Below are 216,091 nucleotides of genomic sequence, written 5' to 3'. Positions count from 1 at the left end.
AACTGCTTTGTATGACATCTACTATGCCCACCTGAACTTGGGAATGTTGGGCCCAGAGACAATTTTGCTAACAAACAATGTCCTTAAAGACATTCTTCCCATGGAGCCACGCCCACAGACATCCATGACAGGCTCCTACCCTGAGGTCCAGCCAGCAAGTCTTGCGCCCACACTGATGCCCACCTTTTCTGGAGCTAAGCAGAGGTGACCTGGAAGAACACCAGGTAGGAGAAAGTTCCACTGCATCCACTCTACAGCCAAGAACACCAAGCATCTCTGAAGGGATTCTAACACCGTCACCAAACACTGACGTATGAATACTGAGCACAAACACCATGCCTCATGTAGTCTGCAGGGACTGTCTCCACTTCCATCCAGATTAACCTTCAATGAGACACTCCATGATGGACTGCTGCTCCCATGCTGCCAGTGAGGCAGGCCAGGAAAGAGGCAACAAAACTTCTCCCGTTCGGGTTACTAACTCAGATGAATTGAAAATAACTATAGCTTATGTTAGAGAAAAACAAAAAGCAATCTGTTGTTCACAGGGCAACACAGACAAGCTCTGCAAGAATTTACACAATTGCAAAATCAATGTGAGCTATATCCATGTTGCCTTCCAAACTGAGGTGACTGTGTGGAGGACAGCCCGCATAATCAACATCAGCCTCTCCCCCACATATTCTTAGGGCTTACAATGCTCACTACAGATAATATACACACAAAAAATGTACACTTCAACATATACATAGCAACAGAAGACTACAGCTTTGCTCTGAGTTTCCTTTGCATGAGACAGAGCAAGACTATCTGTGACAGTGCCTAAGCTATGACCAGACTCAAAGCTACCAAGACATCAAAGTTACCAAACTCCTTCGTTCATAGGTAATCAAGGATTACTAAACAATTTTCTTAACTAAGACAATAGGTCAACATCAAAAACACAGTCTTCTGAATTTTGATATTAAGTTATTAAAGAGAAAACCCTCACAGAACAAGCACGAGTAGCATTAACATTCTCAGATTTTTCTATACTTTATAAATCAAAAGTATTTTAGCAGAATATCCATTAAGATATTTGCAAGCCAATATGAACAATCAACTGAGTCTTTTTCTTATTCTATTCATCAAGGAACAACGTGTTCTGATGGGAATACATCTGCTTGATGGGTATCTTATTCTGCTTGACCCAGCACAGTATATTTCACTGTTTAGACTTTGTTCCCTACTTTTCCAGTCCAATGAAAAATCTCATATAAAATTAGAAAACTGCAAACGTCAGCACAAACACTGGTATTTTCGGTGCTAAAGTAAACTTTAGGAGAATTACTCTAATCAATTATCACATTGTCTAGCTTTGTTAGAAGCCTTATTCCCAGGAATCACTAGATTGAGATATTCTAACATTTCAAACATGAAGAAACAATGTTTTGCTGCTATTGAGAAAGGTCCAGTTCAGGTGTAACACTCTGATCTAAGGAATGCTGTACAACTAACTAACCCCAAACACTGGGCTATGACTCTGTTCCAAGCATAACTTTCCTACCTGTTAAATATATCACCTGCCACATCACTGTTGAGTCCTCTCATTGTGGTTCCTATTTATTTTAGATATACTGCTGTACCAATGGGATTCATGGAAGCATCACATTAAGGCACAGGCAATTTTCACTTCATATTGTTAGGTCCCCAAAAGACATATCAACTGGGAACAACTTCTGTTGGCAAAGGCATGATTCACCGGCATTTGCTCTCATAAAGGAATTCAAAAGTGTTGTTTAGAAACATAAAAAAGACCTTGGGTATTCCCATGGGAAGAATGCTGTAGCTACAACCAAAACCTGGAGATTTACTGGATCCAAGCTTACATGTCTTAAATAATAGCATTAAGGAATGGTAGCATAAGTTTTGTTTCTAATGAAATAGTATATTATCTAGGAACAAGTACTATTTAGTATCACAGGAGCCAATGAAAGGAGTCAACACCATCCTTCTAGCTTGTTTCCCTCCTGTTTTGGGTTACATGTCCAACATCTCCAGCACACAAGACTGAGCTCCCTGCAAACAGTTGAACAATCAGCTTCACCTCCACCAGCCCAGCAACGGGCACTCTGACTCAACACTACAGTCTACAGTCTTAGGATAGAGCTCATGAAAAGCTATAAACCTAAGAAAGATTCACTGATGTCACATAAAAATTCTTGATTTTGTAATACTTTTTCAAATAAATCAGAAATAATCATTTTTAAAAGAAATTGGATCGATACAATAATGTAAGGCCTCAAAAAGCACATCCTAGAATGGAAACCCTGTGTACAAATACAGCTTACTCATCAGATCTTACTTTGACTCACTGCAGCTCATCAGTGTAATGTCTTACTGCATTTAGAAGTGGAGCCCACCATGTTCTCCTAAGACAACACTAGAGAAGTATATGAAAATAGTTCACAGAGGTGATAGCCCTTAGCTTCTGGGGACGTCAAAACTTGAAAAAACAAAAATGAACCATGAGTTGACATCCAGATATTTGCTTGCTCAGCATAAGTTGCCTGTACCAGAACACAGCTCAACACTCAATTCTCTTTCCTTTGTGGTGTTCTTGGGAAGTTATTATTTCAACGCTAGTGGTTCTTGGCCTGGCTGGACAATACAACCATGTGGGATGGGCCCAGACCAATTAAACTCAGAGTGGGGGTTGGGCGTGGGGGCTCAGAAGGAAGGGGGAGGAAGCCCAGAATCAGCATTCCTCATCTCCACAAGTGACTCGGACATGCCGCCAAGTTGTATGCCACTGATGCATTCCTTTCAGAGAGCAGTCGCTTGAGAGTATCTAGACAGTTTCTTCTAAACTTCATCAGAAAATGGGATTTTTCAGGAAAAGGCACCATCGTGCTTCCTCTAAGGATCCAGCCTGCTGCTCAGGAGACATAAGCTTGTGGCAGTTATCTGGAGCGCTGGTTGTAAAGAAGGAAATCCTTGTCTTGGCACAGCAGGCAAAGTTTCAGGCTTCGGCAGCTGCCTCCAGCAACAAAAAAGGCCCAGACGCCCATAAGCACCAATATTATATATGCTGACAGCAGATTTATTCCATAATGAGGACTTAGGAAAGTCTGGAAAGGAAAAATAGATCAGCATGGGTAATAACACTATGTTTTTTGATCATGGGGGATATCCAGAGAGAAAAAGAAAACGAGGAACACTTTCACTAGCTGGGGGCTGTTTCACCACACAGATGATGCAGGTTGTGTGTGAAAGACCCTGACAGGCACACATGGCTGATGCTGTCACCTGCCTGTAAGCCCATGACTTGTATTCACACAGCTACTCAGGAAGGCAGTCAATGCTCAGAACCTCACAGAATACCCAAGAGAAGATAATTGCATAGCCCTGGCCCTGGTTTATAGGCATTTCCATGTTGTCTGTTAGACTTCAAAAAGGAGAGATAAATCCAAATTACTTTAGCATGGAGTTTTAATATTTAAGAGAACATTGTCTCTTTTTCATCTACACAATTTCTTTGGGTTCTAAAAGACTATTTATTTAAAAAAAATAGATGGAATGCTGAGAGATATTACATTGCATAAGAGCGAAAACAGGTTTCTACCCCAAAGTAAAGGAAGGCCAAGTACTGTGGTATAGTGGGTAAAGTTGTCACTTCCAGTGTCAGCATCCCACATGGGTACCAGTTCAAGTCCCAGCTGCTCCATATCCAATCCAATTTTCTGTTAATGTGCCTTGGGAAGCAGTGGAGGAATGTCCAAGAACTTGGGCCCCAGCAACCACCTGGAAGAAGCTCCTAAATGCTACCTTTGGACTGGCCCACTCGGCCACTATGGCTCTCTGGGAAGTGAATCAGTGGAAGGAAGGACGCATTGTGTGTGTGTGTGTGTGTGTGTGTGTGTGTGTGTGTGTGCGCGCGTGCTCATCTCTCTGTTACTCTTTCAAATAAATAAATAAATCTTTTTTTAAAAAAAAGCAAAAATATGGCCTGGCATGAAAGCCTAGTGGCTGATGTCACTGCCTTGCATGCATCAGGATCCCATGGATGCCAGTTCTAATCCCAGCTGCTCCACACTTCCCATCCAGCTCTCTGCTTGAGGCCTGGGAAGGCAGTAGAGGACAGGCCAAAGCCTTGGGACCCTGCACCCACATGGGAAACCCAGAAGAAGCTCCTGGATCCTAGCTTCAGCTCAGCTCAGCTCAGCTCTGGCTTTTGAGGCTGCTTTGGAGATGAACACGTGGATTCAAAGATCTTTCTGTCTCTCCTTCTCTCTGTAAATCTTTCTAATAAAAATAAATAAATCGGGCCCGGTGCGATGGTGCAGTGGTTAAGGTCCTCGCCCTGCACGCCTGGGATCCCATATGGGTGCCGGTTCTAATCCCGGTGGCCCCACTTCCCATCCAGCTCCCTGCCCGTGGCCCAGGAAAGCAGTCGAGGACGGCCCAAGGCTTTGGGACCCTGCACCCATGTGGGAGACCCGGAAGAGGCTCCTGGCTTCGGATCAGCATAGCATCGGCCATTGTGGTCACTTGGGGAGTGAATCATCGGACAGAAGATCTTCCTCTCTGTCTCTCCTCTCTGTATATCTGCCTTTCCAATAAAAATAAAGCAAATCTTAAAAAAAAAATAAAATAAAAAATAAATCATTTTTTTAAAGCAAAAATAAGTAAGCTAGGCAGGAAATGAAGGAAAATACAAATTAATTAGAAACTGGGATGAGTACAAGGACAGAATAATAATTGTGATGAGCCTAGGAAAGGTAAAAACAAGGGGATCCACCTGGAGTGCCAAGAAGACCCTCAGTAGCATTTTGCCTGACATATACAGGAGGAAGAGCAAGCCAATCACGTGTAGGCTGGGGGGAGGAGCCAAAGGAATCCAAGAGTGTGGTGCAGCTGTGAAGGTGAGATAAGCCAGTATTAATGATGTTTAGGGATTAAAGGGCAGTATATAAAAAGAAACTAGAGAAGAAGGCAGAGGTCAACAAGACAAAATGTGGATAAGGTGTTCACTTCATACTCAAGTGTGCTGCAGGGTCATAGAAGGATATTAGGCAAGGGATCTGAGCGATTTGATTCAGATTTTTTTTTTTAACTGCAGAGAATGGATTCAAGGAGGCTATGAAAAAAGCAATGAGACTACTTTGGAAGACACTGTACTGGAAAGAGAGGGTACAAGGTGGTCACTTAGACTAGCATGCTGTTAGTGGAGATGGACAGCGGGCAATACAAAGTGAAGGACTGGCTGATGGAGTCAATGTGACGGCAAGAGAGGAATCAGGAAAGAATCCTGTGACTCTGGATTTAGGCAAACGGTGGCAACATCTAATGAGATGATGAAGACAAGAAGGTGAAACGTGAAAGACTTGGAGCAAGACCACATTCAAAAGGATGACTGAGGATTAAGGCTGAAAGGACATGTTACCAGTAACCTGCTCATGAGATTTCTCAAAGGGCAGATGTCAAGTCAGTCACTGGATCTACGTGTATGGAGCGAAGAGGCCTGGGCTAGAAAAGGAATGCAGAAGTGTGGCCTATAGGCAGAACTGAAAGCCATGGCCATGCCTATGGAGCTACTGTACAGAGGAGGGACAAGTCTAGATCAAGCCTTGAGAAACACTAACATTTACGAATTCCTGGGAAGAAGAAAAAAGCCAGTAAAGGTTTCTGCAAAGCAGCAGTGAGGGAAGACAAAACCAGGACAATCTGGTGCAGCGGAAGTCAAAAGAGGAAAATGCCTCCACTCTTTTTAAAGATCACTTCAATGTGGAAAAGCGGAGGTACTTTCTGACCTTGTCAGGCACAGTTCCAGAAAGTTGGCTGAGCAGAAAGAAGCCAGACTGGGCTAAAAGAACTGCAGAAGACTACTCTCTGAGGAGGCAGGAAGGAAAAAGGAACAACAGGAAAATGTTTTACCTGAGGTTTGTTTATCTGTGTGTCCATGAAGTGAGGGAAAGGTTGATGACACGGGACAGAACGTGTACTTAAGCAGGAGACAGCAGAATGGGGCCCAAAATCCAAGCAGAGCGACACTAGGAAGAAGGATATTTTCTTCTTTCTTCTTTTTCAAAGATTTAATTTTACTGGAAAGTCAGATTTACAGAGAGAAGGGGAGGCAGAAACATCTGTCTGCTGATTCACTCCTCAAGTGACTGCAATAGCCACAGTTGTCGATACAAAGCCAGGAGCTTCCTCTGGGTCTCCCACATGAGTAGAGGGTCCCAAGGCTTTGGATCATCTTCTGCTGCTTTCCCAGGCCACAAGCAGGGAGCTGCATGGGAAATAGGGCAGCTAGGATACTGAATCAGCAACCCTATGGGATCCCGGTGCACTAGGCTACCATGCCAGGCCCAGGAGGAAGGATATTTCTTCCAAGGAATCAAGGTAAGATATTGAGATGGGTTCCCACCCAGCTCCTGCATTTCCACTCTACAATGGACAGGATTTGATGGGGTCAGTTTGCTACCACCTTCTTTGCCTCTCAGCAGTCTCCATGACATATCCGTGATCTCACCCTCTCACACGCACAGAGATCCTGGCTAAGGCATTGATCCTGACCTATCAGCTCTGTCCTGAAAAATGGGCAGCCCATGCAGGTGGCACCTCATGCAGAAAGAGGGCCTCTCTCAAGAAACATCATCTATGGACAGGGCAGGCATTGAACATTTTGTGGGTTTTTTCTTCAGAATAATTTGACACCTCAAAATCCATTGAATTTTAATTTATTTTACATACAACTAAGTATTCTGTATTTGTATTTATTTACAAATTTTTAAAATAATTACAGAAGCAATACATGATGACTAGAGAAGATCAGAATATACAAATGAAGAAAATAAATTTTAGAATTTGAAGTTCAGGTAATTACTTATTAAACAAAGCAAAAAGTAAAATCAAAGAAAAATGGAGTGACTATATTAAACTGAAAAAATGTGTTCATCAAAAGACATTTAAGAATGTAAAAACAAATGACACCACAAAAGTTATTTGAGGAGCACACACTTGACAAAGAATTCCTTTATGGAAAATATAGAGTTCCCTAAGACCAAAAATAAAAAGACCAGGCAACAGATGGGCAAAAGAGCTGAATGGGTACTTCACAAAAAAATTACCCATATGGCCAATAAACACAGGAAGACTTGCCTAACTTCATTAATCATCAGGGAAACAGTATTTAAAACTTCAATTTGGTACTACAACAGAAATGGCAGTTTGGTTAACAACTAAGAAAGCCAGCCCAAGTGCTGATGAGGAGGGAAATAGTGCGACTCACACATTTAGAGTGGGTTTCAATTTCTGAAAAACTGAGTGGTACAAATGGCTGATACACATATACTACCATGCCACGGCAACTGCACTCCTAAACACATGCCCAAAAGAAACGTGTGTATGTTCACCACACACATACACTGGGATACTTGTCACAATAATATACACAATAGTTACAACACGATAAATGCCACAATACTGTAGAATGGATCAACTATGGTATAAGCTGTACCATACAGCAAGAAATGAGCAATCTGTAATTGTGAGAGGTTAACTCTCACAAGCATGTTGAGCTAAAGGAACCTGAAATAAGAATAAATATTATATGGCTGCATTTTCATTTCATACCCAGAAACAAAGCCAGCCTGTGGTTGTGGAAGTCAGAATCATTCCCACCCTTAGTGGAAGAAGTGCCCAGAGATATAAGGAAGCTCCAGGGAGCTGGCAATGCTTTGATTCTCATCTAGGTAACCTACTACATAGCTATCTCCACACTGGGAAAACACTGCACTGTATGCCCATGATTCGTGTACTTTTCTGTATGTGTGTTAAATTAGAATGGTTAGTTACACAACAATTCTCTAAAATCTGCCACTGAGACACAACTACTATTATTATTTTGGTGTATAATCTTTAAACATTCTAGGTTCTTTTTTGATCATTCAAGAGAAGAACTTTGACCATTTAATATCCAACATTTATTGGCCAGTTATTTTGCGCAGAAAATTGAGCACACAAAGACTGACATGTGACATCCTTGGTGATCAAATTCTAGTTTAAGAGAGATATAAAAACTATATTGAATAAAGTAGTGCTAGCCAAGAGTAAGTGTTATAACAGCTATGAAATAGTTCAGTGATTCCTGCTGAATATAAAATATGCAACTTCTCCAGGCTCACTGAGAAAGAATAACTTTTCAAACCAACCCAGAATAGGGGGAAGCCAAATCACACAAGCAGCACAGGAAAAAAGGGGTGCCTGTTGAGAAGCCACATTGAACCACTTTAGATAGAAGGAATGATGTGAACTATGATGAGCCACAGGAGCTAAGTTTTGCAGTAGGAATACTGGTAAGAGTTTATGTCAAGCAGAAGCAGCATGTTCAGAGGCGTCTGCTATGGCTGACTGCTTTTCTTCACAGATTTGGTTTCCAAGGACACCTGCTCCCCAGGATTTCCTGGATTTCCTCCTGCCTCACTGTTACTCTTGCCCAGTTTCAATGTTGAAGCATTCTGGAGCTCAATCTCACCTTGCGTACACCTATCCCTGATTTCTCTCCCTAATACCAGGCACTTTTGTCCAGCTGCTTATCTGACACATCTCCTTGTGAATATCCAACAAGGATGTGTCCAAAACAAGAACTCCTCCCCTCCCTGCCCAAGCCTCTCCATCGCATCTGAGAGAAGCCAACTCCATCCTTTCAGATGTCCAGCCCAAATCCTTGAGGTAACCTCAATTCCCCTTCTTTTACACACCTCATCTAATCTGTCAAGAAATGCAGTTGGATCCACTTCCAAAAAAATGTCCTAAAATCTGACAATTTCTCATCGTCTCATTCAAGTCCTCATAGTCCTTGATTACTGGCTGTGATCTCCCTGCCCCATGACAATCTATTCTCAACGCAGCAAAGAGGGTCTTCTGAGATGCAAGTGCATGTCTCCCTCTTCATCACTCTATAATGATCCATTTCACTGAGAGGAAAAGTCAATGCCAATACCACTAGGTGTGAATCTCACGTCCAACCTCATACTTCCCTCCTACCATTGCCTCTCGGGCAGTATCTCTTCCCAATCTCCCTCTCACTCTCTCTGGCTTACCATTGCCTCCTCAGATGTGGAATCTATGCTAGTCTTAAAACCATGGCCCTAGCTCTTCAGTGGAGGATACTGTTTCTCTAGAGAGCTGCATGACCAACTCCTTCATTTCTATTTCACCTCTTCACCACCTTCACAAGGAACCCTATCTGGACCACCTAATTAAGAAATGGGACGTTCTCCCTCTACATACACTCTGGAGATCTTTTCACCCTGCTTTTCTTTCTTTCTTTCTTTCTTTTAATAGTACCAATAACCTAACACAATATAAAATTTCTTATTTATTATAGTTGCTGTTTACCATCTATTGTCCATCCCTCCCCTATTCAACGATAAAGGCAGGGATCACAGAATGCACTCAGTGTAATATTTGTCAAATGCATGAATGGCAATAAGATTTTTCAGAAGGATATTTGCTTAAAAAAAAGGATATCTGCTTTATCATGAAACTTTCTTTCAGGTTATAAAGACATTGAGTTGCAGAAAATTTAAAATATGAAACTGTATATAATTAGAGAATCCACAATCACAATTCCAAGAGATAACTTCTGTTAGTATTTTAATTCTCTTTTGTCATCTTTCTTCCCATAAAACTTGGTTTTATATCAGTGCGAACATGTTCCAGGTAACCTTAGTATTCCACACACTGAAAGGTTTTGGTTGGGGGTATTTAGGGCAATAAGGCTACCTTTAGATAGGTCAGAGGATGAGGGGTTAAGTCTAAGAAACCTGACGTCATCTCCAGATGGACAGAGATGAAAGAGCTGCAGGGCACGATGCCACCAGGAGAAACCTTTCCAACAGTTCAGGGAAGAGGTGACAGGACCTGGTTTTTTCTGTCATAAATTTAAAGGCCCTTCAAAAAGTCTATGGAAAATGGAATTTAAAAAGACAAACTTACTTTGGTGCAAAAAAAAAAATTCATGAAATTCATGAGTATTCTTGAAAAACAGATTTTCCATGAACTTTTTGAAAACCCTTCATTTATAATAAATTACAATAAAAAATCAAACCCAAAGCATCTAACAGTTCTTCAAAAAATATATCTTGTCAAGTTTTTTAAGCTGTATTTTGAAAACTGGCAAGGTTATGTCAGTGAGGAGAGTGTGAACTGAACTGATCAGTATTACTGATCAAAGAAATAAGGACAGTGCATACAGTGTGTAAAAAAACAGTAAGGAAATCTGGCTTCATAATTTTGAAGTCAAAACAACACAAGGAAAGTTTCACAAACACTGGTGTTGAAGACACCATTACAATAACCAAAGAAACAGAAGTAATGAGCCAGTTACACAGGTTATAATTTTCATCTGATGATTTAAAACTACTACAATTTGTATCTTAAAGGATTTGAAGTAAGATGAAGATTGTTTCAGATGCACTCCCTAGCACATAATGCCAGAAGGTTTCAGCTTTAACACACATTAAAGACAAGACACAGGAAATTCTTTAATGAGACGCACCCAAAAATTACATGGCTGTCATCCTGTGGTAAGGTTCAGGTGATCCAGTCATGTAAAGAAGTTTTCTAAATTGTACCATGTGTGCTTATTTCGTTTAGAACAGGATCTACCATTTCAGATATAAAGACTTGCTTGTCAAGAAACTAGTAGTACAGTGACAACACTCACCTGAGCTGACACCAGCAGATGAGTCAGGAAAATGATCAGAATGACGTACCACTTTTTCTTCTCACATCCATCAAAAAATACAATGCCCCAGAACACATGCAGCAGCACGATGACCAGCGTCATGAAAGCTGAAAGGCAGTCAACAGGAGTGCCTGGTCAGACGACAGACAGCAAAGCCCACCGAGTGTCCAGGGCTGCAGGGAGTTTGACCAACATCCCACAGAAGCAGAGCCTGACACACTTACTCTAAAGGCAGCTCAGAACACAACAATTCTGCATAAAGGAACGTTTCTGCAGCAATTTCCTTTCTAGAGTGCAAACTCATTAAGTAAAAATTCACCAGCATCTTTCTCAATTTGCCTTCTATACTACTTGCAAGAGGCTTTTCTTAATTAAAAAGAACATCTTCTGCTTACACAAATTTCTTCAGTAAAATTGAATTTCTCCATAGATCCTTTTTTAAAAAAAAGGCCAACAGAAGGCTAAAACATTAAAATTTGAAAAAATTTTCTGATATTCTCCATAAGGAATGAGCACTGAATCATATCATCACTCCCTGGTTTTCTTGGTGGTGGTGGTGTGTGTCCTGCATCCTGGACAACATTCTTTATTAAATGCAATATATTTTGCAAGTCTTAACATGAGAAAAGAAAGGCATACAGACTTCCCAATTAGGACACCTAAGAAGAGACTACTAATATCACCAGACTGGCAAAACTTCAAGTCTGACAATTTTCTTTTACACACCTAGACAGAACACAATCTGGCATTACTAACTCAAGGGGAAATTTTGCATTGTTCACTTTATTCCAGCAATTCCACCACTATATCTGTATGCTAAACAGTGAGTTCAAAAGTCAATAGGTAGGGTGTGGCACGGTGGCCTAGCGCTAAAGTCCTTGCCTTGAATGCCCGGGATCCCATTTGGGCACCGGTTCTAACCCCGGCTGCCCCACTTCCCATCTAGCTCCCTGCTGTGGCCTCGGAAGGCAGTCGAGGATGGCCCAAATCTTGGGACCCTGCACCCACATGGGAGACCCGGAGGAGGTTTCCTGGCTCCTGGCTTTGGATCGGCAACACTGGCTGTTGTGGTAATTTCGGATGGAAGATCTTCCTCTCTGTATATCTGACTTTGTAATCAAAATAAATAAATCTTTAAAAAAAAGTCAATAGGTCACTGGTATCAGGGAACCTGTTAGAAATGAAAAATTGTTGTCCTGTGCTCCTGAATAGGGAACAATGGCAACAGGAACACAGCGAAACAGCCTTTCCAATTACTCTGCATTGGTCAAATTTCAGAACCACTACACTAGAGTATTCCTTACAAGTGTGGTAAGATGATACACACAGAATGTATCAGCATTCATGTTATAATACAAAAAATGCTTCTCATCAGACAAATGGATAAGTGGATCACAGTGTTTTCACATTATAAAATGCTGTGTGATCAAGTGAAGAAAGAAAAACAGACTGGACTGTGGGGGTGGACACTTGTGCCACAGTTATGACACCATTTGGGTCATTTGCATACCACAGCAGAGGACCTGGCTTCAAGTGTCTGCTCTACCCTAATGTGCAGGCATTCCCAAGAGGCAGCAGGCAATGGTTCAAGTAGCTAGGTCCCTGCCACTCATCTGGCAGACCCATAGGGAGTTCCTGGTTCCCACCTGTGGCCTAGCCCAACCCAGCTCTTACAGGTATACAGGGAGAGAACTAGCAAATGCGAGATCTCTCTTAGACCTCTGCCTTTTAAATAAATACACTAATTTTATAGGAAGTCAAAAACATACATAGTAGTATTTAAAAGATACAATTCTTTTTTTAAAAAAAGATTTATTTTATTTTTATTACAAAGTCAGATATACAGAGAGGAGGAGATAGAGAGGAAGTGGAGCTGCTGGGATTAGAACCGGCAACCATATGGGATCCTGGTACATTCAAGGCGAGGCCCTTAGCCACTAGGCCACGCCACCAGGCCCATAAAAGATACAATTCTTGTGGTAAGCAAGAATTGGAGGAAAGCAAGCTGTTATGCCTGGTATAATGGTATCATTTCAATAAATGATGGCAAATGTTTTAGCTAAAACAAAAGCAGAGAGGTAGTTTTCAAAGCACTGAAGTGACTGATGGCAGACAAACTAAAACAGGGTGTGATGATCTTGGAGAGGGAGGCTACCCTGGAGATGGGTGCCTGCTGAAAATGCCCAGATGGTAGCTTTTAAAGGCTCTCTATGTCAGAAAGGACCACAGCAGCAACTGGCACAAATGCAAACACTTCTTAAATCAAAACGTGTTTCTTCTCTTAAGGGTTTTATAAAATCTAGGTTGTAATCAAACATCAAGAGAAAATGATAGTAGTGTGTCATCTGTCCAGCCCTTCTCTAGGCATTATTCTGATTGCCGAGACCTTTCCGTTGTACTACTGATCAAATCTTACACTTCTGTTACTCAGAAAAATGCCTTTCCTTATAGGATTTTCAATTTATATCTGTCCAAAAAAAAACACACCGTTCTGAGAGCTGCCATCATACAGCCGAAAGACCATTAGCCCTGACTTTTCTTCCAATTTCTATGACTGCATTTCCTAGCCTCTTCTGCCTCCAAAGTCAAGTCCAAATATCAGAAACTAGCATCAAGGCACTCTATAGTTCACACTCAAATTACCCTGAAAACATTGCCTCTATTCATCTTTAAAAGCATTTTACAATAGAAAACCAAATTCTTCTTCACTGTCTCTGTTTCTCTCTCTTTCCTTCTTTCCCTTCCACCCTTTTTCTAACATAACCCTTTTTTCCTCATTTTACCATTCTTCTCCCCATGTCACAGCATCCAAAGCTTTTACATTTAAAATGCAACTCAAATGTCCCCTTCTCAGTGAATTTTTTTCCTGAAAGCTAAATTCTTCATTAAAAACAACAATAATTGGGCCTGGCACAATAGCCTAGTGGCTTGAACACGCTGGGATCCCATATGGGCGCCAGTTCTAATCTCGGAAGCTCCACTTCCCATCCAGCTCCTGGCTTGTGGCCTGGGAAGGCAGCCGAGGACAGCCCAAAGCCTTGGGACCCTGCACCCGCGTGGGAGACCTGGAGGAAGTTTCTGGCTCCTGGCTTTGGATCAGCACAGCACTGGCCATTGCAGTCACTTGGGGAGTGAATCATCAAATAGAAGATCTTCCTCTCTCTCTCTTCCTCTCTGTATATCTGACTTTGCAATAAAAATAAATATTTTTTAAAAGCTTTGAAAACAACAATAATCATTATATACTTGTTAAGTATCTGGGAAGTCTGGTCTGAAGATTATGAGTAACATCTTTGAAGCCAGACAATCCTGAGTTGGATTCCCAGCTCCACTATACAGCACTGGGCAAGCCATTTAAACTAAACTTCTATTGCCTTTATTTATCAAATAAGGATAATACTTCACACAGTTGTTGCAAAGAGTAATGCATATAAGCTGCAGCTTTTTGAAAAATCACAGACATTTTAAAAATGTTTATTTATGTACGTATTTGAAAATAACAGTTCCTGAGAGAAAGGCAGAAACGGAAAGATGTCCCATCAGCTAGTTCACTCTCCAGAAAGCCACAACGGCCAGAGCTGGGCCAGACCAGAGCCAGGCGCCAGGAGCTTCATTCAGGTCTCTCACAAGGACTGTAAGGGTCCCAACGCTTGGGTCACCTTCCACTGCTTTTCCCAGCCAATAGTGGGGAGCTGGACCAGAAGTGAAGCAGCCAGGACATGTGTTACGGTCTACAGATTCAAAGGTGAATAAGCCAGGGTTTTTAGTGAGTTACTCTATTAAAAAAAATATATAAATAAAACTCTTTTAAACCAAATTCTCTTGGTGGAGAGCATTTCAGTCTAATGTGTTTCTAAGTAAAGTAAAAGAAAATATTTTCCACTTGGCTATGAATACACCTTAAGTACTCTAGCGCATAGATCTAAGCACCCTCATTTCACACTTGTCTCTCTTTTCATCATTCCTGACACCTACTTTTCCATCCTTGTAAAACGGTCTAAGATAGCAACTGATGTTCATCCTGGATCCTGGAGAACATGGAAATTGCTGCTCTCCAGGTTCCCTGGACAACATTGGTGTGTCTGCAGTTGGTAGTTAGAGACAGCCAAGAACTGCTGCCAGGTGGTGGCAGCCATGGCCAAGCCTTCTCAAAGCCTATAGTCAGTCTCAATTACACCCAGGCAGGACATGAACACCAAGGAGTTTCTAGATCATTTTTCCAGGTGACAGAAAGGAGCACGCTTTCAGGATTGTGTGAAGAGGAAGACTTTCCATCTCTGGTTGAATAAACACTCAATATTCTTGAGAGATTCCAAATGACATAACATGAGTAGAAGTCAGGCCCCAGAACTAATCAAACGTTTTTGAAAATGACTCTCCTTAATGGGAACTTAACTTAAAAAAAATTTTTTTTTAAATTGTAAGGGAATTCTGTGACCTCATTTATTATTACATATAAAAATCAAATAAGGCTTTCCAAAATTAAAAAAAATACATTTCAAATCCAACTCAAATTTTACATGGCTATATGAAAGGTACATTATTGTCCCTTAATACTAATAAGATCATACAGAACATGTCCCAAACGCAACTTAAATGACTGCAGGTGTTTAAATTGCACTTATCATTTTATACACATGAAAACACTACCAAAGCATGTTTACAAGCTGAATGGACTGCAAGGGATAGGAGTTAATGTTTAAAGTTCCCCCAGCAAACATTGAGGAATAATGAAACATTCTCCTCAAATCAGCTCATCATTTAGAGATTCAGCTCTGGGAGCCACATTAGAATTTATCTCATCCAATTCCCCCACATGATGAAAACAATCTCACAGGATCCACTTCAAATACATGCATTTTAGGAGCTTATTTGATTACATAGCCACTGTGGAAGTCTTTTAAACCCAAACCAAGTCTGCCTTGCTCTATCTCATTGACTCTCAGTTGGGATAATTTTGCCCTATTTGCAGACATATTTGGTTATCACACCTGAAGAACCTGGGGGAGAATAGTTTTCTGGCATCCAGTGGATAGAAAGAAGCCAAAAAGGCCATTAAATACCCTATAAAATGTAAGACAGCTCCCAGTATCTCCACCCCCAAAAGAACTTAGCTGGATCCAAATGTCAACAGTGCTGAGGTTGAGAAATCCTGTTCCTACTCCTGCTTGCTGATCCTTGGAAGCCTCTTTAAAGAAATAAAACTATTTTTTTCATATGTGACACACTGAGAAATATCTGAAACTTCCTTATGAACTACTGTCTCCCAAAGTACTATAAAACTATACCAAAACATATCCACTGGAGTTGCTACTGGGAGTGTGGTGCCCCAAGCAGTGTTTTCAGGAGCTTGAGTGTCAGAGCTCCCTGGAGCAACAGGCAGTAAATGTAGGCTCTCAGCTTCCATTATTTCCAATTAATGCACTGATACCATGAAATGAATTAGAACCTTCCCATGCTTGTCTCTGGTCTGAAACAGTTTTAGCACTAACACATTTATCTTTTCTTTGAATGTCTCCTCCAAAGATTTCTCAAACCACCTATTCCTGAGGCCATCAATAAAGCAAAACCAAGCCTATAAGAATGCAGATTTAACTGGAAATTGGAGACCAAGAGCGAAGGTAGAAATGGCCTCAAGTTACAAGAAATGGGAGGAACTGGCATTATTGTCAACTAGAAAGATGGAAATGCATCAACTAAGTAGAGGAAGAGTACAGAGCTGTGCCCCCCTGAAAAATGCAGTTCCACTGTCTTCTGATCCTTCAGAATCCATGATGAAAAGTTAGCAGTTTCTGAAATTGCTGTTCTTCAGCATTTAAGGACAAAGTCCCACCAGAGATGAAAAAGAAAAACAGCTTACCACATGAAACAATGGATCTTAACCTGAAGAAAAAATATTCAAGCCTAAGTCCTTAATGATGACTTTAGAAACATGAAGAAGATGATCAAACCCAACAGATCCACCCAGTAAGGTAAATCTCATGATTTACCTCCAAAGAACTCCAAGATTTCCAAATACTTACGCATATAAGAAAAGCCTGGTTCTGGGAAATAAAATCTGTTCCAGGAACTGTGTTGGAAAAATTTCAGAGTACACCAATGAAACATGTTATAACGTGAACAATTCTCCACTAAGTTGTGCAATACAGTGGTCTTGATGCAAATATTCTTACTCTCTTTAAAAGAGCTATGGAGAGGTAGACAAGTGATTCCAGCAGTGAATAGTGTCCTTGGTTAGAAATCAGCATGGAACAGATTATTGAACGGTAACTACCCAGCCCCTCTTTCCAGAACAGATATACAGCTATTTGGGATCAAGGTGTGGTAGCTGAAAAAGGCTAAACTGAGCAAGACAGACAGCTGAAAACACAGTAGTTTTATTCACCTTCAAATGATAAATTTTTTATGTGGCAGACCAAAAAAATGTATTCCTATGGGGTTAATGTAGAATTATACCAAACTAGATGCTTGAAAAATGTGACTTTGCCCGATATGAATTATCTTCACAGAGTACTAAACTGCTCATCATGGCTATTGAAAAAAAACCTCTGAAATTCACTCAAGAATTCAGAGCAGCAGAGGATGAAGAAAATAAGGGCCATTTCACACAAGAAAAATAAATGAGAACTATGAACAAAGTAGAAAACATGACTCTGGACCAGCATGATGGCTTAGCAAGCTAACCCTCTGCCTGTGGTGCCCATATCCTATATAGGTAATGGTTCTAGTCCCAATTGTTTCACTTCTAATACGGCTCCCTGCTAATGGCCTGGAAAAGCAGAGGAAGATGGCTCAAGTCCTTTGGACCCTGCACCCAAGTGACAGACCAGAGAAGCTCCTGGTTCCCAACTTCAGAATGGCTCAGTTCTGGTCATTAGGGCCACTGGGGAGTGAACCAGTGGATGGAAGATTCTCTCTCTCTCTCTCTTCCTCTGTCTCTGTGTGACTCTTTCAAATAAAAATAAAATTTAAAAATCTTAAAAAAAAAAAAAGAGGAAGGGAAAGGGAAAGAAAAGGGATAACAAAAAATACAGAGTATCACTGTGTCACACTGTGGCAGCTGTGATAACACACTATAGGAAATTAAGATTCTGATCAATCCACAAAATAATAAAAATATTGATTAAACTCTACTGTCAATCATTTCTCTGTATCATTAGGAGGTGTTACACATAAATTATTTTCTCTGCCACTTTGGTAATGCAGCTATTGAGATAGTCCTGCTTACAAAGATCATCTGCAAAGGAGAGTTACAGATAGACGGAGACAAAGCAGAGAGAGATCTTACAACCATTGGTGTACTACCTGCTAAATGGCCACAGTGCCAAAGGCCAGCTCAGAGCCCAGAGCCAGGACCCAGTAGTTTATCCAAGGTTTCCAAGTGGGTACAAGTGTCCAAAGACTTGAGCCATCTTCTGTTGGTTCCCCAAATGCATTCGCAGGATGCTGGATCAGAAATAGAGCAGCTGCGGTTTGAATGAATGCCATTATGGGATACCAGCTCTGCAGACAATAACCTAACCCAACTAAGCCACAGCACCAGCTCCCAATTTTTCATTTAAAAGTTTCAACATTTCAAAAACCTGCCACATTATAGAGCTTATTCTTTAAACAACATCTAAAAAGGAAACTCAGGGCCTGCAATGCCAGCATCCCAGACTGGTGTTGGTTTGTGTCCCAGCTGCTCCACTTCTGATCCAGCTCCTGTTAATAGTCTAAGGAAAGCACTGACAGTCTGAGTGTTTGAACCCTCTGCAACCCAAGTAGGAGACCCAAATGAAGCTTCTGGTTCCTGGCTTCACCCTGGCCTATCCCTGGCCATTATGGCCAACTGGGAAACAGATGGAAGATCTCTGTTTCCTTATACTCTGTGATTCATTCATTCATTCAAGTAAATAAATAAATAATAGTGGCAATAACAAGGATTTACTTTCAAATGCTCCCAGATCTAAACACGGACTGTGCTCTTGCTGGAGAAGGCTGGGCCAGCTACACAGCCCTGCTGCAGATTGCTGGAGCTGGCTCCTCACTGCAGGTCCACCATACAGTGTCCCTTCAGGGGGCCAGTCTAAGAGGGCACTTGCTACCAGGGCATGTTCTTTTCAGGACACATGACCACAGTTCAACCATTGAAGTCCTTTTTAAGCCTCTGATTTACAACAATCTACTATTGCCTAGCCAATTCAGAGTCAAGAGGCAGGAAAGTTTAAGGATGTAGATGTATAATTCTATTATAGGAAATGACAAATTGTGATGGAAATGTAATCTCTTACTTTCCTCTTAAACAACGTCTAGATCTTTTATCATAGTGACAATGTTCCATATGAATTTTTAACTTCATCAGCATTCCTGTTAACTCGTAATACTCAAAACTAAGACTGTACTGACTTCATTAGTGATGGTTTAGTAAAAATTTTTAGTAAACTAAAACATTTAAAACTAGGTGGGCATTGTGGCTCAGTGTGCTAAGCTGTCACCTGAGCTGCTGCCAGCCCATTAATTAGAGTGCCAGTTCAAGTCCCACCTGTTTTACTTCTTGTCCAGCTGCCTGCTAACGTGCCTGCATACCTCCAAAGGCAGTGGAGCATCATCCAAGTACTTGGCACCTGCTACTCATGTAGGAGACAGAGTTCTTGGATCCTGACTTTAGCCTGCCACAGACCTGGCTGTGGTGGACATTTAGGGAGTGAATTAATGGATGCAAGATTCTTCATCTCTCCCTATTGTTCTTACCCTTCAAATACAAAAATAATGGTTTTTTTTTTTTAGTTTAAATTATCTAGATAAGAGCATTGCCTTAAAAATACACCTAAAAGAAATCAAATGGGGGCGAGCACAACAGCTCAATTGGCAAATCCTCTGCTGCAAATGCCAGCATTCCTTATGAGCACTTGTTTGAGTCCTATATGCTCTCCTCCTGTTCATGGCCTGGGAAAGCAGTTGAGGATAGCTGCAAGTCTTAGGAGCATGAAACCACATGGGAGACCCAGAAGAAGCTCCTGCCTCCTGGCTTTGGATTGGTTCAGCTCCAGCTGTTGGGCCATTTGCAGAGTGAATCCAGCAGATGGAAGAGCTAAAACTACAAAAGCAAGCAAGCAGTCAACCAAGAAAAAGATGAAATGAAATGGTTTGGGGATGCTGAAAAAAGAGCCTTTTTCATTGAGCACTAGTTATAGACACTTTTCTTCCACTGTTAAGGGAAGTAATTCAGAAGAGAAAAACCCAGATTTAATACAGTATTACAGAAATAATTTTCAACTCTTGTTTTCATCTTGACAACCAAAATCTCTATCTTGATAACATTACTAGTCATTTTTATAAAAATTTATTGATTCTCCTCTCCCGTCTCAAGGTTCCTGTAGTCATCAGGAGCTGGGGTGACAGTGAGTCACTGGAGCTGCTCAGCCATTCACTGCTGCCAGTGGCAGGCTATGTGCTGCGCTGTGCGCTGGACCACATGCTGGGCCCGCCCTTGGGCTGGCAGACCACAAGACATGCAGCTGGCTCTATGATGCCCTGATGCACTTCATGCTGGAAGGTCTGCTTGTCAACTTGTTTTTGGCAAGAAATTTTGTAGACTGATGGATTAATTGGGTCTTTACGAAAAAAATATTGCAGAGCTGATAAAAGAGGAGCTTATTTTTATCCAAACATTGTGTCTTTGGAAATTCTGACTGCTAACCTGGATGGGTCCTAGCACTGTTCTTCATTCTATGCTATAGAGAAACAGCATTTCCTGCAGAAGGACCCTGTGCATGTGCAAGCTGTTCCCAGACTTGCTGAGCAGAAGGCCTAACCTCAACCCCACTGGCTCTACATGTGGATCTATCTGGACCTGATCATAGAATTGTTATTGTAGCTGTCATGGGCAGAACTCAAGAGAATGCATCACATGAAACTAATATGGGGAAAAGGGTTTGGTGAAATTTCAAAATAATAAACACTATTATGTTGCTTTATGAGCCAAAATGGATGAAACCTTTTTGTTTGGCTAAGAAGTCATACATTTCAGTTTGCACTTTATACACACACATACACTTGTTCCTGAATTTTCTGTTTCAGATTATAAGGTGGCAAATGTTTTTTATATTTCCATTTTTTAGCCAAATAGCAATATAAGGAAAAAATAATGAATTTTAATTTATAATTACAGCATGTTTAAATGTACAATTTAATGGCTAGTCTTAACTGTTCTACATTTATGAAACTAATTATCCTAGACTACAACTGAGAGTTAACTTTTTACTCCAAATTTTAAAAATTAAAATTTATTTGAAAGCCAGAGTTATAGAAAGATGGAAAGACAGAGAGATCCTCTATCTTCTGGTTCACTCCTCAAATGGCCACTCAACTGGAGCTGGGCCAGGTCAAAGCCAAGAGCCCGAGTTTTTCCTCTGTATCCTATGTGGGTGGCTAGTCCTAGACACTTGCGAAATCTCCTGCTGAAGCTAAATCAGAAGTGAAGCAGCTGGGACTCCCAATTGGTACCCACATGAGATGCTGCCACTGCAGGCTAACAATTCACCTGCTGTGCCACAGCACTGGCCCCTATTAGTTTATTTTAGAGTATATAAAGCATTCAAACATACATTTCTTAAATAAACTGTGCTTAATTCCTAAATGACAGACATGAGAAACTGAAGGGTTAGATGGAATGCCACAATAGCTCTGCCCAGAACCACATCTCTCTTACCTCCTCCCTGTGCCTGGGACATGCATCCCTGACAAGCCCTTCTTTGACCCACCTAGCTATTATGTATCCTTTACCTACATCTCCACTCAAACCACACTTCCTCCGTCACCTTAGCTTAGCTTTCACTTTTCAAAACATATTTATTCAGCGCCATGGAAACAAAGGACTCCACCAGGTGCTAGGAAAACAGCAGCCAATGAGACGAGATGGAGACCTTGCCCATGTGGCTTAGCACCTAGAGAGACTTTCAACAAACCACATCATCAGCCAATTCATAGCAATGGTGACAAATGTTACACAGGTGACGTACTAAAGCATACATGAGGAACTTGGAGCCACTCTGTGGATCTCATGGCTCTCTCACCTTCTTCATTCTGTAGAATGTATCACATTTCATTCTAATTGTTGTTTTTATTCCTCTTTTACTATGTGTACAATGTATGGACACTACAATATATGGACATTAACTGGGTTGTCTTTCTAACACATAATCAATAAAAGTAACTGTTATTTGTAGAATGAGTAAATAAACAAATTTTCCCCAAATACCAAATGAATAAGCCATGGTTGCAGACAACTGATTAGGTTGCCTTATACCTAGCAAATGTTAAACTGCTGGGAGAAAAGCAGCCAGCAGTTGGTGGGCAGTCTACGCCTGGTTAATGCCAAGTTTGTGTTAACTACACCAGTATATCAGCATGGTTGCCTATTTTGTTTAAGATATGTGGGGAAGGCAGAGAACGCCAGGCCAGGACATGCTACCAAACCCCACAGGCAGGGATGATGCAGGTTGCCTGAAGATGGGAATCTGGGGACATGTTGGAGTGAGAGCTGTTGAGGGTATGTTTGACAGGGGAGGAAAGACTTCTGGGATCTTCCACAGATTGGGCCACTGTACTTGCAGATAAGTGAGGAAGCTGAGACAGATTGTTTTAGAGTAGGGAAACCAGAAGGCATGTTGGATCAGGCCAATGAACTCACCCATGTGGGAGACCTGGGGTAGGCTAAATGGTATCATCCACTGCCCTTAGCAACTGCAAAAACTGAGGCTGGGGGGGTGGCGTGCCTGGCAGGGCTATGCCACAGTACCCACTGTGGGTGTCAGAGCAGGAGGTGGGCCAAGTCAGGCTAGGCTGCAGCACTCACCAGAACACAAAGAGAACCAGATATGGGGGCAAATTCTGCAGGGGACTTGTGGCTCACCTCTGTGGGACTGCAGTATCCACTGTGGACAGGTGGGGATGGTGCCAGGCATAGCCAGGCTGGTCCACAGAACTCATCTGACATTTGCAGGACCTGGGGCTGGGAAGAAGCCAGGCATAGCCAGTCTGCAGCTGCCCCCAGTAAAGGCCAGGACTGAGGGCAGACCATGCCAAGCAGGGCCGTGGCATCTGCCAGCACATGTGAGATCCAAGGCTGGGAGCAAGCCTGGTAGGGGAACTTGGGGAACTGACCTGCTAGGCTGTAGCTCCTGCTGAGGAGCATAATACCCGGGGTTAGGGGTAAGCCAGGCCAAGGAGATATACAGCACTTGTGTGGGCTGGACCTGGACCTGGCATGAGAACAAGGATAGGGTATGGACAACACCTGGCTGGAGTAGCCTGCAACACCCATCAGCAAGAACTGAGACTGAGTGAGCCAAGCCAGGTTGGGTTGAAGCACCCACCAGCACGTGCAAGATTGGAGGAACTGGCCTGGTAAGAAAACTCTGGGGACTCCCCTTTCAGGCTGCAGTTCCCACTGGTGAGTACAAGAGCCAGAGCTGGGGGTGGGTCAGACTAGACATGGCTGCAGTACCCTTCAGTATGCACATGGGCTGGGTTTGGGGGCAAGCCAGACCCAGGCTAGAATTCAGCACCTGCTGGTGATCACGAAAGGTAAGGTGAGTGTGGGACAGGCCAGGCTAATCATGGCACCTGCCAGTTCATGTGAGAGTCATATCTGGGGGTTGGCCAGCTGAGCTAGGCTGTAGCACCCCCTAGTGAGAGCCTGAATAGGTACAGGCCAGTTGGGCTATGCCGCAGGACCCAACAGTTAAGTGCCAGGACTCAGGGAAGATCATGTTAGGCTGGGCTGCAGCTCCCACTGGCACATGTGAGATACAGTGCAGGGAATGGATCCGAGAGAAGAACTTGGGGAACTCCCCTGATAGACTGCAGCTCCTGCTGGTGAGCACAACAGCCAGAGCTGGGAGCAGGCCAGCCAGGCTGTAACACCTTTTGGTTGGGTCAGCCAACAGCACACACTGGCACAAATGACAGTCAGGATGGGGTGCAGGCCAGGCTCAGTTAATCCACAACAGCTTCCAGTTCAAATGAAGGCCGGAATTGGCTCAGGCTGAGGTAGACTGCTACACCCACCATCAACACCTGGGACTGGGGCAGAATGGGCTGGGTTAGGACACAGCATCCATCAGTTCACATGAGAGATGAGGCCAAAGGCAGAACTGACTTGGCTCTGATGGAACTGGCCTATGAGCATTGGCTGGTGTAGGTGAGGAGCTGACTCTAACCCTGCACTGGCTGGCACACACAAGAGTCAAGTCTGAGATGACACGAGGTAAGGTTTCTTCAGGGACTCCCCAATTAGATGGCTGAACTCAAACCCTGGCCGCTGGGAAAAATCACAATATATGTGGGCCTCCTCAGTTGCTGATGCCTATGCAGTGGAGAGCTTGTCCACATGCACACAGGGGAAATGACAGCCAGCTCATTTAGGCCAGAGCACATCAAGTGCCTCATCAAAAGGAAAGCAGAATAGAGTGGACCACTCTCCTGGCAAAGCTTTGTAAACATGTTCCAGGGGATGCACTAAGATGGACTAGGTCAGCCAAAAGACCTTGCAACGATTTTCCCAACCCTGTTTCTATAAGGCTAACAATGTTTCAGAACACTCTTCCCCAAACCAGGATCTCTAAAGCATCATCAATGATTGTTCCCTATCCCTGGGTACCAATGTGGTCTGACAGCAAGGAGCAGCCTCCTCCCCTTCTCCCACTGAGGACACAGAAAAAAAAAACTGAAGCATTTGTCCCACCCACCTTCCTTCATACTTCGACCCTCCCCACACATGAGCATGCATCCCTCTCAACTATGTAAACAATATTAGAAACTAAACTGTAAAAGAAAAAAACAAACCAGGTAAGACTTGAACTTAGAGGTCCAATTTCTACACTCCATATAGCTTTGCTGAGAAAGGGCAATAATTCTAATAAAATTGAATGCTAATTTACAACTTCATATATTAAAAGTTAATTTATACATATACATTATGTAAAGTATGCCTATCTGTAAAACCCTTGTGCACACAGATATCATGTAGTATACATCTTAACAAATGCTTAACAGAGCTAATCACTGGTTCAATATTCTTTGTTTATTCTGATTATTAGGAATTTCTCACTTTCTTTTCTTATTATTGGGAATTTCTAGTGGAATAAAATAAATAAACTAAATTTTACTGAAAATTTTTAAATGTCTAAGAAACAGTATTTACAACAGTTATAAATAAAATATAAACTACAATAATGATGTATAACAAATACATAAAGTTTTCTTAAATACTCATTATACAACAGTTATGTCTCCAAGGGTATTGATACAACAAAAAGAACCGTGCAGATGGTAAAAAATACAAGAACTGTTCTTTCATTCTATAGGTACCAATTCACAGCACAGTAAGTGTACCACTTTAACTTGACTAATGATAATAAATTATTGAATACTGAGCTTGTTAAATTCATAGAAAGCACAGATGCAATCTCGAAATATTTAATTTTCTTCTAAATGAAAACACTCTAGCTCACACTTTTAGGGAATTAGCACCATCTAGTGAAAGATGATGGTAAAACTCAAAGACCAAAAAAATTGCCTAGCAGTTAACAGACTGTAAGAGAACACAGAAAGCTGTATCAGTAACACCTCTCACGATTGTTTTATTAATTTTTATTATACTGTAACAGACTTGTAGTAATGCTTCATTTGTTTTATAAAACATAAATGCTAAAGAATGTGCCAGAAAATATTCTAATTACAGAATGTCTAAAAGGGAGATAATCCACTATGTTGGAGGGATGGCTAAGTATGACCACTGACACAGTTTCCTTATAGGCAGGCCTTAGGAAGTCAGAATGTTTTTGAAAAGGGAAGGGTTTGTTTAGTAGTAAGATAAAAATAAAAGGCAGCTTCACATGCAGTGTGCAGTGCGTGGAGGACACTGAACAGTTAGGGGTAATGTTAGTGACCTAGGCCAGGGACACCAAGGTCTCGAGGTCTGAAGTGGAGCAAACAAGGCGTCTACTGAGAACTCAGAGTCCTTGGGGCCACGGACACCCCAACAGGCAATGTGAGCTCACGGGTCTCCACCCTGTCTGCCTCTACCTTTCACCCCTCTATCCTTTCTGCTAGTACCTGAAAGGAACATCCACTCATTTTTCTGTTTTATTCCCCTACCAGAGAGTAAGCTCTTCAAGGAGTTTTAGCATAGACACTAAATAATGATGTAACTAAAACAATGTGTATATGGGGTCGTCTGCTTCAATGGCAGAACTGTCATGGAAATAATTAAATATATAATGGGTTTCCCCTTATAATTTTTAAAGCCTTGTGTAAGTCAGTAGAAATTTCATTAATTATGTGTAGATTTCAGACGCAAATGTGTGATCATTGCACTATGACAATTTTTCACCAGGGGATGAAAAAGCAATCTAAAACTAATTGGTCCTTCTATATCACATCTTTAGATAAAAAGATCAACTCATTATTATCATTTTTCTTTCGATTTCAAGATTAAATTATACTGCATATCTTCAAAAGGTGCCAAGATAATTACAGATAAAGGTCTCTATTGAAGATAAACATAAAATCTTAAAACCAGAACACATATGGTCTATGACAACTTACTTCTGATATTCCAACCATACAGCAACAGTGTTAGTATAGTCAAAAAGTAAATTTTATGCAAGCCAAATTCCACTCAAATTTGAAAACACTCTAAAAATTATTTTCCTAGCTTCTTTAAAAGTATTCTCTTTTAAAGGTGTAAGATAAATCCTAAGTCACCGAACTTCAGAAAGGATGGTCATTTAGTACAGAAACCTAAATATTTGCATTTCTAGCATACATACCTGAATTGAGGAAGAACTGAGGAGAGTCTCCATGAATGCCCACCGTGCCTGGCCCCAAGGAGTCAGACAAGGTATTCACAAAGGAAAATACTCCACTCATGATTCCAAAGCCTAAACCAGAAACTGAAGAAGAAAAATACTGTTAAACTCTTTCCCTGCCATGGATTCTCTTCAAATCTAATCCCCAAAGGTTACTATGTGCCTGCTGTTGCTGAAGCGCAGGGACAGCCTCAGCCAGCTCTGGAAAGCCAAGGGCTTGGCTAACTGATGAGTGTAGAGAGAAAAGGTAAGAGGAGAAGAAATGGACAGTGACCAACAGATAAATAAAAGAAAAAAGATCTAGAAAGGCACAACAGAAATAAGTGAGGCAGACGAGCACATGATGCTGAAGTTGCCTTTATTTATGACAGCAATCAATAAAGCTGGATGGCTTGGAACAGGAACTGAGTATACAAGGCACTGCGTATTACAAGGCATGATGCCTGAGCTAAACAAGGGTGATTCAGTTTAGGGATCTAGACACATTTTTTAAATACATATTTGTGAAAGAATAATATGCGGAGGTATTAACTACATTACTATGAAGAGTTCTCTTAGTACAATGTAATGATAAACACCCAGAGAAAGTAACAGTTAACCACTTGGACATTTAGTACACTAGAGTGCATGCTCCAGTTTACATTTAATGACCATACAGATAAAGATCACTAGCAATCACTTTCCTCTATGTAAGGAACCAGGAAAGCCAGAAAAGTAGATAACAGACCAAGGCAGTAATAAAATATCATTATTTTATAAAAATATAAACCTGGGGTCAGAGCTGTGGCTCAGCATATTATTCCTCCACCTTCAAGTGCCAGCACCCCATATGAGTACCAGTTCATATCCTGGCTGCTTACTTCCCTCCCAGCTCCCAACCTGTGGCCTGGAAAAAAACAGAGGCGGACGGCCCAAGTCCTTGGGAACCTGCACCCATGTGAGAGACCCAGAAAAGGCTCCTGGCTCCTGGCTTCAAATCAGCTCAGTTCCAGCCTTTGGGGCATCTGGGAAGTGAACCAGTAGAGAGATCTCTCTCTCTGTAAATCTGCCTTTCTAACAAAAATAAATAAATCCTTATAATACACAGACACATACATATAAATCTATAAAGATACAAAATATAAAAATAGTCTTACACCAATTCTGATTTTTTTAATAACACTATGCAGTTCTAACTTACCATAGGCCAACAATCGCATAGAAGGCACTTTGTCATCTGGGTTTATATTCTTCAAACCTTCACTGGCTTTCCTAAAATCAAATCACAAATTTCATTTTCTTCATCATCAGCTCATCAGGAAAGAACACAAGAAACTTCAAATCAGGTATTGAGGCCATCACCAAGTTATACTCTCAATTCAAAATTCATTTAAACAAAACCCAAGAAGCTTAAAATGATCTCAAATTGACCAAAATTCACAACCAACTTTTGTCTTTCATTTGCCTTTCATGATAAAAGAAAAATGTAAGTGAACAAGCCATCAGGAATGGAGTTTACTGAGAAAAAATTAAAAAGCAACACTGAATACTTTCTGAGTAATAAACATTTATTTCAGTAGCCCGTGCAGTTAATCACTGATTATCTTCTGTATTTTCATTTCCACTTTGTTGCATATTCCACCAGGGTTATGCTTATTTTACCAGCCTCCCTTCTATCTTCCTTGCAACAGATCCCAAACTGTGCTCGTCCTGTTGCGGGAACAAATTCTTAAGAAAGCCACCTCTACCAATGGTTGGTAATTACTAATCCTCCCTTATTCTAAAATCTCGTAATAGTGACAGTCTGAACTCTCTTATGGTTATTGAGCTTTGTGTTTTTATGATTCCAAAATATTTCCTTTTTTTTTCTTTTACACCTCCAGTTAGGCTTCAGCAGAGAAAGTGGTCTGATGCTTTCATTGCATCCTGTTAAATAAAATGCTACCCTTAAGAGAAAAAGGAATACTTGCATAAAAGGCTAGCAAACTGTTCAACAGAAATGCATGAGTGATATTATCCAAATTTCTGTCATGAACAATTTACAAACTTACCACAAGCCCCTACCCCCAGGCACATATGTCAGGAGTACTAAATGTAGCTGATCCAGTCCACTATGTCTGCTACTACTAACCTTGCTGGCTAAAAAACTCTGCAACAGGGGCCAGTTCAACTGGTTAATTCTCCACCCACATGCACCAACATCCCATATGGGCACCTTTTTGTATCCCAGCTGCACCATTTCCAATCAAGTTCTTTGCTTATAACCTAAGAAAGCAGCAGAGAATGTCCCAAGGCCCTGGGACCTTGTACCTGCATGGGAGACCTGCAGGGAGCCCCTGCCTCCTGGTTTCAGACTAGCCCAGCTCCAGCCATTGCTGCCATATACAGAGTGGATTACAATTTAAGACCTTGACTCAAACAATATTCAAATTATACAAAGCCCAGAATATATATTAAATAAATTAACCAAAACACTGTAGAATCATTTGTCAGCAAGTGCTAAAAAGGCAGTTAAATTAACTCTAAAAAATAGACAAATGAATCAGAACGTACTTATTTTCTGGGCATTATGTTAACTTAAACTTGAGGATGCACATATTCTTTATGGTTAACCTACTCATCCAATATTGATAACATTCATTACATTAAATTAAGGCAATGTGAGATTCAACCAAACTAATAATAAGCATAACAAAAAAGGGGGAGGTTCTTTGCTGTTCTTGACTCAACTTGAACAAATGACCAGTTCGTGTTCTCTTCTAGAAGCATTGTTTGGCAGCAAGGACAGGAACCAGAAATTGAAGTAACTACTTTACTCTTTCACCAGAGCAGTAACCAATGTAAATGTCCAATTTTCTTAAACATTTACCTGTCACAGGGATGTTGGTAAAGGCTAATTCAAGTTGATGAGGCATACCCAGTAGTAACAAACAAACACTATCAGCAAGTATATCAACACTTATTGTTGAATCATGTAAGTTTCACCAGGAATTTTAATAAAAGTTACTCAGTAATAACAGCTGTTCAGTACAACAAAGCCTGTCTATCACAAATGGATTAAATGTCTAAACTGGGAAACGTAAGAAAAACTTCTTCATCACAGGTAACAGGAGTCAATGGGAGGAAAGGTTCTCAATGTTAACATTAGGAAGTGAAAAAGTACACAACATGATCAGCTTCCCACGCACTTCTCTTTTACTGAACTGGAAAGTCTGTTGGCATTTGCTACTGTGTCTCCAAGACCAAAAAAAAAAAAAAGAAAAGAAACGAACACAACCTTGCTATTAAACTTTAAAAAACAAGTGATCAACCCCACCATCTTCCTTGTTTCGTCCATTCTTTCCTAAGCTATGCAGCTGGTACGTGTAAGAAAGGGAGAATAGCAAGAAACTTGCATACAAACTAAACATACCACTTAAAACATGCTAAAAAACAAACAAGCCTCTTAAAAACTGTAGCAATGCTTATTTATAGTATTTTTTCTATAAAGTTTCCCTAAAATTACAAAACAAAACAAAACACCCTGAATTATTTATCAGAGTATTATAAACAAAACTGAATTAAATTAGAAACTTATTTGTGTAGGGGCCAGTGCCATGGCACGAAGCCCTACAGGATATTTGGGAGGAAACCAATTTTGCCACTTCTCAAATAAGTGAGCAGATTCAACCTTCTACACTAGCTCACTCAGTCATTTCCAACCACAGCTGCCTCGCTGTGCTACACAGTAACCTAAGTTACTCTTCCCCAAGGCAGGTATGGTGGCACAGTGTATTAGGCCACAGGCTGGGATGCCTGCAGCCATATCAGAATGCCTGTGATGTTTGAGTCACACCTCTGTGCTGGATCCAGCTTCCTGCTAATGCACCTCCTGGGGGGGTGGGGCAGACAAGGCTACCCACACACAAGACAGCGAGGAGTGCAGGATTTCCAGCCATGCTGCGCGGGCCACAGGCATTTGGTGAGTGAGAGAGAGGATACAAGACTGGTATCTCTGACACTTGCCTTTCAATTAAATTCTTAAAAACAAAAAAAAAGGGGGGGGACAAAAAAGCACTCCTCCTCTCCAACTATGTAACTCTGTACCCATTAACCATCTTGAATTTTAAATTATTATTTGTATAAGAAGGACTGCCACTTGTGTAAGGCTCTGCCAGGCTGAAGTTATAAAGCATTCACTCACTGATTCAAGATGAAATGAGTGCTATTAAGGCCTAACCTAAATAAATTAGATTGTAACACTGTTTTTACTCAATACCTTAAAAGTATAAACACAGTGCAGGGCCCAGCATGGTAGCCTAGTAGCTAAAGTCCTCACCTTCCACATGCCAGAATCCCATAAGGGTGCCAGTTTGTGTCCCAGCTGCTCCACTTCCCATCCAGCTCCCTGCTTGTGGCCTGGGAAAGCAGTTGAGGACGGCCTAAAGCCTTGGGACCCTACACCCGCGTGGGAGACCTGGAAGAGGCTCTGGGCTCCTGGCTTTGGGTTAACTCAGCTCTGGCTGTTGCAGCCACTTGGGAAGTGAATCAGTGGATGGAAGATCTTCCTCTGTCTCTCCTCTCTGTACACCTGATCTTCCAATAAATAAATTTTTCTTAAAAACCAGTACAAATCCTCCATATCCTTGGCACTAAGTTCAAGTAGCAAAATTTTAACTGAGGAATATTTCATTTTTTAAAAGATTTATTTATTTTATTTGAATTACAGAAAGTGGGAAAGACATCTTGCATTTGATGGTTCACTCCCCAAACTGTCACAATGGAAAAAGCTGGGCCAGTCAGAGGCCAGGAGCTTCTTCCAGGTCTCCCATCCAGGTGCAAGGACTCAAGCCGTTGGGCCATTCTCAGCTGCTTTCCCAGCACAAGCAGGGAACTGGATAGGAAATGGAACAGCTGAGATACAAACCAACCCACAGGCAGAGGATTGAGACTGCTATATCCCCATGCCAGCCCCCAAAGCAAAACTTTAAATTTAAGACATTACTTTGGCAATAAAGCACTAATTACGCCAAAGTCCCTATACTTGAGTATAGTACAGCCTAAGAAAGCAATTTAAGTGCACCCATATAAGTATCAGTCATTAGTAATGTGTTTTCTTTAAAGATTTATCTCTTTTTATTGGACAGGCAGATTTAGTGAGAAAGACAGAAAAATCTGTTCACTGGTTCACTCCCCAAGTGACTGCAACAGCCAGAGCTGAGCTGATTTGCAACCAGGAGCCAGGAAGCTTCTTCCAGGTCTCCCACACGGGTGCAGGGTCCCAAGGCTTTGGCCCATCCTCAACTGGTTTCCCAGGCCACAAGCAGGGAGCTGGATGGGAAGTGGAACATCTGGGACTTGAATTGGCACCCATATGGGATTCCAGTGCATGCAAGGTAAGGATTTAGCCACTAGGCTAACACGCCGGGCCCAATAATGTATTTTAATTTTCAAATTTGTTTTTAACACAACTATACCACCCAACATTTCTAGAACTGCCCCGTAAATTTCTGCAGAATATTTCAAAGCCTTGTTCAAGAGGTAGTTTCCAAATGTAAACAAAGGTACCTACTCCCTCAGTTTTTTCTTATCACGGCTTACAAACTGACAGAAGTCCTTCTAGAGAAGCAGCATACCGCCCCCAGGATGCCCAGCCAGCTTCTCTGAACTTCCAGCCTGGCCCCACAACTTTAATTTCTCTCTCCTGTGGCCCTCCTCCTTTCCTGCCAAAGGTTTAGCCTATAGTCCTTTGGAATGACAAGTTAGTGCCAAGAGCCTTTCAGGTGAAGACCATGAAGAAACAAGGTAGTCCAGAACAGCAGACACTCACTTAGACACTCAGGAGCTAACCTCTGGAGCCAGTGTTGTGGTGCTGCACATTAGGCCACCTGCTGCAATACTGGCATTCCGAGTCAGAGTTTCAGTTGCAGTCCTGGCTGCTTCCACTCCAACTTACTGCTGCTGCACCTTGGGAAAGCAGCAGATGTGGCCCAAGTACTTGGGCCTCTGCACCCGTACATGAGATCAGGATGCAGGTCCAGGCTCCTGATTGGCCTGGCCCAGCCCTGGGCACTGGGGCCACCTGGGGAGTGAACCAGCCAATGTAAGCTTGCTTCCTTATCCTCCCTCTGTCCTCTTCCCTCCCTCTCTTCTTCTGGCATTTTGCAGTCTGCCTTCACAATAGATAAAATAAATCCAAACAGAAAAAGACATAAACCTTTTTTTTTCCCCCTAAAATTAGAGCTATCACAGAAAATGCAGCAACAACATGAGCCAATGATGTTGCAGCCAGGAAAACACAATGAATATTAGCTGACTCAGGAAGGAGACTAAGCACAGTCAGGAGCACTAGCCAGAGTCACAGAAGACTCCTGAGTCCAGGGGAAGGTAAAAACCAAGTGCCTGCAAAAGGTGCTGTCTGTAGGAAGATTATAGTAGGACGGGAGTAGCTGCTGCATGCTAAAAACATTCAACCACAGCCAGATGCCTAATTAGGGATGCTGTACTCCTAAGGAAACTTAAATCCTGCTTTTGTTGTTGTTGCTCTTCAGCACTTCCAGAGAATACTGGATGTTTCACTTGACAACTGATACAAATGTTGGTGTTATTTCAATGATTTGTTTATTGCAAATTTGAGTTTACAGAGAGAGCTTCCATCTGCTGGTTCACTCTGTGACTACAACAGTCAGAGAGCAGGGCAGATCCCATGCCAGGAGCTTCCCCTGGGTCTCCCATGTGGGTGCAGGGACCCAGTCATTTGGGCCATCCTTCACCGATTTCCTAGGCACATTAATAGGAAGCTGGATCAGAAATGGGGCAGCTGGGCCTCAAATCCAGCTGGTGCTGGTGTCATAGGCAGCAACTTTATTCACTACCCCACAACGCCACCCCTAGGATACGAATTTTGCAGCTAAGCAATGGCTTCATAGTTTTCAATTTGTAATTTTAAAATGTTTCATTATAAAACGGAATTATTTCAGAGCCTGGTGCAGTGGCTAGTGGCTGAAGTCCTCACCCAGCATGTGCCAGGATCCCATATGGGCATCAGTTCTAACCCTGGCTGCTCCACTTCCCTCCAGCTCCGTGCCTATGCCCTGGGAAAGCAGTTGAGGATGACCCAAAGCCTTGAGACCTTGCACCTGTATAGTAGACCCAGAAGAAGCTCCTGGCTTCAGATCGGTTCAGCTCCGGCCATTGCAGCCACTTAGGGAGTGAATCAGTGAAAGAAGATCTATCTTTCCTTCTCTCTATAAAAATCTGACCTTGCAATAAAAACAAATAAACCTTAAAAAAAAAGAAAAAAAGAAAAATTAGTATGTTATTAAAAGCAAAAATGAAAAATGCAGTTAGAGCACATTGGCAACACAAAATAACAGAAGCCCTTTAAAAATGTTGTTGGGCTTGGCACGGTAGCCTAGTAGCTAATTCCTCACCTTGTACTCCCGAGATCCCATACGGGCACGGGTTCATATCCCAGCTGCTCCACTCCCATCCAGTTCCCTGCCTGTGGCCTGGGAAAGCAGTCAAGGACAGCTCAAAGCCTTGGGACCCAGCACCTGCATGGGAGACCCGGAAAAACCTCCTGGCTTCTGGCTTTGGGTTGGCTCAGCTCCAACCACTGTGGCCATTTAGGGAGTGAACCAGCGGAAGGAAAATGTTTCTGTCTGTATCTCTCTGTATATCTGCCTTTCCAATAAAAATAAATAAAACTTTTTAAAAATGATGTCACAGTGAGGTGGGGATTTGGCAGAGCAATCTAGACAGACACTGCTTGAGATGCCTACATCCCATGTCTGGGTTCAAGTCCCAGCCCTGCTTCTGGTTCCAGCTTCCTGCTAATGCTCACCCTGGGAGGAAGCAGGGGATGGCTTAAGCACTTGGGTTTCTACTATCCACATGGGAAACCTAGGATTGAATCTTGGGCTCCTGACTTTGGCTTGACCCAACCTCAGCTGTTGCAGGCATTTGGCAGACAGAATCAGAGGATGGAAGATTTCTGTCATTATTAGCCTTTCAAATGAATAAAGTGAACTATACATTTAAATAAAGAGCTGCTGTTCGGGTTCTGTTTTGGTTATAGCTTCACAATTTATGGCAAATCTCAATTACTTCATTTGCAGAAATAACAAAAAGGATGGCATTATCGCCCTACCTGGTCCTATGAGGAAACCAAAGCCAACCTCATGATGGCCTAAAGAGAAAAGATGGTTTCAAGTTCAAGCTGTTTCAAACCAGTGTTTTCACATTGAGGCCTCATGGGTCCCTAAGATGACCTACTTTCTGGCCCAGAAAGGGAATTCAAGCCCCAAGCTTTTTTTTTTTCCCCTGTTTTTTAAATGCGTTTTTCTATTATTGATTTGAAATTACAGGAAATATCTCAAAACGAACCTGTTTTCCCCTAAAGCAGTCCAAATAACGGCAGATAATTAGTAAGAATTAATGAGGTGATGGCAAAGAAAAGAAATGATAATTCTAAGCTGAGGAGTAGACAACTGAGAAGCCCACAATCCTATACCAGGGTACCCCAGTTTGGTGCCTGGTTCTGGCTCCCCACTCTAGCTTCCTTCTAATACTGGACCCGGGTGGAAGCAACCATGGCTACAATAACAGGCTCCTGTCATCCCTGTGCATGACCCTGATAACCTGTCCAGTTCCCAGCTTCACTCCGTCACGGTCACTGCAGGCGCTGGGGCAGCAGTGGCAGCCAGGCAGGTGGTGGCAGTGGCTAGGACTTTCTTCCTCTGCCTGTCAAATTAAATTCTAAAAAAGTCCAAGCTAGAATCCATCTTTTTTGTGGTTTTTGTTTTAATGACTAAATTCCCAGCTTATTTTTGCCTCCATAACATTTCTTATCTTCTGAGATAAAATAAAATCTTTATCTTCTAAGATAAAATTCTTGAAATATTTTAAAGTTTTTTTTTTTTCATTTTGCTTGAAAAAAGAGATTTTTAAAGGTTTATTCCCCAAATACTTTTGAAAGTCAGGGCAAGGCCAGCCTGGAACTCCATCTGGGTTCCCCATCAAGAACCCAGTTAGGCCATTACTCGCTGCATCCCAGGATGCACATTAGCAGGAAATGCCGTTAAAAGGAGAGCAGTCAGGACTTGAACCAGGTACTCCAACACTTGATGTGGCTTCTCAAGTAACAACTTAAGCCATTCTGCCAAACACTCCCCAACATATAGACACAATGTATCTCCCTGTTTATTAACTTATTGCCTGTCCCCTCTCACAATAACAGCCCCATGAAGTCAGGAGTTATCTTTTTAATCACTGATGTATCCCCAGTGACTGCAAAGTATGAGGAAGAGAGGGAAGGAGATAAAGGAGAGACAGTAAGAGGTCTACAAGATTGAAAAAAAAAAAAAAAACAAAGAAAAACTCAAAATTTTTAGACTGAAAAAACATCAATCCCTTCGCTTGAATCTAGGTAGCAAGCCATGGATCCTTACTAACGTCAAATCACCAAATAATGGCTCCAACTTAACTGTGAAAGAAGGGTAGGACAAACTTCCAACTCACTTTATAAGCCTGTAATAGGCAAACCGGAACACCTCCTGGATGAGGACCGAAAGCAACACTCCGAAGATGAGCAGGTATGTCTGCTTTGGTCCATCTCTGCTGTCACTGATCAGTCTGGCCATGAACCAAATCAGGGACGAAAGCAACAGCGACACCAGCCAGAAGAAGGCTCTGAAAATTAAAGTGTTACGGGCAGCATTTAGAATGATTTAAAACTGAAACCTCACCTTCAGAAGGAACACATTTCCTGATTTTTTTTTTTGACAGAAAACACAAAGATCTCATAAAGTGCAGCTCCAGATCAATTATTCCCAATCAACACGCTCTTCCCCGGAGACACCAAATGTACTCCCCAAGGCGGGTTAGTTTTTCCAGTGGCCCCAATTTTCCAAGTGCGGCTACCAGACAGCCTAGCTGGAATCGTGCCTATTTGCTAATCTTCATCACAAACGCTTCGCCCACTTGTGTGCCCAAGAAAAATCGTGGCTACTGTGACTTCTCTGATGTCCCTCTTTTTGAAATCTACCAGTAAGAGTGGATTGCGGGGTCAGTATCGAGGATAAGCGGTTTGTTTTTTTCCCCGTAAAACAAAGTCTACATGTCTAATAACAGTTACTAATTAAAAAAAAAAAACTGAAAATTTGTGGTCTGTTTTCCAAGACCTGGGTGCTGATATGACCCCATATGGAGTCTAACTTAGAGCAGTCATACTAGCCTGCAGCTGAAATCCCTACAGCTTAGAACGGCACACGTGAAGCCAACACAGGAAGCATCCCTGCCTAGCCGGGGGCCAAGTGGGACTCGCGTGCCCCAGCGAGCGAGGGTGGACAGGTGGACACTGGGATTAGGACCCATTCGCCACCACAGCCGGCGTCCCCCGAGCTCCTAGGAGAGGGCGGCACACGACAGGAGTTTTCGGCATCTGCACCCTCAGGACGCCCGCCCGGACGCTGGGATTAGCGGGGCTGGGGCGGCCAGCAGAGCGGCCCCTCACCGCCCTCCACCACGCTCACGGCCCTCAACCCTCGGCAGTCCCAGCAGACGTGAGGAGCTGAGGGAAACGACGCCTCGGGACCCACACGTGAACTGATTCATCATTCCCCCTTCCCGCCCCTCAGCTCAGCGTCTCCACGGCCGACGGAAGCCCACCCTCGGGCCCCTGGGTGTGGGGAGCCCATGACCCCAGCTCCTTCCTCAGAGCCCGCCGCTGGGACCTTAACCCCACAGACCCCTGCAGAACCGCGAAGAGCCCTGGCGGACGGGGTCTCCGCCTTCCCCAACGCCGCAAGGTCGAGCCCGAGGCGGGGAGACGCGCGGGGCCGCGGGCGGGGGAAGGGCTCCGGCGTCCCGTTTCCCAGCGCAACCGCCTCACCCGGCGATGAGGAAAATGACGCGTAAAGGGTCGGTGGCGATGGTGAAGACGTAGAGGGCGAGCGCAGGCCCAAAGGCAATGAAGGAGCAGCCGAAAAACACGGCCGCCGTCATGGCGACAGCAAAAGCCGCCGCCGAGCCCTGAGGGGACGTCAAAAGCCAGGGGCTGGACGCCGGCCGGGAGCGCGAACAGCCGGCCCCGAGGAGCGAACGGCCGGCCCCGAGCGGCGCGTGGCCAGGGAGCGCCGAGTTGAGGGCGGGGCTCGTGCTGGGCGTGCGGCGGGGCGGGGCTCGTGCTGAGGGCGGGGCGGAGCTCGTGCTGAGGGCGGGGCGGAGCTCGTGCTGAGGGCGAGGCAGGGCTCCAGCTAGGCTTGGGGCGGGGCAGGCGCGGAGGCGGGGCTCGGCCTAGGCGTGGGGCGGGCGGATGCGGAGGCGGGGCTCAGCTAGGCGTGGGGCGGGGCACCGAGCTGGGGCCGGGGCGGGACAGCCGCGGAGGCGGAACTTGAGCCAGGCGTGGGGCGGAGTGGGGCGGGCGCCGAGCTGGGGGCGGGGCGGGGCAGGCGCTGAGGCGGCACTCTAGCTAGGCGTGGGGCGGATGCGGGGCTCAGCTAGGCGGGGCTCGGGCTAGGCGGGGCTTGGGCTGGGTGGGGCGGGGCTCGGGCGGGGCGGGGCTCGTGCTGAGGGCGTGGCTCTGGCAGGGCGGGGCTTGGGCTGGGTGGGGCGGGGCTCAGCTAGGCGTGGGCGAAGGCGGAGCCAACTCATCACTTCCAGCATGGGTAGGGTCTTAGTGTTGAGAGGGGAAGAACACCACTTATCAAGTAGCTCCAAATGCCACCAACCAGACAACATTCCAGGTCAATAAGCATATAAATATGGCCTTGCTCCATGGTTCAGTGGCTAAATCCTCGTCTTGCATGAGCCGGAATCCCCTGTTGGTGTCCCAGCTGCTCCCTTTCCTTTCCAGCTCACTGCTTGTGACCTGGGAAAGCAGCAGAGCATGGCCCAAAGCCTTGACACTACACCCGTGCAGGAAACCTGGGGGAAAAAATCAATTGACATATAAAGGAATATAAAGGAATGCAAATTAAATTCACAGCTGACCTTTCAAAGAAAACTACAAGTCAGAAGAAAATGGAACACATATTCCAGATTCTAAAGGAAAAAAATTGTCGACCCAGGATAGCATGCCCAGCAAATCTTTCCTTTGTCTTTGAAAATGAAATAAAAATCTTCCACAGTAAAGAAAATTTAAAAGAATATGCCTCTTCCCAATCTGCCCTACAAAGGATACTTAAAGATGTTCTCTTGCAGAGAAAAGGAATAGTGCCCACTAAAGCCAAACGCAAATCTGAAGAACATCTCCATAAAACAACAACAGAAGACTAAATCAATGAAGAACTCATTGCTAAAATGACAGAACCAAATTACCACCCATTTGTATTAGCCCTGAATGTAAATGGCTTAAACTCATCAAACATCACAGATTAGTAGACTGAATTTTTAAAAAACCCATCTGTGTGTTGCCCGCAGGAGACACATCTCACCAACAAAGATCAGTAGAAACTATATCTCATGGATTTTTATGTTTTTGCTTTTAGTTTCATCTCTTCAAAACACTTTTTTCTCATTAAATTTTTCACTGACTCATAGATCATACAGTGGTATCATTTTCTTCAAGAAGGTTCTTGATTTTCATTTCTTCAGTGACACATTAGTCATTCAGTAGCTTGTTATTTAACTTCATGGCATTGTTAATTTTTTTTTCTTCCTGTTGTTGATTTTATTTTGTGGCTTTTCATTTAAGGGGATGTACAGTAACTGTATAATGGAGACTATCATATCCAGTGGTGTGTTATTTAACTTCAAAAAAAATATTGCAAGACAGAGGCATGATTCATTTTAAGTGGAACACTATCATGTATTTTATAATATTTATGTATTTTTTCATTTGAAAGACTGACAGGTATTTTCCATCCCTAGCACTTCCTAAATGGCTCCAATGGCTGGGGTCGGGCCAGGCCCAAGGCCATCCTCTGTTGCTTTCCCAGGTACATTAGTAGCAAGAGGGATTAGAAGTGGAAAGTTAGGGGGCTGGCCTTGTGGCATACAGGATTAACTAGCTACCTGCAATACTAGACTCCCATATAGGCCCCAGAGTCCAGACCCACTTCAGATCTAGCACTCTGCTAATGTACCTGGTGCCTGGAAAGGCAGCAGAGGATGGCCATATGGGACTCAAAAGAAGCTCCTCGCTCCTGGCTTCAGCCTGGCCCAGCCCCAGACATTGTGGATATTTGAGGAGTGACCCAATTGATGGATGATCTCTTTCTATATATGTCTCCATATCTTTCACTATAATTGCCTTTCAGATAAGTAAAAACTTAAAAAAAAAATGAAAAATAGAAAGCCAGTACTTGAACTGGCACTCCCATTTAGGATACTGACCTTGCAAATGGCAGCCTAACTTGCTTAGCCACAACAGTGCCTCCCAAGAAGACTTTTTTAAAGCACATGTTTCTTCATTTGTGTAACTGCAGGATCTTCATGTTCTATCGTGTATAAAGCTGGGAGGACAGGGACCAAGCAATAACATAGAAATGGTACCATGATAGAATATGTGGAGGACAATGTGCTTTTCAGGGTTGTATTGCCCAGCTGGCTTTAATCCCACCCCCACAAGCCTCCAAAAACTTTGTTTTTGCCATTCACCCTATAACAACAGCACCATCTCCCTGCCCTGGCTTCTGACCCTCATCCATTGAACCCACTGACCTGTCTTCCTTGCTAAAAGGCAAATTCTGGAGAGCTGCAAGAGCTTGCTAAATAATCTGTACAAAAAATGAAATCATCTTCAAAGTGGTACATTCAACATCTGCTATTTCCTATTTAATAATTTCTGAGAGGCTTAAAAATTAAAACATTCCTGATCGTTTGCATCTAAGATACATTTGTTTCCATATTTTGTGCATGCAGTAACACCACCACCACCAGCAGCAGGAGCAGCACACTGGAACTGATGTTGTAACAGCATGTTCAGTGCTAAGTTGTTGCTTCTAACCACCAGCATCCCATATCTGGAGTACCTGATCTGAGTCCCAGCTGCTGCACTTGTGATCCAGAGTCCTGGGAAGACAGCAGATGATGACCCAAGTACCTGGGCTCCTGTGCAGGAGATGAGAGTGCAGTTCCTGGCTTGTTGTCTTAAGCCTGGCTCCTACCTGGCTGTTGTCTTTCAGATAAATAAACGACTGCACCTTGTGGGTTACTTGGGGAGGCGCGTGCCTGGAACACAGAAGTGCTGCGCAGTGTTAATTGCTCCTATTCATTCTTTAATGTCTAGCATAAATAATGCACTTGGAAACCCACTTTGTAGTTAGAAAAACACTGGTAGACAAAAAGTTGGCCCCTGACTCAGGATGTTTTTTTCAGTTCACCTCTGAAAATGGACCTTCAGATAAATGTCACTGCATGTATGTATGTCTCTTAGCTAGGAAAAGCACACATTAGCTCATGTGTGCGGGGGCTGCAGGAAAAGTTCATGACAAGAAGCTCATGTGAATAGGGACGTAGCAACTTAGAAGCATGCTTCAGAAGCAGCCTGGCATTTCTATATCCAAAATCCTATCCATACTCAATAGCCATGTAGAGGGGACCCAACCCCACTTCTAGGGACATCCCCGAAGAATCTTTCTGAATGGGTACTATGGGGGCTGTTTGGTCTGATAACACTATATGACCAAGCTTTCAGAAAAATTTCATGAATTGCAAGTCCTAAAAGCTCTATGTCCAGAAATATTCCAGAAGAGGAGGGAAGGAGAAGAGAAACATTAGCACTAAGTAAGTAGACCCTGCACTCATACCAAAGCCAATCTGAATGCAGACTGGAACTTGGCTCCTTGCTGAGTCATCCAGCCAACCTGCTGGTGTACTGCTTCGTTCAACTAACTAGCTTTCTTACCCCAACTGTCTGCCTCACATCTGAAATATATATGTGCAAACATACATGTTTATTTGAAAAGCAGACTTCCAGAGAGAGCTTCCATTTGCTGATTCACTCCCCAAAGAGATACGGCAGCCTGGGTTGGGCCAGGCTGAAACCAAGAGCTTCATCCACATCTTCCCTATCCTAGCAACATTAGCAGGGAGCTGGAACAAAAGTGGAGCAGCTGGTAACCTGCAGTCACGCAGGATGCCAAGTGCTACAGGCGGCAGTGTTACCTGCTGTGTCGCAGTGCTGGCCGAGGTCATGCCCTGGCTTCACCTTCATTCTCAGGAAGCTTGGAGCTCAATTTAATATTCAATTATAGCAATTATTCTTCTGGGCTTTACTTATAAATTATAATTACTGCTATGACTTCATAATAGGATTTAGTCTTTTACCCTTATTCTAATGATTCAATTAGCCCCAGTTTAAACCAAGATCTATGTGTCTTGCTTAAAACTGCTTGAAACACTAGTCAAAGAAATGAATAATAATAATAATAATAGTAAAGTAGACAAGGAAATGAATACATAATAAAATTATAACAACATCCTTAACTTAGCTTCAATACATTCCAGATTTCTTAATTGTATTTCAGGATAGTTTTATTCCCCACATCTGGTTGAAAAATGGAAGGCAATGAAAACGTAGTAAATCGGGCCCAGTGCGATAGCCTAGTGGTTAAAAGTACTCACCTTGCACGCGCCCAGGATCCCATATGGGCGCCAGTTCTAATCCTGGCAGCTCCACTTCCCATCCAGCTCCCTGCCTGTGGCCTGGGAAAGCAGCCCAGGACGGCCCAAAGCTATGGGACCCTGCACCTGTGTGGGAGACCCAGAAGAAGTTCCTGGATTCTGGCTTCGGATTGGCGCAGCTCCAGCCGTTGTGCTCACTTGGGGAGTGAATCATCAGACAGAAGATCTTCCTCTCTGTCTCTTCTCTCTGTATATCTGCCTTTCCAATAAAAATAAAATAAAAGATTTATCATATTTTTATTGGAAAGTCAGATATACAGAGAGGAGGAGAGACAGAGAGGAAGCTCATCCATGTGATGATTCACTCCCTAAGTGACCACAACAGCCAGAGCTGAGCTGATCTGAAGCCAGGAGCCAGGAAACTCTTCTGGGTCTCCCACATAGGCACAGGGTCCCAAGGCTTTGGGTCATCCTTGACTGCTTTCCCAGGCCATAAGCAGGGAGCTGGATGGGAAGCAAGGGTGCCAGGATTAGAACCAGAACCCATATGCAGTCCTAGCATGAACCATCGTGTGCAAGGCGAGGACTCAAACCACTAGGCTACTGCATCAGGTTCTAAAGCTGTTTTACATTTATAACGCATTGTTGTTACTTTGGCACTGATTTCAACAATCCTGTTTACAAATCAGGGATTTGAGGCTATATTTTATGTTATTGACTTCCCATGTTTGCATGAACTTAATATGAGTTTTCTCATAAAGCTTGAAAACAGCAAGGTACTAAATGATATTGGGAGTTAAATTCCTACACAGTGACTGGAAGAAATGTGGCAGGCACTCCATCTGGCTGTGCCTACAGACTGCTGAGAACACCTCCAAACTGCTCTACACTAATGAGTGCACCTGAGTTGTGTTTGTGTTCTAGTAGTACTGATAGATAGATAGATGGATAGATTCAATCATTCAGTCATTCATTCAAAATACATATTGACCATGTACTAAGCATCAGGCAAAAAGCTTGTCAGTGGAAACAAAGTAATGAGACACAGGGCTTACCATTTAGTGCATAATCTAGACAAGCAAATGGAGCTCTAAGAATATACAGGAAGGAGGGAGGACATTCAATCTAAATGTACGAGGCTGCACTTAAGAAGACAGGCCCTCTTAAACTGGAAAACACACACACACACACACACACACCCTCCCCTTCCCCCCCAGGCCCTACTCATTCTTCAGGTCTCAGCTTAGAAGTTAGCAAAGAAGTTAGCAAAGCCCAAGGAGGGAGGAGATGGAAGGACAAGCAGAAAATCCTGGAGAGGAAGCAGGGCATTTCAGAGAGAGACAGACAGACAGACTCAGGAGAACCCAGCAGGGTCAAGTCAGCAAGAGCTTTATAAACAGTTTTACAGGTCTTAAGAGTTTGCGGAAAATCATGAGGCTTAATGGGGATAGGAGCGGGGAGAAGAGGGAGGGTGACGTGTAAAGGTAAAGGTACGAACAACAGATTCCAGATAGGAGGTCCTTGGTATAGTGTACACAGGGATGGTGATGGCTTGAGTATGGGGAATAGCATCTAGAGAGAAGCAGACACATTTAGGAATTTAGAGAGATTTAGGAATTGTACAAACTGAACCTAGTATTTGATAAGCTACAAGGAGACAGTGGGAAGATGACTTGGAGATCTCCAGCTTACATGGTTGCTATGGAGACAAGAGGAGGAGAAAATATGGGAAAGTAGCCTTGGTAATGGATACCCACTGCGATGCCCTGTGATTTAGATGCTTAGAGCACTCCATCCACATGGAGGTGTTCACACAGTCAATATATGAGATCAGGAAAGATTTACTATTGAGAATCTACCTACACAGGAAGCCTTGGTAGCAGGTAGAATAGCTTAAGAAAGTGGGGGGGGGGGGACGACGCAGCACAATGACTCAATCAGCTAATCTTCTACCTGCAAATGACAACATCCCAAATGGGTGCCAGTTTGAGTCCCACCTACTACACTTCCAATCCCACTCCCTGCTTACAGCCTGGGAAAGCAGTGAAGCAGTATGGCCCAAAGCCTTGGTATCCTCCACCCCTGTGGGAGACCCGGAAGAAGCTCCTGGTTCATGGCTCCAGGCTTTGGATCGACCCAACTCTAGCCATTGCAGCCATTTGGGGAGTGAACCGTGGATAAAGTCTCCTTCACTCTGTAGGTTTGCATTTCCAGTAAAAATATATAGGTCTTGGATGGAAGCTTGGAGGGAGGGAGGGAGGAAGGAAGGAAAGAACAGGGCCTGTACCAGGACACCAATAGTAAATAGTTTGCACAAAAAAGGCTAGACAATGGAAGTGAATGTCCCTTTAGTTAGTACCAGAATCAGCCTGTAATAAGTGAGTTTGGGCCTAGTATAGTAGCCTAGTGGCTAAAGTTCTTGCCTTGCATGCACCTGGATCTCATATGAGTGCCAATTCTAATTCTGGCAGCCCCGCTTCTCATCCAGCTCCCTGCTTGTGGCCTGGGAAGGCAGTCGAGGACAGACCAAAGCCTTGGGACCCTGCACCCACATAGGAGACCTGGAGGAAGTTCCTGGCTTCAGATCAGTGCAGCTCCAGCCATTGCTGGAGAATGAATCATCAGACGAAGATCTTCCTCTCTGTCTCTTCTCTTCTGTATTTATATCTGACGTTGCAATTTAAAAAAATGTTTTTAAAAAGGTACATATACAAAAAAAGGTACATATACAACAAAATAATTAAAAGGTACATATACACATATATTATTCACTGTCATTTATTTAATGAAAATTAACATAATGTAAGGTAAGGACCAGATAATGAGCACCTGAGACATTTACAGATTTATTTAAACTCTTTCTTAAAGAGTATATGGGGGCCAGATACAGAAAAAAAAGAGAGAGAGAATGTAGAAACAATGGTCTTATCCACTTTCCTGTAGTCCCTGACCCTTTGTGCCCTAATCAACTATGCAAAGATTATCAAAATAAAATAATTTTTTAAAAAAGGTAAATGGGGAATGAAATTTCCTGCAGCAGCACACTAATTTTGATGACTTCTGAGGCTCATTGGTCTGTCCATATTTATTAAACACCAGCTATGTGCCAGTTCCCTGCCATGTGGATATGAAAACTGAAGACAAAGCTCCCACTCTTGGGGTGTTTAGTCTGTCTAGTAGGGAAGGAAAGCCATTTGAATCAGCATGAGTGACACTTGGGTACACAGAGAACTGGGCACCTTGCTAGAGACAGATTGTAGCTGAGATCTTCCCAAAGGTAAAAAGTCAACCATGTAAAGGGGCAGAATCAGCAGAGGGAGCAGGTAAGCAAAGAAATCAAGGAGGATTCTGTGTTTAGGGAACTGCAACTTCAGGGAGGATCAAAGCAAAGAAGCGACAAGATTTATAAATGGAGACAAAGGTGTGAGAATGATACAGGTCTGTGTCTGTCAGGCAAGAATGTGGATGTTATTCCAAGATTACCAAGCAGTACTGAAGCAGTGCATCTGGCAGGGGCAAGACTAACGTCCAGCTTTAGCAATCTGTCAGCGCGTCAGGCAGGGCAGGTGTTTGGCTTGGCTGTTAAGATCTGCTACAGAAGGACACAATCCCTTTTTAAGTGCCTGGGCTGAGTTTCAGGTTGGTTTCTTGTTCCAGCTTCCAGCTAACACATACCTGGGAGGCATCGGCTAATGGCCCACGCATTTGGCTTCCTGCCACCCACACTGGGATATCTAGAGAGTTCTAGCTCAAGGGTTTTGCTTGACCCAGCCCTAGCTGTCCCAGGCAACTGAGGAGTGAACCAGAGGAAGGAAGTCCTGACTTGCAAAAAACAAAAAACAAGGCATCTGCGTCATGGAATTGCAGGCTTAGCCACTGCCTGTCATGGTATTCTGCCGCTCCAATTCCCTACTAATGGCCTGGGAAAGCAGCAGAAGATGGCTCTAGTGCTTGGAGCCCTGCTCCCACAAGGCAGACCTTAAGAAAGCTCCTGACTGCTGGCTTCAGCCTGCCTGGCCTGGTGTTTGTGGCCTTCTGGGGGAGTGAGCCAGTGGATTGTGACTCTCCTCTCTCTCTCTCTCTTACTCTGCCTTTCAAACAAGTAAGCATTGGGCCATCCTTGACTGCTTTCCCAGGCCACAAGGAGGGAGCTGGATTAGAACTGGTGCCCATATGGGATCCTGGTGCATTCAAGGCAAGGACTTTAGCTGCTAGGCCACGCCGCCGGGCCCAAATCTTTTTTTTTTTTTTTGAAGAGATTTATCTGTTTTTATTGGGAAAGCAGAGTTACAGAGAGGAGATTCAGAAAGAAAGATCTCTGTCTGCTAGCTCACTCCCCAACTGGCCACAATGGGCAGAGCTGAGCTGATCTAAAGCCAGGAATCAGAAGCTTCTTCTGAGTCTCCCATGTGATTGCAGGGTCCCAAGATCTTGGGCAATTCCGTATTGTTTCCTAGGACACAGTCATTGAGCTAGATGGGAAGTGGAGCAGCTGGGACACTAGCTGGCACTCATATGGGATCCTGGTGCATGCAAGGTGAGGATTTAGCCAGTGAGCCATTGCACCAGGCCTGTAAATAATCTTTAAACACCAAACAGAAAACTGATCAGTACTGGTAAAGCTAGCTGAATTGGAGAAAAATAAGGTTGGAGATTAATTAGAAGTTGCAATTATCTAAGCAAAAGATGAGGAGGACAGTGGCAGTCATAAGAGGCAAGGGGACAGATGAGAATGATTACAGAGGCAGGCCCTCTAAGGCTTGGAGGGTAATTGAAGGGGATGCAGACGGATGATGGTACTCTTTAAGATGGAGAGAATAGCAGAAAGCACACATCTCCCCTCCTGGGCTCAGCAGCTACTGCCGAGAGCGGCTGGGGAGGGGGCCACGGGAACTGAGTGTGAGTCCCAAGTGTTGTTTGATGTACCTGCAGTGGATCCATCCAAGGGCAGGCTTCCAGCAGGCAGGTCAGCTTTGAAGTCTGGCTGTCTGGAAACAGCGTGAGTCTGGAGACGCATCTTTGAAAGCTGTGGCAGGTTCTCACTGCTGCTGGACCAAATTTCCACTAGCTTGATTCTCTGGAGGTCTAAATGAGATTGACATGAATCCTATCAGGCTTTACAATCTTGGGCCCAGCGCAATGGTGTAGTGGTTAAGGTCCTCGCCTGGCAGGCGCCATGATCCCTGCCTGTGGCCTGGGAAGGCAGTCAAGGACGGCCCAGAGCTTTGGGACTCTGCGCCCGCGTGGGAGACCTGAAGAGGCTCCTGGCTTCGGATTGGCTCAGTTCCAGCAGTTGCGGCCACATGGAGAGTGAATCATCAGGCGGAAGATCTTCCTCTCTGTCTCCCCTCTCTGTATATCCACCTTTCCAATAAAAAGAAAAATAAATCTTAAAAAAAATCTTTAGGATGGGGCAGGCTGGTTCTCTGTGTAGGCTTCAAAGGAAAATCCCTCCCTGTGACCAAGGACAATGGAGCACCTGGATCCCCATCTCACTCTCCCTCACTTTCTCTTACCTGATTACTCCTGCAAAGTCCCTTCTGTCACTTTGAGACCATCCAGGCCTGCTGAGGTCTTGGCCACACCTTCAGGTGGGCGGCACCAGCATTACCCACCCATTTCCTAACTGGTTAAGAAACCACCAATGGGGAACATCTTACCTGTAAGTTCCCACCCAACAAGGAGGGGTCAGAGAATGCTTAAAACCCCCAAACCCTTCCTCAAACCTTTGGTGTCTCTCCCTCCCCCTTTCAAGAAGCACCCCACCCCTTGGCTTTCTCTCAGGAGGTGCTTTTCCCTTCCCCCTCCCTTCCCTGCTCACCTGGTCCCTTTGCAAATAAACTCTTCCGTCTGCAACAGATTCCCGGCTTTTTATTTCTATACTAAGCTGAGGAAAGAACCCACGGGCTTTTATAGTAACAATTTCAAGTAAATCACAAGTGCCAGGTCTCTTCTGAGATGTATTACCCAGACTGACGACATTAACCATGAGTACTCAAAGAACCATGGGAAGGGAGACATTACTCTGTGAAACTGGGGATTAGCAAAATACTTTCAAGGAAGTGAAGGGAAGGAGGGAGCGACATACTAGCTGAATGGCACAAGAAGTGAGTCAAGCTCAGGGCTGAGAACTGCCTGCTACTCTTGCACCCAAGCCACTGCAAGCACATGGACAGTGAAGTGCTGAGGATGGACGCCAAACTGGGGATGGCTATGGATAAATGGGAAATGAGAGTCAAGATGGTAACTGTGGGTAATCACCCTTAAAGCCCAGCTGGAACACAAGGAACAGGGAAAGGAAGTGGACACAGCAAAGAGGAGGTTCTGGGTGCAATGATGCTGAGGCGAGAGGGATAGGATAGACATTTTAAGGGATAGGAAGAGAAAGAGTGGTGAGTACCTTGAAAAGCATGATGGGGTGGGAGGAATGCCTCTGGCACAGGGAGGAAGCAGGTAGCGATTAAGGGAGATTGGAGATGAAGGAGAGAAGGCATACATGGTTTGGGACAGCTGTCATTCCCTAAGAGATGGGAAGGAGGTCAAAGGAAGCAGTGAAGAATTTGATCTTGAAGGTCTGAAACAACTGAAAGACTCCTGAGAGAAGATGCCTGAGCAGTGAGACTTGAGCAAGGGTGGGGTCATCAAACTGTTACTTCCAAGTAAAAGCAAAACATTGGAACTCCATTTGCAAGGACTAGATAGTGAAGATGATTAATTAGAACCTGTATTTCAATGTATCCTGAACCAAATATGAGCAAACGATCCGGCCTTGATTCTCAGTCTTTAAGCAACACTAGGTCAGATATTAAGCACCAACATATCTCAAGTCTACCATGGTACAAAACGTAGCAAATTTTCAGAAAATTTTAAAAAATAATCAATTTCAGAGTCATGCGTATTTTCATTATGTAGTTTTTATTTTAGATGAACATTATTGTAAAAAAAACTCACCTGGAATAAAATCCATTAAAAAAAACAGTATCAGTATCAGTACACAGTTAATGAATTGGCTTAAACAAGATTAACCACATGACAGGTCTACTATATCTGCAGGAGCTTTTCACATTAAGCCATTGGAGCAAAAATAAAATATGCTTTAACACATACAGCAGGATAATTTTATGGGAAAACTAGATATTTCCCACTCAGGACATGATTTAGTTCAAACAGTTTTGGGTATTTTGCATTAAAGGAACTGCAAACAAACAAAATAGAACCCATCAGTAAGGCCAGAGAAATAAACTATAATAATTCACATTTAAAAAAAAACAGTTAGGAAAATGAAATAAGGAGTTCTATTAGTTCTCGGCAACAAGCAATACAATTGTATATGGCACACACATTTCAAGAAATGGATTAAAACCTGAAAATATCTTGAAAATAACTGCTTGCTAATTTTCACCTCTATACATTTCATTTAAATGTTTTTCAGAGTGTACACAACACTAATTTTATTAGTCTAAAAAAAGGACACTCATTCCACTGTAAATTTTTACTAGAATTTTATCCTATATTAGCATATCCTGTCCCTCTATGCCAAAGAATTTCATTTTCAGACATTCCCTTCAATCTCCTCCCTTTGATGTAACAAGAAGGAAAAAGGAATTGTCTTTTCTGTTTAAAGAAAAAAAAAATTCTAAAAATCCTGGTTACAGAAATGAAATGTTTAAAATATGAGATAAGGAAACCAACATAATGAAATGTGGCGCTACAAATTTAAGCTTCAAAGCTCATCTTCTAAGAGTAAGAATCTAAATGCATCAAAGAACCAGTTATGAACTTGAAAATATCTGCTTACATGTATTACTTACAGATCACAGGAAAACCTTTATAGGCCTTAACACAGAATCCTTAGCATTCAGAATCTGTAAAATGGAATCTCAACTATATTGCACAGCTAAATTTATTAATGTCAACAGGAAGATAATACTTTTTTATTATATTGGATATGACATGTATGTTCTATTCTAAATTAAGATATTGCCTACCTTTTTCAAAGATACCTTCAGTTCAAAACAAAATGGATATAGTCTAAAGTTTTGTTAGATGCTTAAAGGCTGGTTCACTGTTTTTCTACCAGATATTAGAATACTAGTTAGCTAAATGAGGTATAATTAAAAAATAGTCCTTCAAAGTAAAGAGCATAGTCTTGTAAAAAATTATAACAAAGACTGCACAAAATGTTCATGTAAGAGTAAGAAACCTTGGGGCATCTACTAATGGATGCCCAGGTAGATTATTCATCATCATCTGTCTGAAATAAAATATAGCTAAAAGAAGTTCCCAGTGAAACATTTTTACAATCCACTGCTTCACATGCTACTTAGTTACAGCACATTGTCACTGCCTGATCCCCTTAGACTCTCCTAGAAAAGGTCAGGTCCACTCAGCGTTACCCACCAGCACACTGCTGTTCAAGTGCAGCCGCTGAACCAGTCTTCTGCTACAAAAGTCTGCATGCCCCTTATCCGTGAGACCACACAAATCTTCACAGAAAACCCAGATTTCATCAGTTTCAGCAGGGAACAATTATCTGTCACTAAATTCAGCTACAAATAGAAAAAATAATGCACCATATGTACATTATTAAGCAAAGTGGAATATTTATTGGGTCATTTTACCATGCAGAAAGGGAATTTCTTATGGGCTCAGCTCAAATTATGTACAATTTAGCAAAGCTAAAATGTAAGAAAATAGCAAGGACAATTTATTTCTATATAACAGAGCATACAGTCCCGATTCGCTGCTACTTCAAAGAGCACTTTCAGACTCAGCCAACTTTTCAGGCTCTTGCAAAGGGAAGTTCATGGAGACTAGTCATTAACCCACATAGGACAAAGGAAGAGAGAAGAAATAGAACAAAAGCAAAGTATCCTGTTAAAAAGAAAAACACAAAACAAAAACAAAAACAAAAGCTGACCACAGAACGTATCAGATTTGGTTTGCAGACAACCCCTGAGATAGAAACCAAAGTGTTAAGACACCAAATAGTCAAGAGGTAAATTACTAAGAGAATTACATTCATACATGGTGTCATAGCACTCCCCTTTCAGAAAGTATTTTGCTACCATCTAGAAAGCTTACCTGCTTGGAACTTTTTTTTTTCCCCAGAAAATTAGTAGATACAAGATGTTCTAAGAAATTATTTTCTTTTCAAAAAGGTATCTGATTTGAAAGTGGCAGACATACAGTCAATTTTAGTCAAGGAATTACTCATTATATTGGGACAGCAACGGGTGATTTTGAACTTTCAGTTAACAAAAAGCAAAACAAACCAAGGAAGCTGAGATTTCTTAACAGTAGTATAGTATATCCACAAGGATAGCTCTGGAATACCATTTGTAGCCACTCAAGTTTTCAAAGAAGTACCAAAGGTTGACCAGTGGTAAGCATTCTAATAGCATATCCTATTTTGAAGCAGAATCCTCTCTGGTAACAACTAATCCAATCCATTCGCATCTCCCACTTTTACACTAATCGTGAGAGTAACTTTTGTAGGCATACACAGGAAACATTTTTATTAACAGTCCTCATTTCCCTAATTCCCTAACCCTCTTCTAATGATCCCCTATGACACCAAAGGCTAAAAATAACAGCAGTGATATGAATTTGGCACATACACTAAATACCAAATAATGTGATGCTTTCATCTATGAAAGGCATACCAGTACCAATGTTTGGTAAGAAAGGCAACTAAGCTTTTGGTTGGCTTTGGCCCAAATGACTAGACCAGTTTCTATAACAATCAGCCTAAACAGATGGGACTGTGTTCTGCACAGGTAACAATGACTGTTTCAAAACTGAAACCTTGACCTCATTTAACTCTAATGAAAAGGCAAGAGCTGTCCTACAACCTGTGCTAGATCTAATTGTTTTTATTAAAACCTCCTACCCCGCACAACCAAAAATAAAAATTAAAAAGAAATAGAAAAACCCAAATAATTATTTTTATCATTACCAAGAATTATCTCTATTAAGTTTATATAAACAAGTTCATCTTCATGTGGGAGAGAGTAAGATTTCCGCAAACTAAAATCCCAGTTTGACGTTTGTTAACTCTCGTGGACAGGGATTAGGATGGGAACTGGGTATCTCAATTTCAATAGCTAGCTAAGGGATAAAGCCAAGAAAAAAACATTACAAGTCCTCACATGACACAATTACAGCTAGATGCTGAAATGAAATCCGAGATGGGGTGTCTCAAGAAATTCACAAGGGAAAATACAGCAAGGTTAAGAATCTGTTTAGGTTTAGATGACCAAGGAATTGCCGTTATCTCAAACATAGAAAAGAAGAGCAAATACAGATTCTAAGAGAAAAGTGAGATTACAGTGATTTCCAAATGTGATTTCCACAGAATAGGCAGAGGTAATCAATCTGAAACCTGGCTCCTGGAGCTTTCTGGACTCTCCGAGAAAGTTGGGAACAAGACAAAGCTCCTGATCACCTCAAGAGGTGATGACACGGTGGACTCTGATGAAGAGCTGGGCATTTTCACAACTTTTGAAACTAAAATATTTAGCATGACTTAATGAGTCTGGAGAAAAATCACAAATCAACACCCTTAAACAAATGGTACCAATGTAGTAACATTTGGCCTTAGAACCCAGACCACAAGTCCCTTCACGTTAGTACCTTAGCCTCTGCTTTCAATGTCCTGTCTTTTTTTTTAAAAAAATACAAATCCAGCTACTCAGCTACTTCATGACCCAAAAGGGTGCCAAGATGAGTCTCAGATTGTGCTGTGGTAGGGAGAGAGTAACACTGTGTGCAAAGTGAAAAAGAAAAGATAGCAGCTTCTGCAACAGGCAGGAAAACAAAGGGAAAACAAGTTAGGTCCTGCTTGTGTCTCCACGTCATTGCTTCCAGGTCTGAAAGGAAACGAGCCTGTTGGGGCGCGAGGCCGCAGGCTGCGATCCGCTTGGCTTTCCGTGTGCAGAGGTCGGAGTTGGGCAGTGCTCTCCGCAGCAGCCGGGCCGTGGGGTTTAGAGGCTGGGTGACCTGTGCTTTCAGAGAAGCAGGGAAGGGCCCTCCCTCTGGCGGTGCTGCAGTCTCTCAGCCAGAGTCCATCAAAGCAGTGAACAACGGAAGAAACTGCTCTTCTTTGACCGGTTTTCTGTGATTTTCACTGGTCCACCTGTCCCTGATGAATTGCTGTCATTCTTAAAAAAAAAAAAAAAAAATCAGAGGATAATTAAATTAGCAGGGAAATGAAAGTTTCATGGTAATTCCTCCCCCCTAAATAAAAATAGAAAAAGATACCATGGTAAGTATGCACGCTCTTTTTTAAAACTATATTTATTTATTTTTACTGGAAAGGCAGACTTACAGAGAGAAGGAGAGACAGAGAGAAAGATCTTCCATCTGTTGGTTCACTTGTTAGATGGTCACAACTGCCTCAGCTGAGCAGATCTGAAGCCAGGAACCAGAAGCCAGGACCCTCTTCTGGGTCAAATTGTGGACTAAAATAAGAACACTGCTCTTATGACAGCACTTTTTATGCTGATAATATATTAGGAAATTTTCTAGTTCCAGTTGAGAGAAATTACAATTAATGGGAGCCCTGTGCTGTGGCATAGTAGACTAAGCTTCTACGTTTGTGACACTGGCATTCTATACGGATGTGAGTTCATAAGCTACCTGCTTATGGTCTTGAAGAACAGCCGATGGCTCAAGGCCTTGGGTTCCTACACCTATGTGGGAGACCCAGAAGAGGCTCCTGGCTTCCTGACTATCAGGCCTATCCTTTTGATGAAATGTTAAATAAGGGGCTCAGCACAATAACTCAACTAACTAATCCTCCACCTTGTAGCACCAGATTCCATATGGAAACCAGTTAAAGTCTCAGCTGCTTCACTTCCATTCCAGCTCCCTGCGTGTGGCCTGGGAAATCAGTGGAGGACAGCCCAGGGCCTTGGGACCCTGCACCCGTGTGGGAGACCCAGAAGAGGCTCCTGGCTTCCTGACTTCAGCTCTGGCTGTTGCAGTCATTTCAGGACTGAACAAGTGAATGGAAGATTTGTCTCTCTCTCCTTCTCTCTGTAAATCTGCCTACCCAACAAAAATAAATAAATCTTTAAAAGTAAATAAATAAATAATAGCATAGAAAACAGAACAACAGAAAGAAAAATTATAAGTGATACAAACCATTTTTCTGTTGAGTTTTGTCATTATATCTCGTGCAAGCGTAAAAAATGCCTAGAGGTAAAACAAAAATTTCATTATTACATATTAGTAACATTTTAAAGTACAAACATTTCTCTTTATTTCATTATAAATATACTACTTCAGAATTTTTAATTGAGAGAGGAACATAACTACAACCATCACTATTATCTCTAATAGTGGCTGGCTACGTTATGCAGCGCAGGCAACTCCCAGGTCTACACCTTCCAGGCTCTCTTTAAGCCACAGTGTAAATCCTAAACTTGTTCCTTCACTCCAGGGCACTGGGCTACCCCTGCAGAGGCAGCTCTCCCTCCCAGGGCCATGGCGCTTCCCTCCCCCCACCAGTCCAGCTGACCACAGAGGCTGCCCTCCGAGGGAAATCCTTTACAGGAAGTAGAGGGAATGTTCTCCAGACTGATTTCCATAAACTCTGTACCAAGCCTTTTTGGCTCCTCTTTGCTTGTATAAACCGATCAGTGGAGGCTTCCTGTTTCCCAACACCCACGAGCAACCCAGAAATGAAGTGTTATTTAAAAAAGGAGAAAGTTCTCAGCAGTGTCTACTGGCTAATTAAGCCATGGAAGTCTCAGCTTTTAGCCAACGTATTATTGAGAAACAGGAATGGCATAAAAAATCAGATGTTGAAGACACTATAAGTGTCAAGTGAAATATCAGTATCAACACATATTATGTGTATTATTTTTATGATCAGTTTAAAAACATTTTTTAAATGTAGTAACTGTCAAATATTCTTGGATGATTTTAGATCACTTGGTTTTTTTTAACAGCTAATTTAGTAAGAATTTATTAAACCTGCCTTCTGATGAACACTTAATTCCTACTAAATACCACTGTGGTCCAACAATGCTCTGTGTGCAATCTACTTGCAGTGTGTTCACTTAAAAAAATCTGTGCAAGAAGCTGACAATTCAGTTCTCTCTTGAGAGAGTAGAAACAGGAAGGGAACAGTTCTGCTGCAGGTTACGACAGGGTGGTACAAACCACGACAAATAGGAGCAGAGACTGCTTGGTCTGCTCCTGTTCCAGCTTCCCCAGCAAAAGGCAAAACGGAATTTAAACGGAACTGCCATCTTCTGTTCAGAGAATTATAACTGAGCAATCTGAGCAATCCGTGTGGGGGTTGTGTGTGAACAATTCAACACAAAAATCAGAAGTATCAAAGCACACAAAACAAGCAGGGTCAGCAGTAGGCAGTGACAGACGGAAACAACCATGGCCTGGGGCTGCAGGAACAGGGGCTCTGGGCCACCACGCACTTCCTTCTTACCTCTTCTACATTGGTGCTGGATTTTGCACTTGTCTCCAGGAACTTAATCCCATAGTCAATTGCTAACTGAAAGGCAAACAGAAATGTTTAAATTTAGTAAAAGTTGTTTGAAAAGACTTTCTCTCTATCTCGCTCTCTCTCTCTATATATATATCTTTTGTGTGTATATATATATATCTTTTATATATATAAGATTTTTCAAGGTCTTAAAAGTAAGGTATTGTGGAATAAATTGCTCTGCTTTCTTCTATTTTATCTAGAATTTCATTATGTAACCTAATCATTACCAAAAAATGGCACATTTTCCATCTAAAACATAATTTTAAGTACTTCTGTTTTTTTCTCTTGTGCTTTTAGTACAAGAAAAACTGTTAGATTCCCACCCCTATTAATAACTTAGAATTCACTTATTCCATCTATCTGCTCCAAAAGTCTAGTTCTCCAATAGTTACTGTACTGACCTTAATCATGTTTTAATGAATTGGTCCATGAAAGCTTAAATACTGAGATAGTCACTGCTTTGATTTCTACTGGCTGAGACAAGCTGTGAATTCATCTCCTTTTCAAAGAGTTTCCTAGCCCATTTAGAATACCAACATTGAGTGAATAATCATAGGAGAAAAATTACTACAATCTGTTTCAAAAGAAAAATTTGCAGGTATTGTTAAAAAAAAATACCAAAACAAAACCTAAAACCAAACTCCAAGACTTAAAAGTCAATTTAGAAAATGTCATGGAAGTCAATATGTACATTAGCCCAATCATAAGAGACAAAAATGAGAGAAATGCCTTTAAATGAACTATAAGTTACATCCAGACTTCGAGCAGTTACAAAGAGTTAATCCATAATGGCCTAAAATCTACTGTTCAGTAAAATATGCTCAGGAAAAACGTGAACTGGAAAACAACTGTCACTGAAACTTTACATATGCTATTACTCTTTTCAAAAAGAGCCAACTGCTTTAACTTAGAAACTGGACATCTTTCAAACAGATCAGGCAGTAAGAGCTTGAACTCCAAGCTGAAGGAATCTTAGAAGGAACCAGTCTGTATCTTGCAGAAAACATCAGCAAATTCTTTAGGAATGAGTCATGAGCACACAGTATGGTATTGGATCTGGAATACTAATTCATACCATTCAAGTTTGGATTGCACGTCTTTTGTTGCTGACATTCAATGTTAAAGAATTAAAACACAGATACTTTAAAGCCTCAAATGAATAACCAAATAATATAAGAAAATAAACACTTAGTTGAGCAGACTCCAAGCTTTACCCACTCAATTCAAATTTACCTTCTCTCCTCTTTCTTTGGACACTTGTCTTTTGTCATTCATATCACATTTGTTACCCAAGATCATTCTTTCAACATCTGAAGAGGCATGCTGCAGGGAGAAAATAATATGCTATAAAAACAGCCTGAGGAAAAAAAAAGACAGTCATTCAATAGACAAATCCTAACCTGCCAGAAACACATCCACGAATTTAGCAAGACAAAAAATCTTTCTTTGAACACAAGGCCTGATTCACAAAAAAGTCTGAGGATGGGAGGAAGGAAAAGCTCTGGCCTCAGAGCCTTCGCAGAGCCTCGGCAAGCCATCTCAACGGCTTGCACTCAATTCTTGTGTCTGTTTTTGCATGTGAACAAATAGAACTAAGACACTGTTATCGCAGAGTAGAATTTCCAAATATTTGTTTGGGTCAAGGGAGGAAAAAACCTGGGACTGAGTGACCCAATGCAGAAACAATTCCGGATTCTAAACTACTTAAAAATAAATAAATAAATTCCTGTGGGTTGATACAAACTTGTATAAAGCTATTCCAAAATGTCAAACATAAAAACAAAAACAAAAACTTAATACCAATTAGTGTGGATTGAAACAAATTTCAAATGTCTAAGAAAAAGAAAAGTGCTAAAAGGGCAAAAAGTTTCTGGAGTACAGATTTAAGTTTACTAGTCAAACTGCATGGCGAGATAGAAGGAGTTTGAGAGTCCAATATATTACTCCCAGTGTTTGCTTGTTTGTTCTCTTTCTTCCTCTCATTTAACTTCAAGAGGCAGAGAGGAGACTGGGAGGGAAACAGAGGCATCCAGTCCCAGCCCCTAGTTCATCTCCTAAATGCCTGCAACGGTCAGGGCCATGGCAGTGCCTGGAACTGAGAACTAAATCCAGGCCGCCCATGTGGGTGGCAGGGACATGGCATTACCCGTGGTCTCCTTGGGGACACAAGGGCAGGAAGCCAGAATTGGAAGCCAGGGCCAGACATCAGAGCCAATCAAATCAATATGGGACATAGGCATCTTAGCCTAAAGGCTGTATGAACATACACAGCAAATCATTTCTTTCTGTTTCCAACCTCTCATTGTACAAAACAGGGACCTGGGTTAATTCTCTCTTAGATCTGGCCTAGGTTTAAAATACTGTGACACTAGTCCCAGCATAGTAGTCCAGTGGCTAAGGTCCTTGCCTTGCATGTGCTGGGATCCCATATAGTCGCTGGTTCATGTCCCAGCTGCCCTGCTTCCTATCCAGCTCCCTGCTTGTGGCCTGGGAAAGCAGTTGAGGACGGCCCAAAGCCTTGGGACCCTGCACCCACATGGAAGACATGGAGGAAGCTCCTGGTTCCTGGCTTAGGATTGGCTTAGCTCAGGTCAGTGCAGCCACTTGGGGAGTGAACCAGTAGACAGAAGATCTTTCTGTCTCTCCTCCTCTCTGTATATCTGACTTTTCAATAATAAATAAATAAATAAATATTAAACAAAACAAAACAAAAAAACACTGTGACATTGCTCCTCTGTCCATTCCCCAGAGCAGGCAGGTGGTGGTCCCAGGAGTCCACCCCTTTCCTGAGCTCCTCAGGGAGAAGGCTGGGTCAGCTCATGCCCTGCTCCTTAGCAGCTCAGCTGCCTGAGCTGACACAGGAGCTGACACAGGACACAAGCACTGGCAGACACCCTTCCACCAATCTTCTCTGGACATACCTCTTCAATGTTTCTGATCCAGTTTTTAATATTGTCAAAGGATTTTTCATTTGTGATGTCATACACCAACATAATGCCCTGTGAGAGAGGGGGAAAAAAACCTCAATTTAGTATCTTACATATACCCAGTATATGATGTCATTTCTTACCTTCCAGAAGAAACCTTTTGTTTGCCATTTTTTTGTCTTTTTAGGAGTCCACAATAAATTTGAAAAGTACAGAGAAATAAAAATAAACATGAATTAGAGAACAATGTAAAGGTAATTTATCCTTTCTATCTGAATTCATATGTTAATAATCACCTGGATACACACCAAGGGGACTGGAAAGAATGAGTTAAAAACAGAGATAACATTGAGAAGAGTAATTGGTTCCCTTACACACTTGTTTATTCCAAGTAGAAACTGAGACTACACCACTGTAAAATCATTTCTTTTCACATAGGCTGACAAAATGTCACTTTTTATCTAAGTTACAGAACTCAGAATTTGTTATATTAAAGAAACTGTCATTTTTCAAGGACAAAAATTTACAATTTCTAAACATCTCAACTAGGTCTTCTACACTATTTCAAAATCTATATCCCCTGAAGTAAGTACCCAGCCATTCAACAAATGTTTAGTGAGCACCTACTGTGTCCCTGATAATATTCCAAGTGCTGCTGACAATAAGACAGACAAGGTCTCTCCCTCTCCTGGACAGTAATGTAACTGCAACCTTGATCAGCACTAGGAAGAAGCACGGAGATTTCTGAACACTTAGGCTAGGGACAGAACCTAACCTGGTTGAGGCTACAGTGGTCAGGGAAGGCCAAGGCCGGAAGGCTGAGGACCTAAACTGGGCAAAGGGGTTGGGACAGGAGGAGATGGGGAAACACACAAGCCTGGCACATGGCAGGGAGGTGAAGAATGTCTCACTGATGACAGGCCCAGGGCTTGTGGGTCTGAGTGACAGGTAGTTGGCAGAGTGTCCAGATCTGATGGGGAAAGTGTACAGGAAGGGGCTGGAGAGGTCAGCAAGGGCTTGGAGCCCCTGTGAGCACAGGGCAGGCCAATGGCTGCTAGGTGTCCCCTGCAGTCACTGCAAATTCAACTAAGTAAAACAGGAGACTGACTTCATCCCTCTCAAATCCTCTAATCCTCTTTGTATTATCGTTTTGGTGCAGGGCAATACATCCCAGTCAGCCAGCTCAAGGAATCACCTTCCCCTCCACAGGCAATCAATCCCGTCCTATATACACGATGACCTCAATATTGCCAGAATCCTGACACCACACACAATCTCACTGGTCTCCCTGCTTCATTCTTAACCTCCTCTAATCCACTTTCCATACGGTTCCAGTGATCACTTCACTGTTTGCTCAAAACCCATTACTCGCTAACCACTGTGCTCAGAATTAAATTAAAATTCCTTAGTATGGTAGACAAAGTCTGTCAGGTTCTGGCTTTAAAAATGTTGTAATTAATATAAAATATGAACATATATATGTGTGTGATTTACATATATGCATATATATATGTATCACAACACACACAGAATTAAAAAATCTAGGAAACAAAATGTCAACCCAAGTTATTTTTTTCGAGGTGGTAGCGTTACGGGATTTTCATTTTTCAATCTGCTTGTGTACTTTTTGTGACCAGAAAAAAACAATGCTTAAATGAACAAACAATATTTTCCTTTATTTTCCCTGCTCCTAGCCTCAAAATGCAAATGCTTCACTTTAGCTATACACTGTAAAGGAGTTTTTATCATTGTCAAAATGCAAACTATTTTATTTGAAAAAAAATTAAAGTGGACAATGTGTCCTCAAAATGGTTACAATGATAAATGTTATGTTCTGCATATTATGCTACACTTTTTTTAAAAGATTTATTTTTATTATTTTTTATTGGAAAGGCGGATATACAGAGAGGAGAGACAGAGAGGAAGATCTTCCATCCGATGATTCACTCCCCAAGTGAGCCGCAACGGCCAATGCTATGCCAGTCCGAAGCCAGGAGCCTCTTCTGGGTCTCCCACTCGGGTGCAGGGTCCCAAAGCTTTGGGCCGTCCTCGACTGCTTTCCCGGGCCACAGGCAGGGAGCTGGAAGGGAAGTGGGGCTGCCGGGATTAGAACCGGCGCCCATATGGGATCCCGGGCGTGCAAGGCGAGGACCTTAACCACTTGTGCCACCACGCCGGGCCCTATGCTACACGATTTAAAAAAATCTTAGTACATGCGAACAACTCCTGACTCAGAGTGATTAGCTGTCTGTACTATTAAGGCTAACCAAGTAACTGTCGGCACTTTCCTTGAATTGCATGAACAACCTGGCTCGTGAACATGCCTGCAGCGTGAAGCCTGGGCGATCTGAATGACCCTGCTCATTGACACGCCACATCTGTTGCGAGGTTTCACTTCACCTAGCACAGAAAGTGTGAACACAGTGTGGTTTTGAGAGCTTGGCTAACTCAGGCTCCACCAAGGGAGCGGCTGGAGATGTGATTTTACTCCTCTTAGACTCTATTTCCTCTGTCATAAAATGAGGATCTACTGGGATACTCTCTGTAAACAACTTAACCTAGAACCCAGGACAGAGTTTGAACCTGGTAAGTGGCAGATATTACTTATTTCTCCCTTTGGTTTCAATAACAAATCATTAGACAGTTTCCTTTATTTGTAAGATAACTGATATTGCAAATCTGTTGAAAATACAAATACATCAGACAGCACTTTGAATATTCAGTGTATATCTATAACAAAAACAGCCTCTGAAGAATTCAGAAGATGGCCCTGGTCTATTTGAAAAGCTGACCCTGTAACAACAGGGCCTGCTTTCCCCAAAAGGCTGGCTATTCACCAGGATCACTGCTAGGCCTGGAAATGTTGCTCAAGTATTTGAAATACAGTGTGGCAAAAACCTCCAAATCAGCACTGGCCAACAGGCTGTAATCCTGACTTGATGAAAATAAACTGCCCAAACCAGCACTTGCTAAAAATGGCTCTCCAGTGAGAACAAGAAGGGCTCACATCCCACTGAAAGAGATGACCCCAGAGATCAAGACTCCAGCAGAGCAGGATACCCTAAAGATTCATCTACAGTGTAGCTCTGAAATTTTCCACTAATTTCATTCCTTCATCAAACACTCAAAAATTGTTTTTTAAATAATTGTGAGGATCTGGCACAGTGGCTAAGCAAGCTAATCCTCTGCCTGCCGGCATCCCATATGCGCACCAGTTCTAGTCCTGGGTGCTCCACTAGGTCTGAACTAACAGAAAGCTCAAGTTCAATCTGCAGTATGGACTTGAAGTTAGGTATGTGATATGGAACCAGGCATATCAAGGAGACCTGATTCTCTTACATGTCTAGTACAGGTCAGACAATGACATTACATACAGCAGAATGAAGGGGACAAAAACTCCTAATGGGTAAGAAAAAGGGAACAAGGCCCGGCGCGGTGACCTAGCAGCTAAAGCCCTCGCCTTGAACGTGCCAGGATTCCATACGGGCACCAGTTCTAATCCTGGGAGGTCCACTTCCCATCCAGCTCCCTGCTGTGGCCTGGGAAAGCAGTCGAGGATAGCCCAAAGCCAAAGGTACTATAACATAACTTTACTCCTCAGGGTGCTAGTCTCCATTATACCATTCATCTGAAAGAGTATATATATGTATATACTTGACTACCTATAACTACCTAATTTGCAATTTGCCTAAAGGCTGTCTTATACCAGACAGAACATATAGTATTTGTTCTTTGTTTAAAGTATTGTGGTGATAGAGTAGGCAGAGGACATGAAAAAGATCATCCATTGTACCTGTAAATTGTATCTTATTACACTTCCTAGCTGTCTGTACCACATGCAACAAGATCTTGTGATGTAACCTATTAACTGATAATTCATGACAGACTGCATGTGATCACCTGAGATTGTCAATATCTCTCTTATCACTGTTATTACTACTACCTATTGGTAACGATGATCTAATCCATACTGTACTCCCATTTAAACCACATGAGTCATATGCTAGCATTAATTTTTGCAGGAAGATATTGGACACTCTGGCACCATTGATACCCCAGCTACACATTTGAAACACCATGGAGATGAAGGCTCACTATTTTATTTTATTTAAACGTTTTTCTTTTTTCCTTCTCAACCGGTGATAGATTGTACCTAAGGGGAGACATAATGGAAGCACAGCAGAAATAAATATGTCCATAGGCAGAAACAGAGAGAAGTATATCCCCGTTCTTGCAATACAATGGTCTCATAGTGAAACGACAGATAAGCCCCTACATTGTTGGGAAGCACCTCAATGTGGTCTCAATGACGGACTTCTGGGGGGCCCTCGAAAGACACCTATTGAAAGACTGGAAAGGAGAAGAATAGGGGGCCGAGGGAAGGAAAACCCCAATGCTTATTAAACTGTGTCATAAAGAATAAAAAAATAGTAAATAATAAAATATTCCTTATTAAACCTAAAAAGAAAAGAAAAACCATCCTCCAGGCTAAGGTAACACATTTTGATGATCTCTTTCCCCAAACCATGAACAGAGCTAGACGTCTAAGAGACACATCTGTTCCCAATCTGCTTCTGCTCACCATCCAGCGCAAGTAGGCATGCGAGCTAAGCACTGGTTAACAGAGAGCCTCATGTGTCTTAGGACTCTCCTGCCAGAGTTTCCCATGAGCTATTACAAATCACCCTGCTGGTTGGGAGACATAAACAAGAAACAAATGAGTGTCTTCCTGGCATACCCTGTGATTTCAATCTAACCACAAATCATGACCCTACACACTCTAACAAGTGACAGGGCGTAGTGTGAAGAATACTTACAGGTAACCCAGTCAGTGGGATATTGCAGCCTACAAAGGAACCTTCTATCTTTTCTGTGGGATAAGCTGCCAACACCCAAATAGTGGTGGGAAAGTGACTTGAAGGAGGAAGAAGGGAGGGCAGCATGGTAATGAAGGAGTATGTGGATTCAGATTCCATCTCCCAAGAAGCCAGCAACAGCTGTCACCCTGCCAAGTGTCACCCCAGCACCAATCCCAGGTGTAAAGTCTCTTAAGCAACAAGCTGGGTACAGAGGCAGCTGGGACTCTAAGGTCTACCAGGCTGACAGACCTGTTTACTCTTCAAAGACGCTGAGCGTAACTGGTTTTACCATAATTCAATGTTCCAATTTGTGCTTGGCTTACATCTAAAAGCCAAAGATAAGGCTCTGGTCTATGCTTGCCATTCTAGGCACGTTTTGGCAGTTCTCTTCCAAGTTGCTATGGTTCTTGTAGCACCACAGAAGACCCACCCAGAGCCAACACACAACATAAATGTGTTGACAAGATGAGGCATTTCTGAATGAAAAATGACCACGTGATGAGGTTGTGCTATTAAGGGCCAGCAATGACTTCTAAGGCCAGGTATAACAGAGAAGGAACTGGTGGTCAAGATTCCCCAGATGCTCAGCCTCACAGAGCCTCAGCCCCTTCTTAGGGCAGTGGACAACACTGGTCAGAGGGACTTCAGAGAGAGGAGCCATCATAGTGGATGCTATGGAGGTGGTAAAAGATAAGGGGTGACAGTGGCAGGGCTGCTCAATAACAGTGTGCAAGCAATGAACACCAAGTTACAGGGCTTGTAGAGTGTTAAGGCTGTCTCAGATATAAATAACAGGAAAAGCCGTAAAACTACACAGTTACCTCAGAACACGGGGTGAGTTGCAGAACATCTACAAGCTAATCTCCTAAATATTATCATGAAGACCAATGGCAAAGCACATTGTCACCATGCACAAAACATAACCCTAAACCCTTTCAATGTACTGTTTTTACATTAAAAAATGATGATGATGAAGATAAAGAAGAAAAAGAAGATTTTTCTCTTGGCCTGAGACTCCAGTTTAAATGCTATAGTCTGGGCAAACGCATATCCACATTTTACTTTCACCTGTGAAGCTACAAAACCCCAAAACACACTCACCATAGCTCCTCTATAGTATGCTGTCGTAATTGTTCGGAACCTTTCCTGGCCTGCTGTGTCCCTAGAATGTGAAACAAAGGAGAGAGTGGTTTCAAAAGTCATCAGCAGCATCACGGAGGAGAGGTCCTGTGCTGTGGGACCTGGAACTTGGTGATAAAAGCAGCAACAAGAAAATACGCAGGCCCTGTCGGAACTAGCACAATTTTGTTAGTCAAACACCCGTGGGAGGGAACAGAGAACAGCTCTGAGTTCTGACTCTCAGAGGTTGTGATAACCTGTTTGAGAAGTGCTTAATGATTAATATGTTTGGCTTCACTGAGCGTCTGACTTCTGTACAAAGCACACAAGTGAGCCACACTCACTAGTGGGTCGTTGCACTCAGCAGAGCACATGAAAAAGGATCTTCCCAAGAACTCCCCAGAGCTCTGCTCTGGAGTCCAGGGTTATCCGACAGCCTGGAGTTCAACACTCAGCTCCTAATAATGTTTCCAAAGACTTGTTCAAACACCAACACCTCAAATTTACATAAACTTTCATACATTCTTGCATTGGTAGCTGCTGGGAAACCATTACAATGAATGCATTCTGGAAAAACACAAAGGTTTCTAATTACTTTCAAAGGAACAATCATCCAAAGGAAATCAAATTTCCTTGATATTTGGGAAAATCAATATTCTCAAATTTGCCACTTACAGTCAGAACTCATTCAGCCTATGCTACTAGGATAAACTCAAATTGCACAATTTAATTGCACAGGAGAGAGAAGCACGTGTGGAATAGAACGCATTAGAAATGTAATGCATACTAAACCCCAACAAGAGATGAAGGCTCAGAGAAAAAATACCACATTAAACATGATAAGCACTTTCACATTTACATGGGGCTTACAAAATACTTTCCCATTACATTCACAGGATTCACAGAAGAGCAGAGGGAAAGGGATGGGTCACAACATGCTTGTTTTGTAGAAGGGGAACAGGCTCAGGAAGTCCCACCCAGCTCCCACTCTTGAACAAGACTGGAGCATCTTCTGTCTCAGCTACTTAATGCAAGGTCAGGCCTCACGTGACAGCTGTCTCACCTGTCATTCTCTCACTGATCACTGAGATATATTGGACACTTGCTGGATACACAGCAAACAAATCATGCGGCAACCAGAAACTAAGCTCCTAGAGCAGATAAGCTGTATTTTCCTGATCTGCACACACAGCTGATTGAGAACCATCTTTGCAGGCAGGACAAGGAGAAAGCCTAGCACACCAAATGTAGCTTGTGAACACTGAGTGGAGAGTGTTCTGCTGCTGAAAGTAATGGAGACAGATGGGACCAGGATGCCTTGCTACTCTGTACTAAAATCTAATTAGTTGATCATGGGCACAGGCTTCCAGAAATACTCTTCACTGCTGTGATCACGGCTGTACAGCACAGTCGGAAATTCTCTTTGCTTCTCTCTGAAATATTTTCCGTGGATATCTTTCCCATGCCTGTTTTCTCACCTAGTACCGATAGATAAAAAGAACAACCTCTGGCAACTTTGATGTCTTCCAATGAAGTACACTGGGAACCACTGTGTGAGAAGCAAGGTAGCCTCTGAAGATGAGCACCCTATCCTGGGGGATCTGTTTCAGCTTCTTCACCCACACTGACACACACCCTCAGATGAAGTGAATCACTCCCAAGTCCTGGTTTCCTCCTCTAAGAAAGAAGGGCTAAAGCGAAGTAGGCATTTGGCCTGACAGTTAAGATGCTACTTAACATGTTCCCTTTCTATACCACAGTGGTTAAGTTCAAGTCCCAGCCCTGCTCCCAATTCCAGCTTCCTGCCAATGCAGACCCTTGGACGTGGCAGGTGATGGCTCAAGTACTTCAAGTGGTCACCCACATGGGACACCTGAGTTGAGTTTTTGGCTCCTAGCTTCTGCCTGATTCCACCCCAGCCACTGTGAGTATGTGAGAACTAGTGGATGGAATTTTTCCCCAAGTGTCAACTCCTCTTCCCCCTAAAAAGGCAGGTTTATTAAAAAAGAAAAAAGTACTGGGGAACATCTATATATTATTCTATTCTATCCTAGTTCTTTTTTTTTTAAGTTATTTTTTATTTGGAAGACAGATTTAGAGAGGAAAGACAGAGAGAGAAGTCTTCATTCCACTGATTTATTCCCCAAGTGGCCACAACAGCTTGAGCTGAGTTGATCCAAAGCCAGGAGCCTCCTCTAGGTTTCCCATGTGGGTGAAGGGTCCCAAGGACTTGAGCCATCCTTTACTGCTCTACCATAAGCAGGGAGCAGGATGGGAAGTGGAACAATCAGGACATAAACCCACAGGATGCCGGCACTGCAAGGCAAAGGATTAGCCTGTGAAGCCACTGCATCAGCCATAATCCCAGATCTGAGACTTAAACAAAAAGAGCAAGGGTAGGTATTGTGGCTCAGCAAGTTAAGTTGTCACTCGCAATCCCTGCACTGTATATCACAGTGCCTGGAATCAAGTCCTGCCTCTGCTTTCAATCCATCTTCCCACATATATATATGGTAAGAGGCAGTACATGACGCTCAGAGCTTGAGTCCCGGACACCCATATGAGAGACCATATGGCGTAAACCAGCAGATGGAAGATCTCTCTTTCTCTGTCACTCTGCCTCTCAAATAAGTAAAACAAAACAAAACAAAACAACAACAAGAACAAAACACAAAACCCTGATGCACATACAAGGTTTTCAGAAAGTTCATGGAAAAATGCATAATATGAGAAAATTATGCATGATTTCAAAATTTTACAATAAAACTTATCTTTCATTTCCACTCTTTAAAAGTTTGTTTATTTGGACCCCCTGGTATGCACAAAATCTGGCATTGGGAGAGGTTCTGATGGAGGAGCCCGGGCAACACCTCTGGCAGGACACAGACCCAGCAGGTAAGCACAAGAAACATGATATGTGGGCCTGGCGGCATGGCCTAGCGGCTAAAGTCCTCACCTTGAATGCTCCAGGATCCCATATGGGCGCCGGTTCTAATCCCGGCAGCTCCACTTCCCAGCCAGCTCCCTGCTTGTGGCCTGGGAAAGCAGTCGAGGACGGCCCAAGGCTCTGGGACCCTGCACCTGTGTGGGATACCCAGAAGAAGTTCCTGGATCCTGGCTTCGGACTGGCATAGCATTGGCCTTTGCGCTTACTTGGGGAGTGAAACATTGAATGGAAGATCTTCCTCTCTATCTTTCCTCCTCTCTGTATATCTGACTTTGTAATAAAAATAAATAAATCTTAAAAAAGAAAGAAAGAAAGAAAGAAAGAGAGGAAGAAAGAAAGAGAGGAAGAAAGAAAGAAAGAAAGAAAGAAAGAAAGAAAGAAAGAAAGAAAGAAAGAAAGAAAGAAAGAAAGACAGACAGACAGACACAGGACAGGAAACAGCCCAGAACAGGCTGGAAAGTTACCCACTGGCATACATTTGGCATACATACTGCAACACCCATTGGTTCCAGTGAAAATCAGGACTGAAAACAGAACCAACCCAGCAATTGCAACTACTAGCTGATTGGGATGATGGACTGTGCCAGGTCCTGTACTTGCTAGTACATACAAAAATCTGGTTTGAGAACACCTCAGACAAAGTTTCTTTGGAGATCTCCCCAATCGAAATGCTGGACTCAGAACCCTAACCAAGAAAAGACACAAGACAGTACAGGTCAATCAACCATCTCAGCTACATGTTGGCAGTGAAATACAGGGCAAACGGAGACTCTATGATGGACTATGTCAATCAGTGGATTCTTCAATGACCTCAGTGTGCTTGGAGTGGCAAGATTGGCAGCGATTCATAACTGGTGAACTATCAAAACCACTTGAGCAAGAACCTCGGAGCATGCCCTGCATCTGGGACCTGAGGAGGGTGGGAAATTGGGTGGGCCTTCTCCTTCAATACCCCCTTTAAACATGAAGGAAACAATATGGAAATAATAGTGTTACCCACTTTTCTATAGCCCTTGAACCTTTTTACCCTAATTAACTACGTAAAGATTGTCAAAAATATAATAAAAATAAATTTTTTTTAAAAAAGTTTGTTTATTTGGAAGACACAGTGACAGAGCTCATCCTCTCATTGGTACACACAACCCAATGCCCACAACAGCTGAAATGCGTCAAGCTGAGGCCAGAGTCAGCCACTTTCATGTGAGTGGCAGAACTTCACATACTTGGGCCATCATCTGCTACCTCCCAGGTGCCTCAGCAGGAAGTCGGATCAGAAGCATGCAGAAAGGACTCAGTATCAGGCAGTCTGAACTGCAATGCCAGCTTCCAAGTCACAACTTAACTTACTTAATCAAGACACCATTTTCCACCAATTCTCTGAAGTACTCTCATACTCATAATTCTTTTCTGTTTAGCCCTGCTTCTTATCTTTGATGCCCCACATTTCTACTATTTATCATCACTACACATAAGATCACCAAGCACCAAAGCTTTCCTTAGGTTCCCAATCTATTTGGCTTCATATAAGGCACTGTAGTAAAGGAAATTAAACCAGTTCCTAAGAGGTTAAAATAATTTTAAAAAGAGTTTGGATTCAAGTATAAGATATTTAACTTGCCAGTCTGGAACAACCATATTTTAAAATTTTTATTTTCGAGACTTATTTTCATGTATTTAAGAGTGACAGGGAAAGACGCAGAAATATATCTCTCATCCTTTGGTTCACTCTGCAAGTGGCCACAACACCCAGGGTTGGGCCAGGAAAAAGCTGGGAGTTATCCTGGTCTCCCACATGGGTGGCAAGGGCCCTGTCCTTGAGCCCATCGTATGCTGCCTTCTTAAGTATACTAGCACAGAACTGATTGGAAGTAGAGCAGCCAGGACTCGAACCAGTTCTCTGGAATGAGACGCCAACATTGCAGGCAACAGTTTAACCTGCTAACATTGGCCCCAGAAAAGTTATGCTTAATCACTACAGTTTTGGGCCCAGCAAAATGTCTCAATGGCTAAATCCTCACCTTGCAAGAGACAGGATTCCATATGGGCACCAGTTTGTGCCCTGGTTTCTCTTCCAGCTCCCTGCTTGTGGCCTGCGAAGACAGCAGTAGAGGATGGCCCAAAGACTTGGTCCCTGCACCAGCATAGAGACCTGGAAGAAGTTTCTGGCTCCTGATTAGCTCAGCTCTGATTGCTGCAGCCATTTGGGGAGTGAACCAGTGGATCTTTTTTTAAAAAAAATCACTAGTTTTGACACCTTGCGTTTTCCAATGTGAAAGATGGGTGGCATAGCATGGGACAAATGTATTCCCTAAAACTTCTATCTCAAAGCCTAACCCTCAGTGCAATGGCATCTGGGAGATAATTAATAACTAGGTCAACAGGGCAGAGCCCACATAAATGGGATGGATGCCCTTGTAAGAAAATAAATAAAGGAAATGATCTCTTTCTGTGCCAGGTGGGAATAGATTTGAGAAAGCAACTGACAAGCTGAGAAGTGAGCTCCTGCTAGACCCTTGATTCACAGGCACCTTGATCTTGGACTCCCAGTCTACAGAACAGAGGTAAATATATGCCAAGACAGCTTATGTATACCATTTTTTTTGCGACAGCAGTTATGATACTATGATACAACAAGAAATATATATTTGGGTTCTGCCCCAGATTCCTGGCACACAGGTCCCAAAATCCTTGGACCTTCCAAGAGTGTGCCTTTCTGAATGCCAGTGATGTAACAGGTGATTTGGGCTCTGGGTTAGTTAGCCATAGGATGATACTGGCTGCCTTGTGATTAGAGGGCTGGGAGTTTCAGTCCCACTACCCAACCTCTAGCCAATGACAAATGGCCAATGGTATAATCCATCATGTCTATATAGGGAAGCCTCCATTAAAACTCAAAAGGACAGGGTCAAGGAACTTCAGGACAAATACACGTAGATACAGGCAAGGTGGTACAGAGAGTAGAGAAGGTACAGAAGCTCCACAGTGCCCTGTGCGTCTCTCCCACCCATATCCTTTATAATAAGCTTTCTAATAATTGGTAAGCATAGATGTTTTCTGAGTTCTATGATCAAACATGAAAGAGGTGTGGGGATCCCTGATTTATTGCTAGTCAGTGAGAAGTACAGGTGACAACCTTCTATCAGCAATTGGCACCTGAAGTAGGGCACAGACTATGGGACTGAGCCCTCCATGGTGGGATTTCATGTTATTTTCAGGGAGAAGGCAGCAGAAACTAATTAAATCACGGGACTTCCCGTTGGTGTCTGCTAGAGAACTGCTTGGTGTATGGGGAGAACTCCCATGTATCTGGTGTCAGAAGTGTTCTGCTGCTTGTGTAAGAAGAAAAAGATTCTTTTGTTCCGTATCTATCAGAGCAGCCCAAAGGATAATTTATTCTCTCTCTTACTTCTCAGACTAAGATTCCTCATCATTCTACTGAATTAGGAAAATGTTCAAATAAACCATGTGAAATACAGAGCTCAAAGGGAATTATAAGATTTCCAGTTCAACCAATTTATAGATGAGGAAAAGCAGACTTCAAGAAAGGAAGCAACTGACCCAGAATCTTCCACTTAAAGTCAATCCTGTTCAGGATCCCTACCATTTAACAACTTGGCCTTGTCTGATTTTGCAGTTATAACAACTTCATGAGGAAGTAATATACCCTCTCTAGAAGAATAACATATTAGATCCCTTTTGACTATAAAAGTCAGTGATTCCATTTCCCTTCTCTATCTCTTGGTAGTGATGTATTTGAAAGATGCTCAATACTCACTCATTTCTCCTTGGCTCTGATTTTTTTAAATGTCTCTAGCTTATCACAAGCCACATTTGAATTCCCACTTTCAATCTGTGATTAAAGCAGAAACTGTGTTTTACTTACCATATCTGAAGCTTAATTTTCTTCCCATCCAGTTCTATCGTCCTGATTTTAAAATCAATTCCTGCCAGAAAAACAAAGAAAGATATGCTAAGTTTCTCCAAGTATAACCCAAGTCTTATTAGGAAGAGAACAAAGATTTCTATTGAAAAAAGCTCTCCAACGCACTGGAAAATGTGAACACAGAGAGGGTGTGAATGGTATGTTTCCTCTGAATACAGGCTGAAGAAAGGAATGCTAATTACTCTGCAAAGAATTCCCACACATGTTAAATGCAATGTATTATATGCCTCATTATTTGACACAAATGGATCACATCCCTCAGTTACATAAGGTAGTGGAAAGATTGAGAACATACCGTATTTTCTACTTCCTGAAATACTTATAAACAATGCAGCCTGGTCCACACCCACATCCTTGTCTAGGAAAGGCCGTGGGACCTCCTTAAAGTATGTCCCTCCATCTCCTTTCATTTATTTTTCCATAATCTGCAGCTGACTAAGGAAAAAAAAAAAAAAGAAAGAAAAGCAACAACAACAACAACTGGCCTATTTAATGGTAGGAGAGGGAAAGCCTGGATATCTACTTTACACAGCAAGCATTTTATCTGTAACTTAATAAATGATCTCCATCAATTACTGATTAGAACTAGAATGGATTTTAGAATGGATTTTAGCCCCAAAATGCATTTCAGAATGACGGGAGAGCTTAAAAAAAATACTTGTGACTAGGTCCGCAACCAAGTCAGATTCTGACTTAGCTATACAAGGGTGGGACTTGGGCACCAGAAATTTCTTTTTTTAATTTAAATTACATTTGTTTTAATTTAAAGGTGGAGAGGGATAGAAGACAGGAAGGAAGAGAAATCCCTCACCCTCTGGTTCACTCCCCAGGATGCAATTATGGTATTTCGGTGTTTCTCAGAATCATCAAAAGCACCTCCAAAAAGGCTGCCTCCAAGCTGCAGCTGTCTCTCCAGTGTAAGCAACAAGCCCTGGGTTTCCCCATCTCCCTCAGCGGGGTACTCTCCCTTCAGGGAGCCTCTTCAGGTATTCCTGGGAACCTTGAAACAGACCACTGACATTCCCACACCAACCTGGTAAAACAGCTTCTCAATCACTCTCTGCCTTCGCTAATGACCACAATGTTAACAATAGGCTGTGATATTCAATATCTCTCAGTTGCCAGCCTCACATTCCCCAGCTAGGGTACCCCTCTCAGTACGGTTGGCCCTGCAGCAGCAGCATCAGAACAACGCAGCATGAATATTATTGCTAGCAACTCATGGGACTGACCGATGCCATCCTTCATTGAAGACTTCACTGACATCATCTCTGATGATGATTTATCTTTTTTATAACCTCCAAATCCAGGATAACAAAGGTGCTAGGGGTCCTGCTGCCTCCTTCCCCAGCATAAAGAACAATGTTCAACACCTGATGCATTCAATATCTGTTTCTTGAGGCTAACATTTTTTTAAAAGTCTTGTCTCCCAAATCCCAGAAATTAAGTAGAAAGGGGCTGGGAGGACAGGCTGGAGGGGAGCTGTTGTTTAGTGGGTATATCAAGTTTGTGATCTTAGATGGTCCTGAAGAATGTGCGTATAGTACTGTGAAACACAGTAGTCTTTCAGTATCCTTGGGACATGTGGCAGGATTCCCCCACCCCCAAACACCCAAATTTGCAAAGCTCAAGTTCCTTACACAAACTAGGGTAGTATTTGCACCTAACCTTCATATATCTTCTCATATACCTTAAAATCATTTTGGATTACTTACAATACTTCGTACAATACAAATGCTATGGATATAACTGTACAACCCATTGTCTAGCAAGAATGACAAGGAAAGCATCTTATATGTTCAGTTACAGATGCAAATTCTTTCTTTGGATATTTTTAACCCACAGTTGGTTGAATCATGCATGCAGAACTCATGGACATGGAGTGTTGGCTGTATCTTTAAAACAATTGAACTGTAATCTTAAAAATGGTTAAGATGGTAAATATTTTGTTATGCATTTATAATCAAATTAAATCAATCTAAATTTGGCCTAAGAAAGCCTCAGTTCTTCATGCTCCAGTTCTGTAGAAAAACAACCCAAAATCCCATATTAGGAATTTGCCTGTACAACAAAAAGCTGAGTCTCAGCCAATCATAAGCAGCTGAGCTTTAGTAAAACTAAGTCCAAATAAGGCAAATGGCACACTTAAACCAAACTCCCTGTGTCCCTCACTTCCGTTTTCTGTAGGTCACTTCCCTTTTCTATCTCTGAACATTACCCAGCCATGAGGCAACATGAACCTGTGCAAGTTCTAGGGGTTGCCTGGTGTTTTTTTGTTTGTTCGTTTGTTTTTGGTCAATTACATTCTGATAAAATCGTCTATTTAGTTTTGTTGTTGTTGTTTAATTATAATAGGGGGCACTACTTGTAGTGCTGACATCCTATAAGGGCACCACTTTGAGACCTGACTGCCCCACTTCCAATCTAGCTCCCTACTAACATGCCTAAGAAAGCAACAGAAGATGCCAAAACCCTTGGGCCCATGAACCTGAATGGGAGACCAGGAAGAAGCTCCTGGCTTTGGATTGACCCAACTCTGGCCATTGTGACCATTTGGGGAATTAACTAGCAGATGGACAGTGCCTGTAGGTAAACTTCTCTCTTTTTCTTTCCTCTGTCTCTTCCCCTTTCTCTCTGTCTTCCAAATAAATAAATCTTTTTTTTTTTATCACAATGAAAAAAATCATGACTGGATACCTGGGGAATAGCTTCTTTAATTAGGACTAGTTAGTATCCAACATTTCATCATTTAATAGTTCATTCACATTCCAAATAAAAAATGGAACATATCAAAATGCCTGCACTTCGCTGACTCCAGTTTACAAAGATGCTAACTTGTTCTTTCAGACTGTGCGTGGAGTTAGCAGAGCAGAGCACCTTTAACAACTTCATTCAGAAAAGCTGTTTTGAGGCTCCCCAGAGATCTTACTCACTCTCCATTTACTGGCAACATTTGGAAACTTTCTACTGACCTAACCTTTTGTTTTCTTTTTTGTTAGAAGTATTACCTTTCTGTTATTTGAGGAAGTTCTGAAGGACCATCTGTTCACCATTCGGAAGTTTTCAATGTTTATTCTAGGCATTGTAGGCATTTAGACTGCGGGCAAGAGCCAGCTGACAGATGCCATACGGCACAGATTAGCACAATGCAGGGAAAAGGGAAGTATGGAATTGAAATAGTAACATTTTAGAAAGTAAGAATTTCATTTAAAGTACAACATATTTACTAATAGTCAAAAGCCCTAACACTGTCAGTCACACTCTGTCATTGATTACTGATCTGTTCTGCATCTCTACAAGGGGACTTCACAAAGTCCACAGAGAGCAGAACTATAACAGAACTCTATGACCAGTATTGTGGCACATGGGTCAAGCTGCTGCTTGGGACACTCACACAGATTACCAGGTGCTGCTCATCCGAGTACACATCGCTCTGCTCCTGACTCTGGGCAGGAGCAGCTCCGGCTGGTACAGGTATTCAGGGAATGAATCAGGGGATGCAATGTCTATCTTGTCACTCTGCTTTTCAAATCATATTTTTAAAGATTTATTTATTTTTATTTGAAAGGTAGGTTAACAGAGAGAAGCAAAGACACAGAGAGAAAGATCTTCCATCTGCTGGTTTATTCCCCAAATGGCCACAAAGGCCATAGCTGAGCTGATCTGAGGCCAGGAACCAGCAGTTTCTTCTGAATCTCCCATGCGGGTGCAGGATCCTAAGGTCTTGGGCCATCCTCCTCTGCTGACCCAGGCCATAAGCAGGGAGCTGGAGGGGAAGTGGAACAGCGGAGACATGAACCAGCACCCAAATGGGATCCTGACACTCAGGGTGGAGGATTAGTCAATTGAGCTGTGGTGCCAGCCCCTCAATGATTGTTTTTAAAAGACAAAATTTATTCTGGCAAACATTTAAAAAATTTTTGCATACAAAGTATATCCTCATCCACTTAAAAAGGCTAAAAGGATTCAATGAGATAATGGGTATGAACATACCATGGGAACTCAAATTCTATGCAAGTGGAAACCTCACAGATTATCCAAAAGCCATTATCCTGCAGCTCTTGTCACTTCACGCATCAATTATTGGTAATGACTTCCCAGGATGCTGTGCCAGCATCTTCCACAGTCTAATTCCTCTACAAGCCAAAGCTGGAATAACTCAGTAATGTCATTGCATTAGTTAAGAAGCTGTGAATCCAGAGCAGAGGGGGACCCCAAAGTGGATCTGGAGGACAGGAGGAGGCTGGTATCCCAACCCTGGAAACTCCCAGATCCTCACCAAGGATTATATCCCAACTGCCAAGGAGACCACAGGGAATTGGAGTGCCCTCGTAGTTCAAGAACTCTCAGGTCATCCATTCCCTTTCGGATCTCCCACATGGGATGCAAGAAGCCCAGATCCTTTATCACAGGATCTAATGTCATCAGAACAACAGCCAGGAGCCCTGAGCGGTCCTCAGAAAGAGAACAGTAAACTTCCTTAGGGACTCAGGAAAAGAGCTTTCTCTGGTCCTTACTTAGGACCAACTTTGGAACCCCACCCTCTCCTGTAAGAACCATCAGGGTCGCTCTGGAGCACCCTCTCCCCCAAAATTAGATCAGATAGACAGAGACCGATAAGGAAAGCTTAGAACAGACAGGAAACAGTCAGCTTGGACTCACATATACCTTACTAGGTAGGACACGAAGATTAGTTACTCCTCATTAAGGTATTGAAGATTTCTCTGCATATCCCTCCTAAAACTGTTCTGCACCTCAAGTGTTAACATACACCTTGTTAGAGTTATAAGCCTGTTCAGACTATCCTAAAATTGCCAAGTTCAGTAAAAAATCATGCTTCAATATTACAAGCTGCTAAATATAAAAAAGAAAATAGACACGAGACAACTGAATAGTATCCTATAACCACTTTAAGGTGTATAGCAGTCGGTTGTGTATAAACTAAAATTGAATGTCAATGAAGTAGTACAGAATGTGGTTTTCTAACATATTGGTCACTCAATACCATGTTAATTAACTCCATGATGTTGTAAATTATTGTTGATGTTGTGTTGTGGTTTTTCATTGGAGGGGATGATATTATGCCAGTTCTACTTTCAGACCAGGGACAGTCTCCCAATAAAATTGTTGAATTTATCTGGACAATAAGATACTGGACTCTATGCATGGTACATGCTCGCAATGAAAGACTCATAACTGGATATGAACTGTACTAGTGCAACAATGTGGAGAAATCCAACATGGGGGGGCATGGGGAGGAGCTGGGGGAGTCCCAGAGCCTATGAAACCATGTCATAAAATGAAATTAAAAAAAAAAGAAGAAGAAGCTGTGAATCCTCGGGTTGGTAGTATGTTCTTTGGCCCTTGGTGGATGGGCCTGATGCTGACATTTACTGCCGTTTCGACTTAAGCCTTCTATTTCTTTCTGACAGTCTGTACTTGTTCCCCTAACTTTCTTTTGTGATTTATTTTTATTTCAAAGTTGGATTTGCAGATAGAAGGAGAGACAAAGAGAAAGATCTCCTGTCCTCTGGTTGGAGCTGAGTTGATCCAAAGCCAGGAGCCAGGTTTTACGGGTTTCCCACACGGGTGCAGGATCCCAAGGCTTTAAGCCATCCTCAACTGCTTTCCCAGGCCACAAGCAGGGAGCTGGATGGGAAGTGGAGCATCCAGGACATGAACCAGGGCCCATATGGGATCCTCGCACATTCAAGGCAAGAATTTCAGCCATTAGGCTAACGTGCTCGGTCCCTCCCTCACTTCTGCATGACTACCTCACCTTGCAGTTTACTCTGAGGACCTCATGCTATCCACACAGATCTCTCCTCAGCCAAGCCCAGCCCTACCTGAAAGCCTGCCATTTGCACAGTAATTCAATCCTGTGTTACTCAGGTTTATTAATATATGGCCTTGTAGCTGTTGCCAAATCAAGCATAGGTCTCGTTATCTTTTTTTCTAATTAGGTTGTGTACAGATACATGTGTACACAGTAGATACTAAATTGAATGTTAAATACTGGGGCCAGTGTTGTGGCACAACTGGTGGAGTGGGCATCTGTGAGGCAGACATTTTGTATTCTGGAGCACCAATTCCAATACTAGTTGTTCTGTTTCCAACTCTGCTTGCTATTAATGCATCTGTGAAAGTAGCAGATGAGAGCCAAAGTTCTTGGTCTGGCTCCTGGCTTCAGACTAGTCAGCCCCAGATCATGACATCAAACTGAGGAATGAACCAGTAGATGGAATCTCTGCCTCTATCTCTCCCTTCAAACAAAACATTTATTTTTATTTGAAAGGCAGATTCACTTTGAGAAGGAGCAGCAGAGTGAGAGAGAAATCTTTCTTCTGCTGGCTTATTCCCCAAATGGCCGTGGTGGCCAGAGCTGACCAGGTCTAAAGGCAAAAGCCTCAGCTTTGGCCCATCCTCTGCTGCTTTCCCAGTCCATAAGTAGAGAGCGGGATTGGAAATAGAGTATTTAGGACACAAACCAGGGCTCGTATGGGATGCCAGCACTTATAAGTGGAACATTAACTTGTTAAACCACCACAACCCTTCTTACTCTGCCTATCAATTTTAAGAAACTTCAAAAAAAAAATAGCTGTAAATAACAAAGTATCAATTGAGATGCTCAATTATAAACAACAGAAGCTACAAATCAAACAACCTTAAGGTAACTTGTTGACTCATATAACAAGCCTATTTGTGAGCTGGGGTTCATGGCATAGTCTAGTAGCTCCAGCTCATTTCTTTGCACCTCCCTTGGCTCTGCCTTCCTGGGAGTATCATTTTCACCCCCTGTGGTCAGGGACCACAGCAGCAATACAAAGAAGAAAAGAGATCATTTTCCGGTGTGTCTCTCAGAAGTGAGAAAACATTTCCCCAAAGTCTTTCCTTTGTGCCTCATTTCTGAATTTAAGAGCCGTGGGAATGTCACAACCTGCAGGGCTGTCTGAATTCCTGAACCAACCACCAACAGGAGGAGTTAGTAAGATTGGATTAATCTAAATCCATCCCTACATTTAGATTAATCAAGGCCCATCCTGAAGCTGGGTTACTCCTCAAAATCACCAGGCTACTAAAAACAATAGAGAGAAGCTGTTGGAATCAATCAAAATATCCTCTCAAACAACACTCAAATCTATTGAATTTATAAAGTTTCAACATTTATAAGCATATGAAATCAACAAACCACAGTAGCTCTCACTACTATCCTATCACAAATGTTTTGACATTAAATAAACCATAGTTTACTTCTCTGAAAAACTTCTTTGAAAGTGACTTTGTCTAACAAAGAAAAAGGAAAACAATGGGGGTGGTATTGTGACAAGGAGTGAAACCACCACCTACGATGCTGGCGTCCTGCATAGATGCTGGTTTGAGTCTCAGCTGCTCCATGCACAATACAGCTCCTTGCGAGCATGCTTGGGACAGCAATGAAAAACGGGCCAAGTACCCCATCCACCTGGGTAACCCAGAGGAAACTGCTAGTTTTGGTTTGACGTAGCCCTGGCTGTTGTGGCCATTTAGCAAGTGAATTAATGTATGGAAGATTTCTTATCTCTCTCCCTCTCTCTGTAATCTTACCTTTTAAAAAGATTTCTTTAAAACAGAAAAAAAAAAAAAAACTTAAAAAGAAGAAGGAAGGGGAGGAGGACATGAAGTTACTCAAGTAGCAGACACAACATCTCAGGCTACACTGTCAGGCTGAACTGGGGCTGTCACTAATGCCAGAGTCCTTGAGCTCCCCTGGCTGGTCCCCAGCCACAGATTAGAGAATGAAAATAATGAAGGAAGGGGCTGCCATTCCAACAGCCAGCACTAAGCACAGTTCCCAGGGGCAGTAAGGGAGCAACATTTTTTTTAAACTTTATGACTATACAATCTCAAAAATCACAGTGTCTAAAGAACACCGTGATGGGGACAAAAAAGCCTTGGCCATCTGAAGGGGATGTTGAGCATCATCTTGGTCAGCACACAGTACAATAACTCACATGCACCATGACACCCGAGTCATGAGTGCTGCATGGCTCAGCACACTGCACGCAGCTTCCTTCCCAGCAGCCACTTGCTAGCCAAGGGTAGGGCTGTATTGCTCCCATGCTGCTCACACTCCAAAATTCATTCTTTGACAGCATGAAAGCAGTCCCAGTTTCCTCATCAACCGCTGTCGGATCAATAAAATAGGAACACCAAAATATAACAGAATATTCCCAAGGGTCTCAGAGCTATTTTCATTTTGGACTCTCTCACACACACACATACTCTAATGGATTATTTTAGTACACTGATTCTTACTCTAAATGGTTGCTCATCTTTGATGGTTGCTACATTATAAAATGCCAAGGGAAGCAAGTACGAGAGAAAGCTATACAATTACAGACCTGTGGAGTACTCAAGAAATGGTTTAGTCCAATCCTCTTTTTATGGCTAAGAAAACTGAGGCTCAGCAAAAATGCATCAATTTACCCAGCTTCACCTCAACTAACATAAAAGGAAGGGTTAAAATCAAATGTTGGCATTTAAAGGTAAGGCCCTCCCACAGAGTCACATACAAGAATGTCCATGTCTTACAGTTCTTTACAGGCCAAACACTGCAACACCTGAAGTGTCCACTGACAGCAGCGAATATTCCAGAGCAGTGAACAGGAGGCACACAGTTAACAGACTCAATATAGGGGATAGCAGCTTGGAACAAGCACTTGGAAATGGATCACTTTCATTCCACAATCTGGGTATCATTCAATGTGGTGAAGGAAGATGGACAGCAATGTTACAACCTCAGCAAGTGAGTCAGTCAACAAATGTTAACATCATCTTCTCTGGGTCAAGAGACTGGAGAGGTTGCTCCAGGGTCTGTAAGTGGGTGAAAGAGTGCCACTGGCAGAGTGTGGGAAAGAGTATTTTTCCAGGTCTTGGGAACTCCCTAGAGCCAGTTCTAACCCCAATGGTGAGCTATGACTTGACGCATTTTTCCCTGTGGGTGCCACAGTTAGAACACCCACAGCTCTCCCTCCTTTCTTGGCTATTCTGTGGAGTAATCTGGAGAAGTCTGTTGCCTGGCACAGGAAAATCACGGGTGGGGAAACAGCAGGGAGCTCCAACTGAGGCTTTCTACACCTGATTCTAGCTGGAGTTTACTACTTCTTCTTAAAAAAAATTATTCTTATTTTAAATTGGAAAGGCACATTTACACAGAGAAGAGACACAGAGAGAGAGAGATCTTCCATCGTCTGGTTCATTCCCCAAATGGCTGCAATACCCAGGCTAGGACCCACTTGGTGTCTCCCACATGGTTGCAGGGTCCCAAGGATGATGTGGGCCATCCTCCTCTGCTTTCTGAGTCCACAGCAGGGAGCAGGATGGGAAGTGAAGTAGCTGGGACATGAACCGGTGCCCAAATGGGATGCTGGTGCTTGCAGGCAGAGGATTACCGAACTGAGCCATCATGTCAGTCCCTGGAGTTCTTTTAACAATTCAATTTGCCTGCAGTTAAGAGAACCATGAAAATAATTCAGCTTTTTGTGCCATTCAGCCTCTCAATAAAATAAAGCAATGCAAAATTTTAAGGCTGGGTTTACTTACAGTGCTGCACATTTTTCCATGTAAGTTAGCTATCCCCTGTGGCCTACTCTATGAAATTTAACACTGTGCCTTCACAAATTAAAAAAAAAAAAAAAAGGAGGGGGAATGTATTTTGTTTCAAAAGCACATTTGGAAACATCTGTGATCCCAAGCTCTCTGAGTACTGGTTTTGTGGTTTGTCTATTTACATTTCAGAGATCTTCCAGAAATAGAAAAGAAAAAAGGAAAAGTTTCACAAATATTGAATTCCTAATTCAGGATTATTTTTAAGAATGAAGATACAGCCTAAATGGATCCTGCTAGTTTCAAAGCTTGGTTTGACAACCATATTGTGTTTATGCTTTTTTTTGTACACATGTAAATTATAAACACGGAGATTAATGAAATTTTAGAGTAGCTGGCTTAAGGATAATCAGTTGAAAGCTCTAACTAGAAAAATGTATCACTGAAACAGGAAAAAATGAGTCACACACTGAAGCTTTAAAATGTTTCTTTTTCCAGGGACAGGATAAAGCCACTGCTGGGGACATCTATACCCCATAAAGAAGTGCCAGTTCAAGTCCTGGCTATTCCACTTCTAATTCAGCTTCTTGCCACTGAGACTGGGAAGCAGGGACTTGAGTTCCTGCTATCCACATGACAGACCCTGGTGGAGTTCCCTGCTCCTGGCTTTGGCCTGACCCAGCCCTGGTTGTTGGTTTGTGGGAGGTAGACCAGCAGATGGAAGATGAAGATCTCTCTCTCCTCTCTCTGATACTTTCTCTCTCTCACCTTCCCTCTCTGTCCTTCAAACACTCTGTCTTTCAAGTAATAATATGAATAATAATAACGATAATGAGTAGGTAAACAAACATTTGAGATAGGAAAAAATGATTTATAGACTGAAGCCTTAACCGATACATACAGTGGAAGGCATTGTTGTGTTATGCTATTTCCTGGGATACCTGCATCCTGTACTGAAGGTTACTCCATTTTTGATGTAGCTTCCACTAATGCAAAAGGGAGGCAACAGATGAAGGCTCAAATACTTCTGGGTTCTGCTACCCAAGTGAGAGACCTGGATGGAGTTTCTGGCTCCTGGCTTCAGCCTGACCTACTCTCAGCTATTGTGATCTTTTGAGAAGTGAAAAGATTTGTGGAAGATTTCTCTTTCTCTCAATCTGCTTTTCAAATAAACAAATCTATAGAAATATATTAATAAATCTTTAGAAATAAGTATATTTCTAAAAATATATTTTATATATAATAGCATATGTCATAGATACTCAAATGTATATTATATACATTACTTATCATACACACACAGAGATTTTTTCAAATAAAGTTTTAGGGAAAAACATGTAAAAGTGAAAATAAAGTTAAGGGGGCTAGTAGTGTGGGGTATCAATTAAGTAACTACCTGCAGTGACTTTACCTGCAGCATTCCATACAGGCACTGGTTGAATACAATCTACTCCACTTCTGATCCAGCTCTCTGTTAATACTCCTGGGAAAGCAGTGGAAGATGGCTCAAGTGCATGGGCCCCTGAGCCCAGAGGAAGATCTAGAAGAAGTTCAGATCAGCCCCAGCCTTTGCTATTGTCACCATTTGGGAAGTAGACCAGCAGGTGGAAGTTATCTCTCTCTGACTCTCCCTCTCTCTCACTGTAACTCTCTCTCTTAAACAAATAAATAAATATTTTCTTTAAAAAGTTTAAGAATGTTAGATTGAGAGGATTTCAAGGCATTGTTCTTTTGTAAATACACATTATAAAAGTTATAAAGCTATTTTCACCAAGTATAAATCTTGCAGCATATACACAGGGCCTTCAAAAATTTCATGAAGGAGTCATCAGTTAGCCTGAATATTAATATGCCCTCATCCTACACTGGAGCCCACAATTTTGTTCCCACCTTGGACCCCAGTTTCCTGGCAGTGTGGACCCTGGGAGCCAGCTGTAATAGTTCAAGTAACTGGGTTCCCACCACACACAGTGAAGATCTGGATTGAGTTCCTGGGCCTGGGCTCTGGCCCTAACCCCACCTTGACCACTGTAAGCACTTAGGGAGTAAATTAGCACATGAAAGTGCTTTTTCTCCTTCAAATATAAAATGTATTTCTAATTCCATTTTTCCACAAGGTTTCTGGAGTGATTTTTTATTTAGAAGAATTTTTTCAACTTTCAAAAAGTTAAAATTTATAGTCTAACATCTTTGAAAATTGAAAAGTTCAAAGTTCAGAAGAAAAAATACATTAAAGTAAATTTAGAAGGCATTTTAGGAATGATGCGCAATAGTGACTAGTTGCCAAATATTTTTATGTTAGTTTAGTTAAATCTAGCTCAGGAAAAAGGAGTGGAGGGCTTAAGGAAGACTAATGACTGGTCTATAAATACAACTTGCCCTTAAAACAGAGGAGACCTGAGGGGCAGGCACTGTGAGCAGCGAGATGTTCAGGCACCACTTGGAACTCATATTGGAGTGCCAGCTCCAGTACCAGGTGTTCCGATTCCTATTCAACTTCCTGCTAATGCATCCTGGAGGAGGCACATGATAGTCCAAGAACTTGGAACCCTGCCACCCACATGGGGACTCAGAGTTCCTGACTCCTGACTTCAGCCTGGGCCAGCCCTGGCTGTCACGGGCACTTAGGGAATAAACCATGCTTTCTGTTGTTCTTTCAAGTAGATGAATATAAAACATTTTCTTTTAAAACCCAAACATTTCATGGAAAGTAGAATTAAAAGATATCTTTATTTAAAAAGAAAAAGAAGCATAAGAAACCTGATATACTAAGAGGGACTAGAAAATTTCAATTTCCTCAGTGCTTTTAGTCTCTGAATAGGAAGTGGTAAATTAAAGTCCATTTATAGTGTAAATTAACAGATACACACACTACCACTTCCTGCTTTAAAAAAAAAGCTGCATGGCTTTACACTGTCTTAGAATTTCCTATTTGTTACTGAATTACATCCAATTTTTGACATTCCTTGCTCAACAGCAGTACCAATAAAAAGTAATCACATCAACAAAAGATAAACTTATAAACTAATTCTAGAAACCAGTAAAGGCAAATTTTTCCTTGAGCTGTAAGCAGCATGATAGACACAAAAACAGTACAGGTGAGAGTAGTCTTAAGTAATATTTAGATTTCAGAGTTTCAAACAACTTTTATCCATAAGATCAAAACAAAGTCAGTTGACACTTTAAATGCCTTGGGGAACTATAGGATAAAATTATTATATATCAAATGAGATGCTAAAATATAGTTCAAAGGTTTTGAAACACTAGAACCAATTCAAGAAACATGGGAACAAAATAAAGTATAATAATAACAGTTATAACAACTCATAAAATATCAAGAAAGCATTAAGAATTTCAAAGCAGGACCCTCAAAGCATGCCCCATGCCAGGGACCTGGGATGGGTGGGAGGCTAGGTGGGGCTTCTCCCTTTATTTCCTCCTTCCCCAGATACAGAAAATAATAGTAATAATAATAATAATAATAATGTGGAAACAATAGTCTTACCCACTTTCCTGTAACCCTTGACCTTCTGTGCCCTAATCAACTATGTAAAGATTATCAAAATTAAATAATCACCAAAAAATTTTTCAAATTTGATTAGAGTCAGCATTCAGAATGGCCACATGAATGTATGACAAGTACATTGCAAATCTTGCAGTTTCAAAAGGAAATGTGTTTTAAGTGTTACTCAATCTGGGAGTGGCAAGAATCACGAAGATGTTAGAATGTAGATTTTTTCAGAGATTCTCAAAGAACAAATGTTTTGTCTTCAATAAAACCTATTTTGGGGGGCCAGCATAGTGGCATTGCAAACTAAGCCTCCACCTACATACAGTAGCTAACATCTAAGTTGGAGTCTTGGCTGCTTCACTTGCAATCCAGCTCCCTGCTTATGGCCTGGGAAAACATCAGAGGCTGGCAAGGTCCTTGTGCTTCTGCATATATGTGGGAGACTTGGAGGAGGCTCCTAGCCTCAAATTGCCCAGTTCTGGCCACTGGGATTGCTTGGGGAGTGAACCAGTGGATGGAGGCTACCTTTTCTTCTCTCTGTAACTCTTTCTGATAAAAACAATTCAAGCTTATAAAAAACAAAATCTATTTTCACAAAAAGCCTAACTTGCAAATTAATCTTCCTTTAAAAAAAGGGGGTGGAGGGCCTGGCGCAGTGGCGCAGTGGTTAAGGTCCTCACCTTGCACGCCCGGGATCCCATATGGGCGCCGGTTCTAATCCCGGCAGCCCTGCTTCCCTTCCAGCTCCCTGCTTGTGGCCTGGGAAAGCAGTCAAGGACGGCCCAAAGCTTTGGGACCCTGCACCCGCCTGGGAGAACCTGGAAGAGGCTCCTGGCTTCGGATTGGCATAGTATCGGCCGTTGGGCTCACTTGGGGAGTGAATCATCAGACAGAAGATCTTTCTCTCTGTCTCTCCTCTCTGTATATCCGCCTTTCCAATAAAAAAATAATAAAAATAAGATCTTAAAAAAAAAAGGGGTGGGCCCAACACGACGGCCTAGCAGCTGAAGTCCTCACATTGAACATGCCAGGATCCCATATGGGCACCAGTTCTAATCCCGGAGGTCCCACTTCCCATCCAGCTCCCTGCTTGTGGCCTGGGAAAGCAGTTGAGGATGGCCCAAAGCCTTGGGACCCTGCACCCGTGTGGGAGACCTGGAAGAGCTTCTGGCTCCCAGCTTTGGATCAGTGCAGCACCAGCCATTGTGGTCATTTGGGGAGTGAATCATCAGAAGGAATCATCTTTCTGTCTCTCCTTCTCTCTGTATATCTGACTTTGCAATTAAAAAAATGAATAAATCATAAATAAATAAATAAATAAATAAAATAAAGCCTCGGAGATTTTCATTGCTTTCCCCATTACTGATTCCCAATGTTCTCAAGAACCAAACTGCCCCAAAGCGAAACCAGTTGTACCTCTTGTGCTCTGCTGTTTCCAAGAGTCCCTCCGTACAGGAAAACCCTTCTGGCATGAATCATCCCCCTTGCCCTGAGCCTGGAATTTCCTTGATTGAACTTTGGCAACTCAAAGTCAGGACTGATTCATCTAAGGGTAAAGTAAATTCTCCAAGAACAACAACAAAAACAGCAAATCATTGACTTTATGTACAACTTCCAGGAGAAAAACTGAGCTGCCAAATCACTGGAATTGTCACTGGAAAAATGCAAGCTACAGTCCAATGAAAGTGCACTGAAACTGATCTCCACCTCTTCCCAAATGCTGTAAAGTAATAAAACCAGGTAGCACTATAGTAGTACAATGAATTTTTTTTTTTTAAGATTCATTTTTATTATTTTTTTATTGGAAAGGCAGATATACAGAGAGGAGAGACAGAGAGGAAGATCTTCCGTCCGATGATTCACTCCCCAAGTGAGCGCAACAGGCCGATACTATGCCGATCCGAAGCCAGGAGCCTCTTCCGGGTCTCCCACGCGGGTGCAGGGTCCCAAAGCTTTGGGCCGTCCTCTGCTGCTTTCCCGGGCCACAGGCAGGGAGCTGGAAGGGAAGCGGGGCTGCCGGGATTAGAACCGGCGCCCATATGGGATCCCGGGCGTGCAAGGTGAGGACCTTTAACCACTTGCGCCACCACGCCGGGCCCAGTACAATGAATTTTTTAAAAAAGTGTATTTGGGGTTTCTTTTAGAAAATGAGCTCTTAGGAACAGGGCAGCAGGTGAAGTAGGGACATGTACATCCCATGTTGGACTGCCAGCTGGAGTTCTGGGTGCTCTGCTTCTTATCTGGTACCCTGCTACCCTTCTGGGAAGGCAGCAAAGACAGCCCAAGGACGTGCGTTCCTACTGCCCACACAGGGGACCCAAATGGAAACCTGGGTTACTGGCTTCCTTTTAGCTTTGTGTTGGTTGTTGTGGGCAACTGGGGAGTTGACCAGAGGCTAAAGATCTCTCTGTATCTGTCCCCTCTGTCACACTGCCTTTCAAAGAAGTCAATCAAATAAATAAATGTTTTTAAAATGACTTGCGAGGAAAAATAAAAAGATTGCTAAGTTTCAAAAGCAGGAGTGAAAGGAGCTTCAGCTAGTTTTACTATTTTCCGGGAAAATTCCCAAACTCAGCTGCTTAGAAGGATTTCAGTTTATATTGGTATTTGACATAGAATTTAATAATGCTCCTCCCCAATAAATACAAATTTATTGAAGGAGGGGTGTGTTCTGAACCAGTTAACAAAGTAGAAAAGAAGAACCTGAATTCTCCTATACACTGACTTCTCCTCTTCTCCTACAAGCTTTTCTCCAAAGAAGGAAAAGTGATCAAAGATTGTAAAACAAGCATGAGCATACATAACTGTGAACTCAGTATTCTGTGAATCTAGTTACGAGAGGTTTTCTTGATTTGAAGAGTATCAATGCAACAAAAGGCATTTATACTCCGTGAAGCCAGCATGATGGAAAAGATAATTATGATAAACTACTGCTAAGTAATAAAGTCAAAATAAACCGGTGGAGCAAATAAAAGGGTAAGATAAAATGTTAAGATGCACAAATGGCATGTGATTTGTCCAAATGAAAAAGGGAAAACTAAGGGGCAGGTGTCCAGCACCATGCTGCTTTGGATACTTTGCATCCTTTACCAGAAAGTTCAAGTCCTACCTCTATTTCTCAGACTTCAAAAAAATTTTTTTTAAGATTTATTTTATTTTATTGGAAAGTCAGATATACAGAGAGGAGGAGAGACAGAGAGGAAGATCTTCCGTCCAATGATTCACTCCCCAAGTGAGCCGCAACGGCCGATGCTATGCCAGTCCGAAGCCAGGATTCAGGAACTTCTTCCGGGTATCCCACGCGGGTGCAGGGTCCCAAAGCTTTGGGCCGTCCTGGACTGCTTTCCCAGGCCACAAGCAGGGAGCTGAATGGGAAGTGGAGCTGCCGGGATTAGAACTGGCGCCCATATGGGATCCCGGGGCGTTCAAGGCGAGGACTTTAGCCACTAGGCCATCGTGCCGGGCCAACAAATGTTTTTAAAAACCAAAGAAAGCAGGGCAAACACAGAGAAATTGCATGCCAAGCCTTTGACTGCAGCACCCAATATTCCATATGGGTGCTGCTGGAACAAGTCCTGATTGCTCCATTTCCAATCAAGTTCCCTGCTAATGCACCTGGGAAACAAAAAAGGATGGTTCAAGTGCTTGGGCCCCTGCACCTATGCAGGAGATGCAGAAGCTGCTAGCTCCTAGCTTTGGACTGGCCTAAGTTTGGCTGCTGTAGGCATTTGGGGAGTGAAACAATGGATGGAATATCCCTCCTCCTTGTCGCACCTTCTCCCTCTGTAACTCTGCATTTCAAACAAGTAAATATTGTGAAAGAAAGAAAGAAAGAAAGAAAGAAAGAGAGAGAGAGAGAGAGAAAGAAAGAAAGAAAGAAAGAAAGAAAGAAAGAAAGAAAGAAAGAAAGAAAGAAAGAAAGAAAGAAAGAAAGAAAGAAAGAAAGAGAGAAAGAAAGAGGGAGAGAGGGAGGGAGGAAGGGAGGGAGAGAGGAACTGGAAAAAAAGCTACCAATGCTCAAATTATCCTGAATTATAAGCACAATTATAAGGTTAGAGTTGATAACACCCTACAACATTCATTTACATAATAAATATTTCTACAAGCCAATTATGCAGAACCACGTGCTTGTCTTTAAGGTATCTATTTCTAACCTTATAGAGATTGTGTTCTCTACTACTTCCTACACATTTAAAACAGAATACAGTGTTAACAATGCTGCTGATAAATCCAAGATCTTAGGCATGGAGTTGGAGAGAGCTAGAATACATCATATATATTGTTTTTGTCTCCCATACCACTAGCTAACTGAAGAATGGGTGATCACTATATTCAGAGCATGTAATGATTGGATTGTCAAAATATGCAATGGTGAACTTCACATTCTATTTCTCCCTACTTCCAAACCCCAGGATTAGGAAACAAAGGAGAAAAGGAAACTTAATGTACATTCACAAAAGGCTGGTTTTTGTTTTAAGATTTACTTGATTTTTATATGAAAGGCAGAGTTACACAGAGAGAAGCGACAGAGGGAGAAGAGAGAGAGACAAAGAAAGACAGACGTTCCATTCACTGGTTCACTCCCAAAGTGGCTGTTAACGATTGAAGCTGAGCTAATTGGAAGCCACAAGCTTCTTCTGGGTCTCCCATGTGAGCACAGGGGCCCAAGGACCTGAGTCATCCTCCGCTGCCTTCCCGGGCCATAAGCAGGGAGGTAAGTTGGAAGTGGAGCAGCTGGTACATGAACTGGGGCTGATATGGGATGATGGCAATTGTAGATGGAGGACTAGCATGCTATACCACTGTACAAGCTCTATCCTTAACAGTTTGGACAACCACCCAGTAGTACATGAAGTAATTTTTTGAAACTGATCAAAATTCATTTCAAGTTGTATTTATTAAAATTTTTTTATTGGCTCAGCGCTATGGCTTAACAGGTTAATCTACCTTTAAGTGCTAGCATCCCATAGTGGTGCCGTTTCATGTCCTAGCTGTTCCACTTTTTATTGAGCTCTATTCCTGTGGCCTGGAAAAGTAGCAGAGGATGGCCCAAGGCCTGGGACCCTTCACCAATGGGAGAGACCCAGAAGAAGCTCCTAGTTCCCAGCTTCAGATCGGCTCAGCTCCAACTGTTAAAGCCATTTTGGAGTAAACAGTAGACAGAAGATCTTTCTCTCTGTCTCTCCTTCTCTCTCTAAATATACCTTTCTAATAACAGCAAATACATCTTTTTAAAATTATATATATTTATTAATTTATTTTCTTATGTATTTATGACTCAGATCTTCCATCTGCTGGTTGTCTCTAAATGTCTGCAGCCGCTGCCCAGGGCTGAGCCAGGGTCACTGGCAGCTGGGAACACAATTTAAGTCTCCCTAGATTGCGAATGTGAATGACAAGAAAACAACCAACTAGAACTGCCTCCTAATGTACGCATTCAGTGGGAAGGTACAGTTAGGAGCTGGAACCAGGACTCAAACCCAGACACTCTGGTGTGGGATACAGGCACCTCAATCATCTGCCTGAATGCTGCCCTCTTCAAGCTGTACTGTATCAGCCAGTTTTTATAAACCCAATAGAAGGCAGATGATCTCCCTGAGCACCCTCTCTTAATGTCTATAAAGACAGAGCCTCAGATGCCAGAGCACAAAAGCGGCAGTTTCCAACCCACTGGTCCTCCATCTTGGTTACCATTATCCACCTTATTTTCCCTTTGTTCACTGCTTCACAAATGAGACCATTCTTTACAAATCCTGCAGAAGCAGGTGAAGGACCACTGAACATGTGAGCATTGGTCCTTCTAGGCAGTTTTTCTCAAAGTTAGAAAACAAGCTTTTTTACACAGATCTTCAGCAGGAGCACTGCAGACCAACAAGGAATAACCAAAAGATGATCGAGGGGTGGGCAATGTGGTGTAACAAGTAATGCTGCCACTGTGACGCCACATGGGTGCGGTTCAAGTTTCAGTTACTCCACTTCTGACCCAGCTCACATCCAAAGACCTGGGAAAAATAGTGAAAGATGGCCCTGGTGCTTGGGTCCTGCCAGCCATGTGCAGACCTGGAAGAAGCTCCTGGCTCTTGGCTTTTTTGCCTAACCCCCAAAATAGTCAATTGTGTTATCTGGAGAGTAAAGCAGCAGATGGAAGGGATATATATATATATATATATATATATATATATATATATATATATCTCCCTATATATATAACTCTTTCAAATATGTAAATAATATTAAGGGGAAAAAAGATATCTGAAGTCTTCAGGAGGTCTTCAGTCTGATCCTGGGACCTGGAAAGCAATGGCCCTTATTCCCTACAACAGAAAACTGAGAGGAGTGACCTGTCTTCTCTCAGGCAAATATAGACACATTTTCTTGAAAGTCACGTAGCCCAGTGGTGTACTGATATACCCACCCCTTCTCGCGCTGGCATTGAAGGCTTTGTGATTTATTCACCATGAAGAAATACTCTGAGACTATTTTAAAAGTAATCCGTGATCAGTATCAAGACTTTAAAACAGAAACTTAGAAAATATTTGTGAGCAAAATATTAAATGTATTTTGTCAGCAACTATATAGGAAACATATGTACAAATGGAAAGCAACATTTACAACAGTAAGATAATTATAGTAGGGAAGTGTGTGGATGTGAGGCAGGGTTTCAAATTTATGAACTTAAACTTTCCACTTAGTCTTATCTTTAAGTTAAGCAATTTGAAGAAACTATTATACATGTGAAAGATGAAATAGTATTCACTGCAAGTATATTTCAAATTTTGGATTACAGAAGCTTTTGGAGGCTGCCCTCGTCAAATCTTAGTATCAAGTGTAACTCTGTTTTCTAGGGGGGAAAAGCATTTTAAAAGTACACTCTACAACCAATTCATCTGAAAAAGCTGGATTGCTATTTGGGGAGTTATTGCTAGTTTGCTAGCTTTTTTTCTTTTATTGCTATTGGTATTACTTTGGGAAATTAGTTAGGAGTATAGCCAATAAAAGTGAAATGAGGAAGGAGAAAAAGTGCAATTTAATTTGGTGGCTTTGGCCTTCAACAGCTACCCAGTAGTGCTCAGAAACTACTTCAGCAATGAGAAGTAAAAGAAGGAGTCTATTTTTGAGGAAATTAACCTGGAATAGCAACTGCTATCTATTAGAAACACAGATGAATTTGGTCCTTATTCCCTAAATCTACAGCTCTAGTTTATTTGCTGCTACCTGTAAGAAAATAGATGGGGAAACAAAGAAAGAAACACATAGGATGCTGACAGGCTGCATTTGTAACACCTGTAAAACAAAACCAGGGGAAAAGGCACCATTGGCAGACATCATTTCTACATTCTATCCCCATCCCTAATCAATGCAAATAGTTCTGAGTTTGCCAAACCATAATCCATCAATCGTGTTCAACTAATCTAATCAGCTGTAAAACAGCAGAGGGCAATAGTGCAAACTTTAATAAAGTGAGCTCACTAGATTGTAAAAGCTATTTACCTGAGAATCATGTTCCCACAAAAGGGGAAAAGTACCTCACTCTATCTATCTCACTCACTCTATCTATCTATCTATCTATCTATCTATCTATCTATCTATCTATCTATCTATCTATCTACATAAAGACTTACTTATTTATTTGAAAGGCAGAGCGACAGAAAGATCTGTTGATTTACTCCCAAATGGCCCCAACAGCTAAGCTGGACTAGCCCAAGAGCCACAATCTCCACCTGGCTCTTGCACAGGGATGGCAGGGCCCAAATATCTGAGCCTCTTTCACCGCTTTCCCAGGCTCATCAGCAGGAGCTGGGTTGGCAGTGAAGCAGCCGGGCCTCTATCCAGCTGCTATGATCTGGGATGCCAGTGTCACCAGTGGTGGCTTAATCCTCTGAATCACAACACTAGCACATGTTTTGTGGACTTTTAACTTACTTTTCTACTCACAAGGCCCTATAATACAATGAAGCTTAAAAGAAGACAAAAAAGAGCAGGTGCACATAATTATTTTTAAAGTATACACTTTATATATTTTAAAAGTATGTGGTGGGAGAATTATGGGTTCTTGGGTATATGGGGGTAGATGTAGCCATAAGTTGCCATTTATACAGTGGAGAAGAAACAAAATTAAACAAAATTGATCATATTCAAAATTTGCCCCTACAATTAAAAGGTTAGTGTTTTACAATGTTAAATTTCTCTAACCAATTTCCAACTAATCCAAAGAAAAGTGCTGTGGCAACATCCTAACTGTAACCATGAGTTACTCGCATAAAAAAACAAAAACAAAACTAGCCATCACATGATCATCTTACAGACACACTGTAATTTCAAGGATGTCCTAGAAAAGCCTGAGGCAGGATTTCTACATCTGGTAGTCACAATTTTAGTGTTCTCAACTTTGGTCAGTGAAGTCACTGGGTCAGGAAATGTATGCAACAGTGATGCAAAGAAGTTAAGAAATATGAAACACAATGAGTGTGTATTTTTAACCCCAAATGGTCAGTCAGCAGAATCAGAAGTGTAAAGGAAAATGTCACCGGCCATTGTAGGAGCTGAACAAGAGGGATCATGACCACGGAGTGTGGTTCATTCCTGACCGTGACAGAAGAAAATACAACACATTTGCATTCAGGAAAGGTGGTGTGCAGGGACCAGTATTTCTGGTATATTATGTTAAGCTTCTCCCTGTAATGCCAGCATCCCAGTTGAGAGCCAGTTCAAGTCTCAGCTGATCCACTTTTGATATAGCTGTCCACTAAAATGCCTGAAAAAGCAATAAGAATGGTCCAAGCACAGGTCCCTGTCACTCATGTGAGAGACCCAGATGGAGTTCCAGGCTCCTGACTTCAGCCTGGCCCTTGCAGGAAAGTAAAACAGTGAATAAAAGATCTCCATTTCTCACTCTGACTTGCAAGTAAATAAATTTTTAAAAAACATTTGTTTGTTTTTAATTGGAAAGGCAAATATACAGACAGGAGATACAGAGAGAAAGATCTTCCATCTGCTGGTTCTGCTGGAACAGCTGGAGCTGAACTGATCCAAAGCCAGGAGCCAGAAATTTCTTCCGGGTCTTCCACACGGGTGCAGGGTTCCAAGGCTTTGGGCCATCCTCTACTGCTTTCCCAGGCCACAAGCAGGGAGCTGGATGGGAAGTGGAGTAGCAAGGATACAAACCAGTGCCCATGTGGGATCCTGGCATGTGCAAGGCAAGGACTACAACCACTAGGCTGTGGTAGCACCAGGCTCAATTTTTAAAAGCTGATATTTAATCTTCAAATAAGCAATATCAGCTTTGCAGGACTCAAAGCTGAAGGCCAAAGTCCATGAATGGAGAATGTGAAACTAAAGTCAGAAAAAAGACAGACTGGGTCTTTCTCAAATGTTATGACCCACTCATCTTGCTGTATTTGAGTATAACCTACTGCTCAGGTTACAGGACAGAAAGCCCAAATCCTGCGTCATAACAGCTATGGCTGAAAAGTGCCCAGCCATCTATGATAGATACAGTAAGGTAGAGCTGCCACATGTGTCACCCTTAATATAAATCAAGTTTACTTTGATTTCAATGCTTAATTTGACAAAGAACTAGCAGGCAGCTCCAGGATCCTAACATTAAGCTCGGTACTGAGGAATACAAAGATGGAAATCAGATGGCTGACGGGAGCTCCTCACGCTCACTAACATTGCATACTATGAAAACCCTCCGTACGTGCGTCTTCTGTTAGAGCATGTGCTCAGGCTCACTCTTCAGCAGCAGGAACCAGCAACAGGAGACAAAGCAACAGAAAATATGACTCCTAAGATACAAAATTGCTTGCTTTAAATCTGTCAATGCTACAGTATATAATTATCTCCCCAAAGCCTAAGAGTAAACAAATGACATTTGTCCATCACAAAAGGTAAGCATGGTAACAGCATTTGCTCATGCTGTTTAGAAGCAAATTTGGCTGGAAGACACCAAAAGGGGAAAGAAGGCCCTTGCTGTGCCATCACCTTCACGTTCCTTCTTAGCTCTCTTGTAAGTGAACTACTCTTGGTCCCATTTGAAAGTGGTTAAATTCTAAGAGCTTCAGTGACCATCTGAAAATAAAAACAATCACCCTATTTATAAGGATCAGTTTATCAGTTTCCAGGCATGTTAGCAAAGGCCGGGAGGCTCAGGAAACCTCTGCAGCTCAGCTGAAGAGTCTCAAATCTCTGACTCTAAAGTCCTCTGTCTGATAAGATTATGGTTTGATACTGAAGACATTCTATTTAATGTGTGCCTGTGTGTGCCAGGCACAATGCTAGGAAACATTCCCACACCGCCATTCAAGGGCCTGAGGCTCCACAGTGACAAGCTAGTGCAGCAGCTCCCTCTGCCCATGGGGAATACAGTCCAAGGCCTCCAGATTTCAGAAACACAGACAGTAATGAATCCTCACACTGTGCTCTGCCCCCCACCAATACACTTGCACCTCAGATCAAGTTTAATTTGCAAATCAGGTGCAATAAAAGATTACCACAATTGAAACAAAATACAGTATAATAAAAGCTATTTAAAATTGATGAGTTGTTTATTCCTGGGATCTTCACTTAAATATTTTTAAAGGTTAGGTAACTGAAATCAAGGAAAGCAAACCTGTGATAAGGAGGGTGCAGGACAGACTACTGTTGTAGGGCAGAACTGGGGTTTTAAACTCTATCTGCCTACCTTCAAAGCCTCCCATTGTCCCTCGGCTCAGGAAGAATTGTCTACTAACTCAGCTTAAAAGAATTTTGGAGAAACTGGTTTCCACCACAGCCCTGAAGGCCTGAGCCTAGCTAACTCTAGGTCATTTCTACATCACAAAAAGGAAATCAGCCCAGTCTCGGTAGACGTGACCATTAGGTAGTACCTCTTTAACTCTTGCAGTATGCTTGGGACCATCATTTTTTTTTAAAAAAAAAAAAGAATTCTTATTTTGGGAAACTTCTGAAATGCATTTGATCACCAGAACATCTTTTGAGCCAGAAAAGATCCCATGTGTGCAAATCTATCTTGAGTAAAGGTGACTCTCTCACCTAGGGTAAGACTCAAAATAAGGGATATTTAAGAGGGCAACAAGCAATTTCCTGTTCACAGAAGGAAAAAAAAATCCATTCTGTTAGGCTATGTGACAGAAACTCTGACATTCACACCACCCCAGGGAATCTGCTCTTGGTTCTGTAACTACTACAGAAGTTTGGGACAGCTGGGATATTACCAGGGGTCAAACATACTTTTTGACCATTGAAATAATATCCCTGAAATGTACATAAATGCCTTCCAGCATGACAAATGCTCTATGTAAGTTTTCTCCATGTCACTGTCTCTTCCAGTTATGAATATGCAATAAGAAGCCATGCTAGAAATGACAAATGTTCATAAAATTATGACCAGCTGGAAGACAGTTCTGCAATGTCATGATTGCTCTCTCTATCACTTGAATAGGGTCTGACAGTTTACAGAGCATTTCCCTACCTGGATCATCACAGATAACCCTGTAGATGTAGGTACAGCAGGCATTATAAATACCTCTACATAGAGACTGAGTAACTTATTCAAGGTGATGGTGCCTTAGATAACAGGGCCAGAATCCTAACCTGGGTTTACTGATTCCATGTCTAATATTCTTCACACAGTTTCATTTGGAGATATAAAAGTTAGGAAGATGAACAGTTTTTATATCTGTTTCTACAAAAAAAAAAAAAAAAAGACTGTATAGAAGAAAAAAAGAAAAAGAAATCCCTATTTTAAAATAACGTGCCATGATTAGACCCGGCACGATAGCCTAGCAGCTAAAGTCCTCACCCGGGATCCCATATGGGTGCTGGTTCTAATTCCGGCAGCTGCGCTTCTATCCAGCTCCCTGCTTATGGCCTGGGAAAGCAGTCAAGAATGGCCCAAAGCCTTGGGACCCTGAATCCGCACGGGAGACCTGGAGGAAGTTCCTGACTCCTGGCTTTGGATTGGCTTAGCACTGGCCATTGCAGTCACTTGGGGACTCAATCAGCAGATAGAAGATCTTCCTCTCTGTCTCTCCTCCTCTCTGTATATCTTACTTTGCAATAAAAATTAAAAGGAAAAAAGAGTCTAACTTTTTAAAAATAATAATACTAATAAAATAATGTGCCATGATCTAATAAGGAAAAAGAAACCATGCCAAGTATTTACAACAAAAGGAATTTAACAGAGGGACTTGGTTGCACTGGCTGTGACCAAACTGAGGATGCTGAAAAGCTTAGCAACAGTAGGAAGCCACCAAGCCACGAGCACCACAAGGTCAGAAAGACAGCAGGAGGGGATGACATTACCAGAGCTGAGCACCTCAAGCTGTATGACAAGTGTGACACCATGTGCACTGTCCCGTGGAAGCTAGAGCCACAAAGCCCGGGACAGAAAGCGAGAAGCAGTCACACCCCGGTTTCTCCTTTCTCTTCTGCTAGTGCCATGGATCAGCTGAACCCAGTCAGAAGCCAGCTGACCCAGAAGCCTGGCCAGGACCTGGGGCTGATCTGAAGGAAAACCAACCAAGGGTTGGTTTAGTTACCTCAGTTACAAGAGTCAAATGTGTTCCCATGGTTGCCCTCTAAGCATGGGGGTCATATAAAAGCAAAAGCTGACAGACAAGTATAAGCCCACAGAAAAACACCAGGTAGCGAAATAAACTAGCAGATAGAAATACATGTAAAAGCAAAAGGGAAATAGCAGTAATGATTGCTTTCAATAATTGCCCAAAGGAAAACATTTCCACTATTATTTTTTGAGCTTGGGAGGAGGGCAAGCTCATGCAGACTCCCCCACCTTGCCCTGGTCTGAAGGTGAAATACAATCAAAGACCTGTCTCACAGGTGGCAGGATTCCCAGCTGGAACCGGAAGGTAGCTATAGGCTTGACTGTTTTGCAACTTCATAGTAACTGGACAGTTTAGGATGTGATGACCTGGTGAACTGGGAATGTCGTATCTGGCAGGTCAGGAGTCAGACCTTCCAAAAAGGAAGTGTGTCATTGAATCAGTGATGTTGCCAAGCCCAACACCAGAGCAGTAGTAGCACAGCCTAAGGGTAACCACCAGCTGTTTTTTGCTTACAGCACTTGCCATCAGAGTACTGGCTTCTAACACAATACTAACAGAGAGCCCGCTCAGGTATTCCTAACCCTCCCTTTCTCCCAAAGCGTACTGTAAGCACCTCAGGATGTGGGTGTAACTTTATAATTATCCACCTTAAAATACATGGCCCCATCTAACACACTCCTTAGCACCCTATCTCAGTAATGGCTTGTTCTTACTCTATCCTGTAGTCCTGTCTCAGCATTTTTCAGACCTTCTGTTATCCAAACAGTCTTCTTTCCCATCTGAACCCTACAGTGGCTCAAAGAACGATCCTCTGTCTTCAGTTAGCTCAGATGCCGGATCACTCTCTACCCTAAGGTCCTGCAGAATTTGGAATAACTACCATTAGAGACAGTGCTTAACTATTCTCTTTGCTTCACAGAGGAAGTTAGGACTACAGGTTGAGCCTAGAGCCTCACATTGTAAGCAGCTGATTGAATAGGTGTCTAATAAATGTTTAAAGAATTAACAAATGAAAAGTCAAGTCCTTTAAGTGCAAGAGTGCATCTTTTACTTACTGTCCATCCTTTGGAACCTTTCTCCTGTTTGCCAAGTGAGTAACAGGCATACAGAAAATACTTTTGACAGATCAATCACATCTCTCTAAATTGATCTTACCAGAACACATCTTAATGACTGAGAACCGAAGTTGCATATGTTTGGACAGCTTTAGAAGATGATCACAGAAAAAAAAGTGAAACCCACAAAACACCATAAAAATACTAAGGTTATAAAATCACAAAGCATACTCCGTGCTCACAAAGCAGATACCTTCATTTGAGACTGGAGAAGGACAATAATGTGGTTTTGTCTAGAAAAATGGAGTTGAACAAAAGGTTATGTTACCAATGTCTCAATCCAATCACACCTTAATTTAAATACATTGAAGGGTTTCGGTGATTTTTAAAAATCCACACATGATTAAACAAACAGCAATTCAGTAATTATACTAGCAGAACTAATCTATCTTACCATAGGGATGAAGGGAGGGGAGAATTGGATATTTCGTTCTGGTTAGAAAGTTTCATTTCCCTCAAAAAACCATCCTTCCCTAAGCACTTGAACAGCAATCACGGGGCCCTATGCTGTAGAAGTTTCTATGCTGTGTGGGAACCCCCGCCATTGCTCCAACAACCAGAATGGCTTCCAGGTTGCTCACAAAAAAAACAGAAAGCAGAAAAACAAAAAAGGAGAGAGACAATTGGCTCATTACCCCAGAGACCTTAACAAAGACACAGCCAGCCAAGCCAGCAACCCAGGCCCTCCCCAATAAAGACTCTACAGTTAAAAAGGCCTGATTTTCTTTTGGGGGGAGGAAAAAAAAGAGAGAGAGAGGGAATTTGACCAAATGCAACCTCCACAGAATTTCTTTTTTTAAATGGGAAGAGTCTTCAACAGCAAACTGAGCCTACCACACTGCCTTCCTGCCTGCCTACCACACTGTCGGCTTTTATTGTTTTGCCCATCATGCATATCATTTTATACCATGACACCTTACACAAACATATATACTTACATAACTGAATCAAAAAGTTTCATAAAATAGCACTTGACCTGACAGACCCTTGCTCTTGTATACATAGCTGAGCGTGTTTTCTTTTCTATCCCTTGTGTTTTGGTCTACTCTTTTAGCCTCCATTCTAGAAACAAAGAAAATAGCTGATACTAAATTAATTTCATGATCCAATACTGGTTGCAAGTCATGTTGACAAACAGTGGCCTGCAGAACAGGCATTGCCGACCCCACACCACGGTGCCTGCGTCAGGTCCCAGGCTCTGGCTCTAGGCTCCAGCTTCTCCTAATGAAGACTGGGAGGCAGCAGTGATGGAATCTGAATATAACTCTGGTTCCCTGCTAAAACCCCAGCCTAGCCCCCAACTTCTGCAGGCTGGGGAGTGAACTAACAGATAAGGAGCTTATCTCTCTTTCCACTTCTCAAATTTAACAACACAGAAAGAAATTCACCTAAAAAAAAATCTCTTGGAAGATTCATATACTGTCTTTCTAAATCCACTGCTGGTACAGAAAAGCCACAGATAGTTTCATTTTTAATGACAGAAAAATAATAACTTCAGAGTCTTAAAGGAAGTGAACACCAAAGTATTTGTTTAACTTAAGTGATCATTTAAAAGGTTTTTCTCCCCATCCACCCCAGCCCCTTATCTATTTTGCAACATACAGAAAGGAGCAGGGAGGCTAAGACTGAAAAGAGAAAAGAATAATTCCGATAAGGGAAATACCATGTGGGCAACAGGCCCGACACCTTGACATGGTGTTGCCAAGACCCAGCTTCTTTCACCACCTGAGAGGTTCAGACCTGCCAGCCTGAAGCCAGGAAGCACAGAGAGGAAGGCCTGGCACCATGGTTAGGAGAGCTCCACAGGGACTGGTAACAGCCTATTCCATGTGGATGAAATGGGACCAGACCCTTTAACGGAAAGGATAAACAATAACTCTAGTGGATGACCAGAGCAGAAACTACAAGCAAGCATCAGACTGGATAACCCAATACAACGGAATCAAATAATATCTCTCAAGATACTCTCCCCGGACCCCCTTGTTCAACAGATACAATGCTGACAACTATAATGAGATAGGCTAGCATGAGCGAAAAAGCTATCACTGCTCAAGAGCACACTTAATGTCAGGCACCATGCCAGGTACTGTGCTAGGTACTGCACGTGTCTTATCACATGGAGAATGTATATCAACCAGACAAGCCCACCTGGGAGCTAGTCTCCCAATTTTACACTAAAGAAAACAGAGGGCCAGATCAAGAAGTTTGTTTATAATCACATAGTAAGTGGCAGAGCTGGTATAATGAACTCACTATGATTTTTTAAAAATCTACTTATATAAAATGCAGCGACAGCTCTCACTTGTTAATTTACTCCCTAAATATCCACAACAACCAGGGCTGGATCCTGCCAAACGTGGGAGGCCGGCATGCAATCCAGGCCTCCAACATGGACAGAACCCAATGACTTGAGCCATCATCACTGCTCCTGGGTCCACACTTCTTGGAAACTGGAGTCCAGAGTCCAAACTACTCCGACACAGAGCATGATCATCTCAATCGTCAGGCTAAATGCCGGACTTTGACAATGATCTTAAAGCTCTCATGTCCCAGTGGTACATTTCTTTGCCACCGTTGATGGTATGAGTCTAAAAATGTACAAACACACCTTAAACATGACAGTATGGAAAGCAAGCGGGGGAGACGAAAGAGAAAGAAGAAAAGAAGAATGGGTCCTTTTATGTAAGATAGACATTGCAGAAAACAGCAGTGTCTGTTAGGTTGGAATCTGAGCTTTAAATCTATAATCTAAAATGACTGCTTTCATGGTAGTTATTACTATGGGAGCTCTGAGCTGATCTTGCCAACAAGAGAATCTTGGTGAGAGTTTGCTTTGAGCAGCCACACTGGATACAGACATACAGTTCCACACGGGGAGCAATCTACTTGGCCCTCCTCTAAAACACTGTCTTTAGCACATTATGTTTTAAATTGCTTGGATTTTGAAATTTTCCTCAAATAGAAAAAAAATTTAAAAACCTAAAGGGAGTCATATATTCACTCAACACAAGGCTTTAATGACACAGCAGTGCCCTCACTGCAAGAAAGCCTCCCCTCCTGGGGAAGCCACTCACAGGTCCTGGAAAGCCCGAGTCCTTTGATTGCCTTTTTGGCTTCTACTGGTCACAAAATACTCTCAAAACTTGGCTAAGCATCTGCTAATGTGATCAACAGCACTACCAAACTTCTGGTAGGATAGTCGCATCAACTCCAAAACAAAACACAGAGTAAAAGGATGAGTATTTCAACTATCGTTGAAGTCAGGATTGGAAAAAGTTAGAACATTCTAAAAAAAAGCCCCATACTCCACTTAATTTTTAAAATGAAAAGAACCTTCATTTTTATATCTTTTATACAACAGGAAAATAATCACATGGAACAATCTCACACCTTTACATCGAGTTAGTCCTCAAACCGAGGAAATGTTCCATTTCTGCCAATCTCTCCAAAGCATATGTGTCTTCCTTTAGGGTGACTTCTGAGAGATGCCTGATTATTCTTTCCAAAGGCAAAGAGAGGGCCCAGAGCAATGACTCAGTGGCTGAATCCTCAGTTTACACATGGCAGGATCCCATATGGGCACTGGTTCGTGTCCCGGCTGCTCTATTTCCCATCCAGCTCACTGCTTATAACCCGGGAAAGCAGTAGTGGATGGCCCAAAGCCTTGGGGCCCTGCACCTGCGTTTGAGACCTGGAAGAAGCTCCTGGCTCCTGGCTCCAGATTAGCTCAGCTCTGACCCTGACAGCCATTTGGGAGTGAACCAACAGATGGAAGATCTTTCTGCGTCTCTCCTCTCTGTAAATCTGATCTGCCTTTCCAATAAAAATAAATTCAAAAAGGGAACCACTACCAGGTCTGATAGTAAAACATAAGAAAATCAAATTCAGTGTAACTAAGGGGAATAGCTGTAATTAATGCATGTGAAACTAATCTTGGCCCAGTGTCTCCAAGGGCAAAACTACTCTCAGAGTACCAGAGCATAGAGGCAGCAACGCCATCTTTTTAAAAAAGTAGGGGGAATACTACACAAATCAAACCACACAATGCTCACCCCCACTGTTGTAAACTATTTCATTTAAAGGAATTATTTATTTAGTTTGCTTATTTGATAGGCAAAAGAGAGAGAGGTAGTGAGAGACAGACTGAGAAACCACTCCCATTTTCTAATTTAGTCCAGTGAGGGCTGGATTAGGCTGAATTAGGAACCAGAAACTCCATCTGGGCTTCCCAGAGAGCGGCAGAAACCCAAGTTCTTGGGCAATCAGTCACCTGGTACCCCCAGAGGACACATTAGCAGGAAGCTGGATCAGAAGTTGAACAGGGACTCAAAACCAGGCACTCTGGATATGCTGGCAGACATCCTAACAGTGTCCTAACTGCCACCCCAAACATCCCACCTCACCCTACTCAACATTAATGACTTTAATAAAAAGAAGAATAAGCACAAATAGTATTATTTTCTACAAAAGATATTTTTCTTGTTTCTCCAAGGGGGAAAAAAAATCACCATTTTAAGCATATTTTAAGTTAGGAGGGAAAAATAAGAAACATGAACTCTCAATAGTAGAAACTCAGCATCTCCAGGATTCCATCACAGACATGAAAAGCAACTGAACCTGAAGGCGGGAGAAGCCACTCTGCTCACATCCACTGTCAAAGGCAAAGCTTTATAAAACGTTAGAAATTGAACACACCCACTTCCAAGGAATTTAATAGTCACTGCAAAAGCATTTTTCACAATGATATTAAGCTCTTAGATAGTTGCAGTAGATCCCTACTCTGTAATATTTTAAAAGAGTGACCAATTTGAATTTTTAAACTCTACATTACTCATAGCTGATAGAAGGGAGCTGCTTTTTTCTTCAAAGCAGAGATGAGAGTCAACAGAGAAACAGAACTAAAACAGAAATGTAATTACATGAAAGAACTGACTCATTTTCAGTTTCAATACTCATGAAAAAACAACTAATGGAAGAATTCCCCATAACCAGAAGAGATTTTTTTTAATATTCTCTACATTACAACTTACGTGTACAATTGAAATTTTGATCATTCTGTAAAAATAAGTCACATTATCTATAGCCATAAATGCATAGCTTACTGAATTTGAAAGAGGGATGCATTCTACTTTTAGGCTAGAATGACAAGTTTCGGGGCAGGCATTCTTGAGGTGGTACAGTGAGTTATCTGAGCAGCTGCCACAATAGGCAGCATCACCACATACTAAGCATCAATCACCTGACCTACAGCACAAGATGGCAGCTCCTCCAACTCTGCCTCATCCTCATATATCCACCTGTTTGGGGGAATGGATTTGTCTTCAGCGGACTTAATGTGAAGGAGGACCTCACAAAACCATACAGTGCTGACAGCTTAGTTGCAATTTCAGGTGTCACCTGGGAAGCAGAACAAATAAAATCATTCAATCTGCGTACAAGATAAAATTGTCCATTTTTTAAAAAGAGTTGTCAGAATCTAAATAGTTCTCCTTTGAATAGAAAAAGAAAATGGACTGAAGTAAAGGAAGACAGGACAAAGAGGAGGGAGAAGAGGATCCTAAGCCATGCTTTAGATTTCTGCTGAATTCTAATTCAAACCAGACATGAACCTCTGGCTTAGCCACTGACAGTGGTATATGCTTTCAATTATATCCTGAAGAATGCAAGTGGGGCAACATTGCACTATGGTTCTCAGATTTATCATTCCTTCACTATAGGAATTATAACAACATACAGACATCTGTGCTTCATTATATATGAAGGTGGGCCTTTCAAGACCAAGTTTAAGAATCCTAGTACCCTTCCATTCAAACAGCAGTCGCGAGGCAGTTCACTGGAGCTGCGTTAATGAACAGGGCAAGTCCAAGAGCTGTCTCCTTACCTCCTATGCAAATTCTGTAACAATTTCCTTGGCTCCTCCCTTCTCTTCCCACAGTCAAGCTCAGAGGTGATGTTTCCTTTCCCTTACCTTGTTCTAAGAATCACTTTGTACTTTATGACTTTGTCAGCTTTCCATACTTTTTTCTTGAATCAAAAATCCTGCCGGGCCAGTGCAATAGCATAGTGGTTAAGGTCCTTCCCTTGCACCCTGCAGGATTCCATGTGGGTGCCGGTTCTAATCCCGAAGGCCCTGCTTCCCATCCAGCTCCCTGTTTGTGCCCTGGGAAAGCAGTCGAGGACAGCCCAAAGCCTTGAGACCTTGTACCCACGTGGGAGACCTAGAAGAGCTCCTGGCTCCTGGCTTCTGATTGTCTCAGCTCTGGCCGTTGCAGCCACTTGGGGAGTGAGCCATTGGAGGGAAGCTATTCCTATCTGTCTCTCCTCCTCTCTGTATATCTGCCTTTCCAATAAATAAATAAATAAATCTTAAAAAAAAAAAATCCTGCCAAATTATGCCTACTACCTCTAGACTTTCCTGATGAGCCTCAATCAGAATTTCCCTCCCCGCTTAGTTCAAAGCGGCATTTTTCTAGCATTTAAAAATTTCCAGGCAAAATAGGGTTAGGCTAGAATAAATGAGTCACAGTTGAACATGAACTAAAACAAACAAATAAAAAAAATGTGCTGCTGGAATCCCTCCCTTAACAACCTTATCTTACAAAATGATAAACATGGTGATTGGCCCAAGAACAACCTGGATATTAAAGCTGTTGTTTTTGGCTGTGGGATGGCTAGATGAGCTCTGCTTGTTATGCACCAAGGATGCTTAGAGGCCAACTCAGAAGAAAGGTATACGATGCACTGTGCAGGAAGACAGGGCTCTCAAAGACCAATCAGGGACATTTCCTCTTCAAAGAGCATGGAGATGAGAGTACAGGTCTCTCAATGTGTGAATATACGAAGGCCAAAAAACGCAACCACCAAAGACATAACTAGAGTTAACCGAAGATTAACTTCGAATTGTACCTTACTCACTTTGACATTTACTGAGATTTTTAAAAATACCAAGGAAAATGGAGTTAAAAGTTCATTTTGGGGCCTGGTGCTGTGGCCTAGCGGCTTAAGTCCTCGACTTAAGTGCCGGGATCCAGTATGGGCACCAGTTCTAATCCCGGCGGCCCCACTTCCTATCCAGCTCCCTGCTTGTGGCCTGGGAAAGCAGTCGAGGACGGCCCAAAGCCTTGGGACCCTGCACCCGTGTGGGAGACCCAGAAGAGATTCCTGACTTATAATAGCTCAGCTCCCGCCATTGCAGGCCCTTTGGGGAGTGAATCATTGGACAAAATATCTTCCTCTCTATGTCTCCTCCTCTCTGTATATCTGACTTTGCAATAAAAAATAAATAAATCTTTAAAAAACAAAAGTTCATTTTTTTACAACATATGTTGTTTGTGAACTTTTTGACAATTCATTATACTGACAAGAAGTATCTGCTACAGGACTAAAAGCTCCCTAAAGAGAACTTCCATCTAAAGTTCTCTCTTGCTTAAAGATTCTTCCCTGTTCAAATGGCCATGAAAGTTGAGGATACAGCTGGGCTGGGAGGGGCATCTGGCGCAGTGGATGCCACTTAGAACACCTGCATCCATATTGGAGTGCTGAGGTTTAAGTAATATCCCCACTTCCAATTCCAGCCTCCTGCTTATGTGTACTCTGGGAGGCAACAGGAGATGGCTTAAGTGCTTAGGTCCCTGCCGCTCAATGTAGGAGACCTGGCATTAGTTTCATAGCTCCTGGCTTTGACCCCAAGCCCATCTCTGACTCCTGAGGACATTTGATAAGTGAACCAGCAAGTGGAAAATCTTTCTTCATCTCCCTCTTTCTGCTGTTCAAGTAAAATGGAAATACATTTTGAAGTAAAGGATATAATCGAGTAGAAGAAGCCTGTCACTGAAAGCCATGGTGAGATAAACTGTGTGATAACAGTAACCACATCCCAGGAGGTGAGACAACAATCTTCCAACACACACAGGGACGCTCCATCTGGCTGTCACTTTAGGAACATCTGTGAAACATTTCTCATAATCTCTATACTCCTGATCTGAAAAAACATTCCATTATTGGTTCTCTTGTCCAAAATGAAAAGTTTAACCATAGAAACCAAAAGAGTTTTCAATCCTATATACTGAAGCTAATGAAAGCAGAGTTGATCTTTCACTTCTACTTGGGTTTACGCAGAGAAGACACACATGTTAAACAGCTCACACAGGGATTCCTCCCAAATTCTTCCCGCTTCAATTTTTTAAGGACTGAGACAGAATCTTTGTGTCATGGTATCTTTTGGCAAAAGAGCTTTCCTCAGCTTCCCTTGAGCCCCAGCTCTTCTAGGCTAATTAGAACCACACCACACAGTATTGGAAGCACACTGCCACAACATTCCTGTGGTGTGATACTAAGCCTTCGTTCTCGCCAAGAAACAATTCCATTTCTCATCTCTCACATGCACACCAGGCACACATAACACAAAACCAGCTCACAGCTTAGAAAGAGAAGGCCAAGTCTGGGCCCACTGGACACTGTCCACAGCTCCAGCCGACTCCCACTGCCTTCACTACTCCCTGGCCCCCACCCATCCCTTCTTCAATAGCCAACGCATACTCTTTCTATTACTTTTGGGATATTCCATTTCAGAAAATTGACCCAAGTCCAAAATTATCTCAGTACTTTGGTGTGGAAAAAGCTGGAAAGTGGCTCCACAGAAGGACAGCACCCTGAAAGGAAAAGGTATTGAAAACTGACACAAGCCCACACCAGCAGGTCTAGTTGTGGAACCATCCACTTCCCGTGGAGGCTGGGTTTTTTTTCCCCTTTTCTTTAAGATCCATTTATTTTTATTTGAAAGGACGACTTGTAAAGAGGAGAGACACAGAGATCTTCCATTCACTGCAACTGCTGGAACTGAGATAGTCCAAAGCCAGAAGCTTGGAGCTTCTTCTGGGTCTCCCATGGGGAGGTAGAGGCCCAAGGACCTGGGCCACCTTCCACTGCTTTCTCAGCCACATTAGCAGGAAGTTGGATTGGACGTGAAGCAGCCAGACTTCGAACCAGCCCTATAAGGGATGTCAACACCACTGGTGGAGACTTAACTTACTATACCAGACCACGTACCATCCCCTCAACTGGAGATTGCTCTTATGTAACACAAACATAGTAACAAAAGGTTTTGAAGAAAACCGTAGAGGCAGAAAAACAGAAATAGAAAATTGAACTAAGAAAAAATTGTTTTTCAATGAAGAATGTAAGTATAGGCCCATATACAGCACAAAGGTGGCTTTTCTAGCTACAAAGCAAGCTTCACTATCCAGATCAGGCCAATGCTACTACATGCAGACAGCTCCAGAGAAGGCCAGAGGTATGGAACCCTAACCTACCACCTGGGGCAGCAACAACAAAAAAAGGTGGTGGTAGTGAGACTGGAAGAAGTTGAAAGCCAGGGACTATGTGTCCTGTAACACCTGCTTGGTGGTGGGGGAGAGGCAGGGAGGGGAAGCTAGAAATGGTTATTTCTCTGTCAGAGAGATAAAATAGCAAGAATTCCATTGTAACTATTTTTCTTTTCCATTTTGTAAATAAGATAAACAAATGACTATCTGTTGTCACCATCATTTTCTAAGAAGTATTTTAATTCCAAAAATGTAGGTAGCATGTCATCTCACTAGTAACCTGATAGGTCAGGTGAAATGTGTCCACAGCTTGTCCAGCACAGGTGCCTGGGCTAGACTTCAGGACTCATGAAAGGGACAGAGAAGCACAAGCTGAGGATGATGAATTCAATGAAGCACAGAAAAAAATAAGTTTGCTGGAGGGAGAGACAAGGGGACTTTTGTGATGATAATAAGAGCTAACCTCTAAAGCTAACTTCCTCTTAGGATGGAAATGAGAGGAGGAAAACACTGCCCTGGGCTGGGAAGCAAGCAGAGCCACTGGGGAGGCCGCTGCAAAGTCCAGGCCAGAGGTGGCAAGGCTCTCAGTGAGGCTGAAACAGAAAAGGACAAAGGACTTGGCAATAGATCCTATGCAGGGAGGGAGGAGAAGGAAAGAGTCAAAAATAATTTCCAGATTTGGGATCTAAACACTGGGGAAAGAAAGGCAAGTCAATGGATAAATGAAAATTCAGGAAAGCGGTTAGATAGCAGGAGGAAATGAATTTACTCTGGGGTAGGATGCACAGGGAGGATTTGGGGAGAGGCTGGGAACATGGTGAGCTAGTAAGCTGGTGGGAGTCATCTATGAAAGGCCTAGAAGGGGGCAAGCTTCTTACCTCCAAACCTCGGGGCCTTGAGAACAGTCACCCCTGTCAAGCACGCACGTGGTGCTAAGGATGAAGAATAGTGAGAGAATTGGTGCTTGCACTCACAAAGTCTACAGTTAGGCAGGACAGATATCAACGTGCTCATCACACAGCAAGTGTGACTACAAATTGTATTAAAGCGGCTAATTTCCAAAGAAAGAGAGAAAAAACGAAAAGGAAAATTCAGAGAACAGGTATTTGAGAAATGTCATTAAAAGGAAAAAAAAAATCAGACTACCTATCAATGGACATAGAAGGCACAGTTCAAACAGTAGGAAGTGGAGCAGAAATCTCCTGGAAGCAAATGGAGCAGGTCATAAACAGTGGCAAACACCACTGGGGAGCCGAGGCCCAGGACTGAGAGAGCCACTGCTGGGGACGGGGTGGCCTGTGTGCAGCTCTGAACAGGGAGGAGCAGGGTTGGAGGGAGCAGAAGGCGGCAAAGTGCAGATGACAAGACTTCTGTTTCAAGAAGTGAAACAAAGGAACTCAGATGTTGCCTGGAGGGAGGAGTCTTACCTGATTTCCTGGTTAGAATAGGGAGGATTTCAGGAGGGGTGAAAGCAAAGCAGAGGGGGTCAGAAATCTCAGCAGGGAATGAAGTGGAACAGGCTGGTAGAATGGAAGCCATGGCTCCCCTGCTCTGTGCACTACACTCTGCCTACTTGTCAACCACATGACCCCTTTTCCAGGTTGTATTCCCCCTGCCCTGGGTCTGCAGGCTGGAATCATGCAGCCGTCCTCCTTCCCAGGCAATGCGGAGGGGCACCCTCTCTCTTCCCAGGGACACAAAATCAAAGCATAAACATTTCTCTCCCACCTTTCCCCCTCTCTGCCCACTCGATTCCTTAATGTCTTTCTGTGATTTCCGCATTTTTAAAATAAACTTTATTTTTAAAAATTCTTTTTAAAAAAAGAATATCAATTACCAGTCAGTACCAGTTCCTGAGGGAGAGAGTGAAAAATACCAAGAACTAAAGACGGTAACAAAGCATGCTGAGAAAGCATTTATTGGGGTCAGGATTGGGGTAGAGGGCAACAGGGATCCGTTCAGAAAAACCAGGGAGAGGGCAGTCATTGGCTGTGGTTTGAGTCACACAGCTGGGACTTAAAGCAAAATTGTTCTCAGGAGCAGGTACTTGGTGGACACAGTGTCTAAGATGCTCGCATCCTGTTTCCCGGGTTCAAGTCTTGGCTCCACTTCTGATTCAGCTTGTTGCTAATGCATATTGGCGAGCATCAGTTGATGGTTCAGGAACTTGGGTCCCTGCCACTCACTCAGGAGATGTGTACTACATTCCTGGCTCTTGGCTTCAGTCTGGTCCTGCCTTGCCCTGGTTGTTGCAGGCACCTGAGGAAGTGAACCAGTGGACAGGAGCTTTGTTCTCTTTCTGTCTGCCTTTCAAATACAAACATGAATGAATTAAGAAAACACTGCCATCAGGTATAAACTAAAATTCACTTCATACGCATCTAATTGGGGCTTTCTATGCATCAAGAACTATGCAATTACGCATGGGCATAAATGAAGTGAGCAGGTGTTCATCACTATAGATAAATAATCAGGGTAAGGGACCAGCATTGTGGAGGAAGGCCACTGCTCGTGATGGAAGCATTCTACATGGTTCCTGCCCCAGCTGCTCTGCACGTGATCCTGGAAAACAACAGAAGATGGCCCAAGTGTTTGGGTCCTTGCACCCACTTGGGAGAAGTGGCTAAAGCTCCTGGTGTCAGGCTTTGGCCCGGGCTAGCTGTGAGGCCATCTGAGGAGCGAACCAGAGGATGACAAGGCCCTGTCTCTCCTTCTCTGCAATGCTATCAAATGAAAAAACAAACAAAACTTTAAAAACAAAATACCCTAGTGCCCAGCACGGTAGCCTAGTAGCTTAAGTCCTCACCTTGCACATGCCAGGATCCCATATGGTGTCAGTACTAATCCCAGCTGCCCTGCTTCCCATCCAGCTCCCTGCTTCTGCCCTGGGAAGCCACAAGGACAGCCCAAAGCCTGGGGACCCTGCACCCATACAAGAGACCTGGAAGAAACTCCTGGCTCCTGGCTTTGGCTCAACTCCAGCCGTTGCAGTCACTTGGGGAATGAATCGGTGGACGGGAGATCTGTCTCTCCACCTCTCTGTATATCTGACTTTACAATTTAAAAAAAAAAAAGTTTTAATCCTTAAAAAAATACTCTAAGTTGAAAAAAAAAGGTTAAATTTATCATTCTCACATCTAAAAAGGACCATAAGCAATAACAGGTGATAATTACACATCCTTTGAAGCTGCTGTAAGTGCTAATGAAGGAGATGGCACGATTGCAGGAACCCCAGATCCAGTATTTGGTGTTAGTTCCTTCATACCACAAAGAGATGCCATGAGCCTGCAGGCTGCAGCTTAGCCTAGGGTAACTGTGCTCTGAACGGGCAAGCACAGCTCCTGTTCTGTAGGTGTTCTCAGGCAGGCGCATGGATCCCAAATGCTTCTGTTCTTTCCACCGTTCTACACAACTCATGGCTGGTTACCGAACACCAAGAGAAGCCGCCACCGTGAATCTTTAGGTGTCATGACTCTCGCCATCTGATCATTTTTAACATGAGATCTTTCCAAATGTATCATTATTTTAGGGACAGAGAGTTCCGTGGCATGGTTTTTCTGTGCCATGAAATTCCACAAAGGAGCCCTTAGAACCAGTGTGGCTTTAAAACTTGTAAATCAAAGATGTCACTTCCCTGCATGCAGCCCTTTTACTCTAGTTGGGGAAGGGAGGAAGCTTTCTCGCTTCTGCTGTCCTCAAAACCCTGTGACAAGGTCCCTGCACCACCTCTATACACAAAGGGACTTAAAACAGCTTGCGGAAAATGGAATTGAAAAGATACATATGTTTTGAAATTTATGCTCAAAATCAATGTGTAGTGTTTTTTTTTTTTTTTGTAGCACACATTTTCTATGAGCTTTTCAAAGACCCTTCCTGTATGTGTACATAAAACCAATGAAATTCAGGCCTGGTGGCGTGGCCTAGCAGCTAAAGTTCTCACCTTTAGCACCAGAATCCCATATGGGCGCCAGTTCTAATCCTGGCAGTTCCACTTCCCATCTAGCTCCCTGCTTGTAGCCTGGGAAAGCAGTTGCGGCTCACTTGGGTAGTGAATTATCTGACAGAAGATCTTCCTCTCTGTCTCTCCTCCTCTCTGTATAACTGACTTTGCAATAAAAATAAATAAATCTTTAAAAAAAAAATACAACTGAAATTCTCACCTCACTAGGCTCAAAGCAACAAAGTACAAAACCAAACTGTGCTTGGTGGTATGCGTATGAGTAGTCATTACGCACAAAGTATCACAAAGGGGAAAGTGGTTAAGGTGGGGCAGGAGGAATCATGCTTTATATTCAGGCTGACATGTTGATCTCTCAAATTCTCTTAAGACAGTTTAATTATGAAAAAGACATTAACGGTGCATCTACAGTGTAAAAGTATGATTAATGACTTTTTAGAGATTAAAGTATCATCATCTTGATTATTAAGTAAAGAAAAAGCTATTAAATAACTTTTGAGTTGGGTAATTGACTCCATTAAAATTAGCTAGGTGTTTCAAGACTTAATGTATTGTTCAAATTCATGTATGCAAACAAACTCATTAAAATTCAGGAGACTTCACTTAGAAACTCACTGCACTTGGAATTCAGGGCCCTAACAGAGCACACTGAGCCTGAAGATTTCAACGAAACATTTGTCCCTTCTTGACAGGGTTTTCCATGCTGTGTTCGTGTTCTGTTTTCTCCCAGGGTGGTAACTCTACCCGTCCTGAGAGTGTGCAGCAGTTGGAAGTCTGAGAAAATCTGCTCCTAGCATCCTTGCCTTATACTGACTGAGATGCTGCACCTGCAGTCTAGGGCCGCTCCTGGGGACCTTCTTCTGCCAGGCAAGGGCAATCACATTCACTGTGGGAACAAGTTTAAAGGAGAATATTTCTAAAAAGTCTAGCTTTATCTGTAGTCCTAAACTTTCTTCAGAATGATTTTTCTAGAAAATTGAAGTACATCCCATTAAGTAACCTAACTACCTGGTTCCCGTTTGTTTTCATTCTAAAAGGAAGTTTGTAACAAAAATCTTCATCATTTACAAAGCCTGCCTGCTGTGCCGTGCCATAAATGTGTTTACTCTATTTCTTCATTAAACCTTTCCTTTTCAGGGAAGAAGCAACTGAGATCAAGAGGTCAAAGCAAGTGAGCTCATCCAGTTGGTAACCGCAGCATGGAGCCACTGTTCACCCTGCCCCACATGCCTAGCTCGAGAGAATGGGTCTTTTGTAACTCATGTTGTAGAGCCACTGTTGGGGCAGCAAGGCACAGCGGCGATAAGCACAGACTCTAAACCCGGCTTGCCTGAACTCAGATCTGGACTGGCCTCATCAGAGTTACTAGCTTCATGACCTTAAGAAGGTATTCAAGTAGTCTGTGCCTCAATCATTCCATGTGGAAAACAGATTAAATGGGTTCATTCATGAAAGACATTAATGCCCAAAATATCACTTGGTATAAAATAAACACCCAATAAATATTTGCTCTTACTAAAAACAGGAGTAATGACAGTAAAACTCTGAAGGAGTACCAAAGTTCTTTGAAAAGCTTTAATTTGAAAGGCAGAGAGATAGAAAAAGACCTCCTATCTGTTGGCTAGATCCCAAATGCACACAGCAGCCAGGTTCTGCATCAGGTGGCAGGAATCCATCACAACATGCTGCCGCCCAGAGTACGCACTAGCTAGAAGCCGGAATCCGGAGCAGAGCCAGAACTCAAATCCAGGGAATCTGACATGGGATACAGTGTCACAAGCTACACTTTAACCCCCATCCCCTCAAGGTTCTTCTGGGTGTCTGGATCCATCTTTTGGAGACCTGAGACTAATTTCATTCACAAACATCCACCACCTTTTCAAGTGCCACCCATGTGCCAATTATACAGACAATAAGGCACTTACTTCTCAAAACAAAACCAAAATCCTTGCAAGGAAGTACTATCCTTTCCATCAATATAAAAGTGGTCAAATAACTTGCATGGGGGCTTTAAATTTGGGAGTCGCTATCTTGAAAGTCCAAGTTTTCTTATTTTCACTGTTATTGAGTGTCTCTCTCCCATGCATTTTACTTTTTTGTAACTTTTTATTTGTCAAGCAAAGAAACAGAGTTCCCATCTGCTGGTTCACTTTTTTTAAATAACTCCATGGGCCAGGCCTGGAGCTGCCTGAAGCTTGGGCCCAGGATCTCAGCCTGGGGCTCCCACATGGTGGCAGGAACCCAATTACCCCAGCCCACAGCCACTGCTTTTCCAGAGTCCGCAGCAGCAGCAAGCTGGCTAGAGGCAGAAACTGAGCCCAGGGCCTCTCTTGTGGCACATAGTCCGCCTCACCAGCATCTCATCCTAGGCTACCCTCATTTTGAATTCTTTCCATTTTGTCAGTGACTCCATTTGTGCTAATAGGATCAGAGTTCTGAAAGAGACTGTAGAGTTTAGAGTCCAGATAAGCCTGACATTCCCTTTTGGCCCATGAAGCTCTGAAAGCTTGCTATTGACTTGCCTGCAGTTGTATAATGAATGTCATCTCCATAGTAACACACCACCAATTTTTCCTCCCAGATATTGGTGGCCTGCCTCTAGGAGGCCCTCAGCCCCCAGTGACTGCTGCAGAACAAGAATGCAAAGGCTAAGAGAGGACCCAGAGGCTCCGCTAGGAAGCAAGCAGGTTCCTGAGTTAGAAAATGGGTTTCATTGCTTTCCAGTTCATGGTGGGATTCTGGAGACAGATCTAACAAACAAGTGTCAGGTGTTGGCTTCATCCACATTGCCACTGTGACTGAGGAAAACTTGGCTGAACAGTTTTACAGAAACAAAAGCTACAGTAGACACAATTTCAGGGGGAGGGGGGATGTAATTTTAAAAAGGCAAGCTAATATGAGGTTTATACTGAAGTTGCCAAAGGAAGGAAGTTCACAATTAAGGTAGCTGTTCCCGGCACAGAACAATCTATCGAAGTCCAATGTCACACAAAAATTTAACAAAACAAGGCTCCCTGTAGACAGCTACTGCAGAGACCTCTGATTTCCTTCATGATTAAACTCTGCTCCCTCCCTCTCCTACCATACCATGTGTATATCTGACTGCTTCCTAAGGGACCTGGTTGGAGTCCAGCAACATCCCAAAACCACATGTCCACTGACCTTCAGGGCCAACAGACAGTGTGACTGTGTGTTTGCATTAGCTACTACTGGGGCCCATCCAAGGGGACCTGTTCCTCTTCCCACTTCAAATCTTTCTCAAGGGCTTCTTGGACAGTTTACAACAGTTTTTACAGACCACAAAGAAGGACCACTCCTGGGACTGAATGTCCAAAGCCCTAGAAACCTCCAGCACCCACTCCAAGAGGGGTATGGCACTGGTCATGGGCGCAAGGCACAGTGCAAGGTTCAACTCTTGGCTCCCCTACCTTCTTCTTTTAAAAAGCAGATTTTACAGTGAGAGGAGAGACACAGAGAGAGGCCTTCCACTCACTGGTTCACTCCCCAAATGACCACACCAGCCAAAACTGAGCTGATGTGAAGACAGGAGCCAGGAGCCTCCTCAAGGTCTCACACATGATGCAGGCACCTAAGGGCTTGGGTCATTCTCTGCTGCTCCCCCAGTACAATAGTAGGGGACTGGATCAGAAGTGGAACTGCCAGGACATGAATTGGCTTTTTACATGCAAACACACCAGCTCTAGCTCCTCCACCTCCTAACTGGATTGATGGGGTCAATTAGCCTCTGAGAACTCCCACTCCTGTCTAGTACCTGGAGACAATAAACTCTCCATCTGATCCCTCCAATGACTTTACAGAAAGTAATGGAAGTGACAGATCTGTGTAAACAGTGGAGGTCCAAGGGGCAGGGAGGGGCACCTGGAACCACCATCAAACTTCTTAGTGGACATCCCAGTTGTCAGAGCCCTGAGCTGGGGCTCCCTGCTGCTCTTGGGACAAAGTCCAGACTCTCCTACAAGGTTAAAAAGCCTTTCACAATCTTCCTTCCAGTTACCTTTCAACTTCACCTCCTGTTACAGCACCCACTTCACAGGAGGCTTTGGTTAAACAGGATATTGGAGCCCCTTCACAGAGCTGGGTTATCTCTGCCTTCTGCAAGGTCCTTGCCAGGACAGCCCTCTGGCCCTTCTGCTGCTCCAACCAACTCCTTCTCACAGACTCCGAGCTAGCTTTCCCATCCCCACTGGTGTGCTTCCACTGTCTTTTACATTTGGCCCTGTCTTGTTAAACTCTCCTGGACACTCCTTATCTCATTCTCCCCTCCAAACTGTACAGACTAATGAGTGTGATTGCACTACAGTTCACCCACCTGACCTCATACGCATGACGAAAGGGGTTCTTGGAGAGCTCATGCAAGCTCCACCCTACATCCTGTCTTCCTTTTTTCACCAATTGCATGTGTGTGGGTCCCAGACCTCCCTGCTCATCTCTCGCCTTTTCTATCACAAAACACTGTGTCCACACTGAATGCTAAATAAACCACTGGTATCTTTTCTTAACACCATATAGGTGTCAGTTAATATCCCAGGTGCTCCACTTCTCATCCAGCTCCCTGCCTGTGGCCTGGGAAAGCAGTAGAGGATGGCCCAAAGCCTTGGGACCCTGCACCTGCATGGGAGACCAAGGGGAAACTCCTGTATCCTGGCTTCATATCAGCACAGCTCTGGCTATTTGCAGCCATTTAGGGAGTGAATCTGGATGGAAGATCTTTGTCTCTCCTTCTCTCTGGAAATCTGCCTTTCCAACAAAAATGACTAATTTCTTTTTAAATTGCCTACTATAGATGGGTTGAATTTTGTCTTTCACCTGCAGTTGGCCTAGGCAGGAACAGACCACATGAGTCCGCCAGTCCTGTATGGTCTGTGGGCTGCACTTACCCACACCAGTGAAATGAGAATATCTGAAATTGTTTTCTACACCTCTTCTCAAATAAGCATTTTTATAAATCTCAAGGTTTTTTTGGTGACATCTGGCTTTAACCCTCTAACCAAAGCATTGTTAAGGACAGGATTCAAAATAATAATGTCTTCAGTTCTACAAAAAAAAAAAAAATTAGCCACTTTATAAGACCAACACTGGCTTGTATGAGCAATGCTACTACTTCTTCCTTCTGTCCTCAGGTCATACAAACCATAGTGTTCACTGGTGGGGGAAAAAAATCCACGCCCATAATCATCAAGACTGCAAAGGACAACCCCTGTTTCTTCGCAGACACTGTTTAATTTGTGCAGATACAAAATGCTGCAACCACAAGAGATCCTCGAGACGACAGGAAGCCGTCCTTGCCTGTCAGGACGAATACACAGACCAGGCTAATGCCTCTGGGAGGGGCTTGTGTGGTGACAGATTGGAACTGTGCACCAACTACTGGCCGTAAGAGCTGAGCTGAACAAAAAAGCGATAACTTACAAAAAAACAAAAAAGAAAGAAAGAAAAAAGAGTGATAACTTATATAATGAGATCACAGTATAAATTTAAGATGCAATGTTCCCCAGTGCTGAAGGTTAAAGGGCCAAGACAGAGACACACCTCTGAGGATAGTACTCTGAAACAGGCATGCTTTAAACTTTCTTGCAATTTTTGTGCATGTGATACAAATTAACTTTTCACATAAATTGTTCATGTACCTATAAGATTTTAAGTTTCCAAATACTGTAAATACACGAAATATAAAATGTACTAACAAATAATTCTCTTTGTGAGCAACACTCTTGCCTGCATGTCACTGCTCATCACCAGTTGTAACTGAGACAGGCACCAACTTTCTACTATCTACTTGTAAACAATTTAAGAATATAACACTACTCAAAGGTGACTATTAATTCTCAACGTATTCTAGGCAATAATTTCTTACCCAACTGCTAACCAGAAGCAGAAATGTGAACAAGTAGCCAAAGAAAATGGTAGGGCAAGGAGACACAATGTCATTTCCATTTTTCATTCTCAACCCAATACCCTCTTCCTAAATCCCAATATGGGTGAGCTGCTAATGGGCAGTGCAACAAGAAAGTGGTCTGGGGCCTGGCGCAATGGCGCAGTGGTTAAGTGGTCCTCACCTTGCACGCCCGGGGTCCCATATGGGCACCGGTTCGAATCCTAGCAGCCCCGCTTCCCATCTAGCTTCTTGCCTGTGGCCTAGGAAAGCAATCAGGACGGCCCAAAGCTTTGGGACCCTGCACCCGTGTGGGAGACCCGGAAGAGGCTCCTGGCTTCGGATTGGCTCAGCTCCAGCCGTTGCGGCCGCCTGGGGAGTGAATCATCGGATGGAAGATCTTCCTCTCTGTCTCTCCTCTCTGTATATCCGCCTTTCCAATAAAAATTAAAAAAAAAAAAAGAAAGTGGTCTGAGAGTCCAAAATTGGAATAGCAGACTCACAATAAAGAACTACGTTTCAGGCTGTATTAAGATTTTATTCAGCTCCCTGCTAATGCACCTGGGAAAACAGTGGAAGATGGTCCAGGTACTTGGCCCCCTGACATACATGTGGGAAACCTGGATAGAGTCTTAGGCTCCTGGCTTCAGCCTGGCCCCAGCCCTGGTCCCCTGGTCCCCTGGCCACTGCAACCATTGGGGGAATGCATCCGTAGATGGAAGAACTAACTCTATCCCTCCTGCCTCGCAATTCTGCTTTTAAAACAAATAACTTTAAAAAAAAAAAGATTTTATTAAGAGATGTTTAGGAGAGAAAAAAATTTAATCCCTTGTTAAAAACTATGAGCAATAACCTTCATGAAAATTCAAAAACTATAACAAAGTGTGGCTGGATTAGTCACTGACATCTTACAATGCCAGCCCTTTTATATCTTTTTTGTAATAGCTTTTATGTAACTGCAAGCATACTTACAGAAGGAGAGTTCTTTTGTAATATCTATCCCTGTTACACCACCACTGCAAAGAGTCCTAAGCAAACTTAAAAACGAACTTCCAGGACCTGGTGGCGCGGCCTAGCGGCTAAAGTCCTCGCCTTGAACGCTCCAGGATCCCATATGGGCACCGGTTCTAATCCCAGCAGCAACTCCACTTCCCATTCAGCACCCTGCTTGTGGCCTGGGAAAGCAGTCCAGGACGGCCCAAAGCTTTAGGACCCTGCACCCGTGTGGGAGACCCAGAAGAAGTTCCTGGATCCTGGCTTCAGATCAGCATAGCATCGGCCGTTGCGGCTCACTTGGGGAGTGAATCATCAGACGGAAGATCTTCCTCTCTGTCTCTCCTCCTCTCTGTATATCTGACTTTGTAATAAATCTTTAAAAAAAAAAAGGGGGGGGGGGAAATGAACTTCTAAACAGACTTCCTTGTATTATACTCCCAATTTGATCACTCATCTTCAGAGAGGACTCTTCCAAGTTATACATCAAGAAGACATCTACAGGGCCCGGCAGCATGGCCTAACGGCTAAAGTCCTCACCTTGAACACGCCCGGGATCCCATATGAGTGCCGGTTCTAATCCTGGCAGCTCCACTTCCCATTCAGCTCCCTGCTTGTGGCCTAGGAAAGCAATTGAGGATGGCCCAAAGCTTTGGGACCCTGCACCCGCGTGGGAGACCTGGAGGAAGTTCTTGGCTCCTGGCTTTGGATCGGCACAGCACCGGCCGTTGTGGTTACTGGGGGAGTGAATCATCTGACAGAAGATCTTCCTCTCTGTCTCTCCTCCTTTCTGTATATCTGACTTTGCATGAAAAATAAATAAATCTTTAAAAAAAGAGACATCTACAATTTATTAACATGATTGCTGTCATGTTCTTCACTGAAATAAAGTTGTGTGAGGTGGGAAGCCCAACTCTGGGAGCAGAAAGCTGTGTGAGGCTACCCAGTGCTTAACCACTGTGTAGCTGCTTTTCGTCATGACGAGGAGGGATACCAGGCCCAATCCAGCATTTGCAGAGTACTTGGGAATCCTGCAGTGCTGTCACAGGACTACCTGCAGCCCTGTTAACCAATCTGTCTGCACGACAGTAGCCCCAATGTGATTAACATGATGACATACAAAGCTTCAGCACCTCCTCTGACAGCCAAGAATTACCAACAATTCTGGGCTGAAGAAGACAACAGAACTCCTTGGGAAATGTCCAAAAGCTCAGCAACAAGTAAATACTAACGCATCTGATAAAAGAATGCTAAATGCTAAGTGTATGACAGCAGATTTCATGATGGGGCTGCTGTGGGCACTGCTGCTCAACCGTCCTCAGCACTTTATGTGGCTTCCCCAAAGAAGTCTCATGTCACTGAACAAATTCAGAAAAGAAAGAAAGAGCGACAGAGACTTGTAGATTTGTTTCTTCCTCTAGAGATAACCAATCACCTCTAATTCCTCGCAAGAATTATCCAACTCAATTAATCATTCAATTGAAAAGAAGAAAAATAAGAAAACCCAAAGATGAACATCGCAGAGCCGAGATTTCCAGACACAAGATACCTAATGGCTATTCCCCAATAGTATTACTAACAAAGAGATCTTGCCATAATATTCTGGACAGCAAGTAACTAGGCACTTTAAAAATAGCAATGGTGTAGGATGTGCCACCCTCCCTTGGCCCACAGCAGGCATTAGTATCCATGACAGCCCCCAGTATTACCAAGATCTCATAGAACCCCAGACCGCCACAGAACACAGTATTGCAGGCAGCCACTACCAGTCTGTCACTATGGGCATTTTTCTTCCCAGACTTGCATACTTGCCAACACACTACGGTGAAGCCCACTTCAACTTGGCTTTCCATATTCTTCAACACACCATGCCCAAATACTGTAATGGCTTTTTAAAGATGATACTTGCCAAGACTAAAGTAAAACCTTCATTTAAGACATAAAAAAGGTGAATTGTTTTTCTCCCACTAATAAGGGCAGAAAATATATCTGCAAACCTCAGATCATATGCTGTCCCAGTGTGATATGCAAGTGTTCTACACAGTAAACATTTATATACATCTTTTTAAAAATAGAATCTGGCTTTATTGAGTTCAAGTTCTAAACCACTCACTACCTATCACTCATATGAGCTCTGGGCAGGACACAGACACAAACACAGTTCCATCTGCTAATTAAAAATGGGCAGGAAACTGTTAACAGGCATCTGTTGCATTGTTTGAAGCTAATGAGCAGAAAGAAAGCTGAAATGGCTTTGTTAATGCAATCCCAGTGATTTCACTCGTTTCTATTTGGTATTTATGTTGGGGGGAGTGTTCGAAACAGAGTGCAAAACAGCTTGTTATAGAGACTAAAAGATAAATGAAATACCTTTCACAGTCTAAAACAACCCTTTAAAACAGATTTAGAAAGTTTCATGGCATTATGCTGGGAAAAAGGCCCATTCTTGTATTGAGAATTCAGATGAAGCACATTTAATCTTAACTCAGACATCACCCGAAATAATCTAATCGTCTGAAATGCTATGAAAGATAGCAGAGCCATGTAATGCTTCACAGCTCATATTACACTTTCACAAGACTCCCATCTATCCATTCATTCATCAAGTTGAGCTGTCACTTAATTCATGCCTTAGTGATTTATAAGTTGACTAAGACTTGATTTTTGCCTTAGAAAACTCAGAGTGACTGCTCAGGGTGGGTACCATGTTATTACAGCACATTGCAGGGGAAGTTACTAAGGCTCCTAGGGACAAGTGACTCACCAGTGATCACAAGGGTAGGGATGGCAGAGGCCTAGAACAGTCTCACATTTGATTCCAGAACCACTGCTCTGCCTAATTCAACACGCTGCCTTCCTAACACCAAACATGAGTCAGTCACTTCATCTGCCTGGACAGCGAAAACAGTTCAGGCCTTTTAACACAAATGCTGGGTTTGGTCAAGGATCCATTTGAAGGTAGTGTGACTGCCACATATTCTGGTTATCATGCCTGGTCTGCAAGCTACTGGCTCACAGGGCTGTGGAGCCCTTTTAGGAATGGCGCTAACACTGGTTTTGTTTCGTTTTACTACTTGCACATAAATATGAATATTTATGAGACATTTTCTGCTTATCCTGAAATAAGAGATTTTCTAGCATAGCTACAGAAAAGCTGCAGCTGAAAAGCACCCATTTTCTTAAGCAGGGATACAAGGGTACTTCAACCTGCTCATGGAAAAAGCTCAAGCTTAAGTACTTGGGGCCCTGCCACCTACATAACAAACAGATCAAGCTTTAGTTCCAACTCCTGTCTTTGTCCTGGCACAGATGCCAGCAGCTTTGAGTATTTGGGAATTGAATCAGAGGATAGGCAATATATCTTTAAAATAAATGGTAAACTAGGCCTGGCATGATAGCATAGTGGTTAAAGTCCTTGCCTTGAATGCACTGAGATCCCATATGGGTGCCAGTTCTAATCCCAGTGGCTCTACTTCCCATCCAGCTCCCTGCTTGTGGCCTGGGAAAGCAGTCAAGCACAGCCCAAAGCTTTGGAACCCTGCACCGCGTGGGAGACCTGGAAAAAGCTCCTCGATCCTGGCTCCAGACTGACTCGGCTCCAACCGTTATGGCCACTTGGAGAGTGAACTGTTGAACTTTAGATCTTCCTCTCTGTCTCTTCTCTTCTCTGTATTTCTGCCTTTCCAGTAAAAACAAATAAATCTTTTTTAAAAATGAAATAAATGATAAATGAATGAATAATACAGGTAGGGTTGTTTGCATTCTAGTTCTGGTACCAGATCCCAATTGTAATAACACAAACCATGGGATGCAGGGGTGATGGCTCAAATACTTGGGGTCCTGGTGTTCATGTGAGAGATTTGGACTGGGTTTCCATCTCCCAGCTTTAGCAGTAGGGCGCCTTTAGGAAGGGAATCAGCAGATGGGAGCTTTCTCTGGAGGTATGCGTGTCTATTTGTATGTCACAAAAACAAAGGAAAACAAAATACAACTCAAGAAATGTGGTCCCTGCTACCCAACAGGAGGCCTGGATTACATTCCTGGCTCCAGATTTTCCTTGCTCAACATCCTAGGGAGTGAACCGGTAAATGGCAACTCTTCCTCAGCCTAGCTCTGTCTCTCTGCTTTGCTGTGTATGGAACAGTAAGATTTTGAACAATAAACAAAAAAACAATTTTTTTCTTTTGGTGCAAACATTTTTAAAATTCATACTTAATATTTTCATGAATGCATTTTCATCAATTTTCTAAGCTACCACCCCAAACCACCACCATCCCCAGCACAGATTTAAAAAAAAATTTTTACACCAGCTTAAATTTACCTTTTAATGCCATTTTTCAAGCCTCCTGCCTGATCCACTTAGTTTACAAGTCCTCACCTACATAGTAACAGTGTATAATCTTGCGCTCAACTTCCCTTTGTACCTTTCCATGCCCACACTTGAGAGGCTTGGTGATACCACAGGCCACAATATTACTCACCACCCAAAATCTACTTCCCCATCTTTACTCCAACTCTTTCTCATCCTGCTATAAAAACTCTCCTGTGAAATTCTCCAAAGGAGCCAATAGGCTCACACAAAGAAGGACTGACCCCGAGAAGGTGCTGTGCCAAGGCAGGCTGAGAGCCACTCCAGCCGGCGGCCGCGGAGGCTTCCACTCCAGGTGCCACATTCTGCTCAAGAATCTGCTTTCAGATTCAGTTGAGGAAGCAAGTGCTGCATGTATCCAAAGAACTTGCTTTCCTCTCAACAATGCTATCCAAAGCCATTCCCCTCTGGTGTCCCTCTCTGGAGCCAAGCAGCCCTGTAGGAAGCAGCAGTAGACAAGGAACCTTCTCCCAGACTTGCCTGCTGTGAAGCTCTTTATGAAAGGACATGAATCTCCAGGCAGAACCGAGACTCAGTTTCCCCATGCCCACCCTATGGGTGCAGAATGCCTTTTTTTCATTCTATAACACTAACTGAGGAGCTGAGGTGAATTCTCTATCATGAAGTATTGCATTTCAGGGTTTTTTTTTTTCTGAACTGTTGTCATTATCCAAGCCGTCACTGAGATGAAAAGTGCACTGACAGCTTTGAAAGAACACAATGACATGCAAACAAGCCTCCATGTACGGTGTGTTCAATCTCAACTCATATGTTCGTTGCATATTTTTGAGAAGTTGAAGGAAACCAAGGAAAACAAACTACCAAAACTAAATTCAGCTTGCTCCTCATATCTGGATTATTCTCAGCCAAATGTTGATATCATCTTGGATAAGAATGTAAATATGACAAAAGTTTATTTTTTTCAGTCAATAAGTTTTGATAAAAGCTTTGAAATCCTACCAATTCAAAACAGTTTTCAATTTTAAGCAAGGGTCAGCAAACTTTTTTTAACAAAAGACCAGAAAGTAAATAGTTTTTAAGCTTTGTGGGATACATATGATCTCTGCTGCATATTCTTCAGTGCTTTGTTTTTCAAACGGCTTTAAAAAATGTTTCTTAAAAAAAAAAAACCAAAAAACATTTTGAGCCTGCGGACTGCACAAAAACAGGCTATAGGTCACATTATTTGGTCCATGAACTGCACTGTACAACTTTGACTCTAAAGAACATGAAATCAAGAAAAAATAATCGAATATTTCAGAATAAAATGTCTCCAAGTCTTTGTAAGAGTAATCTGTGACAACAGCCATCCGTGATTTCACGGTGGTCCTACACATGCAAGGAATCTCCATGGCAGGATGCACTTTGAGCTCCTTACCTGACACTGCAGACACAGGAATAAAGGGCAAAGGACAACTAAGTGCTGAGTTCTTCCAGCACCAATCCCTATGGGACTCAGATCATTGCAGTAACGCGTATGTGAGAGGGTCCCAAAGTTCACCAAAAAACCACCAATTTCAAAATCTTTTTTGTATTAAAATAAAGTCTTCTTTCAAATCCATTTTCCATGCACTTTTTAAGGGACTCCCATATTTCCCTAAACAGATTTGACTAAAGTGGGACCATCTTGACTTTCCCTACCTAAAGACAGATGGGCGGTATCTAATTCTTCCCTGGAAAAAGCGAGGGCACGGATTAATGAAGATGACCACACTGATTAGAAACAGTAGCAGCGACATTGTGAAAGTCATACACACTTGGCTTTGGGGCTCCTCTTCAGGCTCTACTGTAACTAGCAGTGTGACTTTTTCAACTTAATTAATTTGTAGTTGACACAAGGCTAACTACATCTACATAAAGATGTCCAATGTGACATTTTAGTACATGGAACAATCTATGTTCAGATTGAGGCAACTGGCCAATTAGGTGATTTCTGAGGGTCAACTAAACTTTCATTTTCCTCATCTATAAAACTGGGACGGAACATAGGGAGCTAACTGCCAACACTTCCTGTGCTGTCAAACTATGACTCTACCAAATAATGAAACCACTCAGGAAATACCTAACAGGAAGAAGGGGGCAGGGCAGGAGAGAGCGAGCAAAGGGAAAGATCCTGTCAGAAGACAGGGCTGCGTTATCTCTTTTTGCTCCTCTTGCACCTTGCTCAGTACAGGGCCGTTTCAAAACGCCAGGATGCCCTTGTATCAGTGCTGACACATATTCATACACCATTAGAAATACATCACAGAACTAACTGCATTGACCGACTATTAGTTTATAAGCAGTGGTCTTTTTTTTCAGTCAGTCAACAAATTTTAATTTTCCAAACATTCAAATGGAAAGATTGGTTGGTGCTAGACACAGAGCCTATAATTTCAATAGGATAAAGCATCCATAACTCCACAGTGAACAAGGATTATCTGTCTGATTTCTCCTGGAAGATCCCACAAGAAGTCAGATGAGAGAAAAATCTACCTTCTACCACACCAATGAGCAGAAAGGCAATGAAGGGAGCTAAAACCCCAGCGAAGAGAGCAGCATCTCAGAGAATCATGCCAACAAAGCGTGAAACGAGTGTAACTTGAATCAAATGACGAAATGTCTCTTTCCTTTCATGATGACAGAACACCCATCAAAACAGCATCTAAAGATGGCTGACTTTAACAATGACTTAAATATTGACAATGTAAAATTAAGTCTGATGTATCTTTGTGGCAAGAGACAGACTTGCACATCTATCTACCACAACACACACACCAGCCACAGGTGTGAAGAAATGGGCCTTTCCTGTGACCAAGGGGATGTTTCCTGAGACAGGGAGGAGCTTGTCAAGTGTGGCCAGCAAGGCTACGGAAGTCCTTGTCAGAACCCAGCCAGAAAGGCTCTGGAAAAGAAATGGACCACCAACGGTCACCAGAGGGTTGCACACCACCTGCGGCTGGTGTGAGGGGCTGGGGTGAAGATTTGGCTGCTAGTGATGTGAGTATGCCCAAGACTCTGAGTGCCATTGGGGGGAAGAATTTTCACTGGAAGGATCTTAACACTCAGCTCTTTCCCAGTTTAATATCAAGTTCAAGGCTGCATTTCAGGTGTATAAATTTTTCTGCTCTTTGAAGGCAGCAAGTCACCACTTCCTGTCAGGGCTCTGGGACTCAACGAGGGCCGTGGGCTTTCCCCTCCTCCACATCAAATGAGGACGTGGCTCACAGCCTCCTTCCCATGAGACTCACCCCCAGCGAATGCCTACCTTGCCCCCTCCACTGTCAGAGGCTGCTGGGGTGCATGCCTGCACAGCTGCCATGTTCCAGAGAACCTTGCTTCACTCATCAACTTAAAAAAATCTGCTCAACAAAGACTCTAATCCTTCAGAATGAAAAGCCATGTCTAAAAGTTGCTATTTTGAAATGAAGACAACACCCTTAAAGGAAATGCGGGAGCAAAATGAAGAGAGGGGTGGGGAGAGAGAAAACTGATGAAACTATTCTAAGCAAGCCTAACTCGTCCAAGTTGCTCTGTGGGAAGGGGCTCCATGAAATCTGCCCAGGCTCAGGGCAGGACACTGCTTCTGGAGGGTCACACAGCCAGAGGACAAAAGGCCACCTGCTCACCGTGGAAAAATGGTCCTTCCCATCTGCACTGCAGAACATGTTTGGCAGTGGAAATCAATCAGGTGGGACTTCGACACAAGTACCAGAGTGAAAACTCAACACCTTCCAGTCACCAGGTCAGCTCCCACCAGATCTCTTAGTTATATACTTGCAATAACATTTAAAATCTGCTTCCTCAGGAAAAAAAAAAAGTTCCACTCAAAACGGACTGCCAAGAGCTTGCAACTCAAACTTCCTTTAGCCCAGTCAGCATGGCACCCAGGGGGTGTTACAGGCCACACAATTTACCAACTAGCACTACTTTTCCATTATTTCCCAATCCAGAAATTCATGGGGAGAAATAGTGGCAGAACCATTTAAGAGATGCCTAAATGAGCCACTTTCATAAGCCAGAAACATCTTCTAGGCAGCCCAAAACGGAGATTCTTAAGGTGCTTCACTAACTGCAGCTTTTTAACTAGGGAAATGATGGTAAGGGCACTTCTTCAGGCCACTTCAGACCCACTCCGCCTTGCTCTTCACTTTAGGATAAACCAGAGATCTTTTTATTCAAATAGGAATCTTCCTATAAGAAGGTAGGGAGGCCACCCCTCGGCCACGATTTAATCATCTTGATTCCATTGCAGGTAACCGGAGTGAGTATGGGTACATTTATTCAAAAAGTCAGCCGTAAACCCAAAACAAAATAGAGGGTGGCAAGAAAGATGCAAGACCAGTTCTCAGGCTGAGAGGCTGTCCCACACACCAAGTCCCCCAGTTGGTAAGAACCTGAGAACTCTCTCAGGAGATAGCAGCAAAGGGGTGAACCCTATTTTCCTGGCCACATCACTCCCCAAAGCCAGCACTCCCCTGCACACGCGTTCACACAGAATGCTCCACAGACATGATCCCATCGTTAGTCACTTTTTTCCCCCTTTTGCTTTCTCCTGCACTTGAACATGGTCAGCAGCGGGCCCAGGAACTGGGGAAAGTCCCGCACCCTTCTCCCTGGAGCCCTCTCTCTGCCTAACCTTTCTCCACTGCCTACAGCTGCTTTCCCTTTTCCTTTCTGGCCACACAGGACTCTCCTCATCCCGCTCCTTCTTTCCCCCTCACCCAGAACTCTCCTACCTGCAGTTTCCCTCTGCCTCCTCCCCGCTCCCGCCCCACAACCTCGGTCCAGAGGTCGGCAGCCAGGGGTCCCCTCATGCCTCCTCTCCTTCTCATTCATTTCCCTCAGCTCCCTTCTCACTTCTGTCCCTCGCGTCCTCCGTCTCAGGATTTCCCAGCCCTCTCATCCCCTCAACCCAGCCCCTCGTTCGCTCCTTCACATTTCCTTTCTCTTTCCTGTCCTGTAATCCTTTTTTTTTTTTTTTTGCACAACCACTAGCCAGCCCGTTTCTCTCTGTCCTAGAGATTCCTGTGTCCCCTCCCCACTTTGTCCCTCTGGAACCCTCCCTGTCAGCCTCCACGTCGCCCCAGGACCACCCCAACCCCAGTCTTTGCTCCTCTGGTTCCCCTTCCCCTTTCTTGGCCCCCGAGTTCCCTCTTCACCCCCAAAACACACGTCCTCGCGCGCCCCTCTCCCTCATGCCCTGCTCCGGCCGCCCAGCCGAGCCCGGGTCGCCGCTCCTGGGGCTCCCAAGCCCCTCCGTCCTCTCTCTCTCTCCGGCCCCTTCGTACCCCCCGTCTTCCACCTCTATTTCTCAACCCCCGGTCCCGGGCCGCAGCCCCCTCCCTCACCAATGGTGGAGATGAAGGTGGTGTTGAAGGCGTCCTCGGAGAAGCGGAACAGGAGACAGGTCTTGCCCACTCCCGAGTCTCCGATGAGCAGCAGCTTGAACAGATAATCGTACGTCTTCGCCATCTTCTTGCTCGGGCCCTCTGACCGGGGAGCTTCGAGGAGGCGGCGGGGAGAGACGGGGAGGGGGCCGCGGGCGAGGGGGCGTGCCCGCCGCGCCGCCACTTGTCCCGCCCCGCGCCCCGCACCGCCCCTCGGAGAAAGCCTGCGCGCCCCGCCCCGCGCGACCAATCCGTGAACGCGTCGTCATCACCGGCCGCGCCCCTGGGGCTTCATGGGATCTGTAGTTTTTCGGGAGGTGGTGGGGGCGAAGCTCGGGCGTGCCCGGCACGGACAGTCCCCGCGGCCCGGGCACGTGAAGATGGAGTCCAGGCTGGCTGACGGGGTGGAGTGGGCGTGTCCGCTGCAGCTGGGAAGGGAGGATGCGTTTCTAACTGCTCCTCGCGGTGCAGAAACTGAACTTCGGTGTTTCTTTGTGTGCGGGCGCAGGTCAAACCTAGGACCTCGGCATCCCAAGCGTCAGCGTTCCCGCAGCTCTTCCGCTGGGACTTCGGAGAGTCCGGCTTTCCTCGGCGACGGTTGCCGAGGCAGGGGTTCCTCGACTTGTCCACCTCCGCCTAGCACCGCCTCTGCTCCCCCACAGCCTTCCCCAAGCCTGTGCTCCCCGGAACGGCCCCACGTGCGCGGCCGCTCCCCGGGGCCGTGTAGGTGCAGGAAGGCAGGAGCCTTGAGTCTGTGCCCTATAAAGATGTCAGGCTACGACGGAGCTTGGGAATTCAGAGTAAAGACTTGCCCTGAGTCTCGCCTCTGTCGCCGTGACCCATGAAGGCGGGCCGCACATCTGCCAAGTGGACGGCAAACAAGATGCTTTAGGGGTGTGTAGAGAAAATCCAGTGAGATCTTGGTGGGGAAAGGTGTGAAAACACGTTGACATCCTTGGGCCCTGCAGAAGTGCTTGGAGTTTGGGTTCTGCTTATGGTGACCAATGGCAGGGAGATCTTGTTAGGAACCGTTTAACTCATTATTGTGTAACGTCTTAGACTCTTGCTTTGGTTTCTTGGCGGCACAGTCCAATTCTTTTTCGATTACTAGCAGGAGAGAACCTTCCTGGAAAGGTGTTTCCAAGTTCCAGTAAGATGGAAACGGGCAGCCAAGAGAGGCCCCGGAGGGCAACTGGGGATTTTCTCACTCTCCTGCCACCTGTATTTTCATGGCTAGAATGTAAAAGACCACACAACAGAAACTCTTGGAATCCACAAAGATGTTGAAGAGAATAAAGGAGTCATGAGATAAACAACCATGGATAATGTTTGAGAACCACTGACCGGCCGATTACCTTTCCAGGGTAGGGCGCTTCCAGGCGGTCTCCACAAAGGAGAAATGAAATTAGGTGGTGTGGCTGTGGTGCCAAGGCAGCCTCAAAGTGCCACTGGAGTAAATCTGTAGCAGACTGATTTATTTAAGTTGACCAGTTTGTGTGGATGGTAAATGGTGTGATAAATATCTAAATGGCCCAGCCATGCTGGGTGGCACCTGTTGAAAGGTTAGAGTTGGGAGCCAGTGGACTCTGTGAAACCAGAGGAAAAACTATGTGGATGGTGAGCTGAAGAAGATAACAGATAGGGCCTGGTGGTGTGGCCTAGCGGCTAAAGTCCTCGCCTTGAACACCCCGGGAACCCATATGAGCTCTGGTTCTAATCCTGGCAGCTCCACTTCCCATCCAGCTCCCTGCCTGTGGCGCGGGAAAGCAGTCCAGGACGGCCCAAAGCCTTGGACCCTGCACCCGTATGGGATATACCTGGAGGAAGTTCATGGATCCTGGCTTCGGATCGGCACAGCATCAGCCATTGCGCCCACTTGGGGAGTGAATCATCGGTCGGAGGATCTTCCTCTCTGTCTCTCCTCCTCTGTATATCTGACTTTCCAATAAATAAATCAATCTTTTAAAAAAAAATAAGATACCCCATTCTCCATCCTACAGTGGCAGAAGATGCAGCTAAGCTGGTCCTTGAGTTGGCTTTCAGAGCTGCTGTGCTGTGCTACACTACATTGAAGATGAAATGCATCACTTGGTTACTGATCCTGCAGGGACCCAGGGCGCCATGGTCACTGCAGCTGCTAACCAAATGTTTAGCTTCTAGAGCCCAGGTCAAAGTCACAGTATCTAACCCTTGATAAGAAGGAATTCCTCTGGCACAGGCTGGGACTCTGCCAGAGCCAGTCCTTGGGCAAATCTCTGACCTTGGCTTCAGCCAGTCTCTGAGTAAGTGTGAACAGACCAGTGCCCCACTTTCATCCTCTTTCTTGGGTGCTGGGCCGGGGGGGGGGGGGGGGGCGAGGAGAGGGAGCTCCAGAAATGAGTGGAATCTTCTGTTAAAAATTTGTACTTACTAAAATAACTGTCAGTCCCATCATCTGCTGGCAACTTTTGTCATTCTCTGTGAACAAGAACTTAACGTTCAGAAGAAAAGCTAGAATCAGGAATTTTAAAGTCCCTAAATTTCCTCAGGGAAATTTTGTTAATTCATGGGAATTTTTTAAAAAACATTTCTACCTCATTTTCACTTCCCCAGTTTTTGCTGTACTACCAAGTAGGAATACTATTGGGACTTTTTTTGAAGATTTCTTTTTTTTTTTTAGGCCCAGGGGCTTTGTCCCACAGCTGCCATGTGGCGGCTGGGGTCCCTGGGACCGGACGCTTCTAACCCGACCAGGGAAGGTCTCCCCAAGAAGCGGATGAACTTATCTGGATAATAAGATGCTGCACTCTAAGCTTGGTATATGCTTGCGGTGAAGGTGTCTCAACTGATCTTGAACTGAGGTCTCACAACAGGGTGGAGGATTCCACCATGGGGGGAGGAATGGGAGGGAATCCCAGTACCTATGGAACTGTATCCCATAATACAATGTAACCACTAAGTTAAAAATAAATTAAAAAAAAAAATAGGAGGTAGGATGTTCATGGACTGTGTGTTCAAGAGTACTCACAGAAAAATAAAAACAATGTAAATTGCTAAAAAAAAAAAAAAAAAAAGATTTTTGGGCCCGGCGCGGTGGCACAAGTGGTTAAAGGTCCTCGCCTTGCACGCCCGGGATCCCATATGGGCGCCGGTTCTAATCCCGGCAGCCCTGCTTCCCTTCCAGCTCCCTGCCTGTGGCCTGGGAAAGCAGTCGAGGACAGCCCAAAGCTTTGGGAACCTGCACCCGCGTGGGAGACCCGGAAGAGGCTCCTGGCTTCGGATCGGCATAGTATCGGCCTGTTGCGCTCACTTGGGGAGTGAATGATCGGATGGAAGATCTTCCTCTCTGTCTCTCCTCTTCTCTGCATATCTGAGATGAAATTAAAAAAAAACTTTTTTTAACTAGAATTTTGTAGCATTTTGTAGAAACAAGAAGTTATTCAGAAATGAGATTCTAGTGGTAGTAACTGAGTATACCCAATTCAAGGCATTTTGCTCTACGGAGTGGACATTCAGTCTTTACAGAGCTGAGGGCACCACAGCCAATGGGCTGCTGGCTGCTACAGTCCCTTGTTTATCCAAGTGACACTGGCTTTCATTTCATTTTCCTACATTCTTTTGTTTCTGTCCTCTTCTGGGATTCTTTTTGTCATCTGTCTGGCCTCTTGGTAGCAAGTCAGACTCACACAATTCCCGCAGCATCATTCACTTCACCTGTAGTTTATTCATCCAAGGGGTCAAAGGCACAACCCCCCAGTCCCAAAGACTCTACAAATAATGTCCTTGAGAGTCTACGTTCTCTAGGCAAATTTTGAAAATAATATAAGAATGTTTAGGTTGATGCCAATTCCTCCTCCATAACAAGAGTGCAAACAGTGTCAGCCATCTTACTTGCCTGAAGGGAAACTAAATGTGAATGAGACCTCTACTTGTCAAAAGCTAGCAAAACCAGTAGCATTCGCTGCTGGGGCTATTTCACCCCCTTTATTGTATCCTATAAGAACCTAGGAGCTTAGAGTCCCCAGACATTGAGAGCAAAGCAGCCTCTGGCCACCTTTGTTGATACTTCAGCCCAACCCCTCAGGGGCTCTGGCCCTTGGCCATCTGTGGAGCACAGATGTCCCAGTGGGCGACAAAGATGTCCTTCATGGTGACTGTGTTCACTGGCTGGTGACTCAGCTGTCAAGTAAGTTCTGTCTCTTATCAAATGGTTTGTGTGCTGCTTTTTTTTCTCCCTTGGAACTTGAGAGCAGTTTTAAAAGACATTGATAATTTCTTGCTGTGTCCCCAGCATGCCCAGGATGAACTTTTGACAAATAGCTGGCATTCAACTATCTTGCCAAATGAATGAATGGTACCTATAACTGTCATGTCAGAGCGTACTTTTTCCAACCCATCAGCCCCCACGAATATCTCTTTTTATCTCTCTCTCTTAAAGATTTATTATCTTTACTGGAAAGAGTTAGAGAAAGGCGGGAAAGGAGAGAAAGAGAGAGGTTTTCCATTTGTTGGTTTACTCCCCAAATGGCCACAACAGCCAGAGCTGGCCCAATCCAAAGCGAGGAATCAGGAGCTTCTTCTGGGTATCCTATGTGATGGCCTTGGGCCATCCTCCACTACTCCTAGGCCATTAGCAGGGAGCTGGATTGGAAGGGAGCAGCTGGGACTCAAACAGGTACCCATACAGAATGCTGGTACCACCAGTGGAAGATTAGCCTGTTAGGCCACCTGGCCCCTGGCCTCACTATTTAAAAAATATCTGGGACAATTTCATATATTATTTGCTGTAAGACATGGATATTTTAGGCCTTGCCAGTAACCTTCCATTTATATCCTACCTAGTATTTATATGTTATTCTTCCTCTAAGTACTCTATTCATTTTTGTGTTTAAGAAACCAATGTGATTATATATTATGTTTCTAGCTTGAGAAGATCATATTGAAGGATAAGCCATTAAAAGCATCAATTTCTCTTATCAGCTGTGTGTCATCCAAAAACATTGTTTGTTTAGTGATATTCTAATGGTATAATTCTATAATTATCCTCATCAGAGAGGGGCAGACTGCGCTCTTTCCACCCACGGATGCTTCCTGAGCCATCACTAAGTGAATAATGTCCACTCCAACAGATATTCATTAAACCCATATTATGAAACCCAACTCAGCAAGGCCACTGGGAGGATACAAAGATACACATCCTGTGGTCCCTGCCCTCAGTTTGCCCCCAGTTAATTGAGGGGAGAGCTGACAGGTGAAAAATTCCATGATAAGTGTGAAGCAGGTATTTGCTTGCTTAGGACACACATTCATTCTGATGGGTCAAATGTCCATTCTAGTTGGTTGGCTGCCTTTTTTTTTCTAGTTGGTTCTCTTTTCATTCGAATTACTAAAGCATCCATTCTGATTGGTTGGATATCCGTTTAAATTAATTGAACATCCATTCTGATGGGTCAGGCTTCCAGTCTGATAGATCTCATATTTATACTAAACGGATGGTTTCCTATTTGATACTTACCACTGGGTGCAACATTTGGACAAAAATGAGATAGATGATAATAACATGATAAAGAAGCACCTGAAATTACAGTTTCTGTCTAACAAATATCTACACATCTGACTTCTTAGAACAAAGTCAATGTAGGGGGTGTGGGAAGAACAGGTATCCCTTAGCCCCGAGTTAATGAACATTACTAAATTTAAGACTCTCTCTTGCACAGGAGCCTAAGAGTCAAGGGTGAAGGCCAATGCCCAGCTGAAGGTAAAATTATTTTCTTGGGCTTAAGGGAAATAGCTAATCATCTAAGTAAAGAAGCAGCCACCCAAGCTGTAACTATTTGGGGTAACTTCATTTCTGGACAGGGTCCAGTCAATGGGAAAATGAGGTACAGGTACAGGCTGACATTCATGGAGAGTGAGATTCCATGTTTGATTCCAACTAGGGTATCTTAGAAGGAATCTATTGTAATAGCTCTTGCATTAGTTCTTTGTCTAATAATAAAGTTTCTGATAATAAAGTGTTAATACACTTCAGTCTGTACATTAACTCAGCAACAGTTATTTTGTACAATTATTGTGTCAGGTAGGGTGAAGGTGCACTCAGTAATATGTAGTGTGGATGGAGCTTACGGTAAACTTGGAGACCAACTCTAAAATGGATTCTGATCCAATACCAAAGTCAAGATGAACTGAAACAAGATCAACCTCACAAAAGCATTGGAATACTTATGAAAGTAAATGACTTGCATAAAAATACTTAATCATGGATCAGCATAGTAACCTAGTAGCTAAAGTCCTCACCTGGCATGTGCTAGGATCCCATATGGATGCTGGTTCGTATCCTGGCTGTTCCGCTTCCCATCCAACTCCCTGCTTGTAGCCTGGGAAAGCAATAGAGGACAGCTTGAAGACTTGGGACCCTGTGTCCATGTGTGAGACCCAGAGGAAGCTCCTGGCTCCTAGCTTCGGATCATCTCAGCTCTGGCCTTAGCAGACACTTGGGGAGTGAACCAGCAGACACAAGATCTTCCTATCTGACTGACTGTCCTTCTCTCTGTAAAATCTGACTTTCCAATATACATAAATGAATCTTTTTTTAAAAAATTACTAAAGAATATTAAATATTAGATATAGGCTTGATTCTAAAAGATAGTGAAAAAGGTGCAGCTCTGGAGTAACTGGTAAAGGCACTGCCTCCTATGATGTTGGCATCCCCTGTAGGCAGCAGATCATGTCCTGGCTGTTCTACTACTGATCCAGCTTCATGATAATGGCCTGGGAAAACACCATAAGATGGCCCAAGTGTTTAGGTCTTTGCACCCCCATGGGAGACCCAGATGAAGCTCCTGGCTGTGGTCTGGCTCTTCCCTGGTTGTTGCCAGGGGAATGCCGGTGCAAGCAAGATCTGTATGTGTCCTTCTCTCTATATACATTTCTGTAACTCTTCCAATTAAATATAACAAATCTTGAAGAAATGAAATCCTTTAGCCCCTTGAATGCAGCCTCCCCTACCAGATAACCTTAAGATCTGCGGCTTCTGGTCTTACTGACCTGCTCTCCCAGGCCACCCCACCCCTGGGTAAACCCAGGGGACTTACCAGTGGCCTCTGGGACCTCACAGATCCCTAGGAGGCCATGCACAGTGTGGTGCTTGGAAAGGAGCCTGAGACACCTAGTTCCTTGTTCTGAAGAGCAGTGAGCACACCCTTATGACTCAGTTATCAGTACTTCTCTCTTTCAAAAGGAGTGCAAAGTTTCAGGCCTGTCCGGGACAGGAACAGCGACTTACCAGCTGGCCAAAGTATTGGGTTAGAGAAAAATAAAATTCTACTTTGCGTGTGAGGCCGAATCCAATCAGATTCCTACCTCCTGTTCCTATTCATGGGGAGAATCATTTCCTGAAAAACCTTAAAAACATGGACTTTGCCTCCCTTGCTGTTGCGAGTTCATCAGGGAACATGTTTTGGAAGTGCTCTGGATCCTTTGACAAGATACCTCATCTCTGTCTCCGGAAGATTGCCCCCACTGCTCATGCTGACCAAGGAATATATAGGAAAGGGAGGAAGAACAACCCTCTGATCACTCACCTTCAGGATTTGCCATGAGAATTGATGCTACAATCTAATAGAATGCTGAAGAGATAGTCATGCTGAAGAGGGATTCCATCGGGTCGAGATGATGACTCTGATTAAGAACGGCTAATGAAATCCCAGTCACATAGCAATTTCCCCCTAGTACTTTCCAAGGAGCTCTCTGGCCTAATGAGAGCCCATTTGGGTGCGAAGGGGATTAGTACCACATGTTCATTCTGCCATGAATGGCATCCTTCAGGGCTTAATATTCATTGAGGCTTTTATGAAACACAGAGGCCCAGCCCATATGTCTCCAGAGCAAAACATTTGGATTTGCCGTCTGCTACTCCACAGCAGTTCTGCAGAGAAAAGAGTGCGGATCTCTTGGTTCTTTAATGCCCTGTTGCTGAGAATGTGGGAGAGCCAATTTCTATTCGTGGGGGCAGGGGGATGGGGTGGGGAGGACAGCACACTTTGGAGGTAAAGAAATCTTTACATGCAAACAGCATAAAAAGAAGCTGAAGCCTACAATTGTTCCTGTCCTAGCCCTAGGCAAAGCCCTCATGAAATGATGAGGGATATTATTTAAAACTGGCATAAAAGAGACTTTCACTAAGATACGGACTTAGGCCAGAATAGTACCTGTCAGTTCACTTTTCCCAGTCTCAGTGCCAAAGGAATTCATGACTCATATTCAATACTTAAAAAGAAGAAGAAAAAATATATATATATTAAAGGCTCCTCTGGAGCTCAATATCAAAAACAGATAATTTAATCTTTGTCATTAGAAACAAATTTACCTGGAGTTTGGACTCTGTGACTTTGCCCCTGTTCTTCTCATTAGTTTCTTGAAAGTGGATAATTCACTGCTCAGTAATAACTGCACTACCCTATGGAGAGATTTTGATAGAAAATTTTTCAATAATTTCATTTTTTTACGTGAACTGCGGCGTTACAGAGATGGGAGGCAGAAAGAAAGATCTTCCATCCACTGGATCAGGCCCCAAATGGCCACAAAAGTTAGGGATGGGCCAGATAAAAAGCCAGGAGGCAGGAACTTCTGCTAAATCTCCCGTAGAGGTACAGGGTCCCAAGGCTTTGGGCTTTTTGAGCTGTATTGGAAGTTGAATAGCTGGGACTCAATCTGGTGTCAGGATGGGATGTTGGCATTGCAGGTGACTACTTAAACTTTGCCACAACACCAGCCTCTAGAAAATATCTTTCAGAGGGCTCAGCCTGATGGCTTAATTGGCTAATTCTCCCCTTGTAAGCACTGGGATCCAAAATGGGTGCTGGTTTGTGTCCTGGCTACTCTGCTCCTGGTTTGTGGCCTGGGAAAGCAGAGAAATATGGCTCAAAGCCTGTGACCACTTGAGAGACCTAGAAGAAGTTCCTGGGTCCTGGCTTTGGATCAGCTCAGCTCTGGCCATTGTGGCCATTTGAGGAGTGAACCAGCAGAATGAAGATATTTCTCTCTGTCCCTCCTCTCTGCAAAATCTGCCTTTCCAATAGAAGTAAATAGAGTATATATATATATATATTTCAGACAAACATTTGGCCTAATGGCTCAAACATCAGTCCCCGCTCACCCCCACCCCCCATTTAATACTGTAGTGCCTGGGATTGAATCTGGCTCAGCTCCCAATTCTAGCTTCTTGCTAATATGTACCCTTAGAGGCAGCAGCTGATAGTTATACAAGTTGGGCCCTGCCACCCACATGCAAGATTCAGCCTGGTCCCTGGCTCCTCACCCCTGGCTCCTGGCTCCAGTCTAGACCTATTCTAGCTATTACAGGTATCTGGGGAGTAGACCAGTGGAAGGGATCTCTCTCTGTCTCTATCCCTCCCAAATAAATAAAATATATATATATCAAATCATTAAAATTTGTATTTTAATCTATTTTTAAAGTCAGAGAAACAGAGACAAATTCTATTTGCTGGTGTCCTCTCTACATATCTGAGACAGCTGGGGCTAGGCCAGTCCAAAGCCAGGAGGCAGGAATACAGGCTGGGTCTTCCACATGGTGGGGGCAAGTATCTAATACTGGAGCCATCACCTGTGGCCTCCCAGGAAACTGTGGCCATGAGCAGGAAACTGAACAGGAGATGGGACTGGAACTCAGGCACCCTGATACATGGTGTTGGCATCCCAACCAGGCCAGATACCTGCCCCTCACATCAGTTTGGCTCCTCAGGCATACTTGGAACCATCAGTGCCTGCCACAACCAGAAGCTCTGGCACCTATAGATGATCTCTAGATTTCACTCATGCTTTTTCTTTCTCTCTTCACAGTAGAACAGAGAATGTAAGGAAACTGACAATCTAGTTTTCAAAGACATTGAATGTGGGCAATTACCCAAGCCCCTGCCCTGCTGCCTGGTAGGCATGGCCCTGGGACCTGCTGATAGGCCTAAACTCCAAGAACTGAACCCTACTAACCTTTTTCTCCAAAGACTTGGGTCTGTTTGAAGACATTATCACATCCAAGGAGACAGAGATGGCTGATCCCAGGATTTCTCAGAGCCTGTCCCTTAGAACACCATGGTGAAGCAGCAGCTACTAGTAGGTGATACTAGAAAAAAAGAGTTCTATGGTCAAAGCTTTTTAAAAATTATTATTTAAAAGGCAGAATCACAGAGAAAGGAAAGAGGAGACAGAAGGAGAGGTCCTTTATCCACAGATCATTCCCCAAATGTCTGCAATGGACAGGACTGGGCCAGGCTGAAGCCAGGAGCCTGGAGCTTCCACTGGGTCATCCACGTGGGTGCAGGGGATCAAGGACTTGGGTTATCTTCTGCTTCTGTTCCCAGGCATATAAGCAGGGAGCAGGACTGGAAGTGGAACAGCCAGAACTAATCAAACAGGCACCCATATGGGATGCTGGCATCACCCTTAGCAGCTTTACTTGCTCTGCCCTGGCTCAAGTCAAAGCCTTTTGCAAAATGTTGTTGTCATAGACTTAAACGGTCCAGCTCTGCAAATCCTTAACAGACTATGTGCCTTGTGCACCTAAGACAGGGAGTACATAGCTTTCCCCATGCTGCCTTCTGAATTAATGGAACCTGTGTCCTGCAGAAAGCCTACTTCAAGAGCTGTGATTTAATCTCAGTACTAAATTTAAAGTCCTACCATCCTGATAAGCATGTTTATAGGAAGCTGGTGGGGAGCAAGGGGGTGGTGTCTGTTCCCAGTCTTCCTGAAAAATGGGACCCAGAAAAACTTTCCCTTCCTCGTGGATCTTGAGAATCCTGGGACACAGTTCTCTGCTACCGCCTTTGTCCCTCTCCTCTCTCAGAAACATATACGCATGCACCCAGACTGGCCGAGGACAGGGGGCTGTGACAGTTCTCTTTTGTCTTGATGGGTTGAGGGGCTGCTGCATTGCTCTCAGCTCTTGCGGGGGGGGGGGGGCAGGTATTAAACTGAAATGAACATCCCTTCTATGCAGACATGGAATAACCCAAAATCTTGAAGGTGCTAAAGAAAAACCTCGAATCTTAAATGCATAAACATTCATTAGGCTGTGTCCTAAGGGAGAAACACCAATGGCAAGTCATCACAATGACGGTCACATTTTTTTTCCCTCTGTATTGTTCTGCATTTTGAATGAGTTGCAGGCTCTGTGACAGGGTCACCTTATACCCAGGCTAATTTCCGACACCAGCTTTGGAAGTGCTGTGAAAATTGCAAAATGAAATGTTTTTACAGATGAATTATTCACAGTTCTCGGGGGCATGGATTATAGTCACATTGCATCCCTACTGACGAATGCAGAGCTTGGCATATATTAGCCACAGAACGATAGATGTGTTTGCCTTCATTCAGAAATTATAATCTAATGTTCGGGCTTTGATAAAATTAGATAATGGCAATAATGCCCTTAAAATGTACTAATAGAATCTTACCTTTAAAAAAAAAAAAAAAAAAGGCCAGACCTCAGGGATGGACTCTTTGAGCTACCATGAGCAAGAACCATGAACTCTAGTTAAGTCTCAAGAGCAAGAGCTATTTTTAACTTTCTTTACGTGTAATCCAGTTTTATCAATAATTGCCCTGGGAATGTGCTGTTTCCTTTGATGGACTGGGATCATTGTGATGTGTGGCTTTGAGCCAATGCACACTGCGTAGAGCTGGAATGAGCTGGGAGTGTCAAGTCCTATCTCCCAGTCACTGCTGAATTCCCCTTTGGACCTTTTGGCCTATACTTACACATCCCCGGAGATAACGTCCACGATAACAGTGCTACAGTTTCATGTGGTCCTCCAGGACCTGCTGAGTCATCTAAGAAAGGTTAAGTCATGCTGATCAGTGAGTTTGTCCTCTGTGTTTTTATTGCCAGCTGCTCCACTTCCCATCCAACTGTCTGCTTGTGGCCTGGGAAAACAGTCGAGGATGGCCCAAAGCCTTGGGACCCTGCACCCATGTGGGAAACCTGGAGGAAGCTCCTGGCTCAGGATTTGCTCAGCTCTGACCACTGTAACCATTTGGGGAGTGAACCAGCAGACAGAAGAGCTCTCTCTGTCTCTCCTTCTCTCTGTAAATGTACCTTTCAAATAAAAATAAGCCTTTAAAAAAAAAAAAAAGGAAAACTGGGCCTGGCACAGTAGCCTAATGGCTAACGTCCTCACCTTGCATGCACCGGAATCCCATATAGGCATCAGTTCTAATCCCAGTGGCCCCGCTTCCTATCCTAGTCCCTGCTTGTAGCCTAACAAAACAGTTAAGGACAGCCCAAAGCATTGGGATCCTGCACCCATGTGGGAAACCTGGAAGAAGCCCCTGGCTCTTGGCTTCGGATTGGCTCAGCACTGGCCATTGTGGCAGCTTGGGGAGTAAACCAGGGGATGGAAGATCTTCCTCTCTGTCTTTCCTCCTCTTTGCGTATCTGACTTTCCAATAAAAATCAATAAATCTTTTTTTTTTAAAGATTTATTTTTTATTTTTATTGGAAAGGCAGATATACAGAGAGGAGAGACAGACAGGAAGATCTTCCATCCGATGATTTACTCCCCAAGTGAGCACAACGGCCATTGCTAATGCTGATCCGAAGCCAGGAGCCTCTTCCAGGTTTCCCACGCAGGTGCAGGGTCCCAAAGTTTTGGGAGGTCCTCGACTGCTTTCCCAGGCCACAGGCAGGGAGCCGGAAGGGAAGTGGGGCTGCTGGGATTAGAACCAGCGCCCATATGGGATCCCGGGCGTGCAAGGCGAGGACTTTAGCTACTGTGCCATCGCGCCGGGCCCAAAATAAATAAATCTTTAAAAAAAAAGGAAAACTACTAAAAAGTAACTTATATAACCAACCACCAAGGATGAGTAAGGAATAATGTTGACAAAGAAGAACAGCATAAAAGCCCTGGTCTGAGCCAAGAATGCAGAATCCAATATTAGCATCTAAACACACAACAAAAACAAGTTAGTATACTGTCACACATCTTTCATGTTTCCTTGACCAGATCTTTGGCCTTGAGAATTTGATCTGAAAAATACTTTCTCCAGGTAGACATAACTTATCGATGTGAAGTCAGGATGTGGGTGAACAGAAAGGAAGACCACGACAGGAGTTTTTTGGTTCTGTTTTGTTTTTGTTTTTGTTTTTAAGATTTATTTGCTTCTATTGGAAAGGTAGATTTACAGAGAGAAGAGACAAAGAGAAGGATCTTTCATCTGCTGGTTCACTCCCCAAACTGGCTGCAATGGCTTAAGCTGAGGTGATCTGAAGCTAGAAGCCACGAGTCTCTTCCAGGTCTCTCACATGGTAGCAGGGTCCCAAGGCCTCGGGCCATCCTTCACTACTTTCCCAGGCCACAAGCTGGGAGCTGGAAGGGAAGTGGAACAGCCAGGATATGAATCAGTGCCCACATGGACTCTTGGTGCTTGCAAAGGGAAGATTAACCAACTGAGCCATCATGCCAGGCCCCATGGGAATTGCTTTATATCTCAAGCCAGGACCTCAACTCTGAGGAATAGCTGTAGGTAGAAGGCTAGGTCTTGTTCCACAGCTCCGGGCAGTCCTAGCCGCTCCTGGGGCACCCCAGGCAGCAGGGCCCCACTCTTCAGTGGCTCCAGGAGTCACGTTGGCTCATCCTTCTGCTTCCCTTGCCCATCCTGGGGAGACAGCAGCAGTGGCACCCTCACACCATGTCTACAGGACAGCCATCTAGACTCCCCTCCCCGTGCCCCCAAAGCAATTGCAGAATAGTTTCAAATGTACAAAAGTGGTGAGGTGTAACAGAGTTCCCATTTATCTCTTGTCCCACTTCCCCTATTATTACAACTCATATTAGTATAGTTGTCACAATTAATGAACCACTCCCAGTTTCCTCTATTTCATTTTTATGCAGACTCCTTTTATCCCTCGCTCCCTCCCCCAGCCGATAGTCACTAACAATCTGTGTTCAGATGTTTTTTTTTTTCTCCAGCTTCAGTCCCCACATACAGGGGAGAGAGCATGTGGTATTTGTCTTTCTGTATCCGGCTTATTTCACTCAACATGATGTCAAGTTCCATCTATTTTGCTACTAATGATTGAATTTCATTCTCTCTTTGCAGCTGAATAGCATTCCATGGTGCACATACATCACATTGTCCTTTCCTTTCATCTGGTGACGGACACCTTGGTTGATCTTAAAAACTCAGATGTGGTAGATGTGCTGCTGGTACAGCAAGTGTCTTTATTTCTCTCTCTCTCTTTAAGATTTATCATTGTTTGAAAAGCAGATTTACACAGAGAGAGGGAGAGATATCTTCCATCCATTGATTTACTCTCCAAATGACAGCAATGGCTGCCACTGAGCCCATCTGAAGCCAGGAGCTTCCTCTAGGCCTCCCACACGGGTAGAGTGTCCCAAGGCTTTGGGCCATCCTCCATTGCTCTCCAAGGCCACAAGCAGGGAGCTGGATGGGATATGAACCATCTGGCACCCAGATGAGATCCCAGCATATGCAAAGTGAGGATTTAGCCAGTTGGTCATTGCTCCAGGCCCTGCTACTGGTTTTTAAACATTGATTTTGTATCCTGCAACTTTACTGAATTGGTTTATCAACTCCAATACCTTGTTTTGCGGAGTGTTCATATTTTTTCCCACACAAGAATCATGTTCTCTGGGCCCGGCGCGGTGGCGCAAGTGGTTAAGGTCCTTGCCTTGCACGCCCGGGATCCCATATGGGCGCCGGTTCTAATCCCGGCAGCCCCACTTCCCTTCCAGCTCCCTGCCTGTGGCCCGGGAAAGCAGTCGAGGACGGCCCAAAGCTTTGGGACCCTGCACCCGTGTGGGAGGCCCGGAAGAGGTTCCTGGCTTCGGATTGGCATAGTATCGGCCGTTGTGCTCACTTGGGGAGTGAATCATCAGACAGAAGATCTTCTTCTCTGTCTCTCCTCTCTGTATATCCGCCTTTCCAATAAAAAATAATAAAAATAAATCTTTAAAAAAAAAAAAAGAATCATGTTCTCTGCAAACAGGGATATTTTGACTTCCACCTTTCCACTGTTGATGTCTGTTACTTCCCTTGCCTAATTGTTCTTGTTAAATCTTGCCATTGGTGAAAGTAGACATATTTGGCTTATTCCAGATCTGAGGGGAAATGCTTTCAGCTTTTCCCCACTCAGTAGGATACCAGCTGTTCTGCCACCTACAGCCTTTACAACTTTGAGGCCTGTTTCTTCTATACCTAATTTGTTGCAAATTTTCACCATGAAGCAATGTTGAATCTCATCAAAAGTTTTCTCTCCAGCTACCTTTTACAGTTTTGATACCCGAGTTATTTATGGGAGCTCAAATTCTTCAGGAAAAATTCACAACATTGACTGTTGTTGAAGGACTATACTGTTGTTATCATATAAGGGAAAAAAAATAGCGGAGGCTAGAGGAGAAGGGGAAGATAGAAGGAGAAATCCCTGAGCCTAAGGAATTGTATCATGAAAAATAAAAATTAAAACAAAAAAGAAAAACACACGAGGCCTTCAAACAGTTCATGGAAAAATCCATATTATGAAAGAACTATACACTGATTTCAAATTTTTTGCACCAAACTAAGATCATCTTTTAAAATTACTTTTCATTTGAGTGGCAGAGAGATAGTCAGAAAGAGAGCTGCTGTCTGCTGGTTTACTTCCCAAATGCCCACAACAGCTGAGACTGGATCAGCCGAGAACATAATCCAAATCTGCCCCATGGGTGGCATGGACCCAAATGTTTGAGCCATCACCTGCTGCCTCCCAGGCTCTGCCTCAGCAGGAAGCTGCAGTCAGGAGCTGGCACTGCTTTGTGAACCAGACACCCAACATGCAACACAGACACCTTAACTGCTACACCACACACCTGCCCTAAACTTACATTTCATTCTGTTTTCATTAACTTTTTAAATTTCCTTCACATTTCTTTGCAGCGCTTATCTATTTGAGTTCTGGCTCTTAAACCTACTAGAGACCATGCATACTTCCCAGGATAAAGTAAACTCTTTGTTGGAAGCAGCAGATTAAGCACTTGAAAGAGTTCATGCCCCTTCATTGTGCAGTTCAGACAGAGTACTAATGGTGCTCAGACTTGTGCAGACTATATCATTAATGCACATTTTTTTGGCTTGGTTGATGGTTGGTCACACAGGAGTTTCTCTCAAGTCTGAGCAAGAGAGGCCTTTTCTTGGAGCTCATGCTTTAGAGAGCTCTGACTTTGCCTTCTTCCACTCATCCTGCACTGTGGGCAAGAAGTCTCACAGGCCAAGGAAGCTGGCCTTCCTGCAGGGGCACAGAACTCAGCATTCCTCACCAAAGGCTGTGCTTTGCTGACCTATTCTCCTGAGGCTGGGCTGTATAGCTGCTGTGGCACCAGAGGCCAAGGCGCAGGTGGAGGGGTACACGGAGCTGGGACAAAGCACTGAGATGCACATTAGGGGTCCCCATATGAGGCAGGCCAGGCTTCAGGTAGGACAGAAGGTGTGATTCCAGGCCCAGGATGTGCAGCCTGAACTTCCATGTTTTATTGTAGCTCACTGAAGAACAGACCACTGTGGAAGAGTGTAAATTCAAACCAATTTCCTAGGTAACTTTAAAGGTGTATCTGCCAAGTAAGAAATTAGTTAGCTAGCTTCAGCTATAATTAACTGTTTAAATATGTAAGATGGGAACCTTTATGCTCACTTCTGCATTAGGCCCCACTATAAGACTGGGCCTGTTCACGGCATAGGTTTGGTATTGAGAATTTTAATATTTAGGAGGGTTTGAAATATTCATTGGAAAAAATAAAATGGTAAGATAATATGCAGGGGCTGGAGGTGGGGTGGGCTAGCACTATGATGTACCAGCCTAATCCTCTTTCTGTAAGCTCTGGCATGTTGTATGGCCACCAGTTCAAGTCCTAGCTGTGCTACTTGTGATCCAGCTCCTTGCTTGTGGCCTGGGAAACTAGTGAAGGATGGTCCAAATTTCTTGGGAGCCTGAACTCGCATTGGGAGACCCGGAAGAGGCTGCAGGCTCCTGGCTCCGGGTTGGCTCAGCTCCAGCTGTTATGGTTATTCGAGGAGTGAATCAGCAGATATAGGCTCTCTCTCTGCTCTCTGTAAATCTACATTTCAAATAAAAACAAATAAATCTTAAGGGAAAAAAAAAAAGGATAATACATGGGGCAGGCATTGTGGCACAGCACACTAAGTTGGCACTTGGAATGTCCACATCCCATACTGGAGTACCAGTTTGAGTCCTAGTACCAATCCAGCTTCCTGCTAAGTGCCTGGGAGGTAACAGATGATGTTTCCAGTATTTGGGTTCCTTCTACCCATGTGAGAAACCAAAATGGAGTTCCTGGTTCCTGGTTTTGGTCTGGCCCAGTGTCAACTTCTATAGGCGTTTGGAGGAGACAGCTAGTAGATGGAAGACCTCTATCACTCTTTTTTTTTCACATAAATCAATAAATAAGTCTTTAAAAAGCTAGTGTGAGGGCCCAGCAAGATGGTCCAGTGGCTAAATCATTGCCTTGCACACACCCAGTATCCCATAAAGGCACTGGTTCGTGTCCCAGCTGCTCCACTTCCCATCCAGCTCTCTGCTTGTTGCCTGGGAAGCACTCAAGGATGGCCCAAGGCCTTGGGACCCTGAACCTGCCTGGGAAACCCAGAAGAGGCTCCTGGCTTGAGATTGACTCAGCTCCAGCCATTGCTGCCACTTGGAGAATGAACAAGTGAATGGAATATCTGTTTCTCCTTCTCTCTGTGAATCTGCCTTTCTAGTAAAAATAAATAATTCTCCTTTAAAGATTTGTTTGTTTTTGGGCCTAGCACAGTGGCCTAGCATCTAAAGTCCTTGCCTTGAATGTGCCAGCATCCCATATGGGCACCAGTTCTAATCCCAGCGGCTGTGCTTCCCATCCAGCTTCCTGCTTGTGGCCTGGGAAGGCAGTTGAGAACAGCCCAAAACCTTGATACCTTGCACCCATGTGGGAGACCTAGAGGAGATTCCTGGCTCCTGGCTTCAGATCTTATTTATTTATTTTTATTGGAAAGGCAGATACACAGAAAGGAGTAGAAACAGAGAAGATCTTCCGTCCGCTGATTCACTCCCCAGGCGGCTGCAATGGTCAGACTTGAGCCTATTTGAAACCAGGAGCCTGGAGCCTCCTCCAGGTCTCCCCTGTGGGTGCAGGGTCCCAGGTCTTTGGGCTTTTCTTGGCTATTTTCCCAGGCTATAATCAGAGAGCTGGATGGGAAGTGGGACCACCAGGACACAAATCAGCGCCCACACTTGGGATCCTGGCATATGCAAGGCAAGGACTTTTTAGCTAATAGGCTACCATGTTGGACCCAAAAAATAAACAATTCTTTAAGAAAAAATAAAGTGTGAATTTTCATTCAATATCTTGAAACTTCCTCATACAGACATCCTTGGGTATTCAGATTCCGAACACCAGCCCTAACCTTCCTGAAGATATCAAAATCCATACGCATTCAAGTCCCGCCCCCTACACAAACAGTGTAATATTTGTAATCTCTGCACATTCTCCTAAATGCTTTAAATTATTTCTGTACTATTTATGATACTGGATGCAGTGTGAATGCTACCTAAGTACTTGTTACACTGCATTGTTGGTGATGGTGGCATAGTGATTGCCACCAACAACCAAATGGCTGTCCATGTTTAATACAGGCGCAACAGGTCCTGAATATTTTCTCTCTCTGGTTGGTTGAGTCCAAGGGTATGAAACCCATTGCTGCAGAGGACTGACTGAGAAGGAAGTGCTGAAAGAGTTAAGTAGGGGCAGTAGCTGTGTGAGCCCAGCAGGCGTGAGATAGTGAGGAATGGTAAGCAAGGTGGCAAGGTTTATTGGGGAAGGGCATCTATCAGAACCGAGGGGCACCCTGCCAGAAGGAATCTGAGCATGCCCATCCATCCAGACTGAGGAGGGCAAGGTTCACATAGTTTGATGAAGAGAATACACCTGACGGGTCGGGTGGGAGTCTCAGGAGAGACTAAGAATGTGCTCTGGATTCACACTGGGGCTCACTGCACTCTTCCAAAGGGTCTGTTGAGTGTGAAATCCCCCCAAAGGTTTTCGTTTTTTAAGATGTTTCTTTCAAAAGGCAGAGTTAGAGAGAGAAGAGAGGCCCAAAAAAAGATTCTCCATTGTGCAGTAGCAGGGACACAAACCGGCACCTACAGGGAGGGCAGCAGGTTTTACCCGCTGTACCACAGCACTTGCCTCACCCACCAAGTGTCATCAGGGTGGGCTGGGCACAGGGGCTTCTCCCACGGTGCCTTCCCAAGGGTAAAGGCTGAGATGATCTGTGAAAATGCCAGGGCATATGCAGGACTTTGCAAAGGACTGGGCTGCTGCTCCAAGACATGCTTCCCCAGCTGCCTTCTCTTCCTCAGTCTCTCCCTCTTCTCTCTATCTCTCCCTTTCTCTACCTCTACTCCATTCCGCCCCACAGAGCACTTTGTAACTTCCCGTCTGACACGTGGGCCACCTTGCCAGCTGCTTAAGGGAGCGATGCTAGCAAATAGTGTTGCACCTCAGCCCCAACCAGGCCCTGTTCTGCTCCTGGCTTTGACAGAAGCTGAGTGTGTGTATGCATGTGAGAGAGAAAGACAGAATATAAGTGTGTGAAACGTCCGCTAGTAACCACCACCAACAACAACAAAAAAATAAGACGCAGCTCTTTGCGAATAATTCAAGTCTGGCTGACACTCAGGTCCAGCCTGTCTGCTGCGGCTCTGCCAAGCACCCCTATTTCCTGCCAACTCCCATGAGCTGCCTTGCCACTAAGAGCTGGGCACTTTGAAAGCCTCTTGCAGGGACCAAGAAAGATGGAGCGAGGGAAGCAAAGGAAGCGGGCCAGACTGTAGGGACCAAACACCACCTCACTTCAGGAATGCCCTGAGCCTTTTCTCTGCTTTGCTTCAGTGTTAAATGAGCAGAGTGGTGGGTTTAACCAATGCTAATTGGGACAGGCTTCGTAATGTAAAATCACGCATTATGCAAAGGAGCCGGCTGGCTGAGTTTGGAGCGAGAGCTGCTTTCCTTTGCGACAGGTCACCATTTGGGTCCTCATTGCAGACTGCTGTGGGCTTCTGGAGAGCAGCAAAGAGCAGCTGGGTCTGTGTGACAGCGAGGGTAGAGAGTGCAGATTGAGGGCGTGTCTCAGATGTCAGCATGGAGACCAGCGGGGCCCAGCTGCTGGTGGATGACCAGTTGGCTTCCACCAGTCCAAGTACAAAGGACAAAGTGCCTCCATTTATGGGTGAGAGGCCCCTGGGGCCTTGGGGAGCCACACTGTCGCAGGCAGAAGGATTCTCTGGAAAGAGCTCTCCCTGAAGCCCTCCTCGGTGCCTGCCTAGCCGGGCTGGCTCACAGCTCACATGGGCGGAGCTTTGCTCAGGGCCAGGGTTCCCAGAGAACGAATCGGACCTGTCTGGGAGCCACAGCTTCCTTTAAAGTCCTGGGTCTTGCTCACAAGGATCCCATTCCCAGTTCACCCAGGGACAGGGACACAGGATTTACCATAAGTCATACCTGGCAATTCCTTTTGAAAAAAAAATTGGTGGTGGTGGTGGGTGGGTGAAGAGAGGGGCAGAACTGTGGTGTCCTGTGTTAAGCTGTCACATGTAGTGGCAGCATCAATATGGGTGTTAGCTTGAGTTCTGGTGCTCCACTTCTCATCCAGCTCCCTACTACTGAGCCTGGGAAAGCAGCGGAAGATGGTTCAAATGTGTATGCCCCTGTACACACTGACCTGGATGAAGCTTCTGGGTTTGGCCTTGTCAGTCCCAGATGTTGTGGCAATTTGGGGAATGAATCAGCAGATAAAAGATCTCTCTCTCTCTGCTTCTCCTTCCTTCCCTATAACAAATCTTATTTTAAGAAAATGCTTTTGCTCATTTTAAGTTTTTATTCGAAAACACAGAGCGGACATCGTGCACCTGCTGTTTCATTCTCCAAATGCTTACAATGGCTGGGTCCAGGCTAGGCTGAAACCAGAAGCCTGGCACTCAATCTAGGTCTTCCACAAGGACATCAGGGAACCATCCACTTGAGCTGTATCACCTGCTACCCCCCACAGTGCCCATTAGCAGGAAGCTGGAAAGGGAGCAGAGCCAGGACTCAGACCCAGGCGCTCTGCTACGGGATGCAGGAGCCCCAAGCAGCAGATTACCCACTTCTGTCTCCCTCCTGGGCATCCTGATCAGTCATGTGGCTAATGTGGGTTTTGTGTCTCACACAATTAACTTGACAACATTCATAAGTGACAAATCATGACATTTATATATTTTGTGGACACAGCTGCCTCTCCTGGAGCCATACTGAACTCAGCATCATGTTATAAACGTACTTGCACAGCCTAGTCCCTAGTTATAAAGGACTTGAGCTCTTGGATGATGCAAGAGGCTTCAACATTTTAAAAATGTTTATTTTCTGTCTTTTTGAAAAAGATTTATTTATTTTTATTGCAAAGTCAGATATAGAGAAGAAGAGAGACAGAGAAATATCTTCCGTCCGATGATTCACTCCCCAAGTGACCGCAATGGCCGGTGCTGAACCAATCCTGAGCCAGGAGACAGGAGCTCTTCTGGGTCTCCCATGCAGGTTCAGGGTCCCAAGGCTTTGAGCCAACCTCGACTGCTTTCCCAGGCTACAAGCAGGGAGCTGGATGGGAAGCAGAACTGCTGGGATTAGAACCGGTGTCCATAAGGGATCCTGGTGCGTTCTAAACAAGGACTTTCCTTGGCTTCGGATAGGCTCAGCTCTGGCCCTGTGGTCTCTTCGGGAGAGAATCATCGGACGGCAGATCTTCCTCTCTGTCTCTCCTCCTCTCTGTATCTGACTTGGCGATAAAAATAAATAAATCTTTTTTTTTATAATATGAAGTGGTATTTTTTTAAAGATTTATTTTTATTATTTTTTTTATTGGAAAGCCGGATATACAGAGAGGAGAGACAGAGAAGAAGATCTTCCCTCCAATGATTCACTCCCCAAGTGAGCACAATGGCCGATGCTACGCCGATCCGAAGCCAGGAGACTCTTCTGGGTCTCCCACACGGGTGCAGGGTCCCAAGGCTTTGGGCTGTCCTTGACTGCTTTCCTGGGCCACAGGCAGGGAGCTGGAAGGGAAGCGGGGCCGCTGGGATAGAACCGGCGCCCATATGGGATCCTAGGCATGCAAGGCGAGGACCTTAACCACTTGCGCCACTGCGCCGGGCCCAAAAATAAATAAATCTTAAAAAAAAGAAAAGTCATTAATTTCACTGGATTTAGTTTTATAGAAACTTTCACGAAAAAAGTTCATGGCAGTGTGTATTACCTTTTAATTCTGGGTTCTTGGTTTTGTTTTAAGTTTCTTTGAAAGGCAGAGAGAGCATGCACTTCCATTCACAGATTCTTCCTCATCCACAATGGTGCTGACTTGGAGGAGAGCCCAAGTTTTAAAAAAATTTAAATTTTAAATTAGGGCCCATGGTGTGGCCTAGCACCTAAAGTCCTAGCCCTGAATGCGCCCGGGATCCCATATGGGCGCCAGTTCTAATCCTGGCTGCTCCACTTCCCATCCAGCTCCCTGTTGTGGCCTGGGAAAGCAGTCGAGGATGGGCCAGAGCTTTGGACCCTGCACCCGTGTGGGATACCCGGAAGAAGTTCCTGGATCCTGGCTTCGGATCGGCATAGCACTGGCTATTGCGCACACTTGGGGAGTGAATCATCGGACGGAAGATCTTCCTCTCTGTCTCTCCTCCTCTCTGTGTATCTGACTTTCCAATAAATAAATAAATAAATCTTAAAAAAAAAAAAGAAAAAAAAAACATGAAACCTGAGACCCAGCCCCAGTCTGCTTCACAGGTGTCAGGGACCCAGTCACACAAGCCCTCAGGGCTGCCTTGAAGGGTGCACACTAACAGGAGGGTGGAGGGAGGAGGCAGGGATCTATCCGAGGCTCTGACGTAGTACTCAGGCATCTTAATCAGCATCTTAACTGCTAGGCCAAATGTCTGTCCCTTTATCCCATTGTCCATGAACATTTTTCAAATGCCTTCATGTCTGGCTCTGCAGGTACCTGTGAGATCCTGGCCATGATAGGAGGAAGGCCTTAGTTTCCTCATCTGTGAAATGGGGATGACAATGAATGCCATGTTGTAAGGATTACAGGAAAATGGCTCAGCACGGGGCCTAACACAAAATAAATGCTCAGGTGACACAGTCCTCAACTCCTCATTGTCTTCACCTTCATCAGCAGACGCTAGGGAACAGCATCCTGGTTTTCTTAAAGGCTCAAGGTACAGCCTTGGGATGCGACAACCTGCCCCAGAATCCTCTGAGTGCTAACTGGCAAACCTGAAGTCAGATCCCCATAGCATCGGAAGCTGCCAGATGGACCCCAGCACAATGGTTCAGTGGCTGAATCCTCGCCTTGCATGTGCCAGCATCCCATATGGGTTCCAGTTCGTGTCCCAGCTGCGCTACTTCCCATCCAGCTCCCTGCTTGTGGCCTGGGAAAGCAGTCGAGGATGGCCCAAAATCTTGGGACCCTGTACCCATGTGGGATACCTGTAAGAGGCTCCAGGATCCAAGTTTCAGATTAGCTCAGCTCTGGCCACTGTGGCCAGGTAGGGAGTGAACTAGCAGATCAAAGATCTTTTTCTCTATACCAGTGGATGGATGATCTCTCCTTCTCTCTGTAAATCTGCCTTTAATAATAAATAAATAAATTGTCCAAAGTGTGTATTCTTAGGCACATGTAAATCCTTGTGATCTGATACAGCACCAGGCATGACTCCTATACTTTGTCACACTTTTGTTTAAATGAGTTCTCCCAGCAACACACGGTCTGCACATGTGATTACTCTGTTTCTGTTGTATTTACCAGCAATTTGCTGAAGCCATAGAAGGTGGTTGCCACTAACCATGTCCAGTTGGGTTTGGGGTTTCAGGGAGAAAGAGGAGCCACAGGGAGCCACCTGCAAGAGGAGAGCCAGAGCCACCAGCTGCCATGCTGAAGGCAGCAGAGGGACACAGCTGGGAGGCAGTAGATGCCTTGTGAGCTTCTGGCTGAGCCGGGACTCCTTCCCTGAAACCATCGTGTCTATCTCCCTTCACAGGTGGGCTCTCAGGAGCCACTGTTGCCCCAAATGGACCTGCCACTCTGTGCACAGGTGACTGGAGTGCACACACCGACTCCCAGGCCCAGGCAGCTGGCACTGTAACACCAGGCAATAACAACTGCAGCCGCAACTAGGGCAACCTGTAACAGGGTGTTGGCATGGCTGTTTTCATACTGTGCCCTGAGACTGAGACAGTGTCGGGGAGAAAAGAAGAAGAGAAATCAAGGCATCCCCAGAGGCCCAGGGAGGTGGTAAAGCCAGTCTCCAGAGTCTCCAAAGGCTTCGTCCCCACCCCATTGGCCTGTCTGTCCTTCCTGCCCTGGCCCATGTCCAGTCCTGGCTCTGTTTAACTCAGACAAGTGTGAGCTGTCCCTGTTACTTGAAACCCAAGGACAGGAGGTACAGGTGGCAGGGATTCTGGTTGTTCAGAAAGGGCCTTCCCGTTGGTGCCCAGCCTGGTGGTCCCACCCTACCAGTCTGTCCAAAGGAGACAGACACCACACAGGTCATTTCCTGCTAGAGAAAAAAAAATGTGACAACAGATTTCATGGCTATCCCTGGTATGGCATTTTGTCTGAGTAATTTCCTGATATGGTTTCTTGTATGGCAGGGAAATGAGTGACATTATGGCTGGTTCGCTTAGATTTTGTCAAATATTCTCTAGGTGCGAGTACACCTGTGGTCTTGAATGTTACAGCTACAGTGCCAAGCAAAGCAGGACAGGCCCTGACCTTGCCAGCTCCTCCAAATGAACAGTCCCTCTCCTAGGGTGCTTGACACCACACACCTGCAGTTTGGACTCTGCCCAACAGAGGGCTGGGCAAAGCCTGAGTGGAGTTCAAGGCTTTCAGGAACCTGATTTAGTCGTGCATGTGACACACTTAGGTCCCCTCGGATGCTGCTCTGATCCAATGCACCGGTTCTGGATTCCAGGCTTCTGCCTTCACCCTGAGATCTAGGCTTGGTTCTGACTTTCTGTGTGAAACCTGATTCCTTGTCTTCTAGGTTTCAGGCCTGCCCTTTATCATCGAAGCAGGTCTCTGACCCCTTCATCACTAGAACTCTGGTTCAGACCAGGCTGAGAACTCGACACCTGTCCCTTGTCCGAGACACGCTCAGTGCTCTTCCTAAGAGCTTGCCCCTCAACTTCGCCATCACCATTTTCTTCACATGCTTAATGAGAGACTCTTGCTAACTGCTGAATCTTTCTCTCCCTCTACCACTGTATCACCTGCCACTTGTCAGAGGACCCATGTGATTCCACAGCTCTATCCACATTACAGGCCTCCATCTACAATATTTATAGGGGCACCAGTCACAACACCTAGCAGGCAGCAGGTGACAAGGAGGCAGTGTGGTATGGCAGAATGAGGGACAGGAGCCCAGGCAACCGGCACACCCTGGTTCAGACCTGTGCTCTGAGGTCATGTTTCTTAATGTTTCTAGAACATAAAAGGACTGTTCAAAGTGTTCTGTGAGGGGCCAGCATGGTGGCACAGCAAGCTAATCCTCTACCCTGTGGTGTCTGTATTGTGTATGGAAAACAGTTTGTGTCCTGGGTGCTCCACTTCCCATCCAGCTCCCTGCTTAAAGCCTGGGAAAGCAGCAGAGGATAGCTCAAAGCCTTTTGGCCCCTGCACCCACGAGGGAGACCCAGAAGACACTCCTAGTTCCCAGCTCCAGATCAGCTCAGTTCTATGGCTGTTTGGGGAGTGAACCAGGGGATGGAAGACTTCTTCTAGCTCTCCTTTTCTCTCTGTAAAATTCTGTTTCATAAGGAGCTTTAGTCTGCAGCTGCAGCCTGACTCAGCCCTGGCTGTGGTGGCCATTTGTGGAGTAAACAAGTGGGTGAAACAGATTTCTCTCTTTTTCTCTCTCACCCATTTATTCCTCATTTTGAATAAATAAATTAACTTTTCTTTAAAATTTGTGATGCCAACTTGTGATACCAGCATCCCATATGATGCTCAGTTTGTTTCCTGGCTGCTCCACATCCAATCCAGCTCCTTGCTAATGGCATGAGGAAAGCAGTGAAAGATGGCTCGGGTATCTGGGCACCTGACACCCAAGTGGGAGGTCCAGATGCAACCCCTTGCTGCTGGCTTTGGCCTGGCCCAGCCCTGGCATTGTAGCTACCTGGGAAATGAATCAGCAGATGGAAGATCTCGCTCTCTCTTTTTCTCTCATCTCTGTCTCTCTCTGTCTCTCCCTCTTTCTCTGTTTGTAACTCTTTCAAAACAAATAAATAAATCTTAAAGTTTATAGTTCAATAGTTCCAGGCTATCCAACGTATTTACATTTTTTTAGATTAAAACAAGAGAGATATGATGGCTTAACAGCTGTTAAAAAGACAAGATTTCAACCATCTGTAGGTGGATAGAAATCAATAGTGTGATGGTGATGCTATTGCATTGCCAAAAAAGCATGTGTGATGCTGGGCTGTACTGATACACAGGCGATGCTCAGAAGATGAGTAACCCTTCCCCATCAGTCAGAGCTGGCAGTAGAACCAACCATTGGGCCTATTTCAAGAAGGATTTGAGCAAATTGGAGTATATTCACAGAAATGTGAAAAGAGGATGAGAATTTGCGAATACCATTTGTAGGTGCCGGCACTACTCACCCTGGAGGGATAAGGCCTGTGAGGGGGTGAGACACCATCTTCTATCAGTGCCAGGAGACTGGAACCCTAACATGTGAATTTCTAAGTTGAACAAGTCTATTTCAGCATAATCTGTGGGATAACTAAAGCCAGCTACAACTGGAATGGCTCATCCCTTCTTAATATGACAGTTTACCTTCTATCATTTACCAACTGATGTTCATTTTTAAGTACATGCATTTTTTACTTGTTACTTATTTACTGGAAAGGCAAAGTACCTGAGAGGGGGATGCAGAGAAACAGAGAGAGCTTCCATCTCCTGATTCATTCACCAGACAGCTGGGTCTGGAACAGTTGGAGGCCAGAAGCCAGGAACTCCATCCTGAGCTTCCTTGGGAAGCAGGGGACCAAACACTTTGGGTCATCTTCTGCTGCCTTCCCAGAAACAGGGAGCTGGATCAGAAGTGGAGTAGCTAAGATTCAAACTAGAATTCTAATACAGGATGCCAGCACTGCATGCAGAGGCTTAACCTACTGCACCACAGTGATAACCACCTTAATACCCATATTGTATTTTAAAAAATATTTTTTAAAAATTTTATTTGAAAGGTAGGCTGGTTCACTTCCCAAATGCTCTCCACAGCTCAGGCTGACAGCCAAAGCCAGGAATTCACCCAGATCTTCCCTGTGGGTGTCAGGAACCCAAGCACTCAAGCCGTCACTGCGGCCTCCCAAGGTCCATTAGCAGGAAGCTGGAATGAAGAGCTGGAGCCAGGTTGAAGCCAGACTCTCTGAGCCGGGATGCAGGTCCCTTAGGCACTAGGCTATAGGACCGATAAGCCAGGAAACAGTGTCTGTGCAGCTCTTTCTCCCCAGGAAGTTCTGTATCCATGTGGCTCAAAGGATCAAATAGGTACTTTTGCCTTCTGGGACAAGCACCCAGTTTGTGGGGTGAGGTAGCAGCCCGGCATCCTTCCTATTCCCCATTCCCATTCCCTGCTGTTGGACCAGAGTACAGACAAAGGAGGCTCAGGACTGTGTCTGTCATTAGCAGCTCTGATGAGAATGGAAGGATTCCTCAAATCCTTTAAAAAAAAAAAGAATTTTACTTATTTTTATTGGAAAGGCATATTTATTTACACAAAGGAGAGACAGAGAGAAAGATCTTCTGTCAGCTGGTTCACTCCCCCAAAAGACTGCAGTGGCCAGAGCTGAGCTGATTTGAAGCCAGGAGCTGCTTCTGGGTCTCCCATGTGGGTGCAGGATCCCAAGGCTTTAGGCCATCCTCTACTGCTTTCCCAGACCACAAGCAGGGAGCTGGATGGGAAGTGGAGCAGCCAGGACTTGAACCAGCACTCACATGGGATCCCAGTGTATACAAGGCAAGGATTTACCACAAGGCTATTGTGCCAGGCCCATTTCCCTGATCACAAGATTGTGTTCATCTCTTCCCAACCCTTTATAAAAATGACTTCACGGGCCTGGTGCGGTGGCCTTGTGCCTAAAGCCCCCACCTTAAATGCACTGGGATCCCATATGGGCACCGGTTCTAATCCCAGCAGCTCCAGTTTCCATCCAGTTTCCTGCTTGTGGCCTGGCAAAGCAGTGAAGTACGGCCCAAAGCCTTGGGACCCTGCACCAGTGTGGCAGACCTGGAAGAGCTCCTGGATTCAGATTAGCTCAGCTTCAGCTGCTGCTGTCACTTGGGGAGTGAATCATCCTACGGAAGATCTTCCTCTGTCTCTCCTCCTCTCTGTATATCTGACTTCACAATAAAATAAATAAATAAATAAATCTTCGGAAAAAAAAAAAAGTGACTTCACCTCAACAGTGTGAAGTTGACTGTGATGGGAATATTTTCCCTACAGAAAACAGCCAACTTCACAGATGGCACCCCTACTGTTGCCCACTGCCCCCTGCCAGCTCATATTCCAGTGCTCAATGCTTGGGAACCCCTGTTTCCCAGCAGCTACAGAGCTGGCCCTGCTGAGGACCACAGGGCTGCTGCAGACTCCAAGAGTATGTGTCTAGAAAATGTATACTTAGTGCTGATGGAATTCAGCCTTTGTGTAAGGGTAACATGGAATGTCACTAATTAAATTACTAATTAATTTAGGAATCCCAAATGGGTGAAATACTTACAGCAAACTAGCTGAGGGAGACTAGGTGCACTTCCAGCTTCCTTTTAGGCCACTATGTTCTTCCTTTAGAAAACCCACCATGGTTCCCGTCTGTGTATTTCTGTGCCTATCTCTCCAGGGCACAGCTCGTGACTGTGGAACACAACAGGAAGACATCTCCAGGAGGGAGATAAGCAGATAAGCTTTCCGCTGGCCGGCACTTGTCCTGCACAAGAGGCTCCTTGTGCCACCTGTTAGAATTGGCAAGAAAGAACATTGGTCAGCATAGAGACTTATTAGGCTAATCCTCCGCCTATGGTACCAGCATCCCATATGGGCACCAGTTTGTGTCCCGGCTGCTCCACTTCCCATCCAACTCTGCTAATGGCCTGCAAAAGCAGTAGAGGATGGTTCAAAATCTTGGGACCTTACACCCATGTGGGAGACCCAGAAGAAGCTCCTGGCTCCTGGCTTTGGATTAGCTTGCAGAATTTCCGGCTAATGGTGATTTCCTGCACAGGGACTTGTCAAATGCAGTTATCTCATCATAGTTCTGCCTTAACGTAGTATATGGTTGCTGGAGTCTTTTACTTTTGAATCAAGTGCTGAGTGCAGGTGGCATTGTAGCACAGTGGGTCACACATCTGATTGGGATGCCTCTATCTCATGTCAGGGCAGCTCAGCTCAAGTCCCATCTCTGCTTCCCATCCAGCTTCCTGCTAATATACCTGGTACTGATGCTGGCTCGAGTGCTTGGCTTCCTACCACCCACATGGGTGTCTTGAGTTCCCAGCTCCTGGCTCCCACCTGGCTTGGCCATGGCTATTGTGAACATTTTGTAGTATACCAGTGGGTGCAAGATCTTTCCCTATTTCTCTGTCACACTGCCTCTCAAATAAGTAAATGATTAAAACATTTTTTAAGAAAGTGTTGATACTTTTTATATATTCTTTTTTTGAAAGATTTATTTATTTTTATTGCAAAGTAAGATATACAGAGAGGAGGAGAGACAGAGAAGATCTTCCATCTATTGTTTCACTCTCTAAGCAGCCGCAAGGGCCAGAGCTGCGCTGATCCAAAGCCAGGAGCCAGGAATTTCTTCTGGGTCTCCCATGTGGGTGCAGGGTCCCAAGGCTTTGGGCCATCCTTGGCTGCTTTCTCAGACCACAAGCAGGGAGCTGGGATGGGAAGTGGAGCAGCCGGGACATGAACCATCACCCATATGGAATCCTGGCACTCAGGGTTATATAGAGGATTGCCAGTTGAGTCAATGTACCAGCCCCTCACTTTATCTTCCTGTAACTTTTTAAATGGGCATGAATATTCCTCTTTTATAGATAGAAGAAAAACTTAGGGAGGTTAAGTGGCTGTTAAAAGTTTCTGTGCTCCGGCAAAGAGGGTTTACAATGCCCAAAGCTGTGTATACAGGAGACATTCCTTTTACAGTGTTACTCGGTGTGAATAAGCAGGGCACCATTCTTCCCAAGGCTTTGTGCCCTTCTACCCCTTCGCCTCGCACCAGCTTCTAAGGGAGAAGATGCGATGTGTTCAGTCATGTTGCCTCTACGCATGTGCCGCGGCAGGAGAAAGCAGCACTCACTAGTTTCTCATCACCCGGCCAAGACTTCAGCTGATCTTCCCAGCTTTGGGAGCGAGTTAACGGAGATGTAGGCAGCATCCTGCAGCCTTTGTCATTTTATCGCATCAAACTAAATTCCAATGCTGGCCACTCCCTTTTTGATCCAGCATTCCTGCTAATGTACTTGGGAAGACAGTGGATGAGACAGATTTGGGTCCCTGCCATCCACTGGGGAGAGGATGGAGTTCCTGGTTCTTGGCTTGGCCTGGCCCAGTCCTGGCTGTCAAAAGCATCTGTGGAGTTAATCTTGCTCCATCTCTGTCACTCTGCCTTTCCAATAAATAAATAAATAACTCTTAGAAAACAAACCCACAAGCCTGGCACAATACCCTAGTGACTAAATCCTCACCTTGCATGTACCTGGATTCCATATGTGCACCGGTTCATGTCCCGGCTGCTCCACTTTCTTTCTAGCTCCCTGTTGGTGGCCTGGGAAAGTGATAGAGGATGGCCCAAAACCTGGGACCCTGAACCTGTGTGGGAGACCTGGAGGGGCTCCAGGCTCCTGGCTTGGATTGGATTGGCTCAATTCCAGCCATATGGTCACTTGGGGAGTGAATTAGGAAATGGAAGATCTTTTTCTGTCTCTTCTTCTCTCTGTAAATCTTTCCAATAAAAATAAGTAAATCTAAAACACACACAGACACACACATAACAAGGCCTAGTAAAGGTGTAACTGGAAGATAAGATATCTGGATGAACTCAGTGGATGTTCCAGGCATGGCCATTGAGTAGGTACGCTGAGTGCGGCACCCAGCTGACACATTCTAAAACATCTCTTATGCCCTTTACCAAATATTTGGGAGAAGAGATCAAATCCCAGTCACCAAGAAGACTAGAGGAGTTTGGGGAGGAGGAGGCACAGAGAGGGGAAAGTGACACAGCACCACAGGGGCATAGAAGAGTAAGTCCATGGGCGACAGCAGGGTTCTCCAGAAATGGTGAATGCAGGCACCTGTGCTGACCTTAGCTGCTTCATAAAACACTTGACGTGAGGCACAGAAAGACATGTGAGGGCCGAGAGAACACATTGCCTCTAAGGAGGTCTTTAAAAAATTTTTTTTAATTAAAAAAATTTAAATTTTAAATTAGGGCCTGGCGGCATGGCCTAGCAGCTAAAGTCCTCGCCCTGAATGCGCCGGGATCCCATATGGGTGCCAGTTCTAATCCTGGCAGCTCCACTTCCCATCCAGCTCCCTGCTTGTGGCCTGGGAGAGTAGTCAAGGACAGCCCAAGGCTTTGGGACCCTGCACCCACGTGGGAGACCTGGAAGAAGTTCCTGGATCTTGGCTTCGGATTGGCATAGCATCAGCCATTGTGTTCACTTGGAGAGTGAATCATCGGAAGAAAGATCTTCCTCTCTGTTTCTCCTCCTCTCTGTATATCTGACTTTCTAATAATTAAATAAATCTTTAAAAAAATTTTTTTTAATTAAATCTTTATAATTTAAAAAACTTTTTTATTGTGAAAGTCAGATATACAGATAGTACAGACAGGGTGGAAGATCTTTTGTTCAATGAATCATTCAAGTGGCCCAACGGCTTGAGCTAAGCTGATCTGAAGCCAGGAGCCAGGAGCTTCTTCTGGATCTCCCACATGGGTACAGGGTCCCCAAGGCCTTGGGCCACCCTTGATTGCCTTCCAAGACCACAAACAGTGGGGCCGCTGGGATTAGAACCTATGCCTATAAAGGATCCTGGTGCATTCAAGGTGAGGATTTTAGCCATTAGGCTACTGTGCCAGGCCCACAAATTTTAAAAACTTTAAAAAAATTATTTGAAAAAGAGAGAGAGAAATGTTCCATCTGCTGGTTTACTCTCCAAATGCCTGGAACAGGCAGGGCTGGCCAGGCGGAAGCCAGAAGCCAATGACTCCATCTGGGATGCCCATGTGGGCGAGGGACTCAAGTAGTGAAGCGGTCACCTGCTGCCTCCCACAACAGACCCTAGGAGACTCAAACCCTGACATCAGCTTAACCGACTCTGCATAGTGGGGCTCGAACCCAGGCATTTCAAGTGGCAGTTTAATGCACTGTGCCACAGTGCCCCACATGCTTTTATAAATCCTAAGACCTTCAGAGAACTATAGCAGTGGTTCTCAACCCTGCTTATGGGATCACCGAAAGTATTAAAAATTACTGTGACATGGATCCCTTCCCCAAGTTTTCCTCTTCTCTCCTGCTCCTCCCTCCCCTCCCTTGCTCAGCAGTGGGAAGGAGCCTGTAGATGGAAGATTCTCACGCTCTCTGCCTTTCAAATAAAATGAAATAAGTAAAGCAAAAGAGGAGATTCTGGCAGATGACAGTTCATTTTGAAAGGGTTTTTTTGGGTTTTTGAAGAAAATTTCAAAAAAGGACTATTTTAAATTTTAAGACATGCAGAGAACCCAATAAAGGAAGCCGAGTTGCCGGTCCCATCAGCCCGCGGGGCCCAAATTGGAGGACGGGCTTCGGTGAAGCCCCTAAGAGCCACCGGAAGGGGACGTCTGATGCCGGGAGAGGGAGCGGCCTGTCCAGCCTAGGCTCTGGGCAGTCAGCAGCCCAACGCCGCTCTGCTCGCCTCTGCCTGCACACTGCTGCCTCCTAGTGGTCAGTACAGCTAGAGGCTGGAGAGTAAGGCAGTGAAGCCCATCTGAATTCAGTCTCGTAATAAATATACATCCATATTTACTTATTTATAGTGGCCGGCTCAAGTCCCAGCTACTCCACTTTCAATCCTGTTTCCTGCCAATGGGCATCCTTGGGGCATCCCATAATAGCACAAGTATTTGGGTCTCAACCACCTTCATGGGAGACCTGGAAGAGTTCCTGGCTCCTGGCTTCTACCTGGTCTAGCCCTAGCTGTGGTCGGCATTTGGGGATGAACCACTAGACGAAGATCTCAGAGTTCTCCCCATCTGTGTCTCCGTTTTTCTCTTAAAAACTTTCTTTTGGGGGGGGGGAGGCGGTGTGGCCTAGTGGCTAAAGTCCTCGCCTTGAACGCACTGGGATCCCATATGGATGCCAGTTCTAATCCCAGTGTCCCTGCTTCCCATCCAGCTCCCTGCTTGTGGCCTGGGAAAGCAGCTGAGGACGGCCCAAAGCCTTGGGACCCTGCACCCATGCAGGAGACCTGGAGGAAGTTCCTGGCTCCTGGCTCTGGATCAGCGCAGCACCGGCCGTTGCAGTCACTTGGGGAGTGAATCATTGGATGGGTTTTCCTCTCTGTCTCTCCTCCTCTCTGTATATATCTGACTTTGCATTAAAATAAATATTTTTTGAAGTTTTCTTTCTTTAAACAAAGTTAGCCTCCTGGCTGGCAAGGGAAGGGGTGTGGGTCAAATGTTCCTGCCAGCCTGGCCTAAGGGGGCCCAGTTTGTGTGTGAGAGTCTTGCCTCTTATCAAGTGGCACTTGCCTCAGCTGCCTCAGCATTCTTGTGAACGACAGACAGCAGCTGCTACAGTTGGGGCCAGGACAGTGACCCTGTTGGAGAGCTGGTGTACCCAGAGAGGTGACCTCCCGGAGTGGGTGGATGATTTCTGGAGTGTGCTGAGCACAAGCCACTAGGACTTTGAAAACTGCCAACAGGTGGATGATAGCAGGAAGGGGAAAGAATACAGTGTTGTTAGAGTTTACGTTTGAAACAGACTTCTCAGGGCAGTGCTGTGGTGCAGTGGTCTGAGATGCCAGCATCCCATACTGGCTATAGCTGCATTTATACAAGAATGCAATTGTATTGTATAAATGCAGCAGTATGAAAATATTTAATATGATTAGTTACTAGTTTCACACATTATTTAAAAACCCAATCCTAACTCCAATTTAGTGTGCAGATGAAATGAGTTTCCATGTTCACAGGATGGATCCTACAAGCTTATCAGTAGTAACAGCAGTAATTTGCAGTAATTCGTAGTAACAAGGAGCCAGGTTCATGATTAAGGGGGAGGAACTCAGCCTACACAAGACCATACACAAGATGATTCTGACCGCAGAAAATCCAAATCCCAGGGGTGGGTGTTGTGGGGCAGTGAGTTAAGCCAACACCTGCTGGGGAACTCGAGCCTGGTTCTAGTCCCGGCTGCTCCTCTTCAGATCCAGCTCCCAGCTAAAGGCCTGGGAAAGCAGTGGAAGATGGCCCAAGTTCTTGGGTCCCTGTCACCGCTTGGGAGACCAGGAAGAAGTTTCTGGTTTCAGACCCCCCAGTGCTAACCATTCTGGACATTTGGGAGGTGAACCAGCAGGTGGAATATCTCTCTCTTCCTCTCTCTATATAAATTTCTTTCAAAACAAGCAAACAAATAAAACTCGAAATTTCAAAGAAACCTGTATGCCAAATGAATAAAAAGCATGTGTAAGGATTGCCTGAAAAAGTAATCTCTCTGGGTATGGTTTTTCACTTTTCTATTTCCCAAAAAATGTGCAGTAAACACACACCTTTTCGGTGAAGTGATTAAGAACAATTTCCTGGCACGGAGTCTCCCTAGTTCTCACCCTTTGAACTTCCTAGTGCGCACACACCCATCCTGCAAGCCAGTCCTCCACAGCAAAGCTTTGTCCCGCCTCTCAGGAATGCTAGCCACTAGTCCACACTGGAGCAGAGCTGAGCGCTTCGTCCTGGACGAACCCCGAATCCGAGCCCCGCATCCTGCAAGGGGGGGTGCACGACGTATTAGGAGTTAACGATGGGAAACAACAGCAATAATAAACACAGTCTCGAAGCCCAGCGACCCCAGGGCGCGGTTGGTCCTGTTCTGGGTGCTGTCTCAGAGACCTCAGCTTGACCCGGTCCCCTAGCCCCGCACACCAGCGCCCCCAGTCCGGCTTGGGGTGCCACGGGTCCAGGCCCTCAGCCCGAGCCCCCCGGTCACCCGCGAGCCCTCAGCCCGAGCCACCCGGTCACCCCTGATCCCTCAGCCCGAGCCCCGTCGGTCACTCCCCACTGGTCACCCGCGAGCCCTCAGCCCGAGCCCCGTCGGTCACTCCCCAGCCGCGCTGGTCACCCCCGAGCCCGCAGCCCGAGCCCCGCCGCCGGTCACCCCCGAGCCGCGCTCGCCGCAGGAGCTCCCGCCCCGACTACCGAGAGGAGCGCCTAGAGCGGCCGCTCGCCCCGCCCCTGGCCGCCGCCTCGCCCTCCCGGAAGTCACTGCCGGGCGGCCGTTAGCGTTTTATCGCTGAGGAGAACCGCGGGAGCCAGTCGTCCGGGCCGGGCTCGCGGGCCGCCGACATGCCTGTGAGTGCCGGGGTGTCCGCCCGGGGCTGGGCCGGGGGAGGCCCGTGGGGTCCGCCGGGGCCCGCGCTGCGGCCGGCCGTGTGGCCCCGCGGGCTTGTCGGGACTTGCCCGGGCGGCGCGGCATGGCGGGGCCTGCGCCCGGGCGGTCGTGGGCCGGGGTCCTGCCCCTGCTCGCCGCGGGGCCGGGTGGTAGCGGGCATCTTGGACGCGGCGTCCTGCGGACGTTGCGGAGGTGCCTCCCTCACCGCCTCGGTCCGGGCCAGGGGCTGGACGCTCGGAGGCTTTCGGGGACGCCGTGTGCGCTCCACGTCCGGTTCCGTCTGCCGCGGGCTGGACTGTGACACTGGCAGTAATCCTGGGCTTGTTTTGCTTTTCTTGTTTTAACTTTTTAACAGCTGGCCAGAGATTTGCTACACCCCTCGTTGGAGGAGGAAAAGAAGAAGCATAAAAAGAAACGGCTGGTTCAGAGTCCAAACTCTTACTTTATGGATGTAAAATGTCCAGGTAAAAAAAAAGAAAAAAAGCCATGTCTTCATTCTTGTCTGAAGGGCAATTTCTCTAGGAATTTTTTTTAGCGGGCGTGGGTTTAGATACACTGTAACCGTTGAGTACTAGTTAGGTGACAGAATTGGGAATGTTACAAGGACCGGGTTCCCAGTAGACGGTGGGAGAAACTTTGCAGGATTTGTCCGGAAGTCTTGAGGCTGTGGGGCGCCTGACGTTTCTTTTTTCCCTAGTGGAATGACGCGGCTGCTGAGCCTGCAGTCTCAGGTTGCCCTGCCCAGTCCCGGTGGCCATTAGCCATATGTGACCATGGAGCGCTTGCCCGGTCACAATGGAGATGGGCTTGAGGTTCAAACCCTGGCTTTTGAAGAAGTCCTAGGGAAAAAAATCGGTTTTATATTGAAATGGTAATGCTTTGGAAATAACAAGTCCAGTAGAATATTTCCCCTTAAATACGTGGCTACTGGAAAACTTTGTCACCTATGTAACATATGTCACACAGTGCTTTAAGTTCGTCCTCCTTGAGGAAGTGTGTAAGTAATAGCTGTTTATTACCAGCAGTTAGTTGGACAGGGCCATGCTGTCTTTGCTTTTTAGGTTGCTACAAGATCACCACGGTGTTCAGCCATGCCCAGACAGTGGTCCTCTGTGTAGGCTGCTCCACTGTGCTGTGCCAGCCCACGGGAGGGAAGGCCCGGCTCACAGAAGGTAGGAGTGTCTGTAACACTAGATGAATAACGACCACCATAAGTTCCTTAAAAGATGTATTTGAAAAGCAGAGCCACAGGGAGACAGATCATCCATGCACTGGCTTACTCCTCAAACGGCCACAACAGCCACTTGGAGAAACTTGTGTATTCTTTTGCTAAGTTGTGGGTACTGATTCTTTTGTGTTTATTCACTTAGCTTGAAATAAATTCACCAAAATGGAGAGTTTAGGACACAGGGATTTCTAAAGCCATAGAATTTTAAATTTTGTAAATATTTTGTTTCATTTGCATTTGGTACATAAGAGGTTTTTTTTTTTTTTAAGATTTATTTTATTTTTATTGGAAAGGCAGATATACAGAGAGGAGAGACAGAGAGGAAGATCTTCCATCTGATCATTCACTCCCCAAGTGAGCGCAACGGCCGATGCTATGCCGATCCAGAGCCACTTCTGGGTCTGCTACGCGGGTGCAGGGTCCCAAAGCTTTGGGCCGTCCTCGACTGCTTTCCCAGGCCACAGGCAGGGAGCTGGATGGGAAGCAGGGCCGCCGGGATTAGAACCGGCGCCCATATAGGATCCCGGGCGTGCAAGGCAAGGACCTTAACCACTGCGCCACTGTGCCAGGCCCAAAGAGTATTTTTTTTTAAATCCTTGCCAGTTAAGCAACAGTTACATTGAAGCGTCAGGAGTTCTATTTTTATGAGCAACTAATGGTAAATATGTATATATCCTGTGGTCATACTGGCACATTTACAGTTTGTTAATGGTGTTTGCAATTTGCTTACGATATTATGGGGAGCTGGGAATTGGATGTTCTCACTGGGGAAGTTAGACCTCGAATAGCAGTGAATCCAAAATCCACTTGGTGTGGCATGGTGAGATGTGAATATAAAATCAGTAATACTTCTTACACTTGGCAGATTTTTGAAACATGTTGTGCTTGGTCTTTGAATTTCTGTGCCTGTCTGCTGACAGATGGTGCAGAGTATATTTGTACCAGGGTTTCCCTAACAGATCTGAAAAGAACTGTAATCCAAATTACTTTCTTGAGAAAGTTATTCAGAAGGGTTCCAAAAATTAATAGGTCTTCCTGTAACAGCTTGTATAAACTAGTTTTTAACTGTTAAATTAAAAAATGGCAGCTACAGTTATAATCCTATCAGAAGACACTCGGAGGGTGAGCCAGCATTGCCATGAACTGCCTGGGACTGAGTCTGCTCTCTGCTTCTGATGAAGCTTCTTGCTAACGCACCGGGGTGGGGGTGGCAGAGCGGCACTGTGGGGCACTGTGGCCTGGGAGACCCAGGTAGAGCTCCTGGCCTTGGTCTGGCCCAGCCGCTGCTGTTGACATTTCAGAGTGAACCAGTGGATGAAAGATCAGATTTCTCTCTTTCAAATACATAAAATGTATAAGACCCTCAGATGAATAATAGCAGAAATTGCTGTAAGAGGATAAGTCTGGATCTGACAATTAATTGAATGAAGGTGTCATATTCACCGAGTTACACCAAGGGCAAAATGGACTTGAGTCTAATTTCTCCTTGTGATTCCTTTGCAGGCTGTTCCTTTAGAAGAAAGCAGCACTAGTGACCCGTGCAAATTCCTGGATTTGTGTTTTCTCACAGAAAGCCTTATCATAAGTTCAGATATTCTGGTGAATCTACTAAGAAAATGTAATTTTGTTTGACTTTATAAGGTATTCAAGTTATCCCCTATTTTGATGTCAGTTTTTCAATAAAGTTTTGATTATGGGCAAACCGGCTTGCTTTTAAAAACTATGCGTGCTGCTAGTCAAACATTTACAGCTGTTCTGATAACAGTTTGCCTACTTATGGGAGAGAGGAACCTCTGACTATTCATAGATCTTCTCCGGCTGCTGTGGATGGACTCTGTTTCCTTTTCAGTGTTGACATCTGCACTCCACAACAGAAGGTAGAAGCTTTTAGTAGTAGGCAGTGTTCAGCAGATCTGGGCTTAAATTCCATTTGAGTCTTCAGAATTGATGCCACAATAGCAAAGTGTTCTCTGAGTTTATTTCTCTCTCTCTTCCTCTTATTTTCTTGCCTCATAATACCGCACCTTAGAAATTAAGAATAGTTCTGTCACATTTAATTACAAGCTTAACATTTAAAGTGTTCTTAGGCAGAGTTTTAGTCTCAGTTACTATACAGACACAGACAACCCTCAGCTTCACCTTGCTCAGTGTTTGGTATCCATGAGTGTCTAATTTTCTCACTTTAGATTTTATATGTCATGCTGTGCATGCAGACATAGAACCTGACTGTTAGCTCATCTTTGGCTTTTTTTTTTTCCCATTTTTACTAAAACTATATTGGTAAAATTCCCTGCCAAACTTTTATGAACTGGTACATTTTCAGACATGCTTTTTTGATGGAAAACAGTAGCTGAACAAATTTCCTAGCAGTTTACAGTTTGTGGTCTTTGGGAACAGGGTAATTTCTACCTCACAGTTGTTTCAAAGGTAAAATGAGAATATACGAAGTGTAGCTCGGTGCCTTTGACAGTAAGTGCTGTTGGGTTTTTGTTTGAAGAACTGGTCCTAAGTACTCTATCTTGTCCCCTGGACAGGAGCATGGACGGACAGTTGTGTGCTCTGGCTGGTCATACCTAGGGTTGTTCATGCTGTCCAGCTCAGGGTTCAACAGGATCAGAAGGCCCATAATGGCATCAGAGTCTCCCATCCGGCAGTTGGCTGGACCGGCGTCCTTACATGGCACTTGCAGAGGAAAGGAAACCTGAAGACCTTGGAAACCAGGCCTTTATACCACAGGCAGAGCCAGTCACGTCCCCAGACACAGATCATGCAGGGGTGTCTGTGAGCCCCTGCACCCACATGAGACCTGGGGAACCTGGCTCCTGGCTTAAGAGGAGCTCAGCTCTGGCCCTTGCTGCCATTTGGGGAGTGAACTAGTGAGTGGAGGATCTGTGTTTGTGTCTCTCTTTCTGTAACTCTTTCAAAAATTTTTTTTTAAGTTACAATAAAGATCAAATATAGAAATTCTTATTTTTTTTTAAAAGATTTATTTATTGGAAAGTCAGATATACACAGAGGAGGAGAGACAGTGAGGAAGATCTTCCGACTGATACACAGAGGAGAGACAGGAAGATCTTCCGACTGATGATTCACTCCCCAAGTGAGCGCAACGGCCAATGCTATGCCGATCCAGAGCCAGGAGCCAGGAGCTTCTTCCGGGTCTCCCTCACAGGTGCAGGGTCCCAAGGCTTTGGGCCATCCTCGACTGCTTTCCCAGGTCACAAGCAGGGAGCTGGATGGGAAGTGGAGCTGCCGGGATTAAAACCAGTGTCCATATGGGATTCTGCCGCGTTCAAGGTGAGGACTTTAGCCGCTAGGCCACGCCACCAGGCCCCAAAATAGAAATTCTTAATTTGGGGTCTGTATATTGACTTGTTTTCTGAGAAAGTAAACAGCTTTTCTCAGCTTCAAGGACTTTCTGAAACAAGTGCTTTGTTGAAAATATAGTCATTAAATTGGCAGGGTTTTCACACTCTGGATCTTCCTGCGCCTTCAGTTCAGCCACACTTCACTTGCCTTGCTGCCCAGCTCATGTCCCTTTCTTGTCATCTTTCAAATGCCATTGTTTCAGTAGCTCTCAGCATTTGCTCTTTCATTCTTTAGAATCTGTGTGAAGGTTCCAAAGCTTACATAGACATCATGTGATCACATTTTAAAAGGTGGATCTCAGCCTCAGAACCATTTAAACAAATCACTGTTAGTTTCATTTGCCTTAAAATATGTGATGCATATTTAAGTTAAAAATCAAAGGAAGCCACCATTTATCAAAGACAGCATGGATTGAAGAATTTAACAAAAATGAATGTAAATCCTAGCGAAGTGAGAAGTCAGATGGCATGGGTCTGTTTTAGGGAACTGCTGCTCCTATACTTCGACAAACTCGGGAAAAGCCATCAGTTTCTACAGGGAAGAAACAGGCTTTGCCATCAAGACGATGGCAAATTCTTCATTAGGCTAAACTTTCCTTTGGAAGCTTCCTGAATTCAGAGCACATGAGACATTTGCAGTATGCACCACCTATGGCAACGACACATTGCCCAGTAATGCCAACACTACAGCAAGCCCGATGTGGAGCCAGTCCCTAGGCAGGCTCCCAGGGATCCCCACCCTTGTATGAATATAATCCTTCCCGACAATCAGAGTTGGCCTCTGTGATAAACGATTTGGCAAAGGTGATGACAGCACATGACTTTCAGGGCTTGAATAGAAAAGACACTGTGGCTTGGCCTGGTTCTCTATTCACTGAGGGAGGCCACAACGCTAGCAACAAGCAGACCAATGAAGGAGCCATGTGGTGACATCTCTTCCCTGTACCCTCAGCCAAGCTTTTCAGACAACCGACTTCCCGACACAATTTAGCTGCAGCCACATGAGAGAACCTGAGTTAGAATCGCCCTGCTGAACTGCTCTTACACCTCTGAAACACAGACACTGCAAGACACATAACACTGTATGAGCTAAAAAATGACACAAAGGCCACATAGTTTCTGTTTATGTGAAATGTCTGTAGTAGGCAAATCTAAAGAAGTAGAAAGTAGATTGCTAGGAGGGCCTGGATTGAGAGTGAATGGGGAGTGTGAACAGGTGTTAAGACTTCTTTAGGCAAAAATGTTCTAAAATTAGGTAGTGATAATGAGTAATAATCCTGTGAATACACACACAGAGAAAAAAAAAACCCTAGACAAACAAAAAAACCCCCCACAGATTGTATATTTTAAAGGTTGAATTCTATGATATGTTACCGTGAATTATAACTGAAAGTGTGTCTGATAAGTGAGAGAAAGATGGGTGGATTGGGAATGCAACAGTGGTTGTTAAGTTGAAAGGAGTTAGCTGAGTCCTTCAGTGAAATCCCGAAAAACCTTGACAAAACTGTTAGTGTGATGGTGTTTGAGGAGCCAGCAGGTGTGGATTTAAGTAAGAAAAATCTTACTGGAATTTGGAGAAAAGGGCATACCTGTTACACAGTGGCTGGAAGTTTGAGCAATAGCAATGTCTGCAGGAACACAGTAAAACAAAAAGGGTGAGTGGTCAGAGGGGGATTTCCATACTCTGTGCCGGCTGCTCCTCCTAGATTCTTCTGGTTCTTTTTATCAATATGCAAGAGAGAAAAACTGAGAAAAAGATTATTAAACAGTAATAAATAATTGGTGGTTTAACAGTTTTTTCAGGCTCTTAAGATGGCAAATGATCCTAAAATTATGTCAAGGCAAAAATGAAGTCCAGGGTACTTCCAGAAAAACATGCTAAAGGCAACAATAACAGTTTGAGTGTAGAAATGCTTTTATCACAACTTCACAAAAGATACCAAACGGCAGCCTAGAAAACCACTTAGACAATAGGACTTACCAGTTTAAGTGTTTTTTAGCAGAATCCCAAGTTAAGGAGAAACATACTTGGAAGGGTTTTTTGGTTGTGGTTATTGTCTGTTGGCATGCATTAAAGTAAGATGTCAGGGTACTAAAAAATACTTTTAAAAAAGTACATTAGCAAAAACACAAATTTGACTAAAAGGAGAGAACATAGATGTTTGAACCCCTAACTTTTACAAATCGAAAACAGACTCAGAAAATCCCTCAGCGTGATCCCATGCTTCCTTGCCTGACCACAGGAATGTACAGGGCAGAGCCACGTGGCCGGAGGGCACGGCCGAAGGCCAGCATTGTGCCCAAGCTCAGAGTACTCAGCTGGGGCTGCCAACAAACTCCCAGGCAGACACCAGAACTGTTACAGATGCTTGTATGTCCTCCATCCCTGCACTGCTGGAGGAAGGGTCTGGAGCATCTGTCCCGCATCTTGTAGTACTATGTATTGCACATGTGAGTCAGTAACTAGTTCCTAGAGCTTCAGATCAGGGGGACCCTCACCTGAGTAGTCCCTAAAGAACTACCAACTATAATCAAGTAACCTCTCTCATGCTTGCGGGGGTGAACCGTTTTCTGCCAATGGCCATTCATACATTTATAACATCATTTGCAAGCCATATAAAATAGTAAAAAACTTGCCTACTATAGATTTACCAAATTTGTGAGTCCAGTCTGCAGTTACTTTGGTTACCAGACCAAATCACTTCACAGGCCTTATGCAGCCCGTGAGATGGATATTCCACACTCCTGAAAAACACTGGGCTTTGAGCTAATGCTGCAAGGGATGAAACTTTGGAAGACCTGGAAGGATATATGTGAGGAGACATGAACAACTAGGACCAGAAGTCAGACAATGGTAGCCAATGCCATTGCTAACTGGGACCTCCAAAGATTTCCTTCTGATATTCATGCTCTGTGATACCCCTCTAATGTCTTTTATCAGGTTATGTACAACTTATGGAACATGTCAAGCATGATAGCAAAGTGACTTGTGAGGCTGGCTTATACAAGATAGTGACTTCTGCATGGCAGTTACACTCTCTTACTCAGGGGAATGCCAACTGCAGTGACATTAAGACATGTGAGCAGTCCTCCATGTGAGTGAACCACCTTGAAACCCTGCAGACAGAACTAGGGAGTCCTTTGGATGACTGCAACACCCTTTCTGCAACCTGATTAGGCTGCAGTAGGCCTACTCCACTAGAGTCCTATGATGGGGGTGTATGCTGAAAAATGCACCGGGCTAGCCTGTCGCTGTGTGCACATCATCCGGTGTGCTTATGCACCAAGACGGACGGCTATGACATCACAGGGCAGCAAGACTTCAGAGGAGCACTGTGGAATATACACTCATTGGCCAAAGCATTGCCAGGTGCCATGTGACTGCACAGGACCCCTCAATTCAGAAGCCTCTGAAACTGAGATGACAAATTTTATTTTTTTTAATCTACAAATACTATGTAATGAGGAACATGTATTTTGTCATAATCTTATTCTTATTGACGCATTAAAATATATGGAGATTCTTGTTGAATGAGACTTCTCTATGTTACACAGAGTACGTATTTTTACCAGAATATTTTATTTCTATAATACTTTTTTCCAAAAGTTAAAAACAATATAGTTACTTCCCTGAGTGTAAAGAATTAATTCTACAGTAAAAAGATGGTTACAAAAGTAAGCAATTAGAGGTACATAATTCTGTGCATTCAATTATATATTCTATTACAAATTTATTCTTTAAAAATCTCAAGTACTTTGGAACTTTTATGTTTCCAAAAAGAAAAAAAATGTTTAAAAAGCCCCAAATAGCTCATTTCTTAAAATACTGTTCTCAATCTGATCGGTCTTTATCAAATTCCAGGGCAATCTTTAAAGCAGTACCGTTGAGACCAACAGACTGCATGTTACATATGATGGAGACAACTACTCCCCTGGGGGGCACCTTGCCGGCCATCTCCTCTGCATCCAGCTCTTCAGGGAGCACCAGCAGGACACTGCTGGCACCCACGGCGCCCCCTGTGTGCGAGGCGTAGTGCCGCTGCTTCCTACAAGAACCGTAGGTCTGCTTCTTTTCCACAACACCCCACGCCATGGCATATTTACCCTCTCTGTCCCAGGACATCTCCGTGTTAGGGACTGGCGTCCACATCATGACCATAGTTTCCGGTTTGAGATATCCAGGTAGAAGGTTTTTCTGTGAATTCTTAAACTGCCCGACTTGGTAGCCATAGAGCATCGCATTCCCAAACTTCAGAAGGTCACCTACTGTTGACAGAAATCCACCACCAGCCCACTTATAGGAGTTATCCACATACGGTGTGTTGACAAGACGTTTCTTTTTATTGTAAACATAAAATCTAAAATGAAATAAGAATGGTCATTAAAATTTTAATAGTATATTAATGAAGCTACATATTATAGAAAAATGCATACAATTCAGACTGTATTTCAAAGTAGTGATTATATATTCTCTGAAACTATGAACTAAGCACTAATTTTTATTATGATCTTTTTTTAAAGGTTTATTTTTATTGCAAAGTCAGATATATACAGAGAGGAGGAGAGAGAGAGAGGAAGATCTTCCGTCCAATGATTCACTCTCCAAGTGAGCGCAACAGCCGATGCTATGCCAATCCGAAGCCAGGACCCAGGAACTTCCTCCAGGTCTCCCACGTGGGTACAGGATCCCTCAACTGCTTTCCCAGGCCACAAGCAGGGAGCTGGATGGGAAGTGGACCTGCTGGGATTAGAACTGGCACCCATATGGGATGCTGGTGTGTTCAAGGTGAGGACTTTAACTGTTAGGCCATGGCGCCATGCCCTATAATCTGGTTCTTAATGACACACATATAACTGATTAGTTTAATTATCTTGTGAATTAAAGCATAGAACATGGTTTTGGCTTGTCTGTGACTCACGTATCAAACTCTTAATACCTATAAAAATGCATTAGTAAAAAAAATGCATTAATATTATGGGGTTGACACCATGGTGTAGTAGGTTAAGCCCCTGTGTGCAGTGCTGGATCCTTTATGGGTACCAGTTCATATCCCAGCTGATCCACTTCTGATCCAGCTCCTTGCTAATGCATCTGGGAAAGCAGAAAAAGATGGCCTAATTTCTTGAACTCAGGTACCCATGAGGAAGACCCAGAGGAAACTCCAGGCTGTGGATCTGCCCAGCTCTAGCCATTGCAACCATTTGGGGAGTGAGGTAGCAGATGACAGAGCGCACGCTCTCCTCCTCTCTCTGTAAAATCTGCCTTTCAAGTGAAGATGAGTAAACCTTTAAAAAATGTAGTCATACTATACAATGCCTTGTGTTAGCATATGGGCAAATTCTTCTCCACTGGTAGATATTCTTAGTTCTCGGGCTTAACATTCAATAACATACCCAAAGCGAATTTTGTCACTGAAAGTTCACTGTGATGTTTAGGAATAAGGTTAACAATTTTTAAGATTACAATTCTCGAATAAAAATAGCATATAAACACCAAGTATAATAAAGGGATACCCTATTGTGGTATAGTGGGAGAAGCTGAAGTTAGTTTGAAGTTAGAACCCCAACTTTTACCCATGCTGATTTCATTTGAAAAACATATAGTGGTAATATCTACCAAGCATTGCTCTATAGATTTTGGAAATACAAACTCATTTATCTTCTTACAGTATCAGGAGACAGATACTGTTACATGTCTCTTCCAGCAGAATGGCAGTGCTCCCAGGTGTGACACATATTGCTGTGCTCTGGGCCCGCCCCCAATGCCAACGCGGAGGTGAGGACCTGGGCACTAATGAGAATGCTGCTGCACTGTCAGCTCACAAAACTCCAGCAAAGAAGCTCATTCCAGGTAAAGCAGAGAATCAGAGTGAGTGGGAGACTGGTGGTAAGGCACTCAGCAGCCAGGGCTGGACCAGCTGAAACCAGGAGTCAGGCATCCCATCCAGGTCTCTGCTGTGGGTTGCAGGGATCCAAGTACTTGATCCATCCTCTTTCCCAGGTTGTACTGCTACGAAGATGGATTGGAAATGCAGAAGTTGGGACTTCAATAAGTACTCCGATATGGAAATGGAGTATTTTTTTAAAGATTTATTTATTTTTATTGTAAAGTCAGATATATATATGTATATATATATATATATATATGTATATATATATCGAGAGAGAGAGAGAGAGAAACAGAAAGGAAGCTCTTCCATCAGCTGATTCACTCCCCAAGCAGCCTCAATGACCAGAGCTGAGCCAATCTGAAGCTAGGAGCCCAGATCCTCTTCCAGGTCTCCCACATGGGTGCAGGGTCCCAAGGCTTTGGGCCGTCCTCGACTGCTTTCCCAGGCCACAAGCAGGGAGCTGGATGGGAAGTGGGGCCGCCGAGATTAGAACCAGTGCCCATGTGGCTACTGGGCTGGGCCCGGACTGTGAGCATTTCAAGCAGCGGTTTAACCCACATGCTAAAACATCTACCTCCTGTAAGTTCCTTTTAACAGTAAGGTATTTCAAATCACTTATATTAAGATTGGAAACTAAGGCTTCCTTATTCATTCCTCCTTTAAATATGGCAAATATGAAAAATTCTATACTTTAATCTAGAATTATACATTTTAAATGGGTACATTTTGACTTTGATCTTGGTTCATCTGAGGATGAATTGCTAACTTCATGAAAGTAATTTTGTTCAGTTCAAAGATAAACCTTAATTATTCTATTTCTCTGCTGAAAATAGAATACAGACACAACTTTTTGAGTAAGTTGTTTGGCATCTGTGTAACTGAGTAGCTAATGTAATGATGCCAAAAGACAGACAGGCTCTCCCTATTTAAGAATGTTTAGATTAGTCATGAGAATAATGCAGGGGGACAGCTGGAATTAGTGTTTTAGTGTAGTGGGTTTAGCCACTGGGGATGCCCACATCCCAGATCAGAGTGCCACCTGGGGTCCTGGCTCCTCTGCTTCCAGGTCAGCTCTGTCAATGCACCTGGGAAGGCAACAGATGAAAGTGCACAAGTGTTTGATTCCTTCACCACATGGGAGACCTGGCTGGCTTTCCCTAACACTGGCTTTGCCCTGAGCCAGCTCCGCGTATGGGCGGCATTAGGGCACTGAAGCAGCCGATGGAGGGTCTCTATCCACCCCCTCACCTGTCGCTCTGCCTTTCAAGTAAATAAAATCTTCAATAATTTTATTTATATTCTATTGTTCCAAGATGTTTAAAAACAAATAGAATTTACAGTGGATATTGTAAGAACCCATCTTACTTTAACAGCAACTTTTGCACCAAACACACTAGTAGAGTTTGTCAACAAGGCACTGAAAAAGAGCTCAATAAAAGAAATGCTAATTTTTCAGGACATTCTGGGTTATAAGTAGAAGGTATCTATACTTCAGAGCACAGAGCACATTCACTTCAATCGGTGTTGATCAATCCAATTACAGAATTAGAGACTTCTGTTCAAAATATTATGCCCAAGATAGACACTAAGAACAACCATAACAACAAACTAATGAATTAGTAAGGATTCCCTTATCAACAAACCAGGTATCTTTCAGTGGCAAGAATTCTTAATTTACACCTTGCGGATCTCTGCTTAAAGATATAGTTGACTTGTCTATATGGGCATATTTGCTACAAAGAATCAATACAGTTATTTGCCTACATGGAATCATGTTCCTGCAGAGAAAATGCAGGTTTTATCCAGGACAACAATGTACTCAGCTTTCAAAACAAACTTCTTTTCTTCCTCTACAGCCTCCAGGCTAAGGAAATTTTGCCCTGTTTTAAGATAGAATTCTAGGGACAGATTTTTAAAAGGTGACAAACACCACATGGCTCTGTTTTAAACACACAAAGATACACATAGATTTTTTTTAAAAAGATAAATATTTTACTTTTGGGATAAAATAAATCCAAAGGCCAGGGTCAGGATATTATAAACTTATCTGTGGTTATGTCCAAGAAGTCAGTAGACTAAATAATAACACTAAACACATTTTGGTGGCCGGAAGAGTGGTTCAGCAGCTAATCCTCCCCTGTCAGCACCAGCATCCCACACGGACGCTGATTCCTGTTCCAGCTGCTGCACTTCCGGTCCAGCTCCACATATTGCCTAGGAAAGCAGCGGAGGACCCAAGGCCTTGGCCCTCCAACACCGGTGTGAGAGATGAGACTAAGGCTCCTGACTCCTGGTCAGCTGAGCTCTGCTTGTTGTGACCATTTGGGATTAAACCAAGAGATGAAAGACATCTCTTTCTATCTCTCCCTCACTCTTTGTAACTCTGCCTTTCTAATAAATAAAATAAATCTTTTATGCTTTTGATTGAAAATGTACACAGAAGTAAGTAACCTAATATCCATTTATCCTTACAGTTTTCTTTTAATATGTAATTACTATTTGATTCAATTTTTAAAAAAGATTTATTTATTTTTATTGGAAAGGCAGATTTATAGAGAAAAGGAAAGACAGAAAGATCTTCTATCCCCAAGTAGCTGCAACGACCAGAGCTGAGCTGATCTGAAGCCAGGAGGCAGGAACTTCCTCCAGGTCTCCCAGACGGGTGCAGGGTCCCAAAGCTTTGGGCCATCCTCAACTGCTTTCCCAGGCCACAGGCAGGGAACTGGATGGGAAGTGCAGCAGCTGGACATGAACCAACGCTCCAACGCTATAATTACTATTTTAAAAGATACCAAATTATGACAGTGATAGATTTAAACTCATTGACTAAGAATTCATGGGTGCAGAGCAGTACGAATAAATAAATGCCTAAGGAAAGTACTTTCTTATATAACAGAATGCCAACTAACAAATACTGAGTGAATGACAGAAGTAGGAAAGCACCATTTGGTGACCGATACTGAGATAAGTGATTCTGTCACGAATCATCAGTTGATGCTAAAGCTAGTAACAGGTTTCATGAGGAACACGATTTTTGCAGATTAAGTCTGAAAATATCTCACCAAAAAATACTGGTAATTTCAAAGGGGAAAATAGGAACTTTACAGGGAGAAATCTGACAAACCTCAACAAAGCAGGGAGCTGTATGGGAAGTAGAGCTGCCGGGATTAGAACCAGTACCCATATGGGATCCTGGCATGTTCAAGGTGAGGACTTTAGCCACTAACCCACGCCGCCAGACCCTGTTGCTAATTTTCAAATTGGTACTAATTTTGAATTGTTGTTAATGTAAGTAAATTATTTCAAAGTAAACATTAACATAAACAAAGAGGTAAAAACAAAGAATTCATTAAAACAGAAGAAAACAGAGCTTAGGGCCCAGCACAATAGCATAGCGGATAAAGTTCTCACTATGCACATGCCAGGATCCCATATGGGCACTGGTTCTAATCCCAGCCACTCCACTTCCCATCCAGCTCCCTGCTTGTGGCCTGGGAAAGCAGTCGAGGACGGTCCAAAGCCTTGGGACCCTGCACCCGTGTGGGAGACCTAGAAGAGCTCCTGGCTTCGGATTGGCTCAGCTCCAGCTGTTGCGGTCACTTGGGGAATGAACCATCGGATGGAAGATCTTCCTCTCTGTCTCTCCTCCTCTATGTATTTCCAATAAAAATAAAATAAATCTTAAAAAAAAAAAACCCAAAAAACAAAAAACAGAGCTTGAAGAGCAGATTCCAGACAACCAGGATAGGACACCTCTGGTTTAATAATTCACCTACATGAAGTATAATGGCTGTCCTTCACCCAAGATTTTTTGACATTTTCAAGAATGTTGCATTTCTCTCACTTTATTGATAGGAAAAAGGCATGTATAAAAGTTCCTAAAGTGAGGTGAGTAAATTTGGAACAGAGAACGGGACAATGTTGGCTTTCCAGGATAACCCAAGTGTTCACAGGTGACACGGCTGAACATGACAGAAGGTATTCATTTACCTTGCTCTGTTGTAAATCACTGGCTCGTTTTCTTCCTGCACAGTCGCCAGCATATCCAAGTCTTGGAATATTTTCTGCATATAGTCTAAATATTTATATCCTGAAGCTCTTTCTACTATGGCTGCCAGCAGTGTATAGCCAAAAGTTGAATATAAAAACTGACTACCTTGAGAGATCATTGCAAGGGGGAGAAAAAAAGAATGTGATTATTCACAATTACATAAAACATTTTCCGACTGAAAATTGGCATGCCCTTAAAACTAGAATTTACTTCAGTATTTAGAAAATTATCATGGCTGACAAATCAACCAAGTGAATTTTCCAATAAGCCTGCTTACTCCATGCCCCTAACATGAGAACATAATAATGACTAGTAAATGTACAATTGCACAGGGCTCTGTTTTTTCACTAGGCAGGAAACTTATTTTGAAAGATAAAATCCATAATCACATTTTCTTGGTCCTTAATAAGTATATTTATATAACATTTATTCACAGTAAATAACTTTTAAAACGACAATCGAAAGTTACTTAAGCCTATGGTAAATTGAAAGATTTATTAAGTGCCTTCAACATTTAAAAACAATGTATTAAAAAAGCTAATTACCATATAATTGCTTTTTGAGAAATAAAAATAAGTTGATCAACATTCAATTATTTAAGGAATGAAGGCACAAAATTAGTTGAGTAGTATAAATTCTAACTAAGCACTATACTATTAGCGACACTTTACCATGTGAACTGTGATCCAGGTTTTTATTTGAAGAACTATTCTTCCATGATTCTCCATGAATATCTTGATTCATAGAATCCTCTCAATGAGGCTAAATCTGAACTTCCTGCCTGGAAGCCAGCCTTGCAAAGAGATGGTAGGCAAAAAGGCAAGCGCTGTATTGCCTTTCATGCAGTTGCAAACCTCTCAGGCTGCACCCAAGATGGTATGATTTTGGTGCGCCTAAAAATGAACTGTTCATTGATGACAACTTTGTTAAGAGAAGGAATTAACCAACACTCACCAGGTTTAAAGAACAAAGGATCGTTTTTAAATAATCTTAGGGATTCAATAGAATTTTCAAATTTTTCTTTCAAATATAATTCGCCTTGTTCGAAATCATTCTTTTTTTTGCCAGGTTTTGAATTCCGGCTTTTGGCTTCAGGGTCTTGCTCTGTTTTAGGTTTTGCAAAATAATTTTTTTCATTATTTTTGTCTCCTTTTTCTTTCAGTTCTCTTTCGTGGTCAGAGATGACTGTATCCTTGATCATCTTCAAGGCTTTGTAAGCTTTTTCTTCTTTCACCTTTTTCATGTCCTTTTCATAATGACGAATTCCACTTAAATGGGAAATCAGTAATCTTGTTGTGACAGAAACCTAATTGTAAAAACACCATAATTCAATTTGCAACAATAAATTGTACCACCAAAGTTAGTAACTTTGAGATAATGTCTTAGTAACAGTTTCCATTTTAAAATGATGCTGGAGAAAGAATCACATATGGATCACATACTTGGCCTCAAGTTTCAGAAAAACACCTATGTGATTACCATCTAGAGTTAGAGTAACCTTATTTATTAACACTAATAAAAACAACCCAGAGAACTCTATGGAGTTATTTTAGCTATCACCTCTGGCATAAACCATTTAAAATGCCATTAATAAAATGAACTGTGAATTTTACTACCTTTTCACCTTCATATTCCTTCTCAGGGAATTCAGGAACATAATGTTGCACTGGAATATCAAGATCCAGTTTCCCGGCTTCCCAGAGTTTGGCAAGAGCAACCATGGTGAGGCTTTTGCTGATGCTGGCGATTCTCATGACCGTCTCTGGCTTGCATGGCACACGGTTCTCAACATCGGCATAACCCAAACCTTTGTGGGGAGTAGAGGAAAACCACTCTCAGCCAGCATGGTCCAACAAGTTTTCAAAAACCAAAGCAATACTCTTCAAACACCCTGTTACGTTTATCTAAAGAAAAAAAATATCCTACTTTTATAATCTACTTAAAAGTGGACATGAAAGGAAGTAGAATGTTAGCAGCACTAACAATAGCAAGCTCAACTTAACCTTGTAACTAAACTGAAATCCTACCCGGCATGCAACAGCATTTTTCCATCTGATTCAAATACTAATTCTTCTCAGCTTATCTAAACAATATGGCTTAACAGATTTTTAAAGAAATTACATTCTTTAAAGAAAATGATTTTGTTCTTTTTCATATTATATTCTACTGAATTCCTTAAAATAGCTTCTTGCCCCCATACAAAATCAACATAAAAAGTCTTTAAAATGAAATCTTGCTAACCATAAACCTAATTCAGTTGCAAACCAGAAGCAAGACCAATCTAAAGCTCCTTCTAGAACAAAGGTTGGGTCTAGTTTCCATCTTCTACAGAGACTGAACAGATGGAAATCCAAGAGATATAACGAACTGATGTCTGACCAGAAAGATGAGCGCAAGGGGATGGATGCTCGGTCAAGTGGTGAAGCGCCCATCTGGGAGAGCCTGGATTCAAGAGCTGCCTCCAGTGCACGAGGGCTCCAGTTGCTGCCCCAAGGGAAGAGGCCTGATGAAGTCCCCAGCTCCCAATGCAGCCTCTACCCACCCACTGTGCTCACTCAGAGTGAATGCAGAGGCGCTCACTTTGTCTTCCTCTCAAATAAACAAATAGATATTTTTAAGAAAGCATAATGAATGTTTTTAAATGTTTTGTATAAATATATAAATGTACATTATGGTGTATACTTCTATAAAGACAAAACCCTCACCATAAATGGACACAATTTTTGATTCTCAGAAATAAAATAGAGTGACTTATTAGGATAGTCCTGATAACTTACTTGGGGGAGAATCACTTTTCCTTAAGTTGAAAAGGCCTTATGCTGTCATCAACTTCTAAAAGTGCTGCTTTCATTTCAAAATTATGTATTTATTAAAAAGGCAGAAAGGCACAGATTGATTGCCCATCTCCTGGAAGCTAGACCTGCTAGCCTAACCCAGGTTGCCTAAGTGGGTGGCAAGGACCAAATGGCTGGAGCCGTGACCTGCTGCCTTGTAGAGTGGGAAGCAGCATCAAGATAGAGCAAGCAGTCACTCCTGGAACTCCAGTACTAGGACAGGGGATGCGGGAGTGCCAGGCAAGGTCTTACCCATCATGCCAGATGACTCCTGCAAAAATATGCTATTTGCAAATGTCTGAAATGTCATTTCCTCAGTTGGATGCCTAAAAACTTGGCTTGACCAACTGGCCCAATGTGTGCAATGGAGAAGTCAGCATCATAACATGAACATAAATCCTTCTAGCAAAGCTTTAGTTTTTGTTTCAAAAATAGTTAACACCTATGCCAAGTGAAAAAGGGTAGCCTGCAAGCTCAGTAAGTAGATATTCCCAGCACCTAGTACAGTGGCTTTGGCTGAATGGGGGACTCCATAGGTGACTGACCTTGGAAAATGCAGAAATCTGTCCATAAGCACTACTTAAGAATATGCAGTCAACGGACTGCTTTATACACAATCTTTTGGTCAATAAATTCGAAAAGGAAGCAAAAAAGAAGGGTTAGAAGCAGTAATCTTTAAGATGTTGTCATCTTAAGTCTTGCTGCGATTAAAACAAAAACACAATCCTAATCTTTATTCTGTTCGACATGTTTTTTCTGACATTCGTGTCACTTTATATAAAAACCAAACAGCAAGTATGTTATAGAATTCACTCCCCACAGGTAAAACGTTAACTACTTAATTCACCAAATGGCATCATACAAAGTCACGAAATAAAGCACTTTTCTGAGCCCACCTTCTGACCAGACTTCTTTTCCATCTACAGAAACTCCAATCACTATGCCCGGTGCGCCCACCTCATCCTAAGGCAAGGAGAAAAGAACCAAGTTCAAAAAGGTTGGAGGACTCTTGTGCCCCGCCCCCTGGCACTCTCATTGGAGGCCTCTCTAGGCCCCGCCCGCCCCGGAGAGGGTCCCGCCTACCCACCCCAGTAGAGGACCCCGCCCACCTCGGAGAGGGTCCCGCCCCCTGGAAAGGGCCCCGCCCACCCCGGAGATGACCCCCGCCCACCCTGGAGAGGGGCCCGCCCCCTGGAGAGGGTCCTGCCCATCCGGAGAGGGTCCCGCCCCCAGCAGCGGCCTTGCCCACCGCAGTAGAGGACCCCGCCCCCAGCAGCGGTCCCGCCCACCCCGGAGAGGGTCCCGCCCCCAGCAGAGGCCCCGCCCACCCGTTCGGCCTTGCGGGAAGGCTCACCGCGAGGGGCGCGCCCGGTCTAACCACTGAGGGAGGCGAGGCGGTCCCCCAGGCAGGCCGTGACCTCCGCCCCGACTTGGGCAACCCCCAAGAGCGAGTGGCTGTGGGCAGGCGGGGAGGAAACGGGAAGTCCTCGGAAGCCGAAGCTGGCATCCTACCGCCCCCGCTAACCCCCACCCCAGGGGAGGACCACCACTCTGGGGTGAGCCCGGTCCCCGGGCCCCTCACCTTGATCCTGTGCAGCAGATCCCGGCTGCTCTCAATGGCTCTGGCGAAGCACCGGGGAGGGGTCGGCGCCGGCGTCTGCGGAGCCCAGGGGGAGAGGGGCTGCTCCTGCGGGGCGTCGGCCTGAGGCGACGCGTCGGGGTCCGGGGCCTCGGGGGGCTGCGCGGGGCCCGCGCCCCTCAGCCCGCCCGCCAGCTTCGCCCCGAGCGCCAGCCCCAGCCCCAGCCCCAGGCCGCCGGCCCAGCCGGGGCCCAGCGGGGGCAGCCCGGCCCGCCGGTGGGCCTGCCGCCGCCCGGAGCTCCAGGCTCGGCCCCCGAGGGTCGCTGCTGACAGGAGCCGGTACATGGAGTCGGGGCGCAGGAGCGGCCGCCTCAGCAGCTCGCGCAGGCCGAGCGGGCGGCGCCGCGGGCGGGGCGGGGACACGCGCAGGCCCCGCGGTCGACAGCCAATGGCGCGGAGCCCCAGCCCGCCTTCTGCCCGCCTCCTTTCCCATCTTTGTCTTCTTCCTACTTCTCGCCTCACACTGTCACCTCCTCCGAGAAGCTTTCCCTAATCCGCGTCCCGACACCGTGCTCACCCACACCACCTCGCCACCGAGACAACACCTGACACTGTGTCAGGAACTCAGCACCTGGAAAGGAGCAGATTGTGATGAACAAGAAATCAAAACTCAAATTACCACAAAATGTGAAATGAATAGAAATTTTGCCAGTGAAGACTCAGGAAAACCTTAACGATGCCCTCTTCTGAAGTTGGAAGTACAGATTTGGTTGACTATATCTCAGCTCAGAAATTTGTTAGGGTTTATTTTTGTAGGCTAAATTTCTGTACCTACTATAATTATTCTTATTATCTCAAGATTTCTGGGCCCCAACGTAGCTCTAAGACTTGACTCAGAGGCCAGTGTCAGTGTTGTGCAAAGCATTTTAAACTCTCTTTGCCACACTAGCTTTGACTGTCAGAGTACCAGTTGAGTTCTGGCTGCTCTACTTCCTGCTAATGTGCCAGGAAAGGCAGTGGAAAATGGTCGAATTTCCTGAGTGTCTGCCACTCATGTTGGAAACTAGGCTAGATGTCCCAGCTCCTGGCTGTAGCCGTTTGGGGAGTAAACCACATCATGAAAGGTTTCTTTCTGTCACTGTCTTTCAGACTAAGTAAATCTTTTTTTTTTTTTAAAGATTTATTTTTATTATTTTTTCATTGGAAAGGCGGATATACAGAGAGGAGAGACAGAGAGGAAGATCTTCCGTCCGATGATTCACTCCCCAAGTGAGCGCAACGGGCCGATACTATGCCGATCCGAAGCCAGGAGCCTCTTCAGGGTCCCCCACGCGGGTGCAGGGTCCCAAAGCTCCGGGCCGTCCTCGTCTGCTCTCCCAGGCCACAGGCAGGGAGCTGGAAGGGAAGCAGGGCTGCCGGGATTAGAACCGGCGCCCATATGGGATCCCGGGCGTGCTAGGCGAGGACCTTTAACCACTTGCGCCACCGCTCCGGGCCCAGTAAATCTTTTAAAAAGAAGAACTTCGGCCCAGTGCGATAGCCTAGTGGCTAAATCCTTGCCTTTCATGTGCTGAAATCCCATATGGGTGTCTGTTAGCGTCCTCGGTACATTTCCCATCCAGCTTTTGCTTGTGGTCTGGGAAAGCAGTAAAGGACGGCCCAAAGCCTGGGGACCCTGCACCCTCGTGGGAGATTCAGAAGAAGCTCCTGGCTCCTGGCTTCAGATCAGCTCAACTCAGGCTGTTGTGGCCATTTGAGGAGTGAATCAGCAGATGGAAAATCTTTCCCTCTGTCTTTCCTTCTCTCTGTAAATCTGCCTTCCCAGTGCAAATAAAATAAGTCTTTAAAAAAAACCTGATATATATAATATTTATATATTTTATAGTATATTTACATATATATAGAGAGAGAACTTTAAAATTTTTTTCTTTATTACAAAGTCAGATATACAAAGAGGAGGAGAGACAGAAAGGAAGATCTTCTGCCCAGTATGCCCAACATAGTAGTTCAGTCTTAACACTGAGTTATAATGGATATGTGGCGGGGTCTCAGGATGTGGTGTCTCATGCCCAGATCCCAGACGCCAGCCACCACGTGCATGTGGTAAGCTGTCCCCGGGCCTGCCTGGGCTCCAGGGACTGCTCCCTTAGGGGTGAGTACACCGAGGGGGGAGGTCTCTGTGACTGGGCAGGTCCGGGGCCCACCCACTGCTCTCATTGAGCGGTGGATGGGATTGGGGAGGGTGCGACCTTGGGCCTGGGGGGTTAAACTTCCTGCAGCCTGCCCGGCTGCTGGTGGGTCTCAGGACGGGGCATCTCATGCCTGGATCCCTGATGCCAGCCACCTTGTGCAGGTGGTGAGCTGTTCCCGGGTGGCTAGTGCGCCATTTGGCGCCAGGCTCCACCTGCTGGCTGCCTGGCTGGGAATTCTGGGGTTTTGGTTCTTTGAACTGCTGCTTAGGTAGCTCCAGGTTGAACTCACTGTGCTTCTGGGATATGAATCAATCCTAAAGATTTCCAATGACAGTAACTCTTCCTTTAAAGAACTTGTAATCACTTAACAATGCTGATCACCGAACACCAGTTAATGTAAAAGCTAAGGCTTGGGGCTTGTCCAGCAGGATATTCTATTACCTGACATGATGATGGATCAGCAGACGGGTCACTCTAGGCAGGGCCATGACATTAACTAGCACTCGAGACCATATCTGGGAGTAGATTCTGTAGGGGATGTGTGGACCAAACCCTGTGGAAATTCTAGCCCCACTGGTTAGCTCAGGAGTTAGGGTGGTGATGGACTAAGCTAGGTGTGACCAAGGAGCTTGCCACCAATCACAGGTAAAGGAACCCCCAACAGTCTGGACTGGTCAAGGCAGCAGCATCCAAATATGCATCCTGAATAGGGTGTGGGGTGGGCCAGGCTGCAATGTTCACCAGCTCATACAAGGCCAAAACGAAGATCAGACTGCACTGGGCACTAGCCTAAAACCCAGTGGCATGTATAAGAACTGGGTTTGGGAGTAGATCAAGTGGAGGAACTTGGGAAACTCCCCTGACAAGTCATAGCTCCCACTGGTGAACAGGTGATCCAGACCTGGGGGTCGGACAAGCTGGACAAAGTAGCTCCAACAGCTGGCTAATGTGTCAATTGGTAATGGAACGGGATGTACTGGGCAGGACTGAGCAAACCTTAGCCCACAAGCGAAACTAGAAACCAGGATGGAGCATAGGTCATGCTGAGCTAGGCTCTTACACCTACTGGTCTGCGTGAGTCAGGGACGCTAAGACACAGTGTCTAAGGCAGAGACCGGGACAGGTGAGGGGCTGAGCCAAGCTGAGTCAGAGCAACCACTGGCATGCGTGCAATCTATGGCTGGGAAGAGGTCTAGTTGGGGAGCTAAGGGGACAACCCTAGCTGGGTTGAGGTTCCCACCAAGGGGCGTGTGACCTGGAATGGGGGCTGCGTCCTGAATGGGACACGGTTGTAGTCTCCCTTGGCACAAATGTGGACTGGGATTGGATGCACCAACCGGGCCAGACTCCAACACCCTCTGGTGTCCTGGAGGACCAGGGCAGATGTGCGATGGACTAGCCAAGGTTTCAACCCCCTACTGAGCCATGTGTGAGTCATATGAGGGTATGGAAGAGCCATGGCTGGACTGAAACATCCAACAGCAAGAACCAGTTTGGGTTGAAGGTCAGTCAGGAAAAGCCACTGTTTCTGCTAGGACAGGAGGCGAACTGAGTAGGTCTGGCTCATGGACACCCTGGTATGTGGAAAATCTGGCATTGGGAGAGGTTCTGATGGAGGAACCTGGGCAATTCTTCTGGCAGGACACAGACCCAGCAGGTAAGTGCAAGAAACATGATAGGAAACAGCCAAGAATAGGCCATGGAAAGTTTCCCACTGGCATACATTTGACATGGGTTGGGGGCAGACCAGGCTGAATCAGTTCACGTCATCCACTGGCACAGTAGCCTAGCAGCTAAAGTCCTTGCCTTGAATAAGCCCGGATCCCATATGGGTGCTGGTTCTAATCCCGGCAGCCCCACTTTCCATCCAGCTCCCTGTTTGTGGCCTGGGAAAGCAGTTGAGGACAGCCCAAAGCTTTGGGACCCTACACCCACCTGGGAGGCCTGGAAGAGCTTCTGGCTCCTGACTTTGGGTTGGCTTAGCTCTAGCCATTGGCGGCCGCTTGGGGAGTGAACCATCGGATGGTAGCTCTTCCTCTCTGTCTCTCCTCCTCTTTGTATATCTGATTTCACAATAAAAATAAAATAAAGCTTTAAAAAAATCTTAAAAAAATTCAGTTTAAAAAGTAGATTAAAACACATCTATAGAGATTTAGATTAGACCTCAGAAAGAACCCACCAGCACAAGACTTCTGTGCAGGACGGTAGTGGCCAGTGGCCAGGACTCTGGGATAGAGCTGGTCAAACGGCCATGCTCCTATTGCTATGATCCTGCCATCTGCTGTGGATTCATGTCTTGTCACTGAGTTCTTCCGCTTTCTTTCCTGAAAGCTTCTCGCTGAACTTCTGATCTCAAGCTCATTGAAAGTTTTTTTTGCCAGGCTCCATTCCTAATCATGCGACACCTATTCCTTGGATTTCTGCTCTCCGCCAGAGTTGGTACCAAGCAAGCAAGCCCAGCCCTCTGGGAACTTACTGGCTGCAAGCAGACGGTCACGCGTCACAGAAATGGACAGAGAAAGGTAAAAGCCCAGTGTTGACAAGCACCATGCAGAACGCTGAAACAGTACGATGGCAAGTTCTTCTATCCTGGAAGAGTCCCTCACTTTGGTTTGTGCCTGCACATGTTTTCAGGGGATCCAGACATCTCAGGGAAACATCTCTTTGTGTCTTTCACCACCTTGGTTTATTTATTTATTTACTTAATGTTTTTAAGTTTTGAGAATTCTTTTTTTTTTGGAAATTATTTTGACAATCTTTGATTAGGGCACAAAGAATCAAGAGCTACAGTAAAGTGGGTAAGACTATTGTTTCCACATTATTAATTTTCTGTGTCTGGGGTAAATGGGGAGATAACGGAGAAGCCCCACCCAGTCTCCCACCCATCCCAGGTCCCTGATGTGGGGCATACTCTGAGGGTCCTGCTCAAGTGGTTTTGATTGTTCAACAGTTCTGAATTTCTGCCAACCTCGCCATTCCAAGCACAAAGTGAGAATTCTTTATATCCTAGAGGAGACTAGTTGCTAGTCCTCTGCTGGATGTATGTTCTGAAAATATTTACTAGCGATGTGCAAATGTGTGTACCACAATGAGCAATTAGTACACACTTCCCAGAATGGCACAATTTACTGACAGTGACCATTCAAATACTAGCCAGGATGCAAAGGAACAGCATTCCTCATATACTGCTGCTGGCAGTGGCACAGCATCTCATGGAAACAGGTTGGCAGCTTTGAAGATGAAATTTGCATGTGCGCTAGACCCAGCATGTGCTACTCTGAGCATTTAAGCACAGAGTAATGTAAGTTTAATATGACTGAAAAAAAATCTAGGTGAAAAAGCTTGCAGGCAGCTTTTGTAACAGTTCAGAATTGGAAATATCCCAAATGTCCTTCAGTGGGTGGATGATTAAACAGACTGGCATCTCCACATGATGGACTACTATACAGCAATGAAAAGCAGCAAACTATTGATACATATAACAATGTACATGAAGCTCCTCCAGAGAATTAGGCTGAGTACAAAAGCCATACTCCTATTTGTAGGATTCCTTCTATACAGCAATCTTTAAATGACAAAAGTATAAAAGTAGAGAATGGACTAATTATTGCCTTGTGTTGAGGAGGGGATAGGGCTGGGAAGCAAACGGTGTGTGGCTACAAAAGGGCACTGTGAGGGATTCTGGTGATGACTGAAATGCTCTCAATTATACAATTATCAGAATCCTGTTTACAATGCTGTTGAGTGATTTTGCAAGATGATTCACTAGGTTGAACTGGATAAAAATATATAGAGTCTATGTGTCTTATTTCTTGGAACTAACATGAATTAATAATTACCTCACAACAAAAAGTTTATTTAAAAGAGTAAAGATGCATGGGACTGGTGTGTGGTGTAGTGAATTAAGCCACCACTTGTGACTCAGCATCCCATATGATTGCTGGTTTGAGTCCTGGGAAGCTCTACTTCCAATCCAGCACCCTGCTGATATGCCCCAGGAAAGCAGCAGTTGATGGCCCAAGTACAGGGCCCCCTTAATGGTATACTTAATATTACCCTATTAGAATAAAATACAGACATGATAAACTGAACATATTTATAGTATACAATTTGATAAATTTTAGTCTATAAGTGAATAGGTGGATGGGAAGTCTGTTGATTTGTTCGTTACTATATCTTGCAGATATATTTTGAAAAAAATCAAAACAGCAATGTGACTGGTGTAGTGAAAGTCACTTTATTGTGATAAAATAGAAAAGCTATAAACTGAACATTAAGTGTACAATTTGGCAAGTTTAGGAAGTTTGGTAAGTATGAAATCCTTACTACAATCCAAACAGTGAGCATTTTTCTCCTTCATAAACCTTTCTTCTGCCCTTCCAGTTTCCCCAAGGAACCATTTATCTGTTTTTCTGCACTTATCTTAGCTTGCACGTTCTAAAAGTATACATGTATACATGTATACTCATTTAGCATGTATTCTCTTAAAAATTATTTTTATTTAAGAGGCAAAGAGAAAGTGACAGACAGCCACAACAGAGAGCTCGCATCTGCTGGTTCACCCCAGATGCTCACACGGCATTTGATGGGAGTGAAAGTTGGCAGCCAAGAATTCAATCTAGGCCTCCCAAACCAGTGCTCCATTATCATGGCCTTCCAGGAACCCGGAGTCAGGATCCAGAATGGGAATCAAATCCAGGCACCTAAATATAGGGCGCCATTGTCTTAACAATCGTCTTTACTGCTAGGCCAAATGCTGGAGTCTATATGCTTAACAACAAAACAAATCAAAACCCCAAAACCTGGCTTCTTTCCCTCAGCATAGTTATTTGAAAGTGAATGAATACACATACACATCAGTAATTTGTTCTGTTTCAGGGATGAGTAGCTTTGCATGATATAGATATAGCACAATTTGTTGATATACGTACCTCTTGATGGGTAAACTGATTTTCTTTGACTTCTTGGTTATTACAAATAAAGCTGCAATTAGCACCTGTATTCAAACTTGGTGTGAATACCTGTTTTCATTTTCCTGGATACACATCTAGGAGTAGAACTGCTGGGTTATTTCATGACTCTATGTTGAATCTTTCGTTAAGATTCAGACTGTATTTCCAAACAGCTGAATCATTTTATTTTCCCACCAGTATTATATAAAGGGTTCTAATTTCCCCACATCCTTTCCATAATAGCACTTTTGTTTTGTTTTTAAAGATATATTTATGCGAAAGACAGAGTTACAGAGAGAGAGAGAGAGAGAACAGAGGAGGGCAAAATCTTCCATCTGCTAGTATTCATTTTCCAAATGGCTGCAATGGCCAAGGGCAGGGCCAGACCCAAGCCAGGAGCCTAGAATTCTATCCAGATCTACCATGTCAGTGGCAGGGGCTCAAGCATTTGGACCATTGCCTGTTGTTTTTCCTAGGTGCTTTTCCCCAGGGAGTCAGATCAGAAGCAGAGCTGACAGGATTCGAACCAGTGCTCATATGGGATGCTGCCCTGGAGGTGGTGGCTTACTCATGGTACCACAACGCCAGCCCCATCACTGCCTTTTTATTAACAGCTATTGTATGAATTAGTTTTTGTTGCTATAAAGAAATACTTAGGAAGGGACAGATGTATTTTGACTTACGGTTTTGAAGGTTCTTGGTCCAAGAGTGGTGAGGTTCCAGTGACTCAGCCTTTTGGTGAGGGCGGAGGTTAACGATCGCAGAATGTGCTCTTGTGCTATTCAAAGGAGGGATCACCTGGCAGGCAGGCTGGGAAGCAGAGCGGGAATGGCTGGGCCTGACTCAGGCTTCAATAAGCAACCCTCTCACAAGAACTACCTTCCCAGGGCCATCCTCAGGGGCCTGGAGACTTTCCATGAGACCTGTCTCCTAAGCAGCACTAAGCTTCATCCCTCCCAGTACCATCAATTTATGACTTCAGGAATTAAATATATGATGCAGTAGGAAGTCAAATCTTACTCAAATCACAGCCGCCATCCTAGAGCAGGGGTAAAGCAGTATCTCATTACGGCTTTTTTTTTTTTTTTAAATTTTCCTGATTAGGCTGATGATATTGAATTTATTAGCCATTTACACTTGTCATTGGAAAAATGCTAACTCAGCTCTCTTGTCCCACTTATGTAACATTCTTAAATGAGATAATTATTGAAACGAAGTAGAGACTTGTGGATTACATGGAGTTAGGGACTGGAGTTGGGAGAAGAGGGAGTGTGTTCATGAAGGGCCAGCTTGAGGGGGTTTCTGCTGGCGAGAGATTGAGCCTCAGCCTGGCTGATGTTTGGGCACATTAAGTCACAAGTGATACGCTAATACACACATTTTGGTTTGTAGTCATGGCTCCTGGCTTATAACTCTCTCCTATATCAGGTCATAGACCCTCAGTAGAGTATAAGCCCTCCCTTATTCTGGAAGAATTTTGTCCCATCCCATTGTGGGAGGTGGGGATACTGAAGGAAATGAACACATACGGAACTGGTGCAGTGGCTAAACAGGTTGCTAATTCCTCACTTTGCAGTGTCAGCATCTAATATGGGCACCATTCTAGTCCCAGCAGCTCTACTTCCTCTCTAGAATGCTGCTTATGGCCTGGGAAAGCAGGGGAGGATGAGCTAAGGATTTGGGATTCTGTATCCATGTGGGAGACCCAGAAGAAGCTCCTGGCTCCCAGTTTCAGATCAGCTCAGCTCAGCTCTGGCCATCTGGGGAGTGAATTGGTAGATGGAAGATTTTTTCTCTCAAGCTCTCCTTTTCTCTGTAAAACCTTCCTTTCAAATAAACAGAGATAAAGAGAAGAAAATGAACAGATAGGCCTTGCTGGGGCTCCCCACCCAGAGGATTGGCAAGCGTGCCAATGCAACCAAGTTGCTGCACAGAGACCAGACTCAGATGAGTTTCTGAGGAGCTGCACACAAGAAGGCTCCTGAGGGTGGGGCACCCAAAGAAGATTTGGAAGTTCCCCGCCTTTTCTCCCATATCTTGTGTGTCTGTCTTCTCATTGGTATCCTGTTTAAATCCTTCACAATAAGCCAGGAATACTAAGTAAGTGATTCCTCAAGTTCTGTGAGCTGCTCAGAATTCCTGAACCAGTGGGGGAGGAGGTAGGAGTCAAGCGACTGGGCAGGAAAATGGGCTGGGACTTGGCAACTGGCAATCCCAAAGAGGAGAGGCAGTCCTGGGGACTGAGCCCTCACCCTGTGGAATATGACACTACCTCCAGGTAGATGCTGTCAGAACTAAATTAAAGGACTTTTAAGTCTACTGAAGAAATGATTATTTGCTTGCGAACACCCCATAGCTCTTGGGGCACCAACAACGATCATGCAATGAGAAACTGAGTTTGAGTTGGTTTTCTCTTCTTTATCATCAGATTCTACATGTCATTATGGTTCTCTCTCCCTTCCTCCCTTCCTCCTATCTCTCTCTCTCTCTCTCTCTCTCTCTCACACACACACACACACACACACAAGTACAAGTGAAACTGGGTAAACCAGAATTAGATTGACACATTGTATTTATATCGCCAATGTTTTGGTGATGCTATTATCCTATGCTTATCTAAAGCATTAGTCTTTATTGCAGAAACTGGGTGAAGGATACACAAGATCTCTGTATTATTGACCAATGCATGAGAATCTATAATTATCTCAACATAATAAGCTTAATTGAAGATGCAATTAAATTCACCCTTATCAGCCTGAGGATGCTTTCATATCTCTTCCTGATCCTGACAGGTGCTCAACTTCCAAAGCCTAGGCTGGTCCCTTCCTATCAATTTCTGTGATCACTACCAGCCCTAAATACTCTCCTCTGCCTCGATCTTTTGTTATCTGATTTGCTTGTGTTATTCTTCTGATTTAGATCAAAAACTTTTGAGGGTACAACTTTGTCTCACATGCACTGGTGTCAGATACAGGGTATGTCTGATGGTCTGAACTGCCTGATCAACTCAATTACTTGGAGCTAACAATGACTAATGGAAGGGTTCCTGGAAGGACTAAATGTGTTCCTTTCTGTAGACTGTAGGGAATAGGCTGCTCAGTGAGGACAGAGATACTGCTTAGTACCCAAATTCTTATTTTTAATGAAAAAGTTATTAAAAAAAACCCCAAGTTATCAATCTCTGAAATTCCTAGCCCTTTTTTTCTGCTACCTATGAGGTAATATTCCAATGAAAACCCATACAGCTGGTTTTTCTCCTTATGTTTCCTGCAACTTGCCAACTTAATTGCTTAGTCACCACATTTGTGATTTAAAATAAGCTAGGGATTGAATCCCGATCATACAAAGAGTCAACCTATGTTCCTGCTGGGTTGGGATTACTGGAAAGTTAGTTAACAGCCTTTGTGGGAAATGTCACAACGACCTTTCAGTAGAAAGCCATCAAGTCATCTGCAGATACATTCTGGCTGCAATAGTGGGCATCTTCAACTCTTGGGAACAGGAACCATGCACACCCTGCACACCCCTCCATGTTCTGTCCTTGCCATCAACAGAGGGTCTGGAATAGTGCGCAGGGGCCCTGGGGGCTCCAGCTGACTGTGTTCTTGGCATTTCCTACCTCAGAGCAGCAGAAGGAATGCAAAGAGGGCCTTACAGTGGCGGTGGTTTTTCCCATAGGCTTCATCATAACTAGCACCAAGCAGATGTATTTTCTGGTCCAAAACACAAAGAAGGAAGGAGCTTACATCTATTTCAGTCTCATAGCTCTGAATCATTTCCAAGTGCAGACTGACAATCTGGAATTCATGGCAAGCAGATTACCTTAGTCATCAGGTTACTCCGGTTCCTGGACCTTCTACAGTTTCCAGCTTTTCATGCGCTGTATGGGGAACAACCACTAGCCACTGCTCCCAGGCTGCTGCAAATTCACTATCACTTGCAAAACCTTCCATGCTGGGACAAAGAATGAAGAAGACCAGCAGAGAGATCAGGGGCTCAGGGTGAGCAGAAGACAGGTAGAGAGCCTTTGAACTTGGTCAAGCAGGCTGTGCCCTGCCCTAGGGAGCCTGGCAAGGGGAAAGGGCAGTTTGTGCTCCAATTGCCAAACCACATGTCTAGCTCAAGGGGAAGAGACACCTTTTGTAAGATGCACAAAGGAACATTGTGTGTTCCTGGCAGCCCCAGGCTCCACAGGGCTCAGGGCTCATTAATACAATAAGATCAGTGCTAGACTAGAGGGAGGCATCAATAGCAATGGGGAAGGAGGAGAGAACATGCAAATCTCCCCAGGGGAGGAAGCTAAGGAGAGTGACAGAGAGATACAGATGTTCCAAAACAGTTTTGGAAGGGGAACAGGAATTCACCAGGTAGAACTGGTCAAAGAAAGACAAACGAGGCTGGGAAACAGAGGGAGCCAAGATGCAGAGGCAAGACAAGGCAGGGCCTGTTTCTAGAACAGCAATGATTCACCCCCAGAGACGGAGGTGAGGTCAGAAGGCAGGCAAAGCTGGATGGTGCAAGCCTTGTGAGCCAAGGCTCTGAGGATTCTGTTCTTTAACCTAGCGGCTGTGGGTTCTCAAATATTGGTAGCGTTTAAAATGCATGGAGGATTCATTTTAAGTATGGTTTCCCTAGCTCAAGCTCTGGAGATAGGCTGATTCCATAGATCTGGGGACAGACCTGAGTATGGACATTGCCAGAGATTTTCCCCATAGAGTTTTGCAACAGTGGGCAGGGCAGATGACATGCTGGTAGGAGTGTAAGAACTCCCCTGAGCCAAGTTCATCAGTTGTAGAGTGGATGTTGAGTGACAGCTGCTAGAACTGTTTGCCAGGGCCCTGATTTTGCTGCCGTCTCTGGACCTCATGAGCTGAGGTTTACTCAACCTCAACCTCTGGGTTATTCCCCAAATCACTGCAACACAACAGGGCTGGGGCAGATCTAATGCAGGAGCTTCTTCAGGATCTCCCATTTGGGTGCAGGAGCCCAAGCACTTGGGCCATTCTCTGCTGCTTTCCTAAATGCATTATCAGGGATCTGGATGGGAAGTGGAGAAGCTGGGACTCAAATGGATGCCCATATGGGAAGGTGGTGCCGCAGGTGGTGGCTTAACCCACTGGGCTATCTACCTATTTTTAAAAAGATACTTTTTGGGGCCAGTGCTGTAGCAAACCAGTTACTTCACTTCCCATCCAGCATCTTGTTAATGGTCTGGGGAAAGGGGAGGAGTACTTTACATGGGATTTCCAGGTAGGGTAAAGTTGACAGAACAATCTAGAATACAGAAAGCATTTATTCTGAAAAACTAACAAAGTCCTGTAACAAACCATAGCTATTTAGCTCTTCCAAGAAAAGTATGAGGTAGAATTGGCAGCATAACTAAATGTACTGCATCTTGGAGTTTAGTTTTTTAATGCTAATTTTTAAAAATTACTCAGTGGCTTAGAACTGCTTATGGGATCCAGACAATATACATAATGCTTACCATGGTAAGGCATACATTTTTTCTAAAATGATGTGATTTTATTTATTTTTTGCTTGAGGTTCTTTCTGTATCACCTTAAAATACTTTCTCAAACTCGGGATTATTGAAGCTAGCAGTCTTGACCCACAGCTGGATCTCCCTCCTGGGTGGTAGAAATTCATTTACCTGAACCCCCACTTGCTGCCTCTCAGGTGCCTCAATAAGAAGCTGGATCATGGGCCCAGCGGCGTGGGCTAGTGGCTAAAGCCATCGCCTTGAACGCGCCGGGATCCCATATGGGCGCCGGTTCTAATCCTGGCAGCTCCACTTCCCATCCAGCTCCCTGCTTGTGGCCTGGGAAAGTAGTCAACGACAGCCCAAGGCTTTGGGAGCCTGCACCCGCGTGGGAGACCTGGAAGAAGTTCATGGATACTGGCTTCGGATCAGCTCAGCTCCGGCCATCGCGCTCACTTGGGGAGTGAATCATCAGATGGAAGATCTTCCCCTCTGTCTCTCCTCCTCTCTGTATATCTGACTTTCCAATAAATAAATAAATCTTAAAAACAAAACAAAACAAAACACAAGAAGCCGGGTAAGAAGTAGAATAGCCAAGTCTCAAACCAAGCACTTGGCTATGGTACATGAGCAGTGGCTTAACCCCCGCACCACTGCACCCATCACTCCATTTTGAGTTAAACAACAGTTACAGTTGACAGTGTCCATCCTGCTGGGCTTATTCCATACCAGAGCTTATTCCTCCATTACAACATGGCACCCACTTATCAACATCCCCTGCCCTGCCCTCCCCCACGTTTTCCCCAGGCTCTGGTCATTACTAGTCTACCCTCAACTTCTGTGCCACACAGGAATGATGTCATGCAATGTCTTTCTGCACCTGTCTCACTTCAGCATCTTTGAGCCCAGACCTTACCTCATATTCCTTGCCTTTTACTTCCCACTGCTCTCACTTTGAGCCATGAACCCCAGGTTTCAGATCTATTCTACTCTTGACCTATGATTTCTGACAGCCTGCTAGGACTTTTTCTTCTAGATTCAGTGCACTGACAACTTCCCCCATGAAGTGTTTGGTTTCATGAACAATCTTGAAGTTTTGGGAACAGTTGACCTGGCTTTATCTATTACTGACTGTTTCTGAAACACATACTCCCATGATCAGTGCTTGGGGTTTCTCACATCCCACCTGCCTGAAGAACACTCCATCCATGTTCCACAAGACCCTGATTACAGTGTCAGGCAGCTGGGAGAGCTCAGGAAATTCCACGGTGAGCCAGTCACCTCTGCTGGCAGGAAGCTCAGTGCACAGGGCCACAGGAGGCTCTTTCTCCCATAGTTACATTCAGGGATATGTAATTACAAAAGGAGGTAATTGCTGTGAAGGGAAACATGATTAATCAAAGTTTAAAAGAAAGAGCTCTGCCCCAGATTGGGGGCCCTGAAGAAAGCCTCCCTAAGGAAGTGCCATTGGAACCTCAATTGACAAGTGGGAATGTAGGGAGCTGGGAGGTGATTGTGGCTGCCAGAGAAGGAGGAGGGCAGGAGGGCGGGGGTCAAGGTAGGGCTGCATAGGCAGGCAGAGACCAAAGAAAGGATGGGGAATTTTAGCTAAAGAGTAGAAAATCCACATGAAGGGCAGGGAGGTGCTTCAGTGAAACACATTTGTGTGCTGAGACCACCTTCTGAGTTGGAGCTTGGAGAAGAATGGAGGGAGAGAGGGCAGCATTAGGAGGTGCTGAGGGCCGTGGAGAAGGGGAGAAGGAGTTGTTTTCTTAGGCAGTCATTTGGAGGAAAAGCATCAATGGGACATGGTCAAAGTTCAACTAGGGGGCAAGCGAGTGGAACATTTCATAGATGGAGTTTTTCTCCACGGCCAACACAAGTTACTATTAACTGGGCTGCTTACATTGAATTGCAGTGAGGCATGTTTTAAAGGAGGGAATGCGTTGAGTGTTTGGTGAGAGGCTTGATGAAAAGAGCTGCCTTCAGCGAGAGAGGTTACCCCATCCTTGTGAGCCTCAGATATGACTGTGCTGATACTTTGGGGGGAAGTTTACATACTCAAGGTCTAGTCCATGGGTGGCTTTTACCATCAGAATTCCCCTGGCGCCCTTCGTGGTAGGCAGAGTGACTGTTTCTAAAGCCAAGCCACCACCAAGACGAAGCTGACCTTAGAGTGACAGGCTTGCTTATTGTAAGGGCAGAATTCTGGGAATCCAACCCCAAGAATGCTGGCCCTGTTCCCCACTTGAGACTGTCTTTTGAACTTTAGGACTTGGCAGTCAGTCAAACCAAATAACTGCGAGGTACAAGAGGTCAGCGGCGTCCAGAACAATCTCTCTTGCACTGTTGCAGGTGCAATGGCTCTACTATAACTGGCATGCATGGAGCCTTTGCACCTTCCCCTTCTCAGATCCTCTGCTACCATCAGGTTCTGCATGGACAATTTTTTTTTTTTTTTTTTTTTTTTTTTTACCTCAACAGCCTAACAAAAGCATTTAGTTGCTTTAGTGGAAGAGGATTTCTAAGATTTTAGATGTCCCTTGTCTTACCATTCAGTCAGATTTTGCTACCTAAGGGTTAGATTTGTGGGCTCCCAGCTCAGCTGAGTAAGAACGAGGCAGAGGAGTGTGGGCCTTTGGATGAGGCTGAAGGTTCCCAAACAGGGAGTCCTGCAGGTGTGTTCTGAATTCAACCATCACTGTCATTCAATAATCCATTATGAAAGGGCACTATAAGGAAAGTAAAGGAACGCTCAGTAACTCACATTCAGTGCACCTTTAAGGCAGGCCTCAGAGCCAGAGCTAACAGGGGCTCACACCTGGGCCGTGACTCCCTGCTACTCTGACTTTATCATTGATATCTATGACAAGCAACTTTGGCTGCACTTTGAATCACTAACGGGTGAGAGCACGGGGTTGGCAGTGATTCTGTTCATTATTATAGGCATAATCACCTCATTCACATGTAACCTACTGGTCTACAAGGCAAGAAGGCTCACTTCCGGGGCCAGTATTGTGGCAGGCCAAGCTGTTGCCCACCTATGCCAGCATCCCATCTCAGAGACAGCTCCAGTCCTGGTTTCTCTGCTTCCAGTCCAGCTGCCTGTTACTGTGCCCTGGAAGGCAGCAAGGATGCCCAAGAGCCCCATGGGGCTCCTGGCCTTAGTCTTACCCAGCCCTTACTGTTGTGGCTGTTCAGGGAATGAGACCACAGATCAAAGATCTCTCTCTTTCTCTGTCACTCTGCCTTTCGAATAAATGAAATAAACCTAAAATAAAATAAGATAAGATAAAATAAAATAAAATAAAATAGGTGGCCACTTGAATTCCGTCCTGTTTTCAACACACAGCTTCCTCCTTTCTGCCTCAAGACACAGATTGGTACCTCCTGTTTGAGCTTGGTGCCTGGACTTGGTGTTAGCTCTGAAACTGTAATGTTGTTAAAGGACATGGGTATTTGGGCCCGGCACTGTGGCCTACTGGCTAAAATTCTCATTTTGAATGCACTGGGATCCCATATGGGCGCCCGTTCTAATCCTCACGGCCCCACTTCCCTTCCAGCTCCCTGCTTGTGGCCTGGGAAAGCAGTCGAGGTCGGCCCAAGGCCTTGGGACCCTGCACCCATGTGGGAGACCCATAAGAGCTCCTGGCTCCTGGCTTCAGATTGGCACAGCACCAGCCGTTGCTGTCACTTGGGGAGTGAATCATCGGACGGACGGAAGATCTTTCTCTCTGTCTATACTCTCTGTATATCTGACTTTCTAATAAAAATAAAATAAATCTTTTTTTTTTTTAAAAAAAAAGAACAGGGATACTTGCCTCCTTACTGGTCTTCCTTAATTCTAGCCTCCGGGAACCAGATGCTGCCTCTGGACTTCTTGGTAGGGGCCCGCACCTCCTTCAGGCAGTTGTGGGCTGATCCAAGATCCTCCAAAGCAATCCAATGAAGAGAAGCAAGTGCCATTTCCTCTTCACTGCAGATGCAAATGGCTGCTAAGGTTACATGAATCCTTGAGGATGCCCAGCTTGAGACTTTCCTGCTGTTGACTTTGGAATCTAAAGAGTGTATGATGCTAACTTTAACATTAAAGCAGCAATAGGACTACAGAAATATGGGTGTAGAGTTAGTGAGGCCAGCTTAGACCAGACTTGGGTCACGGGAAGCCAGTTGTAGGCATGAGTGCCTGATGGCATCATGTGTTTTGTGCTCAGCATCTTGAGCTACCATGATAGCACACAGAGGTGGGGAGCCTGAGACAGTGGCTATGCATTTGCTCACAGTTATGGAGGCTAGAAGTCTGCGAGCAGGGGAGGAGGGTCTCCTTCCTCCTCTGCACACAGACTCAGGCTGGCTGTGTCCTCACAGAGGTGAGCAGGAGAAGGGCCCATTGAGGCACGGCTTCTAAGAACGCTGGTGCTGCCTGATGCTTCTGACCTCAGTGAGCCAGAACCAGCTCCTGCTTTACGTCCCAGTGTAGTCACAGCAGAAATTGGGACTTGATCACCATGTTTCCATAGAAATTGCAAATCTCAGAGTTGGCAAAGAATACACATGTCGTCTCCTGATTGCACATTCCTTCCCAAGAACTCATGTCTCCGTTTGGCCTCCTTTCCTGAAGGGAGGGGGCCTTCTCTGTCTAGATCCTACCCGCAGGCTCTGGGAAAGGTTATCCAAACAGGCACTAATTGTTCTTTTCACAGATCTTTCCTCCCTTGGGTTGGCACCCACATACAGATTCCATTAGTTATTCCTAAAGAAAGCCCTCCGGAGGCATGGAACTGGCTTCCACTCTGGCTTCTAAGCTTTGCACAGCCCTGATCTGCTCCGTCAAGCTTTCTGTCTCAGGGGAAAAGAAAAATTGAACCCAGAGGCCAGTTTACGTTTTAGGTAAAAAGGATGTTGAAAACAATCCCAAGGGCTGGCCTAAAGGATTCTTCCCAGGATAGGAAACGACCTCCCAAAGCCTCCTCCATGACCTCAAGTAAGGTCAAGGGCTTAGCTTCTCTCTGTGAGATCCTAACTTCCTATTTTTGTCCTAAGAGGCTTTTTCTTAAGAGTTGTCAGAAGCAGCATCTCTGAGAACAATCCTACTAGGCCTTCATGGCCATCTTGCTACAACAGTCACGTGCAGCTGCATTGGCAGAGAACTTCCGTGAAAGAAAAGGCCATTCCACTATGGCTTTGAATCAGTCAGGGGAATCACAGTTAGGAACTTTCTAGAACAGGGTGGGCCCTCTGTGGTCTCTAAGGACTGGAGAGGAGGGGTGAAGAGTCATAGGGAGAAAGTTCTGTGGTCTTTTCCATTTTAGGGTACACCACAGGGTGACCCCGTTTCTGTTGCTCATCATGGCACTGACAAGTTCCCCTTGCTGGAATCCCATTTGCCTCAGTGTGACCCTGAGAGCGAGAGCCTGCTCCAGTTGTATGTGTACGCCCTTCATTCTGTGCCCCTGACAACCTGCTTCCACTCACTGCAGCTCTGCCTTGGACACTAGTGACCTCCTCACAGGAGATATGAATATGAAATTACCTAATACATGAAAAATACCTGGTATAGAACACGTACTTAATATATAGTTTTCTTTCCTCTTCTCCTAAGAACATAATTTTACGAGGGACTACATACCCGTAGCTATCATTTGAAATCTGAGTGACAGCAGACATTATTTATTTATTGTAGATGTACTTGAAAGACAGAGTGGCAGAAAGACAAGAACATACACACACACACAGATCAATTTTCTACTTTCCATTTCACTCCCCAAGTGCCTGCAGCAGCCAAGGCTGGGCCAGATTAAGGCCAGGAGCCAGGAACTCCCTTTGGTTCTCCCAGATGAGTGACAGGGAACCAAGTACTTGGTCCATCCTCTACTTCCTTTCTAGGTACATTAGCAGGACGCTGGATCTGAAGAGGCGTAGCTGGGCCTGAATGGCACTCTAATATGGGATGCCAGCTTTGCACCACAACATTAACATCCCCAACTCCGATTTAACTCTTAGGTACTGAGTTAATAGTGATCACTTATTGCATGTGATCATGTATGTTGTATGTATTATTCTAAATAATCCAGCCCACAATTAGATAATGTGGATGGAACTTTACCGTTCAAGTGACAGTGAAGAATTAAGTGAGAGATCAAACAGCTGATCTAAAACCATACAGAATTCAAGTTGGCTCCAGTTAGACCAGAGAACACGATAGGGGATAACGCAGGTCCTGAAAGGGGAGAAGGAAGAACAAAAGCTGGACATGCCTGCTGCCTTCACCAAACAATAGCAGCACATGCTTCCTCCTGTTTTCTAAGTGAATCGGCAGTCAGTAGGTGTATTCTTACTTTACAGAGAAGCCCTCGTCTTAGGACACCTAGAAGGCCTCAGCAGGTGGCCACAGATACCCACTGAGTTTTCTGAGCTGACAACAGTACTACTTGGGGATGGGTGCACCTGTAAACTGTAATGCTCCCAGCCACGGTCCAGGACTAATTCTGCTCATTCTTACTTTCTCTGGCCAGGATTTGTCCATGGCAACTGAACTTCAGGTTTATATAATTTTGTGACTGTGTAGTGATAGCTTGTTTTTACAGTTGTAAAATAATTATAAGTTGACGCACAGTTTCATGTTGGTATATGTATAAGTAGCATTCAAATAAAATTGATGAACATATTTACTAATTGATTCACGCATATGTCAACCAAAACAATATGCCAAGACAAGTTGGATACAAAACCAGATGCAATAAATCTGGGGGCTGGCATGGTGGTGTGGCATAATAATCTGCCTGTGGTACTGGAGTCTCGTATGGCCACCAGTTCTAGTCTGACTACTCCATTCTGAAGCAGCTCCCTGCTAACAGCCTAGAGAGGACCAAGGATGACTCAAGGCCTTGGCACCTGCACCCACATGGAGACCTGGACTGGCACAGCTCTGGCCATTGTGACCATTTGGGGAATGAACCAGTGGATGGCAGATCTCTCTCTCTCTCTTTCTGTAACTCTGATTCAAGTAAACTAAAAATTTAAAAAAGAGAAGTCAAGCTCTCCTGCTTATCCAACATTAAAATGGACTTGCAAAATGTGAAATAATTCCAATCTTCTAAGTTTTCTGTTAGGAAGACATTTGTTCTTTTCTTCTCCTTTTCCTTCTTTTTTTAAAAGGCAGAGTTAGAGAGACAGAGATTGTACACCTGCTGATTCTCTCCCCAAATGGCCATGATAGCCAAGCTGAGCAACTGAAGACAGGAGCCCAGAACTCTGTATAGGTCTTTGACATGGCTGCAGGGGCACAAGCACTTGGGCCATCTTCCATTGCTTTCTCAGAAACGTCAGCAGGGAGCTGAATCAGAAGTAGAGCAGCCCCATATGGGTGCTCAAAGCAGTACCCATATGGGATGCTGACACTGTAGCAAGGGGCTTTACCTGGTACACCATGGCACTCACCCCTGGGAAAAGATACTTTCATTAAGAACATCATTTGTGGGCCCAACACAATAGCATAGTGGCTAAAGTCCTCTCCTTGAACACGCCGGGATCCCATATGGGCGCTGGTTCTAATCCTGGTGGCCCCGCTTCCCATCCAGCTCCCTGCCTGTGGCCTGGGAAAGTAGTCAAGGACGGGCCAAAGCTTTGGGACCCTGTACCCGTGCGGGAGACCTGGAGAAGCTCCTGGCTCCTGGCTTCCTCCCTGTATATCTTCCTCTCTGTATATCTGCCTTTTCAATAAAAATAAATAAGTCTTGAAAGAAAAAAAAAGAACATTATTTGTGGGGCAAACACAATGGTGTAGGGAGTTAAGCCACCGCTTGGGGCACCTGTATCCCACATCAACGCACCTGGGACTGAGTGTCCTGGGAGGCAGCGGTGACGCCTGGAGTGCTTGGACTTCTGTCACTCATGTGGACCACCCAGATGGAGTTCGAGGCTCCTGGTTTTACCCTGGCTATTGTGGGCATCTGGAGAGAGAACCAATGAACAGAAGATTCTCTCTGTTATTCTGCTTTTCATATAGATAACAATGAACTTTTTAAAAGCAAACTATAAGAGCATCATTTATGTTATTACTGGGCATATTACTGTTCCTGTAGAATGAATTAGTGAATATGCTTCTCAATTTTAACTTTTAACATATAAGTATTGATAGAACAAAGGCAGGCCTTTGAGGCTTTCAATACTTCTTAGAATGTGAAGGAGTCCTGGGAGGCCTACAGCCACCTGTACAGGGCATCATTCCTGGGCGACATCACAGGACATGCTTCTGACCTCTGCGGGTGCTGGTTCTGGGTAGGGCTTTTCTAGATGTGGCATGCATACACCCTGGACTCTGATAATTCTGCAGACCTACCAGCTTTCTGTTGGAGCAACTAGGACAGTTTTCTGATATCCTTTTGCCTCTATTTGGCCTCTATTTGTTCACATACTAGTCTTTTTTTTTTTTTTTTCCTGTAGCCGGTATTACTATTTGGGTCCCATCCCATCTAAATAATGCCAATGTGGATACTGAAACCATAGCATGGCATTGAGTGGCTGTCTGAATGACCTGGAGTTTGACAACATCAGTCCTATTCACAGTTTTTAAAAATGTATATTGTTTTCATGTTATGTGAAAGGCAGAAGAGAATGAGAGAAATGATGCTCTGGTAGCCCTAACTGGGTGGTTACTCAGTAGTACGTTAAAAGCTATACCAAGAAGAAATATCTCAACAATTAGTCTTTTTGTTTCTATACCTGGGTCTAAGTTTGAAAAGTTTTCCTTACAGATTGCATTGTGATGTAGCAAATTAAGCTACCACCTGCAACACCAGCAGCCCACACTGGAGCTCTGGTTTGGGTTCCAGCTGCTCTGCTTCTGAGCCAGCTTCTTGCTAATATATCTGGAAGTAGACGACAGCCCAAGTACCTGGGCTGTGGCACTCACACAGGAAATCAGCATGGAGTTCCAGGCTCCTGACTTCAGCCTGAGCTCGCCTCAGCCATTGTGGTCGTTTTGGGAGTGAACAAACAGATGGAAGATCACCCCCACTTCCTCTCTGTAACTCTCCCTTATAAATATTTTTTTTTAAAGGATTTCTCTCAGTTTTCTTGATCACTCAAGGATTGGCACTGTAAGTTCAGGTCCACTTTGAAGTCTTCCAACCCAATACTCCTTACAGCTCTTCTTGTCTTATACCATCCCCTTTTTCTGGCCCCCTAGGTCCTACACCGATGGCAGGACCTGAGTTCTTGGGTCATTATCCATTGCCCCCCAGGTGTATTAACAGGAAGATGAAATGGAAACAAAGGATAACCAGACACTACAATATGGGATGAGAGAGAACCAAGTGGTGGGTAACCACCATACCTCAATGTCTACCTCAACAACTTCTTAAATATAGATTTTCAACACTTAGAAAACACAAAGGGTGTTTGAAAAGTTCACAGAAAATGCATATTAAGATAAACTATGTCTGTGTTTACAACACTTTTTGTACCAAAATTAACTTGTTTTCAAAGATTTTTTGAAGTCCCTCATATATAGTCTCAGTGGTAGATTTACTACTGCAAAGGGCATGAAAAATCTCCAGGATCCTGGTGAATATATTTCCATGGTTTTCTAAGAGGATCTCACAAATTGCAAAGTCTCTAGGCATGTGTGATGTATGATTTATTATGATAATAAAAATTATATAATTTTACTAGTATTAGTATTATTTTTCAAAGATTTTTTTTTTTTATTGGAAAGACAGATTTACAGAGAGAAGCAGAGATAGAGAAGAAAGGTCTTCCATCTGCTGGTTCACTCTCCAAATAGCCACAATGGTTGGAGCTGAGCCAAGCCGAAGCCACGAGTGAGGAGCTTCTTCTGGGTCTCCCATGAGTCCCAAGGCTTTGGCTCATCCTTCTCTGCTTTCCCAAATGGCCACAGGCAGGGAATTATATGAGAAGTAGAGCAGCTGGGACATAAACATATGGAATGCTGGTGCTTGCAGGAAAAGGATTAGCCAGTTGAGCCATCATACCAGTCCCTATTATATTCTTCTTATTGTCCCAAAGTAAAGGCAACTTTCAAGGGATACTTCTACATTTTGAGTTGTTCACTTTTACTTTATTTAAAAGGCAGGGAGAGAGAGGGAGGGAGGGTGATAGAGATAGAGAGATCTGTTGGTTTACTCTCCAAATGCTGACAACATCCAGGGTTGGGCCAGGTCAAGACTAGGAGGTCAGAACTCAGTCTGGGTCTCCTGGTGGCAGAGACCCGTCTACTGGAGGTATGGCCTGCTGCCTTCCAGCATGCAAATTATCAGGAAGCTGAATCAGATGGGGAGAATCTGGGACTGAACCCTAAATGGGATGTAGACATCCAAAATGGTAACCAAACCACCGAACAAATCCTTCTCGGAGAAACTTCTGGTACCAAAAAGAGAATCGTAGGTAGCAGACAGACATTTCATCTAGTTCCTTGTCTACATCAAGGAGATGGGAGCATGAGCCAGTACCCAGTTCCTCTTTCAGAGGATAAATGGAGCCAGACTGTCCCTGCCCCACAACACACCTAGGCCTGCAGCACTGAGCACAGTGGACACTCCTGAAACAGCTTCCAGAGACACACTGGAACTCACCAAGAGACAGGGCCAACTTTTGCTGAACTTGCAAACCACTGACATTACCAAGGAGCCAGGAAGGAATATTAGATTTGCAATATTAAATTGATTATGTTCCAATGTCTGTCATCCAGATTCGGTCAGAAGGAATTTCCAGGCAAACAGATGCTGGGGTGATGTTTACAGTGGCTTAGAGGCAGCCTGACCTCTTAAACTCTACTGTTTGCACTGGTTTCCAAGGGAACTTGAATGGAAAAAACCCTCTCCAGTGTTCTCAGGCTGAGGCTGCCTGTTTGCCTTCAAACAGCTGATATAAAACCTACAAAGCAAAATCTTTGAAATACCTGAATAGCTTCAGATGGAAGAAAAGATAGTTTTCATTGTTAAAATTCTTTTGTTAACAACAACAACAACAACAAAAAAAAACCTTTTCACCATTTCATAGTCTGGTTCAGATACTTGTAACAAAATGCTAGGAAATTCAAAACCAACAGCAAACTATACAAGGAAATACTTGATTCAAAGGAAATTGTTAAAAATGGAAATGTAGTCAGAGGTGATTTCAGGTGATTAGGTATTTTAAATGTTCACCCCTCCTGGCTGCCCTTTACACATAGATTTATTCATTTCCTGGTAGAAAGGTAGAATGCAGATAGGAAAATTAATGTTATTTCATCTTAATGACAGACCTTGAAACAGGTGTTATTATTCCCCTCTTACAAAGGGGGAAACAAGCATCCCAAGGCTCAAGGCCTCTCCGCTGTCTCGTGTCAGCACTTGTACTTGTGCTAACAGCTTACTCCTCCTGCATTGGTACTTGAGTGAAAATGGAAGCTTCTTATCCAGGCTCTTGAATGGGTCTGGGAGACACCAGAGGATCTTGCGTGAAGGTGTTGGAGTGAACAGTAGGGGGCAGCAGCGTACTTGGAGTGAGAAAGCCAGGTCATAGGTACCATAGGAGGTGTGAATGACTTCTCCATTTCCCATCCCATCCACCTCCGGTTGGGCTAAGCGGATTATGTGCCGCCTAGTAAGGTATGTCCCTGAGGAGCGACTAGGTAAGAAGAAGGGGAAAGCATTTCAGAACTCATTAACAGAGTGGCCTTGGAATGCCCTCCAACAGCCTACAAAACGGGACTAGCAGCCGCCACCTGCCTCACAATGGCATGAAGAGGTTTAAAGGAATATGATGTAGTAGAATACATCAAAAGGTTTAAAGAAAAATGGAATTAAAATATACATTTTTGTACAGAAGAATTTTGAAACCCATGCCTAATTTTTTTTTCTCTTTAAAGATTTTTTTTTTTTTTTGAAAGGCAGAACCTCCCACATGATAGCAGGGGCCTAACTACTTGGAGCTGCCTACCACTATTCCCTGGTACATTAGGGAGCTGGACTGGGGTGGAGCAGTCGGAACTCAGTGTAGCTCCCGCATGGGCACTGAAGAATTGGTCCACCCTGACTACAGCGCCAGCCCCACAATTTTTTTCATAACATGCATTTGTCATCATCTTTTTGAAGACACTCATGTGTTTGGATTTCAACATTATTTTTACACTAAAATAAACTTACTGCTTAGTCATATTTCTATGAACTTTCTGAAACTCCCTCGCATACATGCAAAGCCCTTGGAACAGCAGTTCCTAGTGCACACTACACATACAGTGTATGCTACTCATTATTTTCCTCTTGTGTAGGGGGATTTGATATCCACAGGAGACTTGCAGTCCTGCCATCTCATTTTATCCTCCCATATTTTAAGATACCAAAGGAAATAAAAGTTAGTCTGAATGTTAAAATATAACAGATGAGGGCCCAGCATGGTGGCCTAGCAGCTAAAATTCTCATCTTGAATGTGTTGGGATTCTATGTGGGCACGGATTCTAGTCCTGGCAGCTCCACTTCCCATCCAGCTCCCTGCTTGTGGCCTGGGAAAGCAGTTGAGGACGGCCCAAAGTCTTGGGACCCTGCACCTGCGTGGGAGAAACAGAAGAAGCTCCTGGATCCCGGCTTTGGATCAGCTCAGCTCCAACCATTGCAGCCACGTGAAGAGTGAATAATCGGACAGAAGATCTTCCTCTCTGTCTCTCCTCTCTATATATCTGACTTTCCAGTAAAAATAAATAAATATTTAAAAAAAAAAACCATGACAGACGGGAGGTCAGACCTCTTCAAATTGTGGAATTTTTACACATTACTTAATTTCTGGAAACCTATTTTTGGGTTAGTAAAATGGCAACAATATCACTCATCTTACTGGTTTATTATGATAATGAGATGAAAAATATATCAACTCATCTTTTTTTTGAAGTTTTATTTATTTTCATTGGAAATCCAGATATACAGAGGGAAGGAGATACATAGAGAAAGATCTTCCATCTGCTAGTTCACTCCCCAAGTGGCCACAGTGTCTGGAGGCAAGCCAAGCTGTTCCAAAGCCAGAAAGCAGGAGCTTTTTCCAGGTCTCTCACAGCAGTACAAGGTCCCAAAGCTTTGGGCCATCTTCCACTGCTTTCCCAGGCCAGAAGCAGGGAGCTGGATGGGAAGTGGAACAGCTGGGATACAAACCAGTGTCCATACGGGATCCCAGTAGATGCAAGGTGAGGACTTTAACCACTAGGCTCCTGCACTGGGCCCACGTGAATGCATCTTGCACAGCTCCTCTTACATAATAGACACTTAAAACTATTTTTCTAAAGATTTATTTTAGTGATTTGAAAGGCAGAGTGACAGAAGAAGACACACACATACACATTGAAAGAGAGAGAAAGAGAAAGAGAAAGAGAGAGTCTTCCATTTGTTCCAAATGGCTGCAATAGCTGGGGCTGGGCCAGGCTTAAGCAAGGAGCCAAGAAGCTACTTTGGTTTCCCATGTGGGTGGCAGGGGCCTAAGTCCTCATACCGTCAACTGCTGTTTTCCCAGGTAGATTAGCAGGGAACAGAACAGGAAGTGGAATATTTGGGACACAAATTGGTACTCTGATATGGGACCCACTGTTGCAAGCAGTGTCTTAATTGCTTATAACACAATTCTTGTTGCGCATTTAAAATAGTTAAAAGGATGCCTTAAAAAACATAGAAAAGTTACAGGAAAGGCAAGTCTAGCCTTAATCCCACCACCACTAAACACCCCGTTATGTATGTGTCTTTTTCACTACGTTTGTAGGTAACATGGCTGGGATCCCATCACAGAGGTGGAAGTAACAGGCCATTTGTTGCATCTAGGATTCTGGCAGAGCTGGGCTGACTCACCAGGCAGGCTGCCCCGCGTCTGGGCCCTGGTGTGTAACTGCTTCTCCACACTGCCGCTATACAATTAAGCTTACATGCCTTTTGAGAAACTGATGAAAAAATTTCAAATATTTCAAGCTTGAAAAAACACATTCAAAGGCATGTAAAGAAGCCAGAAGTAGCCACAACAATCTTATCATAGAACTGAAGACTGGAATTTTGCCCGGAAAAAGATTTCATGTGGGAACATTACTAATTTCCACATATTTCTGTTCAGTCACCATTTTTTTAAGCTTCCTTATTTATTTGAAAGGCTGACTGACAAAAAAGAGAGAGTGAGAGAGAGATCAACCCTGATTCATTTGTCCAATGTCTGCCTGCAGTCTCTGGGGCTGGGGCAACCTGACGCCAGGAGCCAGATCCTGCATCTGAATCTCCCACCATGGGTGGAGGGACCCATGTACTTGAGTTATGGCCTGTTGCCTCCTAGGGTGTGTGTTAGCAGGAAGCTAGCAATGGAAGCAGGCCTGGAACCCAGCACTCCAACATGGGCAGGGGGTGTCTCAGATGGTTTCTTAATCACCATGCCAACTGCCTGTCTCTAGTCAGTTAACTTCTTGGAACTATCAGAAACCTTCAGAACACTGTTTGCTGCATAAGTCTCTAGGGTGGTATTAAAGGACGACTCCCTTCCCCACCAGACACAGGAGGAAAAAAAGACTGAAGCACATGGCCCACCCACCTTTCTCCATGCCTGGCCCTCCCCACCCTAATCAGATACCAGCATGGGTATGCATCCCTCTCAATTATGGAGATAATGTTAAAAATAAAATTAAACAAAATTTAAATTATTAAAACCTTACTATCGGGCCTGGCACGGTAGTCTAATGGCTAAAGTCCTTGCCTTCCATGCACCGGGATCCCATGTGGATGCTGGTTTGTGTCCTGGTTACTCTACTTCCCTTCTAGCTCCCTGTTTGTGGCCTGGGAGGACAGTGGAGAATGGTCCAAAGCTTTGGGACCCTGCACCCACGTGGCAGACTCGGAATGGGCTCCTGGCTCCTAGCTTCAGATCAGCTTAGCTCTGGCCATTGCGGCCACTTGGGGAGTGAACCAGTGGATGGAAGATCTTTCTCTCTGTAAATCTGACTTTCCAATAAAAATAAATAAATCTTTAAAAAAAGAAAAACCTCACTATCCAAGCTGTTATAACTACAAGGGGCACATTTTATGACATCAGTGAGTGACTTATTTGATGAATTGATCAAACAGATGATTCAGCAGTTGAGTTTTTAGGTGCACTCATTTTTGTTCCATTGACTTGCATCCATTGGATGTGGGATAGTGTTCAATGTGCATATGTGTTGAGTTAATTAATACACGAATGAATAACTTCACTGAATGTTGTCATGAATGCAATGATCTTTTCTTTTAAAAAGTCAATGGTGGGCCCGGCGCGGTGGCGCAAGTGGTTAAAGGTCCTCGCCTTGCACGCCCGGGATCCCATATGGGCGCTGGTTCTAATCCCGGCAACCCCGCTTCCCTTCCAGCTCCCTGCCTGTGGCCTGGGAAAGCAGTCGAGGACGAGCCAAAGCTTTGGGAACCTGCATCCGCGTGGGAGACCCGGAAGAGGCTCCTGGCTTTGGATCGGCATAGAATCGGCCCGTTGCGCTCACTTGGGGAGTAAATCATCGGACGGAAGATCTTCCTCTCTGTCTCTCCTCTCTGTATATCCGCCTTTCCAATGAAAAAATAATAAAAATAAATCTTTAAAAAAAAAAAGTCAATGGTGTCAGCATTGTAACAGCCCTGAAAGCTTCTCAAGACAGAAATTCTGCTTCTAGGGTCATGAGTACTCACTACCTATGTGTCCCTACTTCAAGTCCACTCATTGGGAGTGCCTGGGAGTCAGAGGGCTCAAGCTTGGCTCATCTACTCAGCAGCCACAAACACCAGCCAAGACACGGGGATAATTCTGATGTCTGGGCTACTTCATCCAGGGCCTAACTGCTAACATCACATGCAGTAAGTCCATGTTCCCTGGAAACAAGAAAGTGTTAGATGAACATGAGTTCATTAAGCTGAAAACCAGAGAGGGCCTGCATGCTGTGTGTGGTGGAAGGAGGCATGGGAGTGGGCAGGGGTGTGGGTCTCAGGGAAGGAGAGCCAGGGCTGCTGTCTGAAGGAGACTCACTTGTCCTTTCTGCTCTTTGGGCTCTGCCTTTCTGGGTTATGACACCCACTGCAGAGGCACAGGCGGTTCCCCAGGCCATATGTAAACAGCAGCAGCCCTGCAGAGGTCCCCTCACTGACCAGTGAAGTTCACCGTGAGGGAGGGGAGAGGGGAGGAAGCCTGGGTTGTCTGGGGGGGTTAGGATGAGAGCATCCCCTCTCCATCACCCACAGCTCTGACCCCAGCCCAAAAGGAGTCTGAAGAGGGGCATCTATTGGCCACCTTTGTGGCCTCCCAGAGAGGAACCTGCAGTTCAACAACCTGGCTGGGGAGGATGGGAGAAGGGAGGGACAATGACTACTTGAGAAGGAGGGCATGCGTGGTAGAAGCCTGTAACCAGCATTAGAGACAATAAATGAAAGAGAGAGAGATTTGCTTTTTCCTTCCTTTCCCCAGCCCAAGAGCGAGGTCACTAAGCAAAAATACAGATGCCTCTAAGAGTTGACTGTGAGTGCCGGAGTGGGTGAGACAGCACATTCCAGCCATAGGCTAGAGATCTACCTCAGTGAAGGGGCGTTGCCAGCCAGCTGGGCCAGGCCCCTGCTCTCACACCCAGGCCACCTGACCACCAGCCAAGTCATAGTTTACTACCCACACGTTCTGGCTGCTATTTTCCTCCTAGCAGAGTCCTAATCTGTCAGTCACACTTCCTTCCAGACAACTCAGCCTTGGCCATTTGAAGCTCACCCACCTACCTGATCAGCTCTCCAAGCTCGAGAGCATCTGCCTATTGAAGAACTCTCAACTGGACGGTTCTGCAATTCACCCAGTTTGGTCACCACCCAGACACAGACCTCAGTCTCACCCCTCTGAGCTTTGGTGCTGTGGAACCTGAACTTGGATTCCAGGACTGATAAGTAGGGATGGTGTAAGACCATTACAGGCCCTTGGGTGTTCTGTTTATGAAATCCATATCACAACAAGCATACTAGAACATGAGAGGTCTTTAAATGCTCAATGGAAAAAGCTTTTTCTGAAAAAAAAAAGCACAGATTTCAAATTTTTTTGGACCAAAAATACAACTTTTTAAAATTCTACTCTCCACAAACTTCACAAATTTATTTATTTATCTCAAATGGAGGGAGGAATGTGTGACCACACACACACACACACAAACACAGAGAATCTTGAGATCTTCCATTTGTTGGTCATTCCCCAAAGATCAGCATCCAGAGCTGAGCCGGGCTGTATCTACCTAGGAGCTGGGGACGTAATTCTGGTCTCCGAGGTGGATGGCAGAGACCCAACTACTGGCATTTTAAAATAAGACAAATCAGGGGCTGGCGCTGTGGCATAGTGGATAAAACCACCACTAGTAGCACCATCATCCCATATGGGTACTGGTTCCAATCCAAGCTATCCACTTCTGATCCAACTCCCTGCTAATGTGCCTGGGAAAGCACTGGAGGATGGCCTGAGTGCTTGGGCCCCTGCAGCCATGTGGGAGAACTGGAGGAAGCTCCTGTGTCTGGGCTTCAGATTAGCCAATCTCTAGCTGTTGTAGCTAGAGAGAGATCATTTGGTGAATGATCTCTCTCTCTCTTTCAAATAAATAAGTAAGTGGGTAAGGAAAATAAAAGCCCTAGGGAAAACAATGAATAGAGGAATTTCCAGAGTGAAGGAAGATATTTTGAAGAAGGTCTGCCACTTGACTTCTTGTAAATAATTAATAGCTTTATCTTGTAGCAGAATGAGTTTCACCTCTATCAAATTCATTTGACTTTCATCAACTTATCTTGTTTCAAGAACATGCCAAGGTTAGTGATGATGAAACACCAGTCCCCACTCTTGGGGCCGGAGCAACTGCTGTTAAGAATAAGTCTTTCCATTGCATGATGGGATGCACTCAGCTGTTGAACAAGCATCTGTTGAGCACCTGCTGCACGCAGAGCCCTTGGTTAGGTGCTGCACACTCCAAGGTAAATACGTTCAGAGGAAGCTTACAGTCATTTCTCCCTGTCACTTTGTTCTTATTTATTCAAGGGGAATCTGAGGTACAAAGGGTGGATGTGGCTGCCCAAGATGAAATGGCAGAGAGGAAGACTGCAGCGAGGGTCCATCTGCCTTAATGGAGCTGGGCACAGGATGAAGTGAGTGAGGTGCAGGGCCTTTGGTGTTGAGGCAGACAGCCACTGCCTACACCTGGTGACTTGGGAGTGAGCAGCTCCTTGCCTTTTGTGCTCCAGGGCCCCACTTGCTGTCTGTGTGTCAGCTCTGCCTAAGCATTGCTGTGATCCTGGGAGGTCTCACTGCAGAATCTCTCTCCCTGCTGGACCTCCTTTCCCCTCCCCCAGCAGCCTTCCTACCCTCAGCCCCTCCTTCCTTCAGCTGGAAGTGGAGAGGAGGGGGACAAAGATGAGCTCCCAGGCCCATTAGGAGCTGCAGGATCCCCTCTGCATACTTAACAGGAGTTGAGGGTTTCACCCTCCCAGAGCCAGGGCAGGAGGCAGGCCTGCACATTGGGCATGCCCTTCCAAGACCAGAAATCCTGAGCTGGATGAGCTGGTTTCTATTTCTTGCCATCAACCAATCATCTCAGCATGTAATGGTATATTATCCATGTGACACACCAAGTCATACCCCACAAGTAGCTGGGTAGACCTTTTGAATTGCCCCAAGGGACCTGTGAAGTTCATCTGCAGCTCTCAAACACTGACAGCACCCCATCTGGGAACACTGTCATAGCCATTTCCCTGGTAACACTCAATCACTCCCTGGCATCTTGCTTTACCCTGCTATCTAGCATGCTGTACCACTTCCACGTGAACCCACAGTGGTGACCCCAAACTCAGATGACCTAGAGAAACTGCTGGGAGCTTTACAGTCATCATCAGGCACTCCATATCCCTCAGAGCTGCCTGTGAACCTGTCATAATGAAGGAGTGGATTGCTGGTGGTGCAATCCTACAACCCCCAGAGTCCAGGTCACCAAGACATCCCTAGACATGCCCAATGTTGATTACAGCTGAAGAAGTTAAACAGACACTGCACTAAAGTGGACACGTGGAACCAAATCCCACATGTAGAGCCAACCAACACCCTAGGACACATCACCAGCACATACTTCTTTAATATGAAAGTCACCCTAAAAAACCAGTAGAAGCAACTGACCTATCAGAAATGTGGTTTGTATGGAGTTGCAAAAGAAACATGAGAAAACAAAGTATTATGGCACCTCTGAAGGAAGAAAATAATTCTAGCATCAGACAGGCAGCAAAGAAAATGGTAATTGGTAAGAATTGACAAAGAATTCAAGAGAATACTTCTTAAAGGAAGCTTAATGAGATACAATAGAGTACAGACGATTTAGGGATATTGGTAAGACAAAGCAAGATACAAATGAGAAAACTAGCAAAGACATAAAGATTACATTAAAAAATCAGACTTCTTGGAGCTATAGAATAAAACAGATTAAACTGGAAATATAGCTGAAAGCCTAATCAACACCACTGGATGGACAAAATACAGGATTTCTGAGTTTGAAGATTCTTAATTTTTTTTATATATATAATTTGAGAGGCACAGGGACCTGTTCGCTGTGCAAATGGCCAACTGGGGCTGAAAGCAGAAGTGGGAACTCAATCTAGATCTCTCATGTGGGGAACAGAAACTGAATTACTTGAATCTTCTCTTTTTATTTTTATTTATTTTTTAAAAAGATTTATTTATTTTTATTACAAAGTCAGATATACAGAGAGGAGGAGAGATAGAGAGGAAGATCTTCCGTCCGATGTTTCACTTCCCAAGTGAGCCCAATGGTCGATGCTATGCTGATCTGAAGCCAGGATCCAGGAGCCTCTTCCGGGTCTCCCACGCGGGTGCAGGGTGCCAAGGCTTTGGGCTGTCCTTGACTGCCTTCCCAGGCCACAGGCAGGGAGCTGGAAGGGAAGTGGAGCTGCCGGGATTAGAACCAGCGCCCATATGGGATCCTGGTGCGTTCAAGGCAAGGACTTTAGCCGCTAGGCCATGCTGCTGAGCCCTTCTCTTTTTATTTTTTTAAAGAAGATTCATTTATTTTTATTTGAAAGGCAGAGTTACAGAGAGATGCCTTTACCGCATCTATGCCATGGCATCGGCTCTTGAATCATTACTCTGCCTCCTAGGCGCCACATTAGCAAGAAGAATTAGGAGCTGAAGTGGGGAACTGAGTTAATTTTTGGGATGTGTGCATCCTAACCAGCATCTTAACAAATCCCTAAACACCTCTCTCAATACCAGTCTTTTGAAATAATCCAGTTGAGACAAAAAAAAATTAAAAGAGAACCTTTAAGGACCCAGCACGGTGGCTCAATTGGCTGATCCTCCAACCCCACGTGCTGGGATCCCATATGGTCTCTCATTCATGTTCCAGCTGCTCCACTTCCCATCCAGATCCCTGGTTGTGACCTGGGAAAGCAGTAGAGGATGACCCAAGTCCTTGGGACCCTGCACCCCTGTGAGACACCTGGAAGAAGCTCCTGGCTCCTGATCAGCTCAGTATCAGCTCCTGACCAGCTCCAGCCATTGCTGCTACTTGGGAGCAAATCAGCAGATGGAAGATCTTTGTCCCTCCTTCTCTCCGTAAACCTATCTTTCAATAAACACAAAAAGCTTTTTTTTTTTCTTGAAGAACCTTTTAGATATGGGA

General features: G+C 44.2%; 4 protein-coding genes and 1 long non-coding RNA gene across 8 annotated transcripts; 1 reads left to right on the top strand and 4 right to left on the bottom strand.

Annotated features, from left to right (window-relative positions):
- Positions 1-2,704: 2,704 nt before the first annotated feature.
- Positions 2,705-37,568, bottom strand: APH1B (aph-1 homolog B, gamma-secretase subunit). 3 transcript variants are annotated; one of them, XM_040969653.1, is made up of 6 exons: positions 37,445-37,568; positions 36,073-36,243; positions 27,773-27,843; positions 26,554-26,676; positions 10,715-10,842; positions 2,705-3,110 (listed from the first exon to the last, which is right to left on the bottom strand). In XM_040969653.1, exons 1-6 carry the CDS (start codon positions 37,555-37,557, stop codon positions 2,943-2,945), a joined length of 774 nt encoding a protein of 257 aa, XP_040825587.1. In that variant the 5' UTR covers positions 37,558-37,568; the 3' UTR covers positions 2,705-2,942. The 3 variants fall into 3 exon arrangements, with proteins under 3 accessions (XP_040825587.1, XP_040825588.1, XP_040825589.1); XM_040969654.1 differs by lacking the exon at positions 26,554-26,676; XM_040969655.1 differs by lacking the exon at positions 36,073-36,243.
- A 13,131-nt stretch (positions 37,569-50,699) lies between these two features.
- RAB8B (RAB8B, member RAS oncogene family) lies at positions 50,700-128,284 on the bottom strand. The gene is made up of 8 exons (XM_040969584.1): positions 128,078-128,284; positions 71,372-71,432; positions 64,524-64,584; positions 58,558-58,635; positions 56,870-56,959; positions 55,577-55,642; positions 54,268-54,318; positions 50,700-53,282 (listed from the first exon to the last, which is right to left on the bottom strand). Exons 1-8 carry the CDS (start codon positions 128,199-128,201, stop codon positions 53,190-53,192), a joined length of 624 nt encoding a protein of 207 aa, XP_040825518.1. The 5' UTR covers positions 128,202-128,284; the 3' UTR covers positions 50,700-53,189.
- Positions 128,285-136,490: 8,206 nt separating this feature from the next.
- On the bottom strand, positions 136,491-157,203 carry LOC121149127. Its single transcript, XR_005882619.1, has 4 exons — positions 156,985-157,203; positions 139,874-139,945; positions 138,104-138,236; positions 136,491-136,553 (listed from the first exon to the last, which is right to left on the bottom strand). It is a non-coding gene; the product is annotated as an uncharacterized LOC121149127 (long non-coding RNA).
- Positions 157,204-163,706: 6,503 nt separating this feature from the next.
- RPS27L (ribosomal protein S27 like) lies at positions 163,707-166,779 on the top strand. Its single transcript, XM_040969482.1, has 4 exons — positions 163,707-163,809; positions 164,205-164,313; positions 164,911-165,021; positions 166,581-166,779. Exons 1-4 carry the CDS (start codon positions 163,804-163,806, stop codon positions 166,607-166,609), a joined length of 255 nt encoding a protein of 84 aa, XP_040825416.1. The 5' UTR covers positions 163,707-163,803; the 3' UTR covers positions 166,610-166,779.
- Positions 166,780-172,006: 5,227 nt separating this feature from the next.
- On the bottom strand, positions 172,007-183,145 carry LACTB (lactamase beta). 2 transcript variants are annotated; one of them, XM_040969030.1, is made up of 6 exons: positions 182,804-183,145; positions 182,118-182,184; positions 180,004-180,194; positions 179,342-179,693; positions 178,327-178,492; positions 172,007-172,803 (listed from the first exon to the last, which is right to left on the bottom strand). In XM_040969030.1, exons 1-6 carry the CDS (start codon positions 183,143-183,145, stop codon positions 172,278-172,280), a joined length of 1,644 nt encoding a protein of 547 aa, XP_040824964.1. In that variant the 3' UTR covers positions 172,007-172,277. The 2 variants fall into 2 exon arrangements, 1 of the variants encoding a protein (XP_040824964.1); XR_005882585.1 differs by having other exon boundaries at positions 172,606-172,803; positions 178,327-178,488.
- Between the last annotated feature and the right edge of the window lie 32,946 nt (positions 183,146-216,091).

This window comes from Ochotona curzoniae, unplaced genomic scaffold (genome assembly GCF_017591425.1).
Source record: "Ochotona curzoniae isolate NIBS_2020 unplaced genomic scaffold, NIBS_Ocur_1.0 scaffold_4701, whole genome shotgun sequence".
Lineage (NCBI taxonomy): Eukaryota > Metazoa > Chordata > Mammalia > Lagomorpha > Ochotonidae > Ochotona > Ochotona curzoniae.
Note: the sequence above shows the minus strand (reverse complement) of the source record. Positions and strands in the feature narration are given on the sequence as shown.

Coding starts and splice junctions, on each gene's coding strand:
- APH1B (XM_040969653.1), bottom strand. CDS start 37,557: ATGACGGCGGCCGTGTTTTTCGGCTGCTCCTTCATTGCCTTTGGGCCT. Junction 10,843..26,553: donor TCAGTTCTTCCTCAATTCAG/GTATGTATGCTA, acceptor ACTGCCTTTCAG/CTTTCATGACGCTGGTCATC. Junction 3,111..10,714: donor ATCTGCTGGTGTCAGCTCAG/GTGAGTGTTGTC, acceptor TTTCCTTTCCAG/ACTTTCCTAAGTCCTCATTA.
- RAB8B (XM_040969584.1), bottom strand. CDS start 128,201: ATGGCGAAGACGTACGATTATCTGTTCAAGCTGCTGCTCATCGGAGAC. Junction 55,643..56,869: donor CCAAAGAAAGAGGAGAGAAG/GTAAATTTGAAT, acceptor TTTGCCTTTCAG/TTAGCAATTGACTATGGGAT. Junction 54,319..55,576: donor CCAGCACCAATGTAGAAGAG/GTAAGAAGGAAG, acceptor TTTTACCTCTAG/GCATTTTTTACGCTTGCACG.
- RPS27L (XM_040969482.1), top strand. Junction 164,314..164,910: donor TATGGATGTAAAATGTCCAG/GTAAAAAAAAAG, acceptor TTTGCTTTTTAG/GTTGCTACAAGATCACCACG. Junction 165,022..166,580: donor GAAGGCCCGGCTCACAGAAG/GTAGGAGTGTCT, acceptor ATTCCTTTGCAG/GCTGTTCCTTTAGAAGAAAG.
- LACTB (XM_040969030.1), bottom strand. CDS start 183,145: ATGTACCGGCTCCTGTCAGCAGCGACCCTCGGGGGCCGAGCCTGGAGC. Junction 180,195..182,117: donor AAAAGAAGTCTGGTCAGAAG/GTGGGCTCAGAA, acceptor CTCCCCACAAAG/GTTTGGGTTATGCCGATGTT. Junction 179,694..180,003: donor AGGAATATGAAGGTGAAAAG/GTAGTAAAATTC, acceptor TTTTACAATTAG/GTTTCTGTCACAACAAGATT.